This window comes from Danio rerio, chromosome 16, assembly GCF_049306965.1.
Source record: "Danio rerio strain Tuebingen ecotype United States chromosome 16, GRCz12tu, whole genome shotgun sequence".
Lineage (NCBI taxonomy): Eukaryota > Metazoa > Chordata > Actinopteri > Cypriniformes > Danionidae > Danio > Danio rerio.
The window spans coordinates 17,434,015-17,722,372 of record NC_133191.1 but is presented as its reverse complement, the minus strand read 5'-3'; the positions used below and the strand labels follow the sequence as shown (position 1 = coordinate 17,722,372).

The 288,358-nt window shown below is 37.4% G+C and overlaps 6 protein-coding genes across 45 annotated transcripts in view; 4 read left to right on the top strand and 2 right to left on the bottom strand.

Annotated features, from left to right (window-relative positions):
- Positions 1-8,554, top strand: part of ccdc106a (coiled-coil domain containing 106a) — a 16,464-nt gene extending 7,910 nt beyond the window's left edge. For 5 of the 10 annotated variants that reach the window (XR_012391434.1, XR_012391436.1, XR_012391435.1 and 2 more), the window contains 6 exons: positions 174-224; positions 643-873; positions 1,817-2,023; positions 6,927-7,230; positions 7,502-7,747; positions 8,013-8,554. Coding sequence is in view for 5 of the 10 variants with exons in the window: in XM_068213954.2 (XP_068070055.1) it covers positions 174-224; positions 643-873; positions 1,817-2,023; positions 6,927-7,230; positions 7,502-7,526 (818 nt within the window). In the remaining 5 variants the exon portion in view is untranslated. 10 annotated transcript variants of the gene reach the window in all.
- A 4,124-nt stretch (positions 8,555-12,678) lies between these two features.
- On the bottom strand, positions 12,679-37,052 carry arhgef5 (Rho guanine nucleotide exchange factor (GEF) 5). 2 transcript variants are annotated; one of them, XM_003200169.7, is made up of 15 exons: positions 36,532-37,052; positions 32,766-35,685; positions 29,695-29,743; positions 29,050-29,090; positions 27,849-28,213; positions 25,320-25,480; positions 24,663-24,815; positions 24,442-24,571; positions 21,812-21,886; positions 21,611-21,700; positions 21,347-21,495; positions 20,475-20,618; positions 18,319-18,389; positions 18,140-18,244; positions 12,679-13,567 (listed from the first exon to the last, which is right to left on the bottom strand). In XM_003200169.7, the coding sequence occupies exons 2-15, from the start codon at positions 35,563-35,565 to the stop codon at positions 13,431-13,433; spliced, it is 4,470 nt and encodes a 1,489-aa protein (XP_003200217.4). In that variant the 5' UTR covers positions 35,566-35,685; positions 36,532-37,052; the 3' UTR covers positions 12,679-13,430. The 2 variants fall into 2 exon arrangements, with proteins under 2 accessions (XP_003200217.4, XP_005161540.3); XM_005161483.6 differs by having other exon boundaries at positions 33,174-35,685.
- Positions 37,053-55,738: 18,686 nt separating this feature from the next.
- On the top strand, positions 55,739-61,704 carry m6pr (mannose-6-phosphate receptor (cation dependent)). Its single transcript, NM_213205.1, is given in 7 exon segments — positions 55,739-55,973; positions 56,469-56,633; positions 56,734-56,891; positions 57,218-57,324; positions 60,203-60,333; positions 60,449-60,575; positions 60,668-61,704. Coding segments are annotated over 6 exon segments (798 nt in total). The 5' UTR covers positions 55,739-55,973; positions 56,469-56,484; the 3' UTR covers positions 60,794-61,704.
- Positions 61,705-63,575: 1,871 nt separating this feature from the next.
- On the top strand, positions 63,576-92,973 carry casp2 (caspase 2, apoptosis-related cysteine peptidase). 5 transcript variants are annotated; one of them, XM_009292176.5, is made up of 11 exons: positions 63,576-64,099; positions 64,422-64,580; positions 72,570-72,719; positions 73,744-73,819; positions 75,807-75,898; positions 80,999-81,178; positions 81,274-81,402; positions 81,504-81,594; positions 86,010-86,201; positions 86,308-86,417; positions 90,348-92,973. In XM_009292176.5, the coding sequence occupies exons 2-11, from the start codon at positions 64,428-64,430 to the stop codon at positions 90,480-90,482; spliced, it is 1,308 nt and encodes a 435-aa protein (XP_009290451.1). In that variant the 5' UTR covers positions 63,576-64,099; positions 64,422-64,427; the 3' UTR covers positions 90,483-92,973. The 5 variants fall into 5 exon arrangements, with proteins under 5 accessions (XP_009290451.1, XP_005157976.1, XP_068070011.1 ...); XM_005157919.6 differs by having other exon boundaries at positions 86,010-86,207; XM_068213910.2 differs by having other exon boundaries at positions 64,419-64,580.
- Positions 92,974-99,915: 6,942 nt separating this feature from the next.
- clcn1b (chloride channel, voltage-sensitive 1b) lies at positions 99,916-166,795 on the top strand. 23 transcript variants are annotated; one of them, XM_073926007.1, is made up of 25 exons: positions 99,916-99,981; positions 116,366-116,585; positions 116,702-116,833; positions 129,537-129,665; positions 130,061-130,194; positions 135,873-135,950; positions 136,783-136,861; positions 140,394-140,519; positions 140,972-141,056; positions 141,190-141,291; positions 141,483-141,567; positions 145,999-146,154; positions 146,528-146,597; positions 147,402-147,512; positions 147,634-147,847; positions 148,066-148,199; positions 152,318-152,499; positions 152,781-152,862; positions 153,801-153,877; positions 155,638-155,670; positions 155,780-155,824; positions 155,957-156,061; positions 163,164-163,250; positions 163,346-163,876; positions 166,454-166,795. In XM_073926007.1, the coding sequence occupies exons 1-24, from the start codon at positions 99,931-99,933 to the stop codon at positions 163,697-163,699; spliced, it is 2,871 nt and encodes a 956-aa protein (XP_073782108.1). In that variant the 5' UTR covers positions 99,916-99,930; the 3' UTR covers positions 163,700-163,876; positions 166,454-166,795. The 23 variants fall into 23 exon arrangements, with proteins under 23 accessions (XP_073782108.1, XP_073782107.1, XP_073782106.1 ...); XM_073926006.1 differs by having other exon boundaries at positions 166,448-166,795; XM_073926005.1 differs by having other exon boundaries at positions 166,444-166,795.
- A 6,527-nt stretch (positions 166,796-173,322) lies between these two features.
- On the bottom strand, positions 173,323-253,025 carry fam131bb (family with sequence similarity 131 member Bb). 4 transcript variants are annotated; one of them, XM_009292208.5, is made up of 9 exons: positions 252,909-253,025; positions 213,217-213,254; positions 210,199-210,234; positions 209,645-209,750; positions 206,085-206,309; positions 198,861-199,001; positions 191,037-191,347; positions 177,741-177,992; positions 173,323-175,988 (listed from the first exon to the last, which is right to left on the bottom strand). In XM_009292208.5, the coding sequence occupies exons 1-9, from the start codon at positions 252,934-252,936 to the stop codon at positions 175,761-175,763; spliced, it is 1,365 nt and encodes a 454-aa protein (XP_009290483.1). In that variant the 5' UTR covers positions 252,937-253,025; the 3' UTR covers positions 173,323-175,760. The 4 variants fall into 4 exon arrangements, with proteins under 4 accessions (XP_009290483.1, XP_009290484.1, XP_001919521.2 ...); XM_009292209.5 differs by having other exon boundaries at positions 209,654-209,750; XM_001919486.8 differs by lacking the exon at positions 210,199-210,234.
- Positions 253,026-288,358: the final 35,333 nt, after the last annotated feature.

Genomic DNA, 288,358 nt, shown 5'->3' with positions numbered 1-288,358 from the left:
AACACACCACGGCCACAACAGGAAATAAAAAAAAAAAAAACTGTAACTGTGTTAATTTTTTTTTAACGCATTATTTCAAATAATCACATGCGTTATTAATCACATGCGCACTAATTTTGACAGCACTAATATATTTATTTATTTATTTGTTTTATTTTTTCTTTTCCTTGAAGGTACTGATTCCAGGAGTTTTTCTTGGAGAAGGAGAAGAGAAAATGATCGAGGTGAATTGATGCTTCTTTGATCTTTTTCTTTCTTTCTCACTCATCTAATGCAGAACCAGTGTTATCTTAGTAATTTTATTTATAATAGTTTTTATTGATGTTTTGAAGTGTCTTTAATTTGTATAAAACAGTTAAATTGTTTTCTGTAGAATAAAAGCCTTCAGTTTTATACAACATCTGATAAGCCAGTATAGCTTTACATTATCCCTTACATATCAAATTTTGACATTTGTAAAGGGTTACTATTTTACGTGTAATAAATTAAAACAAACCTTTGCTGAACATAAATAAATCTTAACTAAAGGTCAGACTTAATTTGAAGACACTCTGCATTTCTGTCCAAAGACTGCTGTGTTATAACCGAGGGTAAAGTCTTTAATGTAATAGCAGAATTAACTATTAATCATTAACGTTTTAGATCAACAAGCAGAGAGTCAACGATTAGCCAACCGTCAGTCATTTCAGCAGAGACCAACCCAGCAAACTTCAGCCAATCCCAAGGTCTTGAGCTCTGTTTCTGGTCCAGTCAGTGCTCAGATAAACTCCATGTTTGGCCCTCCCCACCCACAGCCTCTTCTACAAGGCCATGGTGCAGGTAGCACCAGCAGCAACTGCAGCAGCAACAACAGGTCCCTCAATGAGCTGCAAGGTCTGTATAGCAATATTTGCTTATAGGGAAATATGAAAATAATAATCATAAGTAATTATATGTGGAATTTGGTGTAGAATTAATAAAAAAAAGTTCAAACTAGTTCATCCCACAAACATTCAGCAAAAATTGTAATAATCGTCGTTGTTATTTTTAGTGGCACCATAAAAATAAAAATTCTTCAGAAGATGCTTTAGCTTAGAGCATGCAGCTTAATCAAAATAATAAAAGTGATATTGATACAAGCAGTTCACCACAGAACTCAACACTTGTGTGAGAGATGTGCAAAAGTTTATTAAGCTAATGTAAAGTATAAACAATTACTAAACAAACAAAGTCAAAAGGGTAGAATCAAATGGTTGATTAAAATATGTATGTATATATATATATATATATATATATATATATATATATATATATGTATGTATGTATGTATGTATGTATGTGTATATATATATATATATATATATATATATATATATATATATATATATATATGTATATATATGTATGTGTATGTATGTATGTATATGTATGTATATGTATGTATATATATATATATATATATATATATATATATATATATATATATATATATATATATATATATATATATATATACATACATATACATACATATACATACATATACATACATACATACACATACATATATATACATATATATATATATATATATATATATATATATATATATATATATATATATATATATATATATATATATATATATATATGTATATATATGTATGTGTATGTATGTATGTATATGTATGTATGTATATATATATATATATATATATATATATATATATATATATATATATATATATATATATATATATATATATATATATATATATATATATATATATATATATATATATAATAACTTGAATAGAATTATCTTATACTGCCATAGAGTCCCTCTCTCTTCTGGGAGATGAAGAGGATGACTATTTGGAGGACAGCTACCTGGAGGAGGAGGAAATGATGTCAGGAGAGGATGTAATTACAGACAACATGACACTTAGGAGTATTGGTGCAGCTGGAAGACATACAGGAAGCCGCCCGGCTCTGAAGAGGAGAAGAGTTTTCAGAATCGCCAGAGGAAGAGAAAGACAGAGAGGTGAGCAATAGAAGGAAGAATCATGACATTTGCCTAATTTTTTTTTCTCTTTCTGAACATGATTTTTAAATTGAAACTAATTTATTAGTTCATTTTTTTTTTTAATTTACTGATTGCCTGACTGGGACAAAGGGGCTGTTAGTAAACTGCTCCTGAACTAGCTATTTTCTCTGCTTTGTCTCTGGGCAGTGAAATACCAAAACATACAATGTAACAAAAACATCAGAACAATGCCTTATACTAGAGCTGCACGATTAATCGAAAAAGATCGGGATCACGATTCGACTCTACACGCGATCTTAATTCAGCTTTTCTATGATTTAGCTAATTATATTTTCAAGGTCAGGAGAGAGTGTAAAAATGTCTTCACAGCAACATGGACAGACATGGACACCTTCAAATGATGTTAAAAGTGTTACATACTGTAATTATAAGCTGTAATTCACCCCAAAATTTTATTTTTGTCTTAATGTATTGATTTACTCATGACAAGCATGTTTTAAACATAATAATTCAACATTAGAATTATAAATAGTTTTATTATAATGTAATTACTTTATTCTGAATTAACAAAAAAATATATTTAAAGTCTCTTAAAGTCCACCTTTTCAAGTCTATACACAATTGAGCATTTTAACCAACAGTAAACCTACACATAGTTGTTTTACCATATGTTTGAGAAATAACAATAATAATAGCCTACTTATATTAATGTTTATTTTACCTCTGCAGAAACATGAGAAAATCGTGATCTTGATGTTAAGCAAAAAAAAATTGTGATTCACATTTTAGCCAGAATCGTGCAGCCCTACCATATACAAAAATAATGTGTTTCTGCTGAACACAGAAGTTGTTTTGAAGAAAGCTGAAAAAAGTAGTCACGATTGACAGCTTTCTTCGAATTATCTCGTTTTGTGTTCAGCATAATAAAGAAACTCATAAAGGTTTGAAACCAATTGGGGCTGGCTAAATGTTTCTTTCATTTTTGGAAGAAATACCCCTTTAACTATTTGGAAAAGATTTTAAGGTAAATGCAGTTGAAGAGTTTTTAGATAAAAAATATTGTAAAAACGTGGACAGCACATTTTAGCTCTTAAAGGGCACCTAGGTTACCCCTTTTTTTAGATTTAATATAAGTGTTTTGCGTTTCTAGAATGTGTCTGTAAAGTTTCAGCTTGAAACACCCATAAGATTTTTCATTAGATCTTTTACACGATTGTATTTTATATATTTTTGCACCAGGGGGGCGGTTTAGTTGTAATGCGCCTTTAAGGCTAGTCCTCCCCGCCTACTGTTTCTATGCGGCTTTTTGCGTGCCTTAATCTCCTCCCTTGGCTGCATCAGACAACAGACAGACTTAAAGAAGATCTCACGTAGCGTTTTTTTGAGAAATACTACAGTAAGAACTTTGCCAATGAGTTTTTGTTGTGGAGATGCATCGATGAGTCACACACAATGTTGTTACAAAGTTCACGCTCGAGCACACACACACACAGATACACAGTGCAGACACACACACACACACACACACACACAGACACACACACACACACACACACACAGACAGACAGACAGACAGACAGAGCGCGTTTAGCTTTGCACTCTTTTTGCACGCAAATGTGACAGGATACAGACTAATCTCCACTGCTGTATAGATCTCTGTTGTTAATGTACAAAATACAAAATATACCTGATTTAACCCTCTGGGGTCGAAGACCGCATATACGCGTTTTGACCTGTGGTGTCGTCAAACTGCTGAAATGAACTTAACTTACACTTTCAGTTTTGATCGTACAGATAAGATCAATACATCAATCGAATCTGTTATGTGTCTACTTTTTGTTGTGTACACTCACAACAATAACAAACGTGTGTGCTTTTACAAAATAAGGAAAACAAACAGTGTAGGCAATCTCTCTTTTCTCTCTCCTTGAACTGCTTTTAGAAACGCGTCAGTAAAATGCGCTGAAACTCCGCAAATACAAAACGCACACAGATGAGACATGTATTTCTAGAAAGCTGAAAGTGTCTACTTTTAAACGCAATGAAAACAAACATTGCTTGATAAAGTAATCAGTATGAAACCAACGCTATGTCTAGTTTCTCAGTCTGATCTCATTAGTTTTAATGCGACCACGCCCACGAGGCATTGTTATTACAAGCATCTGAAGACACGAGCAGACTGTGGTCAGAAAAACACGCCACTAAAATGAAAGGAAACTCGGCAAATAGTCAACAAAGATGATGATTTATGATATCGATATAAAGCTTTATGTCTACTTTTGCATTAAACAATTCAAGTCGAAAACAAATGATCTCTTTTTATGTAATCCGTATAAAAGTACGGATTCTCCTATATCGCCTCATTACAGCAGTGTGGTCCCGCCTCTCAGTAAGCACGCTGTTCAAATGTAAATCAAGATGTGAAAACAACGAAGGTAAAGGACCAGTGGCAAAGAGAGCTAAAGTAGACAAGAAGTGCTCCGAGTTTGGTCAGTAATGCGAGTAATGCTGGTCTCTGTCATGCCGACAAACTATTAGATGAAGATGTAGCCTTCAACGTCAAAAAAATGTATAAAAACGCTACAAAAGTGGACCAAAATAATGTAATTCTGCATCAGTCAGTCTCCGCTGATGTCCAGAAGAAGGCCAGGGGTTACAGTGAAATACTGCATTTTTCCTGCGCCCCTCCTCATCACAAGATACCTGTCTGCAAGACTACATTTCTAAGTGTCCTTTGTAAGTTTATTCTTTAAATAATTACTGTGAATACCGAATGAGAGGATGATAATTTGCGCCAAAAAGCTGCTGTGATGGGAGCAACTGTTTAAAAGATTTCATTATCGCACATGGTGTTTTTCACCTGCTTTCTTTTGCTCACAGTTACTTTTGTTAATATGGATTAATTATCATTCTTTAAAATAACATTGCTTTAATATGAAATGACCAAATCTAACTCAGAATCGTATTATTTTAATTTAAACTTTGTATATACTATTCCATATATTATGATGTATTGTTTTTTTAACCAATTTAAGATGTTTGACAATGTTAAGATAATATGTTGCATTTTGGCATGTTTTTTGACTTATTTATAAACTATTTATAGACAAAGTTAAATAAAAAAAATATCCTGAGTTTGAAGAATATTGTGTTCCTGGACTTCACTGAGCTTTATAGTTTAATGTGTAAAATTGTGAATAAACTTGACTGTTGATGTCTTAAGTAATAATGTCAAATAGCCAACATTTCTCAAAATAGATATATCTCATTTTGCAATTAAACTCTTAATCTTAAATCTGTGGATTTTCTATGTGTAAGTTTAAAAGTTTGCAGAGTTTTATAGAGTGTACCAACTGTCACAAATGTATCTCCAGTTATTTTGTGTGAAATATATATTTTAAATAAACTGCAAACAAAAAAAGTATATAAACTATCCTCTGATTCCTTCTTGAAACTCTTCCCTCCTAGTCACATACTGTACCTGTCTGATGGCTCATTATGCAGCTCATTATGCAGGTCTTTGTCTTCTCAGGTGTGACTCACTGCATAGTAATGATAGTTCACGCCTTCTCGCATAAACCAATTTCACCTAAAAAGTGACTTAGAATTTTTAATTCATTATATTGTTTTCTGTGAGCAAGTTAACAAGATGATTCTCACTTCATTTTGAAGCAAAAACACTAGACTACCAGATCCAGTTCTCAAAAGTCTTGTGCACAAATGTTCTCTGTGTGTTTCACGGCCTTGTTTCAGTGACTTCAAAATTTTAGTTTTTCACTAACCACACATAAACTTTTCTTTCTCAAAAACACAAACACATACGAACATGCTGCTTGGGTATTATTGTATTACTTTAACATACTGAAAACAACACAAATGTCAGTGCATGTCAAAACTTCTCCAGAGCCCCAAAACACCCTCAGACCCCAGAGGGTTAATATCCACAAAGCGGGATTGAAGCATCCTTTATAATTGTTCTGACACACGGCTATGCTGATGAAGTAAAGCTGAAGTAAATCACTGTACTTCATAATAGACGTGCACTGTTTTAAAACATTTTAAACGTGAAAATTACTCTTGATCACATTTGATGATGATTGATGATTCTAGCAAACCAAACAGACCTTTTATTCCCAGTTGCTTTGCGCACATCTGGCCATGTTGATGTGACTACCAGGACATGTTAATTTGCGCAGCTGTCAATAAATTTGGTGGGCGAGGGGACCGCACTCCTACATCAAGTTGCAGTCGGTCTGAAAACTGATCCAATTGGTCTACCGTTTTTTTATGTTGTTAAATTGAAAAAAAAAAAAAAGGACTCTGTGTGTTTATTTCACCCCAATATGATCGCCTATACACTATATCTACACACATGTCTGTCCAAATAGCTTGAAAAGTGGATTTTCACCATAGGTGCCCTTTAAGTGGTTATTTAAAATACTTTGAATGTTTCATATTTTGTTACAGACATACAGTGTCATCTTGCAACTGTTTTGCAGCATTTGAAATGTCCCAAACAATATTTTTAATTGTCCAAAATGGGGATTTATTTTTATTTATTTTTACTCTCTGATAGTCAAAGCAAGTTTGTAAAAATGTATGTTATATATGCATTAAAAACAGCCAGGAAAAAGTGTTTTATGTAAATTCAGACCACCAGTCCACATATATAGACATATTTTTTCACTAAAAGTACATCATATCAAAAGATGATACTTATATTTTATTCTAATTAGGTTCCAATAAGCTCAAATAGCAAAGAGAAATAAAAAATGCATGTAAAAAACACCTTGGGCCTTAAGAGGTTAAATATAACATGCATAACAAATAGCTGGCATGGTATTTAACCAATAAACTGAAGGCTTGTTCTTTTTTCTCTCCTTTTTTGCTGTTGTTCCAGTGAAAGATGCTGCAGGCGTGTTGTTCCGTTATAAAAAGATCCTGGTGACATACCAGAGATTAAAGAATATGTCCAAGGCCTTCCAGATCCATGGTGTGGATCGTAATACTGTGGCCTCTACCACCCCTATTGCTGAGCTTTTGCTGGTGGCTCCAGAGAAGTTGGCAGAGGTGGGGGAGTTTGATCCATCTAAAGAAAAGCTTCTGGATTATGCCAGACGCTGTTATATTGCCCTCGACCCCCAGACTCTCTGTAAAGTGCAAGCTCTGAAGAAGAACAACCTGCTCCTGCCCATATCATACAGGTATTTCTAGCAATTCATGAAACATTTAAAAAGTTCATTTTTAGCATTTGCACTGTGTCATCATGAGCTGAACGATTTTGTAAAAAATGTTCATTGAACTGTTGCTATATAAACTGATGCATTCAATTTATTATGACAATCTATAAAACCAATTTTACCAATAATTAAAAAAAGAAGCTTTCTTAAATAAAACATAATCTCCATTGACAGCAAAATTTTAATTAGCACATAATAACCAATCTTTCTATTGTCTTTTTTTATACTTCCTCAGGTTGAAAGGAATGGATAATCGATAATTAGAGAAAGTAGTGGAGGGATTCTTATACTGCTGCACAGTGAAACCCCTTCACTGTATTTTAATGTACCCTAGAACACACGTCTACAGTATCAGACATTATGACATCTCCACATTATGCTGTTCAGATTTACTGTACTCTGAACCAAGTCTACTATTACCTCTGTTCATTTATAAAGTTGGATGCTCTCAGCTGCGGGTGGCCTGCATTTATGGTTTCAGGTATGCTATTTTTGCAAGAGAGCTTGGTTGTAGAATCCCATTGTTTCATCATTTAATATTATGAAGTTAAGACTATTTCTTCTGATAATTTTTGTCTTCGGCCAGGACTTTACATTTGAGTTATGTATCAATTCGAAATCCCAATTACAATATCAGCCCTTGATAATTCATTCTATAGTAATGAGTGTTGATCAGAAGTTATGTTGGGTCATTAGATCCATTCTGTGGTTCCAAGTGTGTAACGTGGTTTTATTTTATCTCACAGAACTTACACAACAGACTGAAATTCTTTGGATGAGTTTTCTCAGAAAGTAGTACAAACATAGACCTATGACACACTCCCTCCGTTTTAGCACTGTGTTACTGTACATGAGCAGCATCTGTATGTTCAAAATGGAATTCTACTGGTTTGTGGAGTGTTCATGCATGTAGCTCCTTTAATCATGGCCTGTCTCCTATTAGACAACACTGACTGTTCAGCATGTTCTAAGTTTATATATATATAGTTAATCAGTGACAATACATTTCTAAACAGTACTGGTCTAGTCTAGTATTGCATTCTGTAGTGCAGATGATAATGTTGTGTGTGGGAATGAGTAAATGCAGACATGTTCTTCTCCTACATGTTGCTGATGTTCTAAGTGTGTGTATCCTTAAGATTGTGTGTTTGTTGAATTGACCATTCTTTGTCTGGATGTATGCTGGGTGTTTGTTAGTATGCTTGAGATTAGACTATTCTTTGTTCTTTTAAGCACTTATTGAAACCTTATGGCTAATAAAAAACAGCAAGTTTCTTTTTGCTTAAAAGATTTTCTCTTGCTTATCAGATAGTACTTGTATTTGTTAATATCAACTAACACTTTTTTTTGCGCATTCACGTAAAGGTGTAGGGGTGTCCCAATTCTCTTTAGCTTAAAGGCGTAGGGCTAAGGAGAAGGGGTAGATATCCTTTTGAGCGGAGATTTTTCAGGACTACACTGAAAACTAAGGGGTAAGAAAATTTCCCAGAATACACAAGCCACAACTGCAGAATCGCTGCACCTGAAAGTAAGGCTTAATTCCAATCCTATTTTTGGACCCCCTACCCCTTCCCCTTGGCCCTTCAAACAGAGTGTGAAGGGGAAGAGCTTCAAAATTTACCCTTAAGGAATGGACACCACAATAGCACCAGCACACGTCATCGTGAGCTCTTGCTTCATTTGAGATCGACAAAGGAGACTGCTGTAGTGATTCCAGTTCTGTTACTTTTTGGTATTTATCTTCAGCAAATCACTGAAGGCAACATTTATTATGTTATGAATATAATATAATGTGGCAATAGAGTGACAGAATGTTGTGGGACTGCTGTACAAGAGTTATTATTTATTTATTTATTTTTTTTTTTAAGCATGTCTGTAAATCACAAACATGTTTATGAATTTATTAAAGCATGTGTTTGTCATAAATTTTTTTAATAATGACAAAAGATACTAATTTGTGCATCTCCTGACATCCAGGTGCAGCTATCCAGCCGTTGTAGCTGGTGGATTCTGGGAAATTTTCTTACCCCCTTGGTTTCAAGTGTGGTCCTGAAAAGTCTCTTTTGAGAGCTCTCTATGCTCTTAGCCCCGACACCTTCAAGATCTAGAGAATTGGGACACCCCTTCACGTGAAGGGGAAGGGCTAAGGGGTAGAATTGGGATTGGGCCTAAGGAGATGCACAAATTTTTATTTTTTTGTGATTATTACTAACTTTTACAACAAACTAACATATTCTTTAATAGATTCATAACCGCGTTTGTGTTTTATCTGCATATTTTATTTTAAAAATGCTAAAATAAAAACCGCAAAATTTTGCGATTTATAATCCATAATCATAACTTCTGTACAGCAGTCCCACAACATACTGACACTCGATGACACTGGAATACCCTGTCAGACAAGTCTAGTGGCTGGGAATTACCTTTTTACAATGTCTGCTATAATGTTAATGTTGTTTTTTTGTGTGTTCACATAGATTAATATGGCCACGGTGTAAATGCACAGTATAGTTACGATCTTATTGCCACATTATATGGTTATGATAACATGATATATGCCTTTAGGGATTACCTGAAGATAAACCCCAAAAAATAACAACTAGAATAACTACAGCAGTCACCATCACAATCTTTTGCTTTATATGATGAGATTGATGATGACATATGACAACGTGTGCAGGTGCTGTAGTGGTGTAAATTTTCCCCTATACACTCTGTTTCAAGTGCCAAGAGGAAGGGGTACAAAAATAGAATTGGGATTGGGCCTTAGGGTATCACATTAGGCTGTCTGTTCTCAAGTGTGTTTGACCCCATATCTCTGTTTGTTTGACTAGTGTTAGTTCTCCATAACATGTGCAGGCACTGTTCAACTGTTCCTCTCTGGCACGTTTAGAAGAGGTGGGGCTTAGTCATGATGCACTTGTAATGTGAGTGCAAAACCATAACAGCACATAACTGAATATATGTAGTCGCTATTAGGGACTGTTCAATATGGATTTACTTTTTAGAACTTATCACTGTTTTCAGTGTTCATTGTTTTTAGTGTTCATCAAAGGAATCTGCACATTCGCAGTAGTCACATCACAGTACTGTATATGCAGTGCTGAGTCTGAATTATATTTGAGAATTTTTATCTTGTTTCTAGTCCAAAAATCTAAATTTCAAAGTGGAAACAAGATTAACTTATCCAGCATATGTTTTACGCAGCAGATGTCCTTCCAGGTGCGTTTTGCAATTTATATTGCAGAAAAATAAAATATTCTAATATCAGATTATTTGATCTAATGTAAACCACTCGCTGCACTTCAGCTGCCACCTTCAACAAACCTCCAAATATGTGCAGCAATGAGCATCAAATGTAGTGGATAGGTTCAACAAAATGTTCAGCCATGTGTCCTTGCCCCCCAAACAACATTAAAAATATTCATTCATTTCTTTTCTTTTCGGCTAAGTCCCTTTATTAATCAGGGGTGGCCACAGTGGAATGAACCACCAACTTAAACAGCATATGTTTTACGCAGCAAAAAAAGATGTCCTTGCAGCTGCAACCCAACACTGGAAAACACCCATACACTCTTGCATTCACACACTTACAGTACGGCCAATTTAGCTTATTCAATTCACCTGTACTGCATGTCTTTGGACTGTGGGGGAAACCGGAGCACCCGGAGGAAACCCATGCCAACATGGGGAGAACATGCAATCTCCACACAGAAATGCCAACTAACCCACCCAGGGCTTGAACCAGCAACCTTCTTGCTGTGAGGTGAAGGTGATCATGCTACGCACTGTGCCACTGTGACTCACAAATCAATATAACCAATGCGGTCTCTTTTCATTGATTGTGCTTCTTTTCCTTTTTAAAACGAAGCTCTCCCTTTGGTGATGCAAGCATATTTGGGCTCGAAAGGTAAAAATGCAGTGTGAGAGCGGGCCATTGGGGGTAGGTTCAAGACAACTGTGCCTTGTGTGAGTACACCCCTATGGTTGTAAATTACTTAATTGAAATAAAATCACAAGCGCGACTGAGTAAAACTGCTATTGTGATGCACATCTTGTCATGATAGTATGAAATTTAAGATGAATACTAGAGGGCACTGTTGCGCAGAACTTGAAGCACAAAACCTCTTCGGCATGTAGAATTGGCAAAGGGCATTGGCTGAAGAGAGCACTCGGATTGGTTATTCAGCAATAAACCAGAGTGTGAGAACAAAAACTTGAATTAAAAGTTATGTATCATGTAAACAATTCAAGTCAAAAAGGGGCACAAAGGTGCCAGCTGTAGTTCCGCTGCTTACTTTAAATTTTTTCAAATGATATGGATTATCAAATTAGTGGATATCTTTGCATGAGCAAATCCCTTCAAGGTGAGTGACAATAACTGATTACGGTACTAAACGCTGCTTTGTTTACTCTGCACATTCTTGTCAGAAGTTCGGTTTCCTTTTGTTCAACGAGAAAACGGATTACTGTCACCCGCAGGTGCCAATAATATACAGCTGCAGACCCACACACGTTTCAGGGCACACAATCTCTAACACAATTGAGGCATAGGTGAACCATATATGGTTAATGATGGATTATTCACATCATTTGGGACCTCTGCCGCTAGTTGATTGTTTGAGATCTATCCAGCTGCAGACCTGCAGAGCCACACACGTTTTAGGCACATATAATCTAGCACACACGATTTAGGCAAACCATATATGGTTACTAACTAACTCCTTGGGAGCATTATCGCCACCTATAGAATTTCACAAATATGGTTTTCCCATTTCAATTATTATAATGTTATTATATCGTAATGATTATTTTAACATCTCTGCAGTTTCTATACTCAATTTATGTGAATGAAAATAATTGTTAAACACTTATGACTTTATTCACGTGTCCACATTCAGAAAGAAAACATAACAGACTAATTGTAGGATTAAGTAAACTAATTCAGGATCTTAATATTATCATACTTGGTTAAAATCGCTTTGTTGCAAATAAAAGCAAACAATAGTGTGTTACATTAAAATTAATTATTATAGTTATTCCGACCCCGGATAATTAAGGGACTAAGCCGAAAAGAAAATGAATGAATAAATAATAAACTGATTATCTTAAATGCTTATCTGATTTTAAACTACTATCTTTTACTAAACTGTAGCAACTGTTAGTAATACTTGCATACATACATACATACATGCATACTCAGAACTGCCATTATGACAAAAATTATCTCATCATTGTCTTAAGTCGTTTTGAATGATTTTTCATATTTTATAAGTGAACTACGAGTCTGTGTAATGTTTCTTCATCTGAAAGCATATGTTTGAGATTTACTAGAACTGGCTTTGACAAAAACACATGAAAACACCTCTTGTGAATTTGTGAATAATTCAAGCAGTTCAGTTGATCGCAAACCATTTTTCATTTTCATTTATTTTTATTTACATGTAGACAAAAAGTTGATAATCTTTTTCTGTCATATTTGTAGAAACATTTCAGAAATGTTAAATGATTCTTTATATTACAGTAAAGCATTTGATTTCAGTTTGAACAGAAAGTTGATTCAATGAAAGCATTAAACAAATTAAACTCCTATAGTATGTACATTGCTGGTGACATTGGGTGTTTTATCTGCTTTTGCAGTTTAACAGAAACATCATAATACATAATCCTGCATAATATTTGCAGTTTATTGAAGTCAACAGTTTTTTTTTAACAGTCTATATGTACTTGTGCTTCTTAAACTTGTGCTCTGTTGGATAATAAGACTTTTTTTAACTATTATTTTCATTAGGCTGCAATCCAACAGAATTTATATTGCACTTGGGGATTTCATGTTTATTAATAACAGAGAACAAGTAGTTCTAACTCGGGTGTGCATTCAGCATTACTATATCCATATGGTTACTTAATAACTTAAGAAATCTTAAGATGGACTTCAGCTGCATCTATTTCCTCTGGTGAAAGTATAATTCAACATTCTTGCAGACCATTTCCAAGTTTTGGAGTACTCTATATCCTTACATGTGTGATGCCAAATCACCCACATCACCCTTAACAGTAGGTAAACAAATAAATAGAAACTTCCTATGAAGTTGAAACATAAATTCTTAAAGCTCTTGAAGGGATATTTTACATAAACTTGGACCTGATTGAAGCCTGTTGCTTCACATTGCAGCAGTAGCAATTTTCATGGTATCCAGCAGGTTGCGCTTCCTTGCTTTGTCACTGGTTATTGTCTCCAGGTGAAGCTCAGGAGCCCAGCCACGCTGCCTGTCTGACAAACGAGTACCTTCCACCCAGCCTAAAAAAAAAAAAATGTGAAAAGATTGATTTCAAGATTGTCAACAGTCCAGCAGAGTTTCGCTTCTACCAAATATTAAAGATAATTTAGATTTCTTGATCTCCTGATTTCATCATGAAGCTAAAAGTTTAAGGTGAAAATCTTAAACTGTCTCAGTTCCTCGTCATGTGATGCCCTCGCTGACCTCCCCTTCACCTCCTCAACCACAGCATAGGTTAATGACACTCCACAGTACTCTTTATATGGTGTATCTTGTGAATCTATCATTTTAACTTGTCATGTTTGGTCTTTTAAAATGTCTTTTTAAATTGAAAAGTGTTATCCATTTATTCCCTTTTAATTAATGTGATTCGTTACTTGATTGGAGACAAATCTGCAGAATGTTGATCTGGAGTTTTTTTTTTATTATAATTAAAATAAATCAGAAATAAAAGTATAAGATGAAAAGATTATTGAATCATGAATTACATGAACAATTGGCAGCAAGTCAAAAAATGTAACCATTGGTGTCACAAAATTTAATGAAGCCACACATTTGCACTCTTTTGAAATGTGTCAATTCAAAGGTGCTATACACTGCATTGCTTTAATAAGTTAAATTATTCTCTGAAATAGTACACATAGTAGCTATGTGGCCTAGGGAAGTAAAAAAAATCTCCAGAAATGGCTTTATAAGCTCTTTTATTTTCCATAAAACATAACTAGAATCAAAAGCTTCGTATTGACCATATCTGCTTTGACCCTTGCAGTCTGTTCTTCAGAAGAAGGACAGTAAGAGCTTTATGACTGACACAAATTTTAAACACGCATTTTAAACTAAGTACATACTTATACTTGACAGTCTACATCTGTTTGTTAAAACACAAATTAAATTTTACAATAAACAGGATGAATTAACACAATATACATTATGCATTAGGGTGAAGCTGAATAAATGATAAATCTGTATTCCATATTTTGCATCTTGATGAGGATATGAACAGATGGCTGACAAGAATAGTAAGTTTAACATAAACTTAAAAATAACTGGAAAATGGCCATTGTTGTCATAATAGGAAACGTTGTGGCTTATCAAACACAGCCTGCGTCATGCATATCAATGATCCAGAGCAACATCTGTTAACGACACAGTTTTCTGGTGTGGATAATATAAAATGTGACCTAAAGTTTATGCAAATATTGAGTCACACATTAATCTGTATTGTGTTCTGATAGGGCTATTTTTCATTGGGGTTTTACTACACTACTGAGACTCACTGCGATTTCCATCTACTGAACTCTTATTATTTGGATATTACCCACATTTTTTATAGGGCACCTTTAACTTATTTTAGGTTAAATGGAACCCAAAAGTAAAAATAATATTTAAGCAAAACTCAAAACCTTACTTGAAACTCTATATAGGCTCTATTTTTAAAGATCTTGGCGCAAAGTCCAAAGTGCAGGGTGTTAAAGCATTAAAGGTGTGTCCGAATCCACTTTTGCTATTTTAGAACAGAAAAATCCGCTTTGTGCCGTTGTGCATGGTCTAACAGGGTTGAGCTTATTCTCTTAATGAGTTATAGGTGTACAAGTCTTTCTTTTAACTTTAGTTTAAAAGAACTAGGATTTAAAAGAACTAGGATTACATTTATTGTCATAATGTTCTTGTTTTCATGCAATCAAGCATGCTGGGAACTACACTTCCATACCCACCAACACACCAACACAATTATTCATTCATTCATTCATTCATTCATTTTCTTGTCGGCTTAGTCCTTTTATTAATCCGGGGTCACCACAGCGGAATGAACCGCAAACTTATCTAGCAAGTTTTTACACAGCGGATTCACCTGTACCGCATGTCTTTGGACTGTGGGGCAAACTCCACACTAAAACACCAACTGAGCCGAGGTTTGAACCAGCGACCTTCTTGCTGTGAGGCGACAGCGCTACCTACTGCACCACTGCCTCGCCCTTACCAACACAATTAGTTAAGTTTATTATTATTATGTATTTATTTATTTATTTATTTACATATTTAAGTGTTTAGAACATGAATTATAATTTGTTCAAATAAATCAACAATTGTGTTGCTTCAGCTCAGTTTGATCAAGCAACAAATTTATTTTATCTTTAAAATAAATTTAACAACTTTAAACTTTAAATTTAACTTTCTGATGGTTTACACTGGAAATTATCAGTACAACATCAGCATATACTACCTACTTAAAGTTTCCTAGAACTTTAACAATGCATCGACAGCGCAGATGGAGTAATAAACTGGACATTTCCAAGACACACTTGGTTATATATGTTGAGTTTAATGAGGTGCCATTATGAAAATCCCTGGGGCTGTATTCTCAAAACATTGCGAGTATAAAACCTTAATCACCCAAACTTTTTATCTGTCCTAAATTTAGAACTCCATTTTTTGTTCTAAGAGTAATTCACAAAGCACATTAGGAATAAAATTATCTCCAAAATCTGTGGAATGTTAGAAGTAGTGATAACAGTGACAACAATATTAAAATGGCTGTTGGCTGTCTCTACCTTAGAAAGAAAACTTTTTGAAAACATTTAATTACAGTGAGCTTTTAATAAGTTATCAATTTAATCACAGAGGTGTTCCTATTTGGTAAGAAATGTGTTCTCAAATGTATTATATGTAATCAAATATATTTTCCAATTTGGCCATTTTTATGTATTTTTAAAATATATACTAATCGTCATCTTGAAATTATAAGGTTCTATCTGCATTCTGAATGATTTTGTCAAGCTTCGACTTTTTTCCATTGCATAGCAAACAGTATGTGTTTAACGTATGTTTTTTAAATAAAAGTCTTAAAATAAAAAGAACTTTTAAAATCATTGCATAATGTAAATAAGTCTGTAAATAAGTCAGTTATGTCTAATAAGAATATGTCAATAACTCAACTTTGACAAAAAGGTCAGATAGAACCTTATAATTCTAAGGTGACGAAATATAAAAATATATAAATTTGCTTAATTATTTTATAGGAAAATACATTAAATTGTAACATTGGAAGAAAGTCATTAGTTAACAGCTATGACATTAAATTCAAGCAACATACTTTTAAAGAGTTTAGTTCTTTACTTAGCCCATACCTGTTAAAATTTGTCTCTAAAATTCTGAGACTGGGGGGTGGGGGGAGATTGACGGAGACTCCCAGGCAGGCATGTGAGCAGGTATGACTTAGCCTGCATATTTAAGTTCGATGTGGGAATTTTTTATTATTATTATTTTGCAACATATTATACACACTCCATGTTTCTAAAATTTCCATGAATAAATATCTGACAGAGACTCATCCCTTTCCCATTAGCCAATCACTGTGCGAGTTATTAATCAAGCCTCCTGTTCACTGAACGGTTTGGTAGGGGTCACCAGTCTTGTGTTTCCACTGCCAAAATGTACCATTTTTGTGCGATTAAAACACAGTCGAAACACACAAAAAAGCTTACCGTACCCTCTCAGAAATAAAGGTACGAGAGCAGTCACTGGAATGGTACCTTTTCCAAAGGTACACATTTGTACGTAATAGGTTTATATTAATACCTTAGAGATACATATTAGTACCTAAAAAGTACAAAAGTGTTCCTCTTAAATGTTTTAGGTACTAATATATACTTCTGTGGTACCAATATAGACCCTTTAATTACAGGCAAGTACCTTTTGAAAAGGTACCACCCCTAACAGCTCTCGTACCTTTATTTCTGAGAGTATACCGTACCGTACGCTCTCAGAAATAAAGGTACGCGAGCTGTCAATGGGGTACCTTTTTTTAAGTTACACATTTGTACTTAAAGAGTCCATATTGGTATCTTAAAATTATACATTAGAACCTAAAAAAATAAGAGGAACACTTTTGTACATTTTAGGTACTAATATGTACCCTTGAGGTATTAATATGGATCTTTAAAGTACAAATTTGTACCTTTGGAAAAAGGTACCACCCCAGTGATAGCTTGCATATCTTCATTTCTAAGAGTGTACTGAACTGTATCCCTCAGTGGCAATGCACCAGTAGTCAACCCAACCCTCACTCTTAGCTTAAGACTTCACATATACTTAGTAAAGATTAATCTTAGAAGCTTTGTGAACAACGTTTAGACAATTCTCTTAATTAAAAACGTTTGCTTCTATTTAATAGCTAGATAATTATATATATATATTTTTTGTGAATATGGGCCCTGAGCTTATAACTATGAGTTTGTTGTTTCAAACCACTGAAGAGATCATTACTAAATAATCACTATTGATGAAGTCACAAGCCCACAAAAACAGCAGTGAGAGTGGAAAATTCTCTGTGCAATCTACAGACAGTGCAGGGATTAAAGAACACAGATGCAGCCTGTTCATTTACAGAGGGACCAATCTACCAAAGATGACAAAAATAAAAAATAATGAAGCAAACAACAACAACACGGTAATCTAAAAAAGCGCTACCGTTCTACATTGCTGTTGTGCATGTAGTGGTGTGTTGTGTCAACTGAAACGGAAGGGGTGTCAGATATAGTGATGAATATATAGGGGTATTTTTCGTTAATGTGTTTAGTGTTCTAACTCACCATCACTACTTTGCTGGTGAACTACAAGGACATCAGCTTTCTCTAAACTGAGTTCATCTGGTTGCTGGGCAACATATGCTCTGATGCACTGCATTTGTGGAGTTTCTGAAAATGTAAAAAAGAAACATTATTAATATTAGAATATCTGCTTTGATATTGCAATTTTAGGTAGTGCATACCCTGAACTGCACCGAAGTCAATCTCAGGATAAGGACGTGAGAGCGCTGATATCCAGCGCAGATTATCAGCTCTGAGGAAAGTTAATACAAGGATTAGTATATCACATCATTCTGTATAATCAGATTGCAAAATACTAGATGAATATAGTATTATTTTCTGATCTAAATAAAAAATTCAATGTTTTAGAAAAGGCTTGTAAAGGTAAAACTCTACAGCAAGTCTGTCCAGTTACACTTGTGATGCAGTTTCCTGCGTTTTAAAAGGTTTTTAAAGGGGACCTATTATGCCCGTTTTTACAAGATACAAAATAAGTCTCTGAAGTTTCATCTCACACTACCCCATAAATAATGTTTTAGAACTCTCTGAAACTGCCCCTAGGCTTTGATCCTAATGGTGCCTAACTGTCGCTTTATATTCAAATAACATTGTGCTCCCAGTCCCATTTTCAAAAGAGGGCAGACCTACAAATGCCTAGTGTAAGAGTCAGCATGGGGGCAATTTCAAAAACAAGACTAATGTCCAATACCAGTGAGGGACAGATGCAAGGGACTTGGGACTTTCTCCCTTTGATATTACGTTATGTACAAAGGTATACAGTTTCTACAGACTGTTTTTATGAAAAATAAAATGAATACATTTTGACTGCATTGTTATTTGCAGACTGTTGCCACACAACTGTGTTTAAACCCCTCGTAAAAGTGTAGTTTGCATAATAGGTCTCCTCCAATGTTTTGTTAATTCACCTCTGCTTTCTAAGCCTAATTTTATTTGATCCAATGTACAACAAATTGGTAAAATAATAAACTATTTAGACCACTTTAAATAACCGTTTTTCTATTGAAATATGTGCAAATACAATTTAGTCCCATGATTTAAAGGATGATTTTTTACATCATTCTTACACAATTTTTCAAAAATCATTTTAATATATCGATTTCTTGTTTAAAAATTCAAAAAAATTATTATTATTATTATAATTATTATTATTATCTTTATCATTATTATTATGTTGACAGCTTAGTACAAATGTTTCAGCTGTTTTGGGTGAATAGAAAGTTTAGAGGAACAATTTATTCATTCATTTTCTTTTTAGCTTAGTTCCTTTATTAATCTGGGGTCTCCGCAGCGGAATGAACTGCCAACTTATCCAGCATATGTTCTACGCAGCAGATGCCCCTCCAGCTGCTACCCATCTCTGGGAAACATTCATTCACACTCATACACTACGGCTAATTTAGCCAACCCAATTCACCTGTACTGTGTCTTTGTACTGTGGAGGAAGCCAGAGCACTCGGAGGAAACCCACACAAACGTGAAGAGAACATGCAAACACCACACAAAAATGGCAACCAAAAAAGCCGAGGCTCAAACTAGTGACCTTCTTGCTGTGAGGCGGCAGCGCTACCTACTGCGCCACCATGTCGCCGGAACATAATTTTAAAAAAAGAGTCTAATCTAACGTTATGGCTAAATAAAAGTATTAAATTCTATAATTTCTGCACTTGAAAAAAAAAAAAATTATACTGACTCCAAACATTTAAATAGCATCAGTTTCAAGGTTACATAAGTTTTTATTTCAGATAAATGCTGATCATTGAACAAAATAACCGATTAAAATTAATAGAATAGATGTCTGCATTAAAGTCATTTGGGGGACACTGTTGAAGTTCTCCTTCAATACTCTTTGGTGGTAGAGGTCAGTTTAATTAAATGTAATTAGATATCACATATTGTTTGAGTAAAATTTATTCAGCAGATGTTTTTTTAATGGAGATGAGCGTGTTTAACAGAATACATGCAGTCTTTGCCTCCACTCGAACACTTGAAATACAGGAAATACAGCATAAAGGTAAATAAATGGTCAAGTGCAAATATCTTTATTTGCTATGAGCTGAATTAGCATGTGCAAATCCAGCATGATCTCACGAGGAAACGTAACTATTTTACATTCTGTCAGTTTAGTGGCTAATTTGTTTGAATTAGTACAATTTTTAAAAGGCGAAGCACACAACCCCACCCAAATCGTACTAAATTATACAAATTAGCCACTAAATCAAAATGCTGTGTAGCCTTGCCACACCTACTGGTATGTTTACATGAATACAAGTACAACTACTTTTTTTTCATAAACAAGCAAGCACAATTGCATACTTACTGGGTATCTGTTCGCAAAAGCAAGGCTTTTTGTGGCATGTGCAGACGGAACAGGTTTTTCTGTAAGGAATGTAGTTTGAACCTGCAGTTCTCGGCCCGCAGCTCTGATACAGGAGCATGGTCGATAACTGTAAACCTACCCCCTCTGCAAGCAGGAAGTTAAGATTTCAATGTGACGTAAAACTTTAAAACACATGGAATGACTTATATTCAAATAAGAGGATGGTGTGCATCTAGTAACAAATCAATGATGTATGATAACTCAAATATGCAATTTAGTTTAAATTGTAAAAAAAATCTGTAATTTTATTTTCAGCAGCTGGGGTACTGGGAAAAAACGTAAAACAACAGTCGTTAAATTATAGACATTCATCGTAAAATAACAGACATTCAGTTACAGAAATTTCCTTTAATTTACATTTCTGGTAAACTTCTGTAATTCAACTGCTGTTATTTTACAATTTTTTTTCCAGTACCCCAGCTGCTGGAAATAAACCGTAAAATTACAGATTTTTTTTTTTTTTACAGAGTAGGGCTTAAACTGTAGTTAAAATCCTGGTTTCATTTCGTCACCTTAGAATTATAAGGTATTCTCTTACATTTTTGTCAAAACTGAGTTATTGACATATTCTTATTAAATGACAACTTATTTACATTATGGGATTTTTTAAAATAAGTTGTTTACATTTTAGACTTTTTATTTAAAAAACAAATGTTACACACCTACTATATGCTACATGGAATGCAAAAACCTTTGAGCTAAAAATCTCAAAATCAACCAGAACGCAGATAGAACCTTATAATTCTAAGGTGACGATTTATTAAAGATATTCAATGAAGTGAATTATAGATGTTAAGAAAGGTCAAACATACTCTTTCCGTATAGAGAGCAAGAGGTAGTCATTAAAAAGGTGCATATAAACACTTCTCTCTTCTTCTCTGTCTTTCAAGGAAAAGTCTCTCAGTTCAGTCACAGGCCCTTCTCGTACCAATCTGCGGGACTGACTTATCAATGGAAGAGTCTAAGAGACATAACCAAAATACAGTTATTATAATTCTTAAATGCTAAATGTCTAAATGGAATGATTCAGAGAGCAGAGAGTAAACATTAGGTTTCCAAACTTGTGTCATTCTTACCCTGCACTCAAAGTCAACTTTGGCATTAAGAGTCACAAGTGACTCAATGTTTTTCATTTGAGAAATACTTTCATTACTATCCAGGATCATCTGTAAAGATGCAAGGTCAGAAGTTAGAAAGAGACTAAGAAACTAATGAGAAATTGTAAAGCTATGTAAGTGACAACTACATTGTTCCAAGAACATCAATAGAAGTCTCACCTTCTCAAGTAGTTTCATGGCCTTAATGGCCTGCACTTCATCTTTGGTTTTTGGAGCAGTTCTCTTTACAATATTCTATACAAAAAGAGAAAAAAATAGTGTAAAATGTAATTACAGTTTTTTCTCCGTGGCTTTGATGCATTTTTCACTACACTAATTACATTTGCACAACAGTTAATGCATTTCTCAAAACAATTCTTCATTTGTGCACATCATAGTAGGAGTTTCTCATTCCTTTCAACTAATTGCAAATGTTTTTGGACATACATCAACTGCTTTCATACAACTCTCTGCTGTTTTATAACATTATTATTTGCTTATGTCATGTCAGTCAAAATGAACTAAACTTGTGAATGCTCATTTCATTACTTAAGTCATCACATAAAAAAATGTTAAACTGGTTGTCAAAATTTTAGAAACATTTTTATCTCAAAATATCCTCTAAAATGAACAATTTCATGAATAATTTACAGACCTGTGTACGTTGTAGGTTCAGTTCCAATATGTAATGCAATGTTTACAGTTGTGCACGGCTCCATCCAAAGGAATTTTATGTTTGTTGTAAATAAAAGTGTATTCATTCTTTTGCACAATGCTGTGAATACATTAGAGAAATGCAGTGATGCCTAACTTTACTATAGTTTTCAAATGGCTGTGCAAAAAGTATATAGTGCTGTCTTGAGCATTTTCAGGAAGTGTCACCAAAATCTGACTTTTTTTGTATTGGAACAAATTGTACAGAGCAAACTGTCATAATGAAAACATGAGAAAGCCATTTGACTATCTTGTCCATATAAAAGGGTGTCAGGATTTTTCATCTTGATGACACTAACACTTTCATTGACATGATGACTTGCTTTTGAGGAATGAGCTATCCATTTCGAGCAAGTGACACGCTTTTGCAGGTTATCAACTAGATTTTGCAGTTTTTACTAATTGTTTTGTGTGCAAATGTAAATAGTGTTGTGAGAAATGCACCAAAGCCACTGAGAAAAACTTTAAATGAAAATTAATCACATTGCATTCTCTGTAAAGGAAGATGGATGAATGCCATGTTTATATAATATTGCCAACAATACTGCCTAGGTTTTCCAGGACTGGGGGTTGTACTCTAGTGATGGGTTGTGGTTGGAAGGGCATGCTCTGTGTAAAACAATTGAGAAATTGATGGTTTGTTAGCTGTGCCAATGCCTGATAAAGCAAAGAACAAAGCAAGGGGGCCCGAGTGAGTGAGAATACTGCAAAGATATGAGACCAAGGATCTTTTTAGAGGAGTGACCATGAGACTTCAGAATTTTGGCTCTATTTCAAGTAATTTCCATTAAGTTTCCCTAAACTGTAATGACACAATAAATGTATAAAGTACAGTAAACGAAATAAATTAGCAATGGAAAATAATAGAAACTGCTTACATGTAACAGAGAATTTTAATTCTGTTAATAATTGTTTAAATTATTGTTAAATATTTTAAAACACTTAATAATACGTTACCAAGTTGACATTTATCACTGTTTTGTACTTTAGCTTAAGATACTAACACCAAACCAGAAATCACAGGGCATGTACAGTTTTTACTGTATTTTAAAACGTTATTACATTACTGTGTTGCTAAAAAATTATGTCATTTAAACAAATATCACAAAAGTTGACAAACTAATGTGCAATTGATGTATCCAAAACCTTTTTTTTACAAACTAATGAGAGAACAACAAATTACATGCCTCAATGCCTTCCAGAGCTTCTCCAGACATAAAATATATTTTTTAGCTTAGTAAAATTAGACAAAATAATTAAGTGATAATTAAAGCTGAAGGCAAAAGCAGTGAAAAATAGGTACAATAGGATTTAATAAGTTAAGTCCCTTAATACAGTGTTTCTCAATCGCGATCTTGGAGGACCACCAAAACTGAAGCCCGAAACTGAAGACGAGACATGGCTTTTAAGGGACTGTTTGCTATGAATTTTTAAATTATTCTTACTGTTTAATGAACTCGAGTTGTCGTAGATTATAAAAGACGCAAACCCCTCACTGCATCACAGCTGCACCTTTAGCAAACCTCTATATTCCTGCAGAACGAGAACTTTATGATTGTTTAAGAGCGTCAAAAGTGGGGGATCTGTCGTCGAAATTTTGGACTGTGTGTCACTGCATCCTAAACGACTAAAATGATATGATGATATAAAGAAATCTCCGCTTTGCTGAGTAAGAGCGTTTCTGAACAGCACATCATCAATGACGTAAGTGTGCTCAGGCCTGAATGCAATGTGAGTGTGGGTCGTCGGGGGAAATGTGAGGGGTGACAAGTGTGCTCTGGCCTGGTACAAGGCAACTGTATAGTGGAAGTGCGCCCTAAAAGACCTGTAATAGGTGTAACTAAAAAGCACATCCAAAACATGGTGGGCCTCCAGGAACGAGGTTGAGAAACACTGCCTTAGTAAACATACAAACAAACATTTTTTAAAGTTTAATTTGTGGTAATATTCAAAACCATCACATTTTTAAAAAATAATTGGCAGCTTATCTTGGAGATGTAAAATACTTCCAGTTCCAAAACCATCCATGTGTCATAAGAATGTGTCATTAAAAAAATGTGTGTGGCAGATTTTAACAGAACAGAGGAGGACAGTACCTGCACTAATAGTTTGAGGCGTGTAATTCGTTGGAACGGAAGAATGAGAAATGACCGTAAAGGCAACCGCTGGCACACTGGATTACGCTCTAACTTTTCCACAACTCTGCGAAATTCCTGACTCTCATCCCTAAAAGACATTGAAGAATAAAATAAAATGGGCAGAAAATTAAACAGGGAAACACATTTTCAGCTACTGAATCTTTCAAAAACATACTCACATTAATCTTTGATACGTCTTGTCCTGATATGATTGGTTGGTAAGATATGGCACATACACATTTCGGAATCGGGGACAGTATTTAATAATGATGTCACAGACTGTAAAGTGCAACATATCTCTTTCCACGTTTTCTTCAAGGTGAGACATAAAACTAGAATAAAAGAAGAATGTAAAATATTTTATCATTTATCGGATTAGGATTTTAGAGCTGACATTTTAGAAATGGCTTCCGAATACTGTCAAAGTTAAACAGAAACACAACATGAGGTGATGTAAGAATTCTCACATCTTTATAGAATCATGTTCCCAACAAGCATATTTTGTAATTAATAGATATCTAATAGACATCTAAACAGATGTCTTGGCTAAAACAAGGCCAGATATGGCCAAAATAGACTAGTCATCAAATAGTCAGAATGAGTACACATGTGAAGTCTATCTATTTGATTAATATTTTTGGACCATTGTTAGATGGTAGAAGATGTTTGCTAACAGCCCAAATTTAGCATTGTTTAGACAAAACGTCTATGTTTAGATGTCGATTAAAAGTCTATTAAACATAAATTGCTTGGTGGCACACACTACAAGAAGAGAACATCTTTAAATATTAAGTCATAAAATGTAACTCTTTTAAAATAAATGAGATGTGTCTAACCTGTGACTGATGGCTCTAACATCATTTAGCCTAGAGAACAGCCAATTTTTGTCTTGTGATGACAGGATAGCATTGAGCTGTTTAGACAGGACAAAGTTCTCCACTACGATGTCCAAACTACGACAGTATGATGCCTCAGATGTCACAACCTCAAACCTCACCTTAAAAAGACAGAGATTCTTCATGATGCTGTTCTTACTACTAAAATGAATATCCTCAATACATTCATTTGAACACAAATCACTCCATCAAAAAAGACACAAATTCCAATGAAAATCTGATTGTCATTGAGTAAAATACGGTACATATACCTAATTGTGGCATTATATTTACACTCTAAATTTTTTGCGTCAAATAATGGCCGTTAAATGGCAGACATTTGCCGTAAAATAACAGACAGTAAATTAAAGAAATTTACTGAAAATATAAATTTAAGAAATTTTTATTTTACAGTAAATGTCTGTAATTTAATGGGCGTTATTTTATGTAAAATAACAGATTTTTTTTTTTTTTTTTGGTTTTTTTTTTAAATTATGCAACCTTGATCTCTGCTCAGATCACTTTTGATGTTAAAAAATTAACTATGGAAATTAACAGTGACATTTATTGAAATTGTTGACAGTTTGAAACAACATATTTTAGAAATATATAGGAATACATGTAACGACAGCTCATTATTAACTGTTTTTGTACCAAAACATTCATGATGAATCCATACACTAATTCATTTCAAACTACTGAAAATGTCAAATTGTTAAAAATCAAGTTTCCATAAAGCAATTTTGAGATAAATGAAAAACACCCATATATCATAGGTTACAAACTGCTAATCACTATTATTTTTACACTGTATCATCACAAACATTTTATTTTCAAATGTAAGTTTCAAAATTTTAATATAAATAGCAATTGTCACATATGAGAACGTTCCGTTATATCTCAAAATTAGATATGATAATCATGAACCACAATATTTATGAAAAATGTATATATGGTTATTTTAGTTTTATCTGTGATAGTTTTATATTACTTCTTACAGTAGTTAGCCAAAACCTTAAATATTTACTTTAAATATTGGAACTATGAGTTTCTCTTAATTGTGACTTATGTAATTTGTATTTTTCATCTACATCTCAGATTTACAGTGTTGTAAAATGTTTTGTTTAACCCTTTATCATAACTATTTAACATTTTGTCAGTTTAGTGGCTAATTTGTACAAATTCATACATTATCATTGTCTTATTTTTTTATGTATTTTTTTACAGGAGGCATGACACCAAACCCCACCCCATCACTGTAGCAAATCATACTAAAATGTACGAATGAGACTGTACAAATACAAATTAAAAAATGGGCCTGATACAAGTTAGACCTCCGTTCAATCTTTTTTTATGTCTTAGACTATTTTTCCCTTCTGAAAAAAAATTTTTTTAGTTTGGCTAGAATAAATGTATTTTATTCGTTTTAAACAATTTTTAAAGGTCAATATTAATAGCCTTTTTAAGGATGTTTTTTATTATTATTTTTTTTATTTTGGATTGGTAAAAAAAAAACATTGTTTTCCGATGACCTGGGTAATTACCCTAACTTGCTTTAACTATATATACAGTTGAAGTCAGAATAATTAGCCCCCTTTGATTTTTTTCTTTTTAAAATATTTCCCAAATGATGTTTAACAGGAAATCTTCACAGTATGTCTGATAATATTTTTTCTTCTGGAGAAAGTCTTATTTGTTTTATTTTTGGCAAGAATAAAAGCAGCTTTTAATAAAAAACAAAACATCTTAAGTTGAAAATTATTAGCCCCTTTAAGCTATATTTTTCCAATAGTCTACAGAACAAACCAATGTAATGAAAGGATTTGCCTAAATACCTTAACCTGAACAGTTAACTTAATTAACCTAATTAAGCCTTTAAATGTAACATTAAGCTGCATAGAAGTGTCTTGAAAAATATCTAGTAAAATACTATTTACTGTCATCATGGCAAAGAAAAATAAAATCAGTTATTAGGAATGAGTTATTAAAACAATTATGTTTAGAAATGTGTTGAAAAAAATCTTCCCTATATTAAACAGAAATTTGAGGAAAAATAAACAGGGGGGCTAATAATTCTGCCTTCAACTATTTATAAACTGTGTGAAGAGTTCAGATGCAAAAAGATTTAAGTGCCATCTGGAATTTTCTTCTACAGTGAGAATTTTTCTTAGCCTCTTATTTATGTTCAGTTATTTCATGTTGAAAGTGATGAAAATAACCTATTACTTGCCATAAAAGTGAAATAACTGAATCAAGACATAGGAGCCTGAAAAGAACGCTAATTTTAGAAGAAAATTTTAGATGGCATTTAGGGGGTATATATGAGAATAACCCAGAACAGAATGCTTTATGAAATATTAAAATTGCTGTTTTTTTTATTTATATAATTTATAAAGATTATCATCTATATATACTACTTTGAATGCACAAATACTTTTTTCAGCAATTGTGTTTTACACAATGTTTAGGTAATAACGAACACAACTATACCTCCTGCAGGCGTCTCTCATCTTCAGTAAGTTCCACAATTTCTGGGCTGTTCCTGACTCCAGGAAGATCCTGCCACAGTGTGGGTGAGGAAGCGGAGATAGACAGGCGAGGAGAAGGGGGTCTGTTTATAGATTGCTGAGGTAAATTAAGACTTTTTAGGGAATTATTCAAGGACAGTGAGTGGGGATGCAGGTGGACTTGAGGAAGCGCTGGGAGAGGTCTGTGAGATAGCTTTGGCGAATGATTCAGAGGGGAAGATGAACGGATGGTGATATTATCTCCACTTAGCGATGTAGTATCATAATTAGTCAGCAGAATTTCTCTGTTCTGGACGACCTCACTGTACTCCTGATACAGTTGAGAGTCTGCAAAGGAAAGATCCAGATGTTTAAGGTACCAAAAGTCTTTATCACATAAAAGTAAACAAAACCCTTTGACTTTAAGTAATGGCATTTATTAAAATTATTTCAGTCAGCCATGATTATTCTCATATATGATATATCATACTTTGTTAAATTTGATACCATATTTAATCTGCCCAATTTGGCTAGCTGTTACCAAACAACTTCTCCAATTAAAACCTTACTAAGTCTATCTAATTCATTTGACCTAAATATGCATTCTAATATTCAAAGTTTTAATCTTCTGTTCATGACCATCATCAGAAGTACAGACCCAGGCCATTAAATACACATGCCAATACATATTCTTACTCAGGAAATGCTATCAAATTTCAGGTTAATAATTACAGAGAAACTGAAATATTGAAGGAGAAACACTGACATAGTAAAATAATGTGTTAATGTGTAAAATGTTTTAAGATCAAATAGGTGTAGCAGGTCTAAGCCAGCATTTGAAGCTGTTTATCTGCAGATGTGAGTGATTTGCAAGCACAAACCTGTTCTTAGCCTGGAGGACTAGCAAGCAGCACAGCTAGGAATGCCAAAACTTTTCTTCTCTGTTACCACCCATGTATTTAGAACTATGTATTTGTGGATTTTGTGCACTAGTTACTATTAACTATCTAGTCTTTGGTATGTACCGATGGGAAATAGTTAGTTGTCAAACAATTGTCAAAACTTGTATAAATTGTGTGTATATTTGTAGTTTAATGAATTTTAGAAGCAGAAAATTTAACTAATAATTTATAGTCTGTAATAGACAGGGTTTGCCATGTATATGAAAAAACACAAACACCTACTAAAGTATTTAGAACTCCTCTTTTTTGTCCTCCCAAGTTTCCTGAAAGAAAAGAGAATGCATACGGCAACTGGTATACTTTATTTGTAAGACTATCGATGAAAAGATTATTTTTGTGATAAACTGCAAATAAAGAAAAATGTAATAAAAGCTTTTTGGTCACACTTTATTTTGATGGTCCTTTTGTTAAATGTATGTTACATTGCATCTTCATGCAACATTGGGGTTAAGGTTGTGGTACTTGCAAAGTTTCTTATAGTCAGTTAAATGTCTGTTTAGCAGCAGTATCAACAGATATTAAGCAGTCAGTCTACTAATACTCACATGTACCATCAAAATAAAGTGTTACCAGCAGTTTTTATTTACAGTTTTTATCTGAAGTCCAAAACATTTTTATTGGCACATATGCTATATGGCAAGAATGCCCAATCCCAAGTTCTACTTTCCAGCAAAGTTCAGCTGTATCTTTTATCAATTGCACCTGTCTTTTATTACCAAGTGCTTCTTCAGACCATACTTTGTTGGCTTAGTTGCTTTTGATCAGGGTTGGAGTTGAACTCTGCATGAAGGTAGATCTCCAGGAACAAGACTGAGCACCCCTGCTGTAAAGTTTACATATGTGCAAATTAAAATTTTTAGATCCTACCTTAGATCCCCTTCACTCCAGGTCAAACATAATTCATCCTCCTCAGCATCTACAATAAAAACACATCAATCAGCAAACAACACAATGCCATTTTTTCTTCATTTTTCATGGTCTCCCATAAACCAAGGGAGAATCAGAATTTAATGAGCCTAACACATGAAATCAATCAGATGGGGATGATACTGCACCCAACACAAGTGGTAATCAAGGAAACACTTTCAAGATCTTAATTTACAGTGAATAACTAACAAGAAGACAGTAAGATCTCAGGGTATGGAGAATTCCATTACAGGTCACTAAAACAGCCAGAATGCAATGAAAAAATACTAATTAAAATATTAATGGTTCAGATAGTGAAACAAAGGTAATATGGAAGCTAAACATTTTGCCTCCTCCAAGAAATGCTGCTGTTTAAGCAGTCTTCTGCAGTCATGACTCCAACCACTACAACAATCCTCAGAAGTTATCTGTAGCTTCCAGGCTATTAAAATGAGACAACGAAATAAATTAGGGTGTAATACATTATAAGTCAATCCTACAGAAGTAAAATGTAAAGTCTACAGTTTGTGTGAGTTCATATGTCTTTAAAGTTGATGTATGTAAGTTGTGACTCTTCTAAATTATACGCATACCATAATGTTTAGATATTTAAGAAACTTGTTAAGTGAACATACTTGTTGATCTGAAGAACATTACTAAAGTCAGTTATTCTCCTTTGGAAATGTGCATTCCGCGTCAAATGTCAAATGTTTTTTTTTTTTTGGTCTCTATTATTCACCCACTGCCAATGTACCCAATTACATTTCAATATGCAGTCTTTAGCATTCTTGTTTTCTCATGTAAGATCATTATCATACGCTGTAACGTATGTAAAGTCAAAAGTTCAGTTCCAAAATTCAAGACCACAAGAACAGAGAACACTGAGAACACGCAGATGTATTCTTGATAATAAGGATGGATCGATCCAGACTTGTGTTCAAAACTCACTCTAGAAGTCCAGAAGTCATTGCGGCTGAATAAAGGGGCTGGGAAGCACAGCATATAGTTTTTTTTATTAAAGTTCAGAGATATAACTTTTTTATCTCTGGAGTTTCCCTAAATAAGATGGTGAAAGTAAACATTAACATGTGAAACACTTATCATAAAGGCACAAACACATTAAAGTTGTTTATTTACTGAAATTAGAATTAAAATCTGTGCAAAGTATATTTGTATGTTGAATGTGTAAAGGTAGGCAACATGGTGGCTCAGAGGTTAGCACTGTCATCTGACAGCAAGAAGGTCACAGTTGACATTTCTGTGTGAAGTTTGCATGTTCTCCCCTTGTTCATGTTGGTTTTCTCCGGATGCTCCGGTTTCCCCTAAACTCCAAAGACATGCGATATAGATGAATTGAATAAACTAAATGATCTATCGTGTATGTGTGTGAATGAGTGTGCATGGATGTTTCCCAGTACCGGGTTGCAGGTGGAAGAGTGTCCACTGTATAAAACATATGCTGGATAAGTTGACGGTTTATTCCACTGTGGCGACCCCTAACGAATAAAGAGACTTAGCTAAAGGAAAATGAATGAATGGAATATATGAAGGTCATGTAACCAATGGAAAAGAACGCAGCGTCTAATTGCTCAGAGGACACGTTGTCTGTTCTCATGGTCTCCCGAGTTCGTTCTTCTGAGGTAACTTGGCAAGAACCGTCTCCACATGAACATATTCTCTGTGTTCTTGGAATTGAGAAACAGCCACAGTGCATTTTATTTCAGTCATAAAGGCTGCCTTAATGCATCCAGCCACGGCCAAAAATGCAATGCCTGGGGGACAGTAGCAGCCTCCGAAATGAGATGCAGATTCAGTTAAAAAAATCCACATGAGGTGACTTTTAATTAGCAAAAAATATAAACATTACAAATGTAAATGTTAGCAAGACAGCTTACGTTGTAACACTGTGTCCTCCTAACAACACACATCAAGATTCCTGCAACATTCAATTTTTCTGTCTGCACTAGACACAACACAACAGAATTTTTTAAAAATACTGTAGCTATTCAGAAGCACAGAATATTGCACTGCACTCCAATTAACTGGTAAGATTTACAATATTTACGAATTCAACCTCTTTAACATTATTTAAAGTAGATGCTGAGTGACTAATAATTGTTGGTTTCACACTTCCAATATTCAATTTTAAAATATACAGTATGTATTTTATTTTCAAGATCCGAGGTAAACTATCTGCTTCTGATTTCAGTTTGGCAATAAATGTCATGTAATGGTATTCAAACTCACATTAGCATTTGACACTGAATAAAGCACAGTATCTGAGGTGATTAGAGCACAGTAATAAGTATCTGAGGTGATCATTGGCATAGAAGTTTATACTTTTGAAATAGAAACATGGAATTATCTTAAAGGACCATGTAGACCATAACATGTAACTGGGAATCATGAATATATAATTCAAAAAGCAACTCATGTAAACACCTGAATCATATTATTGTCTTATTCAGATTAAGGCAAATCATCAGATCACTGATGCTCATATAAAAGTAGTCACAAGCCCCAAACCCAGAAAAAAAGGAGTTCCCTGATTTTGATGACTGCCTTTCAACAGGTTAGTAGTAAGCTAATGTAATGTTAATAGCATATTGCAAATCTTGCATTCATGCTAACAAACAAATGATCAAAAGAAACATATTGATGCAATTCAAATATATAAATTATGAATTGATGTTTACTTTAAACTTGTTTCGAAATAAACCCAAACGATACTTTTTAGCAGGTTTTTGCATGTTCAAAAAGACATTACATGGTTGTGAATTATAAACATTGTTGTAATATTTAGAATACTGATATTTTAACACCCATATTGGCAGTCATTTTGGGGATGATGACTCATAAAGGTCTGTGCTAATTTTTGCATAAGCACATTTAGCTTCTCTGCTTGACATTATATCACTGTCATTTAATTTGATAGGAAAAATTAAATAGCCTTCTCAAGATTTTAGCTGTCTTGCTAAAGAGTGGAAATGATCAGGATCATTAAACGTTTCCTATTTTAGTCCTCCTCTCACCTGAATTGTTGAATACTCTGGTCCTGCGGTCCCTTCCAACTCCTCCCTCTTCCTCATCCTCTTCCTCTTCTTTGGTTCCCTCTGTTGTTTTTCGGATACCCCTCCTCCTTATGCGGGCCTCATTCCCCAATTCTCGAAAGCTACTTGAACCAAGAATGACATTCTCTATGCTATCTTTCCTCTTAGAAACGTGTCCTTCTACTGTCCTATCTGCCTCTCTTTTTGAGGAAACTGTCTGTTCAATGCAACTTGGATCCAACAAGATAGTTTCCTCATCTGACTCCTTTTCAATCTCTCCTTGTTCTTTCTCTTCTCCCTGTATTAGTTCTTCATGTTCCCTCGATATGTTAATTTCTCTGTCAGTTTCTGTTTGTGTGTTTATTTGTATGTCTATGTGTGTCACACTACCTCTCATATGTTCTGTGTCTTCTGAATTCGGACCCAGGATCTCTTTCACAACATTCTTCGCCCATGTAAGGTGAGGAGCAGTAGAGCATCGCTTTCGTTCTTCACATGTGCTCCATGTGTCATCTGAATCAAAATGCTCCTCTGTGTTTCCAGTAGCTTCCATTTCTCTTCTGTGTAATGCATCTTCACTAGGAGCCACTATAGTCTCAGGTCCATCATCATTGCAGGGGTCTAAAGTTACAGAAGGCTCTGCAGGCTCTTCTTCTGCTCCCTCTTTGGAAGGAATCATTTGACCTTTCAGTGATGTTATGTCATCTGTTCCCTGGTCATTATCTCCTGTTTGCTCCACTTTTTCCTCATTAGCAGAAAGAGCGAGGTCATCCATTGCTCCTTCTATGTCAGATTCCTTGTGTTCAAACTTTTCAAATGCTTCATTTGCATCCTCAATAAACATAACACCTTGGATGTCTATGTTTTGATCTGAATGCTGATCGGTGGCTTCCTCAGAAGCAGTATCTATATATGGATTCTGCTTGGTTTGTGACTCAATAGGGGTTTGACCAATCACACAAAAAACCCTAAGGGGTTCTCTCTCTTCACCCTGTGTAGCTTCTGAGCATCCAGAGATATCAGTGGGAACTTCACCATTCCGGAAATCCATACAGTCTTCAATATCTCCTCCACTAGAGACTGTCACAAATCCATCATCTGCTGATATTATTCTGTCTTTCTCTGCTCTTGATTCTCCCTCACTTCCTTCCTCAATTCCTGAGTAGTCGTGTCGATCAATGCTTCTCTCTTCCTCTCTTTCATTAACTTCCATGTTATTACCCCCAATTTCTCTTTTTGCCCGCCATTCTGGTTCCACGGCTTCTTTGTCATTAACCATGTCCTCTTGTTTATCTAGTTTTTCATTGCTTTCTACATCTATGTCCCCCATGAATTCCCCAGCCCTATACTTGTCCTTAGCACTCGTTCTCTTGCTTTCATTATTTCTTGCAGGATCTTCTTCATACTTCGTACTTTCCTTGAATCTTTGGTTGTACCTCTCCCGTGCTCTTTCTCTGTCTCTGTAGTCCTCCTCTAAAAGAGATGGGTTTTTCTCTCTTCGGGGTTCCAGCCACCTGTTCATTATTCTGCCTGTAAATTTTTTTGTAACTGTTTCCTCAACAACAATTTGTCTACCCTCTTCTTCCCTTGGTGCAATCCGTACTTCCTGCTCTCCATCTGTTCTTCCTTTCAACTTCTCCTTTTCACTCTCAGAAGTGTTTTTTCTATTCCTGTCCTCAAGGTTCTCCCCCACTGACCTATTATGTTCTTTCTCAATTTCAACTCCTGAAATCTTCCCTCCAGTACGTTGTCCACTTTTCTCCATCTTGTCTCGATATGGCTCTCTGTTCTGTCTTCTCCACCTCTCCCTGTCTTCAATCTCTCTTTCAGAATATCCATCCTTCTCCAATTCTGCATTTCTGTATCTTCCTCTCTCAGGTGTATTTGAGTATGCATCTCTGTCAGGCCTTTTATCTTTTCTCATTCCATTTTTATCATAGTAGCCTGTCTCCCTGTAGTCTTTTTCTCTAGGTCTCACCATTTCTTTATATCTCCATACTTCTTGGTCTCTACGTCTGTCTTTTTCTCTAACTCGGTCTACTCTTTGGTCTGCTTTACTATCTCCTTCACTCTTATAGAGTTTGTGTCCAGGTTTAGTAACCGCTTCTCTATTCATTTCCTTACCTCTATCTCCATCACTGTCCCCTTCACTTTTTGTATCTCTTTTCCTAGATCTTTCTGCCCCATTCTGTCTCTCAGTCCTCCATTCCTTGTCTGAAAAACTCTCTGTCTCTCTTTCTATGGGTCGTGGATAATACCTGACCTCTCTGTCTCTTTGTCTATATCTGTCTCTCTCTCTGTCTGTCTCTTTTTCCCTCATTCCTGTAGGGTCATTGGTCCCTGTATGACCTTCTCTCCTTCTCCCTCTTATTCCTAATTCAAACTCTTGTTCTCTTAGTTTATCTGAATGCTCCTTCATGCGTCTTCTTGTGTCCATATCTCTGTATCTTCGTTTTTCCCTCTCTTTTTCATCCTCATAGGTTGTGTCCTTAGGTCTTCCCAAACGACGTTGCCTTTCATTCTCTGAAAGTGGAATTCTTCTATCTCTCTCTCTGTTTGCTTTTGTCATCCTCGGAAAAGTGTCCCCTTTTTTGCTTTCTTTGTCTCGTTCTCCATGTACAGTGTGCTCAAACAATGATGACTTTCCATTTGCATATTGATCTCCATCTCTCCATCTCTCTCTTTCTCTCCAGTCCATTTCTCTTCTTCTAATTGCAGGGAGTCTGTCCCTCTCCCTAGTCCCATCACATGAATCTTGCATCATTGCTCTTTCTCTGTCCATAATTTGCTGTTTTTAACTTGCCCTGAATTTGACACAGCCCTTTGCACCTTAAGAGGTCTGCATTTGCACAGTGTCTTGAGGGGCCCAGTTATTTTGACTGATTTCCATGGCACAGAGAACCTAAAAGGGATCAAATGTTCTGGACGTCAATAAATCAATTAATCAAAATGTATTTTTACAACAGTCACAGTGAAATATATATTTTTTAGAGTTTCACATTATTTATCTTAAATGTTAATTTACATTTATCCCATTTTAAATATCCCAGGAAATGTAACCCATGCCCCTGGTTCTTACACTATAGCCTACCATAGAATTTATAGCAACACAATGCAACTATAAACTGTTCTCAAATAAGTCTCTTCAAGTATAATGTGTTGGTAATATATATATATATATATATATATATATATATATATATATATATATATATATATATATATATATATATATATATATATATATATATATAAATGTTGATGTTTAAATGTAACTCTTTACACTCATCAATTACACACATCAGTTCAATTAATAAGAAATGCATAATGTTAAATGTTGTATTTATAGAAGAAATATATGTGTAAATGAGCCTATTAGTGGTTAAGCAAATTAACATGTATTAATTTATGAATTACAAAGAATGTAGTTGAACCAACAACTGCCCTTTACTATTCCTGTACCTTGTTTTCAATGCATTTTATGTTATTCATTTCTAGGAAGAGCTGAAGCATTATTTAATTGGGTTGAACCAACATGTACAAAGCTGACTCATGTCAATGTGGTGAACACATAACGCATTAAGAAATGCATTAAAAAAGTGACTTTAAGAATAGGACTTACAACAATAAATTTTATCATTGCAATATTTACTGGTGATATGGACAAGTTTGTTTATTGCTGTTCAGAACTGTTTGTTATGCAAAATTTATGAAAAAAAAAAAGTTGGGAATAATGGAGAGAACTCACCTAAGAAGGGTCTTGGGGGACGCTTCACTGTCTCTTTACCTCTTTTTTTTTTTTTTTTTTTACTTTTTAGACAAAGTAACAAGAGTTGCACAATCCATAGACATTCCACATATCAGTGTTTGCCCTTTGAGAGAACCAAAGTTGAGTAAGATAAATGCTCCACTGAAAACACTGATTAAATTATTCAGCCTGCCTGTCTTATTTAATGCAAAAAATTGTTATCAACACTGTTTAAAAAAATTCTGTGTTCCTTTCAGTCTTTCTCTCGGTTTCTCTCTCTCTTGTCCCCTCCTCCGTCCCGTCTCAAATTCCCAAACAAGTTTGAACAGATTGACACTTATCTTCCTCCCCTCCTTGTGTTTCTGTTTTCCTTATGCTTCCCCCTCCAGCGCTGTCTTACAGACGAATCCAAAAGTAAATGTCTGTTCAAGCTTGTGCGCAGCTTTGCTTAACTTCTCATAAACTTAGAAGACCCACAGTGATTGCGTTAGAATTTGTTTGAGCAAGTCAGCCATTCTGTCACAGAAACAGGAAGTGAACAGTCTGGGCGTCTCTCTTCTGTACCGTGATTGGTAGGTCTGAAGATGCTGGGTGTGTCTGTTTTCTCAGGTAAAGACAAGGGAAAGTTTGAGTGCAAAGGAGGAGGGGTGGAAAAGAATGAGTGACCATATAAAGCAGTATAGTTTTCACATTATGTAACACGTGGCAGAAAATCTGTAAAAGACAGTGGGATGCATGTTCCAGTTTAAGACATTTTTAAAATTAATATTAACATTAATTTGAGTGTAAAAACATAACCATCAAATGTATAAATTAAGATAAAAATAAATCCTAAATTAAATGACTTGATGGTCGAGTTTGGTAACAAACAGCATGTACTTGGAATTTGTCCTCTGCATCTAAGCACACACATTAATAGCAGAGTATTGTGAAAATACACAATAAGTAGGCAGTTTTTTTGGCTCAAGGGCTCCTTAGTCATGGACATTGAGGGTGGAAGTGAGCGCATCCCTTCCTGGTACTGAAAATTGAACTGATCACCCAGCAAAGATGCTTGTGCTGCCCCCATGCTGGCATCCTGTGGGCATAATGAGCTGCTTCCACCTCTAAGCAAATCTAAACAGGCCTTGTGTGAGATAAACCAGGTATGGCCCACAATTGCAGGCTCATTGTCGGCTCCGAGTGATTAGATTACACTAGTGAAAAGCTCACATTAACCCCATGAAGGCCTAGTGTTGACCAGTCCATTTGGGCTGAGAGCAGGCTAAAAGCAAAGAGCCCTTGGGAGTTTCCTCAATAACAAAATGTTGGGCCATTAGTGCTTTTTATTATATATGTTTATTTAGCTTTTTTAATAGTTAACAATACAGAACATCGAAACTAAGCAACAAACAGACTAATGTAAAACATACACACATAATACATAAAAATAAATAAAATAATAATAAATAAAAGGGGCGTAGATACAGTATAAACCAATGGAGAAAAACTACTTTGTCAAATTAAATCATGTGGTACTGTTTTTATATAAAAATGGATTCCAAATCTTTTTTAAATAATTCATCTTTTACTCTTAAAGAATGTGTGATCTCCAATGATTGCAAAACTTTTATTGCAATGTTTTCTGGATTGTGGAGTTTTCATTGTCTGAAATTACCTTTCCAGGATGTTCTTGCAAGCTTGTGTATTATCAGACTTTTGGATTGTATATATACACTGGTGGACTATCACTTTGGGACTTTCAGCACACCAAGTGTGAATAAATCTTTCCTTCCTCTGTTATTTTTGTGTCATTGTGTTAACACTTATAAACATCTGAAACAACTAAAATATAATCTATTTTAAACATTTTTACATACAGATTAACTGGTCCTTGTCATAAATAATGCCACAGAGAAGGGGATGGCAATAATTCCAAATGTATAATGACTGAACTGTAAATTATTTACACCGTTGCATGTTATAGATTCCAGTGATGGCTGCATGTAGTGTTAGCAATAAGGGGCCAATGGGGGCCAAAGGCCTGCCTAAGTAGGCCCATTAAGGACCAGCACAGGTTTGTTTTGTTTACACTGGTCCCACGGATTGGTTTCTTTCGGTTAGGATTATCATGCCATTGATTCTCTTCAATTAGATATCTCAGTGCATTACAGTGCATTGACGATGCTTTCCACACATAATTAAATATTTTCTTCACAACATAATAATTTTTTTAAATTAAAATCTATAAATATATTTATATATTATTTGTAATACATTTTTGTTCTTTAATACAGCAGTAAGATATATGAACTGTACCCTTAATTTGACCTCTTTCTGAATGTATTAAACAAAACTCCAATACAAGCACAGAACACAGCAGGAGCTTTTACAGCAAATAAACTAATGTAAATATTATCTCGCTTGCTTTTTGAGCGCTGACAGGCGAGGTCTTACTATGATTGATTAATCTTTATCTGCTAAACAGAAAGGGCTGCGATCGGCTTTAGAAATGAAAGCACTGTTCACCGATGGCGGGAAGTACAGCCGCGGTTACAGTCTATATGCGCATAATACGTGCTTATCACAGGTAATCCATGAGGCTGCATTTACACTGTAGATCTTGATGGTCAATTCCAAATTTTGTGACTGTTTCCGATTTTTTAATGACCTGCTTACATCATCTTTTAAAAGTGACTTGTATCCGATTGTCTGCATTTACACAGCACACGGCAAAGGCACAATGACCAGGATGAACTAGTTTTATATTAGGTTATATTGGTTACATGGTGGACATTGTGCTCTCTCGCTCTTGTTAACATGCTCAAATACCTGTGCTATATGACAATGTAAAAGCTGTTTAAGTCCTCGTGTATGAGACTTAAGGTTTGCGAGTCTGTTCTGAAATGAAAGTGTCAGACTTGACATCATTCACTATGGTTTTTAATGACGTGCGACTCACATTGACAGGTGAAAATTCGATCTACCTGCTTACACTGCAGACATGAGAACACATATCCGATTCATATTGGATAAATTTTCACATATGGACAAGACCTGAATCTGATTTGAGTAAATTGAAATGCATGTGATATTTTCCTGCTTATACGTACATGCGCCATGTCTGATCTGTGCCACATGGGAGAAAAAAAAATCGTAATTGAGTCACTTGAACAGTGCAGTGTAAATGCGGCTTAAAAGACACAATAGAGAAAACTTGCACCTCAGGCACGCTCGTGTCTGGATCCACAAGTATCTCTTTAACAGCCAAGAGGAGAAGAAAAGTTACCCAAACGCACAGATGGAGTTTAACAGCATTTCTCCGTAGTAGTGAAATAGCAGCTTGTGTGCTGTGCTGTCTTCATTGTAGTAGGAGCGTTATTTACTGGCCCTCGCCTCCGCCATAGTATCGTGGGTAGGAGATAAATGACGTCAGTACGTAATAACCAGTTATGATCTATTACTGAACCGATATCAATAATTTTGACACCCCTAGTAACGATGGAGCACATAAAAAATCTATTGGAGTAAAAGTATTAAACTCATCGAAAATATGTACTTAAGTAAAAGTGAAAGTAGGAGAAAAAACAATACTCCAGTAGAGTACAGATACAGCCGTTTAGTACTTAAGTACAGTAGTGAAGTAGTTCTACTTCGTTAGTATACATCTGACAGTTACTTTGTCATAATTTTTAATCATACAGCAAAGAACACCAGCAGTCACAGAACCACACACTGGATCAAATCGAAACACTGCCACCTCTCACCCACACACTGCACTTGTTGTGTTGATTTTACTTTCGAAATGGGGCATAGTTTCATTTGGCATTTGAAATTCTTTTCAACATAATTAGGTGCTACTTGTCAATCAGACAACGCTTCTATGTTTGTTGTTGCTTTCAAAAATGATTGATAGATGTGTTATGATTAAACTGCTGAGTTGAACTGCAGGCACTTCATGATGGTGAAGTGCCTGCACTTCCCTTGGGTGGTGGACTGAAGAGCGGGGTGGGTGATCGTGAACTGAAGGTGCACTGCTGTTCATTTTTGAAGGGCACTTTTTATCCAAGAGACATCTGTGCATGTGCCTGGTCTGTAATATGGACCGTGGTTTGTGCAGCCACTGGGATTGAATATTGTACCAACTTTAGCAATCCGAGGGTGTTATAGATTGTATCAAAAAGCTGAGGACTGGGGGAAGGGGTATGGAGGGGGGTTGGGGGCCAAATTACGGGAGTTTTCCGGGAGAAATAACAAATACGGGAGACTTCTGGGAAAAACGGGAGTGTTGACAGTATGCCTTTACCTCCTCTTGCAGAGGGGCCGTCACGGATTGCAATTTGCACTGGTCACTAACTGAATGGAGTAGGAACACACAGTTATGTTTTGTTAAATAAGTTGCAAATAAAATTTCATTTAATTTCAAAACAGTCCCAATTTTTTTCAACCCGCAAAAGCCATTTTTTACCCACACAATCAAATTTAAAACCACCCAGTTGGGTGGGAAACCGCCCAATCTGGCAACACTGGATTTGGTAGATCCTGGATTTTTTTAATCTTGATAACTGATCTCTGGCTAATTTGTTTTTTCAAACAAGTTTGCGAATCAGATTAAAATATCTGGATGAACTGGTCTGAGATCACTGCATGTGTTGTAAAGGACAGATCTATGCTTCTCAAAATCATGATCAGCAATGCAGCGATTGGCTGATGGCCAGCAGCGTAATGACATCATCTGATTAATATTCAATTATCCATGTGAGCAAAATCATATAAAATTTGTAGTTAACTGTTTGTTAAATATACACAATGACTTTCCACCTTGAGGTGTCACTGTGAGGCAGTGGGTAGCAGTCATCTCACAGCAAGAAGGTCACTGATTCGAGCCCCAGCTGGGTCAGAATGAACTTTCCACCTTTGCTGTGGGCTACATGCTTTTCACTTACAGTTATTTTACTATTTTCCACAGTGTATATAAACTACTAATGTGAGAAAAAAATCAATTAATGCGGTACATACTTTCAGCAGTGGCGCTTCCAGAAAACTTTCTTAGGGGTGGTCAGAAGGACCACACCAAATCTTGGGGTGGCACACAAAAAAAATTATGTATTCAGTGTAATGTAATATTTTTGTTTCTGGTAAATAAAATAATGTGGTTTTAACTAATTTAATTAATTACTCTTGAAATATTGCAATTAATTACTTGAAATAATTCAGCAAGTACATGTGCAAACCAAATAAACATCATTATTAAGTTTAAAAACACTTTTCATATATATATATATATATATATATATATATATATATATATATATATATATATATATACATATATATATATATATATATATATATATATATATATATATATATACATATATATATATATATATATATATATATATATATATATATATATATATATATATATATATATATATATATATATATATACTGTATATATATAAATAACCTTTCTGTTATTTTCACATACTTTTATTGTACAGCATGCAGTATATGCCATGGCTAACATTAATGAAGGCTAATGAGTTAAATAATAAAACAAACAAATAACAAAAGACACACACACACACTATACAAACCCTAAAAATCGGGTTAGTGAATAAGCTACGTTAGTGGCACCAACAATAATTAAGTTGCTGCATTTTATTATTTATTTATTGAAATATTGGGAATTTTACATAAGTACATTTAAAATAATAATATCAAAACCAAAATCATATTGAGGTCGCAAAGATGCAAAGATTATTGTTAATTTGATTCTGAGCCTTTATTTGTCATTTATAAGGGATTTATAAAGCATAAATATTCCTCACTTTAGATTAGGTCACAAAACTGCATGAAGTTGAGTTAATAAAGCATTTATCAACATATTAGTTAACTATTAGTATATGCCTGAATAATAAGATATATAAATGTTGATTCAATAGTTTATTAATCATTTACTAACTCATTCTGAATGATCCTAAAAAACCTCAACTACTATTAAACACAACTGGTTTGTAAATAATGTGGTACTTAATTTAGTAATGAAAAATAAATCATAAACTAAGTATGAAAATGCAATAATTAAGCACATTATATACATGCTTATAATTCAAGAATAGAGCATTTGTAGCTGCAGTTATGAACTGCTTTACTAACAATTATTAATGTAGAGTGAATGCTTAACAGATAATGAATTCACTATTTGCTAATGCTTAATAAATGATTTATAGTGTGTAGTTATTATAAAGTGTTACCAATATGTTTAAAAAAACTGCAGGCACTGAATGCTTAATATGAAATGAAAAAACTGTACGTTCAAATACCCTGCTGTACAGGAGCAGTTCGCTGTCATTTGTACTGCATCGGATGTCATTCCCTCACTGTAAATGCTAGCCCTCCCATTTTTTTTTTTTTTTTTTTTTACAGTAACCTCGCTGTGCACGCATCCTAAATGTTTACGAACTAGAAATTCGTCTATAGGACAGAATCAGCTCTTTATTACTTAAAACACAGAAAGCTTAAGTTTGATTAACCAATGAGATGTAATTGAATTAAATATATAAATGTGATTCACTGAAGCATGTATGTTTATTACACAAACTAGTGAAAATGGCTGACCCCCGATAGTCAATATGCAGAAAAATGGTCTCCTGAGCCAAACAATTGCCAGCAAACTCACACAGCTCTGTGATTGGCCAAAATGCTTAGTTTGACTTTTCGATGATCGTCTACTCTTTTCCTTGTTTATGACCCCTGACCTACTTTCTGAGTGATCTAAATATCACGATCAGAATTTTTGGTTTTGAGTTTTAAAATAATGAATTTGATGTTCTGAAACTATTTTTACAAGCCTAATATCCGCAATATCCGCCTAATATCCACAATCTAGGAATTCAGAACCAAAACAATCTGAAGTTTTAAAAATCTGACTTCACTTGTCTTAAAATTCAGATGTTCTATATTTAATTTATGAAATTCAAATATAAGTTAAGAAATTCAAATTCAAAGCATTTTTATGGCATATAATATTCAATTTTATTAAATTACAATTGTAATTCATTCATTCATTTTCTATTTGGCTTAGTCCCTTTATTAATACGGGGTCGCCACAGCGGAATGAACCGCCAACTTATCCAGCATGTTTTTACACAGAGACCTTCTTGCTGTAAGGCAACAGCACTACCTACTGTGCCACTGCGTTGCCCCAATTGAAATTTACACAATTCAAATTCAGATTGTTTTTGCATATAACATTTTTTTTCCAACTGCTTACACACAACATCTTTTTATGTCAAATGATTTCTGAAACATCTCACTTAAAATGCAAAACCACACAGCTAATCTCCAAAACCACAAGCTATTTTTCAGTCTTGGACTTCAGTTGCATAAAACACTTTTTTTAAACACTACAGACAATTCTCTCCCTAAAACACAAAATTCTAATAGGAAGCTACTTGCTTTCCTTTTCCAAACATGATTAATCAAATCAGGCACACAATAGTGTTCTTTACTGTATTCTAGAGAATATACTTTTGCTTTACATGTTTTTTAATTACATTTTTACATGCTGTTTATGGTTATGTTGAATGTTAGTGTATGCAACAGTAATGTTAGGCCTAATAAATATTTTGTTTTTACATGTCAGTGGTGTTGCAGTGTACCTGTTCTCTCTCTCTCAATAGATTACTGTCCCTGTAGAACATTTTATTGAACTGTAGATATATAACTGTATATAACTGTAGCCTATAAAGAGCACAGAGATTTAGAATTAGAACAGTGTTTACATGGTATATTCAAACATTTACTATAATGAACGTGTTTGCCATTTGATGCAAATGCTTCATTCTTAAGTGTGTTTATTGCATTTTGAATGCAGTATTAAATTTTGAAGGAGATGTGAGACATTTTGCATTTTGTGTGTGCAGTTTTGAGAACTGAGTGTAGAGATTTAAAAAATCTTCAGAATTTACCTCTGCATCTGTTGAAATCTGTAATGAATTCCTAGACTTTTTCACAACAAAGGTTGATAATATTTTCAACTCTATTGCCTGTGATGTGAATTCTCTGCATGTCGAGCTTTTATCTTCTCCTCTCTCTGCTCTGAGACTTAATGCTGTTAATGATACTCTTATTGCAAAGACTGTTATATCAATGAATTTATCATTCTGCATACTATATCCCTTTCCAAACTCCGTTTTAAAAAACTGTTTATCACTATTTGTGCACCATATAACAGCTATTGTGAATGCCTCACTCAGTACGGGGTCAATAGAAACCGTGCTGAAGACTGCTGCTGTTACGCCAATCCTTAAAAAACCTGGCTGTGACTCCACTAATTTATCAAACTATCTGCCCATTTCTAATTGACCTTTTTAGCGAGAGTTCTTGAGCGTGTGGTTGCCGGTCAACTACAAAACCCCCTTGAGGCTTTATTTGTGGAAAACGCCTTAGTAAAGGTCAGTAATGATTGCTGACTCAGGGACTTTTGGTATTCTGGTGCTCTTGGATCTAACTGCAGCATTTGACACGATCTCTCACAGCTTACTATTGGACAGACTTCGAAACTGGGTTGGCCTAGCTGGGACAGCACTAAGTTAGTTCATATCCTACCTCACTGAATGCTCGCAGTTCATTTAACGCTCGCAATTCATTTATTTGGGAGGTCATAGATCGCGGTTCGGTACTCGGGCCACTTTTGTTTAGCATTTATATGCTACCTCTTGGAAAAATATTACAAAACTATGGCATGATTTATCATTGCTATGCTGACGACAAACAGACTTATTTTAGGACATCTCCTAATCTATCTGCCTCACTGTCAACACTTAACGCCTGCTTCATAGAGATTAAAGCCTGTTTTGCAACAAAACTATCTCAAATTAAACAGCTCCAAGACTGAGATTTTACTTATTGGCACACCCTCTAATGTTAATAGATGTGGCAATCTCAAGTTAACAGTTGATGTTTTTCTTTTAACTACTTCTATGCAGGTGTGTAATCCTGGTGTCCTCTTTGATGCTCAGCTAAGCCTGAAACCTCATTTTAAACAGTTAACAAAAACCGCAGTTTATCACTAACGCAACATTGCCCGCATCCGTCCTTTTCTCTCAACACCAGATGCTGAAAAGCTAGTCCATGCTTTTATTACTTCTCGTTTAGATTTTTGGAACTCTTTATTTGGGGGTCTGCCAGCCAATTCACATAAGATCTTACAATATGTTCAAAACTCAGCCGCACATGTGTTAACCCACACATCATCTCGCTCTCACATTACCCCTGTACTTCAGCAGTTACACTGGTTGCCTGTTAAGTCACGCATCGATTTTAAAACCTTGATTTTAAATTATAAAGCTGTTCATGGTTCTGCTCCTGATTTCATATGACCTGATATCTACCTCCTCTTTCTCTTGCAATCTATGTTCTGCTTCGGGGCTCACCTTGTTTCAGCCCCGTTGCAAACTTAGCACCATGGGAGATAGGGCATTCTCTTATCCTGCAATTAAATTGTGGAATGTTCTTCTCACAAATATCAGGAACGCCAGTTCCCCTTCGGTTGGGGAACTTCAGTGCCATGAATGGGAGGATTCGGATCAGAAGCCGCTTATCTGGAGAGTATTGAACGGGCCAATGAATGAAATTAATTGGCAGCGTAAGCTTGCGCAGGTGTGCGACATCTGCAATCATCTCAGCATATAAGCACACCTGAAGCCAGCAGACGCCATCCTTTTCGCTTCAGATCCTTTCTGAGTGAGTCGATGATGGTTCCTCTTGCTGATCAGCACTTCAGAGCGAACGAGTGTGTCTCCCGGTCCAGAGTGGGTCTTCGCGGTGGCAGACGGTCGAGCTGGGTTACTCCCTTGCCTGCGGTTCTTTGGGTCCGGTCCTCCAGAGCGGTGCGTATAGTTGCAACTTTCCTAAAAGAGCAACACAGTCGTGCAGCACGTCCTTTTCAGGATGGCGCTCCGACTGTGCGTTTCTGGATGCGGGGGTTTCCTGTCTCCGGATGATGGACACGATCACTGCATTGCATGTTTGGGGGTCCAGCATGTTAATGCGGTGCTCGCGGGCGGTTCATGTCGTCATTGCGATGCCATGACCGTTGCACAGCTAAGATCGCGGCTAACTTTCGCAAGAGAGCGAGCCACCCCAGTTGCCTCCTGTTCTAAAAAAGCAGCGGGCGCTCGGGCAGATCTGAGGGTTTCAGCGGGAGCTAATCCGCCGCCCACGGGCTCGCGGACCTCTCGCTCCTCACGGCGCTCCATCCAAGCTTCGGGTGGTGAGAGTGATCCGTCTAACCAGATGGTAGCTCTCACACTCGCTGACACCGGAGATCAGATGTCCTCCGCGGCATCGGAGGGTGGGCTTTCACTGTCCGACGAAGATCCGGACCCGCTCGCCCCCTCCGGGCAGGTGAGCGCTGTCAAATCGGATCCTGAAGCGGACATGTTAGCCGTGCTTTCCCGGGCTGCTTCGGCCGTGGGGTTGGAGATGGTTTATCCCCCAGCTCCGCGGCCGGACCGACTAGATGGGTGCTACGTAGAGGACCAGAAGGCGAAGCCTTCGAAGCCTCTCGTCCCCTTCTTCCCGGAAGTGCACAGTAGGCTCACGCAGTCCTGGAGGGCACCTTTCTCTGCCCGTGCTGCGAGTGCCTCCGCCCTCACCGCCCTTGACGGCGGAGCTGCCAGGGGGTATGAGGCGATCCCGTCAGTGGAGCGCGCTATCGCGGTCAATCTTTGTCCGCGCGGCGCCTCTACGTGGCGGGGTTTGCCCCGCCTCCCGTCCAAAGCCTGTAGGTTGTCTGCCTCCCTCGGAGCCAGAGCTTATAAGGCTGCGGGCCAGGCTGCTTCTGCTTTGCACGCGATGGCCACCTACCAGCGCTACCAAGCGCAGGCGCTGGCCGAGCTGCACGAGGGCGGGTCCAACCCAAGCTTATTACATGAGCTGCGCACCGCGACCGACTATGCTCTTCGGACTACTAAGTCCGCCGCGTGTGCGCTGGGGAGGACGATGTCCACACTTGTGGTTCAGGAACGCCACCTCTGGCTAAACCTGGCCGATATGCGCGACGTTGACAAAGTTCGCTTTCTTGACTCGCCCATATCCCAGGCTGGCCTGTTCGGCGACACCGTCGGTGAATTCACCCAGGAATTCAAGGCGGTGAAAGAGCAGTCGGATGCGATGGGCAATGTCATCTATCGGTGTGGCCGTAAGCCCGCTCCGCCCGCCGAGCCATCCACCTCCGCTGTTCCTCGCCGAGGGCGCCCGCCAACGAGTGCTGCCCCGCCCCCGCCTGCGCCTCCGGCCAAGCGGGCGCGGCGTTCACCTCGAAAGCAGGCAGCCCCTCCTGCCCAGGGCGCCGTTAAGTCCGGTAAACGGACCGCGAAGCGTCCCTGAGACAGGCCATCCGGAGAAGAGGAAACTTGCTCTTTCCCCGCTGGAGGGCGGGGCCCCGATAACAACGGTACTTTCAGTGCCACCAAAACATCAGTAAAAGAGCACTTTTTCCCTTCCCCGGATGTGACTGCACGAGTTCTGCCAGTCTGGGACGCGCTGCCTTCCGGCTCGCAGACTCTACGTGCTTCGCCAGTGGCTCACGAGCGCTGGGGGGACGGTCTCCCTTCCCTCAGCCCTCCAGCCCCCTCTCCGGAGTCAGGGTGCGGAGCCAGAGCGAATCGCTCTCCTCCAGCTTTTCCGCGGGACCCTCGTGCTTCCCGGATCAGCACACCCACTCCGCGCTGCCCCACCGCTGGTACGTCAGCGATTGTAGCGATGACTCCATTAGCGAGGGCTCTGCCTGCCTGGTTAGCGCGGGCCAGCCCCTCGCGGTGGCTCATACGCACAATCAGACTCGGTTACGCGATTCAGTTCGCGAAACGGCCCCCCAAGTTTACGGGCGTGTATTTCTCCAGGGTCAACCCCCTGTCCGCCCCTGTCTTGCGAGAGGAGATTGCTGCCCTCCTGGCGAAGGGTGCAATCGAGCCGGTTCCTCCAGCCGAGATGGAGAGTGGGTTTTACAGCCCATACTTCATCGTACCCAAAAAGAGCGGTGGGTCACGGCCAATCCTAGATCTGCGCGTTTTGAACCGCTGTCTGCACAAGCTGCCGTTCAGAATGCTCACGCAGAGGCGCATTCTCCAATGCGTTCGTCCTCGGGATTGGTTTGCAGCCATAGACCTGAAGGACGCGTATTTCCATGTCTCCATTCTTCCACGCCACCGCCAATTTCTGCGGTTTGCGTTCGAGGGTCGAGCGTGGCAGTACAAGGTCCTCCCCTTCGGGCTCTCTCTGTCTCCGCGGGTCTTCACCAAACTCGCGGAGGGTGCCCTAGCGCCCCTTCGGCTCGCGGGCATTCGCATACTCAATTATCTCGACGACTGGCTGATTTTAGCCCACTCGCGGGAGCAATTGATTATGCACAGGGACGAGGTGCTTCGGCATCTCCGCCTACTGGGGCTTCAGGTCAACCGAGAAAAGAGCAAACTCGCCCCCGTGCAGAGGATTTCTTTTCTCGGGATGGAGCTGGACTCGATCACCATGGTAGCGCACCTCTCCGAGGAACGCGCTCGCCTGTTGCTGAACTGTCTGAGGGAGCTCGACAGCAAACTAGTGGTCCCACTGAAGTTCTTTCAGAGGCTCCTGGGGCATATGGCATCCGCAGCCGCTGTCACGCCGCTCGGGTTGCTCCATATGAGACCACTTCAGCACTGGCTTCACGATCGGGTCCCCAGACGCGCATGGCACGCGGGCACACACCGGGTCTCGGTTACTGCGCTGTGTCGCCGCGCCCTCAGCCCTTGGAACGACCCCTCGTTCCTACAGGCCGGTGTGCCTCTAGGACAGGCGTCCAGCCATGTTGTTGTTTCAACAGACGCTTCCAACACGGGTTGGGGGGCCGTGTGTCGCGGGCATGCGGCTGCGGGCCTCTGGAAGGGTGCCCAGCTGCATTGGCATATCAATCGCCTAGAGCTGTTGGCAGTGTTCCTCGCTCTCCACCGCTTTTTACCGGTGCTGGAGCGGCAACACGTGCTGGTCAGGACGGACAGTACGGCGGCGGCGGCGTATATCAACCGCATGGGGGGTATGCGCTCTCGCCGCATGTCTCAGCTCGCCCGCCGTCTGCTCCTCTGGAGTCACCCGCGGCTGAAATCGCTGCGCGCCATTCACGTCCCAGGCACGCTCAATCGTGCAGCCGATGCGCTCTCACGACAGCTGTTACGCCCTGGAGAATGGAGACTCCACCCCGAGTCTGTTCAGCTGATATGGGCGCGATTCGGGGAGGCCCAGATCGATCTGTTTGCTTCCCCCGAGAACGCTCACTGCCAGTTGTTTTTTTCCCTGACCGAGGGCTCTCTCGGCACGGATGCACTGGCCCACAGCTGGCCTCGGGGCATGCGCAAGTATGCGTTTCCCCCAGTGAGCCTGCTCGCGCAGTTTCTGTGCAAGGTCAGGGAGGACGAGGAACAGGTTCTGCTAGTTGCGCCCCTTTGGCCCAACCGGACCTGGATATCAGAGCTCTCACTCCTCGCGACGGCCCTCCCCTGGCGGATCCCTTTGAGAGAGGACCTACTCTCTCAGGGACAGGGCACCATCTGGCACCCTCGCCCCGATCTTTGGAACCTCCACGTGTGGTCCCTAGACGCGAGGAAGACTTAGGTAACCTACCGACTGCGGTGGTTAATACCATCACTCAGGCTAGAGCCCCCTCCACGAGGCGCGCCTACGCCCTGAAGTGGAGTCTATTCACTGAATGGTGCGTCTCTCGCAGAGAAGACCCCCGAAATTGCCAGATTAGTGTTGTGCTCTCTTTCCTTCAAGAGAAGTTGGACAGCAGGCTGTCGCCCTCCACTCTCAAGGTTTACGTGGCCGCCATCTCCGCTTATCATAGCGCGGTAGCTGGCGGCACCGTGGGAAAGCATAACCTGGTCATCCAGTTCCTTAGGGGTGCTAGGCGAATTAATCCATCTCGCCCCCCTCTCATGCCCTCTTGGGATCTCGCCCTCGTTCTCACGAGTCTGCGATCCGATCCCTTTGAGCCACTCGAATCAGTATCTCTAAGATTTCTGTCCCTGAAGACAGCTCTGCTGGTTGCGTTGGCCTCCATCAAGAGGGTCGGGGACCTGGAGGCATTTTCGGTCAGTGACTCGTGCCTGGAATTCGGGCCGGATTACTCTCACGTTATCCTGAGACCCCGCCCCGGTTATGTGCCCAAGGTTCCTACCACCCCCTTTAGAGATCAGGTAGTGAACCTGCAAGCGCTGCCCCCGGAGGAGGCAGACCCAGCCCTTTCTTTACTTTGTCCAGTTCGCGCTCTGCGCATTTATGTGGACCGTACTCAGAATTTTAGATCATCTGAGCAGCTCTTTGTCTGTTATGGCGGTCGGCAGCAGGGAAGTGCCGTATCGAAACAAAGATTATCCCACTGGATTGTGGATGCCATTTCACTCGCTTATTCGAGTCGAGGTCAGCCGTGTCCCCCGGGAGTACGTGCACACTCCACTCGGAGCGTTGCATCCTCTTGGGCGCATGCACGCGGCGCCTCTCTAACAGACATCTGTAGAGCTGCGGGCTGGGCGACACCCAACACATTTGCAAGGTTTTACAATCTGCGAGTGGAGCCGGTTTCCTCAAGGGTATTAGGTAACCCTTTGGTGATTGAGGAGACAACTCGGTAGGGTGTTGAAACACGCTTGCTGCGCCATTCTCCCTAACACGGAGGTACGTGCGCCTTTTTTATCTGTCAGTAAAGTTCCCCGTCAGGTGAGCCCTGCAGATTCCTCCGTGGCCCCCAGCACTGACTCAGCGGAGGAGTCACTTGCTGGCCCACTACGTTGTAGGTCTGCCCGCTGGTCAGCCCGCGTTTTGGGTATAGGTGCCTGCTATGCGTGATCCCCACTAGGCGATCCCATATGCTTATTCCGCCACGGTTAAGTCCCCCCCCTGGGCGGACCCGTGTCTTCCCTCTCCGCTAACCACTCTTTGCTATGCGTACTCCCCCTTTTTAGGGCTAGTCCATAGGTAAATTCTGCCATCTATCCCCCCCTTGGGTAACGGATGGCCTCCGCAGCGTCCTCCCTATCGGGATTGCACGCTTCCCAACGTACTGTCGTATTTCCTAGAATTATCTAGATGCTCACGACTTCCCAAAAAATATATCTAAATCCGTAAAACTTCTGTTGAAGTAGGATAAATTAGGGCCAGGGACACGTTGGAGGACCGCGCCCCCCATGATGTGGGTGCGTCACGCTTGCTTGACTATCTCCTCATCGGGGGTGTTGGTAAGGTGCAGTCATTATGGCGCTTTCCATATTCTCCCATTCATGGCACTGAAGTTCCCCAACCGAAGGGGAACGTTCGAGGTTACAGAAGTAACCCTTCGTTCCCCGAGGAGGGGAACGGAAGTGCCATATTCCGTCGCCATAATGACTGTCCCTTAGCTGTTTGAAAGTCTCTTCAGCTTAAAAGGATGGCGTCTGCTGGCTTCAGGTGTGCTTATATGCTGAGATGATTGCAGATGTCGCACACCTGCGCAAGCTTACGCTGCCAATTAATTTCATTCATTGGCCCGTTCAATACTCTCCAGATAAGCGGCTTCTGATCCGAATCCTCCCATTCATGGCACTTCCGTTCCCCTCCTCGGGGAACGAAGGGTTACTTCTGTAACCTCGAACGTTTCCTGGACTGTTTTAAGAAATTTTTTTGAAACTCATCTTTTATTATTGCTTATAACTTATGAGGCTTTCTTTTAATATGTATTTTTAAATCATTATTATCACTCTTACATGTTGTGTACTTCATGATCTTTTTTGTTTTGATGATTTTGTTAGCGATTTGAGTCTGAGAAAAGCGCAATATTAATAAAATGTATTATTATTATTATTATTAAAATAATGGCGCTGTTTAAAAAAATGTGTGTAAGCAGTTGGAAAAGTTCTAAACTGAATTACTGGTCTTTTTACCAGTCCCCCCCCCTCCCCCAGACGAGCCCCCATATGTTAAAAATTGCCCGGCTCTAGACAGTCTGCAACATAAACAAGAGTCCATGCTGACAATCAAATAATTAAAAAATGTGAATTTAATAAAGCAATTTAATCAAGCATCAAATTCAAAATAAATAATCTTACAAACAAACAAACAAACAAACAAACAAAAATTCTGGTGCAGAAGAAGCCCAAGTCAAGCCAAAAACTTGATGGAACTCTTGATGGAACAGAAGAGGGATCCTTTTATCACGCACTCACTAGACATTACCGGCAACGCGACGAACCTGTATTGCACACCGACCTGCGCACATGAGGGTATTTTTTACAGTCATTGGAGGGAACAAGTGACCTCAAGACAAGAGCGTCATCTAGTGGGCAGCGAAGAAAACGAACCCATGTTATACAATATAATATGATAACACATCAATGAATCAGTTGTAAAAGATAAATCAGTTATAAGAAATAAGTTATTAAAACTATTATGTTTAGAAATGTGTTGAAAAAATATCTTTATTAAACTTAAATTGGGGAAAAAATAAACAGGGGGGCTAAATAAACAGGGGGGCTAAAAAAGCTAAAATATATAATAAAGGTAAGCTGATGTTACTTTTTAAATTTGCAAAAGGCTTTTAAAGCTTGCTTATATCTTTTGATTTTTAAGTGTTATTATTATCACTAAAAACAGGGGTAAAAACATTCTTACCTGTGAACTGTAATTACCAGAGATGAGTTTAATTTGTGATGATTTAAACAGCCCCAATAAGCAAACAATTCAGGTGTTTTACCCAATCTTGGTAAGAGATACAACAGCAATTTAAGGCTAGGTGACCGGATTAAGATGGAGACATTGATGTACCATACAGTGGCTCATGGTGCGTCTAGCTATCTATTATATAAAGCCTATGCACGCACTGACAGACCTGCCCTAAAGGCATTCCATGTTACCAGAACTGAAGAAAAGTCATTTCAAGGGAGAGGGAAGGTTATGGTATACAATTACAGGTTATGAGGGTGAAATTAATGTTAACTAAATAGTTAAGTGCAGATAAATTGTTTATATCAAGCACTTCTATATGCATATAAAATTAGAAGAATTTTGATTTCTATTGACTGCACTGAGAACAAAAAATAGAAATAGTTAATGATAATGTGTAATGAATTCAGAACAGTAATTGTATTTTATTTTTAGTATTGTATTTTTCATAGGTGAATTGGGTATGCTAAAATTGACTGTAGGCAAGGGCGTAGCACCAAATTCTGGGTTTGTACCCTCTCAATGTCAGTGGGCCCCCTACACATGTTTTTTTTATTATTTGAATATAAACATGCACAAAAAGTGTTTTAATTTTTAATCATATCAGATTATAATAATGACTGGTTCTTTCATTCACCACCATTGAGTGCTGCTACTGCTGGTGTGTCAGAACCACTGGTTGTTTCTGAAACTGGTTAATGTTGGCAACCTGACGTTAGCTGGCCTGGCCCATAATTTACTTACAGCAACAAGCAGCCTGGTTGACAAACTAAGCTAAAGATTTAACATTACATACATACATTACATTACATACATACATACATTTAACATAACATACATACATTACAGGGCTCGAAATTAACTTTTTTACTTGGTAGCACTGTGCTCCCAACTTCAAAAAGTTAGGAGCATCCCAAAAAATTTAGGAGCACCCATTTTCTTTTTAGTTATGCGCCAATCTTGATTCTTAATGGCCCATTTTGATTAGCACACGTATATCTCGGAGATGTCTATTTGACGTCTGCATTCACATCTGCAAGACATCTACAAGACGTTTCCTATCAGATGTGAAATAGACTTCTATTAGACATTTTTAAGATGTTTGTGATTCAGAATGTGTGTAAAACTGACATCATACAGACGTCTGCCAGACGTTTGTATACAGCAGGTGCTTTCCAGATCAAGAGATCTTTAACAGACATCTTGCAGACGTATACAGACACAAAATATCTAATACAATGGCATTTCAACCTTTATACCATTAAAATGGATAAATCAAGTATATAATTTCTTATATTAGTATTACTTAATTGTTTAGATTTTTAAAAGGCACATTAACTTCTTTCACATTTACACATGGATCGATAATTGCAATAATTTGACCATAAACAGCTGAAAAAATTTATTGGAAATAAAAATTCATTCTGTCACAAGGGGGCGCTTTAGGAGCGCTGAAATATTACGGTTTCCCTAGTAATGACTGTACACAAATCAGTATTATATGCGACCAAAATGGTCGTAATTTCGAGCCCTGCATTAGCAGCAGCTGTCTGGAGTTGACTATGTTAACTTTAATTAGATGTAGTTTCATAACAAGCAAACTCAGTTCACCTTTTGAAAAGAAAGCAGTCATCAGCTGCTTCCCCTCATTCTGCCCCCTTTCTTTTTCCTTCCTTTCTTTCTTTTTTTGAAATCCCGATTTGGGCTTTTTGCGCAGCATGATCAGGCTCTAGACTCACTGCGTAACTTTTGCCGCCGGCTGCCGTCTATGGGCGGACTAAACCATTTCGGGTGGGGGGGTGTTATCAATATATTTTGAAATATATGATGACATTGACATCAATTAGAGGGGCCAATTAATTCGAAGTAGGCTACAAAAAAAAAAAAAATAATAAAAAATTGGTGGGATTTCAAAGGGCCCTCTCCCTAGACGGGGACTTGGGTAGTCAGGTCCACTCCCCCCCTCCCCCCACTACCACGCCCATGACTGTAGGCAATGTGTGTGAATAACTGTATGGGTGTTTCCCAGTGATGGGTTGCAGCTGGAAGGGCATCCGCTGCATAAAACATATGCTGGATAAGTTTGCGGTTCCTACTACTATGGTGATCCCAGCTTAATAAAGGGACTAAGCCAAAAAGAAAATGAATAAATGAATGTTTGACTCAATTGACTGAAGGAGTGTAATTTAAATTGCCTGTGCATTAAAAGCTTTCATTACGGTAATTAAATAACTTATTGAGTAAATTAATTGCTTTCCAGAACTAGTAATTAGAAAAGTACATTATTTGAAAACAATTCAATAATATAGTTAGTCATTACTTACTTTTTTTTTGAAGTAATTTACTCAACGTTGCTCGCAAGGGGGGTAGAACTCGTGTTATTGCCTGACCAGCACTCAATTTCCCATGTTCACGTGCAGCAAACCAACTTCCGCCTCATGCACAGTCACATGTGCATGTTTAGTTTCACTTCCGCGTTTAAGAAGAAACCATTAAATTCTGTTATCGTGCAATTGTTTTAGAGTGAATATTCATAAGTTTGTTTATTTGGTTTGTAAAAGTTGACAGCAGAAGATATTTTGACGTAATGCCGATTAGTCTAGTTTAAAGACGGTAAGTTAGTGCGATAGTTTTGAAATAGGAAGATCTCCAGGCTGGGAAGACAAATCTAACGTTAACGTTATACAAGTTAAGACCTTCACTTTCCTTCATTCAAAACGGTAATAGGACTTATTATATGTGTGTTTGTGTTTAATTATAGCTAAACTACTTTCGCAAAAACACAAATTACTGGTTTCCTAACTAAAGTGCTTCATTGTCATTTGCTTCATTGCTTTAATTTATTGCAACTTTTATTGCCTTTTTGCTAACATTGTTAGTATCACAACGTTACCAGTACGGCGTTGCTCTGTTGCCATTACAGTAAGGCATTTGTAGTTATGCAAGAATCTGTAAACATGCCCAGTTAAGGCAATTTCACTTGATCAAACTAATTTCACGGTATAACACGTGGAACACGCATGATACGAACCAAATTTAAGATGTAACGTTATGCAATTTAAATACTATAAATTGAAATGCGCAAGATATGAGACATGACTGAATTTACTATATTAAAGTACACAGTTTGTGTACAGTGTGACTCAAATGATCACTTACCAAAGAAATACTGTGCATTTACAGTACTATTTAATGTGATCCCCTTTTTCCATCAGGTGTGTTCTCTAAGTCATGTTGCTGTCTGTGAGAATAATCACTCCACTTTTCGTACTATTTGCTGGAGTGCAAGCTAGGTTCAACACGAGCAACTGCAAGCTTGTGTCAGACAGTGAATCTCAGAGAAAAGCACTCCGTTTACTCGAGCCTCTCACCAATCAAAAGTAAGCCTGATTTTTGTGAATTAAGCCCACATTAAAGTTAGCAGTTTACTGCAACAACTACCTAACTAGTTTTTAACTTTTTTGTATATTCTCTGAACAGCTTTACCACAGAGGGACAGGAGAAAGAAAAATATTCATACATTTTTCAGGTGTGTGGTGATGCTGGCGGAGTAAAGAATGCAGGTCTTATTCAGCAAGAAAAAGGTGGAAAGACGATTCGAATTGGGGACTACAGTAAAACAGTTGCCACTGCAGGAAGTATGTTATACTTCTAGTCTTTCAGAACAAAAAAATCTTTGTTTTTTTGCTTTCATCATAAACATTCTTAAAATAAATTATAGCTGATAAAATGATAAGTTAATTTATTATAGTAGATTTAATCAGTTCTTCTTTATAATAATGACTGCTGAAAGATTCTTCTGTGGCTTACATGATTTTTCTTACATTATTTACATAGTAGGAGTTGGAATAGAATATTGCAGTACACAAATGTTTCTTTATATTACAGAAGCTGTTGCATTTGCACAGGGTGCATTGTTAACAGATTGTTGACCTAAGTTCACCTATTTGGTTTTATGATACAGGTGACTGGGTTCTGCTCATCTATGAGGGTGGGGAAAAATATGACAGCCATTGTTCCAGTGAGGAGAGAAAAGCCATGATTATGATTTCATGCAGCTCAAGTTCTAAGGTACAAACTTTTTAAGTTTTTAAATGGTACAGATTGAATGCTGAAATGCAGTTAAATGCTTGCTGGAATATGTAAGGCTGGACCAGAATATTACATTTTTCCAATGTTCATTTTGTAAGTTGACATTCGATTTTCAATTTTGAGATTTGAATATTCTTTTACTTAATTCTTTTGGAATACCTGGCATCCCCTGCAGAATGGATTAAATTACATGCACTTAAAAACACACATAAAAGACACAAATAAAGAATATACCAGTGGTGTGGGTCCACACTTCCATAGTAAAAGCCCTAAACTGTTATTAGCAGCCAAATACCTCCTTTGCTTTTCAGTCGGAGGGCTCAATAACAGCACGATAAGCACATTTTCTCAAAAGCTGGAAACATTAGTTATGTTTCCATCCAGAAATGCAAATGAACTTAATGCGCAAAACTGGATTTTTGCATAAAAGACATATAAATAAAGCAGCGTTTCCATCCAACTAGTCAAAGCGAACAAAATCATCACTTCCTGATTGACTGGTGCCAAATTTTAACTGTAAAAATGGAATTTGTAGCAGTAGAAGAAGCTGCGTCAATCTTTTCTTTATCTAAAAAATAATTTGCAACTCGAAGGCAATCCTGACAAGCAGTGAACACGTGGTTGCGTTTGAAGGTATCAGACGCGGAGCACAGACGCTCTTGATTCTGGAGGTCATTAATAATATAATAACACTAATGATAAATTGTAAGGAATTTTCAAATGACCAAATTAACATTTCAGATGTTTTACAGTGTGCTCAGCCTGCTGGGTTGTCCATTCACACACATTTTCATCATCACATGATCTCTTATCACAATATCCCATGGCCTTTTTTAATGCGCATACTGAAATTTGTGTGGTAAAAGTGTTTCCATTGTAGTTTATGTGCATTTTTTCTTACCGATTAAAAAGTTTATCCTATTAAGTTATGCGCATAAGTTTTTTTATGCGCATTTTCAAAATGTATGCCCATCAGGGTGTTTTTATCAGCCTTTTTTTCCATTGAGCAGCCCTACTATTATACATGTATTTTTAAGTACCAAAAAAAAAATCAAAACATGCTTAAAATTCCAACATAATAGTAAAAATAATTAAAATAAATAACTTTAAATAATTATTTAAATTTTGCTCACTCGCGCAATGTGCTTGTCCAACGTGTCGTAAGGGCAAAATCAAAACAAAAATGGCAGAGAAACGTAAATGCAGTGATTGCAGTGCTGTGGCCATGTATCATTAGTGTGGTGTCCATTCGCAAATCATACAAGCCCTTCTGGCTCACGCTGTTCTGCAGTTCATTAAATATTTATTCATTCTAAATGTGTCCATATTGCACAAAAAATGGAACACATGAAGGTACAGGTGAATTGGGTAGGCTAAATTGTCCATAGTGTATGAGTGTGAATGAGTGTGTATGGATGCTTCCCTGAGATGGATTGCAGCTGGAAGGGCATCCGCTGTGTAAAATATGTGCTGGATAAGTTGGTGGTTTATCCGATGTGGCGACCCCTGATTAATAAAGGGACTAAGCCAAAAAGAAAATGAATGAATGGTTACTACAAAGCTTCAAAGCTCAAAAATGGTATTTAAACCAGCCCTATAAATTTATGAGTGTCTCTGCATATTATTCTGGTTTTGGTTTTATGAGTCATCTTTTGAAACTTAAGTGTTGCTTTTATGTATATAGATGGGCGCACAACAAAAAAGCATGACTTTATAAAAAAAAAAGCTAGTTCAATTCTACACCAACACCAGTGTGCTTGACTGTTGAGCCTAAAGGCTGGTTTAAATTGTGTTCTAAATAAAAACTAACTGCACGCGATAATAGGAATATTTTCCATATTAAAAAGAGACATTTATATCTTAGAAACAGCTTCTATTTCTTGCAGCTGAACAACAGAAAACTGACAATGATCAACTCAAGTACACATACACATTTACATACAGGGCCCTTAGCATGCTTCAGTAGCGCCGCCACATTTGTTCAGTGCTCCCCCGGACAAATGTCATTTAACCATACTAGTCAAGAATAAAGCCAAGGTGAAGATGCTAGACTTTAGCTCTGTGTACAGATGTAGTAACAAGTAAACAAAGAAAACAAACCAAAAAAGGCAGAACATTTCATAGCTAAGATTTAGTTTTTTACGTATTTGTATGTTACAAACGTTTGTGCTAAATAAGTTTTGATGATACTTGACCATAAGGCAAAGTAGCAGCAACTCACACTAAATACTAGGCTTATGCTAGTTTAATTGAATAAAATAAGCAAACAATATAAATGAAATGTTGGCTATTGCTATTGTTGGCTAAGTGAACGAGAGGTTTATTACCGGGATTCATTCACCAACGAATCACACTCTCCGTTAGAATGAGAAGTGGAAGCAGGAGCATTGAATCAATTGACGTTTGTTCTCTTTTGGCTGTTCCTTTTTTGAAAGTTGTGAGAACACAATCATGTAATTTTTCTATTGCTATTTGAGCAAATTAGAATGTAAACAAAAAATCTATTTGTGATACTTAGCCATTCACTGCTCTCTACTTTTGCCCAACTCTGATGATGTCCACTGTGCTGAGCAACCCGCAACTGTGAAAAGGCTTTAATGCACAATTGTAATCTATCATGGTACCATGGTTAAATTTACTGAAATCCTGAGAGTGACCTTTTAAAATACTTTTTATAGAAGCAATCTGCATGCCAATGTGCTTAATTGTATACCACTGTGGAATTCAACGATTTGGAGGAGTGTCACAAATTAAAGGGTACAATGCAAAGTACAATAGCTTTTACCCTGGCAGTAAGTGGAATGATCTTATGACTTGAGCATTATTGCTAATTTCTTTGTTGTTGTTTTTTTGTTAGAGTGCATTTTCAGTGGTTATGGAGGAAAATCAGAAGCAAAAAAATTGTTATTACCTGTTTGAGCTGGACACCACTGCAGTCTGTCCTGCAGTCTCATCCAAACTCAGTGCTGGCTCCATAGTCCTAATAGTGTAAGTGCTTTAAAACTCATTAGAGATTGTCACATCATTACAATTATTGCAATAATGTGACAATGTTTTTTGCTCTTAATTTAAATGTAACAATCTTTCTCTTTTCTATTTTAAGTGTAATCTCCTCCCTGACTGTGTATATTATTGGTGGATTCCTCTATCAGCGACTGGTAGTTGGAGCCAAAGGAGTTGAACAATTCCCTAACTTTGCCTTTTGGTCAGAGATTGGCAATTTATCTGCTGTATGTGCGATTACAAATGAACGTCTCACTACTATCTCCTGTTTCACTCATCCACTCTCTTTATAAACCAAGTCTTTTTTTTTTTTTATTAGGATGGGTGTGATTTTGTTTGCCGTTCTCGTGGTAACAGAGAAGAACCACCCACGTATAGAGGAGTGGGTACTGAACCACTTGGGGAAGAGCCAGAGGAAAGAGATGACCATTTACTTCCCATGTGACCACATCATGATAATCAACGAGAAGAGGCTGAACAGTTATTACTATTTTGGAACCAAATAAGAAATATTCAAATGTTGAGCAGGCGTGTTCCTTGTTTATAACAAGTTTTTAGCTTCCCAGTGGCACTTATTCTTTATTTATCCATGTCGATTTGGGCTTGGTTAAATGTATAGGTTTGCTAAATTACTTTCAAAAATCCAAAGAGCCACAATTATTTTTGATAATTTGATTATTTATGACAAGTTGCCATCATCATAAAAGTGCAACACCGCCCATGTTTTCCTGTCACTCATATAGAAAGTAAACAATCTCAATGCTGCTTGACTGTGACAGATGTAGTTTGGTATGAAGTGGTTAATTTCATTAGAATGGTTGAGTTTTATTTGTAGTATGACCCATGTTTGATAAAATGGGAATGATGCTTTTAAGCTTATGGTCTACTAATCAAATTCATTATTATTTTTTTTCTATAATTTTCCAGAAATCAATTAAAAATAACTTAAATGCTTACATTAACATTCCAAATATTTGTTGTGGAATATTGTGTTATGAGGACATGGTGAGGCCTACCTCTTCAGCCTGTTACACTCTTTATAAAATGTTTCTGAATGATGTTATCAATAATAAATTTCTATCATAAATGCTGTTAATAAGTATAATCAAAAGAAAATTGAGCTTCATAACAATTTTGCTACATAACTTATAACAGATATACAGTCTTTGAAATAACAGGAATGAAATGTAAAAGGAATTGTTTTTGTTTAGTTAGTTTTCTGAAGTTTGCCTTGTTGATATTGACAAATGGTTGTGGAATCTGTTTTTATGGTTTTAATTGTTGTGTGTTCCAATGCACTGAAGCTGTCAACTTGATTTTAGGATGATTTGTACATTGTACTATTCTCGAAAAAAACAACAACTTAAATATGTCATTTATGTGGAACTGACACCATGAATGATATTCTTAAATTTGAGGTAAACACAAAAAGCCTTACAACATCAGAAAAAGTTAATAAATATAAGGCTAACCCATACTTGGTGTTTCATAGAAGTTTTAGTTTGAGTACTGTATACAAGTGAGTTAGAGGCTCCTTAAAAGCACTTCCAAAGTATCATACTTTAATTAAAGAGACCATATTATTAGCAGAAAGGTATGCATTTGGCTTTTAATGAGAAACAGGGCTGGGAAAATAGGTGAGTTTTTCTGTTCTTTGCCGTTTTCATTTTTTTTTTTAATTTAGTGTGAAATATATTTTGTGTGCTTTGTTATTAAAAGGAAGTATTATAAATAAACTGTTTGATTACCGATTTGTGTATGTAGTTTGAAGTTTTAACAGTCGAGAGTCCTATAATATTGCTAATTTGCATTATTATTTGTAATTGTAATTACTACACATTTTTAAGATGTGATTTATTAGTAGCAATTTAAAAAAGAATTTTTTTGTTATTGTCAAGAATGTTTGAATACAAACAGTAACATTGGTCACAGAACATAGACTTATTAAAAAAATTCTAAAACTAATGTCAAAATAAATAAATACAAAAGCTATAAAACTGTATGGAAGCCTAAATTCATTAAAACATATGCTATTATTTTACAGACTGCAGCAAGTTTAGTTTAAGGTCAGGGATAAAATAAATTCTAAAAAAATAATAAGTCTTATTCAGAGATTAGTTATGACTTTAAAAGGGCCCTGGAAATGGATTTTTGATATTAATGAATGCTATGCAGCTTTCAATTTCAAATCACATTTTAAAATAAATATGGTCTTTATTATCATAGTCATATGCTGTTTAATTAAATTCACATATCTATATTTTATTTATTTATTGATTATAATTTTTTTATTTATATATTTCCCCACAGTCCAAAGACATGCGCTATAGGTAAATTGAATAAGCTAAGTTGATCATAGTCTGTGAATGAGTATGTATAGGTGTTTCCCAGTGTTGGGTTGTATGAAAGGGCATCCGCTGCGTTAAACAAATGCTTGATAAGTTGGCGGTTCATTCCGCTGTAGTGACCCCTAATTAACAAAGGGCCTAAGCTGAAAAAAATTTATGAATAAATTAGTCGTAGTGTACATGTGAATGCAAGAGTGTATGGGTGTTTCCCAATAATGGTTTGCAGCCGGAAGGGCATCCACTGCATAAAATATGCTGAATAAGTTGCCGGTTCATTCCACTGTGGCGACCCATGTCTAATAAAGGGACTAAGCCGAAAAGTAAATGAACGAATGAATAAATGATGATCCTCAACAGTTTTTATGTTTTGTGATATCTGCCCGTGAGTGTTTGTTCTGAACAGTTAAACTGGCAGCTATTCTGGAAAATCCTTCTTTAGGATCTGTACTTCAGTAGCTTTAGTGGAATAGATTTTATTAGTAACATTTTCAATTTGATCATGCACGACTAGAACATTCTTCTCTCATCAAAACAAATCCCTTGTGATTTTTAAAAATTAATAATTTCTCGTTCTGCTAATTCGAATCCCCTTCACATGGACCTCACATTTGCTCAAATGTAATAATGTAAATACTTTGCTTTCAGATGCAAATATTAAAAGTAATGTTTTATTATTGGGTTCAAAATAAAAAACAACTGCTCAACGATTAAAATCTCAAAATCTGATTTAATGTTAATTTTGAACAATGTGTGATGTTACTCAATTTTCAAGTTTGAAATAACTGGACGAAACAAAACTTCCACATCTTTTGTGGGCGGACGAGGCTGTAATAGGCTGTTTCTCACGTCAATTATTTACACACTCAAAGCCTGTTGGTTGCCTCGATCCTCACCCGCGGAAGTTTGTACAGGGAGAAATCGGCGTTCTGTCAGCTATTTTAAAAATGCGTGTTTCAGTTTAGAATTTTCAGCTTGAAACTTTGTCATTCTGCGTGTAGGCCGAGCGAAGACGAAAGACAAAACTAAATTTAAAAGAATGAATTCAGCGAGGGAAAGAACAAAGCTAATATAAAGTGCTAGCACCTGACAGTTTTCTCGTTGTTAATTTTTAGTTTGCTTATTTTTAAAAATCGCCAGCTTGACAAGCAGACCTGGAAAAGTGCAACAACGACTTAAACTGCAGATTACCAACTACCGTGATTTTATACTTAAATTAGTGCCAGAAGTCTTTAATAATAGTTTTTTTTGTTGTTGTTTTGATTAGCATGCTAAGCTAGTTGGAGTGCGAGCTGCCATTCGTCATTTTGGATTTCCGTCAAATCAGCATCACATCAGCCTACACACATCGTCCCGATTGTGTCATTTACTGTAATCTTCACACGGAGAGGACTGTTACACAACAGGTAAAGTGAATCATGTATTACATTACGTTACTTTGTAACTTGTGGTACTCTGCGTGAAGGCACGTAACGTAGACCACTTCTATGTGCAAATATGCAATCTTGGTGAATGATTTGACATCACGGACGTTACATTACAATACAGTCTTATTATTGTTAGTATTAAAACTGTCACTTCCAGTTTTGCATTTTTGTAGAAACAAAAGTAAATGACAAATAACACAGTATTTTAACTATTATAATCAAACAACTGGTATAATTGTTTTAGTAACTTTTTTTAAAAATGTATTTTATTTTGTTAATAATAAATCAATACAATCAGCAGTTCATCATGTTGGGAGAGTGCGGGATGACAAAATGGGAGAGACTTGCACTCAGGAGGAACTCTGTCAAGATGCTGCAGGATTTAGTGGTGGATGATCTACTGATCCAGTGTCTTCAACAAGATGGGATCCTTACAGACAGCATGGCAGAGAGCATTATGGTATGTGTCGTTCATAAAAACAAGAAAATTGTATTAATAATTACTCACCCTTGTCGTTCAAATCCCTTGTGGCATGTTATATTTGAAACAAAAATTAAGATGTTTTAGATGAAATGCAAGAGTTCAGCTGACTCTACATAAACAGCAAGAACAGAAAAAGACTTAAAAAATGTCAAACATTTCATGTGACCTTAGTGGTTCAATTGTAATCATACAAAGCTTCAAGAAAACAAAAAGCTTTAAAAAAACTTTTGTGTTTTTGGCACAAAAAAGTGTTATTAGAGCTTTGAATGATTAAAGTTGAACCTCTGAACTCGCATGGAATGTTTTCACAGTTTTTGGTTCCTTTTCAGAACTTGCTGGTTATGGAGGTTAAAAGAGCACTCATTACTTCATTACAAGTACGTTTAACATACTGTAAATGAGCATACATGCATACAGTTGAAGTCAGAATTTTTAGTCCTGTTAATATTATTGGCCTTAAAATGCTTAAAAACAATAAAAAATAAAAATTATTTAATTCATATATTCTTTCATTTTCTTTTTGGCTTATTCCCTTTATTAATCTGGGGTCGTCACAGCAGAATTAACCGCCAACTTATCCAGTATATGTTTTAAGCAGTGATGCCCTTAAAGTTGCAACCTATAGAGGACTGCAGTGTTTTATTGCTTACCGGGTTACATAGGCTAAAGCAGGAAAGCGTCCCCACGGTGTTTAACTGGTTCTATGTACTGAAGCCTAGGAGGACACTTGAGCATATAACTCTTAAAGAGATTGTGATGTTGTTTGATGCTAAATTGCTTTTAATTAAACTTACTGAATGATATTAAAGTGATGTGTACACCATCTCTGCATTTTGAAATCTCGGCAACAGCTGGAGGCTGCAGTCTCTTCTTCTCAGTTTATATGGAAAACAGACTATACCGAGGACACGGGTAAATCTTCAAAGGGAACCGTGTACTTTATAAATTCATTCACATCATCCTGGCTACGTTGTTTCACTTTCTCAACAATAAAATGTAAACATGATATAAGGAACTGCCTATTTTCATTTAAATATTAAAAACTAAACAGACAGCAGAAATGTTGAGGCGCCGTGCTGCATATATGAGCGTCATCTTCACTGTGTGGATATTTATAACAAAATGGAGCCGATAACAACTGCCTCCTTTCAATTTCAGTGAAAATACGAAACATACCCTCTATTTTGCTGATTATCAGTTTTAATAATCGATAATGGCCATTATAAAAGTATAACATGCAATAAGTTTATACATTATAGGAAATAAAGGCAAGCGATCAGTCAATATACAGAATGTACGTGCTTACATTAATCATTAACTTATCTTGCGCTCAGCCAAAACACGTTACCTTAGAACAAGTAATAGATTCCAATGACCAAAGTCAGGGAATATGTCGTTAGATAAAGACAACAAGATGAATGAATATCCCGTTTAATAAATATAGTGAGATTAGATCCAGCGGGAGATGCTTGATGAAGTCCGACTAGCAGAGCTCTCATCTGGGTAGATGGGCTGCAGTGCTTGCCAAAGAGTGTTTATGTGGTCACGTGATGTGCGTTTTCAGCGTTTTGGTGTGGACGGAGAGCAGTTCAGAAACACTGGGTCAAACGCGAGTGTGGACGTGGATCGTTTTCATTGTAAAACGCCGTTTCAAAACTAAAAGGTTAATTTTCAATCCCTCCCACTTCACCCTCGGTTTAAGGGCGGTGAAGGGGTAGGTGTACAAAAATATAATTGGGATTGGACCGTAGTTACTGAGGACTCAAGCCCCAACCTCAGAAAAGTGGAAACTCTAGTTTCAGTTCACTTTCTTGCTAAAAAGCACTTGTTAACCCATTGTTAACTTTCTTTGACCCTTGGAAATATCTTTGAGGGGTTTATTTTTTTACATGCAGAAACAACAGCAACCCAAACAACAGAACATTGTTTCCAAATTAATAACATGGCTGGGTTGTTATAGCTAAACCTTTGATCACTTGTGCCAATGCTAATTGTCAGTTTCAATGGTGCTAGCAGCGGATATCTTGGGCTGTGGACAATAAGAAACATGTATTGTTTTTTGATGAGTCTCACATCTGAGAGAGTTACAGTGTGGAGGACCCCCAAAGAAGTGTATCACCCAGAATGTTGCATGTCCAGAGTAAATCATGGTGGTAGATCAGTGATGGTTTGAGTTGCAATATCGTGGCATTTCCTTGACCCAATACTTGTGGTAGGTGTGTCATTGCCAAGGAGTACCGAACCACTCTGCAGAACAGTGCAGTGTTTCCTCTAGGATCCTTTCCAGCTGTGGCATCAGGCCTTTTTTTTTTTTTTACACAGATCTACCAACTACCTATGGAGTTATTTCAATGACAAATGTTGTGAGCACAGTATCACAAGTTGAGATAGCATTCATGTAATACAAGCATGTGAATTTCTTTGCTTGTGTGGTGATTTTCTCTGTTCGTGCACAAAACTTCTTGCACGCCCTCAAATATATGCTGCCACTAGACTAAATGTTATTGAGCCATTTTGGTGTGTTTTGGAGGAGTGAGTCAAGAAACGTTTTCCTCCAGCATCATGTATTGACCTGGATACTATTCTGCAAGAAGAATTCCTCAAAAGCCATTTGGCAACTGTGGAGGACTTGTCTCTATCATACCTAAGATGAATTGATGCTGTCATGAATTGGCTGCAAAAGAAGGCCCTACACCATACTAATGAGTACTATTACTATTGTGGTCTAAAACCAGGCATTTCAGTTTCATTGTTTAACCCTAGTATACAGTGCATCTGGAAAGTATTCATAGCGCTTTACTTTTTCCACATTTTTTTATGTTAAAGCCTTATTCCAAAATGGATTAAATTAATTTATTTCCTCAAAATTGTTCACATAATACTAGGGGTGTAACGATACACTCAGCTCACGATACGATGTGTATCCCGATATAATGTTCACGATTCGATATGAATCGTGATATGAATTTAAGAAAAACTTCTTAAAAATATTATTGAAATGACAGAGACAAAATTAAGGAACAATTTAAGTAAAGGTGCAAAAAAAAAGCGTTCTATTCAATTGAATTTACAAGAAGAGCTTAAGGCTTTGCTTGGTCACTTGCGTTTTTTATGTGTGCGGAAAAAAAAATCCACATTTCCAGGTATTTAATTCATATTTAATTAAATTCATTTAGAGATATCTCTAATTACAATTGTGACTAGTCAAAACTCGTTTAGAGATATCTGCAAATATTTTTCAATGGAAGTCAATGGAGGAATATGACTAGTCATAATATATTTGCAGATATCTCCAATCTGATTTCGTACTAGTACAATTGTAATAGCAGATATCTCTAATTGTCATTCTGACTAGTCGAATTATAATTATGACTAGTCAAAATATAATTAGAGCTATCTCTAAATATATTTATGGATAGTCAGAACAAAGATTTAAATGCTAAAACGGCTTGCCATATGCGCGCGTCTATCATAGTCCGCCCTCTGTAGTAACAGCTCACGGTCAGCTCACGTCATGTGTGATTTTGCGGCCGCCAATACATCATTATATGAAGACAGAATGATATTTTAGGGTGAATTGTACCTTATAAATACAGTATGTGACTCTTTCAACACCATTAGTAGGTATCCATGTCGCTGTGCAAAGTATGTAAATCACTGTGAAGACTTTAAAACTTAAGATGTTTGACCCAGTATGCGTGTCAAAAAGCGGACGAGTCTAAAGCAATGACTGTACAACTGAAATGTTGCCAGACGTCTGATTTTGAGAGAATGGGCCATCCTCTATTTCAACCACTCATCTTGGTCTGCTAACATTACTGCTGCTGCAATCTGAACTCACGTGCGACAGCAGGTGGAACGTAGCTCACTGCAAACAGCTCAACTAATAAGAGAAAACGGACGTCATATCGTAATCAAATCGTCATAACGCCACAATGCATATTGTGACATTTTTGCATCGCAATAAATCGAACAACGATAAATCGTTACACCCCGACATAATACCCTAAAATGACATTGTGAAAAAAAGAAGATTTTTTTAAATTGTTGCAAATTTATTAAAAATAAATAAACATGATCACAGCCTTTGACGTGAAGCTCTAAATTAAGTTCAGGTACATTCTGTTTCCACTGATCATTCTTGGGATGTTTCAGCAGCTTAATTGGAGTTCACATGTGGTCAATTCAGTTGATTAGACATGATTTGAAAAGGCATACACCTGTCTATGTCAGGTCCCAGGGTTGGCAGTGCATGTCAAAGCACAAATTAAGCATGAGGACAAAGGAATTGTCTGTAGACCTCAGAGACAGGATTGTCTAGAGGCACAAGACTGGGGAAGGTTACAGAAAAATTTCTGCTGCTCCGAAAGTTCCAATCAGCACAGTGGCCTCCATCATTCGTAAGTGAAAGATGTTTGGAAGCACAAGGAATTTACCTAGAGCTGGCCGGCCATCTAAGCTGAAGGATCAGGGAGAAGGGCCTTAGTTAGGTAGATTATCTATAACCCGATGGTCACTCTGTCTGAGCTCTAGCTTTCTTCTGTGGAGAGAGGAGAAGCTTAAAGAAGGACAACCATCTTTGAAGCAATCCACCTATCAGAAAGCCACTGCCTGAAATTTCTAAAAGGCATCTGAAGGACTCTCAGACCATAAGAAACAAAATTCTCTGGTCTGATGAAACTAAAATTTAACTGTTCGGAGTGACTTTGAGAGAAAACCATGCACCGCTCACCGCTAATACCATCCCTACAGTAAAGCATGGTGGTGGCATCATGCTGTAGAGATATTTTTCAGCAGCAGGAACTGGAAGACTAGTCAGGATAGAGGGAAAGATGAATTCAGCAATTTACAGAAACATCCTGAATAAAAACCTGCCTAAGAGTGCTCTTGACCTCAGACTGTGGCGACGGTTCATCTTCCAGAAGGACAATGACCCAAAACACACTACCAAAATATCAAAGGAGTGATTTTACAACAACCTAGTGAATGTCCTTGAGTGGCCCAGTCAGAGCCCAAACTTAAATTTTATTGAACATCTCTGGAGAGATCTGAAAATGGCTATAAATAGTCGCTTCCTATCCAACCTGATAGAGCTTGAGTACTGCAAAGAGGAATGGGCAAAAATTCCCAGAGACATGTGTGCCAAGCTTGTGGTATCATATTCAAAAAGACTTGAGGCTGTAAATGCTGCTAAAGGTGCATTAACAAAGTATTGAGCAAAGGCTGTGAATACTAATGTACTTGTGATTTTTCAAGTTTAAAATTTTTAAATAAATTTGCAACAGTTTGAAAAAATATTTTTTTACATTGTTATTATGGGGTATTGTGTGTAGAATGTAGAGAAAAAAAATAAATTTAATCTACTTTGGATTAAGGCTGTGAGGAAAAAAAAAAGTGAAGCGCTACCGTATGAATACTTTCTGGATGCACTGTTCATATTAAATAACTGTTATCCCAGTACTTTTGTGACTATTTGGTTGTAATTCAGAAATTATAATGGAAAAATGAATCTGATGCTTTGGTAATATTTTAGTTGACAAAAATTGCATTACTTGACATAATATTTATGTAGTATATAGTAAAAAATGAATGTCTGTTGTGTGGAGTTATCATATGCAAAAATCAGTTAATCAGGATTTGTTTAGATTATGTAGGCTCATTTTATGAATGGATTTTTTATAAGGACTATTAATGACTGTAATTCTCCAAACAAAAAAAGGTTGGTGGTTTGCTAAATCATTAAAATATCATTAACTTTTCCTGTTGTTGTTATGATGGTCCAGTGCCTCAGCATGCATGGAGCGAGAAAAAAACGAGATATTTCGACTTGTGGCCTTTTCCAAAGCAGAGCACATGCATATCACAGATCCAGGAAATGGGCATTCACCATCAGTATTGGTTTAGCCATGAACTTTTTTGTCAAACTGTGACTAGCAATATTTATATTTCATTCTCTTAATTTAGCTTCTTTTGCAAAATACATATGTAGGCATGTGTGCTTGTATGTGTAACGTCATGCTAATTAACAAATACTGTATGTGTTGCACATTTATGCAGCAAATAATAAAAATAAAAACCTAAATAAAATAACAATTTAACTGAGACCATTAATAATAATGATAGATAATAATTCCTTACATTTATATAACGCTTTTCTAGATGCTCAAAGCACTTTTCACAATAGGGGAGATCTCCTCATCCACCAACAGTGTGCAGCATCCTCCTGGACCACACACCAGCTGATTGGTGGAGAGGAGACAGCATGATGAAGCGAATGGTTAGGAGGCCATGATTTGGCCAGGAGGTTAAACCCCTACTTTTTTCATGACCACAGAGAGTCAGGACCTCAGTTTAACGTCTTATCCGAAAGAAGGTGCTCACTGGGCAGTATAGAGTCCCCATCAATATACTGGGGCATTAGGACCCACACAGACCGCAGGTTCAGCGCTTCATGCTGGTCTCACTAACACCACATCCGGCAGCAACCTAGCTTTCCCAAGTGGTCTCTCATCCAGGTACGAACCTGGCACAGCCCTCCTTATCTTCAGTGGGTGACCATGTGATTGAGCAGAGAGCAGATTGAGCATTGACCATGTGACCATGTGATTGAGCAGAGAGTGCCAGTGGGCTAGCTGCCGGCTAAAAATGCATCCTTTTGGTTAACTGTTTAATGGTCAACATGAGCATCAATACATTTTTTATAGCGATATAATTAAATAATTAGGTGTTTAATGTTTTGGACCGATCTTCACACAGGGCACAGCCACCCACTTGCTGTTATATTTCCCATATTTTGAAATATATGTATATGTATATGTACAACTTGCTTCACGACATTGAAATATATGTATATGTACGACATTTTTATAACTTTAAAATCTAAAATTCATCTTATTTTAAATATGTAATTTGCATACATTGCTGATTTTTATTTGCTGGACTATGCGATCAGCGTTTAGCACATTTCTCAAGATTGTGGCCAGAGTGCTTTAGTAAACCCATGATTGGCAATATGGAAAACACACCATTGTAAAATCTGTTTCTGCACACAGAAACCAACTTTATGTCCTATTCTTTCTCTGAGCCACAAGCATGGCAGAGTTGCATTAATCTATACATTATTTCCCGCACCATTTGATTCTAAATGTATTCAACTGGTTGTAGTGTAAAAGAACTAAATCTTACTGGCTGTTTTGGTATGCTCCAAATTTAAAATATTTCAGCATACCAAAAAGGTTTTAGTATGATTTGTGTTTATGCAAGGGAGACAAGTGTGATGATAATCGTCAAGAAAAAGCACCAATAATCATCCATACACCATATTTAATCAAGCAATACAACTGTTCATTGCTGGGTGCTGGCTAAAATTTGGGTGCTGGCCAAAGGTCGACCTATTTAGAGTGAAGAGTAAGTTTATCAGGTCCACTTTCTCTGCTAGGTGCACATTATTTCTGACTGCAAAGCACAGATTTGAGGTTTGTAGAGTCAGGATGATTATCATAGTCATAGTCAATATTCTACCTCCTGAAAATTGGAGAACGTTAACCTTAAGGTCATTCTCTGGTCATTTGGTTGTTCTTTGAGTGCAACAGGAAAACCAGTAATGCATGGGAAAATTTCAGATTTTGCAGTAAAGATTTGTGGATAACTAGGTTCTGAAATTGCAACAGCACTGGTAGACAAAAGTACTTTTTTTTTTTTAACTTACTACTGTTTTGGTTCCCATTATTGATTTTAATTTTGCATGTGCACCTGCATACCTTTTATGTGCACCCCTGATGTTTATTATGTTATTTAATGTTAATTAATATTTTATTATTTAGGTTTTTATTTTATTGTTATCATTTTATTTTCATTAAATTGTGTGTCTTAAGAGCTGTATGCATAAATATGAAGGCTGTATGAAAGCATAAATAATGCTTTGATTATTTTTACCTTATATTATTATTTTGAATTTTTTTTTAGGCTAAACCAACATCCCAGGGCAGGAGTCATCAATTGTTGTTTCTTTTGCCTAAACGTGGCCCTCGGGCATTTAGCACCTTCTGTTCTGCTCTTAAGGAGACTGAGCAACATCACCTCTGCAAACTGCTCATGGACTTCACTGAGAAAGATGTGAGTGGGTGTCTGCACTTGAGGATCACACCCACCTTGGCTGACTTGACAGGTTTCTAAAAGAGGTTGCGGTGATGATCACAGAGTGAGCTATTGGAAAAAAACACTAACAGTACATCTAACAAAAACTCGGAATATAACAAATGTGCTTTATTTGCTTCAAAACTCTTTTTGCCCTTTGAGGAAAGGTTCACCCTAATTCATTCATAATTCACAATTTCATTAGTCATTAATAAATAATAAATTATAAAAGTCAGAAATTACTCATCTTTCATTAGTTCCAGATCAGAATTTCTTTCATCTGCTGGGGACGAAAGAAGATATTCTAAAGAATTGGAAACCAGTAACCATTTATTTTCACATATATATTAAGAAAATTTATATATATATATATATATATATATATATATATATATATATATATATATATATATATATATATATATATATATATATATAATTTTTTTTTCTTAATATGGATGTCAATATCTACCAGTTTCCAACATTCTTTAAAATATCTTATTTTTTTGTTCAACAGAAAAAGGAAACTTCTAAAAGTTGGAAACAACTTGATTGTCAGTCATTTTTTTTAACTGTTTCTTTATTTAGTTATTTACTTGCACTTCATTTAAAAATAATAGTGTTTTTTTTTTCTTTAGACTGAAAGTTTTGAATAGTTTTCCAAATGTATAATTTTTTTCAGCATTTAACCTTATCTTAACCAAGATAAAGATTGTTCTCATAACATGTATGCATTTTTATTTATATTAGAAGATTTGTGTGATCAGTCTTATACCAATCATGATGTATAAAATGAAGCCACCCACAGAGGTCAGAGCAGGTTCAGTGGAATAACAGCCAGGTAGAGACATGAAGACTGAAGGAATTACAGTGCAACTTCATTATTGTGCACCAGCGTACCACACCCTACTTTATGTATATATGTGTATGTGTATATATATGTGTATGTGTATATGTTTTTTTTTTAATTTTTTTTTTTATATAATTCTTTTTATCTTTACAGAAATGCTTTTCAGAACCCTCGCTTTCTCTTCCAACTCAGGAATGTGTCACACCTGCGAAAAGACCCCGGACTCATGGTTGGTACTTTAGTATGGTTTGTGCATAAAGCCTAAAGTGTACTTTAGTTTTAGCATGAATACAACTCATGTATACCCTATTGCACTTGCAAAAAAAATAAAAAAAATATTTTAAATAATACAAAAAATTTCAAACTGATATAAATTGAGTCAAATTTATACAAAAAGCTATTTATTGCTATCTTGAAACCATTTTTACTTTTTGTTTTTCAGTATATTGTCAGTCTTTATTTGGTAACACTTTACAATAAGGTTCATTGGTTAATACATTTACTAACATGAACTAATCATGAACAACACTTGTACAGAATTTCTTAATCATAATTGAACATTTACTAATGCATTATTAACATTTAAGTCCATGCTTGTTACCATTAGTTAATGCACCATGAGTTAACATGAACTAACAATGAACAACTGTATTTTCATTAACTAATGTTTATTAACATTAATAAATGCTGTAATAAATGTATTGTTCATTGTTTGTTCATGTTAGTAAATGAATTACTTAACATTAACTAATGAACCTTATTGTAAAGTGTGACCCTTTATTTTGACTCTAGTGTGGTTAAAAATATGTCTTGGCCAAAATGAGAAATCTCATCAGAAATGTCAATTGCATGCATGCACAATGTCACTATGGATGTTGTAGGTAGAATGTATTTTTTGCAAGTCAGTCCAGATATACAGTTAAAGCCAGAATTATTTGCCTCAAACCCCTCCACCCCCTTTATTTTTTCCCAATTTCTGTTTAAGATTTTTTCAACACATTTCTAAACATAATATTTTTAATAACTCATTTTTTATAACTGATTTATTTTATCTTTGCCATGATGACAGTACATAATATTTGACTTTATATTTTTCAGATACTTCTATACAGCTTAAAGTGACATTTAAAGGCTTAACTGGGTTAATTAGATTAGCTAGGCAGGTTAGGGTAATTAGTAAAGTTATTGTATAACGATGGTTTGTTCTGTAGACTATCGAAAAAAAAAATTAGCTTAAAGGGGCTAATAATTTTGTCCTTAAAATGTTTTTTTTTTAAAAAAATTAGTAATGGCTTTTAATCTAGCTGAAATGAAACAAATAAGACTTTCTCTAGAAGACAAAAATATTAGACATTTTGAAAATTTCCTTGCTTTGTTAAACATCATTTGGGAAATATTTAAAAGGAAAAAAAAAATCAAAGGGGTCTAATAATTCTGACTTCAACTTACATACATACATACATACACTATTTTTTTTTTTTATTAATTACAGTTTTAGTAATTTTGTATGCATTTAGTTTGGTTATAGTACAACTGAAGTTTATATATTTCAGTTTACTTGCAATCTACTTCTATGAATTGAATTCTCTTTTAATTCTCAGATGTCTTTATTCAGTTGAACTCTAGTTATTGTTTAAAGGGCACCTATTATGCAACATCAACATCATTGCAATATCAACTTTTGGAAACTATTTGGACAGAGATGTGTAATAACAGTAATATTGGAGTGATATAAGCACAACAATTATCTTTTTTTAAGTTTCATGCTGTTAAACTAGGATCCAATTCACAGTGATTAGTTTTCCTCCACCCATCACTATTTTGTAACTTTACTTTTTGTGCTACGTAATTCATAACTTCTGGAATGTGCACAGCTACATTTAGTGTACACAACTATAAACAAGGACACTTCAATCACACAACAGGTGTCCCAGTTTCTGGACTTTAAATCAGGTTTATTTTGTACAGTAGCTATAATGCATCTCTATACAGCAGCATATTTACCCGATTGGTGGGTAAGTACCTTTAAGGTGTTTTTCTCATATATGTTTTTCAGCTTCATTTTAGTATTAATTACAGAAAAATTGAAAAAAGTTTTAGCTAAGTATTTAATAGTTTTACTTGACATTCACGTTACATTGTAATTTGGCAGCAAAAACTTGTGTAAAAAGGCTAATATTTTTGAGCTAAAAGTGATTTATTGTTTTATCTTTTAGAGTCAATGGAGATGTGTTTGGATGCTGACTCTCCTGTGACTACAGCTGTACTTCCCTGCACACCAGAATTTTACCAGTCCCACAGACCACAGGTACAACAGGGTTTCAGCGGGGTCTTAAAAAGTCTCAAATTTAAAAATCAAATTTTAGGCCTTAAAGTCTTAAATTCGCTGTTGTAGGTCTTAGATATTTTTGCACATGTCCTTATTTTACTGATGTCCATGTAACGCTACATCTAATGCTCATATAAATACTTTTTTGTTGTTGTTGCTTGGTGCTTGTGGTGTTGTAGTTCTTTATTTCGCTTGTCTAAATGTAATTTGCAGTAATTGCAGCTACAAATGAGGCCAACATGCAATAGCTAATCAGCTTTCTGTTATTGAACTGCCCGTGGCGAATGTGACGTCATCACTGAGTTTGCGGAGCTTTGCTTTGGGTGCGTGTGTCATGATTCCGACTGGCGGACTGCACAAAATGTTTTGAGTCTTTTGCCCTATGCCATATTCATTCAGAACATACTAAGATTTAAACTTGAACTGATTAAAAATAAAAAAAGCATAAACGTCTTAGTCATTAAAATTTCTCTTAGTTGTAATTTGCTTATTTTTACAGTTCAGTTTTAGTGATCTTTATGTTTACGATTGTGCTCCCTTCGCACTGCACTTTGAAAACATTGATGTCATTTTGAACACAGCCTCATGAAGAAAGCTATAGGTGACCTATTATTTAAAAGTGGAATTCGTTACGTCTCCAAAGCTTGTGAAAACAAAAAAACACCGCAAACGTTAATGTATTTATTTTATAGTACATTATATATAAATTCTGTACAGTATATGACATGGGCCTATTGGTTAGAACATTTCTGCAGTGGTTTGCATGTTTCAAATTGTCAAAAGTAGACTTTTCAAAAAATAAAAATAAATAAACAATATCCTACGTATAATAATAAAAATAATAATCATCATCATCATCATCATTAATGTTATTAATATTATCATTGAAGTAGGGTTTTATTCATTTCCTTACAAATAATAAATCTTAAATTTAATTTCCTAATACATAAATCGTATCAATAAATAATGAGGCTATTTATGTTAAGTAAGTGATTTTATTCGTTAAAAAGTTTGGAAAAACCTGTGGGATAAGTTTGTTAAAGTCAAAAGAGGTCATGGCAAAAGTGACCCAGGTACACAATTACAGAATATATAATTCTGTAATTGTAAACTCTGCATTTATAGGTTTTACACTGATGTATACGTTACAATTTTTAAAGGGCACCTAGGTTACTCCTTTTTTAAAATTTAATGTCTTTTGTCTCTCCAGAATGAGTCTGTAAAGTTTCAGCTTAAAACACCCATCAGATTTTTTATTACACCTTTCTATTTCTATTTTATACCTATTTTATTACACCTTTCTATTTTATAACTATTTTAGATTCTATTTTATACCTATTAGCATCAGCGAACCAATTGTGTTGTTCTGCGCCTTTAAGGCTAGTCCTTCCCACCCTTAGTTTACGTGTCTTTCTGCGTGCCTTAATCTCCTCCCTCGGCTGCAACAAACACACACAGTGTGTATATAACATACTGTATATACTTTTTTTTTTTTTGCACGCAAATGTGACAGCATACATGTTAATCTCCACTGCTGTATGGATATCTGTTATGTTAATGTACAAAATAAACCTGATTTAATGCCCACACACTGGGATTAAATCTTCTACTTTCATAATTGTACTGACATGCGGCTGTGATGATAAAGTAAAGCTTAAGTAAGTTGCTGTAATTCATTACACACATGCACTGTTAAAAACATGTGTTAAACTTGTAAAACTCACTCTTGATCACATTTGATGATGATTGATGATCCTAGCAAACTAAACAGACCTTTTATTCTGGGTTGCTTTTCGCACGTCCTGTCTTGTTGGTATGATTATACATGTGAATACTGGTATATGTTAATACGCAGCTGTCAATCCATTCGATGGGTGGATTGGCCGCACTCCTACGTCTAGTTGCGGTCAGTCTGAAAACCGCTCCAATTGGTTTTTATGTTCTTAAATTGAAAAAAAAGGACTGGGTGTGTTTATATCACCCTAATAGGATGGTCTTTACACTATACTGTACTTGCACACATGTCTGTCAAAACAGCATGAAAAATAGAATTCTTACCATAGGTGCCCTTTTAATTTAAAACAATTAAATAGTTACAAAATTATAATTAAGGAACATTATTTCTTTGATAACTGGAAAAGAATATTAGAACCGGTTTAAAATCGGTTTACAATATACTAATACCCTGTTTTACTAGGCTTTATTCAAATCAAATCACTTTTATTGTCACATCATCAGCAGCACGTGTGCTATGATGAGTGAAAAGCTTAGGTTCTGGCTCCAGACAGTAAAAAATACAGATAGCGCAAACAAAAGGACAGTGCAAATAAAATGACAGTGCAAATACAATGACAATGTGAAATTGACAGTGATTCTGTACAATGAATAGGTGTCCACATAGTTGTAGGCAGTATTGTTTCAAGTATGGATTTTTTAAAGTGCAGTGCATGCTACATATTGATGATGTGCAGTGAGGGGTATGAAAGAGTCTGTGTGGGGTGTGTTAAGTTTTCATTAGCCTGATAATCTGGGGAAAGAAACTTTCCTTCTGCCGGCTAGTGTGTCGGATGCTGCGGAACTGTCTGCCTGAGGGTAGCAGAGAGAAAAATCTATCTCTTGGGTTGCTGAAGTCACTGATAATTCTCTTGGCTTTCCTCATGCACCGCCTGGTGTAGATGTCCTGGAGGGAGGGAAGCTTACCTCCTACTACGCGTCCAGCAGTTCGCACAATCCTATGTAGGCCTTTGCGATTGCTGCTGGTGCTATTTCCACACCAGGTGGTGATACAGCCAGACAGGATGCTCTCCACAGTGCAGGTGTAGAACGAGCTGAGAATGTGGGGGCTCATTCCAAACCTCCTGAGACGCCTGAGGAAGAAGAGGAATTGTTGTGCCTTCCTCAGCACTGCGTCTGTGTGGTCAGTCCATGTCAAATTGTCAGCGATGTGTACTCGAAAAAACTTGAAATTGCTGACTCGCTCCACTAGTGTCCCGTTGATGGTGATGGGGGTATGTTCTCTCTTCTCTCTCCTGAAATCCACCACCAGCTCCTTGGTTTTGCTGATGTTGAGTGAGAGGTGGCTTTCCTCACACCACTGTGTCAGAGTGTGCACCTCCTCTCTGTAGGCTGTCTCATCATTATCTGTGATTAGGCCCACCACCGTTGTGTTGTCAGCAAATTGAACAATGACGTTGGAGATGTGTTTGGCTGTACAATCATGTGTGTAAAGGAAGTACAGGAGTGGGTTGAGAACACAGCCCTGTGGAGCACCAGTGTGGAGGATCAGTGTAGATAATGTAATGTGGTTCATTGTGAACACCTGGCGTCTGCCTGACAGGAAGTCCAGGATCCAGTTGCACAATAGCCCCTTTCACACATACAGACCTTTCGGGAAAATTACCGGCAATTTTCCGGAAAGGTTGTATGTGTGAACAGCTCCTTTTTGAAAATACCGGTAAATTCGTTCTGGCTATTTTCCGGAAAGAGAAGTTGTAACATTACCGGCAATTTGCCAGAATGCTGCGCTGTGTGAATGCAGAAGGAAGATTTCCGGAATAAGCGCGTGCACGTCTAGAACGTGCTGACGTAAGACATCTGCTTTAGCCAATCACAACAGTCAGACGCATTTACGTCCGCGCGGTTTATGAGAATAAAAGCCTTTGAATATTTTTCCAGACACATTTAGCTGCAAGAAGTTAGTCAGATCACGTTTATATGTTCTTCTTAATGGCAACTGTGTAAATAATCATCGATGAGATGCTTATGATAAGCCGTTGTTTGTTTACCTTCAAGCTTTGCGTGTGCCCATGAAACAGCCTGTGAGCGCCTGCACACGCACATATTATGAACATCTCGACATGCAAAGTGATCCTGCGAAAGTTGTTTATAATATTGATCATCCACAGAGTTTGTAATTTAGTCAAATGTTTACAAATACAAGCGCAGCCGTTTAGAGCTCATTTCTGGTTAATGATGTCAGAATTTACCGGTATTTTGGAATGGATGTGTGAATGCTCTTTTCCGGAAAAATTCCGTAACGTCCTTGCCTGTGTGAACATCGCTTTTTTGAATTTACCGATAAAGTCGTTCCGGAAATTTTCCGGATATTTGCCGGTATCACTGTGTGAAAGGGGCTAATGAGCTGTGGAGACCCAGAGCCTGGAGCTTCACCACCAGCTTGGCAGGCACTATGGTGTTGAATGCTGAACTGTAGTCCACAAACAGCATTCTCACAAACGTGTTTTTGTTTTCAAGGTGAGACAGAGCAGTGTGCAAGGTGAAAGCAATTGCATCATCAGTGGAGCGATTATTCCTGTATGCAAATTGCAGAGGATCAGTGTGAGCGGGCAGAACAGGGCAGATGTGCTTTTTAATCAGCTTCTCAAAGCACTTGCTGAAGATGGGTGTCAGAGCAATCAGTCATTTAAGCATGTGGTTTTAGCTGATTTTGGCATGGGCACAATAGTAGTTGTCTTAAAGCATGTGGGAACCACAGACTGAGAGAGCGAGAGGGTAAAGATGTCACACTATTGATGATTATGGTCAGAAATGTTGGACCATTATTGCCTTTCTAGCTTATAAGTAGAGCATACAAACTAGCCAGCCAGTAATGTGTCAATTGTTGAGTGGGCTAAATAAAAAAAGAACAACCCATGTTCTGTAGTCATTAGTATTTAGCTTTAAGAGGTAAAACTGTCCGAGATACACAAAAGCAAGTGATGCATCAAAGTTGGATTAAAAAAAACTTGAATGGTTATAAAAATCTTTATAATCATTAAAATTAAAAAATAAATAAAAAATAAGTTTATTTGGACTAAAAAAGTTTGTCAGTTTGAGGTGCGTGTGCAGTGAGCAGAGGTGCTTCAGCCTTATGGAGTTTGTTTTTTTTTTTTCCTGTAGTTCAATGGTGCATCTAACCTGTCTTTAGTACTGTTCAATTTGAATAATGTTTTTTTGCCACTAATTTTGTGATTTCTGCATTTTTTTTTGTGTATGCATGTTTTTAATGTTGTGATATAGGTCTTAATATTCCTTTTTATTACATTTTGTAAACCTTAATGCAATTGTGTTATCTTTCAGGCTTACCCGATGCGCTCCTGCCCGCGAGGACTGGCCCTGGTGCTGAGTAATGTGAGGTTCGACTCAGCAAACACTGATTTGGACATTCGAAGGGGAGGAGAGGTGGATGAGGAGACGCTAAGGAGACTTTTCACAGAGCTGGACTTTAAAGTCAGTCTGCACAGAGATCTAACAGCAGAGGTGAGTTAGACATGAATCATGATGCAGTGTGCCCTTTAAAGCATGCTATATATATATATATTTTTTTTTACATGAGTTTACATGCATGATTTTAGGCAATGCGCAGGTGCCTAGAGCAGTTTGCCCAGCAGCAGGAGCATGCAGCATATGACTGTGCTGTTGTGTGTTTACTGTCTCATGGTGTTGAGGGATCTGTTTACGGCACTGATGGACAGCTGCTGGAGGTAAAAAGCTAATTTATAGTTAAACACAAAGTGAGGCATTTATCTATAAGTTTCTTTTAGATGCATTTGTATTTACCTTGATACATCTCTCTATCTTTCAGTTGGACTGGGTGTTTGAGGTTTTTGATAATGCCCGCTGCCCCTTGCTCCAGAATAAGCCAAAGATGTTTTTTATTCAGGCCTGTCGTGGAGGTGAGAGTATCAGTTATAAACCTTTTGAATGTATTTTTACTACAATCGTTTGAATACACTTGCCTGAATGTTGCTATTGTTACTCAAATTTAAAGTTAAATTTTTTTATTGAAATATTTCCATTAATAATTTTAAAAGAAATGTTGTTTATCAAAATGCGTATAATACATATTCACTTTTCAGAATGTTGCTTTCGATATTAAAATAAAATAACCTGAAGTACTAAAATTACTAAAAGTAAAATAAAGTAAACTTAATGAAAAGATGATTAAGTAGTGGCAAAACCATGTAAAAAGCTACAAACTTTAGCTAAAAATAAAATGAAATGTAATTTAAAAAATCTATATATTTCAATATGAATAATGAAAATCTATAAACAATAAAAAATCATGATAGCAGGGGGATTGAGGTAAAGTTGGTCTTAAATTAATATATTTAGACTTTCTCTTTAATAATACAATTTCAGAAAGCTATTCTTTGCTAAAATCTAAATAGTGAAATCATATTAGCAGCTAATGACTATCAAAGCACAACATTGTTCACAGTCAAAAAAATATGGTGTTTTTAAGTTTTCAGACCGAATATTCAAAATACTTGTATACGATATAGGGACCATGTCACAAGTTGTCACTGAACGAATGTCCTTTTTTTCTCCTGAAGTAAAAGTACCCTTTTTTTTGGGGGTAATTAAATTTTTTTAAACAATAATATAGATAATATTTAAACAATAATAATAATATATGTATATGAAGATGCTCTATTTGAGGACAACTTTCCCTGTCACATAATAAAAAATAAATAAATATCAAGGTGTATTCCCGTTGTAAAGAAACAAATTACAAATACTCAAATTACTGAAATAACTTGATGAGTTTTTCTCAAAAATTATAATTTACTAAGTAGATTTATAAATGTGTACTTTTTCTTGAGTACATTTTAGTGCTGTATCAGTACTTTTATTCTACTACTTTCCTTCAACCTGCAGTCACTACTTTTTTCTTGTCTATGGGGATTAGAAAAATCTGTCCTGTGAAGGTACATCGCATCATAATGAGCTACCTCAAGACGTTGCATTTATAAATGCAGCAACTGACTGAAAGCATTAAAAGTGTCCAAGAAGATTTCCCGAATTTTTACACGCATTGACCCAGAGACTGTTTGTCAGATGCATGTCACTGATGAGAAGATGATGGATGTTTATTCAGGGTGTCCGCAGGGTTGTAAAAGGTAGTAAATAAAATTAGTGAAAATTAAAGCCATTAAAAAGTAATAAACGTCATCTGACAAGGTATAAAATTTTCGAGCCCAGTTTTTTTAATATAAATTTTCAATTTGTGTCAAGTTCTGGCCTTTATTCTAAATTTTGAGTGGATTTATTCATATGTTGAGAATAGGACCTTAGCGCTCTCATGTGAGGTGGTGTTCACGCGTGTGCTGAAAGAAATCCTGTCTTGCTGCCAACCATATAGGCAATCTCGCCTCGACAGCGAGCGACATATCTGAAGAGTGGTGGGAGTGAGTTGCTCGCGATATACATGAAGAGCTGGGAGACATGCGGTGGAGAGGGGTGTGTATGACTTATTTAATGACCAGGTGGGAGACGCGCGATTTTCGGGAGATTATCATTCATTTGCGGGCATCCTGGAGTCAGGATGCATTTGCGGGATACTCCTGCAACTCAACTTCGGGAGACTTAGGATGTCTTAAACTTTACTAAGTTTAAACTGAATCTGCGGCTCTTAACAAAGAGCGGTAATGCGCCGGTGGTCATCGCGACAATCCTGCTCTGCCCCGGTCGGCTGACTCGCCTGCTTGTTTCCCACAAACACAGAAAACTGTAAATGAGAATTTAAGATGACACAAACCAAAAACCAAAACTTTTAAAGAGTGATAGAAGTGAGACTATTCTTACTTTTGTCCATTCTTTTTTTGAGGTGTAAATTATTTTTCTATTTAATTATTGTTGACTGCTTTGCAGCTTTGAGCCTTGAATGATTTATTATAGTCTTTCATTTGTTTTGTAGCAGAAATATTATTTATTAATTTGATACGCATATAAAAACAATAATGCAAAATAAACATTTCTTACTGCAATGCTTCACTTTTGTTTGGTGCAAACCATAAATTAATTTTTTTATAAAGTAATTAGTCAGACTTTTTATAGCAGATAATTCACATTCAAGCACATTTAAGGCAGCATAATAATGAGAAATGTAATTCCTTGTTAGTATTTTTGTCGTTGTCATCATCATCATCATCATTAATATTTGATAATCATTAGACCTTTGTTTTGGAATTATTGCACAAATATTAGTTAGTCATCACAGAGTTAGTTAGATAGTTGTTTCTGGTTTTTGTTAATGCTAATTAATGTTGTTTTCAAATGCAGTAAATTCCTTAATATACAATTTGCAGTGGTGCTCACTGCTCATAAATTTTAGGTGGGTGGTCCTACATTTTCTTTATATACCCTGTTATTGTATGATGACTGAAATGGCCTTAAACACTCAGCAGACACAAGACGTCAACATGATGTCAGATTGACATCGTACCCCAACGTCGTGGGAACATTGCATTATGTTTAGAAATGAAAATCGGGTTGACGTCAGAACTCAATGTCACGCCATTGTCAGTGTCCAACCTACAACCAACCAAATATCAACGTCTAATGATGTTACATCTTGTCGTTGTGTGGACGTTACCACTACAACGTCTATCAGACGTTGGATTTTGGTTGCCATACCTGATGAATAAATAAATATTATCAGTATTTGACATATGACGTTGGTTTAAGATGTTGGCTCGTCATTGGATTTTGGTCACTTTCTAACAACCTAAAATCGACCAAATATCAATGCCATTTGACCAATGTTGAAACAATGTTGTCTCTAGACGCTGGTTAAACATTGAATTTTGGTCACCTGACATCACAACCTAAATCTAACCTAATATTAACTTCTTATGACATTGTGTGCCTGCTGGGCAATAACTCGATGCACTACAGAATGTTACGTTTACACACACATGTACAAATTACATGTAAATGCATCAGCTTTTTACAGCGTAATACTCACTACTCTTGAGTACTTGAAACGACTACTTTTTACTCCTACTTTGAGTAATATTTACAACAGATACTTTTACTCTTCTTGCACTGCATTTTTAGGCAAGTAATGGTACTTTTACTTGAGTAGGATTTTCAGTACTCTTTCCATCACTGACTCAAAACGGTCAAGGCCTAGCATCTTTGCTTGTTGTTATTTCCTCATAATAATAATAAAATTAAAAAGTTATAATCAATTACAATACAAATTACATTGAACTCCAAACAAACTCTCATCTTCACCAGCTGTGGGAAAAAGCCATTATAATGACACAGCCTATTCATGCCAGAGTCCTGCGGAAAAAAAAAAGTGATTGACAGGTGGTCATTTGTGTGGAACTATATTTATTTATGGTTTGGTTATGGGTAAAGCAAAGACTATGTGGGTCAGGTCCTGAATACGGTAGGCTACAATTAATTAATTAGTTGTGAATTAATTGATATTTAACAATGACCTCCATCCCCTGCCTACTACGACGGTTTCACATTAGACATCGTATGATGCCAAAATGGTCAACATCACCCAACCCTAATAGATACTGTAGGTATATTCTGCCACCTACTATGGAAGGCTGTTTGCTTCCACATGGCTTTTTTTTTAAATGAATGTCATAGAAAATGTCTAGATCCCTGAATTTGCAAAATATACAGCATTTCAGAAAAAATGCAAGATTCGTAAAATTTTGCGCTCTTTGCTTGATTTTGCGATAAATGTTTTGAATAATATTTTGTACTGTACCATCTGGAACAATAAAAAATTATATATTGTTGTTTCCTTACCTAAACTCTGAGCAGCCACAATGTGCTGCCGCAGGTCCTCAGTGAGCTCCTTTGTCGTAGCCATGACTTCTCACAAACCAACAGCAGAGATCTGTTTTTCACTTGAGTTCATTAAAACAGCTGTTCTTAATGTATCAGGGTGTTTCAGATGCCTTAGAATAGCTTCCTATTCCTATAGCTAACTATTTCAAATGGCATAGAACTTTACATTTTCCCTTAGACTGTAATAGTTTGCAATTGGTATGTTTAATTTTATACATGCCACTTTTTTTTCAAAGGTAAATACAAATTGAGAAATATATACGTTTTCCACAAGGTCTACAATAATGCTTCTTAAAACTTACTGGTGGAATAAAAGTAACTTTAAGTCAGGACTTACCAATTGAAAAACAATATATAATAATATAATATATGGTTTTGGTTATTGTACACTTTGTATTTTAATTTAACAATGAAATAAAGAAATTAAAAAAAACAAAAGCTTGAATGGAGTTAAAACAGTTAAGCAAACAAGTTTTTGTTCATGTTTCAGAGGAGATGGATAATGGCGTGGACCAGTTGGATGGCCAGGAACGGACACAGTCTCCTGGCTGTGAACAGAGGGATGCTGGGAGAGAGGGAGAGAGAGACAACAGAGAGAAAAAGGAGGAGAAAGAGAGAGAGAGACTGAGAGTCAAACTGCCTCAAAGATCCGATATGATATGTGGCTTTGCAACCCTCAAAGGTTTCAGTGTGTACACGTTGTATATTAATCATAGGAAATTTATTATCATTCATCATGTTGCTTCTTAAGACCTCAGATTGGTGATGTGTTGGGTTTTGTGTTTCAGGCACTGCTGCAATGAGAAATACCAAGAAAGGATCCTGGTTCATTCAGGAATTAAACACTGCCATCAGACAGAGAGCCAATAATACTCACTTGTCAGACATACTTGTGCAGGTTAAACATTTTGGTTATTTTCATTAATATCAGTTATTAATTAGTTGAAATAAGTAAACATCTAAGCTAGAGTAAACATCTTCTGTGGTGTCAAAAAGTGTTTGCCCCCTTACTGATGTCTTTTTTAATATTTGTCACACTTAATTGTTTCAGATCATCAAACAAATGTAAATATTAGTCAAATATAATCCTGTGTAAAAAAAGTGTTTCCCCTTTAAACCCTAATAACTGGTTAGGCTACTCTTACCAGCAGCAACTTCAGTCAAGCATGTTTGACAACTTGCATTGAGTTTATTACAACTCCCTAGATGATTTTTTTTACCCAAGCATCTTTGCAGAATTGTTAATTCAGCCACATTGAAGGGTTTTCGAGCATGAACTGACTTTTTCAGGTCATGCCACAGCATCTCAAGAGTCAGGTCAGGACTTTGACTAGGCTATGCAAACCATTTTGCCCAATCTCTTTCTTTAAGTGTAGTCATCAACACTCACCTTAACTGAGGCAAGTGAGGCATGCAGTTATTTGGATGTTGTTGTGGGGTCTTTAGTGACCTCTTGAATAAGATGTTGCTGTGCTCTTTGGGTCGCCTGGCCACACCTGGAAAGGATCTTCACTGTTCTTTGTTTTTTTTCAGTTTGTAGATAATACTCTTAATGTGGTTCATTGCAGTCCCGAAGCTTTAGAAATGGCTTTATAACTTTTTCACACTGGTAGATTTTCTTTCACATTTGTTTGAATTCCTTTGTATCTCTGCATGATGTCTAGCATTTGAGGATCTTTTGGTCTACAATCCCAAATCAGGAAAAGTTGGTAAATGCAGTTAAAAAAAAGTAGTGATTTATGCAGTTAAAAAAAAAGTAGTGATTTAACATTTACTTTGACTTATATTTCAGTGTAGACAATATGAACACAAAATATTTCATATTAGTCTGGTAAACTTATTTTCATTTGTAAATATATCTCCTTTCCTGTCATTTCCTGTCATTCTGCAACATATTCCAAAATAAGTTTGTAATAGGATCAATTTAGAGCTAGTAATCATGTAAATTGGTTGTTGTTATGAAACAGGTGACGTCAACAGGTGATTGTAAGTATGATTTGGTACAAAAGCAAGTAAAACCAAGGAAGATCTAGTCCTTTAGGAGCAAAGATGGGCCAAGGATTGCCAGTTTGCCAACAAATACATGAGAAACTGATTGAAATGTTTAAAAGCAATTTTCCTCAAAGAAAGATGAGAAGATATTTGGATATTTCACCTTCCACAGTGCATAACATACATAACATATTTAAAAGTTTAAAGGAATCTGGAGGAATCTCAGGGCTTAAAAGACAAAAGCGGAAGCCTGACCTGAACAACAGTAATCTCTGATCCCTCAGGTGACACTGCATCAAGAATTGTCATTCATCTATAAAAAATATCACCACATGTGCTCAGAAACGCTTTGACAAACCTTTGTCATGTGCCACAATATGTAGTTACATCCTCAAATGTCAGATAAAACTGTATTGTGCCAAAAGGAAGCCCTATGTTAACAGTGTCCAGAAGTGCTGTGGACTTCTCTAGTCTTACAGGCATCTGGTATGGACCATTTTACTGTGGAAACGTGTACTATGGTCAGATGAATCAGTATTCCAGATATTTCTTGGAAGTAAAGGAGGCTGTGTGCTTAGGAAAAAAGAAGAAAATGATCATCCAGACTATTACCAGCAACAAGCCTAAAAGCCAGGGTCTGTCATGGTATGGGGTTGTAAACAGAGATTTTGGAGCACAATATGTTGCAAAAGAATGGGACAAATTACATCTGAAACACCTCATCGCTTCATCAGTCCCTAAATATCTTTTAAGGGTTGTGTATAGAAATGACAACATTTCAAGTGGTAAATGCTTTACTGTTATAACTTTTTTGGAGTGTGTTGCAAGAACCAAAATGGGAATAGAATACATGTTTATTTTGAAAAACACATTAAATAATATTTGTTGCATTGTCTGCTATAAAAATGCAAGTCGAAGTAAATTTAGAAATCACTTCTTTCTTTTTTTATTTGTGTTTTCCATACTAGGGATGTACCGATGTCATTTATTTTTGACCAATCCGATCCCAAAACCAATATTCTGAGTATTGACCAATACTCCTCATACTGTGCCATTTTTAATTTTTTTTAATTAACATAGTAGTTCATATAATTCTGGTGATAAATTTAAACAATAAAACTTCTTTAGTAAAAATAACTGACCTATAGGCCTACTGTATATGACAGACGGCACAATCTAACTAAAAACAGGATGCTTGCTATAAACTGTAGGCTACATTATTTGAGCATTCGATATGTCATTAATATGATCTGTTGTGGTTAGCTTATGTTTCCTTTTTAATATTACGATTTTTCTTTGAAATCTGTAATAGGCTACCACTAATGACACCAATTGATGATAAAATCCGCAAAGCCTGATATTTTCCTGCAGGTTTGAAGCAGACTAAACCTAACCGTCTGAGGCCAGTTTACTTGATAAACATTCCCTTGCCTAAACTCGCCGTGAGTGATATGGAGAAACTGATAGCATGTCTGAAAAAAATATTTTTTGTCTGACAAATTAACCTTTTAAAAACTAATCTCGTTTGGTTTAATTTGTTAGTTATTTTAATGTATCTTTGATGGTCAGTTATCTACAAAATAAACAAGAATATTTGAGGTGAAGTTCAAAACAGGGGGCGCTTATACAGTATTCTTCAGTGCTGGTCTGCTAAATAAAATAATAATATACATCTGTCCAATGTACTATTGTGCCTTTTCTCATTTAAAGTTTCAGGTAGGCCTACTTTGTGTGTGAAGAGCTGGTAATAACCCTCTCTACTTCAGTGTTGTGAATGCAATTTGCTGGTCTAAGAGATTTAAAACTAGCAATGATCTCCATGTTGCAGGTCAAAATTAACCCATTTAAGGCAAAACTAATTGCATTTCTCCACCAATTACTTATATTATCAGGAAAAATTGGAGAAATTTTTCATGTTGTCGTAGGGAAGCACTGAAGTAAACAAGAAACTAACGACTTTAATATTTATCTGTGCTTCACATTGAGCTATAGAATGGCTTCAAAACATTTAGGATATAGTAGGCCAGCTTGACAACTTTCTAGTGCCTTATGATAGGCTACCCTAGTGGCTTTTGTTGGCTAATAAATTACACAGAACACACGCAAGATTGGATTTGGATCAGAACCGGCTGGCCGATACCCGATTCAGCAAAAATAAGCGTATCAAACCGATATCAGATTCCAGTAATGGGATCGGTGCATCCCTATTTCGTACTTTCCCAACTTTTTCTGATTTGGGGTTCCCTTTTACTTTGTCAAAAAAGTAAAAGTATTAAAGTGGTTTCCTGATTGCGAACAGGTCTGGCAGTAATCAGGCTTAGTTGTGGCTATAGAAATTAAAGAAATTGAAACCTTTTTTTTCATACAGGACTTTGGATTTTATTTTCCTTTAATGATAAAAATCTTTATAAAAAACTGCATGATGTGTGTTTACTTGTGTAATATTTGACTAATATTTAAAGTTGTTTGATGATCTGAAACATTAAAGTGTGACAAACATTAAATAAGAATGAGGGGAAAATAGAGAAATCAGTAAGGGGGCAAACCTCTTTTCACACCACTTATGATGTGCTTCATTCAATATAACTGTGCATCTGATGTTGTGATATTTTATGTGTATAATGCTTGTGTTTGAAAAACTCAACAGCAGAATCTCAATATTCCTCATTATACAATAATGTGCAAAAATACTAAATAGTTAATTGGGGGTGGGATGTTTAATAAACTGACAAAAATGAAAAGCTATGAAAAACAAGATCAGTGCTTTACAGCAATTATAATGAAGTTGTTTTAAAAGACTTAACATGGATTTGGTATTCGTTGTGGATCTCTGTAGGTGAATGGGCAAATTAAAAGCAGAGAGGGATATGCACCTGGATCAGCCCATCATCGCTGTAAAGAGATGTCAGAGTTCACCAGTTCCCTCTGCAAAGACCTCTACCTCTTCCCTAAGTACTACCCCAGCAACTAAACACACACTCTTAGAACTCACTGCCCTCATGATCAGCACACACGTGCATATCTGTTACCTGCCATAAGCTGCGTACACTCTTTCTCATTCCCCAGTACAGTGATGGTTTCTTTAGATTTTTTGGATTTGCCAAGATATATCACTTTTACATTAAGTCTGGGAGTGCGCTAGGCAAATATATTTTATTTTACTCTCTATGTCCTGCCTTGCTCTTTTGAATGAAATTTAAAAAGAGTGAAATGGAAGTTAAGGCATAAATGTGAAAAAAAAAAAATGCCATGATTTATAAATAGAGACTGAGGTTTAAATAAGCCACAGTATGTTTTTTTATTTTACAACTGTATAAAATTTGGCAGATATATTTTTTCATGAATCCTGCATATTTTTATCAGACTTTTTTTTATTTGTTCTTTTCTTTATCTGTACTTCTTGATTTATAATTGTAAAGTCATTTTAAAGTAAAAAAAAAAATCAAGGGTACATTCAGACCAACTTTGACACACATCACAAACACACAGATACATGCGAAGATATGCATACTAGTATTGTGCCAGTTCTACTCTAAACCTTTTCATACCATTTCACTGGATTTAAACAGATTTGCTCTTTGCATGATGCAATGCAACATTAAATCATCATCAGTACATTACATTATTTGTTCCTGTAGGTTCTGGGGTATGAAATTCACTGTTTCTCTCCAGTTGTTCTGTTTGCACAATGGCAGCTGTTTCTGAACTTGAAAATTGCTCACTGGCTCACAGTAAATATATTATTACTATATCCATCTTTGAACCATTAATATGATGCATATCAATATATTTGATCTTGCCACAAAATATTAGTTTAATTTCAAAATTCCAGATTTCAAATGGTGCGTTTGTTTTTTACTATATATTTTTTATAAGCACTATATGTGGGGTATTGTCAAAAAGCATGTATTCTCAAAATGTGTTTTATAATTATGCATGTAATTATGCAGCATGATTTTGTCTCCTTCAATGTTTTTTTTCTACTTCAAACATTCTAAAAATCGATAAACGAACATTAAAGAAAAAGTATTATAGTCTTTTTTAAAAAAAAAAAAGCCTGGAGGTGGCGGTAAAGAGCTTTTGCACTTCATCAGCACAACTTGTATTATATAGACATTCCAATATTTAGACAGTCTTCCCGATCTGCACTTCTTAACATTTTTCCTCATAGGAATGTACACTGTAAATTTAAGCAAGCCATTTTCTATGTATTCGAGAAACACTCTTCTACGTTTCACACTTGTCCACTTTAGCATAATTTCTCTCTCATATATATATATATATATATATATATATATATATATATATATATATATATATATATATATAAACAGTTGCTTTCAAGAAACTGTTGTTTTCCTAGTTAAAATGTTTCTTTGACTTGGGAGATCAATATGGGCATAAATTCATTTTAAGCAAATACTAAAATTATAAATGGGCTGGGGTAGATTAATGAACTGCTATTAAAAACTAAAACTGCTTTTGGTGTTCAAGAAACAAAGTGTTGTTTTAAATAAAAAGTGGCAATAGTGTATACAGTTGAAGTCAGAATTATTAGCCCTCCGTTTATGTTTTTCCCCAATTTCTGTTTAACGGAAAGAAGATTTTTTTAACACGTTTCTAAACAATAGTTTTAATAACTCATTTCTAGTAACTGATTTATTTTATCTTTGCCATGATGAAAGTAAATAATATTTGACTAGATATTTTTCAAGACACTTCTATAGTTTAAAGTGACATTTAAAGCCTTGACTAGTTTAATTATGTTAACTAGGCAGGTTAGAGTAATTAGGCAAGTTTTTGTTTAACAATGGCTTTTTCTGTTGACTATCGAAAAAATATAGCTTAAAGGGGCTAATCATTTTGACCTTAAATGTTTTTTTTTTGTTGTTGTTTTATTAACTGCTTTTATTCTAGCTCTGCTTTATACCAGAATAAAAAAAATATTATTAGACATAATGTTAAAAGTTCTTTGCTTGCTAAACATAATTTGGGAAATATTTAAAAGATTTTTTTTTTTTAATTCAAAGGGGGGCTAATGATTCTGACTTCAGCTGTGTCAAGTTTGCTTTTAAACCTGTTTTTGTAGGTAATCAATGCATTCCTCTGTTTGTGTTCACCTAGTTTGGAATGTTTGTTTAATAGTAATGGTTAAAGTGTTGTGACACCTACAGTGAGCCCTACATGTGTTTGTTATTGTAACAAATATGTACAAGTTTTTAGTTTTCCTATGAAAGGGTTAATATCCAAAATAGATGTCTATTTAAGACTCTTCCAGTAATACTAGGCATTCATTGTGCCAGATTAGTACCTAGTACACTTGATATTGAATGGTTTTATTCACTGTCTGTTGTAACCTCTACTAATCTATGAAGGGTGCTTAAATCAACTATATAGGGAAACTATGATTTTTGTATTTTTGTAATGCCAAAGCTGCCATGAAATAAAGAAAGTTTCAGTGACTTGTGCGTTTCCTGTCTTTTGTTGTTTTCAATGATTAATGTAGCAGTTTTTTGTATGTTTGAATAACACTGGACATTGTGTGATTTATTTTAATTAAATGTTTAAGTGTCATGGCCATGTGAATGTTTTGTTTGAGTATTGAGTTTTTGGTATTCAATGTCTCTTACTCCCACTCGTTCTGTTTTTCAGAGTTGTCCTCAGCTTCCGTGGTGATTAATTTTTATCTGTGTGCTCAGGTTACTCTTTCCTGCTGCAGCTGCAGGAACGATTGTACCGATCCCAAAACACCTACCCAGCCAACGTTAACTTGACCCTATGTTGCTAAGCCTAAATGGTATCTAATGTGTGGAGGATTAGATTAATTACATTATTATTTTTAAGTTGTCTACATAGACAACATTTTTCCATGTACAGATAAAGTCAGAATTATTAGCCCCCTTTGAATTTTTTCCCTTTTTTTAAATAGTTCCCCAATGATATTTAACAGAGCTAGGAAATTAACAGTATGTCTGATTATATTTTTTTCTTCTGGAGAAAGTCTTATTTGTTTTATTTCTGCCACAATAAAAGCAGTTATTAATTAAAAAAAAAAAATGTACAAAATTATTAGTCCCTTTGAGTTATTTTTTTTTGTCTACAGAACAAACAATCATTATACAATAACTTGCCTAATTACTCTAACCTGCCTAGTTAACCTAATTAACCTAGTTAAGCCTTTAAATGTCACTGTAAGCTGTATAGAAGTATCTTAAAAAATATCTATTAAAATATTATTTACTGTTATCAAGGCAAAGATAAAATAAATAGGTCATTAAAAATGAGTTACTAAAACTATTATGTTTAGAAATATGTTGAAAAAAATCTTCACGCCGTTAAACAGAAATTGAAGAAAAAAAAATAAATAAGGAGGCTAATAAAGGGGGTTAATAATTCTGACTTCAACTGTATATCCACCTGAACAGTTAGTTTGAAGGTCAGGTTGTAATGTAAAAAGTGGCCAACTACTTAATGCATTTTCCAATCCACTCGAACCTACAAATTTAGATTGCAAAATCAGTGAATGCTTCACCCAGGAGCATTTTCTAAACAAGGGTTTTTGAGGGAACTGATTTTATAATGGAAACATGTACAAGTCTGAATCAAATATCAACAAAAAGCTTAAAATAAATTTATTAAATATGGCAACACAATCCATCTAGCTGCAATTGGTGATTCAGATTTGTTGTTCCCCAATTAGTCGTAGTTATATACACTAGATATCGTATATGTACCCTGAGCATGCATCAATAGTGCTGCCACATTTGTACAGTGCTCCCAAGACATAAGTCATTTAACCGCACTGATAAAGACTAAAGCCAATGTGAAGATGCTGGACTTAAGCGCAGTGTATGGGTGTAGTAATGAGCAAACAAAGAAAACAAGCCACAAAGGCAGAACATTTCATAGGTAAGTTTTAAAAAAATGTTTGTTTTGTATGTTACAAACTTTTGTGCCCAAGCATTGTAGATAATACAGTCTCTTACTTCATTGACCATAAAGCAAAGCACCAACTCACACTAAATACAAGGCTTATGCTAATTTTGTTGAATAAAATCAGCAAACAATGTAAATGAAAAAATGACAAGATTCTGAGGTGCCAGAAACTTGTATCAGTGTCGGCTAAGTCAACGAGTCATTCATTACGGAGATTTGTTTACAAACGAATCACTCCCTCCGTTGGAATTAGAAGTGAACGCAGGAGAGGAGTGTGTGTTTCAGGACATGAATTTGATCAAATTTAACAGGGAGAAAGGATAATACTCAATGCCCAGTGTGGACAAGCTTCTGGGCAGACTTGGTTTTGCCCGGTTGATCTCAATGCTAGATTTGACAAAAGGATATTGACAAGTTTCATTAACACCCTGAGCCAAGGAGAAAACCGTTTTCACCACCGGGTCACTGGCACTACCAGGTCCAGCCCTTTATCCTGCATGGGGCTCCAACCAAATTCCAGAGAATGATGGACATATTACTCAAGCAACATCAATCATACACTGGTTCCAATATGGTAATCCACTCAAAATTGTTGGGAGGAACATCTGGCAACACTTTTCTTTGGTGGTCCATTTGAGTATTAGTAGACTGTCTGCTTAATATCTTTTAATACAGACAGACATTCAACAGGCATTTAACTAAACATAACTAACCTCAACCCTAACCCCAACCTAACAGTCTACTTAAAATCTAATGAGAATTAGTTGGCAAGTAAATGCAATGTAACATAATTTCAACAAACGGACCATCAAAATAAAAAGTGACCGAACATCCTATCTGTGAAGGGTGCTCCTGTAACTGCAGCGGGCTGGACTCACAGCTAATCCCTGGAAATGTCATAATGGGCTTGCGGAGGCTAAGTTCCTAGTATACTACACTGGCCAGGGGCTGATCCAGCCACAACAGACTAAAATTGAAGTTCTCTAGAAGACCCCCCAACCCACCACTGAATCCCAGGTATGTGCCTTTCTGAGGTTGGTGGTTTACTATCCTTGTTTTATTCCCAATTTCTCATCCACAGCCAGCCCACTGACAGACCTGATGACAAAGGGGCAGCCATAGAAGATACTCTTGAGCCTAGCAGCAGCAGACCAGGCATTCCAGAAGCTAAAGAAGGCCCTATCATCTTTTCCAGTACTTCAGGCACCTGATTTCAGCTGCCCCTTCATTCTAGACCGATACATTCGACTCCGGACGGGGTGCAGTTTTATCACAAGTTCAAGAGGGAGTGGTGCAACCAGTGTCAGTGTCAACCATGAGTCAGAAGCTTTTTTCTGCATAATCTAAGTATGTGGCCGTCGTGTAGGAGGCCCTGGTCGTAAAGTGGGCAATCCTGGAGGTGCTCCTATGTCCTAGGACGGTCTTTCTCCCTGGTGACAGATCATGTGCTCCTTAAATGGAGGGCTTCGGCTAAGAACAGCAATGCCTGCATCACAAGGTATTTCCTAGTGCTCAAGGACTTCCACTTTCATGTCCAATAATGAGCCAGGGCCACCCAATGCCTACAGTCTGTCAATGTTATGGTCTGGATGTCTGTCTGGATCCATTGGGCTCAAGTTGTGTAAGAGTGGTGAAGCATCATTGGATTGTCCACCACAGTCCAATTCTTAACCATATTAAAAATCTTTGGCATGTGCTGGAAAAAACTTTGATCTTCAATTCATGATCTTTGTAAAAAAAATGAATGCAGCTCTGCACAGGAATAGTTGTTGTGACATTGCAGAAGCATATTAAAACGATGCTTTGGTGAATGCACGCTAAAGGTTGTACAAGGAAATACAAGAGTGTATGAATTATTTTTAAAGGGGCAGTGTAATAACCGTCGTAAATAATTGAATTTGTTCTTCATGTTATACTTCTCACTTCAAACTTACTGTGACTCCTGGACAGTCAAAGTTCTGCACAGTTTAGCTTTAACCCTAATTAAATACACCTGATCAAACTAATTAAGACCTTAGGCTGTGAAACCGACATACAAGAAAGAGAAAATTGGCAGAGATAAAATTATATGTAGCAGTTCGGTAGTCCAACTAATGGTTGAATCACAGCAAGAGTGTGCTGTATTCTGTGGGGGGCAACTGAGTTCCATTCTGCTGAATTGAATGGTGTTGTACTGGGTCACGTTGCACCCCTCTACCACCTTCCAAAATGCATACTCACTCATCAGGTTACATGGGTGCCCCCGAGGGGGTGGTGTCCTGTCAAAAAACACTCCTGCTTGCTAGAAGGAATGAAAACAAGAAGAGGTGAAAGCCAAACGGAAATCCATTTGGGAGGGGTGTTGCAAGTCAGCAGATATGGTTAGATGAAGATGCATGTTGCTGCTAGTAATGGCTGATTGCGGGATGTTGCTAATGTGAGATGAGGGGATCTGGCTTTTTAATACAAAAGACAAGTACACTCCTCTGTTTTAGTCACTTTCTTTGCCAGATGCTATCTTTTCAATTGTTGTTACTCATCTGTTTTTACTGTTATTTTGTCTATATTTTTTCTATTTGTTAAATTGATCCTATTTATTTATTTATTATCAACATGACAATGTTTTTTTTTTATAGCAGGGGTGTCCAAACTTGGTCCTGGAGAGCCGCTGTCCTGCTGAGTTTAGCTTTAACACACCTGCCAGGGAGTTTCTAGTATATCTAGTAAGAGCTTGATTAGCTGGTTCAGGTGTGTTGGAATAGGGTTGAAGCTAAATTCTCAAGGACACCAGCCCTCCAGGACCGAGTTTGGACACCCCTGATTTATGGGGATTGTCCTGTATGTTTTACAGTGGTATAACAATGGTAATTAATTAACCACAAATACAATCATTTCTTTAAGGATTAATATGTTGTTACTAACTAAAGTTATTTTTCATACATTAAAAAAAAATCCCAATATTTCCAGAACTGGAGTAATTACTATATTAAAAATAAATATTTGAATATTATGCATATTTGTTTTGTTTATTTTTTGTGGTAAGTTTGTCAGATTTTTTAGTTTTTAGTTCTAAGGTAGCCCATTTATTAGGTAAAGATAATTATAAATTATGGTAAATTAAAAATAAAAATATGATGGTACATATTCTAGCAGTGCTTTTATTGTCAGCAATAAGCAATTTTTAGTAATAGTATATAAATGTCATATCCTGTAACAAGGTTGAATCTATTAATACTACTTAATATCCACATTAACATGAACTAACAAAGAACAGTTGTATTTGAATGAATTATTATTAACAAAGATAAATGCTCAAATAAATGCATTGCTCATCGTAAAGTATTTCATTCATAATTGCTCACATATCTGCCATCCTATTTTATCAATTAAAAAAATCATTATACAGTTACAGAGATACATTTCTGCCTTTGATGTAAATTTTTGTATGCATGTGACTCTAAATCAATTTAAAGAGCATTTTTAGATTACATTTTACAGATTTCCCATGGGCTTGAAAATCTTGGATAAAATCAGGGTATTTATTGCTATTCTTTAATATTATATTATATTTAAATAAATAAAAAATTATGATTTATACATATGAATATATAATAAAAAAATAAACCACAAAATGTTTATGGTTCACTTTAACATTTTTGATTAGGGTTAGGGGTTATAAACTTATAAAACAGTTTCTTTCATTTCAAAAATTTTAACTATAATTGACTAAAATATTTCATTCCTTTTTTGAGGCCATTCTTTTATAAAAATCTTAATGTTGTACTTTAGGATTGGAAAAGTAATGTACTTTTAGCTTAACATAACTTAAAATTCAACATAATAGATCACTTTGACATTTGTGCTACTTAATTTTCTAATTGCAGCTTGTCGTAATACCAAATTTGCTGAACAAATTGGACAAAAACTAGTTTTCATAGTAATGTTTTGGAAGGATGATGATATTAGATTTGTTGATGGGTCACAGTTGTTTAATGTTGACTTTTAAAGTTTTTGGCTAGATCTTGAATTATCCTTTAAACCTCATATTGACTTTATAATTAAAAAGTCATGTCGGTGTTTAGGTTCTCTTTATCATTCTATTATTTGTTTTTGATTTCAAGTAAGAAAAAGATGATTTCTCAATAAATTTTTCCTATTACTGATTTTGCTGACATAATTTTTTAACAACACTTCTTATATTAATTTAAAACTTTTTATGTAGGTATGTCCAGAACCCATCATTGCATATTTTATGAATCTCTTGATTTGCTTTAACCTACAGTTGAAGTCAGAATTATTAGCCCTGCTGTTTTATTTTTTCCGCAATTTTATTTAAACGGAGAGAAGATTTCTTCAACACATTTCTAAACATAATAGTTTTAATAACTCATTTAAATAACTGATTTATCTTTGCCATGATGACAGTAAATAATATTCGACTAGATATTTTTCAAGACACTTCTATACAGCTAAAAGTGACATTTAAAGGTCTAATTAGGTTGATTCGGTTAACTGGGCAGATTAGGGTAATTATGCAAGTTATTGTATAATGATGGTTTGTTCTGTAGACTATTGAAAAATATATAGCTGAAAGGGACTAATCATTTTTTTAACCTTAAAATGTTTTTTTTTATTATTATTATTAAAAACTGCTTTTTTTCTAGCTGAAACAAAACAAATAAGACTTTCCAGAAGAAAAATAGTATCAGACATCCTGTTAAAATTTCCTTGTGCTGTTAAACATCATTTGGGGAAAAAACAGAAAAGAAAACAAATTAAAGGGGGGCTAATAATTCTGACTTCAACTGTATGTTCCATAGACAATATCACTGGTATTTTTTTCTTTTAAAATGTATTTATTTTATTTGCCCTTCTTATTTAAAGCAGTTTTTCTCATATTTTCTTGGACATGCAAATTTATTTTGTTCCATTGATTACAACAGAAAGGAGCCTTAGATCCTTTCAGTGCAAAGCTCTTTTTGAGTGGAAAAAATCTTCTTTTAGGTCAATTAAGTTAGTTAATGTAATTATTTGTAAATTAAATAGTTTGTACTTGTTGATTATATGTTTCTGTTTGCTTATGGGTTTAGACTGTGGGGTTCAGATGAAGTGTCCTGCTTGTTTGTTTGTTTGTTTGTTTAGCTTTACTGTATGTTTGTTTTGATTTGTTGTACTCTGTTTGATTTATGGATCTCTTAGACACCCCCTTCTAAATTCTGTTTCTGATCTAGTATGTTACAGGTAGGCCAACACTTTGGGAGTTTGTGGACGTTGTGCATTAGTGTTCCAGTGTATCTAATAAAGAATCACACATCTCAGCATTTTTCTCTTATGTGTGTTTTGGGTACTGAAACAAGAGTTAGACAGCATGTGTATCTCACGCTTTGAGCGGGGTGGTTTTTGTAACAGAATAAATGGGTTACAAGTGGGACAGTATGAGTTTCATATGCTGTAACACAGGAGTGAGACTGTTTGTTTATTTTTGGCTCAGTGCGAGCGTGTCGATGGCTGCCGATGCGTCGCAAAGGAAAGCTCTGAGATACCAGCAAACTTTGGTCAGTCACTGTCTTTCTGTGCCTCTCTATCTTCTGTTGTTTTGTTGTCTTGTGCTGAGGCGTTTCATTGTCTTGCTGTTGGCGGGTGGCTTGCTGAGGTGTATTATGGTCAGTCTGGTTTGTTCTAACCTAGATACACTTGCCTGCCCAAAACATGACTCTAAATAATAGTTCTTAAAGACTTTGACTTCACTAGCCTTGGCTTTAATTGATTTTCCATTCTATTCTTAGTGGTGACATACATAAAGCACACTGGGCTCTTCTAGCACAACTCATGAATAGGAATGAGAATTGTCATAACCTGTGTCAACACCCTGCTGATTAAAGACAGTCTGTCTCGTAAACTTCCATTAGAGTCAGTTCTATGAATTTGCACTTAATTGAGTGTCTATTAGAAGAAAACCCTGTTTATAGAACCATAGAACTGTGTACTATGTTTCAGCTTTGTGCTTTTTTAATGCTTGTCAATTACTTTGTGTATACTTTGGGCTACTGCCTGTTGAAATATTTTCTTTTTAGGTTGAAGATTATTTTTAATGTCAAAGACTTGCAGATGTGTGAAACAAACTTGTGCATATTTGTGCGATCCTATGCAGTACGTCTCGGCTGCTGCATGCTAACAGAAACCTGAGCATGCAGGTTAAATATACACCTAGCCCTCTCTGTCAGGCTGATGTCAATGGACGCTGCATCTAAAAGCAATGTGGTCAGCTGTACAGGTACATTCAAATATTTTTTAATTTTTTTATTTTTTTGGACAGTTTTTTTTAGGAATGGCTAAAGAATGTGTTAAAGTAAAAAAGAAAAAGTTGAAAAAGTTCAGTTGTCAAAAAAACCAAAAACAAAACAAGAGAAAGTGGTGTGTGAAAAGGTGAGATGAGGGGTGATAGAGATTCAGTTCTTTTGCTGTCAGTTCTGCACTCTCACAAGTCACTAAGTTCCCACACACAACCTCCCATCAACCTTCCATTTCTCCACCTGTCTTCTCTTACTTTTGAGTTCCCACAGATTTTTTTCTTTCCTGCCGCACTATATGGGACTGTTTCCAGGGCTGAGCTTTATTAACCTTTCCGCATACATGCATCACTAGCCCTGCTAGCCCCTTTCTCTCTGTCTAAAAGAAGAATCCAGTCAGAGTAAAATCTTATCAGTAGCTATGTTCACACAATTTATGTAAATGTTTACCTCTGTATAATCAGATTTAATACACAGTTTAGTACCAACTGTGGTACTGCTATTTTACTTTTATTTTTTTTAATTAATTAATTTATTTTTTTAACAAAGGCAATGTATGTGAATGGTCAGATTTTGCTAACTTGTAACTCAAATAATGAATTTCTTTCTCATGTGGAATAAAAATGAAGCACACTATAAAACAAATATTATGTAAATCGTTAGGGGTTTCCAACATTTTTCAGAATATCTTATTTTGTGTTTAACAGAAGAAAGAGACTCATAAAAGTTCGACATAATTAAAGGATGAGTAAATGATGACATCATTTTCTATGCCTTAAATTAACTATTTTAAGTGGTATTTACTGTAAGTAGTACACTTACAGGTATACTAGAACACAGGTGCTAGTATACTTTCCTTGCAAAATAGACACTTAAAAGTTTATTTAAACATTACTTAATTATATTTCATAAAACTAACTTGAAGTATTTATTTCATGAGGTCTAAAAATAATGAACAATAAATAATATTTAATTTTTACTCATTTTAATCAGATACAACTGTGCTTTATCAAGTGTTGAAACTGAGATTAATATGTTACAATACAATGTTTGTTAATAAATTATATAGATTTGGTGTTTTTATTAACATATTATTTAGATTAGATGTTAACTCATTTTTTTTTTACTATTATTGAAAATTGTAAAGTGCAACAGGGGAAAAATATTCTGTTCTTTTTACGTTCTTTCGCAAAACTTTTGGATTTCCATATAAATCTTTGTATTTTTTTCCCCCAAAATGTTCGCATCCTATTCCCAGAGAAACTTTGCATTGTCCACAAAAGCACTGTGACAAAAGTTGGTACAAAAAGTTTTAAAGGTGATCAGAGTTCCTATAGCTCTTGCAAATGTTTCAAGAAAACACACTTAGATGTTGCTTGATAGCTTGCTGTCCTGAGAGAGTACCCTGAACTCGGAGAAAATTGAGTCCAAGTATCTCGTCTGGTCAATGAGCATGTAAGGGGGTACGATACCAGGTAGTTCTTGAGAGCTCCCTCAATTTGTTTGGCCTATTCATTGGTTAATCATAACTGTTTCTATTGGTTTATTTAATTCACTGATGTTGCATGTTACTGTACTGTGAGTAGAAACCTAAGTACCTGGGGAAACCCACACGAGCATGGGAAGAACATGTAAACTCCTCACTGCAATGCCAGCTGGCCCAGCCGAGACTCAGTGCTAACTACTGATTCACCGTGACACCCAATGCTGGATTCATTTAGAAAAGAGGAGGAGGGAGATGGGGGATATCAGGTGCCTGTCTTGAAATTAGTTTGTGAAACTTCACATTGTGAGAGAATGCAAAAAGAGAAATATAATTTTTCTACCAATCTATTTTTTTCCATTATATTGAGCCATTTCTGCCATGGCCAGGTTAGGAGTTTGCTTGGAGAAAAAGTAAATCAAAGAAAAGATTCTGCTACGAGACAAAAACCTATTGCATGTGAATCCCCTAAGAAGATCGGCATATTCTTTTACAGCAGTGTTTGCTTATACTAATGTTGAACAGCACTATGTGTATTTTTAATGGTCTTGGTTAAGTGATTTCACTTCCAGGTCATGCAGCTGCTGATGACCTGTTCTTTAGCACAGTTCCTTTGGGAGTCTTGACTGCTGAATGACAGCAATGAACAGACTGAGAGTCAAATGGTCAGTGTAAGAAGAGTGCAGAGAATAAAATAGTGGTTGCGTTTGAACTTTTACTCAATTTTTGGGCAGAATAGCAAATAAAATTTTTTTGATGATGAATTTGCCTATTCCTCAGAACTCCAGACTGCTGAAATAATGAAATTCAAACAAGTTTGTTTACCTACTCATTTTGCTCGGTATCGTATTTTAAGTTTAAGAGGTTGTTTACACAACAATGTTGGAAATGTTTTATGTGCTTTGACCATTATTTGACAGTATTATTTTGGGGATTGATAACGTAAAATATGTCAAAACTATCTCGAGGCTATGTAAGCTACAAAGATGCAATTTTGTAAAACAAGTGAAGTGACCAGCGAATGTATTCTGTGTTCAGTTTACAGCCATGTGGGAACGCTTGACATCCAAAACAAAAATAACAGATTGTGTAAATGCATATGTGCGCAGACGTGTAATGTTTGTTTACAAAGTGTCAACCAGCTGCTGACTGGTCTGAAATGCTTAATGCAGCATGTTTAGTAGTTTCTTATAGAATCTGTGTGAACTGGAAGTATTTTGACAACGTTGGTGTCTTCATACACTGTAAAAAAAAAAAAAAAAAAAAATTCAGGGTTCCACACAATTCAATCATGTGGTCCCAACACAAATTGATAAAGTTAACTTAACACTTTTAACAAATTTATGTGGATTAAACATAAAAAATGTCTAAAAGTTGTCCCAATAAAATCTTAAGAGTTGTGTTGTTTTAGTTAATTTTAAACAAGTAGTTTAATCAAGCAAAAAAAAAAAAAGTATAAAATGTATTAATATTTAAGGCACAATTACAGTACATGTTATCAAAAAGCTTTTGAAAATGTGTAATTGTGCCTTAATTATTAATACAATGCTGGAGTGATCAGTGTGTCAGTGTAATGTTTAATTCATATACAGTTGAAGTCAGAATTATTAGCCCCCCTGATTTATTAGTTCCCTTGTTTATTCCCCCAGAAGATATCCTTGCTCTGTTAAACATCATTTGGAAAATATTTAAAAAAGAAGAAAAATTTAAAAGGGGTGATAAAAATTGACTCCAACTGTACTGTTCAGCATAAATATTATGTGTGAAAATGTAATTAAAATGTTGAAGGCATAGTTCGCCCATGTAAATATCAAGATTTCATGATTTACTCATCCTGTGATTGTTCCAAGTAGTTTCTTTGGTCCCACTTGTCACTTATACCTGTGAACTTACATAGTAACTAGATGTGTAAGTAGTATGTAACTACATTGTATGTACACACTGATTCATAGTATTTACTTGTGTAATACTGGTGTAACTACAAAAATTTAACAACCCACTGAATAGTATGTCTAAGTTCAAATGTGTAACAGGACATTAGTAACAACACTAAAGTACACATCTGTAACAAGAATTATGTAAGTGCAAGTGCATTATGTAAGTGCCCCATCAAACTCTTCAGAATAGCTTGCTTTGTGTTCAACAGAAGAAAGGGATTCATAAAAGTTTAGAGCCAACTGAATGTGAGTAAATTATGACAGATTTTACATTTTTGGGGGCGAACTAAACCCTTAAATTATTTCTTATTTAAAATTTGTATTTATGTGATGTTCCACTTTGAATATTCCACGATAGTCTTTTTAGAAAACACCTGAGTAAATGTTAATGTAAAACCTGAATTATTGTGTCTATGAGAGTAACAGTGATTATTTTAAAGACTCATTTGGAAACAAAATTGTTTCAACATGTTTAATGTATTTCCCTCACCTCTATTAAGCCTTTCCACCTAACAGAATAATTACTTAATAAGTGTAAAAAAAATATTCACACACACACACACACACACACACACACACACACACACACACACACACACACACACACACACACACACACACACACACACACACACACAAAAAAAAACAAACATTTAAATTGCACTTTTACAAATGAACATATCCATATCAACGAATGTGTAATTATTTGCTGTTTTTATTCTATTTTAATATCTTTTATTTTCATGGCTGCCATAACATTTTGTTTTTGGAACTTTTGCCACTTTTAAAAAAAGGAAAGTATAGGGGTGAAAGATATCACTGCATTGTAAAACCCAACAGTCAACTTTAACAAATGAAATGAGTGGTTACCTTCAAAAAAAAAAAAAAAAAAAGAGTTTTGAACTCAGCAATGAAGTACCTCATTACTTTAACTTAAATGGAATAAGTTCACAGTACTCAAATGGTTTGCAGCAATCGGTTTCCTCAAGCAGTTTGAGTTGCTTTAACTTTTTGGGTTTTTCACTAATCAGTTGGTTTAAGTTCTATTCATTAATTGGGTTTTACTCTGCTCAAATTGCTTTGTTTACTCAAATTAAATTCACGGTATTCATTAGGATTAGTTTTTGAACCTAAATGGTTTGTTTGAAATAAAAGTAAACTAATCTTTTTTTTACTCCAATACATCTTTATTAGATTTGTTTTTCCCCCCCAGCTTTTCTGTAACTAGCAAAATGACATGCAGTAAAATACATTTAAAATGTAAGTACAATTAGCATGATTATAAAAATTAAGTTAGCTTCACAGTTCCAAGTTACAATGGGTTTACTTTATTTTTGTAAAGTCAACTTCTTACTTTAAAGGCAATTGGTTTACTAGCTTTAAGTAATTTATCACTTTTTACAGAGTAAGTAAATAATGTGTAATTGTTAACTTTTTATTTTTTTTAATCCTTTTAATGTAGCTTTTATTGAAATCGACTTAAGCACAACCGCTCAATCAATATCACGAAACACAAAATGCTTCAATGTGCAGGTTACATGTGAAGGATTTCAGCTGAGCACCAGACAGGATTAGGAAGGCACAGACCTGTGAATTACCAGTTGCTGACAGCCCACTGTCAACCACAGTTTGTAATATAGCACACTGCATTATGGGTATTGTGGTTTACTTGCATTAGCCTAGTAGACACCCCCCTAGGGCAGATACAGTTACTAATATCTTAATATTTAGTGAAGGTGAAGAGGAGGACGGGAGAAACGCAGGTAGAAGACGAATGTAAGAGGAAAACACAGGAAAATAAAGCAAGATGATAAGGGAACCCATCAACACATTTGAGACGGTTCTGAATTTCGATCAAGTTCTGGTGAGATTATAAATTAAGCATTTTTTCTCTTTTTTTCACCTTAAATATTTTTTTTTTACTGTTTAAACTGTTTATGCTGTGCATTTTTGTATGAATATGGAGGAATTTATGTTAATGATTTTGTTTCATTATATACAAAACATGTTACTTTTAGTTAATGTTAAACTATCAAAATATGTTGAAGCTAATTTGTTCATTTTGCACTGTAAAAATGAATGCTAAAAAGTCAAGACAACAAATTTGTTTATGTTTCTTTAACTCATTTTTAAATGTTTATCAACTAAATGTTTTAGGTTATATGAAGTTTTACTTAATATTATGAAATCAGTTTAATTGATGTGATGACCCTTTCAAAAATATATATAAACTTTAAAAAGAAAATAAGTCATTATTAGATTTTTGCTGATTTTATTTTCTTGTTTTGTTTTGTCCTATAATATTTTATAGTAATAAAACATGTTTTATATATATTCTAAAATTACGGTAATATTAAGTATATAATTGTGTTTGTATGTAGATCTCAGTGTATGTGTGTGTGTTTGTTATAAAAGTGTGATAATTATTTAGAGAAAGATGTGATCAGTCTGTCATTGAATGGGTCAGATTTTTGATTATTGTATTTAGACATACACTGACCAGCATGTCTGTGTTTTTAATTAACTCTCAAAGTCACTGTGTCCTCCATGCTTGTGTCTGTTAGCAACTTTCACTCTCTTTGCCCTGTCTGTCCTTCCATTCATCTTGCTTTCAGTTGTTTCTGGTCCTTTTTGGCTGAAATACATAATTTCTTATATCAAATTATTATTTTTATTTTAAAGAATGACATGTCCTGTAATTTATTTGCTTGATCATATGATTTCAGTTGTTTGGATAAGAGAAGCTTGCAATGAGTTTTTAGGCCATGGTTTTGAACTTAAGTCTTCAGTGTAAATAAAGAATGAGGAAAAAAAGCTGTTGGAAGGGGACACAGAATGTGTTGTCAAATAATTTCTCACGCTGTCATCCTGAGTCAGTGACTAGAAAATGAAAGAGGCAATGATAGAAACAGCCTTGGTTCTTCTCTCTACTTTCTACTTTGACTACAACAAACATTTTTTAATGTAGTCCTCATGATTTTTATTTAATTTTTTAAGGTATTCTTTGCTACACTTTTGAAAAAAGTTGGAACAGTAAAGCATTTTTAACTTTTTAATGTTGCCATTCCTTTTCTCACCACTCAAAATACGTTTAGGGACTGAAGACACCAAGTGATGAAGTGTTACAGGTGTAATTTTTTACCCATTCGTCCTGCACACAAGTCTTAAGGTGGTGAATAGTAAGCCGTCTTTGTTGTCGCATTTTGTGCTTCAAAATGCACCACACATTCTCTATTGGAGACAGGTCGGGACTGCAGGCAGGCTCTTTCTCCACAGCCAGGACTTTGTAATGTATGCAGAATGTGGTTTTGCAATGTCTTGTTAAATTGGCATGGGCGTCTCTGGAAAAGAAGGCACCATATTGTGCTCCAAAATCTCTATGTATTTTTCAGCATTAATGCTGCCATCACAGAAGTGCCTTTGTCAAGGCCACTGACACAACCCTATACCATGACAGACCTTGGCTTTTACACTTGTTGCTGGTAACAGTCTGGATGATTCTTTTCTTTTTTAGTCCAGAGCCCACGGCGCCTATTTCTCCCCAAAAAATAATACCTGAAATGCTGATTCATCTGACTACAGTACATTTCTATAGTATGATGATCTGTCCCAGATGCATCGAGCCCAGAGAAGTCGATGGTGCGTCTAGACACTGTTAGCATAGGGCTCCCTTTTGGCACAGTAGTTTTAACTGGCATTTGTAGATGTAACTACATATTGTAGTATATGACAAAGGTTTGCCAAAGTAGTCCTGAGCCCATGTGATGATATCACCTATAGATGAAATATGATTCTTGATGCAGTGCCGCCTGAGGGATCAGAGATTATGGTTATTTAGCTTAGGCTTGCACCTTTGTCTCTTACACACTGAAAATCCTCCAGATTCCTTGAATCTTTTAATGTATGTTATGAACTGTTGAAGGTGAAATTTCAAATCTCTGCCTATCTTTCTGTGAGGAACATTGTTTTTAAACATCTCAATAATTTTCTCATGTATTTTTTGGCACCTGTTGACATGACCTGTTTCAAATGACCATAATGATCATTATTTAACCAATATTTTTTTTTTAACCTGATTATGACTTTAACAGGTGGGTTAGGTTAGGATTGAACCCAGGTCTCTTGGACTCAAAGCTGGGGCTTTTCCCAACTGAGCTAACCCCTCAACAGATGAACCCAAGTGCAGAAGACTAATAAGGAAACTTGAGGCTGTATTTTCAGAAAAAATAAACAAATGATCTTTACTTAAAAAATGGAAAACAAAGTACAACAGAAATGACCGAAGCCGAACTTCTAGTAAACAGGCCAAACAAATCAGACACAAGGGTCAAAAATACAACAATAAAGAGTAACTTGTCTTCTCTAGAAGATCAGGAGAACACCAGGCAGTAATAAACACAAGACTGAACACAGTAGCTGGTAACACACACACTGATATGGGGCAGAACACAGGTGTTGCAAATCAAGCTTGAGTTGTGGCACACAGCAGATGGCAAGAAAGTCGTGCTATGCACAGATCCGGAGGAAGCACCTCCTTCTGGTCAGGAGGAGAAATGCAGCTTAATGAATTCTTACTGGAGCCTCACCTCTAAGAACGGCTCCTGACATTCCTCTAGAGCTTCTTTGGGCATGATTAAAGTCAGTGATCAGCACTGGTTCCAGTATATCCTTAGCCAGCACCCATGACCACTCCTCTGGGCCATAGCCCTCCCAGTCAACAAGGCACATTCCCACGGACCAGCCAAGAATCCAGAAGCCTGTGTACCGTGTAAGCCGGTCTACCCTCAATGATCCGGGGTTTTGGCATGGGTTTGCTGGGTGGGGAGAGAGAGGAACATACAACAGGTTTTAATTTGGAAACATGAAAGGTGTGGTGAATCCTTATGGACCTAGGCTGGAGTAGCCGGTAGGATACAGGATTTATCTTTCGGAGGATCTTAAATGGACCAAGATAGCGTGGGGCCAGTTTGCGAGACTACCCGAAGAGGAAGATCCCTGGTTTAAAGCCACACTCTCCTACCTGGGTGATGTGTGGGCCCTGGCCTTCGGCGCTTGTCTCCGCTGTTGTTGGGTTGCTTTTAGTAAGGCTACTCGAGCTCTCTGCCATGATCGTCTGCATCGGTGGACCACTTTGTGTAGCAACTGGGACACTAACTTCTGGTTCCTGTCCAGAAAACACAAGGGGAGGGAAACCATACTGGCCCTCAAAAGGAGACATTACCAAAGAATACTGGTAAAAGATGTTATGTGCAAACTCAGCCCAGACCAACCAGGAGCTCCAAGTGGTCTGATTGTCTGATATCTCAAAGACCTTTCAATCACTTGGTTTACCCTATCTGTCTGACCATTAGATTGGGGATGAAAGCCAGATGAGAGGCTAATGGAGCACCTAATGAAATTCCTTTCAGAACCTGGACATGAAGTGTGGCCCACGGTCGGAGACCGGAAAGCTATGGATCCTAAACACATTCTGCATGAGAAGCTCGCCTGTCTGACTTGCTGTTGGGAGTTTGGCCAATGGGAGTAAATGACGCCTTGGAAAATCTGTCCACTACCACCAGAATGACTGTATTACCTTTGGACTCTGGTAGGCCTGTAACACAGTCTAATGATATGTGTGTCCAAGGGTGTTTAGGAATAGGCAGTGGGTGCAGCAGGCTTTGAGGTCAGGTTCTTGGCTCCTTGTTCTGTGCCCAAATAGAGCAAGCAGCAACAAAAATTTGGACATTATTCTGTAGCTTTGGCCACCAAAATTTGTCTCTGGATGAGCTTGTGCGTTCTAGTTGCCCCAGGGTGACCCGATTGGAGGAAAGCATGAGCCCGCTGCAACACTTCAGAGCGTAGTTGGTTAGGTACAAAGGGACGCCCTGGAGGACTTTTACCTGGCACTGTCTGAGCTGTGCTCTCCTGACAGTCTCTTCCAATTCCCAAGTCCCAGTTCCCCACTGGATTGCACCAACCACTCTGGAGGTAGGTATAATAATAACAGAGAGTGCATCTGGCTTTAATTTTTTTGAGCCTGGGCGATAAGAGAGAGTAAAGTCAAAAAGGGGTAAAGAAAAGGGTCCAGCGAGCTTGCCTGTGGTTTAACCTCTTAGCCTCTCTAATGTAGGTGAGGTTCTTGTGGTCTGTCGAGATGATAAATGGATGTTTGGCCCACTCCAACCAGTGTCTCCACTCTTCTAATGCCACCTTGACAGCCTCTGAGCTGGTGTAAGCCTGTGAGAAAGATAAGCACATGGGTGAAGCTTGTTGTAGGTCTTACTTTTTTGAGAAAGGACTGCTCCTATGCCTATGTCAGAAACATCCACCTCCACTACAAAAGGAAGCTCTGGATCCAGAAGAGCTAAAATGGGGGCAGATGTGAAGAGAACCTTCAGTCTGTTAAAGGCCTTATTGGTCATCTCAGTCCACACAAATGACTTGGCAGTCTTCTTGGTTAGGGCAGAGATTTGTTCTGCAATATAACTGAAGCCTCTAATAAATGTCCAATAAAAATTATCGAACCCCAAAAATTGTTGGACCTACTTAACTGAACATGGTTGTGGCCAATCCAGTACTGCCTTGATTTTGCCAGGATTAATCTGAAGGCTACATTTGTATTCTATGAACCCAAAAAAAGACACTTTGAAGACTTAAAATTTACTCTACTCCAGCTTAACGAACAGTCTGTGTCTCAACAACTGGGAGAGGACCTGCCGGACATGTTTTACATGATCTTGATAGTTACTTGAAAAACTGAGTATGTCATCCAAGTAAACAAAAACAAATTTGTTCAACATCTCCCTGAGGACATCATTAATGAATGCCTGAAAGACGGCTGGGGCATTTACAAGACCAAAAGGCATTACCTGATATTCATAGTTGCCTGTTGGAATGTTGAAAGCGGTCTTCCACTCATCTCATTCCTTGATCTTGACCAGATGGTAGGCATTTCTGTGGTCCAACTTCGTGAAGATAGTGGCGCCCTGTAGTATCTGAAAAGCAGCGTTCATCAGGGGTGATGGGTAGCGATTCTTAAAGGTGATGTGATTCAAACCTCTATAATCAATACAGGGTCGCAGACTCCTATCTTCTTGGAAACTAAAAAAAAGCTTGCTCCTGCAGGTGAGGTTGAAGGGTGAATGAATCCACTATCTATGGCCTCGTTTAGGTATTTCTCCATGGCAGTTCTTTCAGGGATAGAGAGAGAGAGAGTACATTCTTCCTCGAGGCGGGCATGCTTCAGGTACAAGCTCGATAAAACAAACATAAGGATGATGCGGGGGTAACGAAGTAGCCTAAGACTTACTGAAGACTCCACTGAGATCCATGTATTATAGAGGAACTCGGGACAGACATGGAGAAACCTAAGGTAGGTCTGGCAAGAGATCTGGGGACTTGATAGTGAATGGCTTGAGCTTGGATGTAACTCAAACTTCAGTGGTGGGTATGGTTATAGTGTGGTCTGAAGGGGATCTGGGGTAATCGGGCTGAGGTCCAAGAAATTTTTCCAGTGGCTCAAGAGAATGGCAAAAGGAAAAATCTGAAACACAGCAGTATCCCAACTCTTTACAACACATCTGGACTAGTCTATAAAAGGGTTGTGATGGAATAACCAAGGGAAACCAAGAACTAAGGGGTGTTCTGGTAAATGGATAAAAAAATTGTATCACTTCTCTGTGTGCCCCTATCTTTAACTGGAGAGATGTGGTGCAGTGACTAACCTGTCATGAACCAACAGGTCTGCCGTCTAGTGCTCTGATGGTGAGGGGTCTCTAGAGGACTAAAGTTATAATGCCCAGCTCACTGGCCATGTTGATATGCATAAAATTACCAGCAGCTCCAGAATCAATGAAGGCACAAAGATGGTGTAGTTGGTTGCCTTGGGTGATAGTGGCTCGAACTCCAGAAGTGATAGCCCAGGGGGAAGTATCTACTCTCGCCCGGATCCCCCTCTACCTGGATAAGAGCTGGCTTTCCCCTTCAGTTCTGGGCAAGTGGAGGGAAAGTGGCCTGGCTCTCCACAGTAGAGACAGCATCACTCCCTCATCCGCCGATCCAGTTCAGTCTGGGTCAATCTAGTTCTCCCCAATTGCATTGGTTCCTCAAGATCATGGAGTTGAAGGGGTTAAGTGATGGTGCTAGAAGGTACATAAGGATCAAATAACCTGGTCTCTCTACCTCATTCTTGTTGTCGTTACCTTAGACGATGGTCTCGAATGGCAACATCAATGAGAGACTCAAGATCTGGTGCAGGATCTCTAAAAGCCAGTTCATCCTTTAATTCAGAGGACAAGGCACGGTGAAAAGTTGCTTTCAATGCTCGCTGGTCCCATCCACTTTTTGAGGCCAGGGTTCCAAACTCAATAGAAAATTCTGCCACACTCCTCTCACCCTGAGAGAGTTAAAGTAGGCAATAACTCACATCTCCTTTACTGGCTGAATGGTGGTAGACCTTCTTCATCTCTGCAATGAAACTGGTGCTCTTGTTGGCAAGGGTAGATTACTAGTCCCATAACGATGTGGCCCAATTTAAAGCTTTGTTTTTTACCTTACTGTTCTCTTAGGGAAAGCTGCTGGGTTGCAATTGAAAGGCCAGCGTGCACTGGGTGACAAATCCTCGACACCTCTCTGTGTCTCCATCAAATCTCTCTGGTGCTGGTAATTTGGGCTCTGATGATATAAAAAAAGCTGCTGGTGGTGCAAGTACTGGTTGGGAAACTGGAGGTTAAGATTTAGTAGCTGGCGGATTTCAGTTAGAATCTGCTCATGCTTCTGGATAGTGGTTGCTTGATCAGACAGGGCAGACAGAATACGCTCGACACTGGAAGGTGGTGAAGCTTCTCCTGCTGGGTTCACTTCCATGGTTCAGTCTTGCTGTAACAGTTGGGTTAATTGAGGATTAAACCTGGGTCTCTTGGACTCAAAGCTGGGGCTTTTCCCAGCTGAGCTAACCCCTCAACAGATGAACCCAATGCAGAAGATTAATAAGATTAATTCATAATAATTAATTAATAATTGAATTCTTACAATGACCCCTTAACTGCTTTTGTTTCATTTTTTATGTCTTGCTGGTCTGAATGACAGTAAAAGATATATATTTATAAATTTTAATTTACAAAATGTTGACCAGACAAAATATAAAATATTTTGTTTTCATATTGTCTGCAATGAAATACAAGTCAAAGTAAATTTGGAAATCGCTACTTTCTTTTTTAAATTGTATTTTTCCATACAGTCCCAACTTTTTCTGACTTGGGATTGTATAAGGTTGTATTCTTAATTACTTTTCCAAATAATTATATCTTTATGTCTATAGTAATTAAGTGCTTATTAATAATTAATATTTCTATTTTAAAGTGCTATAAAAAGGAAGGTGCAGTGGATAAATTGGTAATGAATACAGTTCTAAATGCACCATTGTTGCACATTTAAAGTTTGGTTTCGAATGCATATTAGCAAATACACAAATATTTGGAGTCATATATATCGACCATTTCTTGTTTTTGAGCAGGCATGAGGGGCTGAATCTGATCCCTTCAGTCTCACCCCATGTGGGGTCTGTGCTGCTCAAGAATGTATGCAGGCGTGTATTGAATGTAATGGAAGGAAGGTAAAGAATGTCTTGGTGGATCACTTCCTCCATTAGTGCCCAATATGTTGTATTGGTTACCCTGATGGACTCCTCATTATTTTCCTATTTTGTTCACTTTCTAACTCAAACTAAATCATGATGTTCTCTAACTAGTTTGCAGTTTCATCTTTACATGATTCAGTCAATTAAATCAATCGGCACCTGACATGGTTTCAGTGCATGCTAAGTTAAATTAGTTTTTTTGTATTTTGGTGCATTAAGAATTTTTAAATTGGTGTTCTGTAGTTTTGAGCTCATGTACTATATGTATGATTGATAGTATCTTGAGGGAGCTCTTTTTCCATTCTGCCCCGGTAGACAGCATGACTATTTCTGTCTGACATATACAAATGACTGTAACTCACCACCACACACACTTATATTGATGCACTTCACATTCCTGCATCCAAAAATCATTTGCACAAGTACATGCATACAATCATGCTGAACTAATAGGCTGAACTTATCTGAGCTTAGTGTGGAAATAAAGACTTTTCAGTCAGGATTTCTGCCACTGAACTACAGCTAATATTTAGAAATGCCATTAAAACTGAATGGCGGTGCATTGCTGGACTTTTTTATTGCAATCATTGACTAGTTCACCAAAAAAAATTAATTTACGCAACATATATGCACACTGGGATTCAAGTTGGTTCAGTGGGTAGCACCATCGCCTCACAGCAAGAAGGTTGCAGGTTCAAGCCTCGGCTGGGTCAGTTGGCATTTTTTTGTGGAGTTTGCATGTTCACCCCGTGTTCGCGATGGTTTCCTTCAGGTGCTCCGGTTTCCCCCACAATCCAAAGACATGTGGTATAGGTGAATTGGGTAAGCTAAATTGTCCATTGTGTATGTGCAACACAATCTCACGTCAATTCGTAACTTTTTGATTAAGTGGCTAAATCGGATGAATTCAAACAAAATCGTACAATTTAGTAAGATTTGCTCATCACCCAATGACGGTTGGGGTTAGGGGTGGGGTTGGGTGCCAGGCCTCCTTTTTAAAATTGTACATTTTTGTATGACTGAATTAGCCACTAAACTGTCAAAACGTAAAATACTTACATTTCCTCGTGAGATCAGGCTCGTATGTGTGGGAGTGCATGGATGTTTCCCAGTGATGAGTTGCAGCTGGAAGGGCATCTGCTGCTTAAAAACATATACTGAATAAGTTTGTTGGTTCATTTTGTTGTGGCGACCCTAAATTAATAAAAGGACTAAGCTAAAAATAAATGAATGAATATACTCGCGCTCAAGTGGTTCCAAACAGACTTACTTCTGTTGAACACAAACGAAGATATTTTGAAGAAAGCTGAAAGCTGGTAGTCATTGGCAACCATAGTATAAAAAGACGAAATTGTGGAAGGGCCCCATTAGGGTAATGTTGAAAATTGTTTCTTAATCTATTTAATATGTATTTTTTCATTAAAATTTTCAGTTTTGACACTTTCATTTTGGACAAACAATATGCAGTGGTAAAAACAATAAGCACATTTGCTAAAAACAAACAAAGAAAGCTGGAATAATGCATTTGTTTTTCATTATCTTTTTAATCGTTCATTATAAAAATTATAAAACTAAGATTTTAAATGAAAAACTAAATCAAATGAAAATAACTTAAGATTCATTCATTAATTTTCCTTTGGCATTTTGGAAGTACCACACACCAGAAGCACACATTCACATATTATTTAAGCGGTCGTACACCGGATGCGACACATGAAATTTGAAAGTACTACAAGCCAGATGCGCACATTTGCATGTTATTTAAAATGAAACTATTCAGATAATGCTTTGTGGCACGGCAGAAAAATGAACAATGTTCTGAGTTGTAGCTGGGCGCTGTGGATAATCGCCAACTTGCTTCACCGGTTACCCGGTTACCTTGCTTCACTTGCTTTACCCTGATAGAATTCTATGTATAGAATTCTAAAATGAATGGCGCGGTGTGGCGCCAAGCAGCGTATCTGGTGTGCGATCCCCTTTAGTCTCTATTTCAGAGGTCGCTACAGTAGAATGAACCGCCAACTATACCAGCATATGCTTTACGCGGACGCCTCTCCAGCCGCCTGCAACCCAGTATTGGGAAATATGTATATACACTCATTCACACACACTTACACTACACACATTTTGGTTTATTTAATTCACCTATAGCACATATTTGGACTGTAGGGGAAGCCGGAGCACATGGAGGAAACCCTCACAAAGACGGGCAGAACATCAAAACTCCACACAGAAATACCAACTGGTCCAGTCAGGACTCAAACCAGCGACATTCTTGCTGTGACGGTGCTAACCAGTGAGCCACCATGACGCCAACAACTAAGATCTCATTATGAAATCTATTGAAATCTATTGAATACATTATTCAATTTGTTGGTCAAAAAATCTTTTTTTCATTATATGCTTCAGCATCTTTGGTCTTGGTCATATTTGTTATGTTTGTCTTTGTTTTCTATAGGATTTTATTGTAATTGTTTTTTGTTTGTTTGTGTTAGTGACAAATATTGTTTAATGGATAAAAAGCAAGTGCTAATTTGTTTACTGATTATTGGAAATTTTGGGGGGGCAATAATAATTTTCCTTATAGAAAACTGCAATCTGTCTCTTTAGCTGTATGGAGAATATCGGGAGCAGCTGGGTAATATTTCCAGACGGGAGGCCACGCGTCTGTTGACTGAAAAGCAATGGAAAAGGCATGCAGACAATTCCAAGGCAACCAGGAGAGGCCATGGCAGGGCACATCATGCCAGCTTGGATGTGGGGCCACTGACACCAGGCTTAAGCCCCTCCTCTTCTTTGATAAAGTCACACCCCTATTTCAAATGCCAGGGTAAGTGACCAAAGGAAACTCATTTTGTCACCTTTATATTATGTGTATACATATAAAGTGATAAATTATGATAAAACGCAGTATTCAGTGTCAGTTGCCATTTTATTGTGTTACAGACTGCCTAGCCCGTGTCCAGAGGTATATTGTGACAAAGCTTGGGGAGGACTGGATATTCCTGGTTCTTTTGGGCCTCACTATGGCTTTGGTTAGCTGGAGCATGGATTATGCCAGTGCCAAGAGCATACAAGGTATAAACAGTTGGTTTGCATTAATAAGATGTAGCTGTACTGTTTACCTATTTGTTTACATTTATAAAGATAGTTCACCCAAAATGTTAATTTGCTGTTTATTTACTCATGTTTCCTCCATCTATGATATGGATTACTTTTTCATCAATAGAATTATATAAAAGTTATTTTTAAGCTGTGTTTTTTGGTGATTCATACATCTAATGCAAGTCAATAGCTACATCCCTTTAAGATGGAAAAATTGATATTTAGGAACACAAATTTAATACACATGGCTATGTCCACCATGAGTTTACATCTTAAGATGCATAGCATATGGTCTGTGCAAGAAACTAAATATTATTTCAACATTATAGTTTTCAATTCATAGCCTTAGAGAATGGGAAAGTATGGGTGAGGAGTGTCTACATCAGTGATGTCGACTCCTGTTCCTGGAGCTCTACATTTTCTCAGTGTTAACTGCAACATTGATCAAACGCACATGTCTTTAATTTCCAAGTGCTCCTTCAGATTCTGCTTAGTTGATGAGAGTTAGACTGAACTCTGCAGAATGTTACACCTCCTGGAACAGGGTTGAGAACCCTGGATCAACATTCTAAAACACCATTATAAAACAAGAATAGTCAGAGAGCAATTGTGAACTTTCCCATCCTCCAAATAGGTTTTGTTTCAATTACTAAAACAAAACATCAGCATTTTCAAACCCAAACTGGGTCTTCAGCATTCCATTTTTGTGGGTCAAAGAAGCCAGATTTGTGTTTGTGCAACCAATTCAGACAATTGTGATTTATGGTGCCTGTTGGATAGCAGATAGAGTCTTGCCTCCGAAATTGAGGTTCTTCCAGTCACTGACTGGATGCTGAAAGCTGCTGCTGGGTTTTACCATGGGTTATGTCATTTGCTGGATTGTTTTCAGACTTTAAGTTAGCAGATAGAGTCTTGCCACCAAAATTGAGGTTCTTCCAGTCACTGACTGGATGCTGAAAGCTGCTGCAGGGTTTTACCATGGGTTATGTCATTTGCTGGATTGTTTTCAGACTTTAAGTTATAGTCACCTCCTGAATCTCTATGAAGTACCCACAAACACTTTATATCTGCATTTAAAGTTGGATTTGATCCAGCACAAGACTGTCTTTTAATCACTCCATAAAGAAACCTTTTGAATGTTCAGTGTCAGTTCCAGCATGCTTTTAATGTTGCTCATGATGACAACAGAATGCTCTCTAAAGTGAAGCAATACTCCTGACAAGGTTGAAGTAAGAGTAGGCCCAGGCAGCAGGTACTGCAGAGGTTATGGCCTTGATGTGGAGAGGAACAATTGTACACTACCCTATGCTTGCCATTATGGTGTACTATATGGTGGGGCATGTACCAGGATTCATGCTTTTGCTCAATTGCTTTAGGAGACAGCTTGATAACATAAGCACATAAGTTCTATGAATCTGAGTCATTCATAATACACACACTTATAATTAATTTACTGTCTCTCTCCTTCTCTCCCTGTATTTTCTCTACTCTTCTCGTGATGAAGACTTGATTATAAACCTAAAAGTATCCGAAATCACACACACTATACCTCTTCTCTCCCGTCTCTCTCCTCTTCTGGGCCTTTCTCTCTCTCTCCCTCTCTCTCTCTCCTTTTCTGTCTGTCTCTCACACGATGAATCTAGTCTGCGCTGCGCTGCCGTTAGCCTCCTCCGCCTGGTTAATGCTAGCTTCTCATTATTTAAAGTTACCATAACGTCTTCTTCTGTACCCTCATTCTCCTGATCATGGGTCTGTTTAAAGATGGTGTGTATGGAAAATGCCTCAATAAAGATGCCTCCTCTCCTCTTTCTCTCGCGTTTGCTAAATCCACTTGTCCACTCATTTTTGATCTATGACAGATATAACGTTACACTACAGTCCGCTCAGTTTAGTGCGGGTTATTTCAAAACTGACGTTTCCGCGCTTGACCAATTACAGCATTCTGTTTAGTTAAGGAAAAAAAGGCAGTTTAAATATAATGCTAATATTAATATGTGATCGCGATTTTTTTTGCTCGGAGGAAATAACGTTACAGTTGTCTGAGCAATATAGTTTTTGCAGAGAGGGAGGCACCTATAATAAGGCTAAACATTATTAAATACCCACGAGACACTTGTGACTTTATATCATATTTGCATTATTTTAAAAAAATGTTTCCTTCCTGTTAAAAATAAATATATTTCCAATCTGATATGTAATGGGGAGAAAAAAAGTAACACGAGTTCAGCTGATGGTGGATTCGAACCGAGTTTATGATCCTGTGCGCCTTACTTAGGTGCGCCACTGCAGCTGCAATGAATGGAAGCTCTTTACTCATCTTGTCTCTATCAATCAGGCATCTATGGGCGTAAACCCTGAATAGCTTATTACAACTAGATGCGCTATTTGCAATTAGCCAAAAAAGACACTCCGAAATGGTATTTTTTTTCTCCCCCCTCACAGGGGCCCCTAGTGCGCACGGGCCCCTGGGCCTGTGCCCATAAGGCCCATTGGTTAATCCGGCCCTGGCTCCAGCCTTTCAACTTCTTGGTTATATATCTTTGTCAGTTCTGAACTCTTGCTGAGATGCCTCTCTAGTGGTCTGAAGTGGGGAAGAACAAACTCTTTAGACATTTTTAATTGAGCCATATCTGGTTTTCTAAAGAGAGGGGTGGTATATTGAAGCATTCCATTTACTTAAACCTTTTTTTGTCTTAGTTTAAAGAAGGGTTATAGTTCCTAACCTAAATGTGAGCGAGTCACCACTTTTTCACTGTGTATGTCAGCACATCAAGCTGCTAGAGTCTTTCCACATTTTGCAACAGCTCTTCTGTGGCTGGGGTCAGGGCCTTCTTGTTCTGGGATCTGATGATGGACTATGTTAGCTGTCCCTGCCTAGTTTGGTTCTAATATCAGCTGGCCCACTGCTTGGACCGTAGCATAGGGGTGATCAATTTGTGATGATCAGAGTCTATTAGCAGCACCTGCTGAGCACTTAAAAATACATGAAGAGGCTGTCCTTTGAGATGGTTGTATTTTATTTGTAAAAGGGCAACTACATGTGAATGCTTAGCCAGACCCAAATTTGCTGTAGTAAAGGCACCCTTTATTTTGAATCTTTTTTTCTGGTTGACATGCAGGGCAAAGAGTGAAAGATACTTTTAAATCATGAATAACTTGGGTGTCATGTTGTACTGTCTTCAAAGATAGCTTCTCTTCCTGTCCATTAAGCTTAAGTTGCTTTGCTGCCTCATGAAGCAAGATGGTATGTTCAAACCCATTGTCCAGAATTGCATAAAACACTGAAGCATTTTAAAGTTGCGACGATCAGTTAATTTATAATTTTAATTCAATTCATCTTTATTTATTAAGCGCTTTTACAATGAAGATTGTGTCAAAGCAGCTTCACATAGAACATTATAGTAAATTAAACTGTGTCAATGCAATTTTCAGTGTTGTGATTCAGTTTAGTTTGGTTAAGTGTGGTTCAATATTCCTTGCTGACAGTTCAAACACTGATGAGCAAATCGCAAACGGCGAGAAAAAAACTTCACCGATTGGCGAAAGTGAAGAATTAAAAAACCTTTAGAGAAACCAGGCTCAGTTGGGCACCACCATTTCTCCTATGGCCAAACGTCTTGTGCAGAGCTGCAGTCTAAGAGCCTGAGGCTGGAGAATGCTAAACGTCCATTTCGGAGAAGCTGCAGGTGGGAGGTCACCGGCTGGTGTACAGGCTGTCCCTTCAGGATCAATGCGAGGACTTGTCTATAACAGGGGTCTTACAGAAATTAGTCTCATGCTCTCCACTCTTCCATGATCACCACAGCAGCTGCTCAGGATACGGCCTGGCCCAGGATTATGGAAGCCTCTGGAATAATAAAAAAAGGCTAACATTACGCGGTTGCCATGAATAATGCAGACTAACAATTCTTTAGAGGATTTGGATTTCAACAGCATTTCTGTTTTATGTGTATGCTAATGCAAAGAGATGTGTCTTTACTAGGGATGGGAAGATTAATCGATATGTATCGATACGCGGTCATGCGCGTGCACGATGTAAGTGCATCGGTAGAGCAGCAGAGGATGAATGAAATTTTGGAAGCAAATCGAGATGCATCGGTTTTTGCGAGATGCATCGGTTTTTCCAAGATACAGCTTATATTTTTAATATAGAATGTATTTTTTATTTATTAACAAGTGTTGTCAACCTGTTTTTGGCGCATAATTTAATCGACCTACATAAAGTAAGCCTTAGCAACGGATTTGCGGATGTGTACACTTACACTACAACTCAGTGTATCAGGTGTGCGGATGAAGCTAGTGGTGCGCCCTCAGAAAGCGCGAGAAGCAAAACAAACATTTTATTCCTCACTGAGTTTTAATCTAAAGTATGGCAACAATATGGATTTAAGGATGGACGACATGACAGGACAGATGCAATTTGCAAAATGTGCCGCGCATCTGTAAAATACATGGGCAGTACGACTAATCTGATATCTCACTTGAAGCGGCGCCACGGTGTTGTTGTGAAAGCATCTTCCAGTGTTTCTGCATCCCCGGCTTTCGCACTGCTTCAGCTACCAGCTCCAAAAGTGGTGAGAAAAGCATTGCAAGTTTTTTTTCCATTCGCAACAGTTTTGTGCGCTCTATGCCCATAACGGATGTTCATCTGCAGGGCCGGAGCAAGCTGAACTGCCGCTCTAGGCAGAGGACGATCACGCCGCCCTCAACCCCAATGTGAAAACGAAAGTGACCGGTTATGAAAATGAAGTGACGTGTCGCGGACCTCTATTCTGCCGCCCTATGCGCGGATATAACTGAGGACGCGCGGGTGTCGCGGACCTCTATTCTGCCGCCCTATGCGCGGATATAACCGAGGACGCGGGTGTCGCGGACCTCTATTCTGCCCCCCTATGCGCAGATATAACTGAGGACAAGCGGGCGCTGATGGAGGTGTCGCGGACATAACTGAGGATGCGGGTGGTAAGGGGGGTGTTGCGGACGCCGCCCTCTCTATACTGCCGCCCTCTCTATACGCGCCGGCCCTGTTCATCTGCAAAGATATTCAGCCGTGTCACGGAGAACGAAGGTTTTAAACACCTCCTCCTGTTAATTTTTATTTAATTATAATAATACTAATAATATTAATAATAATAATGATAAAAATAATGGGTGGGACAGTGGGTAGTTTGACCACCTCACAGCAAGAAGATTGCTGGTTTGTTATATTTTTATTAGCCTGTTGTTTACAGTGACAGTGATGTTTCAAAGCAGCATAACACTGCTAGTTCACGACCTTAAGTTTTGAATATTCAGTGGCAAAATATATCTTTGTAAAACTTGTTTTTATAGTTGAAAAGTTAAATCACAATTCTTGTTGTGCAATGGTAAACCTTTATGTTGAAAGAGTGCAAATATATACATTTATAATATATATTGCACTTATACATTCTGTTTATCTTGAAAATACTTAAATAATATGTGCTATAGGTTCTGAAATGGCCCTCTACTGTAAACTGACACTCTGGAGAAAAGCCAGTTTGTAAAAAAAAAAAGTCTTGGTTTTACTTGGTTAATAAATAATCAAACTCATTCAATGGCACAGCATCCTCTTTCACATCATCTCATAAACTTGATCTAATTAGTTAGTGCTGAATTATCGCATTGTATCGTGATATGGGTGTGAATCGTATCGTGTTGCATCGCAATATGTCACAAATGTATCGCTAATATATCGGATCGTATTCTTTGTATCGAGATGCGTATCGGATCGGCATTATAGCTTTGATGCCCAACCCTAGTCTTTACTTTAGTTTTAAACTGACAGAGTGTGTCTGCTTCCTGAACTGTGCTAGGAAGGCTGTTCCAGAGTTCAGGTGCCCGATAAGAGAAAGATCTACCGCCTACAGTTGATTTTGATATTCTGAGAATAATTAATTGTCTAGAATTAACTGAGTATAGTAGACACGAGGGGCTATAATACACCAGGAGCTCCTTCAAATACTGGGGAGCTAAGCTGTTCAGTGCTTGTGCAGTGGTAGTCATTGAAATTTTTAAATTTATACTATATTTAATGGGCAGCCAATGCAATGATGATAACACTAGAGTAATATGATCATATTTCTTTGTTCTAGAACTCACTCTAGCAGCCTCATTTTGAACTAGCTGAGATTTGTTAATTAGACCAGCAGGACAACCACCCAGTAACGCATTACAATAATCTAATCGAGAGGTCATGAAAGCATGAATAAGCTTTTCCGCATCAGACATTGATAGCATTTGTCGAAGTTTGGCAACATTTTTAAGATGAAAAATAGATTTTACAGATGCTTGAAATCTGGCCTTCAAATGACAGGTTGCTATCAAAAATCACTAAAAATCCATCAAGGGTTAGACAATGTTTTTGGGTCCAATAAGCAAGACCTCAGTTTTATCTGATTTTAGTAATAAGAAGTTAGTAGTCATCCAATTTATCAGCCGTACAATCTGTTAATTTCATAAATTTGTACAAGTTATCAGGTTGGGAGAAAATATAAAGGTGTGTATCATCAGCATAACATTGGAAGCTAACTCTATGTTTTTTAATGATATCACCTAGTGGTAGCATATATAGTGGGAACAGTAAGGGACCAAGAACTGAGCCTTGTGGTACCCCACAGTGTACTTTTGATCTCATACAAATTGATAACGTTCAGATAGATAAGACCTGAACCTGGCCAATGCAGTTTCTGTAATACCAACATAATTTTCAAGCCTGTCAAGGAGAATATTATGATCAATTGTATCAAATGCAGCACTGAGGTCCAATAACATTAAAAAAGAAATGCAACCACGTTTAGAAGACAGGAGGAGGTAATTTGTAACTTGTAGGGGTGCTGTTTCTGTGCTATGAAATGCTTTAAATCCAGATAAAAAAAATGTTCATAAATATTGTTTCTTACATAGTTGAGCAGATACGACTTTTTCTAATATCTTTGATAGAAAAGGCAGGTTTGAAATAGGTCTATAATTTACCAGTTCTTTGGTATCAAGCTGTGTTTTTTTTTTTAAATAAGAGGCTTAATGACAGCTAGTTTAAAAGTTTTAGGAACGTATCCTAAAAGTAGGAATGATTTCAAAATGTTAAGAACAGGTTCAGAAACTTCTGAAAACAATTGTTGTAATAATTTGGTTGGTATAGGATCTAGCATAGACTTTGTTGATTTGGACGAATTTATCAGTTTAGACAGTTCTTCCTCACCTACTGTTAATAAAATTGGAAGTTTATTCAGTAACAATTTATTGTGCTCTAATTGGGACAATGATGTAGGAGACAGATTGATGGTGCTTATTTTATCTCTAATATCATCAAACTTGCATGTAGAAAAGTTCATAAAGTCATTACTGCTATGTAATGTAATGTAATGTGTATTTATGTAGCGCATAAGCACTTCACAGTCATGAAGGGGGGGGGGGGGATTCCTCTCCACACCACCACCAGTGTGTAGGATCCACCTGGATGATGTGACGGCAGCCACAGGACAATGTGCTCACCACACACCAGCTATAGGTGGCGTAAAGAGACAGTGATTGAGCCAGTTCGGTGGATGGGGATGATTGGGAGGCCATGATCGCAAAGGCCGATTAAGGGACTTTGGCCAGGACACTGGTGTTACTCTTTTTAGGAGAAGTGCCATGGGATTTTAATGACCTCAGAGAGTCAGGACCTCGGTTTAACGTCTCATCCGTAAGACGCCGCCCACTGACACTGACAGTATAGTGTCCCCTTCACTTTTACTGGGGCATTAGGACTCACACAGATCACAGGTTGAGCGCCCTCTGTTGGCCTCTCCAACACCACTTCCAACAGCAACCTAGTTTTCCCATGTGGTCTCCCATCCAGGTACTACTTACTACTTACTTACTGACCAGGCTCAGCCCTGCTTAACTTCAGTGAGTAACTGGTCTTGGGCTGCAGGGTAATATGGCTGTGGCCAATGATGAGAAATGTTAAGAAATGCATGTTGAAGCAGTGGCGCAGTAAGTAGTGCTGTCGCCTCACAACAAGAAGGTCTTTGCATGTTCTCCCGGCGTTCGCATGGGTTTCCTCTGTGTGCTCCGGTTTCCCCCACAGTCCAAAGACATGCAGTGCAGGTGAATTGGGTAGGCTAAATTGTCCGTAGTGTATGAGTGTGTGTGAATGGGTGTGTGGATGTTTCCTAGAGATGGGTTGCAGCTGGAAGGGCATCCGCTACGTAAAAACTTGCTGGATAAGTTGGAGGTTCATTCCGCTGTGGCGACCCCTGATTAATAAAGTGACTAAGCCGACAAAAAAATGAATGAATAAATGGCTACTGTGTTAAACAGGACCCTAGGGTTGTGATTATTTTCTTCTATTAATGTTGAAAAATAAGCTGATCTGGCAGACTTTAAAGCTTTTCTGAAGTTAAGTGTACTTTCTTTCCAGGCCAGACAAAAAAAACTTTAGTTTTGATTTCTTACATATGCGTTCCATTTTCTGGGCTGCTTCCTTTAAGGCATGTGTGTGCTCATTGTGCTATGGTGTCAGATTTTTTTCCCTAATCTTTTTGAAGTGTAACGGAGCAACTATGTCTAACATGCTTGAAATGACAGAATCAATAGTTTTAGTTGCAGTGTTAAGCTTTTCTGGGCGGCTTGGAATGCTATGGAAATTAGAAAGACCAGGTAGATAACAGACAAAGTGATCTTTAGTGTTAGCGGTGATCGTTCTACCATATTTATAGATAGAAGATGATTTAGTAAACCTATCAATGCACAATAAACAAAATATTAAAGAGTGATCTGAAATATTATCACTCTGCTGCACAACTTCAACATTATCAATATCGATACTATGTGATAATGTTAGGGCTAAGGTATGATTATGTCAATGTGTAGGCCCTTAGACATGCTGTTTCACTCAAATAGAGACTAGTATGTCTAAGACAGCCAGACTTAAAGCATCTTTTTCATTATCTAAATGAACATTAAAATCCCCAACAATTAAAATTTTATCTGTGGCCAGAACTATTTCATATAAGAAATCAGCAAATTCTTTTGTAAAGCTGGTATGGTGCCCTGGAGGCCAATATACAGTTGCTAATATAAATTTAGATTGAAATTTATTGTTTAAATTGCACACTGAAATATACAACACTATTACTTTAAATATATTATATTTAAAGTCAAATCGCTGGGTAACACTACAAATATTACTGTATATTATGCCAACGCCTCCCACCTTTGCCTTTAAGATGCAGCTCATGTTTATAATGATATTCTTCATGTTAAGACTTGCTTAGGGTCATGTAATCATCTAGTTTTAGCCAGGTTTCTGTTAGACAAGGTGCATCTAGCTTTAGATCAGTTGTCAGATTATTAACAAACATTAATCATATCATTATCAGTGGATCACTCGTCTGTGTTTGCACTCAGTAAATATTGGTGAAGTGCAGTGAACTGATGACCTTCACGGTCAGTCACAGTCATGTCTATTGAGCACTTGAACACAATGGCAAATCAGCAGTGTTTCAAAACATGCTAAACAGTGCTTAAATGTTAGCGGGAAATTTTTATTTTGTTTGTTTTTTTTTTCAGTACCAAAATTCAGTGTTGTGACAAGTCTAATATAGTGAAAGAATCAGTTTATTAACTTGAGTTTGATAAATGGCATTTAAAATGTGTGTTTAGGAAAGAAAAGCTTAGCTAACTAGTGCCATTTCTCTTAACTTAGCTGAAAATGAGGTCTGAAATCCTTTTTATTTTTACTATCCATTCAGAACGGAACTTCGGGTCACACGGAATGTGGTGAAATGATAAATTTGTGTCCCTTTCTTTTCCCTGATAAGATATACAGCCAGGTACACAACAATACGCCATTGTGGATGCCATTCCTGTGTGACTCCAGGTCATACTTCGGGTTTCTTCCCATTGCAACCTTGATTTCTTTTAAAATGGCAGCCACGTGAAACCAGTTTATACTCCAGTCCTTCTTCGTGCTCAAGCAAAATACAAGTTACGTCAACCTCAGGGGGCAGGATTAAGGTATAGCTTTCATTCAATCCCAAACTACTCCGCCTATTAAATTACTAAACATTTTCAATAGTGCCTTAATGTTATACTATAATGTTATATATTTTAAATCATCATCAGTGAAATTCTTTTTTTTTTTTTTTGCTGAATTATGTGATTTTGTCTGTCTGTTGTAAAAATCAGTTTTACTATTTTAATCATTTTAATGGAAAGTCATTTATTTATTATATTTTGTAGAAAATTAATATAGTCTGGGTGAGACCTACCTCAAAATGTTTTATTGCATTTAAATACAGTGTTTAAAAACCCCACTGCAATGAATAAACAGCAGTCAGTGAGGACATTTCTATTTCTTATTATCAACACTTTAGACTTTGAATGATGGGATTCTCTCAATAAAATGCTGCATGTATTTAATATGGTTTTAAGGATCCCTGGCCCAAGGGCCCTGGTTGAGATGTCTCCGATTTATTGAGACTGGCGGTTCTTAGAAATCTACTCTGAAAAGACGACATCGCCTCTGAGAGCCAACTACTGATACGGGAAAGAAAGACAGAGCTGCATCTCTGAAGGATTGTCCTCTTGGCAATTGTAATGCCAAAGTGAAATGCTAAAAGTATTATTAATGCATTTTCATTCTCATAGTTTTGTACTGTCTGAATAACTACAATTGCATCCAAAGATTCTTCTCCCTCATTCACTTTTGGTGAATGTAGCCTTGGCCGGGAAGAGTTGATGTCATCGGGCGGTACCCAATGATCATTGCATGTTTCAACCCTAAACCGCAACACCCTCAACATTGGTGGGTACCCCTCTCCTCACAAAGCTTGCACAATGGGTCTTTTCTTAAGCCCCACTTGTGCAAGTTTGTCAGAGTTAGGAGTGTGTCATACACTGACCTTAACATAAATGAGATGTGGAAAGATTCCAATCTCCACAGATTTCCCCATGTGATCTTCCTCTTGGGTAGGTCCCACTTGGTCCATGCTCCCTGGATGCTAGCTCTATTGCCCTTGCCCTTTGTCCTTTCTCCTCCAGGTTCCATACCTCCTCCTGGATCATAGCCCTTCTATCCTTGGATCCCGCATTACTCCATTGCTGAATATGAGAAGTTCCAAGACCATGTCTTTCTGTGCTTGGTGTTCCCATGATTTCACGTAGCTTCAACATACTTTCAGCTTGTGCAATAGATGAGTCAGCTGCATCCTGATCGTGTAAGGATGCCTGCCTGCCTGACTTGTTCATCCTGGGAGTCTTTGTATGTCATTATGGCCCTGCACCTTGCTACCTTAAATTCCTCTACCACGGATGACAAAGGAAGTTGGAGCTGCCCTAATCTAATATAAAGGCCTACTGAAGTGAAGCTTAGAGGGATTCCCAGCTACCGGAGGTGCTTGTTGATCTTTCTATCCACTCCTTCTACGTAGGTCATGGGAACTTCATACACCGTTGAAAGCCACATGAGTCTTGGCAGCAATCCATGTTGGCAAAGCCATACTTTAAACATACCTGAGAGCCCTGATTTTTCAATCTTCATCAACTATTTCTCTGTCTGCTTTTCTGTACTGCTTATGTTGTTTCTGAAAGTAAGTGAATCATCAGCCATTTCCCAAGGGACCTAATTGGATTTTCCTTTATCGTTGGAATCACTTCGTCTTGCACATGCGGCAGGACTCTGTCAGTTTACTTTTCCTGATCACCATGTAACTGGATTTCTTTGGCTTAAACCTCATTCTGGCCTACGTTGTTATGCAATCCAGAGCAGTAAAGTCTTCCATGTAACCTCTTATTGGGGGTTGTCAGATGCCCGATTGCATTTTTGGGCCCCGAGCTTCCTTTCCAGCGGCTGTTATTATGGGGTTAATTCCCACGATGAAGAGGATGGGGGAGATTGTACATCCAGTTACTATCTCTTATTCCAGGTTTTGTCACTGGGTGATGAAGTGGCCTGTCTTGAATCGTAGCTGGATTTCACCCAAAGTAACTAATGATTAATCCCTTGATGTGCTGAGGCATAAGGTAATGGTTTGGTGCTGCATGACTGAGGGTGTGAGGAATTGATCTGTAGGCATCAGCCAAGTCCAGCCAAACAACGGTCAGGTTGCCGTAGCTGGCCTTGGTCTTCCGGATCATATGGCCAAGAACTCCAGTGTGTTCCAGACATCCAGAGAAGCCTGGGATTCCACCTTTCTGAATAGCGGTGTTGATGTATCCATTCTCAGTCATGTATGAGGTCATTCTTTTAGCCAGTATAGAGAAGAGGTGGTAAATGTGACTTTAGGTGGTGTATGTTTCAATAGTATCTGGATGCAGCCTTTATGATGCAAGCTATGTTTTAGCAATTTTCCAACTTTTTCAACCTTAAATTTAACTAGCAGTAAAGCAGATTACATAAAACACTTATAAACATCAGTTGACACTGTATATCGCTGAACAATACTAATATAAAATATGATATATTATACTTGTTTAAGGTACATTACTGATATACGTTAAAGTTACACTTTAAACTCACGCTGTAGTTTAATTTGTGATGGCCAAAACAGAATAATAATTGAATGCATGAATGAAATGCAATGAATGAAAACTACACTTGTTTCAAACCTGCTTAAGTTTATAAAAGAATTACAGAATTACAGCCATTCCCATTTTCTCTCTCACTCAGCATATAAATGGATGTATGGAGAGCTGAAGGGGAATGTGGCTTTGCAGTATCTGGCATGGGTTTCATATCCCATCATCCTCGTCGTTTTTGCATCCCTTTTCTGTCATTTGGTTGCTCCACAAGCTATAGGTTTGTACGTTTCATCATCTTATTTCTACTTTATGTACCTTTTTTTGTTCTGATTGTCTGTCCTCCGTCACATTTATTTGCAATACTACATACAGTATTTGATCAATGTTTACTGTAGCTGCCCACAACACATAACATTTTCGTACCATCCTTTCAACATGTAAATCTGATTTGTCTCCCTTGCTCTACCTTTCTCTCATTTATCAATGCCACAAATGTTTTGTAGATTACCCATTTGCCCTGTTTCAGACTAGGCAGATAATACTCACCCATCTTATTTAATATTTTACAATCATTGTGACCAAATCTTCACTGTTAAAATTGTGTCTGTGTTGTATGGATTAATTTCATGCTTATTCTCTTGTCTTACATAGATTTTTTTGTATGTCCCTTAGGCTCTGGGATTCCTGAACTGAAGACGATCCTCAGAGGTGTGGTGTTAAAAGAGTATCTGACACTCAAAGCATTCGTGGCTAAAGTCATAGGTCTTACGGCTGGTCTAGGCAGTGGCATGCCTATCGGAAAGGAGGTGGACCTCTTCTATTTTTTTATTTTACAAATACACACACACAGACACGTATAAATATTTGGAATTACTAATACTAATTAAAGCAACTCAAAATCCAAATAATCACAAATGACCTATTGTGTTTTACAGTACAAGCAATGTCTAAATAAATACAATAACTGAATATCTTTTACAGGACAATATTAACACACTCTATCTATCTATCTATCTATCTATCTATCTATCTATCTATCTATCTATCTATCTATCTATCTATCTATCTATCTATCTATCTATCTATCTATCTATCTATCTATCTATCTATCTATCTATCTATCTATCTATCTATCTATCTATCCATCCATCCATCCATCCATCCATCCATCCATCCATCCATCCATCCATCGTACAAAACTAAAGCAAATAAAACTTAATTCATTCATTCATTCATTCATTCATTCATTCATTCATTCATTCATTCATTTATTCAATCAGTTTTTAGCTTAATCCTTTTTTAAATCAGGGGCTGCCACAGTGGAATGAACGGCCATCTTTTCCAGCTAATGTTTTACGCAACGCATGTCCTTCTAGCTGCAACCCATCACTGGGAAACAACCATACACTGTCATTCACACACATACACACGCTAAAGACATTTTAGCTCACCCAATTCACCAGTAGTACCTGGAGGAAACCCACATCAACACAGGGGGAACATGCAAACTGCAAAAATGCCAATGAAACCCAGTCGAGGCTTGAACCAGCGACTTTTTTGCTGAGGCGACAGCGCTACCCACTGTGCCACCGCGTTGCCGCATCAAATATTATAAATAATATTTATATTACAATAGTTTTTCTACTATTGTATTATATCCATAATTATGTATTATATAAATCAGTATTATGCTATTGTATGATAATATACCATTAAATAAGTAATTATTATAATTAGACTATGACTAGTCGAGTTTTGAGATCTACTGTGTACAGGATTTAGGCCCAATAAGTAATACTTCTGTTTTGTCTGAATTATAGAGAAGAAAATTGTTGGTCATCCAGTCTTTAACAACTTTAATAAACTCAGGTTTTGTTGAAATATATAACTGAGTATCGTCTGCATAGCAGTGCAAGCTGAATCTTCTAATAATGTAGGAGTAGCATGTATATTGTAAACAGCAAAGGGCCTAAAACTGATCGTTAAAGCACATGATACTTCACTGGCCTGATTTGTGAAAGCTATCTATTAATATTTACAAATTAGTAACTGTCAGTTAAGTATGACTTAAACTATTGTAGAGCCTGTCTGTGGACACCTGTAAAATTTGGCAATCTATGAGGATATCATGGTATTCTAAAGATCTCTAGTTTAGTTTTTTTCAGAGTGTGAGTATGATTGTTACACCATGGTGTAGTTTTATTCTCTCTAGCTTTTTTCATTTGATGTGTGTCACAGTATCGTAATTCAACAGCATCCATACTTTTAGTTACTACATCAAGGTCATTTGCATTTGTGGGTGCATTTAAAATGAAAGAAAGATGAGGTAAGTTATTCGTAAATTCATCTTTAGTGGATGGGACATTCTACCAGGGGATTTTTTCTGTGCAGATCTGCTAATTTCAGGTAATTATATAGTAAGAGGTAGTGATCTGTTATATCATCACATTGTGTTATAATGTCTACATCAATGTTACCTCAATTCCATAAGACAAATTTAGATCTAATGTTTGCTTTAAGCAATGGGCTGGACCAACAACATTTTGCTTTATCCCAAGTGATTGTAATAAATTTGTAAACTCAATGTATCATTAGTATAATCTCTGTGGATGTTGAAATCTTCTACAAATAGTATTTTATTAGTTTTAACTAGTAAGTCAGAAATTAAATCAGAAAACTCTTTTAGAAAATTGACAGTGTTCATGGGGTTCATATACAGTGATAAAAGCGAGAGATCAAACAGAACAAAGCATCCTGGAGATGTGGTCTGACAGGAGTTTAGTTCTAGCTCTACTGGAATGCAGACCATCAGCACAGAAGAGCCTAGGGAGTTCAGAGAAAACATTGCAGCTATTAGCAAAAAGTAACTTAGGTTCCCCAGCGGGAGGGGAACTTTAATGCTATTTGGAAAAACTTCCTCTATGGGGATTTCGCTAAAAACCAATCATCTAAAAGAGTAATAAAACGAGCCAATGAAATGCCAATGTATTGGCGGCGCCAGCGTACCCAGCGGGCAGCAATTACAATCATTTGTGTATAAAGATGCCAGCCACACAACGCTGAGTACCCTGTTTGCTTTCAGTGCCTCACGGTACTGAGAGAGTCTTCAGTTTTTCCAACATGCTTTGAGAAAGAAAGAGAGAGAGAAAGTGAACTAGAAAGCTGCCGGTGTTTGACAGGCTGTTTTCTCCCGGTCGCAGAGTGTGTGACAACAGAGTGGCAGATGGTCGAGCTGGATCCATTCTTCCGTCCCTGGGCGTTCTCTGGTCCCGTTCTTCTAAAGTGGTTTATATAAGAGCAAGTTTCCTAAAAGAGCAACACAGTCCCATCTTTTTCAGGATGTTGTTCCCTGTCCCTGGATGATGGGCACGAGCACTGTCCTGCATGTCTGGGGGTCCAACATATTAATGCGGTGCTTGCAGGCAGTGCATGCCATCATGCTATCACTACAATGGCATGTCTGTTGCGCAACTAAGATCGTGACTCACTCTTACAAAAGGGTGAACCACGCCTAATGCCCCCCTCAAGTCGGTTGTCACTCAGGCAGATCTGAGGGTTACAGTGGGGGTTAATCCGCTGCCTTCGGGCTCGCTGACTTTCCACTCCTCAGTGTGCTTTGCATGAGTGAAGTGCTCCCTCTAGGGTGGTGAGCGAGACGTTGAATCCAGAGGCAGATATGATAGCCATGCTTTCCTGGGCTGCTTCAGCTGTAGGTCTGGAGATGGTTTATCCCCCAGCCTCGTGGCCACACAGACTAGATGGGTGTTATGTGGAGTCTAAGAAGAAGGCCAAGCCTTTTAACCCCCCAGTCCCCTTCTACCTGGAAGTACACAGTGAGCTCATGCAGTCTTGGTGGGCACCTTTCTCTGCCCGAACTGCATGTGCTTCTGCTCTCACAACCCTGACGGTGGAGCAGCCAGGGGGCATGAGGTGATTCCCCAGCTTGAGCATGCCATTGCGGTCAATCTATGCCGACATGGCGCCTTTTTCTGGTGCAACCCCGTCCTCGACTGCTCTTAGCCGAGGGCACCTGCCTGCGGCTTGAAGATTCCGCCAAATACTTAATAAAATAACATTTTTCCCCTTCTACAAATGTGACAGCCGGGACACTGCCAGTCTGGAATGCAATGCCTTCTAGCTTGCAAGATCAGTGCACCTAGCCAGCAGCTCTGAGTTTGTTGAAGGATGGTCTCCCTTCTCACACACTCCCAGTCGTTCCCTCTTAGGGACCTTGGAGGAAGGTGAAAGCAAATCTTTTGCCTCTTGCTCTTCTGAGGGACCTCAATAATCCACGGCAGAGCCCTCCCACTCTGTGCTTCCCCACCACTAGTGCATCAATGATCATGCCAATAATGCCACTTGCGCAAGCTCTGCCAGTCTGGTTAGCGCTGCCCAGCGCGTTACAAAGGCTCATTCACATGATTAGATTCGGCTACTCAATTCAGTTTACCAAACGGCCTCCCAAGTTCACAAGTGTTTCCCAGGGTCAGTCCTGTGTTCACCCCTGTCCTGTGAGAGCAGATAGCTGTTCTCCTGGTGAAGGATGCAATCAAGCCGGTCTTTGCAGCCAAGATAAGAAGCGGGTTTTATAGTCCATACTTCATTGTGCCCAAAAGGAGTGATGGGCTTTGGCCAATCCTAGACCTGTGCAATTTGAACCATTTTCTTCAAGAGCAGCCGTTCAGAATGCTTACGCAGAGGTGCATCCTCTGGTGCATTCGTCCTCAGGATTAGTTTGCAGCACTAGACTTGAAGGATGCACACTTTCATGTCTCCATTCTTCCACACCACTGCCAGTTTCTGTGGCTTGCATTAGAAGGTCAAGCTTGGTAGTACAAAGTTCTTCCCTTCGGGCTCTCTCTGTTTCCACAAGTTTTTACCAAGCTTGTGGAGGGTGCCCTAGTGCCCCTTCGGCTTGCAGACATCCGCATACTTAATTATCCTGACAACTGGCTGATTTTAGCACACATACTGAATCAATTGATTATGTACAGGGACAGGGTGCTCCGACACCTCGACCTATTGGGGTTTCGGGTCATCCGAGAAAAGAGCAGGCTTGCCCCCATGCAGAGCGTCTGTTTTATCTGGTTGGAGCTGGACTCGATCACCTTGACAGCGCACCTCCCACAAAAGTTAATGCTGACATGTCTAAGAGAGTTTGACAGAAAAACTGTTGTTTCAATGAAATTATTTCAGAGGCTCCTGGGACCTATGGCATCCGCAGCCACTGTCACGCCACTCGGGATGCTTCATATGAGACTGCTTCAGCATTGGCTTCACGATTGGGTCCCCAGGCACGTAGGCACATATCGAGCACTGTCACGCCATACCTTCAGCCCTTGGTCGTACCCTGCATTTATACAGGCCAGAGTGCCTCTAGAACAAGTGTCCCAGCAGGTCGTTGTCTTGATGATTGCTTCCAGCAGCTGGGGGGCTATGTGTTGCGGGCATGCAGTTGCGGGTCCATGGAAAAGAACCTGGTTGCATTGGCATATCAATTGCCTGAAGCTGTTGGCAGTGTATCTCTCTCTGTGCCAATGCGCTCTCACGGAAGCTTCGACGCTCGGGTGAATAGAGGGTTCACTCTAAGTCTGTACAGCTGATATGCACTTTAGAGAAGCTCAGGTTGACCTGTTTGTTTCCTCAGAGAGCACCCATTGCCAGTGTTTTTTTTCTATGATCGAGGCCCCCGAACGAAATAATAAAAAAAGAAAATGTTATAATTCGGAGAGTGTGTATAAAATGTTAAAGATCTGGCCCAACTATCTCCCAAAAACAACATAAACACAGTAATTGTGGAAAAATTCATAGCTTTAAAATTGAGGTCTCTTTTAATAAAATCAAACATCAGGCAAAATCAAATAGTGACAGCCCAATCAGTGACACCCCAATCAGACAGAGGATAGATAGATAGATAGATAGATAGATAGATAGATAGATAGATAGATAGATAGATAGATAGATACTTTAGATAGATAGATACTTTAGATATTTAGATAGATAGATTATAATTTATAAAAGAGGTGGTTAATTTTCTTATCCCTTTTGGGAGACCGGACAGCTGTATTGTGTGTGGTATGTTCAATGTCTTAAGTTTTTATGGTATTTCATCACCTTGGAATTATGTTTCTATCTGCATTCTTAATCATTTTAAAATATTGAGCTTTAAATTTTTTGCATTCCATATAGCAAACAGTATGTGTAACATTTGTTTTTAAATAACATGTCTTAAAATGTAAACAACTTATAAAAAACATCCCATAATGTAAATAAGTTGTCATTTAATAAGAATATGTAAATAACTAAATTTTTACAAATGTGTCAGATAGAACCTTATAATTCTAAGGTGACGATTTGTTACTGTTTTTACTATATGTGATTCTTGTGTTGCATTATGCAATGAATGAGGACTCTTGACTAAAAACCAAATATACCTTTGTTACATATATTGTAACCTAACCATCTATTTCTGTTAAATCCTCAGGGTCCTTTTGTGCATATTGCCAGTATCTGTGCAGCAGTGCTGAGCAGGGTCATGTCAATCTTCACCGGTGTGTATGAGGTAAAAATCCCTGTGAGCTTGTTTGGTGTGTGTTGCAGAAGTGTGTGTTACTCTTCAGAAGCTGTTGACCTTAATTACTGATCTTAGATCAAGTTACAGCACATAAATTCCTACACCACACTATAACCATCAGGGGGTGTTTCATGTTTCTAAACCTCAGGTTAAGAATGAATATGAACTGCTTATTAGAACTTTACTTCCAATAATATTAGGTTGTTTGCATGTCTGTTTGTGTGTAATGTTCATGAATTCTAAGAAATTCTAAAGTACTAATTGCATAATCTTTTATTTTTATTCTCTCTACTCGTCCCTGTCTCATTATCTCTAACACCCTATTATTTTTGCCGTCTGTATTAATAGTGATGGCAATTTGGCATGTGTCTTGAATATGTGTCATGATGTTGTATTAACACCCCCCCCCCCCCCATTCCCCCGATTCACCTAGAATAGTGCCCATGTTCAGGATCTGCTGGTGTGTGCCTGTGCAGTGGGAGTGGCCACCTGTTTTGCTGCCCCAGTGGGAGGCAAGTCTAGCCCACTTTTACCAAGCATGCATTGCATTTTACCATGTTCATCTCTTTTAATTGCATTTATGCTTAGTTAATGTATGTATAAAGCTGGGATTTGAGTTTGCCTTTTGAACTCTGCTTTTTCTGATCTTTATTTATCTTTTCTTCTGTTTTATTTGTTCCCCCACAATGTACCCGCTGACATTGTAATTTGTTCTTCTCTTTACATTCTTTTGTTTTCCTCACCCTCTAACACACTCATTCTCCTGTTTGCTTTTACTTTAAACTCCCTCTTTCTCTCTCTTCTGTCTTGGTGTCAGTAGAACCCCTATGGTTACACAGACATACTGACAGTAGGATGTGCTGTTGGGGTGGGCTGCTGTTTTGGGACTCCCCTTGGAGGTAAAAATTTCCATTTCTTTCTTTCCCCATTGATTTCATTTCCTCTTCTGTCTCCTTCGGCTTGATGCCTGCTTAATAATTAACTTCATCATTACTTCACAGTTAAAAGCACCCATGTGTTATGAATTCTTATTCATAAAAAAATTATGATCATATTAACTACTGTTACTATTACTCACTTTTTTTGGTTTCTGAAGTATTTTCCACTAAAGATTTTAAAATCTTCATTAAAACATTTTAAAGGGCACCTATTTTAACTGTTTTTCAAGATTAAATACAAATCTTTTTTGTTTCCAGAGTGCTTCTGTAATGTTTTAGCTCAAAAATACCCATCGTATTATTTAGTATAACTTTCTGAATGTGGGAGATCTGATCTGTTAGAACACTGTAGCTGTTTTTGTTGCCTGTGCTTTTAATGCAAATGAGCTGGTTCTCCCCACTCATTGTTCACATTTGCATTTCAGAGCTATAAAGATCTCTCTCTATTGCTCTGATGCTTAAAAAAGAAAAAAAAGTATATATATATATATATATATATATATATATATATATATATATATTTATATATTGCATAATGAGAACAATAGCGTACATAAATTAGGGAATACAATATTTTTTATCATCAAAGGAACAAATCAATAAATGATAAAGACAAAAAATAAATAAAATTACAGGGCATTTATAAGAAATAAGAAATTTGCATTATAAAATTATTCTAAAGTTGCATACATCTTTATAGCTTTTATATTTCTAATACCCTTTAAGGTTTCGATATAATGCTTAAGATCAATTTTAAACAAGTAAATGTTAGGTTAATCACTGGACTATTCTTGTTAAGGTGTACATGATACTTCCCATATATAATCAATAAATTAATAAACTTTTTTTGTTTATTAACAAAATAATACAAAGTTTTTTATAATAATATTTATTATTATTATTATCATTATAATTGAGTGTTGGGGTAACGCATTACAAGTAACAAGTAAAGTAAACATACTTAAACTTAAGTAAGAATATTTGAGTTACGTTTTTGAGAATGTAACACTAGTTACGTTTTAGTTGAATTCATTAGCTTTTAAAAAAATTAATTGCTGAATTTAAATTTCAGTAGTCACAATGAATTAAGCAGTCAATGACAGAACGCAAGAAAAAGGAAAGAGAATTGTTTCAATCCACAGTGATTTTACTTAAGACAAGAAGTACAAAAGTAGCAATCACATTGATTTAAACTTTCAATAATATAAATACAGACATATAACTCTGGGTAAGGAAGTTTTCTGATAACATTATCCTAAAATATATTTTTTTATGTGTATTTTTTTAAGGTAAATGTAGGTGTAGGTTATATGGTGTGTTACTTATCACAAAGCCTCTCTATTAAAAAAGAAAGAAAGAAAAAACAAGTTCTAAAAAGAGATCAAGCCTCAGCCAGGTAGTGTAAAGTAACAAAAAAGAAACTCAAAAGTAACGTAATGCATTACTTACCATAAAAAACCAATTAACGCAACTAGCTTCTTTTTAGGTGAGTAACTATTGTAATGCATTACTTTTAAAAGTAACTTTCTCCAACACTGTAATTATTATTATTATTATTTTATGTCAAAAAAATCTTCACAAGATAACTGAATTTTAAATGTTGTAAGTTTAAATATAAGATTTTAAACATCAAACCAAAACATTTGTGTATGTTTGCATTGAAAGAACAAGTGTTTTTTTTTTTTTTTTGATCCCTCTTCTAATCCACAAAAGGTGCATGCAGATATAATGTCTCTAAAAATTTTTACTTGAACTTGTCAAAAACTTGTTTTACTGGATGAATTAAATTGATTAGTTTATATGTCACTTCTTTAACTTTATTGGTGAGACAGTATTTAGGTAAATTCCATTTTTTCCCCCGTTCAATCTGCTAAAAATATGGAATTCCAAAAAGGTTTGACGTGTGTAGTCTTCACCTTCTGTGTCTCGCGTAGATAAACAGCACAGTGAGCGACAAGTAAGAAGCAGATCTCACTTACTACAGTAAGAACTTTTCCAAAGGTTATTTGACTCTTTTGTTGTGGAGTTAATTCAAGTCTTTCTGCAGCGATGAGTCACACACAATGTTGTTACAAAGTTTGCGCATACACACACACACACTAGCACTGATTTTCCATGGCAAATAACAGGAAACTGTAATATACCCTGCTGTATGGAGATCCCTTATGTTAATGTAAAAAATAAACATGATTTAGGTCGGCGACGCAATGGCACAGTAGGTATTGCTGTCACCTCACACCAAGAAGGTCGCTGGGTCACTGGTTTTAGCCTCAGCTGGGTCAGTTGGTGTTTCTGTGTGGAGTTTGCATGTTCTCCCTGCGTTTGCATGGGTTTCGTCCGAGTGCTCCGGGTTCCCCCACAGTATAAAGACATGCGGTACAGGTGAATTGGGTAGGCAAAATTTTCCGTATTGTATGAGTATGTGTTTGTGTGAATGAGTGTGTGTGGATGTTTCCCAGAGATGGGTTGCGGCTTGAAGGGCATCCACTGTGTAAAAATGTGCTGGATAAGTTGGCGGTTCATTCTGCTGTGGCGACCCCGGATTAATAAAGGGACTAAGCTGAAAAGAAAATGAATGAATGAATGATTTAAGTCCACAAACCGGGATTGAAGCATATTCTGCAATTGTATTGAGATGCGGCTCCTGGTGATGAATTACACAGTGATTTTACTGACTTTCCTTTATTACAAACATGCAGTGTTTAAAAAAAAAGTAAACTTCTAAAACCCATTCTTGAGAATCAGATGATCACAGAGAGCTAAAGAGCTTTTTTAAGCCCAGTTGCTTTGTTTAAGTCCTGCCTTTGTTGATATCATTGTGCACGTTACAGTGCGAGGCATGTTGTTGCATGGTTTTCAATCAATTCGGTGGGCTATTTTAATGTCAGAAAAATAAAATAGAGACCTACTGTGTTTATATCACCCTAACAGGACTGTGGAGACACTATACGATGAAGTTTATTTTCTTCGTAGGTGCCCTTTAAAACTTGAACTTAATGAGCCAGCTATTTAAAAGTATTTGAAAATCTGACAAAGATGCGTTGGTGAATGCTGTAATGAGAGAAAAAATACAATCCCATTAGCCTTTAAGGCAGGGGTGTCCACACACAGTCCTGGAAGTCGAGTGTCTTGGAGAATTTAGTTCCAACCCTAATCAAACACACCTGAACAAGCTAATCAAGCTCTTACTTGGTATACTAGAATGTTTCAGGCAGGTGTGTTGAAGCAAGTTGGAGCTAAAGTCAGCAGGACACCGGCCCTCCAGGAGCGACTTTGGACACCCCTGCTTTAGGGTCTATTTATTTAATTTAAGGTCTATTACTGTTAATGGTGGTTTGTTTGTGCATACTGTCATTCCAGTTTATCTATTAAGTTTTTACTCTTGTTACCATTTTTTCTATTTTTAACTGTGTTTTCTCTCTAACTTTCTTTCTAAGCGTTAACTTTGTTTTTAATCTTTTTTTTTTTTATTCATGTTTTCTCTGTCTCTCAGGTGTGTTGTTCAGTATTGAGGTCACATCAACATACTTTGCTGTGAGGAATTACTGGAGAGGATATTTTGCTGCAACATTCAGTGCCTTTATATTTCGAGTACTGTCAGTATGGAACAAAGACTCTGGTGAGACACACATACACACACGCAGGTAGATATAATAATGATAAATGCATGAATTTCACAATATATGACGAGCTGTTCACTGCTGACTGATCATGATAAATGAAACACATTAAGCAACATTTTAGTCTGGACCTTGTTTTTGAGTGACCAAGTTGTTTCAAATATGCTGATGTAAAATTCTCTGTGTATTAGTTGTGAGATTTTTTAGTATCTTTTTTTGCAGGTTACATCATTAAAACAGTGGAAATAGGAATGAGTCTTTTTTATTTAGCAGTGAAACTCTTGTGCTGTGTGTTCAAGGTTCCCATGGACTGTTTGATGCATATCACTGTCTTCATGTTTATTTAGTCTTTCATTCAGTCTTCGGGTTTGAAATATCATGTTTGAATGTGTAGAACAACAGTGCTTTAATATGCATCAACATGGCTGATACATCTGTTTTTCCCCCACAGTCACAATAACAGCACTGTTTCGTACAAATTTCCGGATGGATTTTCCCTTTGACCTGCAGGAGCTGCCAGCTTTTGCAATAATCGGGTGTGTAGATTAGTGTGTGCCTACATGCATGAAAGTTTATTATGCATACTTGCACCCATGAAAAAAGCACTGTATGTAGCATTGGTTTGTTCTCTAGTTGATATGTTTCTAAATTGTGTGTGTATGTGTGCAGGATCTCATGTGGGTTTCTAGGGGCGTTCTTTGTCTATCTGAACAGACAAGTTGTTCTGATCATGAGGAGGCCGACAGCTCTAACACGCTTTCTCACAAAACAGCAAGTCATCAATTACATAAACCTACATATTGTATAATTAATAGTTTTAATTTAATTTAGTAAGTCATATTTACTTAGTATATAAGCATTATTTTGCTTATATTCTAAATGGTGTTTAAAATTATATCTATAACTTTACCAACATGATACTCACAGTGGTAATTTATTCTGCCTGTGTGTGTTTGCTGTAGCCGTCTGATTTACCCTGGTGCCGTGACACTAATTATAGCATCCTTCACATTTCCTCCTGGTTTTGGACAGTTCATGGCTGGAGAGGTGTGTATTCTCTTGCATGTAGAAGTAAATCTTAAACAATATCTATAAAGAAAGTTTTAATAAGCATAACTAATTTAGGAGTCTTTTATTTTCTTTCAACTTTTTTCAGGGGTATTTTTTCGGGGTATTTTTCCCCGACATTAGCCCCATTAAGAAATATTGTTTTTCAATTGGCTTCAGAACAAACCATTGTTATACTGTGAATTGTCTAAGTTAACCATAGTTTTTCATAGTTAAGTCTTTAAATTGTACTTTAGGCTGAATATGAGTTTCTTGAAAAATATCAAGTATAATATTATTTACTTTCAATATTGCAAAGATTAGTTATTAAAACTACTATGTTAAGGAAATGGTTAAAATAAATCTCTCTGTTATCAGCACTTAGAGAAAAATGTAAAAGAATTCAAATTTAACAGGAGGGCTAATCATTTTGACTGACACAGAAGCAGTAATTAATTCATTTTGATGTTCATCAAACCACTCTGTTACTAGTTTTGCTATGTGTATTTGTGCATTATTCTGATACATGGCACCGCCTTCAGGATATAATGTTTGAATCATTAAGTGCACATGGTCCTCCAGAATGATTCGGTAGGCCTTGGCATTGATGCACCCATCTAGCACAAGTATCATGGCATAGGGAATGCCATGATATTGCAGCCCAAACCATCACTTATCCACTGACATGCTTCGTCTGGACATGCAACAGTCTGAGTCATAGTGCTCAACCCTGTTCCTGGAGATCTACCTTCCTGCAGAGTTCAGCTCCAACCCCGATCAAACACACCTAAACCAACTAATTAGAATCTGAACAGTACTTGATAATTACAGGTGCAGGTGTGTTTGATATGAGTTACAACTGAAATCTGCAGGAAGGTAGATTTGCCACCAGGAAGGTTGCATGCCACCCAGAAGGCTATGCGTTTTTGCGGCTTCTCTACACAGTAACTCTCGCAGATGTAAGAAAAACAGTGAAGGTGGACTCATAAGAGAACAATACATGTTTCACATTGTCCACAGGCCAAGATTTTCACTGCCCGCAGTACATTAATGCTCTACATTAACACCCGCCACCCCGCCAAATGCGGGTTAGACACCTTTACTAGCCACTTTGGCTGGTTGGAAATCATTTTTAAATTGTAGTTTTCTTAAAAGCAGGGTTCGACAATAAGCATGGCCTATTATGTGCAAATGTGATCTTTGAATCGAGAAGCAGACTGACAAAAATATCTGTATTTAAATATAATATCTGCAAAAGAATGGTGAATACATGAGAGCATGATCACTCGTGCTAACAGCTGATGTGATGTGCGCGATTTTTAAAAAGCGCGCACCCGCTCTCGTTAACTTGCGCAAAGCAACCGTGCCTGGAGGAAGCGCAATGGGTGCGATTGGTTCCCTTTGAAATAGACAGGACAAAAAGCGATGATTGTGCACCCACAGTCCTGCTGCTTTCAAGAGCTCAAGATTTAAAAAAATACCCATATTCTTTTCTATGCAGTAGCAGTCACTGCTTTCATTTTAATTATTCCTAGAAGAGATTATTAGCAGGCCTATATTATATATGTGCATGGTATGTTTTGCCTGCTTTCTTTTGCTTACAGTTATTTTTGTTGGTATGGTTTAATTATAATTTTTTACAATACCATTGCTTTAATTGTGAGATTGCTCCCCGTTTATGTGTAGTTAACTAGTTATCTGGGACTGTTAGCCACAGATTACTGTGCATATTTTAGATACATGACAATAATTATTTTTTAATTGTAATGTTTTTTTTTTTTTTAAGTTTTGTTGAATTAAAAAGTGCACATATAAATCTATTTTTCCCTTGTTTTTACACATTAAAAATGGGTGTGGTCAGAGATAAATTTGGTAAATCCCTAATTTTGAGCCCTGAAAATTCGTGAAATAAAAACTGAATGCATTGTGACACAACCCATTTGCTCATCCACACTGAGCAAGCCAATACATACTGTAATACACACGAGAAGTTAAACGAATGAGAAGGCATGTGGACATAACACAATATCTAAATCAAGTAATTTAGCATGTCAAAGTCAAATTTAAGCAAAATATATTTTCAAAACAAGAAAAGTGTGGCTAGTGAAAACGGCGAGTGGCTAGTAATGTTGGAAATCTACTAGCCACAGCGGCTGGTGATCAAAAAAGTTAATGTCAAGCGATGTATTGCGATATTGCGTTTATACAACAGTTTGACATATATGATGATATATACACACACACACACACACACACACACACACACACACAGTTGAAGTCAGAATTATTAGCCCCCATTTGATTTTTGATTTTTTTTTTGCTTTTTTAAATATTTTCCAAATTATGTTTAACAGAGCAAGGAAATTTTCACAGCATGGCTGATAATGTTTTTTTCTTCTGGAGAAAGGCTTATTTGTTTTATTTCGGCTAGAGTAAAAGCAGTTATTAAATTTTTAAACACCATTTTAAGGACAAAATTGTTAGCCTCTTAAAGCTATTTTTTTGACTGTCTACAGAACAAACTGTCATTATACAATAACTTGCATAATTACCCTAACCTGCCTAGTTAACCTAATAACCCAGTTAAACATTTAAAAGTTACCTTAAGCTGTATAGAAGTGTCTTGAAAAATATCTAATAAAATATTATTTACAGTCATCATGGCAAAGATAAAAAATCAGTTATTAGAAATGAGTAATTAAAACTATTATTATTAGAAATGTGTTGAAAAAAATCTTCTCTCTGTTAAACAGAAATTGGGGAACAAATAAACATTCATTCAGGGCAGCTAATAATTCTGACTTTAACTATACATACACACATATATACAGGGTGGGCCATTTAACGTCCTGTTTGTGGAACATTAGTATATGTGAAGGGGCAAACTTTTCAAGACGGGTGGTGACCCTGGTGGCCTTTTGGTTTTATGGTAACTTTATTCTTTCAGCTGGACAAGGGTGGGAATTACAGTTAGCTACAAATTACAATAGATCACCCTCAGCATAGTCCTTGAAAAAGGGTCAAAATGACAGATAACTTTTAGATTTTTTCGTCACTGCCGAAAAAAATCCATCAATGACGGAAAACATTCAGTTAACGCGACTTCTGATATATACATATATATGTGAATGATGAGTTCAGATGCAAAAGCCGCTAAATGTGATTTCCGCCAACAATGAGATAATGACATGAAGTGAATGCTTTAGACACCTACTACACCATCAACAAATAGATTTGCTTCAATTCATCCAAATCCCAGCATCAGCGCATTCAGAAGTAACAGTTTGTTGGCAAAAGCCACTAAACGCTGTCCATAGATATATACTGGGTGCTCCAATTTCCCCCACAGTCCAAAGATATGGGGAATTGGGTAGGCTAAATTGTCCGTAGTGTATGAGTGTGAATGAGTATGTATGGATGTTTCCCAGAATTGGGTTGCAGCTGGAAGGGCATCCGCTGCGTAAAACATATGGTGGATAAATTGCTGGTTCATTCCGCTGTGGCTACCCCTGATGAATAAAGGGACTAAGCCGAAAAGAAAATGAATGATTGAATGAATAAATATTGTGTTTTAGTCATCAAACCAAATCTTCTCAATACCACAACGATCTTGTATATCTTTCATAACAATGATTGGAATGAAGTTATGTGCCACTACAATCAAATCAAGGGATTGTGGTGTTAAAACGATGATCAGTTTACAGTTTTGTTGTCAGAGATATGAAAATCTACACTTAGGATTTAAATGTACACTTAAATGTACACTTTTACTTATCAACTTAAAATTGTAAGGCAACTTGCTGCTGACCTTTTTACATTAACTCGACTTACTGTAAATCAAGTCAAGTGCAGTATTGGGGTTAAAAGATGAGTCAACTCAAAGAAAAACAAACTGCAGCAAGTTGCCTTACAATTTTAAGTTGAGTCAACTTTTTTTTTACAGTGTATTTGGTACTGTAAATAAATGTAAATTGATTTTCCCACTATTCCCCTCCATGTTTTTATGTTATTTTGTTAACACTACTATGTTACAGTATGTTCATTTCAGTTACGTGCATACAGTTTAATTTAACATCTGTTTTAATAAACAACGTTTATTAAAATGTTATTGCATGTTTAACCATGTTGGTGAGTAGTAGTTATCGGAATGGCACTATGTGCCTTCTACATATGACTCGGTTTTTCTTCAATGGAAAAGCTGTTTTATGATGATTTTCTCATCACCACCTGCTTTTGGTGGTGTTATTTTATTTGAATTAAAAAGGTACAATGTAGATATTATTACTTTAGATGGTTGGTGTATTAACATTGATTAATGTAATGCAATATGGTTGTTTACTATAAATTTAGAAATATTAGTACCTTATATTTAACAGCACATTTGTCATGGCAATCATGGCTGCTATTTTTACAGTATTATTTTTTACACAGCTGATGCCCAGAGAGTGCATTAATTCACTATTTGATAACTACACTTGGACAAAGATCTGGGGTTCACCAGTCCCACCTGGATTGGGTCGATCTGCTGCCTGGCTTCACCCACAAGTCAGCGTCTTTGTCATCCTTCTCCTCTTCTTTGTCATGAAGGTGATCATTTTTTTAAATAAACTTTGGAATTACTGCACACTATGAATTATTTATTTAGTATTAGCAAATAATCAATTCATTATTTGTAATCATTTAATCGACCATCAAGTATTAACTCTAATTGACATCAGTACACAGTATGTAAAATTTGTAAGCACATGTTTTTTAATGATTAATTTTTAGTAATAAATTATTTCAATATTTACAAAGCATACAGCATTTGTAGCTTTAGTTATAAACTGCTCACTAATGTCTGTTAATGTAGAATTAATGCTTTATAACTGATTAACTATATTCTAATACTTTATAAATTAGTCAGTGTGCAATTATTATACAATGTAACTTTTACTTTTCCTCTCTTGTTCACACATAGTTCTGGATGTCTGCAGTCTCTACAACAATGCCAGTTCCTTCTGGAGCTTTCATGCCTGTTTTTATATTGGGTCAGTTAAAAAAATTCATTTTTTCCATTTAATTTAATTTTTTGAAAAGTAGCAATTAATTTTACTCACTAATGGACACAATTAATTTGCAACTTAATATTCTTACATGCAATACCTTTAAAGACTTAAATAATAAAAGGCCAGTAAATTTGTCATTATTTGTTCACCATTTACTTGTTCCAAACCTGTTTGAGTTTTTTTTTTTTTTTTTTTTTATTCTGTTGAACACAAAGGGGGATATTTTGAAGAAAGCTTAATATCTGTATACCATTCACTTCAGTTGACTTGTTTTTCCTCAAAATATCTTTTTTTTGTGTTCAATAGAATAAAGAAAACTCACTGGTTCAAATGTAATCATACATTCATTTATTTTCTTGTCGGCTTAGTTCCTTAATTAATCCGGGGTCGCCAAAGAGGAATAAACCGCAAACTTATCCAGCACGTTTTTTAAGCCCTTCCAGTCGCAACTCATCTCTGGGAAACATCCATCCATACACACGCACTCATACACTACCGACAATTTAGCTTACCCAATTGACCTGTACCGCATTATGTATTATTTAGGGGATCTTAAACAACCATGCCTTGTTGTATTTCAAGATGACACCTGCCTCAAATTTTAAAACTGGCTTTTAGTTGGCTTAATTTTGTCACACAAAATTGAATGTGTTTGTGATGGCTTTTAAAAGGTGCTAGCATTATAAAGTAAGCTTTACAAAATAGATGATTATAAATAAAAAGATAAAATAATTGCATGATTGATAATTGATTGCAATAATATGATAAGATTTTTGAAACAAACAGGAGCGGCATTCGGTCGTTTGGTGGGTGAGATCATGGCTACACTTTTCCCCAATGGAATTCTGTTTGATGGAATTGTCTATCAAATCCTTCCTGGAGGCTATGCAGTGATAGGTCTGCAAATATTCTACCTTCAAGCTAATCCTTTACCCTGTTCTTTTGTTTTTATAATTTTATACTTTCATTTGCTTTCTCTTTTATTTTATCAACATTTAACCCACTTTTGTTTGTGTAGGGGCAGCAGCTATGACAGGAGCAGTCACACATACAGTTTCAACAGCAGTGATCTGTTTCGAACTGACAGGCCAAATCTCACACATCCTACCCATGATGGTGGCAGTGATTCTCGCCAACATGGTAGCCCAGGGTTTACAGCCTTCTCTTTATGACTCCATCATTCAGGTCAAAAAGCTGCCATATCTTCCAGAGCTCGGCATCGGTCACATCAGGTACCATAAGCAGAGATATGGAAACTGACATATAAATATAAAATATTGGATTTGAATTAGTGGTAGTGGCTCTCACCTTCAAGCTCTTCAAGCTATATCATTTTCTTTGGGGTTTGTTTGATGATTTTGCTCTTTGTGTCCAAAACAAGGAGAATGCCAAAAATGATGGACAGACACTATTAAGCTTTTGACATTTCTCTCTTGTTTTTCTATGACAGTAAATATAATATCTTTGTGGAGGACATCATGGTGAAGAAAATAAAGTTTCTGTCACCTCAGTCTACTTACAGAGAGCTGAAAGATCTCCTGGAGTCCACGTCTCTTAAAACCATCCCGCTCATTGATTCCAAAGGTATGTATTGTGTGATCAATCTACTTTTTATTTCATAGTGCACAGTTTATTTTAGATTCTTTTCAGACTATGTGTTCTATTCAGTATAATGAAACAAAACATTGCATGAAAAAGTATGATTACTCAAACATACAAAATTTGTTTTACAATCATTCATACATATTTGTGATAAAATTAAAGTCACAATTATTATAATTCATGTATTCATTCATTTGTTTTCTTTTCCATACAAATTCATTCACACTCATACATTACGGACAATTTAGCCTATCCAATTTACCTGCACCGCATGTCTTTGGACCGTGGGGGTAACCGGAGCACCCTGAGAAAACCCACGCGAACATGGGGAGAACATGCTCCGAACAAACTCCACACAGAAACAGCAACTGACCCAGCCAAGGCTCGAACCAGCGACCTTTTTGCTGTGAGGCAATAGTAATACAGACTGCGCCACCGCGTCGCCATTATTATAATTAGTACAAAAAATCAAGTAAACATAATAAAGTTTATTGTGTGTGCCATGTTTGATAATTAGTAGTCAAAATGTGCATACTGTAGGTAAATTCTGTATTATTATCCATTAAATATATTGTAATTTGGAGAAATAGCCACAAGTATTAGTTGAATTTCAACATATAAATTACACTGTGAGATATACACCACCCGACAAAAGTCTTGTAGTCAATCCCTGCTGTAAGAGTAACAAATAACTTTTTGTTGATCATTTGGAAAATTGGCAGAAGGTAGATTTTGGCAGAAGGTTGCCAGCCCAGTCACAGATAAAAACATTATTGAGCATGTCTGGGTTAAGATGAAGGAGCAGGCATTGAAGATGAATCCAAAGAATCTTGATGAATTCTGGGAGACCTACAAGAACACTTTCTTTGCCAGTCTAGATGACTTTATTTTTAAGTTATTTGAGTCATTGCAGAGATGCATGGATGCAGTCCTCCAAGTTTAAGGGAGTATATTGTTTAAGTGTCAAGACTTTTGTCTAAGCAAAGTCAGATCTTATATGTCCTAATTAAATAATTAAAACTCAAGGCATAATCATATTATATTTTGGTAAAATGAGCCTAATCTAGAGGCTTTTGCCTTTCATATAAGCCACTTATAATGCCAAATGATCAACTAGAAGTCAAGTAATTTGTTGTCCCTAAAACTTGGATAGGTGACAAGACGTTGTCAGGTAGTGTAGAGTCACCATCACAAGAAATGAACAATTATGAAAAACAAAATCGAAGCCCAATTTTGCCACATAGTAAAACCTTATTAAGAGATAAAATAAAGTCACATTATGAGAATTTTTTTAAATGTTACAATTATGAAAAAGAAAGCGATTACAAGACTGACAAAATTAAAGAACCCCTATTGTGCATTATGAAAAGTAACATTTTGGTTTTGTGGGTCCGCAACAGCATATGATATCAGATTATTGTCTTATAATATGCATTTATTTTTACCTAATTATCCCAAAGACTCTCATGCAATGTATTCATTGATTTGTTTGTTGCAAACCCCTCCTGTGCATGAGGCTAAACTGTGGTGATTAGTCTGATGACCCAGTGTGTTGTGAGATCTTTGCTGCACAATAGCAATTACATGTTGGTTTTATCCCTCTGAGGTTTCTTTAACTAGTTCTGATCCCCACCGGTCACCGGTCATTCAAACAAAACACCTGGTCTTAAGTTTAACTGTAATAACATGCAGTAACATCCCAGTGTTGGGACATAGCCTGTCTTATTTACTGCTAACGTGTATAGCCACTACAAGCAGTGTTTGATATTTCGATTGGTTACTCAAAAGTCTTGTTCAGGCACATGTGATTTTTAAAAAAAAAAATTTTGGAACTTATTTCAGCTACATTATTTTTTCTATAACCTACATACCACACATATTTTTTTCTAAAAAAATGCAAGCATGCACATCAATATTCTCACATAATCTCACATATTATTGTTGCACAGTTTGTGCTGAATACAATAAATAAATAAATAAATACACGTTGGCCAATACTATGTAAAAAGTAGCTGAAATAAGCACAAATGTCAGGACATGTTAAAACATCTCAGAGGCCCCAAAATCACATCAGACCCCTGAGGGTTAGACTGTTAGATGGCCTGTTCCCATTCAAAATACACCAGAGTTACCAACCGCTACTGCGTTGTATTTGAAAATTTATTCCCACGCTGCAAAAATTGAACCGTGAGAATGCAGACCTCTACACTGAAACAAAACAAATGTGTCGAAGCTTCGAAAAGTTTCAGAACCTGTCTCTACAGTGACACAGAGTGGTCATTTTTATGCATTGCTTTGGAACAGCTTCAGCAAAGAAACAGTTAAGCAAACTGAGGTATTGCATCCCACATTGTAGAGTTGAGGTTTCAAGTGCTTTATTGAAGAGGTAAAAGTTCCTGACTAGAATGCAGATACCTGTATAATGGGTTCAAATCCAGGGTGATGCAGATTTAGATAATAGTTTTTAATGCACTGTTCTTGTAACGTGTTTTGTTTTAAAATTGGTCTGACATCCAAATAAACACATCAATAAGTATGTCTTGTTTTGGTCATAAAAATTAACAGTATTAAAATACATCAATTTCAGAGTTTCAAGTCGAGATTTAAACTCGGGCCACTTGCAGCACAGTTACTTTGTGCAATAGGCTACATTTTTTTTTCAGTCAATTGCAGATTTGCCAGGTCTTCAAACATTTCTAAAATGACAGATGTTTTGAATCGCTTTAGTCAAGTGACCTGGGGCCTCATGTACAAAGACTTGCGTTGAAATCATACTAAAACATTGCGTACGCAGAAAGCTGTAAATGTGCGTACGGAGTAAAAAATTCAGATGTATGAATAGCTGCATGTGCCGAATCACACGCATATTGTCATTGAACATGCAAATGAACTTTAAATTGAGTGCACGTGCACGAGCGCAAAACCCCTCCTTGCCACCTCCCCCTAATGAATATGGTAATGACTCTACTTTGGCAAAACCCAACGAAAAAGCAATAGCAAAAGCAAGCAAAAAGAGAAACTAGTAAAAGAATGTGATTTGGAGATGCTGCTTTCGGAGGTATACTGGAGAAAAACTGTGTTATTTGCAAGTTGTTTCCTCTGGAATTAATAACAAAAGAAAAAAATAGAGTGGGACAGTTTAGCTGATGCGCTTAACACAGTAGGATCTGAACATTGAGTGGATTAAAAAAGAAATAGTGCGATGTAAACCTGTAAAAATTTTTTTGTGTCATTTACAGCGTGAGTGGCGTAGCTCGTAAAACACATAGCATCATGTTTTGACACGTTCAAGCATAAACTCGGTTCGAATCAAGCGTCTGATGAACTCATTCTTCTTTTTTTCCCCCGCTACATATCAGATTTTGCCTATACTCTTCATCACGAGGAAGACAAGTAGGAATCATTAATAATCATCATATTTTATTTGCACATTTATTGAATGGAAATGTTTTTGATTCACGTATGCAAATTCGTCTACAGAGTGCCTTTAAAGCAATGTGTGTGCAGTAGATCGCTCAGATTACATTGGGAAAACGGCGACCGCTGCAAATTGCGATTTAATGTTTGCCTGATCAACTGCATGGTATGGAAACCTTATATACCTGCTAGACATACGGATGAACCCGTCTCATACAGCTGCCATTGCACGGCTCAACGACACTTTGTAAAGTGTAATTTAACACAACTGTCTCTAGGAGTCGACAATAAAAATAAAACAGACAGGAAATGTGCGTACGCCAGGCATTAAGTTGGCGTGGACCTGCGCGCATTCCCACGTTCATTTCATTATTAGTAAATCCAAACGTAAGCATGAAACCTGGCTTACGCAACGTTGATACATGAGGCCCCTGGTATTTCAGAACACTGTAGTGACATGACCTGGGTATTTCGAAGATCCTTTGTCACCTGACCTGGGTGTTTCGGATCATTCTTCGGTGCAGTGAATACTGTGCTTTGAGGACGTCTGTATTCACATCAGCCATCTCTTTTTTTTTGTAAAAAGAGTGGGAACCCTTCTCATAGTGTTTATTCAATCTTTTGTCCTCGGATATGGAAACATTCAGTTGCTAAAACAATATCAAATTTCTCCCCATGCCCAGATACAATGATTCTGTTGGGTTCCATTGAAAGATGTGAACTTCAGGCTGCTCTTGATTGGTGGCTGTCAGCTGAGAGGCGGGTTTATAACCGAGGTGAAGGCATGGCCAGCCTAGTGTCGGAGGGCAGCTGGGAGTCCTTTGTCTTTGTGGATGAGGAGGTTGGAGAGGAGAATAGAGACAAGGTTAGTACATCTTCAAATGTATTCACACACACACACACACACACACACACACACACACACACACACACACACACACACACACACACACACACACACACACACATTGCACACCCCATTGTTTGTAGACAATGTTCTAATTTTTTGTTTTGCTCAAGGGTTTATGTAAAATTCTCAGATTTGACAGCAATAAGCTAAGATCTATCTGGCAAATATATGTTCTCTACTTAGAATTAAGCAAATTACTTGTACTTCTCTCAGACTTTTATTGAAATTATTTACAGGGTAACCGAGTCTCTGAAGAGTGTAATGGCCCAGTAGGGTCATCTAAAACCACAGACATCTCCACTAATCACACCACATCTGGTGAGTTTTTCTGTATTTATATTAGTACTTATATTTATAATGAGTTCTTAAAGGGCACCTATTATAAAAATGGACTTTTGGAAGCTGTGTGGACAGAACCGTGTGTAAGTGTGTCCACAGTCATATTGGAGTGATATAAACACAACAAGTCTCTTTTTTTATTTTCTTCAAAATAGGATCCAAATGAATTAGGAGGGCTGTTTTCCCTGCCCACCAAACTGATTGACAGCCGCGTATTAACTTGTCTTCATAAAATGTACAGTATAAGGATATCCACAAGATAGGACTTGCACAAAGCAACTAAGATTAAAAGATCTGTTCCACTCTCTGTGATCATATATACGTCAAGAATGAATTTCCAAGTTTAAAACATTTTTAAAACAGTGCATGTTTGTAATAAAGTCAGTAAAATCGAATTGTATTTTATCACCACAGCTGAATGTCAGTACAATTATAAAAGATGACACTTCAATCATGGTTTGTGGATAGTAAATTAGGTTTATTTTGTACATTAATGCAACCGATATTTATACAGCAGTGAATATCAGTGTGTATCCTGTCACATTTCTCGTGCAAAAACAGTGCAAAGTTAAATGCACGTTGTGTGTATGTATGTGTGTGTGCGCATGTGTGCGGGCATGCATGCATGCATTTGTGATTTACGAATGATCGTCAGACCACGGGGAAATGATCTGGTGCTCCCTACGGCCAGTCCACCCTTGACTGTGCTGTTTATCTTAAATCTTGAAAAATGGGTAAAATAGGTGCCCTTTAAAGTTTCTAGATAATCTGCATCCAAATCTACACCAACTTAACATAGAATGTATTCACACAACCAGTTTAAGCCCCTTCTTACCAGTCAAATGTTTATCAATAGAGGTTTGTGATATTTCACTGGGTTATTTAAGCTTATTTATAAGTTCTTTCAATCTTAACAGGAGCCTTAAAGTCCATGAGGAGGACTTTTCAACGTCTTTTCTCTTCATCTTCTTCATCAGGGCAAACTAAGCCTGAGGTGTGTGCTTTAACATTATTGTCACTTAAACATAGTAGAACAGCACAATTTAGAGATGTGCCACTTACTGAAGATAAGGGTGGAGTTAATATGGATGAATCATTTTAAAGCAACGAATTGGAATGAATAGGACTTCTACTGATCAAAATTGTATCCCTAATTTTGTATAGATAAACAAAGTGGTATACACTAATGTGGTAAAAATTTTAATGCAATTGAGATTTAATGGATTTAATTTGGTTGTACACACAGATAAAATGATTTTAAATTTTTATTTACATTTCTGTGTGGAGTTTGCATATTGGGTGTCCCCAGTTCTGGGTTATGGCTGGAAGGGCATCTGCTGCATAAAACATATGCCAGAGTGGTTGGTGGTTTATTCCACTGTAGCAACCCCTGATAATCAGGGACTAAGCTGAATGAATGAATGAATGAATGAATGAATGAATGAATGAATGAATGAATGAATGAATGAAGGAAGGAAGGAAGGAAGGAAGGAAGGAACGAACGAACGAACGAACGAACGAACGAACGAACGAATTGTCCCCCAGCTCTGCTGCCAGACCAATTAGATGGGTGTGATGTTGAGGATAAGAAGGCCAAACCCTCTAAGCCTCATGTCCCCTTCTTCTTGGAGGTGCACAGTAAGTTCACGCAGTGCCGAGGGCACCTTTTTTGTCAGGTCTGCGTTCACTTCCACCTCACCTATCTAAATGACAGAGCACTTCAACCGACTTTGCTCTGAAAACACCAGGTCGGCTGTGAGTGCCCTGGAAGGACAATGACCACACTAGTGGTCCAGGAACGCCACCTCTGGCTAAACCTGGCAGATATGCGTGACGTTGACAGTTTGCTTTCCTATCTTAACACACCCATATCCCAGGCTGGCCTGTTTGGCGACACCGTAGGTGAGATCACCCAGGAAATCACAACGGGGAAAAAGCAGTCAAGTGCAATTGGTTTCAAAAACTGCTCTCCTCGTCGAACCATCGACTTTGGCTGCTCTTCGCCAAGAGTGCTCGTCTGTGGCTCCAAACACCGCCAAGTCTGGCATGGACTACAAAGCATCTAATATAGACATTGTTGATTTGGAGGAATTTTGAGTTTAGTCAGTCACATATGAAAATACTGTGTGTTATGTTGAGAATTGGGACGATGCTGTTTGATGGTATTTATTTTATCTCTGATATTAACAGTTTTGTTGAGAAATGCTTGCTGATGTTTTATTTTTAGTTAGGTTCAACAGGACCCTAGAATTGGCATTGTCATTTCATTGGCCCGATTTATCTCTCTTCAGATAATTGGCTTTCTGGCGAAATCCCCATAGCATTTCCCTGTTGTGACATTGCAGAAGTACATCAAAACAATTTTACAGTAAATGACAAAACAAATATAAATAGTAGGCTATGTTCTCACCACAGCAGACATTTTGCTTTTAGAAGCTGTTCATCATTTAAAAAAAATAAGAAAGTGCATACACAAAATAAAAAAAATATTAAAAACGGGATCTAGTACTGTATCTGCCTAACCAGTTACTTAGTTGCTTTAAATGATAGATATTTAATTTTCACACAACAACCATATTTCATAGTGTCTACTATTAACTGCTTTTCTTTTAATTATTTTCTTCATGATAAATAATTTCTTTATCAATTTGTATCTATTGCTGTAAATAATACATTGATTGTAGACAGAGACTAATCTGGCATTTTTACCATTTTACATCTTACACACAGAATTTTTTTTTTTCTGTTATTCAGTTTACTAAGCTCTCACCAGCAGGTGGTGTCAAGGTGATACATTTCAATTTGTTTTGGAGTTTGCACTGTAAATTATGGCATTATTCTCTTAAAATGTGCATACTACTTTTGAATCTATAACTCTGTGTTTTTCTTTTTGTAGAGTCCTGCAGCTCCACCTGTAGTTGATAACATGACCCCTGAAGAGGTAGAGTGATGAACTGATTTATTTCCACTGCAGTTCATACAGACAGACATAAGCACACAATCCAGAGCGTTCTGTTGTCAATCACTCGCAGTGACTTCATGATCCTGATTATGTTGTATTTGGGGTGTTCAGATCAAAGCCTGGGAAGAGAAAGAGCTGGATAAGCCGATTGGCATTGATCAGATCCGTGTTGACCCGTCACCTTTTCAGCTGGTGGAAAGAACATCTTTGCATAAGGTAATCCACAATCAGATTAACGTCACATATGAAAATACTGTGTGTTATATTGAGGATTTATGTCTTCCAAAAAGAATCATGAATTAGTCTTTTGTATTTATTATTATCTCTATCTGAATGTCAGTCCAAAGCTATTACTATTCTATCCTCTGCGGGAAATATCTTTTTTGAATAATAATAATAATAATAATAATAATAATAATAATAATAATAATAATAATAATAATAATAATAATAATAATAATAATTATATATAGCTAATTTTATATATTTTTTCCTTTTTATTTATTGTTAGCTACATATTCCTTTTTAGTCAAATTTGATCTAACAGTTAAAGGTGCAGTAGATGATTGTCTTCAGAAACATTTTTGAAGAATGTTAAAAATCTCTTCACATTTCAATAGTACAGACTAAAGTAAATGATCTAAATGTATTTATATGTATTTTTATAATATGGGTACACTGTTAACCCTTACTGTAGATTATGCAGTAAATAACAGTAAAATAGCCAGTGTTTAGTTGTAATAAAAGGAAACAGTATTTTACTGTAAAAGGAGCAGGATTTGTATGAAATTCTGTAGTACAAAGAATAAATTACAGTAATTTACTCTATGTACCATTACAGATATTTACTGTGATAATAAATGGTAAATTACTGTTCAACCATTACTGCCCTATCTACTCTCATGCTTTATGTTGCTATTTTATATTTATTTTATCTCTGTGTTTTCTTTGGTTCCTTTTATGTTTTTAACATTGAGTATCAGGAGTCAACCAATGCCACAAAAATATTCACACAGAGCAAAGAAATTGTCACAATAATTTTTATAACTTTGTTTACTTTTTCTATAATTAATCTAATTTAATTGCCTAGTTTGACCTATAGTTAAGATTTTAAATTGCACTTTCAACAGAATATTAGTATTTTGCTAAATAACTAGTAAAAATGTGTTATTAAAAAAATATATATATATCTTAAACAACACGCACATACATTTTTGCAGAGACTCAATGAATTTGTCTGGAAAACTGGCAAGTAAAAGTGCCATTAACAGTATAAAGGCTTTCCTAAATAAATGTATAAATCATGATCTTTGTTGTGTTTTTTATTATTTTTTACTACAGATTTGGAACGACATAAGAATCAGATTATTTATTTATTTATTTTTTTCTATGGATGAAGTTTATATTATTGTATATTTTTATTGTTTTTATTAAACGATATGTGCATAACTGTGATAAATGTAGGCAGTTGCTTTGAAAATATGCTATGTACCAGGGTTGTCAAACTCCTGGAAAGCCACAGCCTAGTAGAATTTAGTTCCAGCCCTGCTTCAACACACTACCTTTAGATTTAGTTTAATCAGGTGTGTTTAATTAGTATAACTGCACTGTTACTCTGTAGATTGTGCAGTAAATAACTGTAAAAAAAAATGATTTAGGCATCACCACACACTCCCACAGGCTGTCCGTCTTATTCTAAACACAAAGGTGTTAGAAAGAGTTTTCAGAAAATGCTGGCCCTTTAAGAGAGCCAGGTGTTTGATTTGTTTACTGCTGAATGTGCTCTATTCTCTGTCCATCAATTCAGATGTTGAGTCTGATGTGTTTTAGGCTTAAATAAGAATCTTAAATGAGTAAGTAAAATGTGTTCAAATGTTTTTGAGGGTTTCTAAAATAAGGCTGTGTTTTAAGTTATATTGTTGTTATCTTGAACTGTGTACTTGAAAGCTACATTGTTAGCTAGTTAGCCTCTCCTCGTATAACTTCTTACATTACTTTTGTTTAAGTATATGTATTTATTTTATATTGCACACTGCCATAATGTACAGATGATAACAGTTGTGTGTATCTTTCTGGCAACTAAGCCAAAATTAAATTCCATCATCTCAGTAAGATAACATGTGCACATCATCACAGGGAATCACAAAAACATGATACACATAGCCATCCACGCACAAAAGCTCCACTGTCCGGTCCCAGGTTGTGAGTTTATTGCTAAGTATTTTTCAGAGCAGTGTTTCCATCTATGAATTTATATTTGAAACAATAAAAAAGTTTGTTGTCATGAGATAATTATAACAATAAAAGATTGGATCCTTTGGTTTTTCGGTGTTGCCAACTTTATTTTTGTTTTCTATAATTATTTTAAACTTTTTGAGAATTGACACAGTTTTTAATTATTTAAAACTTTAAAATTTAAAATAATTATTTTGTTTTTTGCTGTTCAGTTTTTTTTTTTTTTTTGCATGGTCAGCATTGAGGAGAGAGTAACACATTTCACTGCAGCAGTTTGTGTGTGTGTGCGTGTTTATTGGATATGTGATTGTGATAAATGTTAGCAGTTGCTTTAAAAGTATGCTATATACCAGGGGTGCTTAATCCTGTTCCTGGAGATCTACCTTTCTGCAGATTTCAGTTGCTATCCATATCAAACACACCTAAACCAATTAATTAGGACCTGAACACCACGTGATAATTACAGGCAGGTGTGTTTGATATGGGTAGCAACTGAAATCTGCAGGAACGTAGATCTCCAGGAACAGGATTAAGCACCCCTGCTATATACCATGGGGGTCAAACTCCAAGTTCCTGGAGAACTGCAGGACAGCAGAGTTTAGTTCCCACCCTTCTTTAACATTACCTGTAGATTTCTAACGAGCCTTAATTAGTTTTATCAGGTGTGTTTAATTAGAGTTACAGCTTAAAGTCCCGGTCACACTGCACTTTTCTCCCTTTAGACTTCCATTCATATGCATGTGAATGCTACAGACCTGGAATGCATGCTCATGAGACAAATTTTACAGTTTGCAGCATTGGAAAGTTCAAGCTTGGAGAACTCTGAACTGTGAAATCACATCATGTGATTGCTTGAGACTAATCAAAGATCAAACCATGACCTCTCTGAACAAAAATTATGGACCAGTTGCTTGCTTTTTCAATCTCTAAATATTTTGTTTAATCCCACTCCTTTTCGCAGAGCCATATGACAGAATTTTGCATGCTTAAACGTTAGTTTGACTGCAGCCTTGCTGTGCAGACCTGGGGCTCTCAGTAATATGTAAGATGATATTTATATCTGCTGATTTCTTAATTTTGGTTTACGTTTTCTGTTTTATATGTGTTTGCTGCCAAAACAATAAAATAAATTTGTCAGAATTTACAACTTAATTAATTTAAAGAATTAATAAAAGGCAAGAATACTAATTAATTTTAGTAACACCTTGACATACTATTGTGTATGCAGTATAATGCTGTGAGTTGTAACACTACAGTACAGTAATTAACTGTACACAGTTTCCAGTTAGTTACCACTACTGCTCTATTACAGTGATTAACTGGCAACACTGTTGCCAGCCACTCACTGTAATGGTTCAGTTTCAGTAATTAACTGGCAACACTGTTGCCAGTTACTTACTGTAACCAAACTTTTACAGTGAGTATAGCTGGCAACAGTGTTGCCAGTGTTCTACTGTAAAAAAGCCTGGTAAGGTCTAACAGTGTAAGACATAAAACAAAACAAAAAAGTTCATATAATTAAAAATCATCGGGCCAACAAATAACTTAATTACGACAGGTAACGCAAACTGTCTTTCAACAAATTTAAGTTTCTGCGCAGCCTGTCACGTAGATAGATATGTCACTCGTATGTTCACGTGAAGCACAGATCTACAGCTGAGTAAGTGACATCATGTAAACTCAGCGAGCATCAACCTGAGGTGTGTTTCAGCCACTGAAAATATCCGGCAAAAGATTCTGTTAGAACTATTTTCAAGTTCATAGAGTACCTTTTACATCATCAATAATGTAGTCAGTTTAGTAGACCTAAGCATTCGTTTAGTTGTTCATGTTTAATAGGAAATTAAAACAAGCGATATGCGAGGATCAGCGAGCACAATTGAAAATGAAAAGTAAGTAATTTATTGTCTTGTTGACATAAGTGTAATGTAAAAAGATGACAGGATATTTCTGTTTTTAGCACTCCTTTCTTTCTGATCTGATTTTTATCTAGTTGATAACAACACATAAGTAATGCTCTTCTGTCCAACCAGCTACACTGAGGTAAAGTTTGATTTATATTCGCAAATTTGTTTATTTTTGAACAGTGACAGACTGTGAGATGCTCCCATGTTAACGTTACTTTGAATATTGGGTCTGGAAAAATGACTGGAAAAAATATGGACGACGCAACAGCGTCTTTTCCCATTGAATGCTTTGAAGGCAAAACGCCTCATGACGGGCACAAACTGTCGCAAAACACTGCTGAAATTGGTGCCTGGGTATGCGCAGAAGGGGACTACCAGATGAAGCCAGAGGCGAAGCTGAGAAATAAAGCTTCGGTAACACTTTATAATAACTACACACCTTGAATCCAACCATGAATAAACGTTAGTAAGCAGGTCATAACTGCACCTACAAATGCTGTATTCTTGACTTACCACCATATTTGTAATGCACTTAATAATTGTACTTTCATACTTTGTTAATGATTTATTTTTATCACTAAATTAAGTATTGCATTATTTACAAACCATTTGTATTTAAGAGTAGTTGGTGTTTTTTAGGATAATTCAGAATGAGTAAGTAAATTATTAATAAACTATTGAAATCAACGTTTGTGATTCAGGCATATAGTAATGGTTACTATATATGTTAATAAATGCTTTATTAACTATTACTTCATGCAGTTTTGTGACCTAATCTAAAGTGAGGACTATTTATGCTGTATAAATCCCTTTTAAATAATAATTCCAGGCTTGGTATCAAATAAACAATAATCTTATATCTATCTATATAAATTATATTTATCTTATATAAAAAGTAAAATTTCAATTTTTATTTTGTCAAAATACAACATAAAATTGGATAAAACAACATCAATATAATAATATAACAATATAATAAGATGCCATGGTTAAACTGTAAAGTCATTTTATTTTAGATAAGGTTGCAAAGATTTATTTTTCATTTGAAGTACAGTTTCATTTGTATATCTTCAAATGAATATAATGAATAATTTAACTGAGCCTATAATTGTCATTTATAAGGGATTTATAAAGCATGAACAGTCCTCACTTTAGATTAGGTCACAAAACTAGATGAAGTTGAGTTCATAAAGCATTTATTAACATAGAAATTAACTTTTAGTATATGCCTCAATAATAAAAAAATAAAAATGTTAATTCGAATAGTTTATTAATCATTTACTAACTCATTCTGAATGATCTTAAAAAAACGCCAACGTCCTTAAATAACTGGTTTGTAATTAATGCAATACTTAATTTAGTAATAAAAAATAAACCATTAACAAAGTATGAAAGTACAATTATTAAGCACATTATAAAGTTATATAAGTTATACATAAAGTTATAATGAGCAGTTATAAACTGCTCATTATTGTTTATTAATGTAGAGTTAATGCTCAACAGATGATGATTTCACTATTTGTTAATGCTTAATAAATGGTTCAAAGTGTGTAGTTATTATAAAGTATTAATTAATTAATTATTATAATTAATAATATATGATTTAAAAACTGTGATGTAAGCTGTTCTAATTTAATAAAAGAATACATGTTGGACTGCAGGAATTAATCTAATACACTCAAAGTTAGACTTAGCTTTGAGCACAAAAAATATTTATTTTACAATGGGTTGTCGGTATTTATTATCTTAAAAGGGGTGGAAATATCACTTGTAAAATATGAACAAAAACATATGAACAACACATATATTTTTAAAATAGCTTTTATTTTTAATTAGCGATTAACAGTTCCCAAAATATTCACACCATGAACAGCTATTTACCTTGCTGGAAAAATTGTGCGTTTAAAAGTTAAACACAGCAAGATTTCTAAATATCAACAGATATTTACACATCCCATCCCTGCACTACATAAAATACTGCTTGTCAATTTGTACAATAAACTTAGCAGTATTAATGCATCAACTGATGTCTATATGATATAGTCCTATCAGCTGCTGCAAGATCGCTTGTATATAGTTTTTCATTTTTTCCTCTGTTTTTATTTGATTTATTCCATGCCTTAATATCTGGCAAATGTGAATTTATCTTTATTTTAATGTTTAATAGGAGGTTTCAAATGATGAATAGTAAATGGTGTATATAATCAATATATAACATTTACAGTTCTATTTGTTTTAAAATATACTGCTTCTACAATATTAATATTTTATAACAGCAAATTCAGTAGACTTGTTAATTAGGTCTGCAGGGCAACCACCCAGTAACGCATTACAATAATCTAATCGAGAGGTCATAAAAGCATGGATAAGCTTTTCTGCATCAGACATTGATAGCAAATGTCGAAGTTTGGCAACATTTTTAGATTAAGAAAAAATGCTGTTTTACAGACGCTTGAAATCTGGCCTTCAAATGACAGGTTACTCTCAAATATCACCCCCACATTTTTGACTGAAGATAAGGACTAAACTAAGAATCCAAGGTTAGACATTGTTCTAGGGTTTTACGTGTGAGGTTTTTGGGTCCAATTTGCAGGACCTTAGTTTTATCTCAATTTAACTGTTGAATGACATGATCTAGTGTTAGATAAGGTTGTCTATTGTCATCAGATCGTCATCTATTTCGTGCACTTTCATGACTTAACGGGGCGTGGCTTTGGATGGCAGGGGAAGGATGTAAATTTTCAAAATGATGCTAACGTTAGCATTCTGGCAAATCACCTACTGCACCTTTATGTACTATTTTGAAGATTATTTTTTAAATCAAATGATTTTTTTATTAAGCTATTATGATTTGTTGTTGTTGATGCTGTTGTTAATTTAGTTTCATAAAAAATACACAGAAATATTTTCCTGAAATATCTGATAATAATTAAAATTATTAAAAACCTACTTCTGAAAATGAAGCTTTGCCATAACTTATTTTTTACTATGCTCAATAACAATATTTTTAGTACGCTGAAAACAAACAAACAAACAAACAAACAAGCAAACAAACAAACAAACAAACAACAAAAACATTTTACGAAATTTTGGATAAAAAGGATTCTTTCAAATAACTGAAAAATCATATGTACTCGTAGTTTTGAATGATAAAACATTTATTTTGTTTGTTTTAGACTCACACATTGTTCTCTCTACTGGGTCTCAGTCATGCATATGTAACCAGTATTGGTAAACTGGTTGGGGTGGTCGCACTAAAGGAGGTAAGGATTTAAAGATCGTCTCTCCCAATTTACCAGACAAAATATATGGCTATATTTGAAGTAAATCATTTGACTTTATTCACTTTCATTCCCAGCTCCAGAAAGCAATCGAAGGTTCAACACGCAGCGGTGTGCGACTGCGTCCCCCTTTGGCCAGTTTCAGAGATGCAAGACGAAAAACAAAAAAACCTTCTCATTCCCCTTCTATCCCATCCTCTCCCACACAGGACATAGAGTTATGGAGTGAGGCAGTTAGAAGAGAAAGTAAAGAGGAGTCTGCTGGCAGTTGTATTCAGACAGTTGAGAAAGAGTGTGAGAGCAGCAGAAATATAGTGAGCACCTCTGAGGAGCAGCTGCCTTCCTCTTCTACAGTCCCTCTCTCCTCACTTCATTCTGTGCCTGGAGGAGAGGGCGATGCTGAAAAAGAGAGAGATGAGGAGCCGTTATAGATCTTTTGTCCATAATATTTTCATATTATGCTGCACCATCAGACTTTCTGACTGATTCTCAACTGTCTGGACTGGAATTTATTAATTCTCTTTTTTCTAAATGTTTTTATTCAGTTATTTTTCTCTTTTTTCTCTCTCTCTTTATTCGTACAAACTGTATGGACGGTCGTTTGACACATCACACTAAATGTCTTCCCTATGTTTGCCAATTTGTCACCTTACCTTTGCGACTGTACATGATCTGAGCTTTAAAAACATTTTGTCTTTGTGTTGGCTGTAGTCAGGTTTATTCAACAATACTAAATGTTTTATTTCATCTTGCAGATTTTAGGTTGCGTAATTTTAAAAAATTTTTTGTGTAAAATTTCTAATTAATTTTCTAGGTTCTGTACAAGTTCGGTTTAATCTTGTTATATTGTTGACTTAAAATATTAACCTTTAGCCAGTATTGGGCATGTTACTTTAAAAAGTAATTATATATAGCTACTCGTTAATAATTAAATTACCACATTATAAAAGTAAATAATTACTTGAGAAAAAAACTGTCGTGTTATGTGTATGGCAAAAAAAAATTTGGATGCCCCCTATAGTATACATGTTAAAGGAAAAGAAATAATAAATTTAATGGAATAAATTATTAGAATATGTTGCACACTATTTTGTACTATGATAATGTTAATGTGGGACAATGTGAAAGACACCAATCAAATATTTTATTTCAAAAATTTTAATATCAATATTTTATTATACATGCTATCGTTTCTTTAGTGGAACAGCAGCACATAATAGATGCTTTAAAAATTTTAATATTACACAGTTTGAAACTTTGTAAAAGTTGAAAAAGTTACTAAGAGAGTCTGTGTTATGCCAACATGTATAGAGAGATGTAGTTATAGTGCTCAGCATAACTAAGTACAGCCCATTTTGTAAATAAATACTTGTATCCATTTCTGAGTGAATATAGGTAATGCATTTCGGTGCATTTAAGCAAAACAGATTTATTAAACAGAAATATTTAATAAAAATTTTTTTTAGTCACCAAGCATATTTAAAAAAATGGAAAGATAATACAATTAAATTCAAGTAAAATGTTGCAAAAAATATATTACAAACTAATAAACTTCAACTAAATTTTCCTCTTTTTTTTTGGAATCTTTTGATTTTTCCTATATTTTAAACTTGTATTTAATATTGTTCTATAACATATACTTTTGGGTGTATTAGTTTTTGGACCGTTATCATACGTTATTTTGCTAGACAAGCTCCAGATTTGGCTTCAATACTGACTAATCTAATTATATATATATATATATATATATATATATATATATATATATATATATATATATATATATATATATATATATATATATATATATATATATATATATATATATGTACTATATATATATATATATATATATATATATATATATATATATATATATATATATATATATATATAAATATATTTATATATATATATATATATATATATATATATATATATATATATATATATATATATATATATATAAATGCACTTATATATGATTGTATGTCTTCCTATTAAAAATATGAATTTGAAAAATAAAATTTGTGAGGGGTGTACTTATATATGCTGAGCACTGCAGAATGAAAATTAATAGATGCGACTTAGTTAAAACATTAGCTTTTATTTTTGAAGTAACAATAAAAAAAAGTATATAGAGTTGAAGCAAAATTATGAAATTTCACAGGAGGGGCATTTCTAATATCCAATGTTTGTGCCATGATGACAGTACATGATATTTTACCGCTTATTTTTCCAAATACTATTCACCTTAATGGGCAGTTTAAATGCTTAACTAGGCAAGTTAACTAGCCAAGTTAATGGCCAGCAGTGGCTTGTTCAGTAGCCAACCAGGAAAAAAAATTCTAAGTGAGCTAGTAATGTTGACCTCAAAAACCATATAAGAAAATAAATAAATAAATAAATAAATAAAAATAATTTTCATTCCAAATAAACTACAAGATATAAATACAGTATAATAGAAAATACTGTGAAAATGACTTTGCTCTGTTTAACATTTATTTAATTTACAAACACTGTTCAAATGTTTGAAAAATAATTACATAGTGACGAGAGGGCTGACATTTTTGCTTTGAACTGGTGATTGGTGTGTGTGTGTGTGTGTGTGTGTGTGTGTGGTTGTGATTAGTAATCCCCCTTTGATTTTTTATTCTTTTTTTTTTATTTTTTGAAATATTCCCCAAATTATGTTTAACAGAGCAAGGACATTTTCACAGCATGTCTGATAATATTTTTTTAACTAGAATAAAAGCAGTTTTTAATTTTTTTAAAACCAATTTTAAAGTCAAAATTATTAGCCCCTTTTAAGCTATATGTTTTTTTGATAGTCTACAGAACAAACCATCATTAAACAATAAGTTGCCTAATAACCCTAACCTGCCTAGTTAACCTAACTAACTTAGTTAAGCCTTTAAATGTCACTTTAAGCTGAATTGAAGTGTCTTGAAAACTATCTTGTCAAACATTATTTACTGTCATCATGGCAAAGATTTTAAAACTTAGTTATTAGAAATTAGTTATTAAAATTATTATGTTTAGAAATGTTGAAAAAAATCTCTCTGTTAAACAGAAAACTGGGAAAGAAATAAACAGGGGGGCTAATAATAATAATATAAAATTAATAATTAATTGTGTTAGACGATAATCTGTTAATTAACACACACACACACACACACACACACACACACACACACATCATATTGTATATAGTGAAAGAGACCATGTCTATTTATTTTTACTCCTTTTCTAATAATTCCCATTGTATTTGACACAATAGTACAGATTTCTTTCTGAAGAATTAAATTATTGTTTGTTGTTTGATCTTGTGTTGAATCTGGGGTAACTTTGATCACTAGTCGTTTTCATGAAATCAGTGTTTACTAATTTAAGCTTCAACTCTTACTTTATCACCAAATCTTTGTTTGATTGTTGAATTATTGATTCATGTTAAATAAAATTGTTTTTGTCTTTAATTGTATTTTGACGTTCTCAACTGCAGTCTTAAAATACACAAAGTGCACTACAATGCTGTGTTTGCTTCGTTTATTTGTTCTTTATTATTATTTCTGGGAAAAATAAAGGAATAGCAGTATTCTTGTTTGTCAGGGAGGTGTTTTGTTCGTGCAGGTAAAAGAGGGAGATGGCTGAGAGATAGACAATTTGGTGGAGGAAGATGAAGAGCACATTGGAAGAACCACCTTAAAACCACCAGTAAAGCATGCATAGATATATTTATCACAGAGCATTTCTTATAGCACACCTCTTACGGCTCATTCAGTTTATATGAATGGATTTATATCTGTATAGCTTGATGAAACCACGAATTTCCTCATGACATTGTTTCTTGTCCAAAATCTTACTGTTTCTGTGTATGATTCTTCCACCAAGAGGACAACACAGGGTTTGAGTAATAGACAGATAACATACAAAGGGAAAGAGAGGAGGTGAGAAAGACAAGTACACTAGTTCACAGGGAAAAGGAGAGAGGTAGAACAAAGGTTACAGCATCATGCCAATAGACAGTTTTGTTGTGAAAGATGGCAGTATAGAAATAAAAAAGAAATCCATTATTCTGTAACAACTACATCCAAGGATATACATTTGGCTTTTTGTTATTATTTATTCATTCGTATATTCCTTATCTTACATTAAAAAATAAAAATAAAAATAAAAAAACGGTTAAAGAGGACATGACATCGCTCTTTTGGTTGCAATAGTATAACCTGGATTTGCAAGAATGCCATGTCAGATTTATATGGTTGAACTTTTTGAGGCATTTGTAGAAAGTTGAAAATATGATGGTGGGATTACAGTTATCACAGAAACAAAAAGGTAAATAATTACTTTAAAATGATATAATTACCTACAGTCTGTTATTTTGTGATCATTAAAATCTAACTGAATCTTTAGCCTGTGTGATTTTGAAATAGTTTATCATACTGAGGGAACATTTCATATAAACTTATAATCTTTTATCATCATTTAAAATGGCTTCCATATGTTCCAAATCTGTATAAACAAATGAATGAAATTAAAAATTAAGTACTAACTTCAATAGGAAAAGATACTATGGAAGTCAATTGTTAGGGAATCTTGTTTGGATACAAAACATATTCTTTTGTATATAGCAGCAGAAGTAATTCAAAAACAAGTGGAAGGATATTTCTTTGTGTGTGTAACCTGGCCCTTTAAGATATCTAAGAATGAATCAGTATTCAATATTCAGGTGAATTACCCCTTTAATATTATTCCCAATCATCATAGAAAATGCCAACAACATTATTAGGCTACAGTAAAGCTTTTGAAGCTTTTTTAAATAAAACTCAAACAAGAATTTGGTCTGCAATGAGCTGCTAATGCCACCAAACCCGACATAAAAACTAAAGTTACAAGTTGTCATCGTGAACTTGCTTATTGGTAAGCTTGCTTGAGCATAACATATTACTGTAAGGAGATGGAAATGTCTAACTATCATTTTTGATACCAAAAGTTTTAAGAAAAAGCTTTATTAATTATACACTATATATCATTTTATGCATTAGCAAATAGTACAATCATCATTTGTTAAGCACTAACTTTACATTATAAGACATTAGTACACTGTAAAACCCAACAGTCAACTTTATCAAATGAATTGAGTGTAGTTACCTCAAAAGATAATTCTACTCATTTGAAAAGAGTTGTGAACTCGGCGTTGAAGGTATTGAGTTTATAAAATACCTCATTACTTCAACTTAAATTTAGTAAGTTCACAGTACAGTATTTTTTAAACTCAAATGGTTTGTAGCAATCAGTTTCCTCAAATGGTTTGAGTTGCCTTAACTTATTGTGTTTTACAGTACTCAGTTGCTTTAAGTTCTCTTCATTTATTGTATTTTACTGTGCTCAAATTGCGTATTTACTCAATATACTCAGTGTGTAGTTTACTCTGAATATTTACTCAAATGGATTAAGTTAACAATACTCATTAGGATTAGCTTTTGAACACAAATGGTTTGTTGCAATCGGTTTCCTTAAATGGTTTAAGTTACCTTAACTTTTGGGGTTTTACAGTGTATAAATACAGCTATAAATTCTTAACATATTCACATTGTATTTATACTAATAAATGTAGACTTAATGTCCTATAATGTAGACTTAAGCCCCAGTCAGATCACATGAATTTGTCATGATTTCGGGATGATTTCCTTGATGTAGGGTGTCGTGGGGATTCGTAAACAATAAAATGGGCGTTGTGACACAAGATTCAATCGTTTATTATCATGTAATATGGCATAGTTCATGACAACCGATACTATGTCTGCGACACCTCAAAACACCATTGCAGATAGTCAAGCATGTTTAATTTTTTCCTCATTCTTCATAACGAGTTCTGTCACGTGGATGACATGGGGTGACATAATCAGTCATTGGTTATGCAAACTTTAACTACCTTTTATAAAATATTGAGTTGTTTTAAGCAGTTTTATCTGATAGATTGGCACAACCATCTTCACTCTCACAACTAGTTTCTGAGTTCTCTCAGCCTTTTAACAAAATTTTCTCTTCCAAGGTAATCTGGGAACATGTTCAGTGCTGCAAATAAATCGCAAAGGCATTTCCTGCTTATTCAAATTTGTTATTAGGGAAATCAATTTCTCAGAATCTGTGACTATTTCACTTTATTTTTATTTAGGCTAGATTATTATTTTATTTAACAAATCAACACAATTTCACTGCAATTAGTGTTTTGGCGTTTATAGAGGACTTGTTTGGAAGTCAAAAAGTTTCCTCAAATGTTATGAGTTATTCTTGTTTTTAAATTACAAAAGATACATTAAAATTAAGTTAAAAAATATAGCTAACGAAAAAGTCTTTTTTTCCAAGAAAAATATACGTTTGTTTTTGCCCCTCCTCTACTCAACTATACGGGTGGATCATTTGCTCTGAGGAAAATACAGTTTTAATAAATGCTTCACTGTGATTGTTTCACAAATCTCTGTCATATATTTGATAATTTTTTTAAATATGTCATTATTTTAAAGATTATGTCTTGAGCATCTAATTTTTCTTTGCTGCTGCTTATGTGCTATCATTTTATCTGTCTCACTCGCGGCAAGTTCAGGTAAGAGAGTGTTTAACAAGAAACCCATAGTAGGAAAATATACATTTAGATTTCAAAGAAAATATCTTTATATTAAAAAGGAATCGTAAGTTTGATCCTATACATGTCATAAGGAATGTCTTTAAATAATGAAGTTATTAGTTGTATGCAAGCATCAGTGTTTATTGAGATTTAAATAAGATTGAAAAAAAAATCTATCAAAATCAAATCAATTGAGATAAGAAATATTGTTATAGCAACACTTGTGGCTGCTTTGAGAAATAAAGCACATCGTAGACGTCACAGGATGACTGACTGTGAAGAAACAAGTAGTCTGGCTCATTTGTTAACCATGACAATTCAAGATTTCATCAAGAAAAAAACATAGCATAATCTGATATAGTCTTTCGTACCAGACAATAAAAATCATGTGATCTGACCTGAGCTTTAGTGCTTAACAAATGATGAATGAACTATTTTCTATTGCTTAAATGATTTATAATCTCCAGTTAGTATAAACATGTTTCAGAAAAACCTGAAGAAAATGGATAACAATATGTGATGTGTTTTAGCAAACCAGAGTGATACAATTACAACCAATGATGCATTTATCTCAGAATAACAAATGTATATCATACAGGTTGCAAAGTTAAATCCCTCCCCTATATAGCCTAATTCTTCAATAAATAAATGGGCACATATTATTTCAACGTGAGCAGCTTTTGGAGGTCAAAAGTGTTAACATAATGTAAGACCACAATGAAGTAGCACTTGTGCTGTAGTTCCATGGTTGGCTACATGTAATTATAATGTCAGTTTTAGTGATGTTATATACAATATAACATGTATGATGCAGTACTCAAAAATTAGTTAGACCTTCCTCAGGAGCCTCGCAGTAAAATAATATGCACCTCAACATATAGAGGAGGGAGTACACACAATTCTGTAGAAAAATAAACATTGTCCCAACATTGCATAAACAATCGATCAATAAATAAATTCATTCAAGTCAACATACTTCATATAGCTATTAATGCTATTGCCTCTCACCACCAAGCTGGTATCACACACAATCTGTGTACAACACCCAAAGCTGTATACTGTTGTAATTAACGGTAGACAGTGTTTTCCTTTATCCCTGTTTTTTTTTAATCCTTGGAGATTCATGCATGACATCACAATGCAGAATGTTGTAGCTTTTCTTTCTGAACCAAACTAATCCTACTTTGGGGTGCATATGCTTCATGTCTGTTTACATACAAACACACAGTCAATGCACAGTTTGTAATGTCATGGTAACTGTAATAATCAGTACCCATGACGAGCAGGAAGACGCCTGTGCAGTTCAAAATTCCAAATGGCCTGAGTTGTTCATGAGGTCACTTTACTCAAAGTCCATTTCCCTTCTCACTCTGCAGAGACATATTTCCTTGATAACGTTTATTTACAGTATATGCATCCAGGTCTTGTTGTATTCTCGCCTTGATATTTAGTGAAAAAAAAAAGTAGGATGAAATACATTTTTTAACAAAATTTCCGACATGCTTTATTATAAAAATCATCAAAAACTGGTCCTGCAAATGTAAATAAAACAGAGTACGAGCTGCCATGAGGGTTGTTTTGGCAAAAAATTGTTCTTCTGTTTTTAATTTAAGGTTATAAGTCATTTCCTATCAGTTTTTCTCATCTCAGTTGTGTGTTTTTTTTTAAAGAGGACAAAAGCTAATAATTTGATCTGAGTTCATTTAATCTAGATATTCCAAAACTGCAAATCTAGATATTTTAAAGTTGAGGTTTAATTTAACCAAAGTGAACAAAATTGTCAAAGTGATTAAATGAAATAGTCAAATTTGTAACTGAAGCTCTGCAAGTACAGTGCGAATTGTGACTTTTTGTCCCATAAAATATTAAATCTAAAAGGCATCTGTACTCCTTTCACCAACCAATGCAAGTGCAACATTTTAATATTATTACTTATTTTTCTGTCCTTTAAGCAGCCGGTCAAATCACTAAACACAGAGTGCTCACAGAGTCAGTCTCAGCTCAGAAAGGTCCAGTGCAAATATCTATACAGTGGGACTCCACAGTACACTGACAAACATCATGCATGCCAAATGACACACAGAAAAGGAAGCACACTATATTACAATCCATTATTAAATGTTTTTTGTATGTGCATTATTGAAATTGATTTTCATTACTGAGAGCAAAGAATAAATAAATTCAATACAATCAGTACATGTCACTTGTGACCAGCTTGTGACTGCTTGTAAAAATACATAAACATAAATGACAAATAAAATAGAAAAATACTAAAAACATGAAAAATTTTAGTGTTTGTTTGTTTGTTTAAATGAGTTGAAAATTTTAAATTGATTAAAATTAATACTTTTATTCAGCAAGGTTGAATTATATTGATAAAAAATGTTTATTGCAAATAAATTGTGTTCTTTTAAACACTTTAGAAATGTGTCATTGTTGCTTAACAACTTGACTTGCAACTTTTTAAGATTTTTGAAGGATAATTTGACACTGAAGCCTTTAAAACATCTGCTGAATATTTAGCTTTAATTAATACACTTTAAAACAAATCCGGAATTTCACAGTTTATTTCCGGCAGCTAGGGTGCCAGAACATAAAATAACAGGCGTTAAATTATAGAAATCTACCGTAAAATAATGAACATTAAATTATAGAAGTTTTCTCAAGTTTAAATTTTTGGTAAATTTCTGTAATTCAACACGGTTATTTTACCGTAAATTTCTGTAATTTAACAGATGTTATTTTATGTTTTTTTATTATTTTAATAGATTTTTTTTACAGTGTAGAACAAAAATGTCTGTGCAACTAATTTATTTCAAAAACATTGAAAACTTCATTATGCTCCAAAACTTTGTATGGTACAAGTACACTGCTCAAAAAATAAAGGAAGACTTTCTAATCAAAGGATAGCTTGAAGTCAGACTTTTGGGATATTGATCAGGGGTGCGTTTCCCAAACAACGACATAACTCATGGCTGAACTATTATAGTACGATGCAACGATTGGGAAAAGAAAAAATATAGTGAGAAGTTTTTCCCAAAACCATAGTTGCTCTGTTGCAGATAAATTGTTTAAACAATGTTAGTTATAATGTAAAACGTCTATAATGACACTCTAAATGTGGTAGAGGATCAACTTAATAGAAAAACCCCATAGTTTTGTGCAAGTTACTGTATATTGTTTTATATGCACACGCATTAAAAAACAAAAACAAAAAAGTAGTATTTTTAAAAACATGCACTCGTTTTCATTCCATATTCTATTTTAAAACATCAAACCACTTAGCTAATCTCATATATAAACTGTTAATGGATGTAATTTACAGTAGGCTATTTACTAAGAAAAAAATCCTATTTAATAATAACAACAGTAATCATTATTATTAATATTATTTTTATTATTATTATGTAGGAAATTGTTTATTTATTCTTTTTTTTTTTTTTTGAGCTCGCCGATTTAGTGTGGGCATAGAGCCTTGGCTGTGTCCAAAATGGCATACATGTTTTTAAAGTGCACTGCGAAGTGAACACAATCGTCAATACAAAGATCAGTAAAACTGAACTGTACAAAAAATACTATCATAGCAAATTTTACTTTGTAAAAAAAAACTTTAGTTTTTTTTTGTAAACTAAAAAACTAATCAATGTTTTAATGTTGGAACGTTCGAAAGGAATTGGGTATAGGGGGATAACTCGCAATAGAATGCAGCCAGAAACTATGCTTCTAACTGCAGCTCTAGAGGTGTAGTTGCAAGCGTACATGTTTGCGACTGTTTGCGAATTTCTGTCGGAATGATAGATTTGGCAAATGCCAAATCAACTAACTATGTTTATAACGATGGAACTTGTGACCTTAGTTGCTTAACGATGGTTTTTAGAAATGCACTACTGGTCAGTTAAATAGCAGAAGTAAATGGAAATAGGGTGGAAGCAGAGTGAAGTTTGAAAAACAACAAGACAACTTGGGATGGCTTTTACAGGAGTGGTTTTACACCGACTTGCACTGCTGTTTTTAACTAGTTTTGCGTTGGGCAAAATACCTGTTATCAGTACATGGACCCTGCCAAAGCTGCATAGGGAGTCCAACTCATCCTGGGATAAAAAATATCTATGGTGGAACACTTCTACAGGCTATGGCCCCTGACTGCCATTAGGTTTGGGGATGAAATCCTTGAACCACTTGTCAGATCCTGTGCTCCTGCAGTGGGTCCATGTGCACAACATTCATTCTTTCATTTATTCCTTTTCGGCTTAGTCCCTTTATTCATCAGGGGTCGCCACAGAGGAATGAACCGCCAACTTATCCAGCATACATTTTTACACAGCAGATGCCCTTCTAGCTGCAACCCAACACTGGGAAACACCCATGCACTCCTGCATTCACACACACACTACGGCCAATTTAGGTTACCCAATTCACCTATACTGCATGTCTTGGACTGTGGGGGAAACCGGAGCACCCGCAGGTAAGCCACGCGAACACGGGAGAACATGCAAACTCCACACAGAAATGCCAACTGACCCAGTCGGGGCTTGAACCAGCAGCCTTCTTGCTGTGAGGTGATCGTGTTACCCACTGTGCCACCATGACGCACACGTGCACAACATTGACTGGCTAAACATGGCAACAGCATTCAGGCAGTTGGCGGAGGATGAAGGATCTGATACCATTTAATTGCCCCAACACTCATTTGTCCTAAATCCAATAGAACACCTCTGAAATATTTTTGTTTTGGTCCATCAAATGCCACTAGGTTGCACCTTAGATGGCACAGGAGCCCAGGGGTGTCCTGGTTCACCATACCACCATTGCCTCATTAGGATACCCTGATGTTGTCAGTCATTTATACAATTCATACAAACTACTGAGAAACAGTCAAATTTCAACAAAATACCCTAGCCTGCCCCAGCATTTTGCGGTTTGATCTTATTGTATTTTTTTTTATTTAGCCCTTTGTATGTTTATAATTTATTTTTCAAACAACGGGGCATCTTTCCTTTTGATCTAAATCAGTATAAATATTCAGCCTAATATTTCCCCCCATTGAGATAGGATGTGTTTTCAAAGTGTCCATTTAATTTTTTTGAGCAGTGCATTTGCTAGTCTAAGCCTACGAGGATTTGACGTTTTAATAAAATAAAAAAAGAAGAAGGAGAAGAAAAAAAAAACCCTATAGATTCTGTACCGGTTTGTTCCAAATTAATGATATTATGTTTATCAGCATAGAAGCTTTGCGCCTGTTTCTTTTAATAGCATAAAAAACGCAAATGAAAATAGAAAATAAACAAGTGATTTTTGTTGTAAAATAACTATTATGGCATGTTTTATCTGGTATGGTCTGTGTGGAATCTATATTCTAAAAGGGCATGGGCTAAAAAAGTGTGACTTTCTTTTTTACAATTACATATTTACCTTTTTGTTGTTTAAAACTAAATAATTGTATTATTATCATCAATATGGTTTATTAACTATAAGTTAACACCTTTATTTTAAATAACGAGTGCCACCACTCTATGTAAAAGCATGCACATATTTAACCAAATGTTTTTTACTGTATATTCATTTTCCTGAATTACATACCGACATCTCTTATCGCTCCATTCAAACTTGAGTGAGACTTTCCTCATTTCTCTTCTTTCCCAGTCAAAAACCTCCATTCTGTCTTCATTTTTCAGACATCCACATAATAAGGCCTAAAAAATCATGTTCACACAAGTGCATTAACTTTCAGCTCTGATTTTCCATTTTGGGTCACTTGAATTCCATAACAATGGTGTTTGATTCCTGAAAAAAAGAAGTTTATATTGTTTTGTTATGCTGATTGAAATGTCTTTTAAAAGCAGCTCAAGTCTCTTGCCGGTCACTCAGTTGGTTGCCTTTGTGTCTGTGGGTGAAGATTCTGATTCTTCCTTTTCTTCAAGCTCTTCTATTACTGATGGTGAGACATCAGACGTCTTTCTCTCAGTGATAAATTCACCAGAGGATTGACCTGGACTGCTTCCTCCTGCTGAGGTCACTTCCTCTTTCTGAGCCACTGGAGATGGAATTAGTGTCACTGCTTCTGGTTCCATACATAGCGTAACCTCTTCCACCTGAAAAAGAGGATGGACATTAGTCTGTATCTGTATATGCATAAAGGTGTCTAGTGTGTAATATGTAACTTATGTGCTACCAGTAACACCAGTGATGTACAAAACCTCTAGAAGGTATAGATACGCTGATAAACACTTTACTACATTGTAAAACCCAAAAAGTTAAGGTAACTCAAACCATTTGAGGAAACCGAATGCAACAAACCGTTTAAGTTTAAAAAATAATCCTAATGAGTACTGTAAAGTTAATCCATTTGAGTAAACAAAGCTATATGAGCACAGTAAAACCCTATAAATAAGAGAACTCAAACCAACTGAGTATTGTAAAACCCAATAAGTTAAGGTAACTCAAACCATTTCAGCAAAGCAAATGCTACAAATAATTTAAAATAAAAAATCTAATATGAGCACTGTGAACTTACTCCATTTAAGTTAAAGTAATGAGGTATTTACTGTAGTTAACTCATTACCTTCAACACTCAGTTGAAAACTCTTTGCAAATGAGTAGAATTAACTTCCAGTAAATTTTGAGTTAACTACACTCATTTTATTTGATAAAATTGACTGTTGGGTTTTACGTTGTCTAAAATTACTGACATCATATAGTACAGTATCAACCATACACTGTAGCCTACTAGTACATATACACAAACACACCTCAACACCACAGCATCAGTAACATCAGCTTCAATGCTATGTTCACACCAGATTCAGAATGTATGGATAAATCGCAATATTTGTGCGTAAAGTTGAGTTAACTCGCTTCATTCGCACGTCAAATCTGCTTCATTTGCATATCAAATTCACTGAGCAACAGACGTGGATTTGCATGATGGGCAGGGCTTCAGTCTGCCCGGTGGCTCTAGCTTCGTTGCTAAGTGGCTAACATGGATTTTATTGAGAAAATAACAGTGTTTATGTGCTTTATGAAAGCTGATGAACAACGTCGATGCGTTTGGAGCTGTGTCCACTAGATTCTTTCAGAGATGCAGCAGATCTGTGAGTTTATCAACTTCTTCAGAAACTTAACCTGGATGATGGAGGCTTTCAGCAATGCTTTTGACAGAGTTAGCCCAGTTTGATGAGCTGTTGTCGGTGTGTGTAGGAGGATTTCCCCCTGGGACACCAACAACAGGGGCTTCGTCATAATCACACCCCCACAGGAGCAAGATTCTGATTGGTTAACGTGGCGCAAATGTCCGCTGAAATTGAGATTTTCCAACTCCAACTTTAGTGCTGACATTTTGACTATTTTTGCTTAGCATCATAAGCGTGTGGTGGTGTTGAAAACTGGGGTGGGGCAAAGTTTAGACCATAACAATGTACTATTTGTGTTTCTTTGTACAATGTACAATGTGTTTTTTATATCTAAAATGTTGTATTGAATGGCAAGTCAATAGATGTAGATGGTGATATCACATTGTAAAGAAACATCTCTTGACCTGTATTTTGCCGTTGTTGGTTTGGTTAGGAAGTATTTGCATATATCTATAAACTGCATGAATTAAAGTCCAGATTTTGAATCTAATATTTACAGTGTATATTTAACCTGAACATTTTACTTTTAAGACGCTGTTTAAAATATTCATAGTTACTGATTAACAGGTAACAGATGGTTAAAATACATTTTAAAGTATGTATGTTTCATTTGTTTGTAGACACCCCTTAATTTGGTTTCACTGCAATCTCATTCAAATAAATTTAAGAGTGGCTTAGTTGTCAGTTTGAAGCCATTACATTTTTTTCACTCACTTTAATCTCCCCATCCTGTTCGTCGTCCAGTAAAGATGAATGTTCTGTTATCACATCCTCTGTGGGGACTGTTAGATTTCCATCTACAGGCATCCCCATGTAGCCCACCGTGTCTGGCTGGTAGACCTCAGTCTGTGGTGTGCCCCACAGATCCACCAGTGGAGGATGAGTGAGGGGAGGGAGGCTGTGGATAGTGCTGTTCGGAGTAGCTTGTAAAGAATGAGTGGCACTCTGTAGTCTTTGCTCCAAGATCTGCACACAGAGACAAAAACTGCTCAAGTTTCCTTTGCAGCAGCAACCTATTTTTTCAGCTACCTGTTTTTATCACAACGTTTTTCAATTAAAAACAAATTAATTATGATGTTTAAGCCATGATGCAAAACCTATATGACTGCATTCCGTAACAGTGACAAATTCAGATAAAACTAAGGACTTGCTTATTTAGGCCTAAAACCACACATGCAGAAAACTAGAATACTGTCTAACCCTTGATGGATTTTCAGTTCAGTTTTCATCTTCGGTCAAAAGGTGTTGCCAAACTTCAACATGCTATGAATGAAAGCTTAATTATGCTTTCATGATTTCTCAATTAGACTACTGTAATGTGTTACTAGGTGGTTGCCCTTTAGGCCTAAATAAACTTCAGTTGATTCAATTGCAGCCGCTGAAGTGTTTTTAGGAACTCTGGACAGTTGATTATTCCCAGATTATCAAAATCGACAGTAGGCAGTAGATCCTTCTCATATCTGGCACCTAAACTCTGGAAGAGCCTTTCTAGCACAGTTCGGGAGGCAGACACACTTTGTCAGTTTAAAACTAGACTAAAGACATATATTTTTGCAATAGCATACACATAAAACACAAACGCATAACTTTTGAAACCCCGATTTATAGTTAGGCCACAAATAATTAGGGAAACTGGAGCTGGAAACACTTCTCAAATACACATTATAATTTGAATTCCATCTACGCTTATGTTAGTCTGTTTCCCCTTATTCTGAGGTCTCGATAATCCTGGACCCAGTCTGTACCCTGAGCAGATGCTGGGGTGGTCATGGAGAAGTAGAGAGCGTGAGACTGATTCCTGAAACACCCCAGAAAAGTTTTTTCATTGAAGACGTTTTCTTGAGTTTTTTTTTTTTTTTTTCACTGTTGTCAATTAGTAAAGTTTATTACTTGCCACTGTCGCCACTGGCTTGTTTGGTTTTAGACTGGGCATCGTTGCATCACACATTAAACTGAACTGAAATAAACTAAACTTCAACTGTGAAAACTGATGCTCGAGTGACAACATTTTTGTTGTTACAGTTGCCTCATTGCATGTGTTTGGAGCTCTGTCATATAAATTGGTAATTACCATTTTTATCATAAAATACATGCCCATTCATTACTATTTTTGTTTTTTACAGAGGGTAAACAAACCCGTAACATGGTTAAACAAATAAATCTACTCAAAATGTTTCGTTCCTCAAGCATTCACTTACCCTCTAGCCTGCTGGCATCACTAACCAGCTATTTTGGCTCTTCACCCTGTACAATGTCACTTAATTGTCTATCTTTGAGTGCAGGAGAAGCATTGATGGAGGCATTGGAGCTGGAGCAGATCTGTGACCTCGAGATGAAACAAGCACAACTCTGGGAACAACAGGCCTTGTTTGATGTCTCCTGAGCAGCTGCTTACTCATCTGAGGTAAGTGTTTGCTGCAATCTCAACACTCAACACTTTCCACCGGGGTGCAATGTTGCAATCATCTGCAATTTCATCATTCACCATGTTCGTGCTGCTTCTGCTAAAGGTAAACCTGTCCTGCACCTACTGCTTTCCTTGTGCTTGTGTTAAGGATGTCTCTGCTAAGGTACCCACTCTCCTGAGCGCTGGCAAGAACATCGGACCTGTCTTCATCCACATGGGGACGAATGACACTGGGCTGCGGCAGACGGAGATCCTGAAGAGGGACTTTAGGACCCTGATCGAGACGGTTTAACCTCCTTCTTACCGCAGAGGAAATAAAAAGGTTTAGTAGATTTTTTTGCTCTGAATGGACGGCTATTAACATGGTTTGAAGAACCGAAGCTGCTTTTTGCCAATAACTAGAATGTTCCCTGGGACTGTCCTAGGCTTTTCCGAGCTGATGGTCTGCACCCCAGCAAAGCTAGAGCTGAACTCCTGTTAAAACATTGCTCCTTCGTTCTGTTTGACTAGTAAATGAAAATTCTCATTTTAGCCACATAGACTCTTGCTTAACCGACTTAAATCAAAGAAGTGCATATCTAACAAACCCCATAGACTTCTTAAAGCTTGGGCTTCTAAACATAAGGTAACTAGTACTTAAAGCACTTATTGTAAATGAAATAATAACAGACAATAATCTTAATGCACCCTGTCTTACTGAGGCCTGGCTTAAACAAAATGACTGTATTAGTTTAAATGAAGCAACTCCTTAAGGATTTTTACATAATCATGAGGCTTGTCAGACAGGTCTTGATGGTGGTGTTGCATCAATCTTTAGTGATATTCTTAATGTTAATCAGACAAACTGACCTAGGTTTCATTTTTTTTTATATATTTGCACTTTTGAATATTCAGAAAAAATAACATGTTATCTCTCACTTTAATCATTGTTTCAAGAGTTCACACTTAGCTAATGATTGGTAATAAGCTAGTTTGGTATGCTGTCCCGGGAGAGAGCCCTGAGCTCATGAGATCCTCAAGCCCAGGGCTCCCTCCTGAAGGAGGGGAATTTGAGCTCAGGTAGATCTTGAGGACCCCCCCCCCCCCCTTCTGCTGCTAAAGGTTTGCTAGAAGGTGTGTTGCTGGTGGAATTTGAATATGGTGCTGATTTGTTTTAGTCAATGTACTTATGTCTTATGTTTTGGACTGTGGGAGGAAACAGGAGGACCTGTGAAAAACCCACGCAAGCTCTATTAAACTACTGGCCTGGCTGGAGTGGGCATGGCTCCTGCAGGAGTCGGCACTTGGGGTGTCACTCCTGTGGGAGTAAGAGAAGCAGAGTAGTGCATGCAAGGAAGGAAAAAGAAAAAGCTGGAAGGAAAAAGAAAAAGGAGAGAGAATGCAGAGTTTGTTCGCTTTGGAGCTAGGAGCAGGGCAAAGTAGTGCTTTTCAGAGAGGAGAAGCAGAGTTGAGTCCGTGCAGGAGGGACAGGGAGGGAGGAGCATGGGTAATGCTCAGCGTTAAGAGGAAGGAGAGAAGAGAAGGTGGCCGGGGCATGCTGATGCTTTAGGCTACCAATGAGTAAGTGGCAGCTTGTGGGTGTCTGTTAGGCAGTTTTGAGGTAGTAATGGCTGGATTAAGACCAGTCCTAGATTTGTGCGAACTGAACCACTGTATACACCAAATGCAGTTCAGGATGCTCAAGCAGAAGCCCATGCTCCAATCCTTTCGTCTTTTGAAATGGTTTGTAGCTGTAGACCTAAAGGATGCAGACTTTTATGTCTCCATTCTTTCACGCCACTGTCCATTCCTTTGGTTTCCATTTAACGTTGAACATGGCAGTACAAAGTCCTCCCCTTCAGGCTCTCCATGTCTCCATGGGTTATTACCAAGCTCATGGAGGGTACCCTAGCTCTCTTTAGCTTATGAGCATACACTCAATTATTTTGATGACTGGCATAAATTAGCCCCATGGTTTCTGCTGGTGGGCTTAGGCAGGGCCCTGGGATATTGAAGATTGATAAAAGCGGTCAGTTTGGCTTACAACCCCACCAAGCTGAATTGAAAAGGTGGTGAGCAAGGTTGTTGGTACCCAGACAGTGGCATTAGATAGGAAATTAGAAAACATCAAGAAAAAACTAATTACGTTGCTATGTGATTTAGTCAGATCTGAAGACTAGTGACGCACATTAGATATCTGCGAAATAAGCAGATATAGACCCAAGTTAAAAACCTTTTCTTCTTTTCGGTTTCTCTGTGACTCTCCTGCTAGACGGCCTCGGCTAGGGACAAACAACTTCCCCCAGAGACCAAGATAAGGAGACACTCTAAATCCCTACACACAAACACAGCTACACATGGACAATCAAAAACCCCCACATCCCACTTCTTCGTGTGCTTTCACCCACCGGTGTGGGTAGGTGGGTCTGTGACCAGTGCCCCCTGGCTTTATCAGACTATATCAACATCCCCTGTTCCCATGCCCTGTTGCGATGTTATGTCTATGTGTTTATGTGCTTGTGCTAGGGCTTTTTTCCCTCTGATCTCACACTGCCCTACTTCAACAGCAGTCCGAGAGGGGCTTTTTTCCGCCTTGCTCTTCCCTAATGTATCTTATTTTCTTAGGTGCAGCTACTTTCTTAGGGGACCATCCTACAAAAGGTATGATGCTCTGCCCATCTAATGAGTAACCACCATGGGTTTAGACCAGAACAAAGCCAGATTATTGTTCCTCATGTTGCCTGTGAACTCTCACCCAGGCATGAATTGCAATGTCTGGCTCTTTGGCATGTTTGAAATCGTCAAATTATTGTTTCATCTGATGTTGCTGATTAGTGGTAGGTGTTTTAATCCGGATGAATGTTAACAATAATTTTAATCAGATAAAAAGTGGAAAAGAGTGGAAAAACAATTTGCAACATGACTGAGCTGGTGGTGGTGAGTTCAGGCCATTTAGAGTGTAGATCATTTGCTACCACTAAGTACCTCTAATTGTAAGGAACCTCGTTAATCTCTCCACTAATATTCAGCTGCAGGTGCTCCCAGGACAAGTAGACTAGGCTGGTGGTTGAAGGGGTGGGGTGTGTTTTTTCCACTCACAAGGCACAAGGTAGGCTGCACAATCTTTAACTAGAAGTTAAAGATTTCACTGTTGATGCCTGGCAACTAAACCCTATCCTGACCATGCCCAGATGCGGCTTGTGCACCATGCCATGCCAGGGATCATGCTTGCATGTATCATTCCAACAAGAAAGCTTATCCTTTACACAGGCAAAAGCTGCTAACTCCCCTGAAACCTGTACAGACCAACCATAAGCGATGTAAATGAGGAGCTGGGAAAGAACAGGGTCTTGCTCTAAGGCAGTTTTGAGCTCCTGGACCAATGCTAGTCTATGCAGTAGACGATGTAGGAGTTGGATTATGTCTGCTTCAGGGTAGTTAACTTCATCTGTTGTTTCCTGAACTGGGACAGAGTAAGACAACAGGTCAGCCATTACATTTTCATGATCTGGTGTGATCTGGTGCGTGTAGTTTTGCTGACAAAGCCAATCATATGTAATATAAAGGGGTCTATATCTGTAGTTGCCAGTAGTGTTACTAAGGCATAATGAACTGTTCTCAATATAGAAGGGCAGCTGTACAAGAACAAGTACCATCGTTCACATTTTGCTGATAGGCAAAAGCCATTGATTTCTTTACCTCATCTCAGTCACGTGGTGTATGCTTTTATATTACAATAAAATTTTTGATTAGCTAATCTTGTATAATCTCTGAAAAAGCAACAAAACCGCATGGTTTAGCCACCCTCCTTAAGTATGCAACATATTTAGCTATTGACTATGGCGTGCGCTAGCTGCACTGATGCTGCACTGATGTGACTCCCATGGGACTGTAGGCTCACTGGGTTGAAGCAGAAAGGGGTTTGGGTAAGTTAGTGACAGCATGGGAAATTCTTAAGCCATCCTTGTGGCCAATTGTTATATCTGTAAAGACAACTCGTGATGTACGTACTTTGACTTTTTATACTTTTTTGTTGTGATTCACTTTTCTGTCATGATAACCATTTAACCAGTGGGGGATATGTGGATGAGTGGCGGCATATTGGGACAGCATAACAGCATGGAGACTGCCCCATCCGTTCTAAAGCAACACCACACCAATCCAACCATACCCCCCTTGTTACACCTTTTTAATGAGAGAATTGTAATCTGTGTTCGTATAAAAGGTGTGTTTAAAGTGGGTTTGATTGACACACACTGTTGCTAATGACATCCATTATCTGGATCAACACTCATTCAGTTGTGACTTATTACAATACAGTGCAACCTCACTCATTCACTCTCCTTCAGCATATTCCCTGATTTTTTTAGGGGTCGCCAGAGCGGAATGAACTGCCAATTATGCTGTCATATGTTTTTTTTTATGCACCGGATGGGATACCAGCCTACACAATACTACATCTAATAGCTCAATTGATGTAATAATGAAAATGAACAAAATATAATGTAACAAATTTAATTCACTTTGGTAGCTAATGCTAAAGTACTCCGATTGGACCTTATTGTAATAGAAAAAAATATATTTTATTGTTTTAACTTAATGTTTTCTCATTCATTCATTTTCTTTTCAGCTTAGTCCCATTTTTAATTTGGGGTCACCACAACGAAATGAAACACCATCTTATCCAGCACATGTTTTACGCAATGGATGCTCGTCCAGGCACATCATTGGAGGAAACCCATGCGAACAAGGGAAGAACTTCACACAAAAACACCAACTGACCCAGATGAGGCTCGAATCAGTGCTACCCACTGTGCAACTGCATCGCCCCTTAATGTTTTCTTTACAATAATATTTTTTTCTAATATACTGTTAGAATACCTCGACATTTTTGACTTTATGTGCCATGAAGATTTTCAAAATAAACGTCTCTGGCACCTAGACTGCAGTTCTGCACAAGAAATTGGCCAGAGGAAAAATAGTCATGCCCTACACACAAAAAAATATATTTTGAAGAAGGCTATATACTGATAACCATTGACAGCCATAGAAGGAATAGCAAATGCTATTGAAGTCAGTGGTTACAGGTTTCTGGCTGACTTCAAAGTATCTTCTTCTGTATTCAACAGAAGAAAGACAGTCAAACAGGGTTGTAACTAATGAAAGATAAGTAAATGATGACAGAATCTTCAGTTCCCCTTCGGGGGGAACTCCAGCACTATAAGTGGATTTGATGTTCTAAATCCACGTATGGGAGGTTCGGTTCAGAAGCTACTCGTCTGAAAGAGTATTGAACGGGCCAATTAAGAATGAATTGGCAGCGCAAGCCTGCGCAGGTGAGCGGCATAAGCAATCAACTGAGTATATAAGCTCACCTGGCGCCAGCAGACGCTATCCTTTTCGCTTCAGAGACTTTTCTGATCGAGCTTCATGAGGGTTCCTCCTGCTGTCTACAGCCACTTCGAGCGAACGAGTGTCTCCCGGTCCAGAGCGAGTCCACGCATCGGCAGATGGTCGAGCTGGGTTTCTCCCTTGCCTGGCGTCCCTTTGGGTCCGGTCCTCCAGAGCAGTGCGTATTGTTGCAAAGCATCCTAAAAGAGCAACACAGTCGTGCAGCACGTCCTTTTTAGGACGGCGCTCCGACTGTGCGTTTCTGGTTGCGGGGGTTTCCTGGCTCCGGATGATGGGCACGATCACTGCATTACATGTTTGGGGGTCCAGCATGTTAATGTGGTGCTCGGGGGCGGTTCATGTCGTCACTACGTTGCCATGACCGTCGCGCAGTTGAGATCGCGGCAAACTCTCGTGAGAGAGCGAGCCACCCCAGTCGCCTCCTGTTCTGCAGCGGGCGCTCGGGCAGATCTGAGGGTTCCAGCGAGAGATAATCCGCCGCCTAAGGGCTCGCGGACCTCTCGCTCCTCCAAGTGCTCCATCCAAGCTTCGGGCGCTGGGAGTGATCCGTCTAATCAGATGGTAGCTCTCACGCTCGCTGACACCGGAGATCAGATGTCCTCCGCGGCATCGGAGGGTGGGCTTTCATTGTCCGACGATGATCCGGACCCGCTCGCCCCCTTCGGGCAGGTGAGCACTGTCAAAACGGATACTGAAACGGACGTGTTAGCCGTGCTTTCCCGGGCTGCTTCGGCCGTGGGTTGGAGATGGTTTATCCCCCAGCTCCGCGGCCGGACCGACTAGAGGGGCGTTCCCTTCTTCCCGGCGACGCACAGTAGGCTCACGCGGTCTTAAAGAGCACCTTTTTTCTGCTCGTGCTGCGTGTCCCTCCACCCTTACCACTCTTGGTGGTGGAGCGGCCAGGGGGAATGTGGCGATTCCTCAGGTTGAGTGTGCGATGGCGGTTAATCCGCGCAGCGCCTCTTCTTGGCGGGGTCTGCCTCGTCTCACATCCAAAGCCTATGAGTTTTCGGCTCCCTTGGAGCTAGAGCTTACAAAGCTACGGACCAGGCTGCATCCGCCTTGCATGCGATAGCCACCGTCCAGCGCTACCAAGCGCAGGCGCTGGCCGAGCTGCACGAGGGTGGGTCCAACCCAGGCTTATGAGCTTCGCACCGCAGCCGACTAAGCTCTTCGGACTACTAAGTCCGCTGCGTGTGCTTTGGGGAGGACGATGTCCACACTAGTGGTCCAGAAGCCCCACCTCTAACAAAACTTGGTTGATATGCGCGAAGTTGACAAAGTCCGCTTTCTTGACTCGCCCATATCCCAAGCTGGTCGGCGACACAGTCTGCGAATTCACCCAGGAATTCGAGCCAGTGAGAGAGCAGTCCGATGGGTGATGTCTAATCGGCGGCCCGTAAGCCCGCTCCGCCCGCCGTGCCATCCATACCTGCTCCTCGCCGAAGGCGCCCGCCTACGAGAGCTGCACCGCACTCGCCTCTGGCGAAGCGAGCGCGTCGAGCACCTCGGAAGCAGGCCACTCCCCCTGCCTAGAACGCAGCTAAGTCTGGCAACGGACCGCGAAGCGTCCCTGGGACAGGTCATCTGGAGAGGAGGGAACTTGCTCTTTCCCCGCTGGAGGGCGGGGCGCCATTTCCAACGGCACTTTTTACTGCCATGAAATGAAAGGGCACTTTTCCACTTCTCCAGAGGTGACAGCCAGAAATCTGCCAGTTTGAGCTCAGCTCTCTAGCTCGTAGGTTCGGTGCACTCCGCCAGTGGCTCACGGGCAATGCAGGCCCTGCCAGCCTGGGACACGCCGCCTCTCAGCTTGCAAGGTCTGCATGCTCCGCCAGCGGCTCAAGGGCGCTGGGGGGACGGTCTCCCTTCTCCCAGCCCCCAAGCCCCCCCTCCGGAGTCAGGGTGCGGAGCCAGAGCGAATCGCTCTCCTCCAGCTCTTCTGTGGGACCCTCGCGCTCCCCGGATCAGCACACCCGCTCCGCGCTGCCCCTCCGCGGGTATGACAACGATTGCTGCGATGACGTCATTAGCGAGGGCTCTGCCTGCCTGGTTAGCGCGGGCCAGCCCCTCGCGGTGGCTCATACGCACGATCAGACTCGGCTACGAACTACAGTTCTCCAAAAGGCCTCCCAGGTTCACGGGCGTGTGTTTCACCAGGGTCAATCCCCTGTCCGCCCCTGTCTTGCGAGAGGAGATTGCTGCCCTCCTGGCGAAGGGTGCAATCGAGCCGGTACCTCCAGCAGAGATGGAGAGCGGGTTTTACAGCCCGTACTTCATCGTACCCAAAAAGAGCGGTGGGTCACGGCCAATCCTAGATCTGCGCGTTTTGAATCGCTGCCTTCACAAGCTGTCGTTCAGAATGCTTACGCAGAGGCGCATCCTCCGATGCGTTCGTCCTCAGGATTGGTTTGCAGCCATAGACCTGAAGGACGCGTATTTTCATGTCTCCATTCTTCCACGCCACCGTCAGTTTCTGCGGTTTGCGTTCGAAGGTCGAGCATGGCAGTACAAGGTCCTCCCCTTCGGGCTCTCTCTGTCTCCGCGGGTCTTCACCAAACTCGCGGAGGGTGCCCTAGCGCCTCTGCGGCTTGCGGGCATCCGCATACTCGATTATCTCGACGACTGGCTGATTTTAGCCCACTCTCGGGAGCAATTGACTGCGCACAGAGACGAGGTGCTCCGACATCTCCGCCTACTGGGGTTGCAGGTCAACTGGGAAAAGAGCAAACTCGCCCCGGTGCAGAGGATCTCTTTTCTCGGGATGGAGCTGGACTCGGTCACCATGGTAGCGCGCCTCTCCGGAGAGCGCGCTCGCCTGCTGCTGAACTGTCTGAGGGAGCTCAACAGTAAGCTAGTGGTCCCACTGAAATATTTTCAGTGGCTCCTGGGGCATATGGCTTCCGCTGCGGCTATCACGCCGCTCGGATTGCTCCATATGAGACCACTTCAGCACTGGCTTCAAAATCGAGTTCCGAGACGCGCATGGCATGCGGGCACACACCGAGTCTCTGTTACTGCGCTGTGTCGCCGCACCCTCAGCCCCTGGAACGACCCCTCATTCCTGCAGGCCGGTGTGCCTTTGGGACAGGCGTCCAGTCATGTTGTTGTTTCGACAGATGCTTCCAGCACAGGCTGGGGAGCCGTGTGTCGCGGGCATGCAGCTGCGGGCCTTTGGGTAGGTGCCCAGCTGCATTGGCACATCTATCGCCTAGAGCTGTTGGCAATGTTCCTTGCTCTCCGCCGTTTTTCTCCGGCGCTGGAGCAGCAACACGTGCTGGTCAGGACGGACAGTACGGCGGCGGCGGCGTATATCAACCGCATGGGGGGTATGCGCTCTCGCCGCATGTCTCAGCTCGCCCGCCGTCTGCTCCTCTGGAGTCACCCGTGGCTGAAGTCGCTGCGCGCCATTCACATCCCAGGTATGCTCAACCGTGCAGCCGATGTGCTCTCACGGCAGCAGATTCACTCTGGAGAATGGAGACTCCACCCCGAGTCTTTCCAGCTGATATGGGCTGTTTGCTTCCCCCGAGAACGCTCATTGCCAGTTGTTTTATTCCCTGACCGAGGGCTCTCTCGGCACGGATGCACTGGCCCACAACTGGCCTCGGGGCATACGCAAGTATGCGTTTCCCCCAGTGAGCCTGATCGCGCAGTTAATGTGCAAGGTCAGGGAGGACGAGGAGCAGGTTCTGTTAGTTGCGCCCCTCTGGCCCAACCGGACCTGGATATCAGAGCTCTCCCTCCTCGCGACGGCCCTCCCTTTGCAGATCCCTTTGAGAGAGGACCTACTTTCTCAGGGACAAGGCACCGTCTGGCACCCTCGTCCCGATCTCTGGAACCTCCACATGTGGTCCATAGACGCGAGGAAGACTTAGGTAACCTGCCGCCCGCGGTGGTTGATACCCCTCTACGAGGCCCGCCTACGCCCTGAAGTGGAGTCTATTCACTGAGTGGTGTGTCTTACGCAGAGAAGACCCCCGATCTTGCCAGATCAGTGTTGTGCTCTCTTCCTTCAAGAGAAGCTGGATAGTAGGCTGTCGCCCTCCACTCTCAAGGTTTACGTTGCTGCCATCTCCGCTCACCATGACGCGGTGGCTGGCGGCACCGTGGGAAAGCATTACCTCATCATCCGGTTCCTCAGAGGCGCTAGGCGAATTAATCCAACTCGCCCCCCTCTCACGCCCTCTTGGGATCTCGCCCTCGTTCTCACGAGCCTGCGATTTGATCCCTTCGAGCCACTCGATACAGTATCTTTAAGATTTCTGTCCCTGAAGACAGCTCTGCTGGTCGCGTTGGCCTCCATTAAGAGGGTCAGGGACCTGGAGGCATTTTCGGTCAGTGACTCGTGCCTGGAATTCGGGCCGGGATTTTCTCACGTTATCCTGAGACCCGGGTTATGTGCCCAAAGTTCCTACCACTCCCTTTAGAGATCAGGTAGTAACCCTGCAAGCGCTGCCCCCGGAGGAGGCAGACCCAGCCCTGTCCTTACTTTGTCCAGTCGCGCTCTGCGCATTTATGTGGACCGTACTCAGAACTTTAGATCTTCTGAGCAGCTCTTTGTCTGTTATGGCGGACGGCAGCAGGGAAGTGCCGTGTCTAAACAACGTTTATCCCACTGGATTGTGGAGGCCATTTCATGTGCTTATTTGAGCAGAGGTCAGCCGCGCCCCCAGGGAGTGCATGCGCACTCCACTCGGAGCGTTGCATCCTCTTGGGCGTGTGCGCGTGGCGCTTCTTTAACAGACATTTGTAGAGCTGCGGGCTGGGCGACACCCAACACATTTGCAAGATTTTATAATCTGCGAGTGGAGCCGGTTTCCTCAAGGGTGTTAGGTACCTTTGGTGATTGAGGAAACAACTCGGTAGGTGTTGTACACGCTTGCGGTGCCTTTTTTCCCTAACGCGGAGAGATATGCACCCTCCTGTCTGTCAGTAAGTTCCCCATTCGGTGAGCCCTGCAGATTCCTCCGAGGCCCCCAGCACTGACTCAGCGGAGGAGTCACTTGCTGGCCCATTACGTTGTAGGTCTGCCCGCTGGTCAGCCCGCGTTTTGGGTATAGGTGCCTGCTATGGCCGATCCCCGCTGGTGATCCCCATATGCTTTTCCGCCACGGTTAAGTTTCCCCCCTGGGCGGACCCGTGCTTTCCCTATCTGCTAACCACCTTTTATGCGCACTCCCCCTTTTCAGGGTTAGTCCATATGTAATTCCATTTGTTCCCCCTATTGGGTGCGGATGGTCTCCGCAGCGTCCTCCCTACTGGGATGGCACGCTTCCCAACGTACTGTCGTGTATTCCTAGAATTATCTAGATGCTAGCGACTCCCAAAAAAGATACCTATTCCGTAAAACTTCTTTTGAAGTGGGATAAGTTAGGGCCAAGGGCACGTTGGAGGACCACGCCTCTCATGATCTGGGCGCGTCACGCTTGCCTGACCGCTCTCTCATGGTGGGTGTTGGTAAGGTGCAGTCATTGTGGCGCTTTCAATGGGCTCCCATACGTGGATTTAGAACATCAAATCCACTTATAGTGCTGGAGTTCCCCTCGAAGGGGAACGTTCGAGGTTACTAAAGTAACCCTTCGTTCCCCGAGGAGGGGAACGGAAGCACTATACTCCGTCGCCATAATGACTTTCCCTTAGCTGTTAAAAGTCTCTTCAGCTTAAAAAGGATAGCGTCTGCTGGCGCCAGGTGAGCTTATATACTCAGTTGATTGCTTATGCCGCTCACCTGCGCAGGCTTGCGCTGCCAATTCATTCTTAATTGGCCCGTTCAATACTCTTTCAGACGAGTAGCTTCTGAATCGAACCTCCCATACGTGGATTTAGAACATCAAATCCACTTATAGTGCTTCCGTTCCACTCCTCGGGGAACGAAGGGTTACTTTAGTAACCTCGAACGTTTTGTGTGAACTCTTTGTGTGATCCCTTTAAGGCAGGTGATGAAATATTTGGAGGCATGCCTCCTTTTATAATTGAAATGTTTTATAAAGTTCAAATGAATTTGTACAAATTAGTACAATTTGTACAAATTATTTTTTTGACAATATGTAAAAAAATAAATAAAAAAATAATAAAATGTAAATGCTTTCATGAAATTAGGCTTGCACAGCTTATGCACATGTCTACTGTGATTTATAGTTTTATATCTCACTTAAAATACATTAGGTGTTGTTAGAAAGACTCACGGGAGGTGTAGTTTTATCACTCACCTGTTGCTGTTGTTGATACTGTAGAAGCTGTTGCTGCTGGTATTGGTGGATATGCTGTAGGTGCTGGATCTGCTGTAACTGGTTCTGATACTGATGCTGTTGTTGTTGTTGGGACAGAAAGTGAGTTGCTGTGTTTGGATCATAGCCACCTTCATTCCCGACTGCCATGACATATGAACCAGTGGCAGGAGATGCCACACCTGACTGTTCATTACTAATTGGCTCCCACGCATCAGAGGAAGAAAGGCAGTAAAGACCCTGGGAGACATAATTGTGGGGCCACACTTCTGCAGAGGAATGGTGCATCTGGTCTGTAAGAGATACACAAAAATAAAAATTTTACAGCTTTATGAGTAGTGGGATATTTTATTTCAGATCTGAAATTATTATTTTTTTCCACACAGCCTGTGCTATAGATTATTGCATGGCTACAAACTCTTAAATAAATATGAAATATTGATCTGACATGGAATTCAAGTGTTTTAGTGATTATTACAGAAGTATTTTTTTCACATATTACATCATGTGAAATTACATATTAATCAAAGTCTTTGATGATTAATATGCAAATGGATTAGTCAAAAAGATCTTCAAAGTAAAATGCACTTTAATAAAAAAAAAGATGTTAAAACACAGCTAACATGAAAGTAAAATTTATTTTCAGATTTCAACATTTAGTTGCTTTTAGATTTGTTGATGCTAATATATTGATCAGATAGCAAATCCTAGGAATTTAAAATTCCTATTCTATTATAGACATTTATTCATTCATTTTCCTTCGGCTTATTTCCTTATTTATCAGGGTTCACCACAGTGGAATAAAATGCCGATTATTCTGGCACATGTTTTACACATGTTTTGCCCTTCCAGCTGCAGTACTGGAAAACACTCATACAGTACACTCTCACATTCACATGCACGCACACACTATGACTAATTTAGTTTCAGTTAACCCATACTGCATGTCTTTGGACTGTGGTTGAAACTGGAACATGGAAAACATGCAATCTCCACACAGAAATGCCAACTGGCCCTGCTAGGACTCAAACCAGTGACCTTACTGTGAGGCAACAGTGCTAACCAGGGGCGGACTGGCCATAAGGGCCAGCAGGACCTTTCTCAGTGACCTGACGATCAATATGGCCTGCCACCATGAATCTGGCCTGGCACCACCCCCCATCATCCCACCAATCACTCTGTGCCCCCCGTCATTCTTCTCCACTGAGTTCCTTTCTTGGCTTTTTTTCTCTATAAACCTTTATAGCAGCCTCCTAACTGGAATAGGATCTGGTAAATTATTGATTTGTGTTCTACAGTATTGGAAGTATTGTCTTACAAGATAATAAGCAAAAATAAATGTATAAACATTTGTCTTCCATTTTTATCACTATGATATAATACAATAGTAATGTCACTACATTCACCTCTTTCACACAGATGTCAGTTCACCTGCTCACAGTCCCCTAAATACTAATTAACAACACCTGTGCATTCTCTTATCAGTTTCTTTAATAACACTCCTCCAATTATTTCCTGGTCATTTTGGCTGTTTCTCAATTCCAAAAACACAGAGAACAGACTTGCATCCTTGTGAAGACTAGGAAGAATGAACTCGGGAGACCGCGAGGTCAGAGAACACGTCCTGTGATAAATGAAATGCTTTCTTCCCTGGTTCTTCCTGATGGTCAAATGACCCTAGCTTTAACCAAAAATGATTTAAACATTACATTATTCATTCAATCATTTATTGTTTTTACCCTTTTCACAATACTCTGCATAAAGGCTTTACAAATATATGTTGCACAATATAAATAAAACAGATTTTAATACAGATTTTAACAAATAAGAACCCTTAATGTGTTCACGCCTCTATTAAGATTTCAATGTTTATATTCACCAATTCATTTAGGGAAACTCCTGAGATAAATAAGTTATATCTCTGAACTTTAATAATAAACCTATTTAAAATGCTGCGCTTCCCACCTGCAGTCGCAATCTGCATCCATGCATCCTCAACATCAAGAATATCTCTGTTCTTGCGGTCTTAAAGATTCGAACTGAACTTTGGCAACTGATGATGACGTTACACGAAAACAAAAGGACACAAGATCACTGAAGAACGCATATTGAAAAACAGCCTAGGTCTTCTGGTCTCATTGTCTTTTGCGTTCCATAGACCCTTACACCAACCAAAAAAAAAGATATTCAAATAATACAAGTATATTGTATTTTTACATGCTCTGAACTGTTGTTTATTCACTGTTCAATAAACATACTTGGTTTTGCATTAATTCAGTCATGTGTGTGTGTGTGTGTGTGTGTGTGTGTGTGTGTGTGTGTGTGTGTGTGTGTGTGTGTGTGTGTGTGTGTGTGTGTGTGTGACAAAAGATTGGATCATGACTGCTCATAATGGATCCCTCTCCATCTGCACCCCCGAACCTTTTCACAAAACTGGTCACTGCCCTGAAAGCTTTACTTATCACCATACAGCTACTGTAAATGTATGCTTCTGATAAAGTGGGCTTCCTCACTTCTCACCAAAAGATCATTGCTGAGGGCAAAGTCAATATGGAATGCTAATAGTGCCGTAATCAACTACTATGTTCAATAACCACTTCTCTGAAGTTTTCAGTAAAGCCTCTGGAGTACTCTCGATCTTTTAACCACTCTTTCATCTCTGCCAAGGATACTCCAGTATCTGAGGTCCCGTTCACACAAATACATTTTAGTTTTAAAACTGTTTTAGAATGAACATGATCCATGTCCATGCTGGCATTTCATCTAGCGTTTCTGAAAAGATCTCCGTCCACACTATGCTGCTGAAAATGGACATCACGTGACTGCACACACACACTCTGGCATGAGCAGCAACATATGCAGAGGTCTGGGTTCCAGGCAGTCAACTCATGTCAAAGCAGCTTACATCAGACAGTTCAACAATGATATACTGCTGGATCTTATTTCAATATAGTTGTTAAACATCATGTTTAAGTCATCTGGTCTCTAAAGACTCAACTGGTCTTTTGAATCTATTAGCAACTTGTTCTCAGGTAACACATTTTGGCTGAGCGCAAAGGTAAGTTAATATATTAATTTGTCTAACCACTTATACTAATTCTGCACATTTGACTGATTGCTTGCCTCTATTTTCTATACTGTATAAAGGTATTGTATTTTATACTTTTTAAATGTCCATTATTGATTATTAAAACTTATATGCCTGATATTCAGCAAAAAAGACAGGGTATGTTTCAATGAAAATGAAAGGAGGCAGTTATAGGTTTTGTTTTGTTATAAATATGCATACAGTGAAGATGATGGTCATATATTAAATATGTAGCTACTCGATGCCTTTACATTTTTGTTGTCTGTTAAGTTGTTAATATCAAAATGAAAATAGGCTGTTCCTTATGTTTATCATGTTTTCATTTTATTGTTAAGTTGCAACATTGTAGTCAGGGTGATTTTAATAAGGTTATAAAGAACACTGTTCCTTTTCAAGATTTTCCCGACATTGTGTCCTCGGGAGTTTGTTTTTCATATCAAACTTGCAAAGTCTGAACTTACAAGGAAAGGATGCAAGACTGAACTTTGTGCACTTAATTTTGAGTAAAAGCTCCAAATAGAGAAGAGAATGCTGCAGCAACGCCTCTGTATTTCACGGAGCAGCAGCGTTTTAAAATGAAAATGGGAGGACGGAAGGCTTAACCATAGCTAATTGGGGCCTGAGACTTTACCCTACTATTCCATACCCTGGCAGTGGCTATCAGGTGGAACTAATCTGCTCTCATTAGCACTTACTGACATGGTTTGAATTCACACATCTGCTGTGCTACAGCGATGTACGATGACACCATCTGACAAGAAAATTTCAGAAAAAAGAAGATATCCTCATATCCCAATGACTAGCCACTTGCCATAACCCTGAAACAGCTTGCCAGCTCACCTTTAACACTGCCTGTCCTCCAGTACCAAAACCCTTGCAAGTTGACACTACTCATGTGAGGAGCATGTACAACCCTTGGGGTCAGGATTATTCATTTACTACACCACTCAGGACATTTCCTCAAAAACGGTCTTGTCAATTCCCTGTGAGCACCATTCAACTTAGATCTGAAATAATAATCTTCACCAAAATCCCAGAAGTACAACTCACCCCAGAACATACTGTATCCGTTTCTTCATTTATTGATTCAGGATCCTCTGGCAACTTCAAGAATGCTTATACAGATTACAACTCACACGCCAAACTCATACACAAGAAATCCAGGTTGAAACTATCCAGGGAAAATCACTTGGGCAGGTTAAATACTGTTTTCATTTCTACACATGAAAAATGTATTGCATGTTGAAGCATAACATTTCTGGTTCAGAAGCATCAGTTTTCTGATACTGGGCGCATCTACAGTTGAAGTCATCCTTGAAAACCCCTGGCTGGCACAACAATGAATACTTTCAAAAAACTGTCACTCTTGTATTTCTCCCTCTGGAGTTCTGGGTGCTCCAGTTTCCCCATACAGTCCAAAGACATGCGGTATAGGTGAATTGAATAACCTAAATTGTCTGTAGTGTATGTGTGTGAATGAGTGTTTATGGGTGTTTCCCAGTGCTGGGTTGCAGCTTGAATGGTATCTGCTGTGTGGAACATGTGCTGAACAAGTTGGCTGTTCATTCCGCTGTGGTGATCCCTGATAAATAAAGGGAAATAAGCTAAAGGAAAATGAATAAATTAATAAATGAACTTTCAAAAATCAGGCCAATGAAGTACAGAGTGACTCAAGGATAAGTTTTAGGTGCTTTGCTCATCACAATATGTGTGGTGCCTCTGGGAATATTTTTAGAAGGCACAAGACTAGCTTTTATGGCTATGCAGTAGATAATCACTTATCACATGTTTCAACACAACCCAATGTGAATCTGAACTGTCTAAGCCAGTGGTTCTCAAACTGTGGTACGTGTACCACTAATGGTAAGCAGGCTTCCTTCTAGTGGTACGAGAAGGAATCGCTGAATAATTACAGTAAAAAAAAGAACACACTTTTAACCCTTAGAAACGTACAATAATACCGTTGTGATCAGTAAATTGATTTGAACAGGCTGTGCCCTTGGCAAAGGTAACTTGCAATTCTCTGATGGTACTGTTAATGCTGAAAGTAGTAAGAAATTATGAAGCACAATATGGTGCCTTCTTTCCCAGGGATGCACTTGCATATTTCTATAAGACAATGAAAAACCCCATTCTGCACACATTATATAGTTTTGCAGAGGAAGAGGATACGGGTACTTTACTGGCCTGCATCCTGTCCAGACCTGTCTATAGAGAACAAATGGCTCGTTTTGAAGTGCAAAATGTGACAAGGAAGACCCCGTATTGTTGCACACCATAAGACATTTGCAGGAAGAATGGGAAAAAAAATAATCATAATAAAAATTCATCACTTTGTGTTTTCAATCCCTAAACATCTTTTAAGTGTTGTGAAAAGTTATGGCAACATTACAAAGTGGTAAACGCAATACTGTTCCAACTTTTTTTAAATGTGTTGCAATAACCAAAGTATGAATATATGTTTAATTAAAACAAAACAAAATAAAAATAGAAATCACGAGGAACACATTAATAATAATGTTTTTTTGTATTGTCTGCAATGAAAAGTGAAAGTAAATATAGAAAGTAAATATAGAAATCTCTACTTTTTTTTTCTCTACGTTTTATTTGCATTTTTCACATTATGGGCTCTATTTTGACGGTCCATGCGCTAAACGTAAAGCGCAGGGCGCAAACGCTTTCAGGGTGTGTCAGAATCCATATTAGCTAATTTAAGGACGGCAAAATCCGCTTTGCACCGTGGCTCATGGTCTAAAAGGGTTAAGTTTATTTTCTTAATGAGTTATAGGTGTGTTTTGAGAATAAACCAATCAGAGTCTCATCTCCCATTCGCTTTAAGAGTCAGCTGTGTCGCGGCATAATCGCATTTGCTATTTACAGGACGCAAAGTAAGTGTAAGTGGAAAAACTGAGCATTTCACAAGCAAACAGTTAACAGTTAACAGTTTTTTAACAGAAAACAGTTAGACAGAGCATCTACTGCTCAAGAATGAGAGATAATCGATCTACTTTTACTTTCGCTCTTCTGGATAGGGAAACCTTTACTCACAGACATAAATTAGCCTATAAATCATTAATTTTGTTTGTTAAATATTTGTTTTAAAACTATTTCTAAATTCAGTTGTAATGTCTAAACGAATAAATGAGCAATAATAACGAAGTGTGTTCAAAAACCTGAGTTATATCCTAAAACACATGCTGTGCCCCATATGGTCTAAAACCTGCAGGTGGGCAAATCTAAGCTTGTTTTTAATAAAACAAATATAAATATGGATTTAATAAATAATACTGTTAATAATAATAACATTATACAAAAGCAAATTGTTATGAATGAACTGAAAAAGCCTCCAGAGAAGAAGAAGACATAAAAGCAGGGGTTTTTCATATTTATGTAGGCTAGAAAATAATATGTTTTGTAATATTTTAATCCTTTATATTTATATCTTATACATATTCTTATTATATCCTATATATATCCTTAATATTAAAATTTTTTCATATAAAGATATTTGCGTATTGCTCTACATCTTGTGTGTAGGATATTAAGCAGTGTGTAAGCGAGGCGCAACTCTGCGCTGGAGTTTAGACCGGGTTTGTTTTGGTCTAATGAAAATCTATTATAGTTTCTCAAAATAGCAATACGCCAGCAGTGCGCCTCAGAACGCCTTCCTTTTCAGACCAGAACGCCTATGGGTGCACATATGAGCGCAAATGCATTTGCTATTTAAACAACATGGTGCAAAACAGCAAAACAACACTTGCATCAAGCTGAAACAAGCAAATAACATTTGCGCCCTGCCTTGCGCCGGGTGTATGATAGGGCCCTGTGTCTTTAATTGCCTCACAGAAATGGATCCCTTTAGCAATTAAAGATCTTTTTGGCGATATGCTTTATTACATTTTTATTTTTAACTATATATTTTTATTACAATAATTTTTCAACTATTTCTTTACTTAAGTATGATTTGAATAAAAAAAATTAAATCGCTGTTTGCATATAAACTTTTAAGGTAAATTCCGACATTGATCAAAATGTGTCACTTATAATTGTTATTATTATTTTATTCATATAAAGACTTTTATTGACTTATATTGACTTGTGGCACATGTTGTATCCATAAATATAAGCATTTTGGGAAGGCTGTGAAAATTGTTTAAGTTTTATCATAGCTCTGCCCTAGCATATGACATAATTATTGCATTATCTGTCTGTAACATGTTGTCATTTTGCATGCAGATAGCTTTCATTGTACTGAGCTCTCGTTCAAAGTTTTTGAGGCTGTACTGAACAGTTCAGTGGATTAGTTCCCATTCTCCCGCGAGTCACAGGCCCCTGACCTTTAGATATTCATTTATTCAAAACCCAGTGTGCAGTGCATTTTAAATCTGTGCAGTTGAACAATACCACCCTCTCTCTCTAGGGGGAAAAATTTTTCATATAGAAATCTGATGAAGCTAAATAAGAAGAAACTAAATACATTTTTTTTTTTCAGTTCTTAAGGAATTAGCTAAGGATTTAAACCAAAACATCTACAAACACTCTTTGAGCTGAGATTAAAAGATGAGCTAAGTGGTTGGAAAAAGGCTTTGATTATTCATTATGACAGAGTACTGTGCTCACATTGTGACATGGGAGTACTAGTTCTAAGTTGGTTTTATTCCTGTAAGTTTACACTGTAAAGTGCAGTAAAAAGAAGATGTATAATGATTAGTCAGTACCTCGGCTGGTGATGCTTTCCTGGTTGGCCTCACTTAGGTGGGCTACACTCCCCTGATTGGATCCAATGCTTGTGCTTTCCCCATCCATTGAACTCCAGGCCAGCAGTGTCGCCTCAGAAATTGCAAACTGTTGAAGCACACCTGACAGGATAAAAAAAATTAAGATTTTTTAGATTATAATTGTTGCTCAATAGTATTTAAAAAAAAAAAATTGTGTAGCATTTTAAGATTTATAAGAAATGTAAGTATAAGGTCCAGGTCTTGAATTGTGGTCTCAAGACACGTGCTTTAAACATATGTTAGTTGTAGGTGGTAAGGTACTGCATTAACTGATCACATTTTGTTATCAGATGAAATGCAGGTTAATACCAGGTGGAAACATGGCCCAAAAGAGTGAAGGGCTGAGCCAGTTATGAATTCATGATGTGTATTAAAACATGTTTGCATTTTGTAGATGCTAGTGATGCTACTGCTATTCAACTACTGAATGCAGCAGTACTGTATATTGGCCTCATTATAGCAGATGTTTGTGACGTATTAGTTTAACCCTAAACCCATAAAATTACTTGTAACTTTAATTTTACTGACACAGATAAAAAATATACACTAAAGTTTATAATTTTCTTGTGAGGATTCTTTTCAAAAAGCAATCCATTCTGACTGAATTTAATGACAGATAATTACATAATTAGGTGATTAATTAAGGGTTATTTGGACATTAATAATGGACTCTTGTTAACAAGCAGACTCCCTAAAACACATGCTATATCCTAAAACACATGCTGAGCAGTGGTTTTTCATATTTATGTAGGCTAGAAAATAATATGTTTTGTAATATTTTAATCCTTTATATTTATATTTTATATCTATTCTTATTATATCCTATATATATCCTTAATATTTACATTTTTTCGTATGTAAAGATATTTGCCTATTGCTGTCTTGTGCGTATTAAGCAGTGCATGAGCGAGGCGCAACTCTGCACTGGAGTTTAGACCGGGTTAGTTTTGATTTAATGAAAAATCTATTATAGTTTCTCAAAATAGCAACGCGCCAGCAGTCCACCTCAGAACGCCTTCCTTTTTAGACCAGAACGCCTATGGGCGCACAAATGAGCGCTAATGCATTTGCTATTTAAACAGCGTAGCGCAACGCCTCAAAACGACTCTTGCGCCAAGCTTAAACTACCAAAGACTATTGCGCCACGTCTTGCGCCACGTCTTGCGCCACGTCTTGCGCCACGTCTTGCGCCACACTGCGCCGCGTGTATGATAGGGCCCTTAGGCCTTGTCTATATGGGCATTGGAGTTTAAGGGCCTTCTCACACTATGCTATCCAAACCGTGTCCAGGCCCATTTCCTGGATCATTTGAGAAGTGAGTGCACTGAATCGGGCTCAGGCACGGTACACTTGGATGGACCTGGCCTGGTTGGAAGAGCTGGGCCTGAGCGCGGTTCACTTGGGCTTTGGCGCGGTACGCTTGTAGTGTGAGTGCAAAACGCGCCAAAGCCCGAAGCTGAAAGCAAGACGTGACTTTAAGGGACTGTTTCATATGGATCTATTAATCATTCTTACTGTTCAGTGAACGCAAACTGCCGTAGTTTATTAAAGACGCAAACCCCTCACTGCACGACAGCTGCGCACCTTCAGCAAACCTCCTCATTCCTGCAGCAAGAGGGCTTTATGATTGTTTCTGAGCGCCAAAAGTGGTGGATCTGTTCGGCAAAATATCTGACTGTGTGTCACCACATCCCTAATGACTGTTTGGCGAAATATTTGACTGCATGTCACTGCATATCGAACGACTGAAACAATATAGCTAGAGAAATCTCCACTGTGCTGCTGAGTAAGAGCGCTTCTCACTGAACAGCGCAGGATCGATGCCGTAAGTGTGCCCAGGCCCAATTGTGGTGTGAGTGCGGGCCGTCGGGGGGGGACGGGAGGGGGGACAAGCATGCTTTGGCCCGGTTCGAGGCAACTGTACCTAGTGTTAGTGAGTCCTTAGCCATTTTGGTCACTGAAACCGAAACTTTTAGAAAACTTCTGTCAGGATGAAGAAGTAGTGAGGTGTATTGTATATACAAAATTTACGTTGTTTACAAGACCTGCATCTGTGCAATGTTATATTTAATTCTTTATCAGTATCAGCTGCCAGTATCAGCACTAGTCCATCCTTTTCCCCTATGCCTTTGCTGGTAGCAAATGCCAAGCAGAGGACTAAACTCATTATAGTTTGACAAATAGTGTGCCAGTTGTACAACATAACATACTTTTGATACTTTTTAGGTATGTAACGTATAATTTGATGCTGTTGCCCGACTGACGTCGGAATCAGCATATCAGCAAGTATCAATGCCTTTTTAAAACCTGATGATTTGTTGTTTGGGATGTATTGCATCCATCTTTACTGTCTGTCAGTTCAGTGTTTTTGAGTTCAGGTAAGTGCTCTATACTCTTGTAGGCAGTGATTTTTAACCTCTTTTTGAATGGACCAAGTTTAAAACATGTTTTTTTACACTGTTGTATGGTATGTTGTATGCGTGTTGGTATCTTTCTGTGGCTGTGTTGGATTAGTGGCTTATCACCTTATCAAGTGAATATTTTAAGTGAATATTAAAAAAAATCCCAAAATAAAACCACAATACCAGCAGGACTGAGGTTCCCACATGGTGAATTACAAGTAAACTTGGCACGCACACACCACCGCGCACTCAGATCACACTTTAATGCACTCAGTGTTTCTACAGCACACAATTAAGAAGAACCAAAACAAAACAAACAATTTAAAGAAAATATTAACAAAACAAATTATAGCTGCAAGCAGCAATTAAGGGGCCAAGCAGTCCAGAGCCAGAATGATCAAAGCATTCGAGAGGCCAGAAGCAACAAAGTTAGTGAGTAGCATTCGACCAAGTGAAGCAGTATTTTAATAAATATGAAGTATGTTTCACTTAAAATATCAGAAAATCATGAAAACAATTAGCATTGATGATTTCCTGGTTTATAACTTTTGACCAATAGGCGGCAGATTTATAGTTTGGTGGAAATATATTTAGTATTGCAAAGAGACAACCTCAAATGCAGTTTGTCATTATACTAGCAGATTTGTTGGTGCTGTTAACAAAAACAATTTTGTCTATGGACATAAATTTCACATGATTTGGTCATCATGGTCTGAAAATTAGTACAATTTTGTGATATTTCGGGAAACGGTGTAGAAGGAAAATGTTTTTGAACAAAATCTAAATGGCATAACTGCTATCAATGTTCTGTGCGTAACTCAAATTGAAATCAATTGTACCACAATAAACATATGCAGTCTAAAGTTATTAGCATATTTATGAATCATTAGTAATAGTTACTTAAGGGTTTATACCGAGTGACGCTGTTACCAAATGTATTATGGTTATTTTAAGGTGCCAATGACACACCTAAAGTTCGACTTCGATATGTTTAAAGATTGCTGAATTACAGCCTCAGATGATCTTTGACATTGTACCAGAACATTTTTCAGTAAATGAAAACCTAGCGTCTATCAACATGAATTCCATAAATTCATGGTGGTGCAGGTTAGAATGTTGACCTGCAGTGGTCTCCCAGTTCTTCTTACCACTTTATTAATTGACCCCAATTGGTAAGAAGGCAATACTTCAGGCTGCAATCTACTTCCCACCTCAATCATAAGACCTTCAAATACCTAGCAGACTCAGCCAACATAGGTTCAGATGGGCCAGGAGGTAGGCCCTGACAAAGCTGGACCTTTAGCAAAGATTGATGAACATGTTTAATTTTACTCCATCTTTCACAGGTGTTTTCAGGACTTGATTAGGCAATGTTTTATGTAAAAAGCATCTGTGGAAGACAGAGTGGCCAGTCAACCTGGAATGTTGCCGAGAGTGCAAAAGATCATGTAAGGTTCTATTAAAGAGCCCATATTATTTGTTTTTGAAAATGCCCTTCCATGTAGTGTGTAACACAGCTCTAAGTGAAGTGAAATATCCAGCTAAGGCTTAAATCTGTAAGTGTACAGTGTTTAAAACTATTGATTTATCTATAAAAGAGTCATAGTGAACATACTGTAGTGCTTTAAACGAGTCGTCTTAATAAAGAGCCATAAGGTGTTTCACGATGACATGACTACAAAACACAAGTAGTTGCGCGCGCAAACTCGGGAGATTTGAAACCTGCGGCCCCGCCCACTAACACAGAAAAAAAGCCACACACACACAAAGACACAGGTCGAATGTCACACTGTGCAGATGGATATTATTGAGTCTCTATCCAAAGATGAACCCTTAGCATTATAGCCCTGCCCTGAGCAGTCTGAGTGCTTCTGGAAACTACATGCTAACAAAGAAGACTTCATCGGCCGTTTGTTAAAGAAAGGATCAGTAAAGTCTGTCAGAACATGGATCAGTGCATCAGTTTCTTCCTCCATTTCACAAGTGTAAGTATGTGCGATTAAAATTGTTGCCTCGTATACTCTAGCTTGCAAATTATGTATTTATTTGTGTTTTGTTATTTGTAATTGCGTCTACTGTATCAGGTTAACTCGCTATATTCTCATATCGCGTGTAAAGCCACATTAAAAAGGTGACGCGTGCACCTTTGCTTATGGACAGTCAGCTGTTCCTACATGCATGCAACCATCACACTTCAAAATAGTTCAGCTCTGGTTCGAGGTGAGCTGTCTAATTTGCACCCAGCAAGCTGAACTGGCGCTCTAGACGAATGTGCGTTCTATATGTTTTTGAAAGTTTTGGTGTTGTGTCCTCTGAGGAGGGTAATGTGTTTACCACGCTTTACACTATGAAGCGTATATGCACTGTAACTACTTTTATATTGTTGATTAGCCGCTGGGCATTTCAATCTGTCTCGCACTGAAGGCTGTCAGTGTCGACCAATCACAGCAGGCTGTCATCGGTCCAATCAGCGCAGATTAGCTGTTAAAGGGTCACGAAACACCGAAACACATTTTTTTGAGCTGTTGACAGTCGTATATGTGTCCCACACTGCTAAAAACACTATTAGGACACCTATATTTCACTAAAAAGTGTAAATTGGTTGTTTTTGCGTTATTTCAAGCAAATTCGTACTTCCTGTTTGAAACGAATTTTTGAAGCTGCGTCACGGTCATGACATAATAGCGTTGTATTCCAGCGTGCAGACTGGGCGTCAGTGCTAGAGTGAGTCTTATTACGTCTTACAGTGTGTTGCATTAATGCATGAGTAAGGCTTGGTTCAAACCAATCAGCGTGCTCTATTGTGCAACTTCATTAATATTCATTACTTTCACAGTGTAGACGGCAAAGACGCCACGTTGTGTTGGCAAAACAAGCGTGAAGTGTTGCTTTTATAGTTTGCTGCAGTTAAGTTTTGTTTTCATTTTCTCTCTGTGAGAGCGCAGACTCACGCGTGGATTAACAAGTGTACGTGTTGCGTGACAACAATAACTTACGTGTCTAAGGAGGATTATTGTTTACCTGAGAGCTGTTCTCATCTGCAAATGCTGAGATCCAGATTCGCTTGTAGTCTCCTCTAAATAAAGACGCGGCTCTTGTTGCTGGTGATTGTCCTGTCTCTACAGATTTGGTAAGTGAGCGACTCTTTGTTTATTCAGTTCGTATTTTATTCGTATCAAACAAACTATTGCACCGAGTGCAATTGTTAGCACTAACAGTTACAACCAAACTATAACCTCATGTTGGATTTTGTGACCGGAATAACACACGCGGCTTTCTGACGCTACCTGCCGTGTGTATCTAAGTTTCTGGGAAATGCTGAGTTTTTTTTCTCTCATTCGCCGTGCGGTATCAAACATTGCATGAAAAATACACGCTTAGAGCAGCACCTCGAATCAAATATCACGTTTGTCGGAAAGAGCCAAACTGCAGTTAAAGTCCACCATTTAATAATTTGGCAAATAATTCGACTACAGATGTCCATGTAAACACAGTCACATTGTCTGCTGTGGGTGTGGGTTTTGACTCTGAAATTCAGCGCGCCCAAATAGACACTCCCATACCAAGCCGCTTTTCTTCCTCCGACACTCCCCCCTAAACAGAGCTGGACACGCCCACTTTTCTGACTTTTTCCAAAGTAGAGGTGTGAAAACACACTGCTGAAACGAGGGGGTTTCATGGCCCTTTAAGGAGGGGTTTGGGAACAAATGAATCACTGAATGATTCATATGGGAGTCGCTGGGAAAATTAGGTAAAAGTAAATGCAGATTATAAGATCATGAAAGGTTTTTTTGACCTTGCATGCATATTAGACTGTTGTTGGAGACCCTTACAATCAAAATATGACCCTATTTCATGTATAATAGGGGCTCTTTAAAATGCTCGCACTTACTGTTTCTAGCCAGGTGGTAGAGGTCTGCAGGTCAGATTTCTGCGGCGCGGGAGCGGTCGAAAGCTGGTTTAATTTTGGATGGGAGCGGGCCGTCTAGCAACATCGCTCCCGAGTCCAGAGCGAGCGAGCACGTGTATGTATGTGTGTGAACGAGACAGCGTGATGCTGCTTGGCTTGTTTGTTGCTGTGTGTGTGTGTGTGTGTGTGTGTGTGTGTGTGTGTGTGTGTGTGTGTGTGTGTGTGTGTGTTTACACAGCTTGTTAAAGGCAGTCTGGACTCTGTAAAGCTGGGTGGTTTCAGTTTTGTTCTCCCCACGCTCTTTAGCGGGATGGGGTGCCCTAGTGCCACAGTGAGATCCTCTGCCTAAAGAACTAGACCTTTCTTGGATGCTGCTTTTGTACCTAATCATTCAAATGCACAATCACTTTACAAAATTTGTCTATTACTTTGTCTATTACTATTACTATCACCTATTAACATTACCTTTTTCAAATCACATCCTTATTTAACCAATTTACCTGATTACTAGTCATACAAATGGCTCCTGACCAGAAAAGTCCTGAACTTTTTCTGCAGGTCTAAATGACAGGAAAAGTTGACCAGACAAAACATGAAATATTTTCTGTTTATACTGTCTGCAATGTAAATCCAGTCAAAGTAAATTTAAAAATCACTACATTCTTTTTTTATTATTTCTGTTTTCCATACTGTCCCAAGCATAGAGCATTAAGCTTCACTATGGCCACTTTCTGGCATATATCTACTGGTTTACATAAGGGTAAAGTGAATGACAACAGGTTCTTCTGTGCAGTAGATTGTGTGGTATTCTTTTTCTCTCTTTCATTCTCTTTCTTATAATTTGTTTCTCACCTGCAGCAAAGCGAGCTTCCTTCTCTCCATCACTAAGGTCACTGTATGCATCATTTTCCAGCTTGCGTTCCTGTTGTAGGTGCAGACTCGAGGTGCGTCCCGCTCCTCTGCCCCCCACACCCACTGTCTGCATGCCCCAGCTCTGCCACTCAATCATGTGTGCCACTCGCCCCTGAGCCATTGCTGTCGGTTTTGTCACCTTGTCCTTCATAGAGCGACTCACTCCTGAAGAGAAAGGACAGATAGGATAATTCGGTAAGAAGTCAGCAAGATGATTTGTTTATAATAGGAAGATGGGGGGGATGAGAAGAGAGAACATCGAGTGAAGTACCTTTACAGTATAAACGCACACCTGCTCAAAGGTGGATGTGATATGGCAAACAAAGCAAACAGAATTATTAAAAATGTAAATAATTAAAATTCACAATTAAGAGCTTTTAAAGGGATTACTGAAATTCTATTTAACTTAATATATATATTAACCCTTGTGTGTTTAAATTTGCTCCCTTTCCTTATGTTAGGGGCTGTTGTGCCAACAAATTATCAGTTTCATGCATAAATTCACTAACTATGTTTACTATGCTCTACTATGTTTTTATAGATTTAAAGAAGGCATTTGATACAATAAATCATAATATATTGGTAAATAAATTAGAAAGGTATGGTATTAGAGGAGTAGCCTTGGACTGGATAAGCAATTATTTAAAAAAATAGGCAACAGTTTGTAGAAATTGGCAACCATAAATCATCATATCTAAATGTAGTGAAATGAAGTGTGGCATACCACAAGGATCAGTTTTAGGTCCAATATTGTTTATAATTTACATTAATGATATGTGTAAGATATCAGAGTTGTTTAAGTTTATTTTATATGCAGATGATACAGGCATTTTTTGTTCTGGGCATAATTTACAAAAACTTATGGAGTTGATTAAAACAGAAATTAATAAATTGAAATTGTGGTTTGACATAAACAAGTTGTCATTAAATATAAGTAACACGAAGGTTATGTTATTTGGGAAATAAAAAAAATTGTTAATGAGGTTATAAAAAGAGTATATGGAATGAAATTTCTTGGTGTTATACTGGATCATAAAATTAGTTGGAAACCGCAAATAAATAATGTGATATCAAAATTAGCAAAAACTATAGCAATAGTGTATAAAGTAAGATTTGTCCTTGACAATAAATCATTGCATATTATACAATGTATGTATATATATATATATATATATATATATATATATATATATATATATATATATATATATATATATATATATATATATATATATATATATATATATATATATATATATATATATATATATATATATATATATATATATTACTATTGACTGATAAAACATGTGGGGTATTTAGAGCATACAAATGCTTTATTTTTAAAATTAAAGATACTTAAGTTTAATGATTTGAAGTTAAAGTTTAAAGTTAAAACAGCACAATTTATGTTTAAAGCTAGGAAGAAACTACTTTCAAAATGCCTAAATGTTTTTTTTTTTTTTTTTGAAGAAAGACAAGGGGGATATAATCTAAGAGAAGAACTAAATTTTAGAAGCTTGAAAACAAGGACAACTTTAAAAAGTTGTTGCATGTCTGTATGTGGTGTAAAACTAAATCTAAGTCTAAATCAGACTCTTAAACAATGTCAAGATATTAATCAGTTTAAAAAAGTTGTATAAATATATATTATTAAAGCAATTTAATGAAGAAGGTGATTGAAAAAGGATAAAAAGAGAAAGCTATGATGAAATTTAATTTCAACAAAAATTATATAATATTTTGCAGTACTTTTTTTTCTCTCTCTGGGTCTATGTTACAAAATATAAATATACAAATGAAATCAAACATATAATTTTGTCAAAGATAAAATATATGTCATGTAAAAAGAAGAGATAAGTTAAAAAAGAAATAAGTTTAAGTAATAGACGAATTATGTATGTGGTGATGGGATGGGAAAATAATAATCTTGTGCTTTATCCCACTTGATTTTCAATCATGTTGAAATGTATTATTTGTTAATGATATTTTATGTATGATATTTTGTTTGAAAATAAATAAATCAAATCAAATCAAAGCTACTGTATGTTCTGAGAGCTAAGCTCACACACACACACACACACACACACACACACACACAAAMACACACACACACACACACACACACACACACACACACACACACACACACACACACACACACACACACACACACACACACACACACACTATAACTATACAAAAGGCAGAAACTAAGCTTTTACCTCTTTCCAACAGTGAAAACCACAAACAATCAAGACTACATAATAATATGATGCCGACAATTTGCAAATAAAAATGTAAATGAAATGGAAATCAATGGGTCAAAAACAGCCACTAACATAACAATAGGGTAGTAAATTTTGAGATTTAGAAAAATATCAAAGCATTTCCCCAAAATATATGTCATAATAAGTTTTGTCACCAAAAATAATTCAATTTAACAAAAAACAGATAAAGTTGTGGCCAAATTAAAACTCTAAATTACCTTAAATAATGTAGAAAATATCCTCAGCAGCACACAAGGATTTTGATTGTATTAATTCCTGCTTTATTTTCACGTCTAATATTACTTTTTTAAAAATGGTTTAAAATATATAACTAATTTATTGTTTTTAATTGTTTTATGTAAAATGTTAAAAAAACATATTCAACAGAAGTTCTCAGTGTTTCTGATGGTGATAAACATGAGTAGAATTTAAGGAAAGGAAATGACTCCCTCAATGTGACTTCAAAAATGAGATGTAGATGGTCATGGTATGGAAAAGACAATGGAAAGGAAAGGGGATTTTGGATTAATGAAATTATATCTCGCCACACTCATGTAAATCTGCTAATATTAATAGACTGCACTCTTTCTTGCATTAAATTTAGCTTATTAAAGCTACAATTGACTAAACTCAGTCTTTGTATAACCTTTATTGAGAGGGAAAATAATCTATATTCTTTGTTACTTGAATAGACTCGGAACAGTGCATTACAGTACATACAACATACAGTACAGTACATGCAAAACCTATTCAGAGATTTTTCAAGGTTTCCTTAGGTAATAACTAATGAAATAATGAACATGAATTATTAAAGTTTACGAAATGCATAGTTCAAAGAAGGCTACACACTGAACTTTATTTCACTTCACATAACAATAATACAAAAACACAAATACAATAGCCAATAGCAAACTGACTCAATCTCCACACTACTATACTAGCACTTTAGATACATACACCTAACTCTCCCGTCAACCACCGCATAAAAGCTAAAAAATAGAAATCCACATGACAATGTACTGGGGGACCATATTGCTTAATTTTTTATGGGATCTATTCTTATTTGGATATTGGAATTCACCAATGGCACAAGCCATTGGACCGTGTTGTAAATGGAAACGGGTGGTGAAAAAGGGAAACCCACAAGGGGTCCATGTTGGCTCCATTGTGTTCATCGCAGTCTGGAGTCAACATGGGGTCAGTTTACCATTTCACAGAACAGACACACACCTGACACACCTGTCAGAGAGGACTTAGCCAGAGCACCGATTCCATAGGCATTGGAGTTCCGTTTCTTCAGCCGAGGAAGGATTGAGGTGGTGTCCTCCATGGACAACTGAAATGAAGGAAGGCATTCAAGAGAGAAAAAATGGGAGAGAAAATAGGAAAGATGAGGAAAAAGATGGTTTTGGTAGAGCAGGAGGTGCCCCGGAGCAGAAATGAAAAGCAAATTTTGAGCGTGGCATTTTAAGGACAGAAAAGAGGTGATGAGAGAGGTTAGATATAAAGTTAGCACAGTTGTTGCTGGAGATTGTGAAGCTACATTTCCCAGCAGCCTGTTTTATTTTTATTTTTGTTTAACTCTGTGAGTTAGCATGATGGGAAGTGTAGTCTTTTTTTTGTCATTTACACCCGTGAGAAAGTCTAAATACTACAGCACACAAGTCACTGCCAAACCGCAAATAAAACAAAAGAATGGGGTGTGAATTATTTGATTTCTACTGTGGTTCAGAAGAAAAATGATAAAATGAAAGCGATGGAGGAATGAGATTCACAACACTTACATTGATTCCATCCCATGAAAAGTCTGTTCGGCCATGCTGAGAGAGAGAGGAAGGAGGGATGGAGACAGAACGGGATGGGAAAAGGCAGAGTTGTAGAAAGAGAAGAAAAGAGCAAGAGACAACCACAGAGAAAGGAAGAGAGAAAGGGGAATTTTGACAGAACAAGGCATTAAAAAAACACATGAAGTTGACGGAGAAATAGAGAAAAAAAAGAAGAAAAAAAAACAGAAGAAATCAAATTGTGATATGACTATTATTGGCTAGGTTATCAGACATGTGGAATAAAGTAACACACTGGTATAATAGTTATACTAGTCACAGTTTTCCACAAGTTAAAACTGTATGAACTAGAAAGCTTTCAAGTTACAGAAGAGATCCATAAACCATTTAAACAAATGGCTTCCACACCAGTTTCTTGTTTACATTTGTAAAAGAAAACCTATGTTCTATGTGACTGTTAAGCTATTCTGAGTCGTCTCAGCAAATTTCTATGGAGTTATGGGATGCTCAATAATTCATTAATTTCATTGTTTTATTATCTGCCATTTAGAAATTTCATGTCTGATTGCTTAGAAAAGTAATAGCACATCTCTTCTCAACAAATCACAGGATTTGTTATACCATTCATGCATGTTGTATAAACAGGAAGAGTTACATGCCATCACAGCATTCATGTCCTGGAGACACCGTATGAGTGGCTGTTTTCATTTCAAATATAACAGATTCTCTATGACTGTTGGTAAATACCTGCAAAATACAGTCTATGGATGAAATTATGTTTTACAATTAATCTTGATTTTTTTTGTTTATGTATTTATTTTAATTTAATTGCACAGGTAACTTCATTTTAATTGGATGGCACAAAAATTATGTTAGCTTTAACCTTTTTTTAGGATTTTATCTAGATCAACATAATCTTTATCATTACTAATATACAGTTAATTTTTTAAAAGAAGAAATTGTGTAATGCACCCTATGATGAAAATTATGTATTTTTACAAATATAGCATGCAATATGTTGAGTTCTGATATTTCTAAGCAACTTTGATTGGCTATTGTGCCAGATTTGACGGGTCATTGGGCTAGTTATATAGCCAGGTATGATATGTACCTGAGCGAATGTTATATTACACTGTCTACAACATTATACTTACTAGCATTATTATTACTAGCATACTTTTTAGCAGTGTCAGTAATTATTAGTATTATTAGTGTCAGTAATAAAGTGATACACCATCTAAGAAGGTCCAAAGGTAGAAATCATTATTAGCAAACTGTGTTTACTAGATTTTTTTCCACAGGACCATATTGCAGTATCTTGGGGTGTTTTGTGCTGTTTATGATGTGTTATGATGTTTGTTCACTGAATGGGACTAAACATAAAACAAAATCTAAAAGAACACTTAATCAGTTCATGATCTCAAGAAAATATGCAAAATGCAATCATTTCTATCATGTTGAAATATCAAAATGTTTTAAATAATGTTTTTTTATTGGTTACATACAGTATGTGGAAATTTATCCGATATGAACCAGATCTGTAGCCTCATGCCTGCAGTGCAAGCAGGTAGATCGGATTTTCATCTTTCAATGAAATTCACGCATCATTAAAAACCGTAGCGTATTACGTCAAGTCAGTCCCAATATTTAAATCTCATACACGAGTACTAAATTTTATATTTTTTAGCTTTTTAAAACTGGCATACGTCACATGCTTAAATTATACCATGGACATTACATTAAGAAGCCTAATGGTTTAAAAAGGCCTAGATTTAAAGAAGATGGCCACATGAGAACCTTTCTGTCATAAACGATAGTAAAACAACTTGTCAAACCAGACAAGTAAAAGAATTAAAAAAAAAAAAAAACCCTGCGAACAGAAAACATTTTTCCTGATAATTGCAACTTTGCCGTGCAGTGTAAATACAGACAATCGAATATGAGTCACAGTTAACCTAGTGGAAACACTAGGAGTCAAACTTTATCACACACCAATCAAAGGTTTGAAACAATGAATCCAAAGAGGTGTAAGCGAAAAGGTCAAGGACACCAACTGGGTTTGCTGCCTAGACATATCAGTAGATGCATGTCACGGGTGGAGCAGGCATGCAGGATGATTTTACCTCCGCTGCCTAGTGCCAGTATAGCTTGTGATGTGGATGAGATTCTATGGGCTGACCCAGACCAACGACAGGATGCTGGGGTGGAATATTTTTTTATGTGTGTGTTTTATACTTTATAGTACATGAATAAATTGTGCCAGTGTATAAACATTGGCTGCGTCTTTTGTGTTCATCATGTGTAAACACAACCTCCCAGTATTGGAAATATTGTTTTTAATTTACTGCATCAGTGTGTAAGACCATGTTGTAGTGTATTTTTTTGTGAGGCCTTCTTTGTGATGTCGGACATTCTCAGCAATAGAATATTTTTGAATGTAGAGCTTCATTTTGACTTAAAACTAGGATTTTTAGGAAAAAATTGGGTGAGACGTTATGGTTTTGTGATTACTGTTTTGAGAATACAAAACATAGTTTCAAGCATGTATTTAAGCAACTGAGAAAAATTGTAATACAATCAGCTTTAGAAAATGAGAGAGGAAGCAAATCTCATTTGTATGCTTTGTGCAAAATAAAATAATCACAACCATTCATATTTAGAACAGTTTATGAAGACACAGAAAAGAGTAGAAGAAAAAGCAAGCAGTGTGCTGTATCAGTGATGATGTTAAGCGTCAATTCAGCAAAACTAAATGATAACAACTTAACAAAACTATTCAATCCAGTGCTTGTCAGCGCAAACTACATTCTCTAAACTAGGTTAATGCGCTAACAATGTCTTTCTGCGGTTAAGGAGGAGGGCTGGCTCACTGCCCTTACTTAGATAATCTCTTCCTGTTCTGGACACCTTGGTCTCCATTTTAAAACAGGATGCTGTAGGTGTGCCATATAGTGTCAAGCCTGGTGAGAAGTTTGGCTAGTGTACAATGGATGTTGAAATAAACTGCAGTTTTCTTACCTGTTCCCCATCCTTCTGGACAGGAACTCCATCTGAGGCTGTAGAGAAAAGAGATAAAAAAGAAAATTATAATAGGGTGCTTTGAGACTTAAATAGAAACATTAAAATAGGCCATATTTGTTGTGCCTGGATTGTATGAATTAGATTGTACAAATTCATGGGAGTTAGCCACTCAACAAACATTGGTTTGTTAACATAAGCTAATGCATTGTTAACATAAACTAAGAATAAACAACTATATATATATATATATATATATATATATATATATATATATATATATATATATATATATATATATATATATATATAGTTGAAGTCAGAATTATTAGCCCCCTTTTGATATTTTTTCCCTTTTTTATATTTACCAAATGATGTTTAACAGAGCAAGGAAATGTTCACAGTATGTCTGATAATATCTTTTCTTCCGGACAAAGCCTTTAAAAAAACTATTTTGGGACAAAATTATTAGCACCTTTAAGCAATTTTTTTTTTTCAATAGTCTACACAACTAACAAATAGTCTTGATGCAATAACTTGCCTAATTACCCTAACCTGCCTAGTTCACCTTATTAACCTAGTTAAGCCTTTAAATGTCACTTTAAACAATACAGAAGTGTCTTGAAAAATATCAAGTAAAATATTATTTACTGTCATCATGACAAAGATAAAATAAATCAGTTATTAGAAATAGGTTTCTAAAACTATTATGCTTAAAAAAGTGCTGAAACAGTATTCCCTCTATTAAACAGAAATTTGGGAAAAAAATAAACAGGGGTGCTAATAAGTCAGTGGGGCTAATATTTCTGACTTCAAATATATATATATATATATATATATATATATATATATATATATATATATATATATATATATATATATATATATATATTATAGGGTGTAACGATACGTGCATTCGTATTGAACCATTCGGTACGAGACTTTCGCATTACAAACCAAACAATTCGATTCAGACTAACATCTAAAAAGATAAAAGATAAAAAAGATCTAAAAAGATAAAAGGGAATACGTACAAAATATAATGTTTCCAGAGCAACAACGCTCAACATGGCATCCCAAATGACGTGGCAGACAACATGCTGCCTTTCCCGCTGTCATGTTAAAAAGTAGAGCATGGTTTTTGAACTCAGAATATCACTTTATTAAACATGCACTCATTAGCAATGTTTCTGCATTCTGTGTCATTCTGTGTCAGCCTCGTGCTGGCTCCGCCCCTGTTGCCCTGGGACCCCAAGTCCCCGACAAAAAACAGCCAATCTCAATAACCTGTTCACAAATCACCACACACCCGCCCACCTTCAAACACAACTCCAGTCACGCATGCGCTACACTAGCTCTCAAAATGGCTAGTAACGTTAATGTAATCCCAGACATCCCAAGTCTCCTGGAGGTTTCAGAAGTCTCCCGCAAATGCATCGAGACTCCCAGATGCCCGCAAACAAAAGATAATCTTCCGGAAATCGCACGTCTCCCCCGGTCCTTAAATACGTTGCACACCCCTCTTCACCGCATCCCTCCCAGCTCTTCAGGTACGTTGGGCACAACTCATTGCCTCCGCTTAGGTACATCGCACGCACACGCCTCCTCCACTCTTTAGATTCGTCGTGCACCATCACCGCCACCAAGAGAGTGGTGGAAAAAAACAATGACATCTGCTAAGAATGCTGGAACAGCATTCAGACAGGCAATTCCTACAGATTCGAACAGGGCAAAACAAATCACAGAGGCAATCGGTACATTTATAAAGTAGCTGTGGATATAAGAGACCTTAATTAGTAGAGGAAATTTCGGGTTTTAAGAAAATGTTAAATGTAATAGAGCCCCGTTACATTATTTCTTCATAAGCCCATTTCAGTAACATAATTCCTGCTTTCAGATCCACTAAAATGGCAGGTGACAGTAAAATCGAGCAGATATGTGCTGTCTGAAGAAAAGGTGGACACTCATCTTTCTGAAAATTAAAAAAAAAATACTTAAAATAGATTAAAACTGAGTTCCTTTTAAAAACTAAATTATTATTTTCTTTTTATTTGTTTGACTACAACAATATTATATTTGTTTTTTTTTATCAGCAGCTTTTGGGTTTTGAGTATAAAGAAGGATTTGTTTTATTTGCTGCTAAGCAGAAACTCCGGAAGTATAGCATAATCACTGTTTAAAGTAAAAGTAAAAGTAAAAAAAAAAAAAAAAAAAAGATCACACTTTTATGATGTAAGTTTTAATACATTAAAAAATTTAAATCAGAAATCCTCTGGCTTTTTTTTTTGTTTTTGCTATATTGAAAACATACCGAACCGTGACCACTGTGTCGTATCGAACTGAACCGTGATTTTTGTGAACCGTTACACCCCTAATATATAAATGTATATATGTATATATAGATAAATATTTATAAATAACGTTGAATCTCCATATAATCTTAGATTACGTATAGTGAAAGGTACTGGCTTGCAGTCTACTATAGTAGCATTAATACATAGGTAATATACCAAACATAAAGAAGGAGAAGGAAATTATAACACCTAAAAATTTAAAGACACACATCTGGCCCAGAGAGTAATTTAATGCAGAGCTCTGCAACCCAGTTTTTGGAGATCTACTGTGCTGCTTCTGATCCTTTTTGATTGGTTCAGTTGAGTTTAAATAAGGTTGGAGCTGAACTCTGCAGGAAGGCAGATTTTCTAGAAACAAGTTAAAGGACCTCTGTAGCAAATTAAATATGTAATTGGTGGAAAACACACATACGCACTCATACACACACACACACACACACACACACACACACACACACACACACACACACACACACACACCTAGCACACAGCTGGTAACCCTGTAATATTCTGCAATAACAGCACTCTTCACCCTTGTGGTGTATTTTTCCACTCACACCGAGAGACAAGCAGAAGAGTAAACAACTAGCTACAGTTTGATAAATATTGGGGCTGTTGGACAAGACAATGTAGGCTTTTTAGGCTTTAATAGGCTTTTTTTTTAGGCCAGAATATTGTTGTTTAAATTACAACTATAGATTACAACATTTTTTTAATTTTTTTTTGTAAAAAGGGGTAGAGGGTAGGAATAATTTCGGGCTTGACTGTAAATACAGTTGAAGTCAGAATTATGTGCCCCCCTTAGAATTAGATTATTTTTTAAATATTTCCTAACTGATGTTTAACAGAGCAAGGACATTTTCACAGTATGTCTGATAGTATTTCTTCATCTGGAGAAAGTTGTATTTGTTTTATTTCGGCTAAAATAAAAGCATTTTTGATTTTTTTTGAAAGCCATTTTTAAAAACAAAATTATTAGCCCCTTTAAGCTATTTTTTTACAATAGTCTACAGAACAAACCATCGTTACACAATAATTTGCCTAATTACCCTAACCTGCCTAGTTAATCTAATTAATCTAGTTAAGCCTTTAAATGTGACTTTAAGTTGTATAGAAGTGTCTTGAAAAATATCTAGTTAAATATAATTTACTGTCATCATGGCAAAGATAAAACAAATCAGTTATTAGAAATGAGTTATTAAAACTATTATGTTAAGAAATGTGTTGAAAAAAATCTCCTCTCCATTAAACAGAAAAATGGGGAAAAAATAAACAAGGGGCAAACAATTCTGACTTCTACTGTATATATTAGTTCAGCTCAAACCCTATTCAAATTCAGCTGAACCTACCAAAAACCAGGTTAAGAAGCTCTGCATTAAACCTTCATTGTACTAGGCCAGATGTGTATTTTTACATTTTTAGGTGTCACAATTTCCTTTTCCTTCTTTATGTTTAGTATATTGCCTATGTAGTAGTATAGCAGAAAGCAGTCTTTCACTATGTTATATAAAATAAAACATTCAATACATGAACACTTTATTTTTATTGAATGTTGATACTAATTCTAATGTTATTTAAACATTTAGACAGCATATTACAACAACACATTCAACAAAGAGCACTGAATAACAGTCAAGGTCTTTATTCTGCAAAAACAACCATCCTGAATGAAGCATATCTACATATATTTCATTCAAAAGACAGCATCAAACAAAAAACAGCAGTGTGACAGACAAGTAGATAAATTTGAAGTTCCCGGATTAGCCTTTGTTTTTCAGCAATAGTTGTTTTATTACAAGGCTGTCTGCAATACTGGTCAGTCGTGACATTCCAAGGTATGTTATGTAAGGGATAAAGTACATCCAAAAGGCTTATTGGCTGAAGGTTTGTAAAAAAACAAAAACTCTTGGATGTGAATGTAAGTATATGAAGGTGCATGGATGGAGTTGTGGCGAGGTCCCTGGCTGCTGTGAAAGTACAGCTCTTACTGCAGAATCGGAGGCATCTACCTCCACAACAAAAGGCTTTTGGGGGATCTGGAAGTACTTTGAGTGGAACTGTCTATGACTGTTGTGGGAACTGGCAAGTTCTTTACAGCATCCACTTCCCCCAAACTGTATGGATGACTGATAAAACATACATTTGTCTGCCTTGAGATACAAGTGATAATCACGGAGATGTTGGAGGACCTCAGAAACTTGTCGATGTTCTGCCTTGTTCCAGGAGTAGATCAGAATGACATTGATGTAGATGAGCACGGAGCATGAGAGATACTCCTAGAACATCTCATTCATGAATTCCTAGAATACAGAGGGGGCTTCTGTTGGTCGATGGCACAGTCCCATGATCTTAGAAGTGGAAGTTGTAAGACTCGTTTCAGGTAAAAAACATCACAAAGGTGAGAGTATTTAGGAGGAATTTCAACAGAACGACTATCAAGAGGACTTTTTAAGGACGTGGAGTTCAAGAAGATCCTCGAAGCAGGAGATGAGGATTCAGAAAGATATAGGAAACATTCAGCAAAGTTGTTTTCACTCCACTTCAGGACTTTCCAGTAGCCTAGCCGATGGGAGACTATGGGAAACGAGCCATGGGAACCTAGTACTATCCCAGAGGCTAAATCCTCCCATTGTAGCGCTCAATCTGTCAACAGAGTTATAATAAATGCAATTTTAGACCTATCAGAGGGAAATCGATGCTGTTGTATCTCCAGGGCTACTGAACGTTGTAAAATGAAACCGTTGCAATCCCTCCTTTGAACCATAGTAGAGGAGTGAGTTGATGTATAGGACTGGCAGAGTGGATGGATGATGGTAAAGAAGAGACGTGACAGATGCGGAAGTGATCTGTGGAAACTTGACTATCAGCAAATACATTCACATCATTCACATTTACATTCAAATGCAAGTAGATTTCGATTGTGGCGGGTTAGACAGCCACTCCCACTAGCCACTTTGGCTGGCTAAAACTCATTTTAAAATTGCCAGTGCTGGCTCGCCGTCACTACAGATTAGACTGTTACTTTATGACTGTTGGTCTATATGCTTACAAATGTGATCTTAGAATCGAGAAACAGCGCAACTGACAAAAACAGCTTTTCGCATGAGTAAAGAAAAGAATGAGAGGATCATATGCACGGTGACTCTTTCCTCACTCGCTGACGAAGGCTTTAGTATCGTGTGCACAGATGATTTGATGCATGCGAGTCTTTAAAAGCTCCTGTGCCGTTTTCTCACTCGAAGCAACCATGCCTAGAAATAAAACTAGTGCGATGCTCGTGCACCCACAGTGCTTCAAGGGCTCGAGATTTTTTGTAAGCAGCAGGAGTTGTTGTCACTTTCGCCTTAACCATTCTTTAAACAGATTATTAATTGCACACATAGGGCTCAACCTGTGCAGAGCACATGCCCTTTTTAGTCTTAGATAGAACATGCCCTTCCAAAATTATCAAAAGTGCCCCCGCGACGCATCACACCCTCCGTTCCGCCCTTCAGTAAGCACGCAACAACACCGCTCTTGAGTATGCGTGCTCAACCCCCCCTCCCCGCTTTACAGTACACGCGCGACAACACAGCTGATCAAAACGCGTGCGACAACACCGCTATCAGAACACGCTCGGGGACAACACCCGCTTTAGGTTCGATCATTTCCAGCTCTTTTTCATCCCTGCCATGGGCGTGGTAGTGGGGGGAAAAGTGGACCTGACTACCCAGGGCCCCGTCTAGGGAGAGGGCCCTTTGAAATCCCACCAATTTTTTATTATTATTTTTTTTTTGTAGCCTACTTCGAATTAATTGGCCCCTCCAATTGATGTCAATGTCATTATATATTTCAAAATATATTGATAACACCCCCCCCCCACCACCCGAAATGGTTTAGTCCGCCCATAGACGGCAGCCGGTGGCAAACAAGTAACGCAGTGAGTCTAGAGCCTGATCATGCTGCGCAAAAAGCCCAAATCGGGATTTCAAAAAAAGAAAGACAGGAAGGAAAAAGAAAGGAGGCAGAATGAGGGGAAGCAGCTGATGACTGCTTTCTTTTCAAAAGGTAAACTGAGTTTGCTTGTTATGAAACTACATCTAATTAAAGTTAACATAGTCAACTCCAGACAGCTGCTGCTCTGATATATATATTATCAGAATTAGTCAGAATTATTAGCCCCTCTGAATTATTATCCCCTGTTTTTTCCCCCAATTTCGGTTTAAAAGAGATTGGTTTTTTTAACATGCTTCTAAGCATAATAGTTTTTATAACATATCTAATAACTGATTTATTTTATCTGTGTCATGGTGATAAATATTATTTGACTAGATATTTTTTAAAGACAACTCTATACAGCTTAAAGTGACATTTAAAGGCTTAACTAGGTAAATTAGGTTAACTAGGCAGGTAAGGGTAATTAGGCAAGTCATTGTATAATGATGGTTTGTTGTGTAGACTATCAAAAAAACAGCTTAAAGGGGCTAATAATTTTGTCCTTAAAAAATGGTGTTTAAAAAAATCTCTGTTAAACATAATTTGGAAAATATTTTAAAAAGAAAAAAAAAATCTAATAATCTAAGCTAATAATTCTGACTTCAACTGTAAGTATATACAGTACATACCATCTTGCCATCTTGATTAAATAATACATAGGTTAGCGTATGCTCCTTCAGCTTTTATTTTCAGTGAATATTAAAACCCAACTAAAAAGTCAGATGTAACATTAGGCCAAACTTCATCATCAGCGGAGAGAAATGGTAAATATTGGAAAAAAAATCAAATCAATATTAATAAACCCATTAAGAATCACTCATTTTGCCACCCCTTAAAGGGCCATGACACCCCCCACTTTCGGTTAAAGTCTACTTCAGAATTTTTTGAAAAGATGCATGATTAATGGGCGTGGAGCTCCGCGAGCATAGGGCAGGAGTGGGCGTGGCCAGCAGGGGAGAACGTGAGCGAATAACTGTTGTTGACAGTTAGCTCACAAAATGAGAAACAAACCGTGAGGAGACGCATAAGTTTATTGCTAGTTTGCTGTATGATCGGCCCTGACAAGATCGCGGGGAAAAAACATGCAACAAACCCCGTGGATCATGGAAACAAACACATACGAGCCTTGAACGGCTACTGCGTTCCGTTGGTCTGTGTCTCACACCTTGCTTGAAACTGGCAGGTCTGCCTTCGGGAAGCACATGCTCTCATGAATAATTAAGCAGCCGGCTCTTCTCATAGGATAAGAAAACTCTGCTATGAATAATAATGAGAAACAGACACGTCATCATTGCACTTGCAGTACTGCGCTACGTCGCCGATTTTGATCCCGCCCCAAAAATCATTTTAAACCTGGAAGCTGAAATTAGCTAACAAAAGCTCAAAATTATCCAGTTTTCCCCACAATTAAAGCTGAGAGGTGCTAACATTGTCTTAACTGATGCTCAACACACACACATCTGTTAATATAAAAAAAAGTTCTCCAGGGTGTCCTGAACCTTTAAGAAATTTAAATAATTTAAATTACACTTTAAGCTCAATGTCAATATCTATAGAAATTACTAATAAAAGTGTGATCTAACTAAAACTACTGTATTATGTACTATCATTATTCATTATGGCAAGGGAATTAATAAAACTATTGTGATTAAATAAAATTTAAATTTTTTGTCTACAACTGCATATACAAGACATGCTGGTCAATCACATTCATTGTGAGGGTATAATACAGAATTACTTCTTTAAAATAATTATTGTAAACTGAAGGAAATTGAGAAACACTAACAAAGAGGGCAAATAGTTATTGCAGTCAACACAAGAAAATGACTGTTCACTGGAAGCATAATTGAATCAAGTCCCAACACCTTTCACCTGCCTATCATGCCGTTCTTTCATTATAAGCACAGCTTGACCTACTGATAAAACAATACAACAATAAATAGAGAGAGAGAGAGTGTATATGGATGCTGCAAGGGAGAATTAACAAGGAATTAAAGTAAACATATTGTGACAAGAAAAAAATCTGTCTCCTTCATTGTAGCATAATTAAAAACCATGAGTTCTTAAGTTCTGACCCAGTTTATAAGTTCCCTAATAACAAACACATTTGTGTAGTCTGTCAACTAAGGAATGCTATAATACAGGTGACCTATACTCAGGCCTTTTACTGAATGATATTAACAAATCCTGCCCTTTTATTTATTTATTTTACTGCTTTCTTACATTGTCTAATCCGGATTCTGTTTAATTAGAGAAGGCCCAGTAATTAAGCTTTGGTCTCAGGATGCTTTCTCACATTATTAAATTAATAATATTCGTTCATAGTCAGCTAAATATGAAGGCTACAGTTAAAGTCAGAATTATTAGCCCACGCTGAATAATTAGCCCCTTGTTTATTTGGTAGACTAGGTAGTTTTACATTTTTATTCAAAACAATGTCACTTTGCCCTCTTGGTTTGCTGGAGTGCACTCTGTATCTTCCTCCCAGACTACAAGTCCCATCAGACTTAGTATTCACACACACCAGCATTCAAGTTCACCCTGATTACACACACAGCTGAAGGACATCATCAATGAGTAAGTACACCATTCACACACATCCATTAATGAGTCTTGTCTAGATGTTACTGTCGTTTCAAATTAATGCATTTCATTCCATTCCATACCCTTTAGACTGTTTCTTTTATTTCCAACCTTTTGCCTGTTTAACATGCTTTGCAGTGTAATGTAATGTAATGTAATGTGTATTTATATAGCGCATTTATTGTAAATGGCCATACACCCAATGCGCTTCACAATCATGTGGAAGGGTCTCTTCACACCACCACCAGTGTGCAGCAACCACAAGGTTACGCTCCTACTCTTTCTACTCTTTACGAGAAGTGCCATGGGATTTTTAATGACCACAGAGAGTCAGGACCTCGGTTTAACGTCTCATCCGAAAGACACTTTGGATTATCTTTGTATAACTGTCTGCTCCTGTTTTGACCATTCCCTGCCTGAATGCTCTAATAAAGCTGTCTCACTCCAGAGACCACAACGCTACCATGTCATCCAGACAGAGAGATCAACTAACAATTACAAATATTCTCATAAATATTCTATCTATAGCCACTGCTTTCTGTTTGTATCCTAACTGTATAACACAAACGTCAGATAAATATTTGACTGAGTTCATTTTTTTGTTGAGGCATGAGTCCTTCATAATTAACTTACTTAAAAAAATCATCATTTACCCACCATTAACCTGTTCCAAACCAGATATATTGAAGAATTTTGGAAACAGGTGTAACAAAGGGAGGAAGATCAGACACAAAAAGTTGTTACATCTAGCAAACAATTGCTAAAAACTCCCTCTGATTCATTAACTCCCCAAAACTGGCCACACTAGGGGGGCTGCTATTTAATTAACTTAAAAAGAAATAGACCCATGCAACTATGGCAATGTATTGATAACAACTGAAGCATAAAATCGAGACATTAACTCTTACCGAACTTCTCTTTAAAATATATCAAAGTATGCATATATATATATATATATATATATATATATATATATATATATATATATATATATATATATATATATATTATATATATTAAAATCTAATCTTAATTAATCTCACTGTAATCTTGGGATTTACTTAGATTAAAATGGCTCATCTGCTACTCAAATAATGACTAAAAGTAAGTCTTTAAGAACAGGTTTTTTAAGCCAAGTGGCGCATTAGACCAAGAGCTCATTTCCTGTTTACAAAATGCATCACAAACTGCTTGAGAAACTGTTCTACTATGATAATTGGTGATGAAAATAAATGATGTTTAATAAGATGTACATGTTTACTAACTGTTTATTCAGTTAAATGTGATTTTTGAACTCTAGGCCTACATAAGCTTGAAACAGTGATTTTTGATTACCTTAATCCGACTAAAGTCATAACTGAACTTAACAAACATGTAATTAAGATGTGGAGTATGCATATAGTAGTGACATTATTGAAGTAAACACCACAATTAACCTATCATTGTCATGTAAGACTTTTCGCCATATTTTCCAACAAGAAAAAATTTTCATTTTCATTCAAATACAGTGGTAAATGCATTGTTCATTGTTTGTTCATGTTAGTAAATGCATTAATTAACATTAATTAATGAACCTTTTTGTAAAGTGTGACCGATAAATTTGCATGAACTAGACTGATTATTCTAGCACTTTTTGACTTATTGTTTTAAGACCTGAGTGTCTGATGGAAAATATCTACATTCCCGAGGTACATTCAGTCTTGACTGCTTATCATTCACAGAAAGCACTATACTATAAACATTGATATTCATTTTAAGTTTACTCTGCATGGCTGTCTGTAGTACTTTTTCTTTTCCTCTCAGCACTTAATCCCTATTCATCTCTCATTACAAAGCAACTGTGATTTTCTGGTTCCTCCTTGACTAGTGACCTTTGACCTGTCCATTGAATTAATAACTTTTTCCAGATAAAACATATTTCCCAACATATATTTTGGTTTAGGCATCTTTTTAACAACATTGTTTGGTGGGACTTTATCATTATCACAAAAAAATCTCTATGCTTTTAAAATTAAACACAATACAGACTGGAATTTTACTCATAAAAACATCAACAATATGTCATAAAACTGCTCTGGATTTAAATTCCTTCCACAATCACATGGATTGCAAGAAACATCATGTTTTATTTTTCACTGTGTTCAGGTTAAGGTTTTGTAAATCCTCTCTCTAAGCTCTCTGTAGTGAATACTTCCCATGAAGTCTCCTCTCACTCCTCTCACTCGCACCACCAGAGGGAGCCATCACCGGAATTCTGATATTCTTACAAACTCAATATCCCATCATGGTACATTCCTGGGACTGATTGAGTGCAGCGGATCTTCACTGAACCTCCTTGTGGTGGGGAAGGCGTGATCGAACACCCAGAAAGGGGGGAGAGCAAGCGGAGACACCGGCGGCTGGTCAGTGGTCTAATCATAAATAATTATTAACACCTGTATTTTCTAGTGATTGGGCTGGAGAGACACCTTCATAAGGGGAGGAGAAGGAGAAGCCGGGAGAGAGGAGAGCCTGTTCACTTGCAGACTCGACACGCACATACACACACAGCATTATAAATAAAAGTTTGTGCTTACCTGATATCGCCGACCCTGTCTTCTTCTTCCCACAAAACAAACATTATTACAATCCTGTATTAAACCGCATTCATTCTTCCATTCAATATGATGTTTTGATTTGCCCCAGCTGTCATTTCTGTGCATTTTCATTGTTGTTTGTTTCCTGCCTGTTTTTTTTTTTACCTTGGACTGTTTCTTATTTCTGTTTCTGAAGATTATCTGCCTTTTGCTTGCATCACCATTGAGATGCCCTCGACTGGCCTGCCCTTGACCCTCGCCTTGAATTTACTCTGGCCTCAGCAATGTCCCATTAGATATCACTGTCTGTAAGTTGGTCATTATTATTGCTGTTGCAATAAAGAGTTTGCAAATGGATCCAAGCGTTTCTGATGGTTAATTACAGAAAACTTTGCCACAAAGAGATCCAGCAACTTTAAACTATCCAACGAACTGTCCACTCAGGGAGATCGGCTAGCCCTCTATCAACAACAACTAGTGCGACACACCACATTGATCGCAGAACTCATAAATGCTGTACAACAGTGTGCCCTGCGATCTCACTCTACAAACTACAGTATGTCCCAGATTGGCTTTTCCTGGTAAATTTGGAGGGAACCCCACAAAGTTTAAAATATTTTTGTTACGATGTTTATTGTTTGTTATTAAACAACCATTTTATACCCCACTAAGACATTGCCTTTGTGTGTGCTCTGCTTTCTGGAAAAGCCCTGGAATGGGCAACTGCTATATGGAAACCTGAGGGTAGCATTTTCTCCTTTTTCAAAGATTTTCTTAAACAGTTATGAGTAGTAGTAGGGTGAGGCATTTGCGCAGTATGTTGTGCTGTCACCTCACAGCAAGTAGGTCACTGGGTCGCTGGTTCGAGCCTCGGCTCAGTTGGTATTTATGTGTGGAGTTTGCATGTTCTCCCTGCCTTCGCGTGGGTTTCCTCCGGGTGCTCCGGTTTCCCCCACAGTCCAAAGACATGCGATACAGGTGAATTGGGTAGGCTAAATTGTCTGTAGTTTATGAATGCGTGTGTGAATGTGTGTGGATGTTTCCCAAAGATGGGTTGTGGCTGGAAGGGCATCCGCTGCGTAAAAACTTGCTGGATAAGTTGGCAGTTCAATCCGCTGTGGCGACCCCGGATTAATAAAGGGACTAAGCCGACAAGAAAATGAATGAATGAGTTATGAGTAGTATTAGAACATCCCACCGATGGCAAGAATGCTGGAGAACATCTACTGGCTCTCGTTCAATGAAGATGCATGGATGCAGAATATGCACTAACATTTCGCACTCTGGCAGCACAGACCATCTAGGGTAGTGGTCACCAAACTTGTTCCTGGAGGGCCAGTGTCCTGCAGATTTTAGCTCCAACCCTAATCAAACACACCTGAACAAGCTAATCAAGGTCTTACTAGGTATACTTGAAACATCCAGGCAGGTGTGTTGAGGCAAGTTAGAGCTAAACCCTGCAGGGACACCGGCCCTCCAGGACCGAGATTGGTGACCCCTGATCTAGGGCAAGGGCCCTTAAAACTGTTTCTTTTTTTCGTAAAGGATTGTCCTCTAAGTTACAGTCTAAGTTCGCCTGTCTCAATAACCTTATTGAAACCACTATCCAGCTGGATATCATCAGAGCATGCAGTACACTTCGGCTTTGATATTCCTCAGTCTTCAAGCCTGCACAACATGTGCAGCCTATGCTGCTCTGTAATACCCAACTAGCCTTGGAGGACCATGAACACAGACTACAGAACCCTTTCTGCCTTTATTGTGGCGAGTCTGGTCATCTTTGAGTTAGCTGACTAGCCAACCCGACTGGTGAGTCTCGTTATTTCTGACATTTCAATCTAGTTATATTAATCAGTGTGTTTCAAGCTGAATGGAAAACAGATTGTACAGCACTCATTGATTCAGGGGCGGCTGGTAATTATATAACCTGAGTATCTGCCAAATGTCATAATTTAACGTTACAACCATGTGAATCATTGCTTGCCGTGGGAGTGTTAGACGGACATCTGTTAGGAAATGGTTGTCATTACATGACAACATCCATAAATCTGCAGATTGGGGCACTTCACAAAGAGAAGATTACACTCTATGTAATCCAGCCATCCAAACATCCTATTAATTTTAGGTTTACCCTGGTCCCCGCATTTCCTGGCGTAGGGGTCAAAGACTACATGGGAATTCTGCCTGTAAATCACTATTCCATGTGGGCCGAATATGCACAAAATTCTCTCACTAAACCTTCTGCAGCAGGGGTGTCAAACTCAGTTAGTTCCAACCCTGGTTACAAGACTAACCTGTGAGACTAAAGGACTCAATTAGTTTGATCAGGAGTGTTTAATCAGGGTTGGAACTAAACTGTGCAGAGCTGCAGCCTTCCAGGAACTGAGTTTGACACATGTGCTCTAGAGGCATAATACCATTCCAATGTTTACTTGGATACCAACTACCCTTTTGGTTGATGGTTATAACGTAGTGCGGAAATTTGAAATACAGCCCACAGACATCTGTTGTGAGCAGTCAAAAGACAAGAACTGCAGACCAATTATTATCATCAATCAGACCCAGTATATGCGCTAAGACAGTGTGTATGGCTATCAACCAGAGATCTGGACTGCAAGCATCCCAGTAAAAAGCTCAGTACCAGGTATGTAGGTCCATTTAAGATCCTATATGTCAAATTACCCCACTATCATTTTGTCTTGAACTCCTTAACCATTATTGTATTTTCCCACCGTTCACATGTCTTTGCTGAAACATGCTGGTGGTCCATGAGAAGTTAGACCAGTTTCTGAGGACCGGGCTTCCCCAATTACCATTGAGGGTGAGGAAGATTATTTAGTCCTGCGGAAATGTAAATCACACAATCTAGTTCCACATTAACAATAATCTATAAATAACTGAAAAGTTATATTCTTTGGTTTTTTTGATTTTTTATTTTTTTACTTGTATCATTTCATTCGAAACAGTAACAGCCAAGCTATGAGGGACATTAAACCTTCGATTTCCTGAGCAAGGGCTGAGCCAGAGTGAAGCAAATGCTACAGGAATGGTCTCAATGACCCTCCTTTTTCTTCGGGTGATACTTTTAAGTTGGCCAAGAGGCAGGACGGGTTCTGACTCCAAAATTTGCACACTTTGTTTTCATGCTACTAATAAGTTGATGAGATCAGGCCTGAAGGAATGCAATTTACCCTGCTAACAACAATATTTCATTCACATGCTTTGTTTAGCCATTTCTACCTAACCATTCCCCTCCTCTTAAAAATATATTATAGACTCGTTTTAGACTTGTGATAAAACTTGCAAACTGCAGACCAGAGGCTTTTACAGACTTGTGGATTTCTTGAAGACGAGTATAACTGCAGATTAACCAACATGTCTCAATAAAGAAGTTTCTGCTTGTTCAAGACATAACAAAACTAAAGTGCACTTTTAATACTTATGTACCAAATACAATAAATTATTTAACATGTATTGCAGTAGCAGTAATGCATTATAGTATTTGTAGTAATTCAGTACCATTGCAGTAGTTGTACTGCATAATAGTTGTAGTATAACTTCAGTACTATTGCAGTAGTTGTACTGCGTTTGTACTGTAGTAGTACTTTGGTTGTATTACAGTAGTTGTACTGCATGTGGTTGTATTGTAGTACTTCAGTTGTATTGCAGTAATACTGCAATATACTTAAATAACACAGTTTTTTTTTTGTGTCCAAAAAACTGCACTTATCTGGTCAATTAAACGACAGTATTCCTTTATAAAATGGCAATTATGTTAAACCTATTTTCATCCTCTGAGCCACACGGGGCACAACACATACACTACAGCCAATTTAGCTTATTAAATTTACCTATACCATAGTCTTAGGACTGTGGGGGAAACCGGAGAACATCCACGCCAACAGCAACACGACATGCAAACTCCATATAGAAATCCCAACTGACTCAGTCAGGAATTGAACCAGCGACCTTCCTGCTGTAAGGCGAAAGTGCTAACCACTGAGCCACGGTTTGGCCCCAGTTGTCAAATTGTGGTGTCAAACTGTTTAAAGCATAGTTCACCCAAAACTGATTTTTTTACTCATATTTTTTTCAACTTTTAGGTGGTTTCAGATCTTAATGGCCCAATCCCAATTCTATCCCTTAGCCCTACTCCTTACACCTACCCCTCTAACAAACGAGCATATGTTTTAATACATTCATTACCACTTTCGTGTTTTACCGTCATGCTTTAAAAAAAAAAAAAAAAAAAAGCTAAAATGCTAAATCCTGTATAGTCCCACAACATTCTGTCACTAGATGACCCTGTCAGAAAAGTCTTGTGGCTGAGAATGTGTGTGTGTGTGTGTGTGTGTGTGTGTGTGTGTGTGTGTGTGTGTGTGTGTGTGTGTGTGTGTGTGTGTGTGTGTGTTTACATAGATGAATATGGCCACTGTGTAAATGAACAGTATATGACTTCCTGAAGATAAATACCAAAACACAACACAACTAGAATAACTACTGCAGTCGCGATTGTCTGATCTCATATGAAGAGATTGCGATGACATATGATGACGTGTGCTGGTGTTGTAATGGTGTCCCATTCCTTAGGGGTACATTTTGAAGCTCTTTCCCTTTACGCTCTGTTTCAAGGGCCAACAGGAAACACAAAGAACATTAATATATGAAAATACCATGGAAGATAATGGCAACAAAATTATATATATATATATATATATATATATATATATATATATATATTAATATATAAAAATATAATAAATATATTTTCATTTTCTTTTGTTAAGAGTGGGGTTGACAATTTTTTTAAGCCGAAAGGATACTTTTATGTCTATGCAAGCAAGTGTCAGTGTAAATTGGATGTTGTGCTATTTGAAAAATAAAAAAGTGACTTAAAGCCTTTGCCTTTAAATTAAATAAATGAACAATGTGTATGATTATAAAAATCAAGTAAGCTAACTTAAGTTACAATTGGTTTACTCATCAGTTAAAGTCAACTCTCTTTTTAGATAAAGTATATATAGTTGTTTTTTAATAATAATTTTCATAAGAATTTTTTTTTAAAGCATTAATTCCTGTCACTTACATAATCTTTTGAAAGAAAAGAAAAATGATGCATAATAATTCTTTCTAGGGAATGTGTCAAACATGTTTGTGCACACTGAAAGAATATGCATGTACTTCAAAAACAAATTATACTTAAGGATTTAAAAAATACTTTTTTTGTTTAAAAAATGTAACAGTGTCTATTTACAATCAACACAAAACCCAGTAAAATGCAAATATAAATTTACTTTTTACTCATAATGTGAACTCACACAAGTACATAGAATAATGTCCTAATGCCTAATAAATCGGTTAATATTACATCAACATGCATTGTCTAAAGTCAGTGACTTTCACCAGTGACTGCATTACCCTGTGAGGGTAAAGACTCTTTCTGTAAAATGTGTTATTATAGCACATCTGCAAATTAAATGGTTAAATGAGAATTTAGCAGAATACAAAAAATGCCAGATGGTACAGATTGCAGTATATTACAACAAATTAAGATTTCATCCATACATATTGATGCCCAAGTCCAGCAATGATAATTAACAGCATTTCACTATTTCACTTTGTATTATATATATATATATATATATATATATATATATATATATATATATATATATATATATATATATATATATATATATATATGTTTGCATATGTTCTATTTTTTTATATAATTAATTAAAAAATCTATCTTTGAGAGTAAAAAGGTGTGTGACTTCAGTATTTTTACTTCCTAATACCTGATTTCAAACAGCAAATCTTAACATTTAGTAAGTTTAAGATTTTAGATACCTCACTTTGAGTGTAGTAGAAATATTGCAGATGTACTAATAAACTTCTATTGGTAAATTTGGGAGATAAACAAGAAACTGGGTGAACTTCATGTTAATAGTACGGTGAGACTGCAAGAGCACACATGCACTGCATGTTAAAAAAACACACAGGTCACACTTTATTTTGATAGTCTGTTTGTTCAATGTAAGTTACAATGCATCTACATGCCAACTAAGAGTTTTGAGTTTTCATGTTCTCCCTGCATGTGTGTGGGTTTCCTAAGGGTGCTCCAGTTTCCCCTACAGTCCAAAGACATGCGGTACAGGTGAATTGGATAGGTCAAATTGTCCGCAGTGAATGAGTGTGTATGGATGTTTCCCAGAGATGGGTTGCAGCTGGAAGGGCATCAGCTGCGTAAAACATGTGCTGGATAAGTTGGTGGTTCATTTTGCTGTGGCGACCTCAGATTAATAAAGGGAGTAAGTCGAAAAGAAAATGAATCAATGAATGAATAAATAGATATTTTTTAAGACACTAGCCTAAAGTGCCTATTTAAGGCTTAACTAGGTTGATTAGGTTAACCAGGCAGGTTAGAGTAATTAGGCAAGCTGTTGTATAACTATGGTTTGTTCTGTAGACTATCAAAATAAAATATAGTTTAACGGGGCTAATGATTTAAACCTTTAAATAGTTTTAAAAAAATTAAAACCTGCTTTAATTCTAGCCTAAATAAAACAAATAAGACTTTCTCCAGAAGGAAAAAAATATTATAAATATTATAAAAGTTGTTCCCTAACTATTGGAAATGATGAACATTTAAGACTTGAATTATGTGTATATAATGACATTATTATTATTTTGAGTCACTCAATGTTCATTTTGCAACAACAACCTGAAATTCTCTGCACCCAACACAGCTAAAATAGACACTGTGTGGAAAGAATCACTGGTCTGCAGCAGATGCACAACAACTGAAACACATTGGCGGAGTGCTACTACATGCAGTGTGAAAGCTTCATGGTTATGTACTACAAAAAAATGGCCTTCAAACGCCCCGCAGATGGAGCTTTTTTGAAACATTAGCATATATTGTCTTGGCTCAGTGCACAGCTAGAATTTTAAAGCCAACTATAAAAGTCAGGTAAAAGCTTAATTTGACTATTTTCAATTTCACAAAGTTGCTTTACAATATTGATGTTTTAATGTAATGACAATATTCAGTTAAATAGACTTAAGCATTCATTTAATTGTTCAAGGGTAAAATGAGATCAATGGCTGTTGGCTAGTGCATAAATTCCATTGAAAATACTAAGGTAAAATAGACTGTCATATTTTAAAGACATGGTGGGGGAAATTTTTATGCAGTGCTTCTTGTCTGATCTGAGACCCACTTCATATCGTATATCTAACAGGCAGTGAAGATCACTGGTTTTTGAGGAAATCAGAGCTTAAACGTGACAATTTTGTAAAGGAAAGACAGTTCGCTGGAAGCCCTTTGGGCTGCCTGGCGAAATATTAAAAGTGCGCATTCTACCACTGTTCCAATATTGTTTGATCATCAGTGATGTAAAATAATAACTAATGAAAAAATATTACTAATAATAATCACATATACTCACTGTAAGAATTTTTTTTCTTTTTTTGTCTCTTTTTCTGTGATTTCCTACATGCTTTGGGTTAAAAAATTCTACAATTTAAAGTTTTTACATTGTTGTTTTATTTTTAATTTTACAGTATGTCCACTATAGTGGACCACAGGACCATTTTAGTTCAAAACGACCGCCACTCAGACAACAAAACTGTACAGGAAAAAAAAGGAAGTGATGTTAATCCAAAACAAATTTAACATAAAAGCGATTTAAAACTGATTGTCATTCTCAAATTGTGTCTAATTCTCTAATTGTCTGATTGTCAGACTCTAAATTATGAAGGTAAATCAGTTGCGAAACTCGAGAGCTTGCAAATGTAAATGTGAGCACTTGTGATAATAATATTTGTATGTCTGATTTACTTTCATACTAAATCAGTTTCCCTCAACTATCCTATAAAGAATCCTCTCTGCTTTAGTTCTGCCCCCTACAACATGGGACAACATAGGACGATTGTAAGGGCCCATACATCTAGGGGGGCCCCAGAGACATTATCAACAGCCCACGCCAATACAGTTATGGGTGTTTAACTTGACTGAGACTGGCCCAGATTTGGTCCATGTTTGGCCCTTGTCTGGTAGCCAGAATTAGTCCAGTCATGTACCTCTAATTCACAGCAGCATGTGGGCCAAGCAAAAGCTAATTGTGTGGGCCAGATCTGGGCCATAGGTATTATGCTATGTGGGTAGTCAAACTAAATTCTTTCAGTTTTTCCGATGATCATTTATTCATTTATTTTCTTTTCGGCGTAGTCCCTTTATTAATCCGGGGTCACCACAGCGGAATGAACCAGTTTTTCTAATGATGTTTATATATTAAATAATAAATCTAGATAGCCTAAATGTCATTTTCGAATGCTCACTTTACAAACCTTCACTGAGTTTCCCACTATTGTAAGAAGTAAAAAGCATTTCTCGAGGTTCCCTATTACTCATGGTATTCTGTCCAAAACATTCCCCTATAAATAAAGCAACAAATTCCCAAATTTATCCCAACCGACATCCACATACCAACACATTTTCTTCTAAAATGCGTTTTACTTTTGCTTGTCCCGTTTATCTGTGCCTACTTTTTAAAATCTCTCTAAATCTGCAGAATGCAAAGAGCGAGCTCTCGCAGTGGCATATAAAGCTATTGCAGATGCTGCATATGGAGCAATAACAGGAGAGCGCATGATCTAGTACGATGAGCCGTCTCGTTTTCCCCAGCGCTGCTTTTTTTCCCTGATACCTCCCCTGCGGCCAAGCCACGGCGCAGCTCTGCTAGTAACGACGCAAAGCTGGAGAGGAGAGGAAAAGATGGGAGAGAGAGAGAGAGAGAGAGAGAGAGAGAGAGAGAGAGAGAGAGAAGCGCGGCCGTGCGGAACGAAGGACCCGCATCAGCCACATCACGTCTGTTGCAGCTGTAGTTATTGCTGAACATATTATATTGCAGAACAGCATATCAGTTAACGGCAAACTGAGAGGAATCCCTTAAATAAGGGTGAGCTCAGTGACTGTTAACTCATTTTAACAGAAATTTGCAGTTCCGTCTGCTGTGCTGTGTTATGATGACGACTATCATCTCTCTCCCGCGCCCCTTGCGCGGGGTGTGACCCAGTGTTATACTGCTCATCAGCATTGTAAGCTTTATGCAGGATAACAAAACACCGATTCATATACAGTAGTTATTATTTATACATCCCTTTGCAGTCATTCATGCAGAGTACGGATAACTGCAGAGGAGCAATGCAACTCTGAAGTCTCTCTCTTTTGAGGAAATCATCCTTTATATTGCCTCAATCACATAGATTACGGTCTGAGTCAAGCTTCTGCAAGTGCTGTTTTTTCAGAGCTGATAACTGATAGTTTTTTGAACTGATTGGTTTTGTTTGTCTGTGCTAAAGAGTCATCCTAGTAATCATATATCATTTAGTGGGAGACGACCTTTATTAAATCACAGATGCAGTTGTACAAAATGGGTGTGTTAACAGCACCTTGCTGTATATCAGAAAGATTGAGCTTGAGTTAGTGCCAACATTATACATTTTACATTATACATTCATTCATTCATTTTATTTTCGGCTTAGTCCTTTTATTATTCTGGGGTCCCCACAGAATAAGTCGTTTTTTAATTAGTTTTTTCTGTTCAGTTTTTGTCTTATTGTTGTACTTGTCCTATATTTATTTTGACACTATTTGATTGTTCTTAAGTAAATAAAAAATGTAAATTTCTATGTGCTTTTATTTATGTTGTCTAACAGCTATGGATTTTAATAATTTTACTAACATATAGGCAAACATATAGTTGAACATATATGTGTGTGTGTGTGTGTGTGTGTGTGTGTGTGTATATATATATATATATATATATATATATATATATATATATATATATATATATATATATATATATGCACATATGTTCACCTATATATTAGTAAAATTATAAAAAAATTATATATATATATATATATATATATATATATATATATATATATATATATATATATATATATATACATGCATACATGTATGCACATATTTATGTATATGTACACAAATATGTACATATAATATTTGAAAACGCCCATTTTATATATGTGACATAATAAAATCCTATAATAAAACATGTTTATATAAATTTTACTTTTACATTACTAAAATTGAATTTATTTGTTTAAATTAAGGTGATACAGTGGTGCAGTAGGTAGTGCTGTCACCTCACAGCAAGAAGGTTGCTGGTTCAAGCCTCGGCTAGGTCGGTTGGCGTTTCTGTGTGGAGTTTGCATTTTCTCCCTGCGTTTGCGTGGGTTACCTCCGGTTGCTCCGGTTTTCCCCACAGTCCAAAGACATGCAGTACAAGTGAGTTGGGTAGCCTAAATTGTCCCTGGTGTATAAGTGTGAGTGAGTGTGTATGGATGTTTCCCAGACATGGGTTGCATATATTATTGAAAAAAAAATGTTGTACTCTCCCATTCACTGCAATCTAAGTTTACCCAACTATGACAACTTTTGCTATTGAGAAACCAGAAATATGAAAAGATCCATCGTTGGACAATGTTGCTGACTGATCTTGCTTGGCTACTTTTAAATTGAGAATAAACAGCAACATTGTTCCTGTGCCCTGTGTTTCATCACTAAAATGTTTCTAAGTACAAATAAATATCGGTACAATAATCTGCAGTATTGAACCAATGCTGAGATGATAAATATATTCAATTAGCAGTATGACCTATTTCATGCATTATTTGACATGCAAAAAAATTGTAGGCCGGAATTTAATTAGTGGGATGTCCATATGTACAGTATTCATGAAACAGTTTGCAAACAATACCTTGATGACACGCTGCATCTGTTGAGATTACAAAGTAGGCTAATGCGGTGCCACAGGATATTTTGCTATCTCGTGGCACCGCGTGAGGCCATTGCAGCGAAAGAGCCAAATGACCAGTAACCACTAGTTAATGCTTAAAACAGTTATTTTCATTTTGGGTACTAAGTCCTTGGGGTCTGTAAAACGTTTAAGAACTCCAGTGTTACTTACAATTTTCAGGAATAAGCTAACCAGACATTTTTTTACATAATGAGTTGGACCCCATTTCCCTCAGAATCTGCCTTAGATGGGTAGTTCACCCCAATATCCGAGAGGTGTCTGGATGCAGACCTTATGCAGTGCAATCTGAAACTCAAACAAGTCTGGAACAAGTGGAGGAAGAGTAAATGATTACAGGTTTGTCATTTTTTGCGTGACAATTCCTTTAATTCCTTGTACTTGTCAGCAGTAAATCACTGATTTGCACCTTACTTTCCACCTCATCATAAAGGTGCTCTAGATTAAAATTAGTCTAAACTAATTGTCATGCTCAGAAATCAGCATTAGATGAATTGAACAATCATAAGATTGTTACACTGTGGTCATAAAGAGATGAGCATGGTCAGCACTCAGCAGTATTATGCAGGGAGACGGCTATTTCCTGTTTTTAGCTGAGTGGAGTGTCACCTCTATGGTCTTCTTCTGCTGTTGTAACATATCTGCTTCAATGTTTAACATGATGTGAGTTCAGAGATGCGCTTCTCCAATTCAAATGTGAGGGTTAGTTTGGGTTACTTTGAGTTCTTGCCCTTATATTTTCATGTTCCTCTTTTGGATGATTTGTTAAACCAAGGTCCTGACTCTCGGTGGTCATTAAAATCCCATGGCACTTCTCGTAAAGAGTAGAGGTGTAACCCCAGTGTCCTGGCCAAAGTCTCTCAATTGGCTTTACCCATCATGGGCTCCTAATCATTCCAATCCACAAAATTGGCTCTATCACTGTCTCTTTACTCCACTAATAGCTGGTGTGTGGTGAGCGCACGGGCGCCGTTGTCCTGTGCCTACCTTAGCATCATCCAAGTGGATGCTGCACACTGATAGTGGTGTGAAGAGATCACCCTCATGATTGTGAAGCACTTTGGTTGTATGGCCATAAACAGCAAATGCGCTATATAAGTACACATTACATTACATGTTCTTCTGACCTCAGACATGAATAAAGCTCTTTTGCCAGAACATATGCTCGCTCAATATTTTCTCTCTTTTGAAAAATCTATTTAGATTCTGAAGCTAATTGTGTGAGGAAAAAAATCCTAGTATGTGCAGTATCTGATATACTCAGACCAGCCTATGTGTCACCATTGAGGTTGAGCTTTATTGTCATTCCTCTATGTTTGTGAACAGACAGTGGAACAAAATGTCATGCCTTGCTGGACCATATTGCTACAAAAATAAACATAATCATAAATATGAACAGTGGCACAGTGGGTAGCATGATTGCCTCACAACAAAAAGGTCGCTGGTTCGAGCCATAGTTGGGTCAGTTGGTAGTTCATTTCACTGTGGTGACCCCCTGATTAATAAAGCTGAAAAGAAAATGAGTAAATAAATAAATAAATAAGAACATAACACTAGAAATAAAAGCTATATAAACCTATACATAACTAACATACAGTAGCAATCTAACTATACTAACAACTAACTTTACATAAACTACTAATGGATTCTTGACCAATGTTTTTATTTTATTTACATTTTTTTTTGGAGATATACAGCGATTGTAAGAAAGTGTCTGGTGCAAATTCCCAAACTGGTTCAAGTGTCAGTTAAAGTGTCAAAAAGTAAAGAGTAGGTTTTCAACAGGTGGTTTGTCAAGCCCACTCAACCAACCCAGGCTTAGTTTGAAAACATACTGCTATATACGTTTCTGGAGAGTGTCAAATATGTCCCAGGAGGTAAGTTTTTTTTTCTTGCAATTTTTGTTTTTTTTTAATTCATCAAAGACCACTGTGTATGCATTTGAAAATATCAATTTTTTTTTGGGAGTGCCATTCCTGCCTGCTGTTGACTGACTTACTGAATGACTGACAAACTGACCCACCCTCCTCCTTTCCTAAATCTAAACTTTTAGTGTTTTCAAAAGCACTGATTGATCTGCCACCCACTTCCCTAAACATGACTGACAGTTTTGAAAATTAATCCAGAAAAAGAAAAGCTCTTGCCTGATTTTAATTACATTTTCAGATTTTTACTACATTCTCATCCTGTTATTTACCTCTTTATTTTTTTGCTTCTGTTTTTGTCTTATCTGGTTTCTGGAACCATTCTTCGATGGACTCAACCCCATCATCCTGGTCAGCTCCTTTCTGCATCTCAAGTCCGCTGATGTACATGGTAAGCTAACTGGACAAACTGGTAACAATGGCAAAGGCGTCCATACGGTGGTAAGCAGTCAGCTGGTAAAAAGGAACAGCATCATACTACTCCATAGTGTTCATTTTAAAGACAAAATGTAGCCATACTGTACATACATCTGGCTACAGCGATCTCAAAAAATGCATAAGGGGCTACGTTTTCAGAATGAGCCTATGTTGCACTCAACTGTTTGAGGCACACTCAGAATTGCATAATAATTTAAGGTTTTGAAAAAAAGGAAATTGTCCTGAATGAAGGGGAGAAGGGCACCAACGGTCAGCTGTGTTCATTGTCCGCCAAATGGTCTTGTGGTAAGCAGCACTACAGTTTCTGTACTAGACAGTGATGCAGCTGGTTAGTACACTCTCAATGGTTCTCTTGCAGAAGGTGGTGAGGATGGGTCGAGGGAGACTTGAACTTTTCAGCAGGTGGAGAAAGTGTAGGCGTTGTTGTGCCTTTTAGAGAGCGGCATGGCATTGATGATCCAGCTGAGATCCTCTGTGACATGCACCGCCAGGAATTTATTGCTTCTGACTCTCCATATTTCAACTGTCAATTGTCAGTGGGGGGTGGTCGAGTCCATAGCAACTCCCTTTGTCTTTTTCACATCGAGTGACAGGTTGTTTGTGGCCCACCATTCACAGCTGTGCCTCTTCCTCTCTAAAGTGTGTTTCATCATTGTTAATCCTAAATAGGGTCTCCCTTACATTGGTTGGAAACAATCAGGGTCGTTGGAAGGTGAAGGTAGTTTTTGTGCAGGTGCATTATTGTGCATTTCAAACGTTAATAAATGTGCATTAATAATTGTGCATTAATAAACATTAGTGTGTATTGGAGGGATGTGTCGTCATTGTTTAACGATAATTAACTTACATCTCATTCTCAATCTGATGCTTAACTTCACCAAGTTAGTCTGATGTCCAGTCCAATCACGTCAGCTTGCTTTTTTGCAAAACATAAAAAACGTAATAAGCTGTATTGTTTTGTTGCATGTTTTACATAAAAATTCCACTAAAAGCACTGTTTACATTCATTCAATTATTTTGTTTTCGGCTTGGTCTCTTCATTAATCCAGGGTCGCCACAGCGGAATGAACCGCAAACTTATCCAGCATATGTTTTATGCAGCGAATGCTCTTCCAGCAGCAACCCATCACTGGGAAACATCCATACACACTCATTCACACACATACACTACGGACAATTTAGCTTACCCAATTCACCTGTAGTACACATCTTTGTACTTGTAGGGGAAAACAGAGCACCCGGAGGAAACCCACACGAACAGGGGAGAACATGCAAACTTCACACAGAAACGCCAACTGACCAAGCTGAGGCTTGAACCAGCGACCTTCTTGCAGTGAGGTGATTATGCTACCCACTGCGCCACAGTGCAGCCGGCACTGTCAAAATTTCTGCTAATTTTAAATATGTTACCTAGGGTACATTTTGTTGTAAGCTTCAGATACACATCCTTCTTGTGCACATATACTAGACATATACATATACATATACATATACTATACTATACTATACTATACTAGGGCTGGGTGATTTGGCCTAAAATCAAAATCTTGATGTATTGAACATTTTAACTCGATTGCAATTAATGTATGATAATTTGATTGATTTAATTACTAAGTTTTCTACAGTAAATATGCTAACATATTGCAAGTGAGAGTTTTTTGAACGAAGGGTGCATTACTTGATTTTAAAATAATTGAAGGAAACACACGCTATCTATGATTGTGTATTGAACGGCAACGTTAAACAACTAAAATTAAAGCATACATTGCCTAAAACAGTCACAAAATTTTTACTTTTGGAAGCAAAATAATTATTTTCTTCTAAATAAAATAACTTGTATATCCTGTAAATTATACTTTAAACAGTGTATTTATTGACATATGTTTTTAGCATTTTTAAGTAAATAAATATTTATTTTGATGAAAAATGTGCAATTTCAAGGCATCTCTGAAACTACCAACCATTGTCAATGTTGTGCAAACATGCAATGTGTAGTTAAATTATTTGAGAGGTTTAGTGCATTTAGCGAAAGAGTTTCTGCCTATAGGAAAGGCACACCCTTCACAGTGGTTCAAAAGATACCTGATGTTATATATTTAATGTTTTGATTATGTCTATTTCTGTACCTGTCACACTGAGATATTTCAAATGATATCAAACATGATAGATAAAGTCACTTGGGTTGATTTAGAACATTCAGACTTTGAAATGACCATTCTGTGTGAGTCGGGAAATGTTTCAAATGTAAATGGAGGAATGAAGGGAAGCTGGTTTTTCCCGCATTCCCACCTGCAGGGTTGTGGAGCCGATTGTCTCTGTTTTCGGCTCATGTTTGAATTGTCAAAGACATCAAAATATTTGTGATATCTCACGACTTACACAGGCATTTTATTACACTTGCAATTACTGCAAAAAAATTACTTGCTAAACAAAATGTGCTTTGTAAAAGGCAAGCTGATGCTTATAGAATATGGCAATAATGTAAATTTTACACAAACAATGTCAGAATCAGAACACACACACACACACACACACAAAAAAAAAAATAAAAATATATATAATATATAAATATATTAAAATATTAATATATAAAATTTAAAGATATTTTTTTAACCATAAAAAATAAAAATGGGTAATTCTTCATCTACGGGCACCTTTATGTGCTTTTAAAATTATATTGAAATATTTATGCATATATACATAAACATATGTATTTTTTGCGCTTTTACAATGTAGATTGTGTCAAAGCAGCTTAAAGTTCTATTAAGTTGAAATTGAAACAGTGACAGTTCAGTTTTCAGATTGTGATTTAATTTTCACTGCTGAAAGTCCCAACACTGAAGAGCAAATTCATCGATGCACATCTCCACAAGTCTCAAGATATCAACACAAGAAGACATAAGGAAATTTAAATATGCAGAAAATTAATTTCTATATTTATGAATATATACATTTCATTGTTTACTTTATTTTTACACACATTTAAATTTCTTTTTCATATTTAACCCTCTACCACATGTTGCCATATAGCAACATGATTTTCATTTCATTTCCCTGCCAATATTTCTTTAAGACCAATATTTTTTTTTTTTTTTTGGAAAGAGAAGACCTTAGCGTAGCCCATGATGTGCTTTGGTTAAGTCACATGACATGCTGTGTTTTTCTGTAGTGCAATTTCTGCCTGGCGTTTATTGTGAGTAGTTGCTGAATGCAAATGTAGACGTCAATAGAAACAAAGGATCAAATTATGTCAGATTCACAAAAAATCAGAGACATCACCTCCAGTAAGTTATGATGACATATTTACAACTCAAAATGTTTTTGTATTTTTCTTTTTTAATCAAATTAGTTTTTTATAAATCTATCAAATGTGTGTATTGCCAAAAGGCAAAACAGTTCAATAGTGTAATGTGCAATTGTGACCATGAGAATGATGCAGACTGGAAATTGGATAGAGACAGTTCAGGTAAGTTAGCTCTAAGGCAGATAAGACAGGAGTAGTATAGTATATAGCATAATATATAAACATTGTTAGCTACATACATACAATACAATTTTATGATTGTTTTTAATAATATTCAGCAAAAAAGAATGGAATAAATGAAAGCTGTTGGAAGATCAGTTGTTGGAAAGTGTGCATAAGGTGTAATTTATAAAGTCTGTGTTAAAGCTTATGATATTTTCAAAAAACAAAATTATTAATTACTGTATAAGGAAAGTGCTAAATTTTAAATTTCTAAGTTGGACCCTCTGTTGTACATTGTTGCAATATGGCAACATATCATATAGTACCTTAAAAAACATATTTTAAATTTTTTTACAGCAGTTCAAGTTCAGCCATTTTAAGAAAAGAAAAACATTCAAATATGTTTTATAATAGATTTATCATAATGCGTGGAGTAGAGGGTTAAATGTCTTTCTGTCGTGTTGATATGTATGTTTCTACAAGAAAAAAAATGAAAAAAAATCTGAATAATCTAAATATTTCAGACTTCACAGGGTTAATAAAAACCCTGCTCTGCGCACATCAATACAGACCCCCCAGGACTCTTTACACTCTCTGAGAAACAATACCACAGTCATAGTGATTTAGTCCTGAGAATAAATCGTGCTCCACATGTCAAATATAACATTACATGACAAATAACAAAACACCATGCGTGAATCACACTCATTCCCTTACTTACTATAGTGTCCTATTTAATACAACGCATAATCTCCATCTGGGTTTTTAACGTGTGCGTGTTATTTGCTTTAATATTTGCTGAGTCAGGCAGCTGGAGACACAGCAGCAAGGGAATCATTATGAAGCTCTCACTGCGGACCCATGCCAAAGCCCACGGCATGACATCAGAAACTGCTGAGCGAACCTGCCAGATGCACAACAGCCCTGCTCATCCATGCTGTACATTAAAGTCTCAGGTATCTAAAAGGGATATTATATCTGTGCAGGCTAACAATGTTAAACTGGTGATATAGCTGTAATGGTATTTTGACTTAATGTACTGTAGCTACTTGATTTTATGCTTTGTTTAATGTCATAAAATCAGAATTGTCACTGCTTATTTTAGTACTTTTATTGTGTGTGTGATACATAAATATGGCCATAAAAGAACTTTCCTGCTGACAATGGTTACATGGAAAACTAAAGACTACTAAGAAAGGCTCACCTCAACAATAAAAAGTTCTGTCATATTTACTCGCCTTGCTATTCTAAACCTGAATATATATATATATATATATATATATATATATATATATATATATATATATATATATATATATATATATATATATATACTGCAGTCATGCAGGTTTAGAATAGCAAGGCGAGTAAATATGACAGATTTTTTCATTGTTGACATATATATTTTATTGTATGTATATATATATATATATATATATATATATATATATATATATATATATATATATATATATATATATATATATATATATATATATACTGTATATTAGGGGTTTAACGGTTCACAAAAATCATGGTTTGGTTCGATATGACACAGTGGTTTCCTAATTCAATATGTTTTCGATACAGCAAAAAAAGAAAAAAGCCAGAGGATTTCTCTGATTTAATTTTTAGTATTAAATCAGTATTAGTATTAAAAAACAAGATCATACTTTTATGTTAGTTTTAATACTTAAAAGTACTTACTTTTAAGTATTAAAACTAACATAAAAGTATGATCTTGTTTTTTTTTTTTCTTTTACTTTAAACAGTGATAGAGCTATACTTTTTATATATATATATTTTATATATTATATAAATATTCTTTATACTCAAAGCCAAAAAGCTGTTTATAAAATTGCACAAATGATATTGACATATAACTTATTATTTGCATATGTCACCTTAATAGGAGTAATGGTCTTTTCATGAGCTGCAATATTAATTTCATCTCAGTGAATGCATGCTCTTTAGCGATGGTGAACGCGGTGTCAGTTGCACGACTGATTTAATAATGTTAGAACATTTCATGCTTTAAATGTGTAGATTCTGTGGCAAACACTGTTACCTGAAAACTCCGGCTTTACAGTGAATGCTTTATTTTTGCAGTGGATGTTAAGCACTGGAAGTCTTTTATCCACTCTTCGAAAAGTGTAAATGCTGGATTGACATTCATTACAAGATAAGAATCTGATCTGCCATTATTTGTAACTTTAGGTGGTTTCTAAAACTAAATCTGTCAGTGTTGTTTTCCATTTCCTGAATGCCTAATTCAGTGCATGAGGTGAACATTTTGCTGTGAAAACTTGATGAAACTGTGAAAACGACATCAGGGCAATTTTAAGACCTGTCTCATTTCGACAGCTGTAAATGTACCTATCGTGATTCGTTTTGCCTGTTTGAAACTGTAGGAATTGCCTGTCTGAATGCTGCGTTGTGCATTTCCAGTTTTCATCTATTTCCAGTTTGTTTTTTTGTGATGTCAGTGTAAATGATTTTACATGCTCAAATATTACCGCTAAAATAGTTTGCTGTCATGGCAGGTGTTATTCATTTTTTTTTTCCATCACTTTCTTGCCATCACCCTCATAACTTACAGGGAAACCAAAGTGCTCCCAAAAGCCTGACCCACTGTTGGTTATAGGAGGATTACATTAATGTTACTAGGCATTTTGCTAGCTAGTGCAGTGTTTTCCCGACTGGAGTGGTGTTTGGAGGTGGGCAGGTAAGGCAGCATGTCACGTCATTTGGGATGTCTTGTTGAGCGTTGTTGCACTGAAAACATTATATTTTGTACACTGATTCTCTTTTATCTTTTTAGATATTAGTCGTTCATTTGTAATTCCTACCGAACGGTTCAATACGAATACGCGTATTGTTACACCCTTAATATATATGTTGAGACTACATGAGTGTAAAGAGATTTGTTCCCATATTTTTATTTTTAACAGAGTGATCTCTTTCGTCAATTACCAATCACAAATAGGAAATTCCTGAAAACATCTTGACCTCTCTATTGCCATTTGAGTTGTCAGCAAGAAAGATTTGTCAGCAAGTAAGAACATATCTGTAGCCAGACCTTCCTTTTTTACTCTGAGACATGATAAACATGTGTTGATGCTGACCACTTAAAACATTCCATTATTTTTGGCCTTAGTGAATTTTAAACACTTTTTAAGTAAACTGTATTACGTTTTACCTCGAAATCATAAAAAAAATAAAACATTTTGGTTACTGAATAATGAATAGCCTGCAATCTTTTGAAAGCAAAAAAATAATAATAATAAATTATAATAATAATAAAAAAATCATGACTTAAGCTAATGCTCTGACTTTTGGTACTATTGTGCCAAGAGGCTTTTAATGAAGAAAAGGCTTTAAAAAAGCTGAATTAAATACTTTCATGGGAAAACCGCTTATCCTATTTTGAATTAACAGCTTACCAGGTAATCTCCAACATATTTGCCATTAAACCTTAGATTTAGATTAGTCCATTTTTAGTTTATTTGAGATGTCACTGAAATTATGTAACAGACAGGATACACCATACAAGACTTTAATTTCTATAGTTGCCACAGACATTGACAGACTCTCAACTTGAAGTTCAATTTTATGTCAAGATTGCAGTGTGATTGGTATAAACAGCAGACATCATCCAAGTTACCCATTATGCTTTCTCCAATAGCTGTAGACCTTTCCATTTCCTGATTTTTTTTATAAAGAAAAAGTCTAAAGGGAAACATAAAAACCAAGTGATACCCAACTAGAAATGAGAAAGTATTCAGTGCTTTTTACTCATTAAAAAAGTCAAGAATCTCTGTAAGATTTACTTTATTTCATAGGTAATGGATATTCACTTTTTGGCATTAACCTAAATGATTTGGACTAAATAATTTAGGGTGTCAGAAGGAACTATTTCCGGTTGGATTTTTTTTAAAATGTGACTCGACTATTTTATAAAGCATCTCTCCAGTGTGATTCCAGCCTCATGGTCTGACATCTGGGTCACAATTACAACTGTGCAGAATTCCACAATTTGATGCCAAAGCAATTTAAGGTAAAATAACAAACCAGACATAACATCAAATAATTTTAAGCATAGCAAATGCAAAAAAAAAAACATGCAAAAACATGCAAAATAATTAAAAAGTTATCACACTCTGTTGAGTGAATGTTTGAAAAGAATGTTTGAAATGATGCGATGCCATTGCATGTAATAGTATAGAGCACTATGGTCTTTGTGATCCGTCATTTACAAATGCATGAAAACCTAATTTATTGATATAGTACTATGATCAATACTGATTGTTGCTGTTTTGTGGTGAGACTGTGATAACAGATGCAAAAATGCCTTCTTTTTAAGCCCACACTTCTCATAAGCCCACACATTTCATTAAATCTGTTATTGTAATAAAACAGAGAAGCATTATTTGCATTTTCACAATACTAAGCTACATTTACTTGTATGTTTTGACTCATTTGTTGCAGGCATCTCAGCTGGATGAGAGTGTGTCCAGTTTTTGGCTTCATTTCACAAATCAATACTGGGCTTCGGAGCTGGATAGAGAAAGTCATAAACATCCAGAATCTCAAATTACATATATGCACATACAGATACAGATAACGGTGTCTCACGTAATTTAATGCTTTACTATATTTACTAAGAACAAAACACTCTGTTTACATTTTCAAGATTTGACCTTATTACTAAACAGCTGTATCTTTCATTTTTAAGAAATCTTAAATCAGAATCTTTGTGCTATAACTTTTTTTTTTTTTTTTTTTTTACAATTATTCAAACACTCATGTTACTCAAGTACCTTTATATTGTCTGCTTTACTGTTTATCCTCTTATTATATGCCAATACAACTGCATTCAAATATACCGTACATTCACCAACCTCTTGATTAGGTACAACTGTCCAACTACTCGTTAATGCAAATTTCTAATCAGCCACATGGCAGCAACTCAATGCATTTAGATTTGCATCATGGATGTGCAGCCAACAGATCTGCAGCAACAGTGTGATGCTATTACGTGAATATGTAACAGAATTAAGGCTGCACGATTAATCAAAAAAAGATCACGATCTCGATTCGACCCTACACACGATCCTAATTCAGCTTTTTCTACGATTCAGCTAATTGAATTTTCAGGGCCCCGAGAGAAACAAGGAATATGCAGAAGTCTTCACAGCACCATTGACACCTTCAAATGGCGTTAAAAGTGTCACATACTGTATTTATAAGGTATAATTCACCCAAAAATGTAATTTCTGTCTTCGTGTAATGATGTATTCGTGGCCACGAAATCACACGTGAGCTGACTGCCAGCTTTTGTTTAATACCGAGAACGCACACGTGCACGCATGACGGCAACTTTAGAGAACTAAACACAACCTGCATAGGCTGTGAATAACAGGTAATGAAGTTGTAAAGAAAGTTAATTTTGTTGCACAGAGCGATCGTTTGATAGCTGCGTTGAAAGAATGATTTGTACGTGTGTTTTTTTCTCATTGTGACAGCAGCCATGAGCAACACTTGGAAGTGAAAGTGAAACCTGTGCCCACATAAATGATCATATAGCATTTTTAGGTTATGATTACGACAAGCAGTTGATGTTTTTTCTTTCATAGCGAACACAAAGTGTTGTGCATGAATATAAATGTTTACTCAGTCAGTATAATAACCCTAGCCCATATATAATGTTGAATATAATGCAAGAAGGAATCTGATAATGACAAAATTCTAATTTTACTAGTGAAAACAAATGGTCTAATAATGCTGTCAATGACAGATGACAAGAACATGTCTTAAACATAATAAATCAACTTTTTAATAATGAATAGTTATATTCTGATGACATAATTTTACTGTGAATTAGCAAACAGGACATATTGAAAGTCTGTTTAAGTCCACCATAATGACGGTACAAAATTTAGCATTTTAAGCAAAAGTAGGCTACACATAGGCCTAATATTATTATTGTTGTTTTACCATAAGTTTGAGAATTAACAATAATAATATGCTAATCATATTAACCTTTAATTTACATCTACATAATCGTAAGAAAATTGTGATCTTAATTTTAAGCAAGTAAAATTAAGATTTCAATTTAAATTTTAATTTAAAATCGTAATTCACATTTTTGCCAGAATCGTGCAGCCCTAACCAAAATCTCTGAAGAATATTTTCAATATCTTGTTGAATCTATGCCACGAAGGATTAAGGCAGTTCTGAGAGCAAAATGGGGTCCAACCCAGTACTAGTAAGCTGTAAAGTAGCTAGTGAATGTATATGCTGTTTATATCCAGATATTTGTTTGGATCAACCTTTTCAAATCTTTACTGGTGGATTTCCAGTCTTCTTTCATCCAAATCTGTTTGATATAAAATGTTTACTTTAAATACTTGAAACTTTCATAACATGATTTCATAACATATTCATGCTTGTAAAATGATGGTTAATGATGACTTGTGTTGTTTTATTTTTATTGATGATTCTTAGTTTTATAGGTAACACATTAAAATATGTGTGCACTAATATGCATTATTATGCATTAATTAATATGATAAATAATGTCTGACTCATGAAGGACTACCATTTTTAACAAAAAGTCTATATGATGAATACATCATATAGATTAGATTAGATCAACTTTATTGTCATTACATATGTAAAAGTACAAGGCAACGAAATGCAATTTACTGTAGGTCCAACTAGGAGTGCAATAGCAGCAAGTGCAGGATATAGATATATACAAACTGTCATTAATTAAATGTATCATAATAAATTTTCAATTAACATCTGGTATTAACTAATTGTGTAAATAAATGTGTTAATTATCAAAAATGAGTTATTTAAACTATATTTGCAAGAATTGATCAGTTTGTTTGTAAAAAGGGTTAAGTGTTTTTTGAAGTAATGCTAACAGCCATGCTGTTATAATTCTGATTATAATTAGTACAGAACCATATTCAAAAGTAGTTCACAGTATGTCATAGATATACTGACTGAATTGTTTCCGGCTCCTGATTATGTACCTCAAAACAGAATGTGTATGCTGATCCTGCACAGCGTGTTGACCTCCATTTTAGTGCTGTATTGCATTATAAACACTATTTGTCAAACCCTCCTCCCTCTTCCTCCCTCCGCTCTTCCCTTCATCCAACTTGCATTTCCTTCTATCAGTATGGATATGAGGCAGGTGGCTGAGCAAGAGAAGTTTGACACAGTTTCATTGTCAGATGTTTAATGTGCTGTAATGCTGATGCTGAATGTGTGCATGAATGTTCTGGGCCAAAGTCAGTTTGTTCTGCACCACTTGCTATGATACAATGCAATACAATCTGTAAAATCAAACTGTTTCAGAATATAGTTGTGTTTTTCTCAACCCCAACTCCAATAAAAAGCAACACACCCCATCAATGAATCATATTAATATAACTAATTAATATAATTTAAAATGAATATGATAAAATATTATTCATTTATTAATTTTCCTTCGGCTTAGTCGCTTTATTTATCAGGGGTTGCTACACTGGAATGAATCGCCAACTATTCCACCATGTGTTTTACATAGCGAATGCTTTTCCAGCTGTAATCCAGTACTGGGAAACATTCATACATACACATTCACAAACATACACTACGGCCTATTTAGTTTATTCACCTATAGCGCATCTCTTTGGACTGTGGGGGAAATCGGAGCACCCAGAAAAAACCCAGGCAAACACAGGGAGAACATGCAAACTACAAACAGAAATGCCAATTTAGTCGAGGCTCAAACCAGCAACCAACTTGCTGTGAAGCAACAGTTCTAACCACTGAGCCACTGTGTCACTCGATAAAATATTATTAAAATACAATTTTTTTAAATACAATGCATTAAAAGTAACATTAGGATAATTCATATACAACTTAATAATCTTTCAAAACTTGTAAACACTGCCCACATTACTTTGCCATTTTTCTTTAAAAAAGAACTGAAAACAAGTAATTATTAACCCTCTACCGCATGGTGTTGCCATATGGCAACATAATATTTATGTCCATTTCCCTGACACTGTTTCTTTAAGACCAACGTTCTAATTTTATTGTTGGAAAAAGTAGATCTTTGTGTAGCCAATGATGTGCTTTGGTGAAGTCACATGACATGCAGTGTTTTTCTGTAGTGCAATTTCTGACAGACTGGCGTTTATTGTGAGTAGTTGCTGAATGCAAATGTAAACGTCAATGGAAACAAAGGATCAAATTATGTCAGATCCCCCCCAAAAAATCTGAATCATCACCTCCAGTAAGTTATGATGACATATTCACAACTCAAAATATTTTTTTTATTAAATTATTTTTGTGTAAATCGATCAAATGTGTGTGTGTGTGTGTGTGTGTGTGTGTGTGTGTGTGTGTGTGTGTGTGTGTGTGAGAGAGAGAGAGAGTGTGTGTGTGTGTGTGTGTGTGTGTGTGTGTGTGTGTGTGTGAGTTAGTTAACTGTGCAATAGTGGAATGTGAAGTATTGCTATGAGTTAGCTAGCTAGCAAGGTCAGCTGTGAACTTTTAAGTTGTAACAATAACAACATGAGTGCAATTAGTATAATGTTGATTAGTTTTATGTTAATGGCATTTGCAGTTTGGATAAAATCTAGTTTAATTGATACTACTAATACTACTTTTGAATAGATATGAATACAGGGAACAGTTTATTAGCGAGCACCACCATGTTCTATGGTAAATGAAACAAGAAAAGGACAGAACTGGCTCGTCTTGCAAATGAAAGTGTGGATGAGATGGGTTTAGTGACCATGAGAATGATACAGATTAGACATTTGATAAGAGCAGTGATGGAAACAGTTCAGGTAAGTCAGCTCTGAGGCATATAAGACAGCCGTATAATACGTAGTATAAACATTGTTAGCTAGTAGCTACAGTATTATTCTGATACATTTGGATAGACTTGTTATTTATTTGTTATAATATTACTGGAGAAAATTTTATAAAGTATCTTAAAAAGGATCTTTTTTACAGACCTTCAAGTTAAGCCATTCTAAGAAAAGAAAAACAGTCAAATATTTGTTTTTTAATAGATCAATTATTATGCGTCCAGTAGAGGATTAAATCAATAACATAATTCTATATGTTTGTTTTATTTTGTATAAATATAATGATTATTGAAGCACAGTCAATAAATTTCAACTTTCTTTGATTTGTAGAAAGTTCAAAATAACAGCATTTATTTAAAATAAAAAAAATTTGCAACATTATCATGGCTTTTGATCGAATTAATGTGTTTTTGAAATTAATTTTTTTCTTTGTGTACATAAAGTATGACTGGTTATAGTACTGTCATGGTTCCACAAGCATGTGAAGCAGCAGTGATTTACAACAGTGATCATTAGTTTTTCTGTAGAATAAATAAGCATATTAGATTATTTCTGAATGATCTAATTTCTGATCATGTGACATTTTACTTTTACATAAACTACTTTTAAATTTTTATATAGTTTTAATGAATAAATAAATAAATTTTGAATTGCTGAACTGATGGAAATGACAAGTATAAAGACTGCAACTTTGGAACTGTAAATATAACTTATTGTCTCTCATTAACAAATATTAATTAGCTGAAATTATGTAAATAGCCAAAATCAATATAATAAGCATATTAGACACTATTTTCTGAACAGTAGAACAGGTTGGTTGCTGTGGAAACATTTTCTGGCAGGCTGTTAATCTGGAAAAATCCCAATTCTGTGTGGGATCTGACCTTAAAGCATATTTATAGAAAGATCTATAACAGGGGTCTTAAACTCAAATTGGCGGGGGTGCATGTTACATTCAAGCAGAAGAAAAAAAGTGGAAACCTGACATTATGATGCATCTTAGGACAACAGACATGACGTTTATATTTCAGGCATTACCTGTCACCAGTGATAATGCAAATCATCACATCATGTCACACATCAGCTGCTGAAATGTGGTTGTTGTGTGTATAGTTAAGCGTTAGACACAGTCATTCTTCCACAGAGTATATCCAGTCAAAACTCTATCTTTTTGTTTCTTGCTGTACATATTGAAGGGGTAGTTTAAATTGCTATGAAAATACTACAAATAATTGGTATAATAATTTTTATTTTGTCCCAACCTTTTGTATTGTCCCAGGCAGTAGCGTAAGAGCAGCAGAAAGCAGTTTGGTTAACTTAGGTGACTTATTTTTCCCAATATCTTTCTTTTATTTATTTTTTTTTTTGTAAAACTACAACAAAGAGAGGAGAGGTATGTAAATATTCACATTTACTTTAACAAGTTCAATTCAACAAGCAGTACAATTTTACTAATGTATATAGTTTTTATGCAAATCTTAATAAGTGTATGAGGAAAAGCTATTACTGTAAATGAGACCATTTGAATGGAATATTATTTGTATTCAAACATTACCATATTTGTTACACCACCACCATATTGTGTAAGCCATGAAGTAGTGTTTGTATGACAAAATACAAGTGGGATAAAACTGATAATAATCAAAGGACCTTTGAATATTTACAAAAAATAGAGCTTAAGTAAAAATAGAGCAATTACAGACATGTATTTTAACCTTTGTTCGTACAAGCCTACATTTACCAACCAGTCTCCGTTGGAATGCCTTAAATTATTATAAATGAAAGTGCTTAATGTCTTTAATTCAACAAATCAATAACTTTCTACTGTAGTATAAAAAGGAAGATACTTCAAAGAATGTTGGTAATTTATCAGTTTTAGCAAATAAACAATTTTTACAGAATGGACATGAGGTATTTAACAAAGTGTTGCCCTTTAATTTAAAAAAAAAAAAGATAAAATTGGTTGATAAAATCATTAGAGATTTTCCTTTCTGAGTGAATTATTCCCTCTGACATGCCACAAAGCTAGAATAAAAATTTTGACTCGTTCTTCAAGTGTGCTTCAAATTCAGGATGGTCCCAACCTGATTCCCTCCTATACTCCACACACATTTCTCTCAGGTCTCCTGCATGTTTTACCCCTCCCACCATCCATCCCTCTCGCTTTCTCCCTTTCACTGCAATGAAATTCAGCATGTTTGCAATCTCTCCTTCTCACTTTCCAGTCCATTTCAGCGTGCAACACGATACTACAAGAGCATTTCCAACAATAGAAATCTTCACTCTCCGTAATCGCCGTAAACAAGCTCCATCACTGCATTTCATCGCTCCATCATCTCTGCCTCCCACACACAGACACCATGCAGTAGCATAAATCAAGAGATGTGGGTTAGAATACAGACACACACACACATACACACACAAATACATGCGCACATATACACACACAATGTGACAGCTCAAATGTTTAACTCAATGTTTCCCTTCATCAGCCAATTTTCTTTCACACATCTCAAACATGCAATAAAAATCGCCAGCCACACACCCGCAACCCCCTTCCTGGTGCTGTAATTAACACTCACACTTAATACACACGCTCACGTGCAGCCTGCCAGAAAGTAGAAGAAAAGGAGAGGGTCTTACTGAGGGTTCGGGAGCCGATACATCCCATGGTTTATTCACAAAGGCCCTGGACACCAGCAAGGAAGCGCTAGCCTTTCTCTATACATTCTCTCTTCCTCTATCTCCTTTCTCTGTTCTGGCTGCTGATTCTCTCCACTCATGCTGCTCCCCCCCTCCCTCTCATTCTCTCTCTCTACCTCTCTCTCTCTGTCTGTGCAGTCTTAGCCGGCAAGTCAGTGTTTCAGAAATTACCAATATTAGTACTTAGATAATTGTATTGTACCAAATATTAATCATTTAATGCAATCAAACGTGTGTGTAAACATTTCATTTAGGTGTATTTGTAAACATTTCATACAGAAATTTCATATATGTATATAGACAGATTCATAGTTATATTCATAAGCATATTTCCATTGTTATTGTCTGAATATTTGTTTTGTTGCTGCAAATGTGCTGCTTTTGCACGATTGTAATTATTATACTCCATATATATAAAGTCACTCTCTCTCGGTCTGTCCTCTGACCACTGAACCCAACTTGCATAAACATTCATTAGCGCAATACAGGAAAATCACAAGATCTCACCACAGGATACTCCTGTGATGCTCTCAAAACTTGAAAGGATTTTCTTTATTCTCTCTCTCTCTTTCTCTCCTGTCATTCTGCATGTTCAGGTTCCTCCCTCTTTCTTGGTGGCAAAACACACACACAGGAGGAGTGGCTTTGTTATCTGGAGATCACTGCCGCCCACTATATCACTCATTTTTTTTCACTCTGATTTTTCCTTTCCTTCTTTCCATTCTGACCTGCATATGTGTTTAATTACCATGAGGTGATGGCTTTATCTCTGCCTCTCTCTCTTTCTCATGTATAATACACGCATGCACAGGGATGTTTTTGTCAAGCTCAGTGATGCAGACTGGGTATAAAAGAGGGAGGGTCAATCCGTTTTTCCTTGAGTTCAGCCAGGGAGAGATGGAAGGATTTCAAACAGAACTGTTTAACTGTGAGACTATACACAAAGAAGCAGAATCATATTGAAGAGTAGAAGAGAGTTAAAGAGAAAGGGGCAAAAGGGGAGAGAAAGAGATGTGGGGGATGGATATGAGGAAATTTGGGCAGAAAGAGAGAGGGGGAAAGAAAGAGAGGAAGATGAAGAGAGGGAGGGGGATGGTTAATTCTGTATGTACACAAAACGATGGCTAGACGCAGCAGTCCAGCTGTAATCCACCCAGTCCTGGAGAGTCATACTGTGCTCTGGCTATTTATAGATTAGCATCTTTTTGTGTGTGTGCCTGTGAGTGTGTTTTCTTTAATGTGATGCAGTGTGACTCTGTAAATTGACATGCACTGCTGGATGAGCCAATGAATTGTTCCTGATCAAATTAATTACAGTTTTCTATTTAATCTGTAGGCAATAATATGCTAATTGCTAGAACCGTGAAAGAAGCAGGATATATTCAACCTTTGTGTAACACAAGGGTGCTGGACAACAGAGCTGAGGATCCAAATGCAGGTATATTATGAGAATAGTCAGGTAGGCGAGGGTCAATCACAGGGGCAAACAGAATCATCAAGGACAATCCAAAAAAAGAGTCATCGAAAGCAGCCAAGAGATCAGTTCAGGTGGCCAACATCAAAAAATAGTAATCAAAGCAAAGATTTAAAAAAAAGGCATGGGAAAACATGGCAAGGAAAAATGCTTAGCAATGGTTACAGGCACAACAAGACTCAGCAATGTGTGTGGAAATGAGAGGTGGCACAGGTAATGAATCAATAGCTGCATTTCCACTGTCGGGCCAGTGCGAGCCAGGGCTTTTATCGGGCCGTGCCGGGCCAATCGCCCACGTGGTTGAGCAGTGAGGCTGAAATCATGTCGTGTTTCAGTTGTATAAATTATAATTATAAATTATAAATTGTCGTCATTGCGATGCCATGACTGTTGCGCAGTTAAGTTCGCGGAGGAAGCAATCCGTCTAACCAGATGGTAGCCCTTACGTTTGATGACATCGAGGACCAGACGTCCATTGCTGCATCGGAGGGTGGGCTTTCATTGTCCAACAAGGATCCAGACCTGCTCACCCCCTAAGGGCAGGTGAGTGCTGTCAAAACGGATCCCGAAACGGACATGTTAGCCATGCTTTCCTGGGCTGCTTCGGCCATGGGGTTGGAGATGGTTTATCCTCCAGCTCCGCGGCCGGACCGACTAGATGGGTGCTATGTAGAGGACAAGAGGGCGAAGCCTTCAAAACATCTCATCTTCTTCTTCCCGTAGATGCACAGTAGGCTTGCGCAGTCTTGGAGGGCACCTTTTTCTGCCCGTGCTGCATGTCCCTCCGCCCTCACCACTCTTGTCGGTGGAGCAGCCAGGGGGGTATGAAGCGATTACTCAGGTTGAGCGCGCCATTTCTGCCCTGCCCGCGCACCCGCCTCAGCGAAGCAGGCGCGTCGAGCACCTTGAAAGCAGGCAGCCCCCTGTGCCAATAGAGCCATCAAGTCTAGTAAACGGACCACAAAGCGTCCTTGGGACAGGTCATCCGGAGAAGAGGGAACTTGTTCTTTCCCCGCTGGAGGGCCGGGCCCCATTTCCAACGGCACTTTTCACTGCCATGCAAACATCAATAAAAAAAGAGCACTTTTTTACTTCCCCGAATGTGACAGCCCGAACCCTGCCAGTCTGGGACGCTATGCTTTCCAGCTCGCACGTTCTGTGCATTTCACCAGTGGCTCACAGGCGCTGGGAGGACTGTTTCCTTTCTCTCACCCCTCGACCCCCCCTACGGAGTTTGGGTGCAAGGGGAGAGTGAATCTCTCGGTGAACCCTCGCGCTTCCCGGATCAGCACACCCACTCCACGCTGCCCCACTGCTGGTACGTCAGCGATTGTAGCGATGAGTCCATTAGCGAGGGCTCTGCCTGCCTGGTTAGCGCAGGCCTGCCCTTCGCGGTGGCTCATACGCTCAGCTACGCGATTCAGTTCGCAGAACGGCCCCCCAAGTTCATGGGTGTGTATTTCACCAGGGTCAGCCCCCTGTCCGCCCTGTCTTGCTAGAGAAGATTGCTGTCCTCCTGGCGAAGGATGCAATCGAGCTGGTCCCTCCAGTTGAGATGAAGAGTGGGTTTCACAGCCCTCCCTAATCGTGCCCAAAAAGAGCGAGAGAGAGTGGGTCACAGCCAATCTTAGATCTGCGCGCTCTGAACCCGTCTGCAAAAGCTGCTGCTCAGAATGCTCACGCAGAAGCGCATCCTCCAGTGCGTTCATCCTCAGGATTGAACTGCAGCGATAGACCTGAAGGTCACGTACTGACGTCACCATCAGTTAAAAAATCTGCGGCTTGCGTTCGAAAGTCGAGCTTGGCAATACAAATCCTCCCCATCGGGCTCTCTCTGTCTCGCATGCCCCTTCGGCTCGCGGGCATCCGCATACTCAATTATCTCGGCGACTGGCTGATTTTAGCCCACTCTCGGGAGCAGTTAATTATGCATAGAGACAAGGTACTCCGGCACCTCCACCTGTTGGTGTTTCAGGTCAACCGAGAAAAGGAGGATCCAGAGGATCTTTTCTCGTGCTGGAGCTGGACTCTCCGGACAGCGCGTTCTGCTAATGCTGAACTGTCTGAGAGAGTTCGACAGCAAAATAGTGGTCCCACTGAAATTAGTTCAGAGACTCCTGGGGCATTTGGCATTCACAGCCGATGTCACGCCGCTCGGATTACTCCATATGAGATCATTTCGGGACTGGCTTCACGATCAAGTCCCCAGACGCACATGGCACGCGGGCACACACGGAGTCACTGTTACTGCGCTGTGTCACCGCGCCCTCAGCCCTTGGAACAACCCCTCGTTCCTACAGGCCAGAGTGCCTCTAGGAAAGACGTCCAGACATGTTGTTGTTTCAACAGATGCTTCCAGCACAGGCTGGGGGGCTGTGTGTTGCGGGCATGCAGCTGCGGGCCTGTAGAAAGGAACCCAGTTGCATTGGCATATCAATCGCCTGGAGCTGTTGGCATTGTTCCTGGCTCTCCACCTTTTTTTTCCGGTGCTGGAGCAGCAGCACGTACTGGTCAGGAGGTGGCATATATCAACCGCATGGGGGGTATTCGCCCTCGCCGCATGTCTCAGCTCACCCACTGTCTGCTCCTCTGGAGTCATACGTGGCTGAAATCGCTGCGCGCCATTCACATTCTAGGCAAGCTCAACCGTGCAGCCAATGCACTCCCACGGCAGCCTTTACGTCCCGGAGAATGGAGACTCTACCCCGAGTCTGTTCAGCTGATATGTGCGCGATTCGGGAAGCCCAGTTCGATCTGTTTGCTCCCCCGAGAACGCTCATTGCCAGTTGTTCTTTTCTCTGACTGAGTGCTCTCTCGGTACGGATGCACTGGCCCACAGCTGGCCTCGGGGCATGCGCAAATATGCGTTTCCCCCAGTGAGCCTGCTCGCGCAGTTACTGTGCAAGGTCAAGAAGGACGAGGAGCAGGTTTTGCTAGTTGCACCCTTCTGGTCCCTCTGGCCCAACTGGACCTGGATGTCAGAGCTCTCCCTCCTCGCGGCAGCCCTCCCCTGGCAGATCCCTTTGAGAGAGGACCTACTCTCTCAGGGACAGGGCACCATCTGGCACCCTCGCCCCGATCTTTGGAACCTCCACATGTGGTCCTTAGATGCGAGGAAGACTTGGGTAACCTACCGACTGCGGTGGTTAATACAATCACTCGGGCTAGAGACCTCTCCACGAGCGCGCCTATATACATCCAAATTATTTGCCAAATTATTAATTTGTCAAGGAGTTTGGCACTTTCACCTTCATTCAGATACATTTCATGCATGTCCATCGTGACAAACAAGATAGTGGATGAACCACTATAGAGTGAAGTTTTAATGGAATGTTTAAATACCGCATGGGGAATAGGAGGAAAAAAAACCCAGCATGTCTTAGTAACTTAGATGCATTTTATAGGTAGTGTCAGAAAGCTGTGTGTGTATAGACTATCCTGTCTCAAAATGCAGCAAAAATCCTACACAAGGGTAATAGTGTATGAAGAGCCAAAAAGTTATTGTGAGGCATGAGCTGAAGGTTAATACACCAAACTATATTACATTGAAGTTACCATGGGAAATTTCATTATTTCCTAATTTCCTCATATGTAGCACAGTGGAGTTTAGTGCTGAATTCAAGCAGAATCTGCCTTTGACTTGATTTGCTCACCAGAGTCTCTGCATTGTCAGGAGACAGTGTGTACATTTAAACAAAATCTGATTAATTTACACCATTTCAACATTTAATTTCAGATAGCTTTTAACAATAATACAAACAAATAGACAATAAAAGGGTTACGTTAAATGAATTCATAATCTCGAAACCTTCCTCATCATTCTCTCTTCTCAGTAGGATGGCGGGCCAAATCAAAGGTTACCATAGATTAACTTTGGCCCCTGGACCCTATTTTGGGCATCTCTGATTTAGGGCTCTATTTTGACTATCCATGTGCAACGTGCTAAGCGCAGGGCGCAAAAGAAATTCAGGGTGTGTCAGAACCCACTTTTGCTATTTTAAGGATGGAAAAATATGCTTTGTGACATGGCGCATGGTCTAATAGGGTTTACCTTATTTTCTTAATGAGTTATAGGTGTGTTTTGAGAATAAACCAATCAGAGTCTCATCTCCCATTCCCTTTAAGAGTCAGTTGCGTCACGCCATAGCACATTCGCTATTTACATAGCGGACTTTGTTAGTTGAGCACTTCACTGTTTTCACCCCTGCCCGGTCGTACTAACCTGATTCAGCACCATAGGGTTGGGGCAGGGCTGCAGGCCGGACGGTGGGGGTATGTGGAGAGGTGAGCGTGATCGAAGACCCAATAAGTAGGGAGAGCATGCTCGGAGCCCGGTGGCTAATCAGCAGGTCAATCAGAAATGATAAATAACACCTGTCTTTCTAGTGATTGGGCCGGAGAGACTCCCTTCTTAAGGAGAATGGGAGGAGCAGTCGGGAGAAGAGAGAGAACACACACACCCTGATACATGTGTAGTGGCATTTAAAAAAATAATAAATCAGTTTGCTTACCTCGGCTACTTCGACCATTCATAGAAAAGGGGACCTGCTCTTTCCTCGGTGGGGGGGCCGAGGATTATTATATCAGTCCACTACGACTCTAAACTCATCGCTGCCGGCCTCCGGGTCAACGGCAGCCAAATTTCCAAAAGAGCAGTTTCCTCTCTCTGGATGCGCATACCCGAGCACTGCCAGTCTGGGACGCTCCGCCTTCCAGCTCGCAGCGCCGGGACCCCTCGCCTCAGGCCCTCAGAGTGCAGCAGAACGGACTCCTTTCTCTCACTCCGGCCTCACCGCAGGATCCAGGGAGGAAAGTAAGAGAAATTCTCTTATTTCAGCTCTTCCTCATGACGCACTGCTTCCCGGGATGAGCACTCCCATCCCGAGCTGCCCCTCCGCTGGCACGTCAGCGATCGCTCAGATGATGCCATTAGCGCGCGCTCTGCTGGCCTGGTTAGCGCCGCCCAGCGCGTTGCGGTGGCTCATACGGACGGTCAGACTCGGGTATGCGATTCAGTTCACCATTCGCCCTCCCAAGTTCACGGGTGTCCTTTTCAAGAGGGTAATCCCTGAGAGCGCCCCTGTCTTGTGAAAGGAGATTGCTGTCCTCCTGGCGAAGGATGCAATCGAGCAGGTCCCTCCAGCCAAGATGAGGTCCGGGTTTTACAGCCCGTGCCCAAAAAGAACAGGGGGTTATGGTCAATCCTAAATCTGCGCAGACTGAACTGTCATTTATACAAAATGCCTTTCAGAATGCTCATGCAGAATAGCTTGATTCAGAGCGTCCATCCACAGAATTGGTTTGCAGCCATAGACCTGAAGGACGCATGTTTTCACGTCTCCATTCTTCCACGTCACCGCCTTTTTCTCCGGTTCGAGTTCGAAGGACGAGCATGGCAATACAATGTCCTGCCCTTCGGGCTCTCTCTGTCTGCGCGGGTTTTCACCAAGCTCGTGGAGGGTGCCCTAGCGCCCCTGCGCCTTGCAGGCAATCGCGATGATTGACTCACTCTAGCCTCGTTCTGCGATCAGCTGATTATGCATAGAGACAAAGTGCTTCGGCACCTCGACCAGTTGGAGTTTCAGGTCAACCGAGAGAAGAGCAAACTTTGCCCTGTGCAGAGGATCTCTTATTTCGGGCTGGATCTGGATTCGGTCGCTATGGTTGCTCGCCTCTCCAAGAAGCGCGCCAGGCTGATGCTTTTCTGTGTAAACAAGCTCCACAGGAAGATAGTGGTTCCACTGAAATGTTTTCAGAAGCTCCTGGGGCATATGGCATCCGCAGCCGCGGTCACGCTGCTCGGTTGGCTTCATATGAGACCACTTCGGCGTTGGCTTTGCTTTCGAGTCCAAAGCAAGCATGGCGCGCAGGCACGCACCGGGTGCACGTCACTCCGCTGTGTCTCTGCACCCTCAGCCCCTGGACGGATCTGGTTTTTCTACGGGCCGGAGTGACCCTAGAGTTAGTATCCAGGCATGTTGTCGTTACGACAGATGCCTCCAGCATGGGCTGGGGGGCCATGTGCAACGAGCATGCAGCCGCAGGTTCGTGGTCCGGACCCCGCCTGCATTGGCATATCAACTGCCTTGAGCTGTTGGCAGTGTATCTAGCTCTCCGCCCCTTTTTCCTGGCGCTGGAGAGAAAACACATGCTCGTCAGGACGGACAGCATGGCGACGGTGGCTTATATCAACCATATGGGGGGTATACGCTCCCGCCACATGACTCAGCTCACTCGTCGTCTGCTCCTTTGGAGTCACACGCGGCTGAAATTGTTGCGTGCCAGTGGAGACTCCACCCTGATTTGGTCCAGCTGATATGGGCACGCTTCGGGGAAGCCCAGATTGATCTGTTTGCTTCCACCGAGAACGCACATTGCCAGCTATTTTGTTCCCTGACTGAGGCCCCCCTCAGCACGGATGCACTGGTTCACAGCTGGCCATCGGGCATGTGCAATATGCGCTCCCCCAGTGAGCCTAATTGCACAAACTTTGTGCAAAGTCAGGGAGGACGAGGAGCAGGTCTTGTTTGTTGCGCCCCTCTGGCCCAACCAGACCTGGCTCACACTCCTCGCGCCGGCCCCTCCTTGGCGCATTCCCTTAAAGGAGGGCTTCTCTCCCCTCTCAGGAACGGGGCACCATCTGGCACCCACGCCAAGATCCCTGGAACCTCCACGTGTGGTTCATAGATAGAGTGCGGAAGACTTAGGTGACTTACCGCCTGTGGTGCTTAACACCATCACTCAGGCTAGAGCACCCACTACGAGGCATGCCTACGCCCTGAATTGGAGTTTATTCTCCGAGTGGTGCGTTTCTCGCCGAGAAGACCCCCGAACTTGCCAGATTAGCATTGTGTTATCCTTCCTTCAGGATAAGCTGAAGCGTAGGCTTTCACCCTCTACACTAAAGGTTTATGTGGCTGCGATCTCCGCTCACCATGATGAGGTAGATGGCAACACACTTGGGAAGCATGATCTAATCATCCGATTCCTCAGAGGCACGCGGCGGTTAAATCCGTCTCGACCCCCTCTCATGCCCTCTTGGGCTCTCTCTCTAGTCCTAGCGGGTCTGCAGAGAGATCCGTTCGAGCCACTCGAGTCAGTATCTCTTAAAATTCTGTCATTAAAGACAGCTCTGCTGATTGCATTGGCGTCATTCAAGAGAGTTGGGAATCTGGAGGCATTTTCGGTCAGCGAATCATGCCTTGAATTCAGGCCTGGTTACTCTCACGTTGTCCTTAGACCCCGGCCTGGCTATGTGCCCAAGGTTCCTACCACCCCATTTAGAGGTCAGGTGGTGAACCTGCAAGCGTTGCCTTCGGAGGAGGCAGGCTCAACCCACTCACTGCTTTGTCCCGTTCGCGCTTTGCGCCTTTACATGGAACAAACGCAAAATGTAAGTTCATGTGAATAGCTCTTTATCTGTTACGGTGGTCGGCAGAAGGGAAGTGCCGAATCAAAACAGAGGTAGGCCCACTGGTCAGTTGATGACATTGCCCTCGCTTGTCATGCCAGGGCGAGCCGCGACCTCCTAACGTGAGAGCGCACTCTACAAGAGGTATCGCTTTTTCATGGGCGTTATCACGCGGTGCCTCTATCACAGATATCTGTGAGAGTCCTAACAAATTCGTGAGGTTCTATAATCTTCGAGTGGAGCCAGTTTCCTGAATCATTAAGCTTAATGTCACAAACGCTTGCTGCGCCATGCTCCCTAACGCGGAGAAGCGTGCGCTTTATCATACTCTGCTAGTAAGTTTCCCTTCTCAGGCGGACACTAGAGAGTTCCTCCGAGGCCCCCATCATCGACTCACCGGAGGTCTACACGCATATTGAGGATCGGTGCCAGCTATGTGCATCCCCATTTGGTGATGCCATATGCATTATTACCACAGTGTGTTCCCCCTGATCAGGCGGTCCCGTGTCTTCCCTAAACCGCTAACCAGCTTATCATATGTAGCACTCCCCCTCATTAGGGCTAGTCCATATGTCTCCTTACCATCAGGTCTCCCCTTCTGGGTAGCAGGTGGTCTCCGCCGCGTTCTACCCCTGCGGGGACTGACACTTCCCAACGTACTATCGTATTTCCAAAAATCTGTAGTCTATATTAGCTAGATATAAGCACACTTACGACCCCTGATTAAATTTTAAACATTTATTCCCATGTAATGGTAATATGTTGGGCCTAGGGGACGTTGGAAGGTTGCGCTCTTGGTGATGCTGGTGACGCTTTGACTTGGCAAACTACACATCAGGACCGTGACGGGCTTGGTTGCTGTGGTGCTTTCCATACAGTCTCCCAAAGTCTGTTTATACAGACACACGTAGAAGTTCCCATATGAAGGGGAACGTCCAGTTTACATACGTAACCCACGTTTACCGAATAGGGAACAGAGACGTGTGTCTCCACTGCTACAGCACCTGAGTCTCCAGCTGGGAGCTAAGCGATCGGCTCTTCAGCAGGCAAAATTCTGACAAGCTAACTCACACAGCCGACTGATATAGCCCTAATTGACTCATCAGTTTCAGCTGTGGAGCTAAGCTCCGCCAAATCAATTGGCATTTCATTGGCCCAGAAGGATTCGGATTTCTGCTTTCCAATCCGTCTCATCATGGACCAACGTTTATCCTTTTCATCATCCTGTTTCTCAGTATTTAACTGTGAATTGATTTTAACTAATGAATAAGTTAAAACTGCTTACTGCAAGAATGTTCTATGTCCTTGTTTCTCTTTTTGCCTGTCTATTTTAACTTTGTTTTCAGGAAACACACAAACCAGGTCATAGGGCATGGAGATCTCTCTCTCTCTCCCCATACAGAGGAGAAGAAGACACCTGTTCTAGTTGTCCTGATATTGCCTATAATATTATAGCTGGTTTAGCTTTTTACAGGTCAGAGATCAGCTCCTAATAACTTAGGGCGACCTCACCTCTAGGCATTAGGTCGCCATCCACATCTGGAGACAGATACAATGCTTTCTTTGACGCACGCATTAAGGCCATCCATATCTGGAAGTAGATACTATGTTTCTTTGACGCATGTATTTAGAATTGTCTATTTCTGTTGTAACCAATGAGAACTGTTTACCTGGATCCCACCCTTTTTGGACTTGTGTAAAGAGTATAATTGTTCGATTGTTGAAACTGTAAGCAGAGCGGCCTAGGAACTCATTGAGAGTGTTGAAGCTGGCTTCTGCGAATGAAACTGCAAACTATCTTCAGTAAACTTAATTTATTTTTTTTTTAAATCTCTGACTCCGGCTCTTCTTTATCAACCAGACTGGTCATTCTTTGGGTTAAACTGTAAACTATCCCTACAGCCCGTTTTTATATCTTCAGAAATGATTGGTTGTCTAAAGCACTCCCAAAGTCTGTTTATACAGACAAACGTCTCCGTTCCCTATTCGGGGAACGTGGGTTACATACGTAACCTGGACGTTCTTTGATATAGATAACCTTGTATCACCTGTATCCCAATGTCACGGAGGAGCAGTCGGGTTTTCTTGGCGTTCGCCTTATCAGCTCAGCGCGGTTTCCGGAGAAAGCGCGGAAAAGTTTAACTCTTAACAAACATTTTGCTGGTTTCATTTCAAAATGAACTACCAATATTAAACACTTTACAGTTTGTGTGGCATTAACTAAATATAACGAGGAGACTGACACGGAGGGATTCATTATGCAGTATTTATTAATCACACTCTTACTCAAACATTCACTATGCACAAAGGTGCAAACACACATCAACAGTAGCAGCAATGGTATCAAGGCTGGCGGCAGACAGACACAGAGTGATTTACCAGGCATGGGTCAAAGGCAGGCGGCATTATTCAGAGTCCGTGTATCAGGCTTGGGTCGAGGGCAGGCAGCAAGTATCAGAGTCCGTGTATCGGGCTAGGGTCGTGGGCAGGCAGAAGGCAAAGCAGAGTCAGAAACGGGCTGGAGTAATGCACAGGAGATCAGGCAGGATATAACGCTCAGTAATGCTGGCCGGGGCTGAAACAAGACTTCGCACTGAATGACTGTTTGAGTGCGGCTTATAAAGGGTACGTGGGTCGTTAACTGGAATCTGGATCAGGTGTGTACGATCAGTGTAAGTGGATGATGTAATGCTAGAAGTCCGGAGATGGCGGCCTCTGCTGGCCAGCGAGGGGAATGACTGGGACCGAGTCGGTGACACTAAACCATGCAGTCTTGCACAGAAAGGATTAAACGCACTGACAGAACCACTTAGATCTATTTGTTTTATCAAGTGCTGTCTAGTATTAAAAAAATACATCTTATTTATTATTATTATACAGATCGTGAAATATGTTAATTAACTTTAAAGTTTAAATGTAAATTTAAACTTTTTTATATTTATATGTGTTTCATTTAATATATTTATATGTGTTTCATTGAATTATGTGTTTCATTTAATTAGAAAAAGTGGAAGTTTATTTATTTATTTATTACATAGAAACAAAAAATGCACTTTAAAATAGAAAGATAGAAAGATTTTTACTACAGTTAACTGGTGGGTTGTGCCAATTTGGCTTATTCAGAGATCAAATGGCTATGCCTGTTTATGTAGGATACAGAATACTAGTAGACAACCCATATTAGACAAACATTTTTTAAGTGCATTACTATTAAATTACTACATATCCATTGAATATTAGGCTTTAGGCTTATTCATTACCAGTGTTGGGGGCAGGGGCAATTTTAGGATTTTCATTTTAGGGGGGCTCAGCTCCTTATACTGTAAAGAAAATTATATATATATATATATATATATATATATATATATATATATATATATATATATATATATATATATATATATATATATATATATACACACACACACACACACACACACTAGTAATAAATAAGCTGGCCAGTAATTCCAGTGTTAGCAGTGTTGCAGCATTGATTAAATAACTTGACCACAATGACACCACCCCACTGCTGTTTTGCTGTACATAAATATAAACCATATAATAATAATTTTGACCTAATTTTTTATTTTTTTTATTATTTAAAAAGCTTTTATTTTAGCCACAATAAAACAAATAAGAATTTCTCTAGAAGATAACATTTTCTGTAGCACAAATGCCTCACAGCAAGAAGGTCATTGGTTCCCAGCTGGCAAGTTTCAGCTGGGTCAGTTAGCATTTCTGTGTGAAGTTTGCATGTTTTTCTCTTGTTCGTGTGGGTTTCCTCGGGGTGCCCTCCAGGCGCCCACAAGTCCACAAAAATGCAGTACAGGTAAATTGGGTAAGCTAAATTGGCTGTAGTATATGTGTGTGAATGAGTGTGTATGGATGTTTCCCAGTGATAGTGATAAATTGGCAGTTTATTCCACTGTGGCGACCCCAGATTAATAAAGGGTCTAAGCCGAAAAGAAAATTAATGAAGGAATAAAATTACATAACGCATTAAAATACAATTTTGAAGTAGATTTATTTAATTAAAAATGTATTTGTTTTTATTTACTCATATTTGTACTATTATAAAGGTCAGAAGTTTAAAGCAGTTACTACAGTTAAAATAGTATATGAGTTCAGCCGAGTCTAATAAATTATCAACACATTCAATCCAGGTAAGTTAACTTAATTCAAAATATTAAGTAGTGATAACAAATTTCTTTTTACTCACAACAAGAAAAATTCTAATTTTTTACATTTTCAAAATGTGTTATTCTATTCCTCATGATTTGGTCCTTGCAATATCAGGAATACCAGGACACACACACACACAGAATTTTCATTTTAGTATGAATTATCCCTTTAATTGCTTGTGCAAGGTCCAAAAAAAAGTGGATAAGACACCCACTAAACACCTTTGGAATGGATTGTCAGGGTGATTGCGAGCCTGTCTGCATCACCTTACAATAGTGCCAGAACAATCTGATGCACTCCTGTTTGAATGAGAGCAAGTCTCTGTTGTCCAAAAAAAAAAGATGCTGAAGAAAGCCTTCCCAAAGGACTCGAGGCTGTTATATTTGTGAAATAGCAGTGGGTGGATTAATTCTTTTAGTCATGCTTTTAAATCACCTTCCAAACCTCTTCTTTAAAAATGCACATATGATGGCTACTTATACAATTGCTATTGCTAAGTTTATTACAAAGAAACACGTTTTCCTAAAGCCCATGTTCGGTGTGTATAAGAGATGCAGAGTGTTTAATCCACATCAACCTGCAATGTAGAACTCAATCTACCAATGTAGAAGGTTCACTACCTCTTCATTTCACTATACACACACCATTTACTAGGATTTATTATCCAAATACATGTTCCCCTTCGGATGGGGAACTTCAATGCTATTGGTGGATTTGATCTAGAAAATCCACGAATGGGATGATTCGGTTCAGAAGCCAATTGTCTGAAAGAGTATGGAATGGGCCAATGAATGCCAAAAAATTGGCAGCGTAAGCTTGCGCACGTGTGCTTCATTGCCAATTATCTCCGCATATAAGCACAGGTGGAGCAAGCATTCGCTATCCTTTTCGCTTCAGAGACTTTCTGATCGGGTTCCTACCACACCCTTCAGAGATCAGGTAGTGAGCCTGCAAGCGCTGCCCCCGGAGGAGGCAGACCCAGCCCTTTCTTTGCTTTGTCCAGTTCGCGCCCTGCGTATCTATCTGGACTGCACTCCAGTTTTAGATCATGTGAGCAGCTCTTCGTCTGTTATGGCGGTCGGCAGCAGGGAAGTGCCGAATCGAAACAAAGATTATCCCACTGGATTGTGGATGCCATTTCACTTGCTTATCAGATCCGAGGTGAGCCGTGTCCCCCGAGAGTGCATGCGCACTCCACTCGGAGCATCGCATCCTCTTGGGCGCGTGCACGCAGCGCCCCTCTAACAGACATCTGTAGAGCTGCAGGCTGGGCGACACCCAACATATTTGCAAGGTTTCCTCAAGGGTATTAGGTAACCCTTGGTGATTGAGGAAACAACTCGGTGAAGGTGTTGAAACACGCTTGCTGCGCCATTCTCCCTAACACGGATATATGTGCACCTTTTTATCTGTCAGTAAAGTTCCCTGTCAGGTGAGCCCTGCAGATTCCTCAGAGGCCCCCAGTCACTTGCTGGCCCACTATGTTGTAGGTCTGCCCACTGGTCAGCCCGCGTTTTGGGTATAGGTGCCCGCTATGCGTGATCCCCACTAGGCGATCCCATATGCTTATTTCGCCACGGTTGCATTGGAAATAGCATTGGAGTTCCCCATTCGAAGGGGAATGCTCTGGTTACTAAAGTAACCCTCGTTCCCCAGGGAGGGGAACGGAAATGCTATTTACCATCGCCATAATGACTGTCCCTTAGCTGTTAGTTCAAGTCTCTTAAGCTTAAAAGGATAGCGAATACTTGCTCCACCTGTGCTTATATGCGAAGATAATTGGCAATGAAGCACACGTGCGCAAGCTTACGCTGCCAATTTATTGGCATTCATTGGCCCGTTCCATACTCTTTCAGACAATTAGCTTCTGAACCGAATCCTCCCATTCATGGATTTTCTAGATCAAATTCACCAATAGCATTTCCGTTCCCCTCCTCGGGGAACGAGGGTTACTTTAGTAACCAGAGCGTTTTTTGCCCATAACATTTAGGGCAATGACATGTACATTTACAATTTGGCCTACATGATCAAAAATGTGTTATACTCAATGTTGCAAAGACAGAGTTTTCAGCTTTAATCAGTCAGCCCAACAATGCAATACAATTCCTCCATTCAGCTAAGCTTAGTTATGCTATTCAAGACAACTGCTCTTTGCAGAGCACACTGTGAGCCAGGTCAAGCAGCTCTACATTGTTCAAGAACAGAAAGATCAGCTGACTTTTGCGTGCTACATAGCACCTTGAACGGTCTCGCAACACACTGTGTTACTGTAATGCTCTTCTAACTAACCTTCCTTCATGAACAACTTAACCTCTGCAAATGCTGCAGAACTCAGAGGCACATTTGATCTTCAAATCACTTTTGATCTTTTTAACCTTCCGGTGGTGCTGCTCTGCTGGCGACACGGACTCTAGCATGCTCTAATACTCATTTTAACCTATTTTTTAACCTATTTTTTATATTTTTTTATAAGTTTCAAGTTCTAGTTTATTGTATATCATAATCTGTACCTTTATCCGTGAAGGAATCTGACAATGGCAATACAGAAATTAGCTCAGAGACTGCTGCTCGTTTGGTTTTTAATGTTGGTTTGGTCATCGATAACCTGTAGTATTCCGACACTACCACGGGAAAGTTGGGCGCCAATTTAATACACCAGAGATGCTCTTCTGCTGCTTCAACCTCCTGGAATAATTACTGCGTCGGCGGAGTCGCTTGGTTGGCCAAATGATATAAGAAGGACAGAGGATAAAGTATGCTGGAGGAAAAGAGGACGGAGAAGCGGAGTACGTTTGCGTCTCCGGCGCCGAGGAAACAGACCTCCATTGCCCGGTATAATTCTAAGCAACGTAAGATCTCTTCAGAAAAAAATCGAGGAGCTGCGAGTAAAAACCAAGGTCTGTTTTGAGTATAGAGAAGCTGGTTTGATCATTCTCATGAAAACATGGCTGCAACTAGGTATGCCCAGCACACAATTTAAACTTGATGGTTTCAATTTAGTTCGAGCTGATTGGACAGCTGCATCAGGCAAAGACCGTGGAGGAGGTGTGTGTGTGTTTGTAAATGATAACTGGTGCACACAACTCTCTGTGAGGTCAACGATATGTAACCCTGACGTTGAACTGCTTTGCTTAAGTTTAAGACCGTTCTACCTACCAAGGGAGTTCGGTAATATCATCATCTGTGGAGCCTACGTGCCCCCCTTGGGTAATGCAGCCAAAGCAGCAATGTATATTAATGACTGTATACAACAACAGCTCTAACACTGCCCAAATGCACCTGTTTTTAAATTGGGAGATTTTAATCACTGTAAACTTGAAATATCACTACCTGGTTTTAAACAGTATGTTAAATGTGCCACAAGGAACAGTAAAATCCTGGATAAATGTTTTAGGAATGTTAAAAAGGCTTATATGGCCAAATCCAATCCTCCATTGGCTAATTCTGATCACCACACAGTGTATTTAATTCCTTCATACAAGACAGTTCTGAAAAAACTCGAAACCCATAACTAAAGATGTTTTTGTATGGTCTGATGATAATATTGAATCTCTAGAGGGCTTATTTTTTATGCACTGATTGGGATGTATTCAATGAGAATCTAGATGAAACAACTGAGGCAGTGACTGATTATATAAATTTTTGCACAAATAATATAATCACTAAAAAACAAGTTATAATCTATCCAAATAATAAAGTGCATATCACAAAAGAAATTAAGAACTGCATTAATAGGAAGAAAGTTGCATTTAAAAAGCATGACCGGGTTGAATTAAAAGTTGTGCAGAAGGAATTAAATCATTTGCTCAGAGGGGCCAGAATAAACCAAAAAAAAATATTTTAGAAAATAACTTTTATCAAGCCAATACCAGAAGACTTTGGAGCTCAATCAAAATTATAGCAAATATGCAACCAGCTAGAAAGATAGTATCCACAACTGATGATAAACAAAAAGCAGAGGACCTAAATAGTTTTTTTTTAAGGTTTGACACTCACAGTATAAATCCAGTTAGTGGAAAAGAAATAAACTCATTTAATATTAATGAATAAAGAGAAAGCAATTTGCTGATTGACTGTGATCAAGTTCAACTATTATTTAAGCAGATATGTCCCAAATAATCAGCTGGTCCTGATGGTTTCTTGGGCTTCTTACTAAAAGTATGCGCAGAAGAACTGTCACCAGTGTGGTGTTCCTTATTTCAAAAATCTATTAATTTAAAGGTAGTTCCAGCAATCTGGAAACGATCTCTTATAATCCCCGTGCCTAAAATTGCCCGTCCTGTAGACAACAACAATTTTAGACCAATTGCTCTCACGTCAGTTGTTATGAAATGCTTCGAAAAATTTATGGTGTCAGCGTTAAGAGAGAATATTAGTACAAAACTTGATCCACTTAAGTTTGCATATAGCAAAGGAGTAGGTACATGTGATGCCATCAATAGTCTGATGCACTTTGTTTTAAATCATTTAGAAGGCCCTGATGCATATGCACGTGTACTATTCTTTGATTTTAGCTCTGCGTTTAACACAGTTCAACCACATGTTTTAACTAGGAAACTAAAAAACTTTGGAGTAAACTCTACAATTATTCAATGGTATCAATCATTTTTAACAAATCAAACTCAGGCAATCAAAGTAAATAATAGTTTGTCGCAAGTCAAATATAGTAGTGCTGGTGTTCCTCAGGGTTGTGTGAGCTCATCACTTTTATTTACTCTATATACTAATGAGTGCTCAAGCAGGCACTCATAGAATCCTATTTTAAAATATTCAGAAGATACGGTAATTTTAAGCTTGCTGAACAAACAAGATCCTGTTTCTGTCTACTTTTCTGAAATTGATTCATTTGTTGAGTGGTATGATGAAAACTTTTTAAAAGTAAATATACAAAAAAAAAAAAAAAGGAAATAATTTTTGATCCCAAGTGTGTTGTTGAGCATTTACCAGTGTTTGTACATAATCAAGAAATCACTCAGGTACAGTCATACAAGTATTTGGGAATTCACATAGACCGGTCTCTAACATGGGACACTCACGTAAACTGGATCTGTGAAAAGCTTCACCAAAGACTGTATTTTCTACGAAGGTTATGGTTTTATGGTGTTGATAAGAATGTACTTATGTACTTATTTTATCAAGCTGTGTTTGAAAGTGTTATCAGGTATGGTCTATTTACATGGTATGGCAATCTTTCTGTAAATCTGAAATCAACAATTTTTAATATTGTCAGAACTGCTACAAGACTAATAGGATCTGAAACTTCTACTAGTATACAAACACTCTACGAGCAATTCACTCTGAATGAAGCTAAAAGAATTTTAAATAACCCATCTCATGTACTCTTCCCATCTTACGAACTTTTACCTTCTGAAAGAAGATACAGAACTTTCCGCTGGAAACGGAACAGATTTAAGAACTCTTTTATTCCAGTGTCAATCAGACTATTGAACACTGAACAATAGTGTGTGTAATTCTTTTGCATGTTGACTTATTCTTTTAAATTGTTAGTGTGTCAGAACCTGCTGAAGTGCTGGGTGAGTCTACAAAAAATTTCCCCTTGAGGGACAATAAAGTATACAAACAAACAAACAAACAAAGAACCAATAAGAGTACGTTAGACCTCTTTTTGTCTTGTTCCACAGGCTGCCACTACAGTCTCATGTCAAGTTCAAGACACTGATGCTTGGATATTAAAACAAAAAAACTTGGAGTATTTTTTCACTATCACTGTCTTATTTGCTCAAGTAGTACTTGTCCCGATACTGCCTCAAGGATGAATCACTTATGTTGTCTTCCAAGTGAATTTGTGTAAATGCATCTACCAATAAATAAATGTAAATGAAAGTGCCTGTGACCCCCAGTTCCTCTTAGCCCTCTGTGAATTATCCCGCAATCAAATTAGAGTTTGTGCGTGGGGAATTCTGTTGTACGGTGCTGCGTAACGGGGCGGGATTAAACAAGATGATTAAACATTGAGAAAGAGAGCAATTGGTTCATATTTAAAATTTTTGTTCTTCGACTGGTCTCACACAGTCACGTGATGCGGTTTTGCAGATTTTTGCAGGCTTGAACTTTCCATTGCAGCAAACTGTGAAACTTGTTGCAAAAGCTTGAGTTTCCGGTCTAACGCATTTGCGTGCGTATGAATGGAATTCTGTGGGGGGTGGTCCAGGGTGACCACGGATTTATCTTTCTGTGAACTCTGTTGTACTTCAGCCTTCACACAAATGTTGTTGGATAATGAAGACCACCTGTCATTTATCTTAATTGTACACATTAGTGGCTAATAATAAAAGTAACACTATAACCTCAAATGTATTTCTTTTGCTAGTCCTTTTTCTTTTTCAAGGCTTATTCTGACAATGTTCATTTAGTTCCACTTAGTTTGGATAAAGGAGGACCCTGGTTTGATACACATTCTAGGGTACTGATTTATATCTTAAGGGGTAAGTTCACTGACCAGGGCGACGTGGCATCAGTGTGCCACCCCCCCCCACCCCCTTGGGTCGTCCTGGTCCTGGGTTTTCTGCGGAGAAAAGGTAAGGTATTGAGAGGGGGGTAGAATGTTTTGACAGACCTGCCCATCCTGACCAGAGCCTTGAGAGACCGTCAGCGTTTCCGTGGGAGGCCCCGGCTCGATGTTGTATGTCGAAGTTGAAATCCTGGATCGACAGGAACCATCTGGTGACCCAAGCGTTGTTATTCTTCGCTTTTACCAGGGTAAATTTCCTGCCAAGGAGATAATACCTGAGCTCCAGGATTGCCCACTTGATCGCCAGGGTCACTGCAGGGGTAAGCTTCCGACGCACGTACATGATGGGGTGTTTTTCATCGCCGTGGACCTGGGAGAGGACCGCGCCCAGGCCCGAGTCGGAAGCATCTGTTTGTAGAATGAAGGAGCAGCCAAAGTCAGGTGCGTGCAGTAACGGTGAGGATGTGAGAGCCGTCTTCAGGGCTCGGAACGCGTCATCTGCTTCCTTGTTCCATCTTATCCTCTCCGGCTGCCCCTTTCTGGTCAGGTCTGTCAGAGGGCTGGCTATGGATGAGAAGTTAGGTATGAAACATCTATAGTAGCCCGCTTACCCCAGAAATGCACATACCTGGGTCTTTGTGGTGGGTTGTGGAGTTTCTTGTAGTGCTTTGACCTTGTTCTGTTGTGGCTGTATGAGACCTCTTCCTATGTGGAATCCGAGGTATCTGGCTTCGGCTAGCCCCAGGTGGCATTTCTTGGGATTAGCTGTGAGCCCAACCCGTCGAAGATCTAAGAGCACCCTCCGTAACCGGGATAGGTGTTCCTCCCATGATTCGGAATGGATGATGAGGTGTCTAAGTATGCTGCTGCATATGGCTGGTGGGGCCTCAGCAGGATGTCCATCATTCGTTGGAATGTGGCTGGGGCCCCGTGGAGCCCGAAGGGAAGAACCCGGTATTGCCGGTGCCCACCGGGTGTGTAGAAGGCGGTTTTCTCCTTGGCCTGTTCACTTAGTGGTAATTGCCAGTAGCCTTTGGTGAGGTCGATGGTGGAGATGAATCGAGCTCCACCCAGCCTATCCATCAGCTCGTCCACCCGAGGCATGAGGTATCCGTTGAACTTGGAGATCTCATTAAGTTTCCTAAAGTCGTTGCAGAAACGGAGGGTGCCGTCGGGTTTGGGGACCATCACTATTGGGCTGGACCACGGGCTACGGGATGGCTCGATGATTCCTAACTTTCTCATCTTCTGGATCTCCTTGTTGATAGCCAGCCAGCGAGCCTCTGGTACTCGATAAGGCCTCTGCTGGACGATGGTGCCAGGAGTGATGATGTCATGCTGGATGATGGTGGTTCGGCCCGGTTTCTCCGAGAACACATCCTTGAACTGACCAACCAAGGCTTGCAGCTCCGACTTGTGGTTTGGTGAGAGTTGCTCACCTATGTGGACGACGGGGAGATTTTCTTCTGTAAAGGCAACTAGGTGGCCTGGAGCTGCAACCCACTTCTTCATTAAATTGATGTGGTATAGCTGTTCTTCCCGTCTTCGTCCTGGCTGACGGATTCGATAATTTACCGGCCCTACCCTTTCTACCACCGTGTATGGCCCCTTCCAGGATGCGAGGAACTTTGAGGTTGTGGTGGGTATCAATATCATCACTTTGTCCCCTGGATGGAACTCTCTGGGTTGGGCGGGCTGGTTATATAATCTCTGTTGGGTGCGCTGGGCTTCGGTCAGGTGTTGTTTGACGATGGGCATGACTTTCTCAGTGCGTTCTCTCATGTCCCGTACGTGTTCAATCACCGACCTTTGGGGGGCTGGCACCTGTTCCCAGGCTTGACGAGCCACATCCAATAGCCCTCAGGGTTGGCAGCCAAACAGAAGTTTAAATGGGGTGAAGCATGTTGAGGCCTGGGGGACTTCCCTGATTCCAAACAACACGTACGGGATCATGAGGTCCTAGTCGCGCCCGTCCTCTGCCACCACCCGTAGGAGCATCTGCTTCAGAGTCTTGTTAAACCTCTCTACAAGGCCGTCAGTCTGTAGATGGTACGCTGAGGTTTTTATTTGTTTTACCTTGAGGAGGTGGCAGAGGTCTGCCATCAACCGGGACATTTAGGGGGTGCCCTGGTCGGTCAGTATCTCTGCTGGAATTCCCACTCGACTGCATAATAGAAACAGCTCCTTCGCGATGGCCGATGACGTGGCTTTCCTCAGGGGAATTGCTTCAGGGTATCTGGTGGCATAATCGAGGATGACAAGGATGTGTTCTTGTGCCTGGGCCGACTTCGGCAAAGGCCCTACCAAGTCCATACCGATGCGGGTAAAGGGTGATGGGTAGTGGTATTAGAGGGCTGGGGGGTGGTCGTTGGGGAGACGTTGTCTGGCAGATGTCAGAGGGGGTGAGGGCTGGGAAGTTGCTCATTACCGTCAATGACTCTTACTTGCGGCCAGCAATGTTTGAGCATTTCATCTTCCCTTTGTGCTCTGCCAATATCGCCTCCTGCGGTTATCTGTTGAAAAAGATCAAAGTACAGATTAGCAGATGTGGATGACTCACCCCCTCTGTCGCTCTCGGTGGTCATCAGCGCTGGTTTGCGGTCCCGATGAGCCCGTGACTTGTTCTTCTTCTTGGAATGAGCCGATCGAGTCTGGGGGTGAGTAAGGAGTTCGTTGAACCCCGGCCAGTCTCTGCCCAGTAGGAGGGGTACAGGAAGATCCAGAACCATCCCGACTTCGATGCGCCAGCTGCCAGGTTTGGCTGCGATGGTCACTCTTTGAGCGGGTACGTGGCGGGTATCACCGTGCACACAAGTGATTGGAATTCAACCTTTACTTTCATGCTGGTATTTTAGGGTCTTCGGGTGGACCAGAGTGATGGCACTTCCTGTGTCTAACATTGCCGTGGGTTTTTTTTCTCTCTAGATGGACTTTATGGGTGGGAGCTTCGGGAGGGATGTTGCGGTGTACCACGCAACGTGCTGTCCAGGCTGGGGTCGAGTGCGTCGTCGGCTCAGTGGGCATCGGCTCGTCCATCGGGCTGGGGACCGCTGGTCTCCCGCCTGGTCGTGCTGTACCCTCCACCGGTCGCCATGGTGCACTTACCCTCCGGGGTGGCAGAGCCGCTCTCTCCCCATTGTCTCTGGCGATGTGAGCTTCAGCCAGCTCGATCGCCTCCACCAGGGTGGCCAGTGATTCAGGATTTGTCATGCTGGTGAGTGTGCGCAAACATCGGGGTAACGCTCGCATTATCTTCTCAATGATCACTTTCTTAGCGACCTGGATCGCCGAAGGATCTCCTATTAATAACCATAATCTTCCTAGACGAGAAAGTTGAGCTGCTTGGGTACGCACTGGCTGTTTCTCATCATAAGACCACTGGGAAAACTGCTGCTCTGATTGTGGAAAGCCCCATTCTGGCTAATATCTCCTTTTTTAACGCTTTGTAATCTTTATTTTTGGGTGTCTCAAGTGCGAAATATGCTCGTTGTGCTTCTCCTGTGCGAAATGGAGCCAACATTCTCGCCCAGTTTTCCTTCGGCCAGCCTTCTCTCTCGGCAATTAATTCAAATGTATGTAAGTAAACGTCAATATCATCCAGGTCGCTGAGTTTAGTGAGATGATGATGCGTCTCACTTCGGGAATCGGATGGTGTCTGGCCGCCTGGCAGAGCTGTTGTTCCAGTCGATCCTGTCTGGCTGTAAGTTGCTCAGAGATGGAATTCTGTTTGCTGGAGATCTCCGCTAGGTGGAGCAATACCTCTTCCAAAGACATGGGGCTGGGATGTTGACAACCGAGTAAGAGGAAGCGTGAATGAGAGGATGCCTGTATGTAACACACAAAGAAAAAATTCAGCGGTTATTTCTTCTTACTGGTAAGTGTTTCTTCTGAATTTTTCCCTCTGCAATGCCTGCATTCTCCACCAGTTGTAGTGAGGCAGAGGGAAAACACAAACACAGTTGAGTAGAGTTACAAACAAGTCCCCGGAGGGTGCTTTATTTACAAGTGATAGACGTGATTTTAAGTGGTGCTCTTCTTGAGGTGCGTGCTCAAGTGGGCACAGATCAGTATATATTCCTGTTTATTCTATATAGTTCTATCTATCTAGTTCTAATTCTATCTAGTATCTATTCTATCTAGATATTATATATTAATATACTTTTTTTTTAATACTTTTAATCTGCTCCACGGCCCACGGCAACTTCCTTCTATGCTGTTTCCTTAACCTGCAAGTCTTTATTTTACAAATTTTATAGAATGTCTGCTTCTCAAGCTCTATGAGGGGTGTCAGTCATGTATTTTAAGATGCACTCGGTCAGAAGACAATCGCATGAGATATCATGACATTGTGTTTTGAATCGTCAGCATGATGTAAGCTTATAGTGAAAATAATATTTATACAATATGGTTATAATGATATTTATACATGACCAAACTAGTGTGCAACTTAAGCAACTTTTTTTACTATTAGTTTTGTAGTTTGGGCCCAAACAAACATGTGTTGCAGTTTTTTAATTAAGTTCATTTGATTGACAATGTAAAATCTTTTAGCTATGTTTGAAGTTTCATTGTTGAGTTAAAAAAAAATTAAGGGTCTCTGACACATTGCTTTTATTATTTATCTTTATTTTATTAATCAACATTAACTGTGTGCGTCAGCAGGCAGTTTTTGTCATGTTCATTATTCATTAGGCTCCCTCAAAACACACAGGCACCCACATTTCCTGTCTGGATTATAATTTTATTATAATAATAAAAAAAATAAGTTTTTAACTTGTCAACTCTTGTTATTTTCTATATATGGCTTTTGTGCATTTATAGAGCGGGAGTTGGTAAACATATTCAATTGCATGCAGAGAAATTTTATTTATTTTTTTTTTAATTTTCCATATCCGTAATGCCTGTATTTTGGCATTTTTTGCAGTCCACTTAGAATCCAACATGGAAATCAATGTTTTCTTATTGGTATTGATTGTTTTGAAATTCAAATGCCGCTTTGTTTACGGACCTTCGTGGAGGAGGGCAATGTGTGTGTGTGTGTGTCTGTGCGTGTGTGTGTGTGTGTGTTGTGTGTGTGTGTGTGTGAAAAGAGCAGAGTGTGACAAGCTGGGAGATCTCCTCGCCAGTTCTTGGAGTTTTTGCTCAATAAAAAAGTTAGTCGTTACATTCACCCACTGGCAGCCAAAATCCACGCCTCACACTATGAAGCGTGTATGCACTGTGACTAATTTTATATTATTGATTAGCTGCTGGGCATTTCACTCTGTCTCGCGCTAAAGACAGTCAATGTCGCCCAATCGCAACAGACTGTCATCGGTCCAATCAGCGCAGATAAGCTTCACACTAAGGAGGAGTTTGGGAACAAATGAATCACTGAACGATTCATATGGGAGTCGCTGGCATAATTAGGTAAAATAAAATGCAGATTATAAGACCATGAAAGTGTTTTTTGACCTTGCATGCATATTAGACTGTTGTTGGAGACCCTTACAACTAAAATATGACCCTATTTCATCCTATTTTCATGGCTTTTTAAAAGACTAAAATTTTTAATTTTGACTATTCAATTGTAAAATAAATGTAAACACAAGACAAAAACTTTTTAAATTTTTGTTTAACTTTTAACAAGATTTCTTCATGTAAACAACAAACCCACAATAAACCATCAAGATTCTGGCTTGACAGCCATATTTATTACAAAAATTAAAACACAGGCATGTTAATGCCATTTGAATTTCAAAACAATCAATACCAATAAAGAAAAAAATTATTTTCAAGTTGGATTCTAAGTGGACTGCAAAAAAAATGCCAAAATACAGGCATTGCAGTTATGGAAAATTGAAAATATTAATAACAATAAAGAATTGAATACAAAGAATTCTTAATAAGAGTCTACCATGTTCTTTGCACGTTAAACACATATCGGCCACAACAGGAAATAAAAAAACTACAACTGCGTTAATTGCATTTTTTTTTTAACACGTTAAATATTTCAAATTAATCGCAACAATACAGTTGGCCCACGGTTCAATACATACCTCAATTTTTTAACACGGTTTTCGTTTCAGTTTGGTTCTCATGGCTGGACACGTGTTTTTGTTTTTTATTCTATAGGCAATAGGAACAGTAAGGGGTTGAGGAGAAAAAAATAAAAACGATTTATTGCAATACTCATTTTGTTTTACTTAAAAGCCAAGAAAAGTACACTAGTTCCTAGTGTATAGTATAAAAAAAATTAACACTGAAATCTCACAGCTGCTGGTAGCCCAAGTACAATCTGGGGAACACATAAAATCTTACACTTTGAAAATAAACATACATGTGAAGTTAATAAAGATAAATTGGCCATTTCAAATAAACATATTTGTACTTAAGTGAACATAAATAAACCATCTTAATTATCTCTGTGCTGAAAAAATGCGAGACGGTAGTCTGTAGTCAGCAAGGGAGTGTTGCTATTTGGAGGACTTTATTACCTTCTCTGCTTTCCTGCGTTCAGACAGTGATATTGCTGGGTGATAGCGATGCATATGTGCAGTCATGGTTATACATGTAAAACAATGCTTGCACACAGTTATTTTTAGTTCACTTTTTTTTTTTTTTATTGGCATTATACCTACCGGCAAAACCGCAATGTCCTCACACCGCAGATTTGAAAGACGCCGGGGCTTTCTCGTACTGTTGCCTCACTTCGCCAGCGCTTTCTTGTACAGTTGCCACAGCCTCATTTCACTGCCACTATCAATGTTAAAGGGTGGAATGATGGTCAAGCGCCCCTTAACTTTAGTATAGTGATTGGATATTTACTCGCGGGGAGGAGTTTCCTCATGTCAGCTCATGGATTTAGAGGCACACACAGTCAATTCGGGGAGATATAAAACGCACATAAATTATTTAAACGCAAAACTGAGAAAACTGCAATTCACAAGTGCGTATTGAACAGTGGAGGTCATACCATACAGTTCAATATTATTTTGAGAACCGTGGCATCCCTAATATATATTTATTTATTCATTCATTCATTCATTTTCTTGTCTGCTACACAATAAATGAAGACACCTACCAGTGCATGTTCCATCCCAGCGCCATTTGAAAGAACACCATGCCACAGACAAAACAAACACAAGAGTGAGCAAGTGTAAACTGTACCTTCAGACCGCATGTTCAGAACAATGACAAGAGACACAGAAAGGATATGAGTGCTCGGTCTGAGAAATCTCTCTATTCAGGGCCAACACTAATGGGTTAACTCTTTGCCATTAAGCAAACTTCTCCTCTGAGCCTGAGCGGGCTGGCCTACACTAGACCTTCATAGGATTCATTTAGGCTATCTGCTAGAGTGGGCTACTTAATGTACACAGATCTTGTAGTAACATCGCAGCTATGAGCCATACATGTGCTAAACCACACTGTGCCTGTTTTGATTTGGTAGGGACTGGCTGTAGCCCCATTTGCCTGCAAAAGCCAGCATGGATACTGCAGGAGCATGTTTCTATAGAGTTTTTGCTTATTATTCTCTAATAATCAATGGCCCATTATTAGCGATATTCCATATTTAAAGGGAGCCTAAAATCTCTTTTAAAAATTTGTGTCTCTGTGTGTGTCTTTGCCACTAACTAGGAATGCTCAAGGATCTCCCATTCCTCTTCTATAATTTAAATGTTCTCTCTCTTCAAGTTAACCTAAATTTCCTTCCTTCTTGTCTAGACTAGTTCATTATCATCATCTCTTGTATCTGTCGAAACTACTCCATGTATGAGACTTGTCAACTGTCCATAGCCCAAATGTCATTGTCCATCAGATGTGATCTACAGTGTATCAGCTTTGAGTAAACACCAAACATCCTGTTGCATTCTGTTTCCATTTTTTTCAGTAGATTATCTAAAACATGTACGATTCAGTGAGTCAGTGAACCAAATTCATGTTTTTAAATCAATTACATCTCATATATCATTCAAACGTTCAGTGTTTTAAAGGATAATAAATGAAATCGGACCTACAAAAACCTTTGATTTCAGCTAACATAATTCTAAAACACTATTGTTTTTATATAAAACTGTGATAAGTTTGCATTCCAGGATGATAAAGGGATTATCATGAAAGATTGTTACTGTAAAATCGTGTAAAATACACACCAATTTGACATTAAGGCTATCTGTAGGTCCAGCCACATATTTGACAAGAAAACGTGTACTTTTGCGTCGAGTGATCCATAAACCAAACAGTGCATTCCTTGCACACAGCACATAGCATTGTGAACATTTAAACTTCTGCATTTTGTCCCCACTACCAAGCTGACTGATCAAAGATCTTGCACTTCACATCATCGCAACATGTAGTTATATTTTTTGAGAGGTGCACATAATGGTCACATAAGAGGTCAGCGTTCTCCATGGTGCATACCACTGTTTATACTTTTACATTTTGTCTGTGCTGCTCTGGCAATAGCACATCGACTTACAAAAAATAATTTCAGTAAACTGAAATAAAACTGCAGGACAGCAGCAGGAGAGGGATAACAGCAGTAAAAAAAATGCAAAATTGCAATACAATGAAATAAAAGCACAGTTCATATACAGTACAATAAAGTTCACCAGCAGTAAAAGTTGCAGTAAACTGGAGTAAAAACAAGTAAATTCTGTCGTTACTGTACTTGTGCTTTTGTAGTCTAACATGCCAATGTGGTAATAACTGTACTGCACTTGTGTTCCAAGGGGTTTGTTCTTTCAAGAATACTTTCCATCTTCCAAGAATATTTTGTACTTTTTTCAGGGATGTTTTTTTGGATTCAAGTTATTTTCTAATTAGAATTTTAAGAGTTTATTTTCATAATAAAAATAACTGCAGTAAACTGAAAAGCACAACAACAGTAGCCTATATACAAGGATAACGAGGCGAATATCAATGCAACAGCAAAACTGCTGTAAAATGAGGTATAAACATGAGGTATTCAACAGCAGTAAAATCTGCAGTACAACTGATGTAACATTAAGTAAAAGGAGAGAGGCAATATATATGTTTGATAATTTATATCACTTAGGTACACAAGTGTAAAAAGTCCACTTTAGTTTTATTATTGTATTTCTGTAGTTAGTTATACTTCTGAAAAGTGCAATATAATATATTACGATAATTCTTCAGAAATACAACTGAAGTACTGATACCTCATTTGGAAACCATTGTCCACTGAGCAGGAAAAGTAGTTGTACTGCAGCTGTACAATATTACAATACAATAGCGATACAATACAATTACAATACAATACAATACAATACAATACAATACCATAGCGATACAATACAATTACAATAGTGGTATGACAATTGTACTGTAGTAGTACTTCAGTTGTATTGCAGTAGCAGTACTGCATTATAATTGTAGTACTTCATTACCATTGCAGTAGTTGTACTGCATTATATCACTTTACTACTATTTCAGTAGTTGTACTGCATTTGTACTGTAATAGTACTTCAGTTGTATTACAGTAGTTGTACCGCAGTTGGTTGTATTGTAGTGCTTCGGTTGTATTGCAGTAATACTGCAATATATTGAAATAATGGTATTTTTTTGTGTTAAAAAAAAAAAAAAACTGCACTTTTCAGGCGTTAATATAAACTGCAGCTGTAAGGGATCCAAAACACTAGTAGCCATTGAAGCTGTTATGGTCCACTGTGTTGATTGTTTTTTGCTGGTGATTTGAGTTTGTGCCAGAAATGTTTGCAATGCTGCTGTAGAGAAAGAAGTAGGAACTGGCAAAGGTTTAAAAACTTTGTGTATAAGGTAAACACAGAAAAGATTCATTCAACACGTTGAACACTCTGCTGCTCCCATGGCTTACAATTTATTTCCCCACAAAGAGTATGCAACTGTGCAAAGTAGAGCCGGACCATTTGCAGGGAATAAATCGGATGTTATGGTGAAATATAAGGGATTGTGTCAAGGCACTGCTGGACACTCAATAAACACTCAAAACAGAAAAATAAATAAATTAGCCTTTATGGTGTTTAATAAAGCTGGGTGATAGCAAAAATGCAATTACAATAATTATTTTTCAATTTCAATGATTCAGTCATTTTCTTTTCGGCTTAGTCCCGTAATCTGGGGTCGCCACCACAGAATGAACCACCAACTTATCCAGTATATGTTTTACGCAGCGGATGCCCTTCCAGCTGCAACCCATCTCTGACTTATCCATATACGCTATTCACACACATACTCTACAGACAGCTTACTAAATTAATTTATAGTGCATGTCTTTGGACTGTCAGGAAAACAGGAGCACCCGGAGGAAAACCATGCGAACTGACGGAGAACATGCAAACTCCACAGTTTGAATGATATATATATATATATATATATATATATATATATATATATATATATATATATATATATATATATATACTTAAAAATTGATACAACAGTGACTGAAGCCACAAAAAATACAGGGTCCATAACAAAACTATGATTATGATTCTATCACACACACACACACATGTATATATATATATATATATATATATATATATATATATATATATATATATATATATATATATATATATATATATATATATTTACAGTAAACGTCAGAATTATTAGCACCCCTGAATTATTATCCCACCTGTTTATTTTTTCCCCAAGTTCTGTTTAACAGAGAGAAGATTTATTCAACACATTTATAAACATAATAGTTTTAATAACTCATTTCTAATAACTGATTTATTTTATCTTTGCCATGATGACATTAAATAAATATAAAATCTTTTTTTAAGACACTTCTATACAGCCTAAAGTTACATTTAAAGGCTTTAGGTTAATTAGGTTAGCAAGACAGGTTACAGTAATTAGGCAAATTATTGTATAACAACTATTGAATAACTGCTTTTATTCGAAATAAAACAAATATGTCTTTCTCCAGAACAAAAAAAAAAAAAATCAGACATACTGTGAAAATGTCCTTGCTCTGTTAAACATCATTTGAAAACTATATAAAAAAAGAAAATAAAAAAAGCTATTAAAGGGGGGCTAATAATTGTGACTTCAACTCTGTGTGTGTGTGTGTGTGTGTGTGTGTGTATACTAGTATATATATATATATATATATATATATATATATATATATATATATATATATATATATATATATATATATATATATATATAGTTTTTTAAGTTACAAAGTTAAATGAAAATAATTTAAAATAAATGTTTAAATTGTTTAAAATTGTAAGATTATTCATCATTAAAATAAACAGTAGTTCACCCCAAATTGCAACACTTGCAAAATATGTAATTTCCCACTAACTGTAAATTTTAGATGATCATTTTATATATTATAATTTTAAGATTATGTATTCTTGTGAATTATGTTTTTATTAATATTTGGATGTAAAGTTTAGTAGTATTATTTTATAGATACTTCATAGATCTGATATTGTATTCTTGTTCTGGGAGTAATTCTCTAGTAAGTAAAATACTCTTTATTTTTATTTCTAACTTTATTTATTAATATTAGAGTATAATATAATATTAAAAAATACTATATTTTAATTTATTGGCAGGCCAAATTCTGACACTTCTACTCATTTTAAGATAAAAAATGGATCACAACCTTTGTACGTTAAAAAATGTAATCACTTGTATCACCTGTTTTAAATCACATCATTATTTAATTAATTTACCTAATGTCTAGCCCCAAACTGCTTTGCTCCCAATTTTTTTTATTTTTTTTGGAATGTGTTACAGGTCTGAATAACAGGAAAGGATGTACAAATTAAATGAAGTTGACCAGAAGAAACATTAAGCATTTTGTGTTCATATTGTCTGCAATAAAGTTCAATTTGAAGGTAAATATAAAAATCACAACTTTTTTCCATTTGTTTTCATACTGTCCCAACTTTTTCTGATATGAGATTGTACATTTAAATAATACTGTGTGTGAAGACTATATAATGTTTGCATTACTTGATAGATTTAATTGATATTTTATCAATTATTTTAGTAGGCTTAATTGTTTGTTTCATTTGTGTCTTTTTTTTATCCCAAATCCTTAATGTTTTGTTTAGGGCTTCCAGAAACCTACTGTACTCCCACTGCTTCTTGTAGTATATACTAAGCAGAGACTGTGTGCTGACATCTGGTGGACAGTGATGGAACTATAACTATGTTTAACTGATATAAAGCAGCAATGGATCAACTTGATGTCTATTACACCTTAGAGATATCTGTAATGATCTGTGACCAGTCAATTGTATCCTAAATACCTAGTGAGTAAAAAACACAGTCTCAAGATATAAGAAGTGGACCGGGGGGGCCAAGTCGGAGCACTCACTCTGGTCTGCTCTTCTCTGGGGAAACTCCAAATTGAACCAAAACTATCCCTTACAATTGGCTTAAGATTGGCAAGCAAAAATCGGGACATTGCAACCTGCAGAACCTGGGAACTTCCTGGGGAAAATTTTCCCTGGGGGAAAAAAAGATCTAAGACATCAATTATAATGTGAAATTTATGATCTTTATAGGTTTGATTTCAGGGAACAAGCCTTTTAAGGTGCAAACGTTAAATGGAAGGTTATGTTCTTTGGATAACTTCATCTACTATATGCATTAAAGGTAAATGCAAATAACTACTGAAAAAGAAGTTGATGTTTGAAAGTAATATATTTTACAGAAAGCAAATACAGTTGAACGCTGTTAACTGTAATTTCCCTTGATATAGACACTGAGAAGTATTTTTACTTTAAAACACTGTGATGGAACACAGTAAAGTACTATTGCATTGCTTAATGAATATATGGGTGGAAAATAATCTGTATACAAAATACACATAGCAATTTGCAAATCTAATACCTGAAATATCACTCCAACGTATCTAAGATATTGTTTATGATATGACGATAACAGTATCTAAGATATTTATTCATTCATCAGGGTTCGCCAAAGTGAAAAGAAGCGTCAACTTATGCAGCATATGTTTTCCACAGCGAATGTCCTTTCAGCTGCAACTTAGTATTGGCAAACTTACTTATTCAATTCACCTATAGTGCATTCACCTATAACCCCCGGAGGAAACCCACGCTAACATGAGAAGAACATGCACACTCCACAAAGAAATCCTAAATGACCCAGTCAGAGCTTCAACCAGCAACCTTCTTGCTACGAAGCAACAATGTTAACCACTGAGCCACCGTGTCACCATCTAAGAAATTGTTACAAGTTTATGTAGTTTAATACTCGTGATTAGGGCACTTGAAAACCGACTGTCACCGATAATTATAATACCTATGTCTGCTGTGGCATCTGAATATTTTTTTCTTTTTTTCGATGTTGTTGCAAAGATATGTTGAGTTAGTCTTCATTTTCTTAGCGTAATGCTGGGAATAATTGAATGTGTTTGTTATGTACATCATTATGTTATTATACCCATTTCTATGAAAGAACTTAGTGCAGATTCTTTGCCTAAAAGAGAAGAAAGTGCAAGAGGGAAAAAGAGTAATACGACTCCTCTGTTTCCAGTAAATTGTGCTGAGTATGTCACCAAACATGCATGCAAACGTTTTGCTGTGAAGTACAGTACACACACACACACACACACACACACAGAGAAAGAGAGACAGCGAGAGAGAAAGGGAGAAAGAGAGAGAGAGACACATGCTGTAACTTAAAGAGAGTAGGAAAGAGGGAGAAAGAGATTGTTCCATGCTGTTTTGGCCGAGCTCCAGGCTTCATTTTGATGCCACAGTGCCTCATTCTGTGCAACTCACCTACACAGTCAGAGATCCGAGGGATTGTGGAAAGCATCAAACAAGTTTACCTCTCCCAACCTTAAAATAAACAGAAATAATGCATGTTGTTTTTAAGCATAAAAAATTGAGGGCTTGGATAGTTATTTTAATTTCATAACCAACCAACCAAACCCGATGTTGCCTGGGATTTGGATTTGTGTTGAAGTATCAAAACAAGTATGTCTTTAATGGCCACTTTTTCCATAGTATCCAATTCCTGTTGTTGTTTTGGTGTGCTGATTTTGAATGATAGTCATATGTTCCCCTGATAGTTTCTTTGGCAACTATACTATGTGATGGAGAGTTGTGCAGTAAGAAGGAACAGCAGATATTTTCCAGGCCACAGTGTGAAAAAAGAAAAAAAAACATAATGCACCTGAATCATTAATAGGCCTCAGGAGGTTAAAGAGACTTTAGAGGGAGAGAGAGAGAGAGAGAGAGAGAGAGAGAGAGAGAGAAGGTTTAAAAGAATAGTTGTCAGGATGGGCGGAATTACCTTCCTGCAGAACAACCACATCCTAACATGAGGGACCATAAGCATACTAAGCAAATTCCTGATTAAAATGAACAGTATTGCTGGTCACCATCATATGATGTGTTTAAGAATGAGTGATAACATGCTGGTGTCACAGTCTTCTTACTAGCTTAACAAGTTCCAGAGAAAAGATAGGCTGGCACTTTTTGCTTAAACACGAAGGTTATATGCGAGTTCAGTATTTCAACCAAAACTACATCCTCATTGTCCAAAATGTCTACGCACTTTTACATATATTCATTTAGAAGACATTTTTCACCACAGAAACATAAAAATGAGGTAGTTTTGTTGTTGTTTTATTCAATTCAATTCATTTCAATTCATATTGCCCTTTTAGGATGTACTGTAGATTGTGGCAAAGTTTAAAGGTTTAAGAAACCCTCGAGTACTTTTTTTTTTATTTTAACAGATTTGTGTGTGTTGAGCATCAGTTAAGACAATGTTAGCACATGTCAGCTTTAATTGATAGAAAAAAAAAAAATAATTTTGAGGTTTTGTCAACTAATTTCATCTTCCGGGTTTAAAATGATTTTTGGGGAGGGATCAAAATCGGCAGCATAGAGCAAAACTGCAAGTGCAAAGATGACGATTTTTCATACTTATTCATAGCTGAGTTTTCTTCTCCTATGAGAAAAGCCTGCTACTTAATCCTTCATGACTGCACGTGCTTTGCGAAGGCAAGGCAGACCTGCCAGTGCCAAGTTGTGAGACACGGACCCATGGTACACAGTATTTAGCTGTTCATGAAGGGTCGTATGTGTTTGCTTCCATGATCCACGGGGTTTGTTGCATGTATTTCTCCGTGATTCTATCAGGGCCGATACAGCAAAGTTGTTTGTGTGCAGCAAGCATTTTTATCGGGAGAGCAGTACGAGAATTGGAGAATGGCCGGCTTTGTCTTTTATCTGGAGTTCGTTCACATTTAGACACATCGCCGTGCTGCTGTGTTTGCCTAAATCCTCCAGATTACCAACAGGGCTAATGGTTAAAATAGACAGGGCAAGAGATCTGCTGCACTGAGTCTACATTCAGACCCAGGGATTGAGGGAAAAGTTTGCATAGTGTTTATATGAACACGATTATCTTCATAATGATATAAATTGTGGTTATGTGTTTATGAAATTACGAATAACAAATGTAGCAGGGCATTAAATTACTGTTTATTTCTCTGCATTTTAACTTTGTAAACTATAAAATCATGCGTCTCCTCACGGTTTGTATCTCATTTTGTGAGCTAACTGACAACAGTTGTTTACTCCCTTCCTTCTCCCCCTCTGGCTACGGCCACTCTTTCCCTTTGTATGCGGAGCTCCACACCCATTATGATCAGGGCTGGACTGGGGCAAAAAATCGGCTCTGGCATTTTTGGCCAGAGCGGCCCACTACATTCAATCAAAATGCTATCTATCTGCACGTCCAATATTTTTATCAACTCATATTTTATAAAACACAAAAGCCATATATATAAAATAAATAAATACAAACTTTAATCTCAATTTAATTTCTGTATACTGTCCATAAAGATATTT

Coding starts and splice junctions, on each gene's coding strand:
- arhgef5 (XM_003200169.7), bottom strand. CDS start 35,565: ATGGACAGAGAAAGAGCAATGATGCAAGATTCATGTGATGGGACTAGG. Junction 29,091..29,694: donor TGGAGTGAAGGGGATCTAAG/GTAGGATCTAAA, acceptor CTTTTCTTTCAG/GAAACTTGGGAGGACAAAAA. Junction 18,390..20,474: donor CTTTTGCGAACAGATACCCA/GTAAGTATGCAA, acceptor AACTTTCCTCAG/AGCTGATAATCTGCGCTGGA.
- casp2 (XM_005157919.6), top strand. CDS start 64,428: ATGTTGGGAGAGTGCGGGATGACAAAATGGGAGAGACTTGCACTCAGG. Junction 81,403..81,503: donor CTGATGGACAGCTGCTGGAG/GTAAAAAGCTAA, acceptor TCTATCTTTCAG/TTGGACTGGGTGTTTGAGGT. Junction 81,595..86,009: donor TATTCAGGCCTGTCGTGGAG/GTGAGAGTATCA, acceptor TTCATGTTTCAG/AGGAGATGGATAATGGCGTG.
- clcn1b (XM_073926004.1), top strand. CDS start 105,944: ATGATAAGGGAACCCATCAACACATTTGAGACGGTTCTGAATTTCGAT. Junction 141,292..141,482: donor ACACGCTTTCTCACAAAACA/GCAAGTCATCAA, acceptor TGTTTGCTGTAG/CCGTCTGATTTACCCTGGTG. Junction 155,671..155,779: donor CACCAGCAGGTGGTGTCAAG/GTGATACATTTC, acceptor TTCTTTTTGTAG/AGTCCTGCAGCTCCACCTGT.
- fam131bb (XM_009292208.5), bottom strand. CDS start 252,936: ATGGGATGTATCGGCTCCCGAACCCTCA. Junction 199,002..206,084: donor GGAAGCTCGCTTTGCTGCAG/GTGAGAAACAAA, acceptor TTATCCTGTCAG/GTGTGCTTCAACAGTTTGCA. Junction 191,348..198,860: donor GGAAAGCATCACCAGCCGAG/GTACTGACTAAT, acceptor TATCTCTTACAG/ACCAGATGCACCATTCCTCT.